Source organism: Leptodactylus fuscus, chromosome 2 (genome assembly GCF_031893055.1).
Source record: "Leptodactylus fuscus isolate aLepFus1 chromosome 2, aLepFus1.hap2, whole genome shotgun sequence".
In the NCBI taxonomy this organism is placed as follows: Eukaryota; Metazoa; Chordata; class Amphibia; order Anura; family Leptodactylidae; genus Leptodactylus; species Leptodactylus fuscus.
In genome coordinates, this window is record NC_134266.1 from 110,773,122 (window position 1) to 111,061,479 (window position 288,358).

At 42.9% G+C, this 288,358-nt stretch overlaps 3 protein-coding genes across 6 annotated transcripts in view; 2 read left to right on the plus strand and 1 right to left on the minus strand.

Moving 5' to 3' along the window:
• Positions 1–34,716: 34,716 nt before the first annotated feature.
• On the plus strand, positions 34,717–67,772 carry VEZF1 (vascular endothelial zinc finger 1). Of its 2 annotated transcripts, none has more exons than XM_075264387.1 (7): positions 34,717–34,950; positions 45,477–46,198; positions 50,653–50,716; positions 55,863–56,034; positions 60,765–60,815; positions 65,000–65,053; positions 65,240–67,772. In XM_075264387.1, the coding sequence occupies exons 1-7, from the start codon at positions 34,918–34,920 to the stop codon at positions 65,668–65,670; spliced, it is 1,527 nt and encodes a 508-aa protein (XP_075120488.1). In that variant the 5' UTR covers positions 34,717–34,917; the 3' UTR covers positions 65,671–67,772. The 2 variants fall into 2 exon arrangements, with proteins under 2 accessions (XP_075120488.1, XP_075120487.1); XM_075264386.1 differs by having other exon boundaries at positions 34,718–34,950; positions 55,863–56,049.
• Positions 67,773–101,341: 33,569 nt separating this feature from the next.
• On the plus strand, positions 101,342–241,210 carry CUEDC1 (CUE domain containing 1). Of its 3 annotated transcripts, XM_075264392.1 has the most exons (12): positions 101,342–101,495; positions 101,651–101,770; positions 151,872–152,353; positions 162,074–162,201; positions 177,076–177,202; positions 185,807–185,990; positions 192,630–192,713; positions 194,428–194,523; positions 228,367–228,460; positions 230,016–230,074; positions 230,370–230,442; positions 238,662–241,210. In XM_075264392.1, the coding sequence occupies exons 3-12, from the start codon at positions 152,072–152,074 to the stop codon at positions 238,666–238,668; spliced, it is 1,134 nt and encodes a 377-aa protein (XP_075120493.1). In that variant the 5' UTR covers positions 101,342–101,495; positions 101,651–101,770; positions 151,872–152,071; the 3' UTR covers positions 238,669–241,210. The 3 variants fall into 3 exon arrangements, with proteins under 3 accessions (XP_075120493.1, XP_075120495.1, XP_075120494.1); XM_075264394.1 differs by lacking the exons at positions 101,342–101,495; positions 101,651–101,770 and adding an exon at positions 101,963–102,038; XM_075264393.1 differs by lacking the exons at positions 101,342–101,495; positions 101,651–101,770 and adding an exon at positions 141,624–141,686.
• A 21,177-nt stretch (positions 241,211–262,387) lies between these two features.
• The window catches only part of GUCA1C (guanylate cyclase activator 1C), a 100,906-nt gene continuing 74,935 nt past the window's right edge, over positions 262,388–288,358 (minus strand). Inside the window, 2 exon segments of the mRNA XM_075264409.1 lie at positions 262,388–262,576; positions 267,682–267,769. Of these exon segments, the coding sequence (XP_075120510.1) occupies positions 262,443–262,576; positions 267,682–267,769 (222 nt within the window). The 3' untranslated portion in view covers positions 262,388–262,442.

Consider the following 288,358-nt stretch of genomic DNA (forward strand, 5'->3'; position numbering starts at 1 on the left):
GTGATAGAATTCATATATAGAAGTTAGGGGGCGTTCACACTACCGCCGCTGTGTACCTCGGGGTTTCCGTCCTAAACCCTGGGGAAACTGGACAGGCGACAGCTTGCCAGCGGTCAGCTTTAACCCCTTCCCGCCGATGGCACTTTTTGACTTCCTGACCAAGCTCGATTTTTCAAAACTGACATGTCTCTTTATGTGGCAATAACTTTGGAACGCTTTAACTTACCAAAGTGATTTTAAGATTGTTTTTTCGTAACACATTGTACTTCATGTTAGTGGTAAATTTTGGTTGATATGTTTTGTGTTTAATTATGAAAAAAATTGGAAATTTGGCGGAAATTTTGAAAAATATGCATTTTATAAAGTTTGAAATTATGTACTTTACATACAGATAGTCAGACCGCCAAAATTATATCATAAATCTCATGTCCCAGATCTCTGCTTTATGTAGGCATCAAACTTTAGGCGCCCTTTTAATTTTTAGGGACATTATAAGATTTACAAGTGAAACAACAATATTCAAAATTTTCAAGAAATTTCCAAAACCCATTTTTTAAAGGGACTAATCCAGTTATGAAAGCGTTTTGAAAGACCCTTGTATTAAAGCCCCCCATAAATCACCCCATTTTCAAAACTGCACCCCTTAAATAAGCCAAAACAACATATACCTAGTAGTTTAACCCTATAAGTGCTTAACAGGAATTAATACAAAATGGAGGTGAAATTTTCAAATTTGATTTTATTTTACTAATATTTTCGTTTAGCCCTAGAATTTGCACATTCACAAGGGGTTAAAAGAGAAAACGCATCCCACAATTTGTTAGGCAAGTTCTCCCGACTACCACAGTACCCCACTTGTGGGTGTAAACTAATATATGGACGCACCGCGAGACGCAGAAGGGAAGGCACGCCAAAGAGCTTTTAGAGGGCAGATCTGGCTGTGATCAGTTTCAGGAACCATGTCGCATTTACAAAGACCTTGAGGAGTCAAAACAGTGGAAACCTCTAGAAAGTGACCCCATTTTGAAAACCGCACCCCTCAAAGAATTTATCAAGTGATGTAGTGAGCATTAGTAACCCCGAAGTGAATATGTAAACTGTGCGGAGTAAATTGGGTACACCAAATCCCATTCTGTTTTCCCATCAGCTCCTATGACGCGGACGGGGAAGAGGGGCATTCTGGGGGATCAGCGCTGCTGTATTATCTCTCATAAGCTCTAAATATGGGGTGTCCCCTGAAAACGCTCGCACAGCTTACACATTTCCTTCTAGTCGCAGCCACTTATGTCCTAATGATTTGGCGACTTTTAGGGTTTTTGTCTTCACATTGTACAAGCTAGATTTTTATTTTTATTTTCTGGCAATGTGGCCATATGAGGGCTTGGTGTTTGCGGTATTAGATGTACTTCTCAATGCCACCATTTTGGGCCCTGTAACTTATTGACTACATTTTATTAACTCTTTCTGGGTGGGATGTAAAAGGAAACATCAATTCTGGCATTGCTTTTTAGCATTTTTTTTTTTCCCGTGCAGCGTACAGCACAAGTAACATGTTACCTTTATTCTGCGGGTCGGTACGGTTATGGCGATATCTCATTTATATTATTTTTTAATGCTTTGCTATTTGTGCAGAATAAAATTCAATTCAGGGAAAAAAATCAATTATTTTTGCATCGCCATCTTCTGAAAGGCATAACATTTTTATTTTTCGCTAGACAGAGCTGGTTGAGGGCTTATTTTTTGCGGGAACACCTCTTCTTTTTATTGGTACCATTTTGGTTTTCATCTGCCCATTTGATTACTTTTTATTGAACATTTTGTAAGGGAAAGATGGTGAATAATCATTATTTTGTGCGGTTTTCTACGGTTTTTTTTTACGCCGTTCGCCGTTCGGGTTAAATAATGTTTTAATTTTATTGTTCAGGTTATTACGGACGCGGCGATACCAAATATGTAATTTTTTTTTTCTATTTTTCTTTATTTTACATAATAAAACATTTTATATGGGGAAAATGGGATTTTTGGGGCTTTATTTATTTCTATTTTATTTTAAACTTATTTAAACTTTTTTATTTTTACTTTTTTCCAACTTTTTTTTCCTGTCCCCATGGGGGATTGAAGCAGTGATCGGCTGATCACCGCTTCACTATATATACGCTGCAATACACGTGTTACACGTGTATTGCATTGTATAGGAAGCTGTCAGCCTGTGTAGACGCACAGGCTGACAGCTTCCTTTACGGCAGGATCAACCAGGTGCGTGAAGGGGGTAAGTGATGGGGCAGACCCGGGGTCACTGATCAGACCCTGGGCTGCCCCCTACGAACACCGGCACCCCCCGAAACCGGCACGGGGGTGCCGATCGGCACCATTTTAGAACAAAACCCCGGAGGTGCCGGCGGTCATGTTGACCGCCGGCATATCAGGGGTTAACACCCGCGATCGGACCCGGTTCCGACCGCGGGTGTTACGGAGCATTGTCAGCCGTGTATTACGGCTCACACCCGCAGTGCATGGTGCGCACACAGTTTCTGTGTGCGTACCATGCAGCCGCAGTAATAGTACGGCGGTTTGCGGGAAGCCCTTCCCGGCAGCGACGTACTATTACGGCGAATGTCGGGAAGGGGTTAATATCCATTCATTTGAATGGGTTTTTAAAGGTAACCATGGGTGTCCGTATGGAGCCTCTCCGCTTGAAACCGTTTTTTTTTTTTTGTACGGACACAAAGTCCTGCATGTAGGACTTTGTATCTATGCAAAAAAAAAAAAATGGTTTTGAGATGGAGAGGACACATACAGACATTGGCGGTCACCTTTAACCTTGGGGTGGACAGCGGCGGTGGTGTGAACCCAGCCTTAGGGAGACTATCTGAGTATCTGTGAGACAGACTGCTGCAACAATTCAGACACTGGACAATTAACCATTTCATTCCTAATAATCTCATTTTGTTTGTCTGCCTTGCAATAGAGCAGTTTGATCTGTAACTATCCATATAGTGTTTTATATAGTTTTTTACTATCAAAGTAAAGAAAAATCTTTTCTTAAGGGTTTTTTTCATTAAATACATAAACTGCTGTTCATATGGCAAAAATCTCAGTTTCTTAAGATTAATATTTTTTTTTGCTCACCCAATTAAATGTGATGCAGCCTGCTAATCTAAAAATCTGTTGTTTTTTTTTTAAGGTTTTTTTTTTCTTTTTGCTCACCCAGTAAACAGCCTTGCAGCTAAGGCCCCATGTTGAGGAAATGCAGCATTTTTTGTTGCAGATTTTGCTGCTATTTTTTAAGCTAAAGTTAGGAACGGCTTGAAAAGGAATAAAAAATATAAAGGAAGTACTTAGACGTTTCCCTTCTGTTAAATCCACTCCTGACTTTGGCTACCCCCCCCCCCCCAAAAAAAAAAAAGAAGCTAAATCTGAAACAAAAAACACTTCCAACCACATGGGGCTTTAGCTTTAAGGGGCTCACCCAATAAACAGTCTCCCAGCCTCTGCTAATCTGAACCATCTCAGTTTGCTAAGGGTTTCTTGGTTACCCAGTGTACATACAAACTGCCACCATTGTAACAACAGAAAAACAAACAAACAAACAGGCTAATGTAGTTCTAGTCTAAAAAAAAAAACAAACAAAAAAAAAACATACATACAGTGTCAGAATTGTTGCTAACACTCTTGTAAGTACTAACAATAAGAATGTGGATGTCAATAACAACATTGCCTCTGGTCTTGACAGCCCGCCAGTAGCCAAAGTGTTGTCATGTTCCTGAGAATAAAGACTTTTTTGAAAACTGTGAAACACAAATGTTGGGTTAGGATTCTGTGTGTTTCTCTTTCTGTTCTAACACATAATTTACCATGCTGTCTTTACATAGTTACATAGTAGATGAGGTTGGATAAAGACATGAGTCCATCAAGTCCAACCTATAACCCTACAATCCCCTACAGTGTTGATCCAGGGGAAGGCAAAAACCCCATGAGGCTCATGCCAATTGCCCTATTTCAGGGGAAAAAATTCCTTCCCGACTCCAAATCTGGCAGTCAGTATAAAACCCTGGATCAACGTGTCCTTAAAATCTATAGACCATAACCCATTATATTTTTCTCTTCAAGAAAGGCATCGAGGCCCACTTTGAACTTGTTCAGTGAATCCGCCATCACCACTTCCTGGGGCAGAGAGTTCCAGAGCCTCGTTGTTCTTACTGTGAAGAATCCTCTTCTATGTTTCTGGTGAAACCTTCTCTCCTCCAGACGTAGAGGATGTCCTCTTGTCACTGGCCTAGGAGTAAAAATATCCTTAGAAAGTTCTTTGTATTGTCCTTTCATGTATTTGCACATTGTTATTAGATCTCCCCGTAGACGTCTTTTCTCTAAACTGAATAACCCCAAGTTTGTTAATCTATCGTTGTACTCCAGTCCACCCATTCCTCTAATCATTTTGGTTGCCCGTCTTTGCACTTTTTCAAGTTCACTTATGTCTTTCTTGTATATCGGGGCCCAAAATTGTGTACAATATTCTAAGTGTGGCCGTACCAGTGATTTGTATAGAGGCATAACTATGTCCTTGTCATGAGAATCTAGACCTCTTTTGATGCATCCCATAACTTTATTTGCCTTGGCAGCAGCTGCCTGCCACTGGTCATTAAAGGTAAGCTTGCTGTCCACCAAAATCTTTTTCATTGACAGTCTTACCCAGTAATTTACTATTTAGTACATAGTCATACATTTTATTACATTGCCCAAAGTGCATTACTTTACATTTGTCAACATTAAACTTCATTTGCCAAGTCTCTGCCCATGCTTCCAGTTTCCTTAGATCCCCCTGTAATATTCTACTATCCTCCTCATTATTGATTACCCTACAAAGTTTAGTATCATCTGCAAATATAGACACCCTGCTTTGTAAACCCTCTACCAGGTCATTAATAAAGATATTAAACAAGAGAGGACCTAATACTGACCCTTGTGGCACCCCACTGGTGACTGTGGCCCAGTCTGAATATTTACCATTAACAAGTACCCTCTGTTTCCTATCAGTGAGCCAGTTGCTAACCCAAATGCATATGTTTTCCCCCAGTCCCAACATTCTCATTTTGCATACCAACCGTTTATGTGGAACAGTATCAAAAGCCTTTGAAAAGTCCAGGTACACCACGTCTACTGCATTACCCATGTCCAGTCTTGAACTTACCTCCTCATAGAAGCTGATCAGATTAGTCTGACAGGACCGATTCCTCATAAATAGAGATGAGCGAACAGTGTTCTATCGAACACATGTTCGATCGGATATCAGGGTGTTCGCCATGTTCGAATCGAATCGAACACCACGTGGTAAAGTGCGCCAAAATTCGATTCCCCTCCCACCTTCCCTGGCGCCTTTTTTGCACCAATAACAGCGCAGGGGAGGTGGGACAGGAACTACGACACTGGGGGCATTGAAAAAAATTGGAAAAAGTCATTGGCTGCCGAAATCAGGTGACCTCCATTTTAGACGAATAGTGGATTTCAAATCCGGGTCATATGAGAATGTGAACTTTGTGACTATGAGACAGGGATAGCTGTACAGGCAGGGATAGCTAGGGATAACCTTTATTTAGGGGGGAATGTTATTAAAAATAACTTTTTGGGGCTCTATCGGGTGTGTAATTGTGATTTTTGTGAGATAAACTTTTTCCCATAGGGATGCATTGGCCAGCGCTGATTGGCCGAATTCCGTACTCTGGCCAATCAGTGCTGGCCAATGCATTCTATTAGCTTGATGAAGCAGAGTGTGCACAAGGGTTCAAGCGCACCCTCGGCTCTGATGTAGCAGAGCCGAGGCTGCACAAGGGTTCAAGCGCACCCTCGGCTCTGATGTAGGAGAGCCGAGGGTGCACTTGAACCCTTGTGCACCCTCAGCTCTGCTACATCAGAGCCGAGGGTGCGCTTGAACCCTTGTGCACACTCTGCTTCATCAAGCTAATAGAATGCATTGGCCAGCGCTGATTGGCCAATGTATTCTATTAGCCTGATGAAGTAGAGCTGAATGTGTGTGCTAAGCACACACATTCAGCTCTACTTCATCGGGCTAATAGAATGCATTGGCCAGCGCTGATTGGCCAGAGTACGGAACTCGACCAATCAGCGCTGGCTCTGCTGGAGGAGGCGGAGTCTAAGATCGCTCCACACCAGTCTCCATTCAGGTCCGACCTTAGACTCCGCCTCCTCCGGCAGAGCCAGCGCTGATTGGCCGAAGGCTGGCCAATGCATTCCTATGCGAATGCAGAGACTTAGCAGTGCTGAGTCAGTTTTGCTCAACTACACATCTGATGCACACTCGGCACTGCTACATCAGATGTAGCAATCTGATGTAGCAGAGCCGAGGGTGCACTAGAACCCCTGTGCAAACTCAGTTCACGCTAATAGAATGCATTGGCCAGCGCTGATTGGCCAATGCATTCTATTAGCCCGATGAAGTAGAGCTGAATGTGTGTGCTAAGCACACACATTCAGCACTGCTTCATCACGCCAATACAATGCATTAGCCAGTGCTGATTGGCCAGAGTACGGAATTCGGCCAATCAGCGCTGGCTCTGCTGGAGGAGGCGGAGTCTAAGGTCGGACCTGAATGGAGACTGGTGTGGAGCGATCTTAGACTCCGCCTCCTCCAGCAGAGCCAGCGCTGATTGGTCGAGTTCCGTACTCTGGCCAATCAGCGCTGGCCAATGCATTCTATTAGCCCGATGAAGTAGAGCTGAATGTGTGTGCTAAGCACACACATTCAGCACTGCTTCATCACGCCAATACAATGCATTAGCCAGTGCTGATTGGCCAGAGTACGGAATTCGGCCAATCAGCGCTGGCTCTGCTGGAGGAGGCGGAGTCTAAGATCGCTCCACACCAGTCTCCATTCAGGTCCGACCTTAGACTCCGCCTCCTCCAGCAGAGCCAGCGCTGATTGGCCGAATTCCGTACTCTGGCCAATCAGCACTGGCTAATGCATTGTATTGGCTTGATGAAGCAGTGCTGAATGTGTGTGCTTAGCACACACATTCAGCTCTACTTCATCGGGCTAATAGAATGCATTGGCCAGCGCTGATTGGCCGAATTCCGTACTCTGGCCAATCAGCACTGGCTAATGCATTGTATTGGCTTGATGAAGCAGTGCTGAATGTGTGTGCTTAGCACACACATTCAGCTCTACTTCATCGGGCTAATAGAATGCATTGGCCAATCAGCGCTGGCCAATGCATTCTATTAGCGTGAACTGAGTTTGCACAGGGGTTCTAGTGCACCCTCGGCTCTGCTACATCAGATTGCTACATCTGATGTAGCAGTGCCGAGTGTGCATCAGATGTGTAGTTGAGCAAAACTGACTCAGCACTGCTAAGTCTGCATTCGCATAGGAATGCATTGGCCAGCCTTCGGCCAATCAGCGCTGGCTCTGCCGGAGGAGGCGGAGTCTAAGGTCGGACCTGAATGGAGACTGGTGTGGAGCGATCTTAGACTCCGCCTCCTCCAGCAGAGCCAGCGCTGATTGGCCGAATTCCGTACTCTGGCCAATCAGCACTGGCTAATGCATTGTATTGGCTTGATGAAGCAGTGCTGAATGTGTGTGCTTAGCACACACATTCAGCTCTACTTCATCGGGCTAATAGAATGCATTGGCCAGCGCTGATTGGCCGAATTCCGTACTCTGGCCAATCAGCACTGGCTAATGCATTGTATTGGCTTGATGAAGCAGTGCTGAATGTGTGTGCTTAGCACACACATTCAGCTCTACTTCATCGGGCTAATAGAATGCATTGGCCAATCAGCGCTGGCCAATGCATTCTATTAGCGTGAACTGAGTTTGCACAGGGGTTCTAGTGCACCCTCGGCTCTGCTACATCAGATTGCTACATCTGATGTAGCAGTGCCGAGTGTGCATCAGATGTGTAGTTGAGCAAAACTGACTCAGCACTGCTAAGTCTGCATTCGCATAGGAATGCATTGGCCAGCCTTCGGCCAATCAGCGCTGGCTCTGCCGGAGGAGGCGGAGTCTAAGGTCGGACCTGAATGGAGACTGGTGTGGAGCGATCTTAGACTCCGCCTCCTCCAGCAGAGCCAGCGCTGATTGGCCGAATTCCGTACTCTGGCCAATCAGCACTGGCTAATGCATTGTATTGGCTTGATGAAGCAGTGCTGAATGTGTGTGCTTAGCACACACATTCAGCTCTACTTCATCGGGCTAATAGAATGCATTGGCCAGCGCTGATTGGCCGAATTCCGTACTCTGGCCAATCAGCACTGGCTAATGCATTGTATTGGCTTGATGAAGCAGTGCTGAATGTGTGTGCTTAGCACACACATTCAGCTCTACTTCATCGGGCTAATAGAATGCATTGGCCAATCAGCGCTGGCCAATGCATTCTATTAGCGTGAACTGAGTTTGCACAGGGGTTCTAGTGCACCCTCGGCTCTGCTACATCAGATTGCTACATCTGATGTAGCAGTGCCGAGTGTGCATCAGATGTGTAGTTGAGCAAAACTGACTCAGCACTGCTAAGTCTGCATTCGCATAGGAATGCATTGGCCAGCCTTCGGCCAATCAGCGCTGGCTCTGCCGGAGGAGGCGGAGTCTAAGGTCGGACCTGAATGGAGACTGGTGTGGAGCTATCTTAGACTCCGCCTCCTCCAGCAGAGCCAGCGCTGATTGGTCGAGTTCCGTACTCTGGCCAATCAGCACTGGCCAATGCATTTCTATGGGGAAAAGTTAGCTTGCGAAAATCGCAAACTGACAGGGATTTCCATGAAATAAAGTGACTTTTATGCCCCCAGACATGCTTCCCCTGCTGTCCCAGTGTCATTCCAGGGTGTTGGTATCATTTCCTGGGGTGTCATAGTGGACTTGGTGACCCTCCAGACACGAATTTGGGTTTCCCCCTTAACGAGTTTATGTTCCCCATAGACTATAATGGGGTTCGAAACCCATTCGAACACTCGAACAGTGAGCGGCTGTTCGAATCGAATTTCGAACCTCGAACATTTTAGTGTTCGCTCATCTCTACTCATAAACCCATGCTGATTGGGTGTTATAAGCTTATTTACATTGAGATACTCCAGGATAGCATCTCTTAGAAAGCCCTCAAATATCTTTCCCACCACAGAAGTTAAACTTACTGGCCTATAGTTTCCAGGTTCCCTTTTACACCCCTTTTTGAAAATTGGCACCACATTTGCTATTCGCAAATCATGTGGAACAGACCCAGTCATTACTGAATCCATAAATATTTGATACAAGGGTCTATCTATGACCATGCTTAATACCCTCAGAACTCGGGGGTGTATACCATCTGGACCGGGCGATTTCTCTATTTTAGTGTTTTGCAGGCGGCGCTGCACTTCTTCCTGGGTTAAGCAGGTGACATTTAATTGAGAGTTTACATTACCCCTAATCATGTTGTTGGCCAATGGATTTTCTTGTGTAAACACTGTAGAGAAGAAGGCATTTAATACTTGTGCTTTTTCCTCATCCTCCTCCACCATTACACCCAGATTATTTTTGAGAGTGCCCACATTGTCAGTTTTTATTCTCTTATTATTTATGTAATTGAAGAATAATTTTGGATTACTTTTACTTTCCTTGGCAATTTTTCTCTCAGCCTCAATCTTCGCCTCCTTTATTTGTTTTTTGCACAATTTATTTTTCTCCTTATAGTTTTTTAATGCTGTGTCGCTACTTTCTTGTTTTAGTACTTTAAATGCTTCCTTTTTATCCCTCATTGCATTCTGTACTGTTTTAGTTAGTAGGTTTTCTATGATTTCTGGCCCGCTTATTCCCATGGGGTATGTGTTTTCTAGTGGTCTTATTTAGTATATTTTTGAAGATGTCCCATTTAGTTTGTGTTCCCGTCACGTTGAGGACATTGTCCCAGTTTATGCTGCTAAGCTCCTCTCTCAGCTGGTTAAAATTTGCCTTCCTGAAGTTTAGTGTTTTTGTACCCCCTCTAATGAACGTCTTCTTAATGTGTACAAGAAAACTTATTATGTTATGGTCACTATTACCCAGATGTCCCCCAACCTCCACTTTTGATAATGTGTCAGGTTCATTTGTTAAAATTGGGTCTAGTCGTGCCTCGCCTCTTTTTGGGTCCTGCACTAGTTGCGATAGGTAATTGTCTTTTATTACTGACAAGAACCTGTTCCCTTTGTTGGATCTGCAGGTTTCTGCCTCCCAGTTGATATCAGGGTAGTTGAAATCCCCCATAATAATGACTTTATTATGCTTTGCGGCCTCATCTATTTGTTTTATTAGTATATTTTCAGCTTCTTCCATTATATTTGGAGATTTATAACAAACCCCTATCAGTATTTTATTATTTTTTGTTCCTCCCGTAATCTCCACCCATAAGGACTCCACATAATCATTTTCCTCCCAGATGTCCTCACACAGGACTGACTTAAGGCCGGTTTTTACGTATAAGCAAGTACTGTCAACCCTGTCTTCTACTTTCTTTACTGCCACAGATCCTATTCACTAGTAGTCATATGGCATTTGCTGAAAGAGATATTCCTCATAGCCCATGACTTCCTCTTCTTGATGACTTGGATGAGAACACAATGTTTTTAGCATATAGGGGAGGCAGAGGTGTAAGACATGAGTGGTGGTGGATGTAGCAGTGGCTAGGTCTGTCCTATTGGTAGTCATACTGATAGGAGCACTAGGGGTAAATCTGTTAGAAAATGTGAGAGTATAGAGGGGTACCATTGACAAGATGAATCAGAAAATAGTGGGTAAAATGAAATTACTGAATCTTATTCTGTTACCAATAAGACATAGCACCAAGTCAGGGTGACATCAGAGACAGAGGGATGTGGCAGCTGCAACAGTAAGAATTCCATCCACTGTGTAGTATCAACATCCAAAAGACTCATCATATGGAAATTTTTTTTGTACTGTGACAATTGGAGGTAGTTTAGCATCAAAGGTAGTGGTTTCCCGGACTTAACAGAGATGTTGTTGGCACTGGGTGCCAAATAAACAGCAGATCAGGTAATTCAAACCACATTAAGTGGCTTTATGCAGCTTGTCAGTGATAACAGGAACAAAAATAACAAAACAACCTATCCCCCACACAGGGCAATACCTCACTTCTTGAACCTTGACTGATCTACTGAGGGCTAGATACCTCCAGTCTGTCTCTAACTGGTCCAAGATCCACCTGCTCTTGCAGGTCACCAACAGCACTCCCTCTCTGGAGTTGGGCTACTTCTGGAATCCAATTTTCTTGGGACAGACCTTCTGTCTGTCTCCAACTGGTCCACAGTGCACCTGCTCATGCAGGTCACCAACAGCACTCTCCTGCTGTGTGCACTCCCTCTTGAGTTGAGCCCCTTTCTCAAGTATAGGTGTGGCCAGGGTCCTTTTCAACCATGTTTTTGGTTGCTCTACAGAACCCTCTAGGTTCACACTGTCACAGTACAAATGCTTGGGTGAGCACATGGTTATTGTCATTATCATCCCTGTCTGCTTCTCCTGCTCCACCACACCGTCAGTCATAATCCATAAAGGAATGTGTCTCCTGTAAACAGCAATCTGTGCCCTATTATCAGGCTGGTCTACAACGTTACATAGCATCTGAACGATTTACTAATGGTGCAGTTGCTGCCATACCACTTAGTGGAATCCACTGTGTTTTGCTAAATCAATATCCCAATTCATAGTCTCAATGGAGATTACCTAGCCTCTGTTATTTCTCTAGGAAATCTGTCCCTGATTGATATTGTCATGTGGGCCTCCTCTTGTAAATGTTCATGTGTGGAAATGTGCATGCCACCATCAACACTTTGGTGTCCCAAGCTGCAGCTGTTCCAGCTGAGCTATTCAACCTTCTGGACAGCTCCTGTGCTGATCTGAAGCCTAGTTCCTGCGGTGCCTCCAGTTTTAGTTTCTGCCTCTCTGGTTTGCTCCACCCTGCTCCCTGATAGAAATCTAGCTATTCTCTCCTGCCCAGCTTCTAATACTGACGCTCATCCGGTGTATTGACCATTGGCTTCCTCCTGACTACAATCTTTGCCTTCTGCTTTCTCCTCTAATACCAATGCTCATCCTGTGTATCGCCCATTGGCTTCCTCCTGACTATGGTATTTGCCTTCTCTTCTAATACTGATGCTCATCCTGGGTATCGACCATTGGCTTCCTCCTGACTACATTATCACCCTTGCAATTACCCCAAGTGATTGTAATAAAAGAATCTGAACCAGACATGGAACGTTACATGGAACAGCAATTGGTATGGAAAAGGCATAGCTTTAATGGCTCAATAGGTCAATGTTTTAAGTGTCAGCAGAAACACAACAAAGTCAGGTTCTTTCTAATTCGGACATCACCTGGTGGGTGCAGCCCCAGTTTCAACATCAGGCGGGATCCATCCACCTTCTCCAATTCATTCACACTGGATCTTTTCCCACCCCCAACTTCACTGGGGCAAGCCATTGCTTAAACTCCCTCATTTCATGGCTGTAAGGTGAAGCGCACATTGAACTGTGGCACATGCTGGAGTGTCAGTTTGAGCAGCAGTTATATGATTGATTACTGCATGCAATGAACCACCAAAACAATCGAGTAGATAACAGTGAGAGGAAGAAGAACAACTTCTAGCTCATGATCACATTTCAGCTGGTAGGCTAGACACACTGATGGAGTCCCACAAAGTTTTCTTGAATTTCTGTAAATTGTTATTACTTGGTGCTGTATGTGCACACTCAATTTTTTATTATCTTTCCACTGGCAGGTATACTGATGGTGTGTCACAAATTTTTCTTGAAATGCTTTCAATTGGCAATCTACCAACACAATGTAGATTTGCCCCCATTCAAAGATAACCAGCAGGGTACTCCAGGATCTTTTCTGTTCCCAAGTCCTGTCAATAGAATCCTTTCCATTACAGAAGATATTCCAGCTTTTTCAGCAGGCAGGCCAGGCACAATGATAGTATACACTAATTTTTCTTGAAATTCTTTAAATTGTTTCTCCGTCAACACAGTGTTAATGTGGTATTTGCTCCCATTTAGGAATAAACCACAGGACACTCCAAGTTCTTTTCTGGCTCTCAACTGCATTTGTAAAAGGGTCACAGAATCCTTTTCATCTCAGAAGATATTCTAGCTTTTTCAGTTGGCAGGCCAGGCACGCATCACAAACGTTTCTTCAAATTCTGTAATTGTCACTCATTTGTATCTGCTCCTTTTAAAGGAGTAATTTTTATTTATTTTTTATTTTTTTTGAAAAGCCACTTCATAATTTTTCAACTAGATGCAAAGACAAATTTGACTCCCAAATAACAACAAATAAAAACATTTACCAACTCATCAAAACAGGCTACTGTTTCTATATAATGTGAGGGTGTGAACCTAGAGCAGTGATTCCCAAAGTGGTCCAGGTGGACCCACAGAGGTCCATGGGAGACTCGATGGATTACATCATTAGATCTAATCTTCACATTTTTTGACAAGTTTTGGGAATATAGTAGAAATGTAGCAGCAGGGGGTCCAGAGAAACCAGTAAAATATTGAGTGGTCTACAAGAAAAAAAAGTTTGGGAACCTCTGACCTAGAGGGTGCTGGAGAGCAACCCAAAAACAGGGTTGATAAGGACTTTGACCACAAACACCTCTGTTAAGTCTAGCAAACTGTTACCTGTGATGTTAAAGTACCCACAATTATCACATATGGTGCTTTGGATGTGGGCAAAAAGAGATCCACACAAGTCCTGGAAGACACGTGTTTGCTAAACTGCAGTGTTGCTAAATGTGCATTCCCTGTCGTCCCACCAGCGGCACAATACGGATTAAGACTTGTGCTGCTGTTGGGACTAAAGGAAAACAGATTATCTACATAATCATCCATTATGGCCTACAGCTGAAAAAGTCTGTAATTTCAAGTCTGTAACCCAGAAAGGGTGATTGTAACTACAAAATAGAAAGTGGTTTGCAAAACTGGTGTCAGTAAAACTCTGGAAGAGGAATCCAGGGAATGGACTTTGTGTTTTCTGTGGCACAGAAGTCTATAAAGTGCTCGCTGATGGCAAGAAAATAAGCAATGTGTGTAGAAACTGGATATTGCAGTCTATGTGAATGTGGTGCTGGCCAGATTGAAAGTCCAGTAAAAGGTTATGGTGCCATGTCTGTGTTTACTGTGGAAAACAAAAGAAAATGCTAGTTGTTGTAGTGCCACGTAAATTAACTGTTTGGTGAATACATGTGACTACAGAAGATAGTAAAAAGTCGCTGCTGTTGAAGCTAAGTTTTTTGGGGAATATTGTGTGCTATTGTTGTTAAACCATGGGCAAAAAAAACTCCAGTTTATAACAAAGCAGAAAAGCTGTGCACTGGTGTGTAAGTGAAGAAGACTCAAGGCAGAGAGACACAAAACCCAGAAACCCTTGAAAGTGCTAAGTGTTAGGGCTCATTCACACTACGGATACGCTGACTGATTCTGAACGTTAAAACACGTTCAGAATCTGCGCGTATAAAGCAGATCCCATACATTTCAATGGGAGCCGGCATACGAGCGCTCCCCATTGAAATGAATGGGCTGCTTTTTTTCTCTACGAGTGCTCCCATTGAAGTGAATGGGAAGCGCTCGCGTGTACGGCTCACTCGGCTCATTCCGAGCCGTACACGCGAGCACTTCTCATTCACTTCAATGGGAACGCTCGTAGAGGAAAAAAACAGCCCATTAATTTCAATGGGGAGCGCTCGTATGCCGACTCCCATTGAAATGAATAGGATCTGCTTTATACGCGCTGATTCTGAACGTGTTTTAACGTTCAGAATCAGTCAGCGTATCCGTAGTGTGAATGGGCCCTTAGAGATGAGCGAGTAGTATTCGATCGAATACCTCCCCTGCATAGTTATTGGTGTAAAAATGCGCCGAGGAAGGTGGAAGGGACATCGAATTTTTACTGCGTTTACCACGTGGTATTCGACCAATTACACCAATAATTATGCAGGGGAGGTATTCGATCAAATACTACTCGCTTTTCTCTATTAAGCATTAGAAAAGTTAGGTTTTTTTTTTCAACATCAGTCAGAATACTTGGAGGCACAAGTCATGAAGTGTGAAAAATTTCTGGCTGAAATAACTGTTAAAGAAAATGAAGTGGCACAGCTGAGGAAGGAGGTGTCTGACTGAGAGAATGAATTAGAATCTGTGGTGCAGACATTCCAGTCAGAGCAGAACCTGCAAGAAGTAAAGTGTGTTCAACTAAACAATGAAGTGAAGGAATGTCAGAGCAGAGTTGTAGTTCTGGAACAAAGAGAAATGGAGCTCCAAGCTAGAATATGTAGCCTGCAGAGGGAGCTACAGGATTATGAAGGATTATGAAGATAATCTGTTTTCTGTTAGTCCAAACAGCAGCACAGATTGGGGTATTCCTGCCCCTGTGTGCTGTTAGGACAGGTGGAAATTTTCAATTAACTAACAATTCCCCTATAAGAGGCCGGAGGGGGGGGGGGGGCGTGGCTTGCGCACGGAGCTGAGCAGTCGCATATAGCGTGTGCTCCGTGCTGAGCCGAATCGGTCATCCTGTCTCCAGCCTGTCGTCCCGGTCCCTCAACTTAACCTGTGCTGCTCACCTCCGGCACTGTTCCGCCCGTCTGTGGCCCTCCGCGGCGACGAAGTTTGCGGCCTGCTTCTTCACCACGAGGCCGCTGGCCATCTTACGCTCCTCTTCCGGTCTGCCAGCGCAGCGCTCTCTTGGCTACTGCAGGGACCCTGCTGCGCCGTGTCTCTCAGCCTGTCTGCAAGCTGTTGCGGTGCCCCCCCTGCTTCCCCTGGATCGTGGAGCTCTGCTTTGGCCTCTGCCTGTTTACCACCTTGCTGCCGACCCTGTTGGTGAGTGTAGCCCCAGCTGGGGGCCATCTTCCCTGCTTCTCCTGCCTGAGCAAAGACTGTCCCCATAGTGAAGTGCCCAGTCCCTGCTGGTGATCTCAAGCTGTCTAGGGGGCCCTCAGTTGGCTCCACCAAATGTTTCTCCTCTTGCTGGCTGTCTGCCCTGCTCACTCCTGACCCTGGGACTGCTATAACCTACTTCAGTGGATTGCTCTTTAAACATATTTTCATCTGCTGCTGCCTCCATCCTGTGTTGCTTGTTTTTACTACTGGACCTGCTGAACTTTGCCCTTGTGAACTTGGTTTCATGTATTCGCCACCATACCTACCTCCGCAGCACGAAAAAAGGGCGGCAGCGGACTCTCCAAGATGAGTCGCCTGCAGTCGACCTCAGCTTCTGAACACCTTCGGGGGATCTCCAGATCTGTCACCTTCCTTCTTCCGTCTCCCCTGCTGCCTCTCCTACTGGCCTGTCTGTGGAGGACGCCGAGCCTACCCTGAAACAGGTCACTGCTCAGTTGTTGGAAGCCATTCAGGCCAGCATTTCCTCCCTGACTGGTAAAATTGAAGAGGTCAAGATTGATCTTAGTCTGCTCTGCCAGGACTTTCAAACACTGCGGGGCAGGGTACGCAAAGTAGCGGGTTGTGTTTCCCAGGTGGAAGACTGTTCAACCCCTGCCAAGATTCAGGAGTTGGAGCGGGTGGCAAATCTTTGGATGCAACGGGCAGATGACTTGGAGAACAGACTACGCCGCAATAACGTGCGGATTCTAGGTCTCCTGGAGCGGGCTGAGGGCGCTGATCCCTGCTCCTTTATTGAGAAGTGGCTGCGAGATTCCCTCCCGGACGCGCATTTTTCGCCGATATTTGCTGTTGAGAGGGCCCATCGAGTTCCTGCTAAACTGCATCCCCAAGGGGCTCCCCCGCGCTCTCTGCTGGATCGTCTGATTAGTAGTACTGATTGGGACTTCACTCTGCGGGCTGCACGCCAGGCAGGCGAACTTACGTTCAATGGGGTTACGGTGGCACTCTTCCCTGATTTCTCGGCTGCCCTCCAGAAGACCCGGGCATCCTTTGTAGCAGTCAAGGGATGATTGCGGGAGAAGGCTATACAATACTCCATGGTTTACCCGGCCAGGCTTCGTGTCATTCTTGGTGATCGCTCTCTGTTCTTTAACTCTCGTAAGGATGCGGAGGACTGGCTGTCTCTTTTACCCTGCTCCCCACGACGATGACTTTATGTTCCGGTGGTGAGAGGTCCTCCTAGATTGTGCATAAGGACCTATGATTCTGGAGTAATTTTGAACATATTCTCCTGATGTGCCTGTTGTGTATCCTTTTGATCTTACTGCCTAGGTGGACGTTATTGCTGCTTTACTTGACCCAGGAACCTTGGATGTTTATATTGTTGTTTTTGTGCTTTCGGCTCCGCCGTATGACCATATTTAGCTCCACTGCGCTATTTCTTGTGAGAGTGCCCGGACTTCCATCGGTATTGGGTGCGCTTTCTCCCCCGTTGTGGTAGCCACAGTACAGTTATGTCCAATCTTTTAAGACTGTTTGCTCAATTTCTTGCACCTTTCGTGGGGGTAGTGTTTTGTGTTTTTACCTGGTTCTTGATCTGCTGCGCGCTCTCTTGCCCGTGTGTCCTGAAGTATCTGGCCTGTGATAATAAGGTGATGGATTGTCATGGCATCACTTAGTGTCCTCTCTTGGAACCTGAGGGGGTTGGGTAGCCCACGTAAGCGCTCCTCTGTTTTTTCCCAAATCAGGCAGATTAATCCTCATATTGTGCGTTTTCAGTAGAATCACTTGGTATGCGAGAATTCCAGGAGGTTGCAGAAGCCATGGGTTCAGTGGGCCGCTCATTCTATGCACACTACTTTCTCCAGAGTGGTGTCTATTTTGGTACATCGCAATCCTAGATGGGAGTTGGGGGTGGTTGAACGGGATCCAGAGGGGGCGGTATGTGTATGTCCAGGCTTGGATTGACTCGGCCTTATATGTGATATTGGGTGTGTATCTGCCTCCTGCATCTGATTTTTCTGTACTCCAGTCAGCGGCCCAATTTATAGCCAAATTCCCTGGTGCAATAGTGCTTTGCCTAGGTGACTTTAACAGGGTAATGAATAATGCTCTGGACCGGTTTCATACTGGTTTGGATCCTCCGCCCTCCTCTCGTCCCACTCCCTTGGTCAGATTGGTCCTGGAGTTGGGATGGCAGGACCTGTGGAGGATTTTGTCTCCTGACTCTAGAGTTTTCTTCTGCAATTCTGCCCATAGACATGCCCTATCACGTATTGATTATGCTTTTGGGAATGTGAAAACGTGTTCCCTTTTACACTCAGCATCTTATTTAACTAGGGCGGTTTCAGACCACTCTCCCCTCTTAGTCATGCTGAACCATGGAGATATTGTTAGATCCCATCAGACTTACCGCATACATCCCTTCTGGCTAATACTGTTTTTGCCTAATGACCGAATTCCTGATCAGTTGCAGATTTTTCTGGAGATCAACTCCCCTGGTACTTCCCCATCTCTTTTGTGGGAGACGACTAAGGCATACCTCAGAGGCTGTATTAAATCCTCCATTTCCTACATTAAGCGGGAGTCCTCGTTGTTGGAGACTAGCTTAGCGGCTCAGTGTACCTCCTTAGAGGCGGCCTATGTTGCCAACCCGACTGATGAAACTAGATTCCGATGGCTACATGCTGGTAGACAATACTTACATGTATTGCACTACAAAGCTCGTAGGTCTCTATTTTTTAATAAGCAGAGATTTTATGAACTGGGTAATCAATTGAGCAGTTACTAGCCCATCTGGTGCATCAGAATACGGCTTCCCCTGCTATTCTTCGTGTGCGCTTGGCCACGGGCGACATTATATCTAATAGCCAGGGCATTTGTGATAGATTCCACCTGTACTATAGTGAGTTGTATCGCTCCAAACTTAGGGCTAGTGACCAGGAAATGTCTACTTATCTTGACTCCATCCCTTTTCCCACTTTGTCTGCCGACCAGCGTGCTTTTTTGGACTCCCCTTTTACTTTGGAGGAGGTAACGAGGCGTTGTCAGGTATGGCAATGGGGAAATCTCCGGGCCCAGATGGCATTCCTGTGGAGGTGTACGCCTAGTATAAAGATGTGCTTCTCCCTGTGCTGCTAGAGTGTTATAAATCTGCTTTTGGGGACCGCAGTCTCCCGGCGTCCTTTTATGATGCTACCATTATCCTGTTACTTAAGCCAGATAAGGACCCGCTAGACTGTGGCTCCTACAGACCTATAAGTCTGTTGAATATTGATTACAAAATTTTGTCCAAAATGTTGGCTAACAGGCTTAACTCGGTGGTGCTAGATCTGGTCCATCCAGACTAGACAGGTTTTATGCCAGGCAAATCCGCGCCTGAGATTGGGGATTGAGGTGATGACCCATATTGGCTTGGTCTGTTCTGAGGATTGGGCGTTAGCCTCTCTGGATGCAACTAAGGCCTTTGACTCGGTCGAGTGGTCTTTTCTTTTGCAATCCCTACACAGATATGGATTTGGCGATGGCTTCATCACATGGGTGTCCCTTCTGTAACGTTCCCCTACGGCGGCATTGTCCATCAATGGCTCGCTGTCCCCGTATTTTCCACTGGGTAGAGGCACGCTGCAGGGCTGTCCACTCTCACCGCTGCTGTTTGCTTTAGCTGTAGAACCCCTGGCCATACTTCTTAGGCGAGACCTGTCTACTGGGGTATTCTCATTGGCTCCCAGGAGGAGAGAGTCACGCTTTTATGGCGACGATCTCCTCCTCTTCCTGACTAATCCTTCTGTATCATTGCCTCGTGCCATGGAGCTAATAGATGAATTCGGCAATTATTTGGGCCTCCACACTAACTGGTCTAAATCCTCTTATATGCATATTGGCCGAGCCTCAGCAGCAGTGGGGGGAGACGTGATGTGTGGGCTCCCGGTTGTTCTGGCCTGTAAATACCTAGGTATAGTACTCCCTAGGGACCAAAAGAGGTTCCTGGACCTGAAAGTCCCACTCATTTCGCATTTTAGAACTAAATTCCGGACTTGGGCTGCGTTGCTCCTGTAGCGGGTCGCATTAACCTGATTAAAATGATTGTCTTGCCCAAGTGCTTATATGTTTTGAGTCACTCAGCCGTGCCCGTGCCTCTCCGGTTCTTCAAGCAGATGGACTCTTTGACGACTTCCTTTGTATGGGGCCATTCCAGATCAAAATTGAGCTTGTCTACCCTCCGGAGGCCAAAGCAGCTCAGTGGTGCATCTCTCCCCAACCTGTTCCTCTACTATTTAGCCGGCCAGCTTTTTCTCAAGCCCTGGCTGTCCTCGAAGCAATTTCCAGGCCCCGAGGCACATCTGGCTCACCATCTGGACCTGCGTATTCTATGGCCGGTGTTGGAACAACCTCGACTGTTTAGGGGCAGACATCTGCCCCTTCACTCTCTGGCAGCGCAAGTCTGGAAGCAAGCCCGGAAAGAGCCTTCCTACTCTGACGACCCTGTGGAGACCCCTCATCGCATTTTCAGCACTGGGGCCCGCCCCCATCGCTGCAAGTGAACTAATTTACATACCGGTAAAAACCGGTATTTCTAAGGAACGACGCAGCGGAGATCACATCTAAAGGTAAGAGACGAATAGCCTTTCTAAAGGCTATTCCGACGTCTTATCCACAGAAAAAAGTTTTTAATGGTAGAATACCTTTAAAAGTTTTTACATTTGTTCTTAAATATACTATAACAATGTTAGGGAATTGCTTAGATGACAATTCCCCAGTAGCTGCTGGAGAACCTCGGAGGAAGCGCACAAGAGACAGTGAGCCCTAAGCTGAAGCCCCCCACTGTCCTTTCCTCTTGCCAGGCCCTATCCTATGTAATAGGCGGCAACTTGGAGAGGATCTCTTCCTATATATGTGACCCACAAAACGCAGACAAAACAAACAACAAAGGGAGGTCAGCTAGCCAGGGTTCGGCAACAGTCGAGCAATGCAGTGCCAAATCGAAGTCCAAAAGAATAGTCAGTAGGAAAAGCCAAGGTCAGGATTAAGAATACAAGTAAATAAACAGCCAGAGAAAGCCAGCAAGCACGAGGCAATAACAGGCACCAGTGTGAATGTGAGCCAAGACTAAATAGGGGAGGATGAACCTGCCCTGGACCTGACAGGAAGGCAGGCTGTCAATCAAAGGGCAAGACTAAATTTAACTTCTTCATGGACTGAGGCAAACAAGGGCAGAAGACGGGTGTGGTGCAAATTCAATTACAGAATTAGAGCCGTGTTCACACAGTGCAACCAAAAACTCTAAGCAAGGAACTAAACTGCACATACCTCCTGCACCGCTGCATGCAAGAAGAGGGTGGCGCAGTGACCTGAATAGGCAGAGACGTTACAAACAATTAAAAATATGTAAGAATATTGAACCATAAAAAAAGTAAGAATAAACCATCCTCTGAAATATAATACATATAAAAGCTTTGGAGAAGGTAATTAAGTAGAAGCAATGGCACAGACCCAACCAGTCAGAGACAGGGACACAAAATCTGGTGCAAACAGATTTATTTAGAAAAACAAAAAACAGCAAAATAAATCTTTACAACAGACACAGAAGGAGCTAATTAAAATACAGCCCTAACTTCAGGCAAAACAAAACTCCTGCTCGTCCAAGCGCTAACTATTACAGAATGTGGCTAACTATACATGTGGCTTACTTCTGACCACACGACGGAAACAAATAAAATAGCACAGCTCGGTCTCACCAGACTCAGTATAGCTGGGCATACCCATGCATCTCCTCACACTCCCAGGATCTGCCCTGAAGTGCAGGCTCTGCAGCCATTTATGTCCCAGGACCCATACCTGGGGCTGAGGACTACTCAAGACCCACCCTGGACCACACATACAGTGGGGCAAAAAAGTATTTAGTCAGTCACCAATAGTGCAAGTTCCACCACTTGAAAAGATGAGAGGCGTCTGTAATTTACATCATAGGTAGACCTCAACTATGAGAGACAAAATGAGAAAACAAATCCAGAAAATCACATTGTCTGATTTTGTAAGAATTTATTTGCAAATTATGGTGGAAAATAAGTATTTGGTCAGTAACAAAATTTCATCTCAATACTTTGTTATATATCCTTTGTTGGCAATGACAGAGGTCAAACGTTTTCTGTAAGTCTTCACAAGGTTGGCACACACTGTTGTTGGTATGTTGGCCCATTCCTCCATGCAGATCTCCTCTAGAGCAGTGATGTTTTGGGGCTGTCGCTTGGCAACACGGACTTTCAACTCCCTCCAAAGGTTTTCTATAGGGTTGAGATCTGGAGACTGGCTAGGCCACTCCAGGACCTTGAAATGCTTCTTACAAAGTCACTCCTTCGTTGCCCTGGCGGTGTGCTTTGGATCATTGTCATATTGAAAGACCCAGCCACGTTTCATCTTCAATGCCCTTGCTGATGGAAGGAGGTTTGCACTCAAAATCTCACGATACATGGCTCCATTCATTCTTTCATGTACCCAGATCAGTCGTCCTGGCCCCTTTGCAGAGAAACAGCCCCAAAGCATGATGTTTCCACCCCCATGCTTTACAGTAGGTATGGTGTTTGATGGATGCAACTCAGTATTCTTTTTCCTCCAAACACGAAAAGTTGTGTTTCTACCAAACAGTTCCAGTTTGGTTTCATCAGACCATAGGACATTCTCCCAATACTCTTCTGGATCATCCAAATGTTCTCTAGCAAACTTCAGACGGGCCTGGACATGTACTGGCTTAAGCAGTGGGACACGTCTGGCACTGCAGGATCTGAGTCCCTGGCGGCGTAGTGTGTTACTGATGGTAGGCTTTCAATTAGAAATGGAACGTCACACTTGTAGATGTGCCAAAAAAACAATTTATTTGGGTAGAGTGAAACGTTTTTCGATATTTTAAATATCTTCTTCAGACTCTACACATAAAACAAAACAAAGAAAACATAAAGAAAACATAAACAATTGCATTCGCATCATAATATGCACAGGAACATAAAAAGAACATAGATATTCAAGAGCCAGTCAGGGTAGTGCAGGTCTAAGTAGACAGCGTGATTTCCAATATTAAGTAAGTATATCCAATATTCATGTGAAAGCGGGGTAGGTCAGGTTGGAGGCCTCAAGTCATTAAGTAGAAAATTAAGAAAAATAAGAAAAATTGAAGAAACACAACATCCTAATAATGATATAGTATACATGTAATAGAAAAGGGGGGGGGGGGAGAAGGAAGGGGGAGGAAGAGATTGGAAGAGAACTACATGAACAAGGTCCTTATCTGGTGAAGAGACCAAATGTTAAACCAGAGTAAAATTCTAATAGGGATACCTTCAAGTTAAGTTATCACTTCCTAGTTTAGGATTCCTGGGTATAAATGACAGGTTCTGTAGATCATATCAAAATAGGAGAAACTGAGTATCGTGTAGGTTAATATTAAACAAATAGTCAATATACAAATCAAAAGGATAATATCCACATGTAACATATTATGCAGCTAATGCTGTTACAATCATACAAGATTGTCCAAACATATAAATATGTGCATAGAGAGGTATATCTGTCAGGTACCATGTTTCCCAGGAAAGTGTACAATAAGCAAAAAACAAAAAGCAGCTCGTTGTCTGGGGGTAGAGTCTTACCTCCGCTCTGTGGAGCCTGCAGGGTCCGCTGTAGTTTGCTAGTATAAAGCAGTGGTAGGTAGGTCAGCGCCAATAGAAAATGCCGTCTGGCTGGGTAGAGATGGCGTGCGGCCATGGTCAAAAGTGCCGGTTTATAAATCCAGACGGGGACGTCACGTGAATGCGCGACTGCGCATGCCCAGGTAGGAGGGGCCGTGACGAGCGATCACATGATCGCAAAAGCGAGCGGTCACCTGACCGCAACATATGAGCGCATGCGCTCAACAAAAATTCATCTGCGCTTGAAAGAATGAAGCCGTAGTAAACGGCTGTATGATGAGCGCGCATGCGCTTCAGGCCGGGCTGCGATGCGATTATCGCGAGACCTTGATAAGCTGTGGTGTACGCTAGAAGTAATAGATCAGGTGTATAGGAGTGAATCTGCAAAGACTGCTTGTGTGTATAGATGTGTACTAGAACCAGGTACCAAACCACTATAGGAAATACAATGATGAGATATATCAATGGACGGTGAGGATGACCTAAATGGGACTATTAGGAAAGGGGAAGAGTGTTAAATAGAAACCCAACAAGTAAGGTAAATACACAGAATGGAAAAGGAATATAAATAACTAAAACACCAATATAAGTGACAGAAAATAAAAAGAAGAATCAAATATGAAAATGAGATGAAAGATGAACAAAAAATTGAAAAAGACAATATCAAAAACCATTGATTGAAAAAGAAACAAAATTACAATAAAATAAAAATAAAAAAATGAAATAAAAATTAAAATTAAAAAATAAAAAAAAAATAAAAATAAAATATAAAAATAAAATAAAAATTAAAGATAAAAATGGGGAAAAAAAAGGGGATAATTTGAGAAGGATACTATGGATGAAAAATTGCGGACCCTGTAGGCGCAGTCGCGGTATGGTGTCAACGAGCCTGTAAAGAATAATAAGACAAATCAATACACAATTAAATAAATGCATGTATGTCATATTCGCGGTTCAGGATTAGAGATAGGATTAAGGCTACATTGGACAAACACCTTCATAAGAATAATATCGACACATACACCTATAATTTTCTCACAAAATCTGATCCCATTACCCCGGTGATTTATATATTACCCAAAATTCATAAAAGGCTGAACAATCCCCCAGGACGCCCTATAGTGGCATCCACCGACTCCATCTTCTCACCTTTGGCAATATTTATTGAAAAGATCATGACACCACACATTAAGCTGACCAAGTCTTTTTTACTTGACACATCCAGTTTTCTTGAGCTAATCCATGGATTCACTACAGTTCCTAAAAATAGTATTCTAGTGACATGGGATGTGGTCAGCCTTTATACTTCTATCGAACATGAAAAAGGCATCGCAGCGACCGAAACCCTACTGGGTAAAGCTGAATTAGATCCTGAGGTCACTAATCTGGTACTTGATTTACTACATATTATTTTGGAAGATAATTACTTCCTTTTTCAAGACCAATACTATGGACAGGGGCGTGGCACCGCCATGGGGTCTAATATGGCCCCCCCATATGCCAATGCCTATATGGCGGCATTTGAAGATCAATTTGTCTATTCCAACTATCTATTTCAACAATTCTCCTTAATATGGAGAAGATATATAGATGACATATTTTGCATCTGGACCGGAACAATTGAAACATTGCAGACCTTTACCAACTATCTCAACAGCATATGGCCTGAACTCCAATTCACACTGAGTTTAGCACTGAATCCATCAATTATCTAGACACTAAGGTCTCAATCACAGAAATGGGAAATTTACAATCCGATCTATTTACTAAATCAACGGATCGCAACAGCCTTCTCCATTTTTCTTCCTGCCACCCACCTGCCCTTAAAAAAGCATTACCCAAGTCACAACTCAATAGGGTTACCCGCATAGTAGATGATCCTAATCTGAGGAAAGATAGATATACTGAGATGCTTACCAAATTTAGTCAACGTGGATACCCTAAGAAAATACTGAATCAAGCACTCCATGACACTCTCTCTCCTCCAACAAATAGACCAACCAGGACCACCACTAATAGGATTCCCTTTGTGCATAATTTTCACCCTTTTGCACATAAAATACACAACATTATCAGGGGCCATTGGTCTATACTTAATAAAGCATATCCGGGAATTCCAGAGTTTCAGCAACCTTTTCTACCCTGCTATAAGCGCCCACGCAATCTTCGAGACCGTTTGGTCAAGGCAGACATTGGTTCTGCCACCAAGTTATCCAGACAAACCTTTTTAAATACACCACGTAGGGGTACTTTCCCCTGTTTACATTGCCAACAATGTTCTAATGTACAAAAAGGTGATATGATTTACCATCCCCTGAACGGCCAGACCATTCCAATAAATGATTACTACACATGCGAGTCGAATTACGTGGTGTATTTGATTAAGTGCCCATGCGGTCTTGGGTACGTTGGGGAAACCACCCAACGTATCCGAGACCGCATTAAACAACATAAATCTAATATAAGGTGTAAAAACTTATTTCTTCCCATACCGGCACATTTTGAGGCCAAAAACCACAGCATCACTCAACTTCGATTCCAAATTCTTGAGCATGTCGAAGTCCCGAGAAGGGGTGGGAATCGTATTCTGATATTAAAGAGGCGCGAGGCATACTGGATCCATAGGTTACAGACCCTCGAACCAAAGGGTCTGAACCGCGAATATGACATACATGCATTTATTTAATCGTGTATTGATTTGTCTTATTATTCCTTACAGGCTCGTTGACACCATACCGCGACTGCGCCTACAGGGTCCGCAATTTTTCATCCATAGTATCCTTCTCAAATTATCCCCTTTTTTTTCCCCATTTTTATCTTTAATTTTTATTTTATTTTTATATTTTATTTTTAATTTTTGAATTTTTATTTCATTTTTTTATTTTTATTTTATTGTAATTTTGTTTCTTTTTCAATCAATGGTTTTTTATATTGTCTTTATTTCAATTTTTTGTTCATCTTTCATCTCATTTTCATATTTTCTTCTTCTTCTTTTTATTTTCTGTCACTTATATTGGTGTTTTAGTTATTTATATTCCTTTTCCATTCTGTGTATTTACCTTACTTGTTGGGTTTCTATCTAACACTCTTCCCCTTTCCTAATAGTCCCATTTAGGTCATCCTCACCGTCCATTGATATATCTCATCATTGTATTTCCTATAGTGGTTTGGTACCTGGTTCTAGTACACATCTATACACATAAGCAGTCTTTGCAGATTCACTCCTATACACCTGATCTATTACTTCTAGCGTACACCACAGCTTATCAAGGTCTCGCGATAATCGCATCGCAGCCCGGCCTGAAGCGCATGCGCGCTCATCATACAGCCGTTTACTACGGCTTCATTCTTTCAAGCGCAGATGAATTTTTGTTGAGCGCATGCGCTCATATGTTGCGGTCAGGTGACCGCTCGCTTTTGCGATCATGTGATCGCTCGTCACGGCCCCTCCTACCTGGGCATGCGCAGTCGCGCATTCACGTGACGTCCCCGTCTGGATTTATAAACCGGCACTTTTGACCATGGCCGCACGCCATCTCTACCCAGCCAGACGGCATTTTTTATTGGCGCTGACCTACCTACCACTGCTTTATACTAGCAAACTACAGCGGACCCTGCAGGCTCCACAGAGCGGAGGTAAGACTCTACCCCCAGACGAGCTGCTTTTTGTTTTTTGCTTATTGTACACTTTCCTGGGAAACATGGTACCTGACAGATATACCTCTCTATGCACATATTTATATGTTTGGACAATCTTGTATGATTGTAACAGCATTAGCTGCCTAATATGTTACATGTGGATATTATCCTTTTGATTTGTATATTGACTATTTGTTTAATATTAACCTACACGATACTCAGTTTCTCCTATTTTGATATGATCTACAGAACCTGTCATTTATACCCAGGAATCCTAAACTAGGAAGTGATAACTTAACTTGAAGGTATCCCTATTATTAGAATTTTACTCTGGTTTAACATTTGGTCTCTTCACCAGATAAGGACCTTGTTCATGTAGTTCTCTTCCAATCTCTTCCTCCCCCTTCCCCCCCCCCCTTTTCTATTACATGTATACTATATCATTATTAGGATGTTGTGTTTCTTCAATTTTTCTTATTTTTCTTAATTTTCTACTTAATGACTTGAGGCCTCCAACCTGACCTACCCCGCTTTCACATGAATATTGGATATACTTACTTAATATTGGAAATCACGCTGTCTACTTAGACCTGCACTACCTGGACTGGCTCTTGAATATCTATGTTCTTTTTATGTTCCTGTGCATATTATGATGCGAATGCAATTGTTTATGTTTTCTTTATGTTTTCTTTGTTTTGTTTTATGTGTAGAGTCTGAAGAAGATATTTAAAATATCGAAAAACGTTTCACTCTACCCAAATAAATTGTTTTTTTGGCACATCTACAAGTGTGACGTTCCATTTCTAATTGAATTATTCGGGGTCGGGACCCTACGTCTACACCTACCCATTGTGGGCCTTGCATCCCTCAATCACGTGATGGTAGGCTTTGTTACATTGGTCCCAGCTCTCTGCAGTTCATTCACTAGGTCCCCCCGCGTGGTTCTGGGATTTTTGCTCACCGTTCTTGTGATCATTTTGACCCCACGGGGTGAGATTTTGCGTGGAGCCCCAGATCGAGGGAGATTATCAGTGGTCTTGTATGTCTTCCATTTTCTAATTATTGCTCCCACAGTTGATTTCTTCAATCCAAGCTGGTTGCCTATTGCAGATTCAGTCTTCCCAGCCTGGTGCAGGGCTACAATTTTGTTTCTGGTGTCCTTTGACAGCTCTTTGGTCTTCACCATAGTGGAGTTTGGAGTCTGACTGTTTGAGGGTGTGCACAGGTGTCTTTTTATACTGATAACAAGTTTAAACAGGTGCCATTACTACAGGTAATGAGTGGAGGAAAGAGGAGACTCTTAAAGAAGAAGTTACAGGTCTTTGAGAGCCAGAAATCTTGATTGTTTGTAGGTGACCAAATACTTATTTTCCACCATAATTTGAAAATAAATTCTTACAAAATCAGACAATGTGATTTTCTGGATTTGTTTTCTCATTTTGTCTCTCATAGTTGAGGTCTACCTATGATGTAAATTACAGACGCCTCTCATCTTTTTAAGTGGTGGAACTTGCACTATTAGTGACTGACTAAATACTTTTTTGCCCCACTGTATATCAGAAACCTGGGGGAGATATACCATGACTACTGCACTCTGCCTGTCACCTTCTCACAAAGTAAATAAAAATAGATAAAAACACATTAAGACATCCCTGTTTCACAAAATGCCCTATCTTGAAAAATTTAAACTGATTTATATCACATGGTGATCACCGTAGCAGAAAAATCGAAAAGGTTGAATCTGTTTATTTCACCACTCCAAAAAAAGTAATGCCTGTGGCAGTAAGGTGGTAAATTGTTGAATTACAAGATACATAATTATTAGAGATGAGCGAACACTGTTCGGATCAGCCGATCCGAACAGCACGCACCCATAGCAATGAATGGAAGCACCTGTGACGCTGACTTTGCCGGCGTCACAGGTGCTTCCATTCATTTCTATGGGTGCGTGCTGTTCGGATCGGCTGATCCGAACAGTGTTCGCTCATCTCTAATAATTATTACATGGCACCATTTTAAATCAACAATCAAGATTTGACATTTCGGATTAACAACCTAAGGACAACTACAAATAGTTGGGGGAGGGCAGACTGGGCAATTGCCCAGGGCCCTCATCCACAATGGGGCCCCCAAGATCCGGAGCCTGATGATAGTGCCAGCCACATTCATAACGGAAATGGACCTGGCATCATGTGCCGCAGGCCCCCTTTCCAATAGAAGCCAGACCCATAGGAGGTCTGTAAAAGTAACAAATATTTTTACTCGCCTCTCCTGGGCATCTGGTGTTATATTCTGATATCACGCTCAGACCTGAAGAATAAGTCAGACACCGAGGAGTGGTGAGTAAAAATGTTTATTTTTACAGGCTTCCCCAGAGTATTAATAATAGCACTGAAACGAAGGGGCAAACCTCACGAATAACTAATTTCAAGGGGTTAGCCTGAAGCGGCTCAAAGCTCTGGGGAGTATATTATACTGTGTGGGGCTACTGTGGAGCATTATACTGGGGAGGACCCTCTGGAGAGCATATAATACTGTATGGGTCCACAGAAGGGAGCAAATTATATGGGGGAAGGAGGGGGGCTTTGAGTAGCAGATCATATCATGTAGGGCCGCTGGGGAGCAGGTGATATTGTATCACATGCTCCCCAGAGCATACATACCTATGCAAAGCGCTGCAGGAAGAACCGTGATGCGTTGCCGCTACGGTTTTGCACACAGCATGTGGTGCCTTAGCCTTAAGGTGTTTTCCAGCTCATTTTTATTGATGATCTGTCCTTAGATTGGGGCCACTGTGTTGCTTTATACTATGTGGGGCCTCTGGGGGGCATTATACGTATCCTGCAACTTAACTGTCTTGTAAACCACAAGCCAGTACAGGTCTGTGATATAAGATCCCAAGACCACAGACTAATGTCTACGTCTCAGCACAGGCGGTGTGATGATGTCACAACATCTCACTGCCTGTGCTGAGACACAGACGTCTGTGCGTGGACAGGGAGGAGGCGGCGGCTCTGTTCATCAGGATCACAGGTAGACGAGTAGAACATTTTTGTGTTGTTGGTTTTTTTTTGTTTTTTTTAAGCGCAATGGTGGGTATATTCATAGTATAAGGGGGGAATTATAACTATAAGGGAAGATTCAGTAGGGGGCATTATAATGATGAGGGTCCATTTATATAAGAGTTGTGGGGTATTATGAATACAAGGGGATGGGGGTATTTATATAGAGAGCATCATTTATATTAGGAGGCATTAAGAACATATGGGAGTGGACATTTATATAAGGGGTCATAATATGAGGGTCAATTACTTTAAGGTACCATGGGAAGAATATGCAAATCTGTCTTCCATGATGTAATTAGGAAGTCAGCTGCTGCCTCAGTGTTGCAAACCAATAGAGGGCGACACTGGAATGTGCATCGAAACGGCCGTCCTCGATTGAGAGACTATACCTGGTAATAATCCCAGCGTCATTGCAAAACAAAGGCCTTTTGGAAGGTCGAGCATGATGCTAAAGGAAGCAAACCTTTATTGGGTTATTTCACTGAAATTCTGTCTTCCTAACTACATCAGGGAAGACAGGCTTGCACATTCCAGTGAGCGCCCTCTATTGGTTTGCAACACTGAGGCAGCAGCTGACTTCCTAATTACATCATGGAAGACAGATTTGCATATTCTTCCCATGGTCCCTTGCAAAGTGGAGTGCTAAAAGCTTAATAAGTCTCCACAGACCTATATGGTGGTCTCTCCCCAAGGAGTGACAATATCCCTTTAATTAAGGTGGCAGATGGGCTTTATTAAAGGGGTATTCCCACCTCACATACTCATCAGTCTTTACTGCTGTGAAATCTTCTTTCTTCCTGGTTTCTTGCATCATTTGGTGGGCGGAGTTTCACATGCAACCTGCCGTTTAGCTCCGCCCACCCATATTGGACTATGAAGTACAGGCAGCAGCAACTCCATTCTGTTACATACAGAGACTGCCTGTCTCTGTCATAATGATCACAATTGAATTAGCTAGCCTGATAACTGGGAGAACAGAAGAAATGAAAGCAGCTCCTCTCCCCTATCTGCTAACAGGAAGCTAGGTCACATGGTGTAGACACAGGAATAGCTAGATACACAGGCTCGCTCCCTGCACTTAGCCCCTCCTCCCTCCCCCCCTGAGAGCAGGCAGATACATCACTTGACTCATGAGCAGCTAAGTCAGGGCTGTGGCCACAAAGAATTGAATAAAGATAGTGGACAAACAAAGCAGTTTTGCTGAAGCAATGTATTTAGGAAAAGTCTTAAATCCACATTAACAAGCAGTATAGATAGGATCCTTGTGATGGGACAACCCATTTAAGACTAAGGCCCCATGTAGTGGGCTGCAGCAAAGAAAGAACTGCAGGAAAACCCGCAGCAGTAACATTGTGGTTTTTCCTGCAGCGCTTTTCACAGAAGGTCCGCAGAGATTTCCCTTGTAGACTCTGTTTTCAATACATCTATATGGAATCCACCCTCACTTCCATAGGTATAATTGACATGCTGCAATTTCCAAAACAGTGCAACTGTTGCACATTTTTTTCCGCAATGTGTGGATGGGATATGCTAGAATGCCGTGTTTGTTTTCTGTTGGTTTTCACCACATGGTGCTCCCATCCCATCCCCACTTTGCTGTGAAATATGCGCAGTGGATACGCGGCGATTTCAAAAGTAGTTGCAGTTTTGGGAATCGCAACATGTCCATTATACCTATGGAAACGCCAGCAGTTTCCCTATAGTTATAATTGAAGCAGAAAGGCCGCAGAGGAAACCTCTGCGAACTTGCTGTGCAAAGCGCTACAGGAAGAACTACGATGTGTCACTGCTGCGGTTTTGCCCGCAGCTCTTTTTTGCTGCAGAATGCTACATGGGGCCTTAGCCTTAAGGCGTTTTCCAGCTCATTTTTATTGATCTATCCTCAGAATAAAACATCAATAAGAGATCAATGATTCCCCACTGATCAGCTGTATGAATGAGCCAAGTATAAGGCGCCTGTTTATCACATGCTCTCTGTTCATAGTGACCGTGTGATGTAATTCCAGCCTTGTCACATAGATGTGTATACTACCAGGCTGTAGTTACAGTACATGGCTGTTACGAGGTGAATGTGTAAACAGAGAAAGGGTCACGGCACTTACACAGGTACCACAGTTCAGTCAAACAGCTGATCCTGGGGAGCCGGGTATTGGAACCCCAATAGTTTTTCTTTTTCTTTTTACCCTTTTCATTAGGAAACACCTGGGACATTATTAATAAGGGGCTCTATTTATGGGTATGCACAGAGAAGTTATTAATTTAAAGATGCACTTGAGGGTATTATTCATTATGTGGGGGTTATATTGTATATTTTATAACCGGGGGTAGCAGCAGGATGGGGACTTTGTGTAGGTGAGGACAATGTGGGTCAGGTGCCTGGAAAAGTAAGAAGCCAAAGATGTCTGTGCTGCAAACTTTAGAGGCTGGAAGAATTGGTGATGGCAGTCCAGATGAAAGAGATAGGGAATGTGAATGATTAGTCAGAGACGTCACCTGTAGGTCACTAAATGTTACTGTACTGTATTCACCCTACCGTATGTAGAACCGACATATAACACTATAGGCTCACCGTATACTGATAGCATTATGCTGAGTTCACCCAGGGTATTTTGGTCAGGATTTTGAGGCCGAATTTGCCTCAAAATCCTGACCAAAAAGACGGCTCCCATTGAAATCAATGCGAGCCAGTCAGTTCTTTTTTCCGGGAGCCGTTTGTTCCAGCTCCCAGGAAAGAATCGACATGCTCATTCTTTCAGATGGATTCGCCTTCTGACATCTGCCTAAAGACACTCCCTCGCGACTAGGCCCATTCAATTCGGCCTAATCTGGATCGGAGTGCGCAACTGGATGCCAGTGCACTGCACTGGTATCCAGTTACAGCTACCCATTTTTTGGTCCCGGAAACTTCAGTTTGGTCAGTTTCCAGACCAAAAAACTCGGTGTGAACCTGGTCTTAGTATTTGGACAAGCTCCCCCCCCTGTGCTGAACCCCTAGCTACGCCTCTGTACTGGGTGATAGGGTGGGAAGCCTATTACTGTGAGATGTATTATTTTCCACCGTGGGGAGCACATTATACATTTTATATATTATGAGGTGTATTCTCCACTGGGCTGTGCGCCTGACAGAAATTATACGCCAGCTCAAAGCTGGCATGACTTTCCAGCACCAATTCTGCCAGATGTTTTTGGGAAATTGGTGAGAATAAATAAAAAACAAAAAAAAAACAAAAAACCTGTCGCTAGGTTCACACTAGCGTTCGGGTCTCTGTTCTGTGGTTTCCATCTTCTGCATGCAGAGGACGGAAACGTGTCAGACCGGGTCCGGCCGTGAGCGTTTTATGCTCTCTGCCACAAAACCGTTTTTTTAAAAAAAAAACGGACACGGAGTACTGCATGTCCGATTTAAAAAAAAAAAAAACGGTTTTGTGGCGGAGAGCATAAAACGCTCACCGCCGGACATCTTTCAAACCCATTCAAATGAATGGGCTTGAAAGATGCCGGCAGGTTTCCGTCTCCTGCCTGTTTTGTGCAGGAAACGGAAACCTGCAGAACGGAGACCGGGCGCAGATGTGAACGGGCTCTTATTTGCACTAAAAATGTCTCTTTTCATGACTTGTGTATGCCAGACACAGTACCGATTCTAGGCCGTGTTTTGTCCTTTTTACTATGGCTGGTGCCAGTTATCTGGTGCACAAGGCATAAAATTTACAATCTTTGTGCAAATTGAACGTTGAGTTGAAAGTTTGCAGCTTTTTATTGTGTTGTGCTGCCACTTTCATGGATGAGGCCATGGTGTGGGCAGTACATTACATTTATCATCATTTACACCCGCTTACAACATCCCTTTTTCATGTCAGCTACATGGATGTAAAAACGTGACTGGAGCCTTATTGAGGCGGCTGGTGAAGCGCACGGGAGCAGACAGACACAATCAGGGAGTCTCTATCTCCCCTCCTTCTCACTTTCCCTTCCGCCTATTAACATAACCCGCAGCCGACAGGGCAAGCGAAGCTGCCCGCAGGGCACGACATGTCGGGTGGGAGGAGAAGGAGGCGGGGAACACATTAAGACAATAGACGTCTAGAAAATGTCAGCCTAATAATAACGAGGCAGCGACAAGGAGTAGACGTGCGGCTTTTTGTTTCGGAAGCTGCAGCTGCGCGTGAGGAAATTGTTCGCCCGCCTCAGCCCACAGCAGCGTAGGCCGCCACTACAACGGCTTTCTCCTGCTCAGGAGGACTGAAGCCCCCGGCACAATAAGCTCGGCTCATTAGGGAGGTCTATTTACTCTCCGTATTATTAGCAGCCCCTCGCCTGCCACTTGTCTCGTATACAACATCCACGAAGGCGGGAGGGAAGAAGGGGGAAGGGAAGCCTTGGTTTCCACCCACAAACCCCCCTTCACCAATGACCGAGGGTGCAGAAGCCGCACTATCCCGCTCCCCATTCCCCCTCCTCCTTCCGAATGGTCTCTCCCAGAGGTTACCGGAAGTTGTGCGGCGCTGCCATGTTTTTTGCTGCTTTGTTGTAGGTTTCATGTAGGATCCTACGCTGTTTTTTTTTTTCTTTTTTCCCCCCTTCTTCCTTTTTTTTTCTTGTGTTCCAGCAGGCGCTTTCCTCCTCCCTCCTCCTTTCCCTTCCTCCCTGGGATCGCCATGGAGGCCAACTGGACGGCTTTCTTGTTCCAGGTAAGGGATAAAACAGGTTAAAATGTTTCTCTGTGTGCCCGGGATACAGAGTACAAGGGCAGCGGTGACCTCCCCTCCCTGGAAGCAGAGCAGCCGCCTCCCTCCTCTCCCCTCCCCGGGAAGCGGGGACACCCGGGAGCAAACATCCCCCCTCCTTCACCACCTCCTCCTCCTTCCACATCCTCCTCCTTTCCCGGCCGCGCAGCGACATCACAGCGGCACACATAGAGCAGGAGCCTGCTGGTGTCATCAGATGGCTGCTGGAATACACGGCGGCCTTTCCACCACTCTGAGTAACGGGACGTGGATGAGAAGCGGGCAGACAAAGGAAGGCTGTGGGAGGGCGATCGATGGCACTATTGTGACACTTCTCTTTGCGCATTCGCACAGTCTAGTGCTAGCCCGGCTGCTTTTCTTTAGCCCTTGTCAGCGGCGCTATACTGAGGGCTTCCTGTCACTTTAGTAGCGCCATCTACCTTATAGCGGCTCCCTTCACGATTCGACGTATGGCGCCAATTCACTTTGGCGCAGTATTGCATGGCGTACGCGTGTGGCTAGAAGTTTTTGTCTGTAGTATTGCGCTGTGTCATTCCTGAGACCCCGGGCTATCTCCGCCCCTCCCCCACTTTCCTCAGTGCAGATTATGGCGGGCTGCGGCAGTTATTGCTATTTTTTGCTCCTTTTTTTGTCGCTTCGGCTGACTTTAATATCCGGGGAGGCGGGTTTTCTGGCGAGTAAATCTCAGCATCAGCTTCCAGACTTTACCATTGTTATCTCTCTGTGCGCTCCGCACACCCGCATCTTATCACCTCAGGACTTCTGTGGTGTATCTGGTGACAGTAAACATAAAATAGGGAGACTTGCATCACTTCACAAGAAGTCTGCTGAGGAAAATGCCAGCGCTAGTGTGCTGTGCCCAGAGAAGGGCTCAAGTGGTGGCCATAGTGCCAAGGTGACAGGAAATAAAGCTCCCTTACCAATGTCTGGGGTGTCTGCCTATGTAGTGACAGGTGACCACTACTACACATCTAGCTTCACATAGGAAAACAAAATAAAAAAATTATTTAGTATTCTTGCACTTTGATTATTTATTTATATATATATATATATATATATATATAATTAGGTTCTGAGCAAGTTTGCCGTCATCTCTGCCGTATCGCCTCTTCTGGGTTTGAATAGTGTTCTTGGATTAAAAAAAGAATTATCTTAATGTAAAAGTACCTTGAAAACCTAGTGGAAAGATTAGGCGATACTCACACGTGGCATATTTGTTGAAGAATTCGCAGCCTCATTCATATTTGGATTACACTAGATTCACACTAGTGTTTGGCTCGGGGACCCAAAAAATGGGAAGTTAATCCATTTAACAAGCAGTTAACCCTAGACCTATAATGGGGTGTGCCCCAAAAATGCATTTGGGGACAGAAACCCTAAACATAGTTCATAGTACTGACAAACTTGGGCTAGGTTCCCCATCTGCACCAGACTCGGCTGTGGAATCCGACGAAAATTAACAGAAGAAAAGTTCTTTGCAGAACTTTTCTCCTGGTTTAATTATAACACTGGAAACTTGACACACCCCATTATTGTCTATGGTATCTTCAGGTAACTGCTGTTTTTGCAGATAGAGAGCCTAGTGCAAGTGTGAACATAGCCTTAGCACATCTAGATGTAACCTTAACAGTCAACATGACATGCCATGTCACACAGGGAACAGTGTGGGGGATGGGCAGTTAATGGTATCAAACTATCCCCCTCCCCAAAAAATCTAAGGTCTTCTCACTTGATTTGAACTTGCTGGTATTGATTCAGTTTTTTTTTTGTTTTTTTTTGCGTGTGTAATCCTGTTATTTTGCCATAGGCTACAGGATATGTTACTAACTGTACAGTTCATTAACTGTAATCAAGGTAAAATGTTCAATTAATTGTGATTTTGGTTCAGATCATAATTGTCCAGCCCTTGACTAGAGCTTTAACCCTTTCCTGACATGCACTGTAATAGTATAGCAAATGTAGGGTAACCGAGGGGCTAGTTTCCCGTGATTTGACTGCCTCGGGAATGAGATCTCTTACCATGACCGCTGGGAACCTATTGAAGGCCCCCCGCCTTTAAGCCTTTAACAGACTGCTCTATGCATTCTGCTATCTTTTTGCAAATAATGTGCATTGCATTAGCGACCAGACTACCTGGGTTTCAAGATGCCTAGGGGATCTAAAAATGTGTTCAAAAATTATTTTGATTAATATTAAGTTGAAATCGCATCCCTAGAAACGCATAAAAGTACTTAAAATGGAACACATTAGATATTACTCTGTTCAGAAATGCCCACTCCACAATTTTTTTTCACAATTTGGTGAACGCTGTAGTGGGAATTAAAAAATCTAGAGCCAAAACGCTATTTTTTTTATAAAACTTTTTTGCTGTTTCACCTCCCATAAAACTTATAATAAAAAGTGACCAAAGCAATAGATATTCCTCAAATTGGTATAAAGAAAAATTACATCTGGCCCTAGGAAGAAAAAAGTCTTGTGCACCCCCATCCACAGAAATAACTTTTTTTTTTTTTTTTTTGTAGCTTCCCAGTACATCATGCAGAAAATTAAATGGTATTACTATGAAGAATTCATTTAGCAAATATTAAGCACTCATATGGCTATAAAAATAAAAAAAGTTATAGCTTTTGGAAGGGGCAGAGTCAAACAAATTTCAAAAATGTTAACATACAGTTGCTTAGATGTAAATTGGGCATTTACGGTTTACTTATTATACTGTTAATCGTGTTTGATCACCTTCCCTGGGCCTCCACTTATTATTCTCTGGTCTGCAGAGACCCTAGACTATAATAGCAGTTCAAGTTCAAATTATACTGCCGGGAGAACCTCGCAAAAGTAATCTTGCATGATTCGTTCAGCACACACTCATATTTTAAAATGAATGTAGCCTAAATCACCTTACTCAGAACTTGGGGAAAATGACGAATTGAGATTTTTTAGGTCTGAATCGCCCAGCCCTATCATGACCTTTCTTCTGTTGGATTCTGCCTTGCAAACACCATTGAAATGTCAGATTGTACTCTTCCATAGTATACTAGAGGTTCTTCTGGCACCAAGGCACATACCAGCAAAGCTAACACTGAATTCAGTGCCCTGTTGGCTTTCTACGTATCTGTATATAACACTGTTATTTCAGAGGACGTCCGTCCTCTTGAAATGAACGTCAAGAGAGCCTAAACCAGTTACATATAGAGGTGACAAGGGCGTTAGTACCAAATCTCTCAATGTTCTTTAAATATCCAGGCCTCATCCAAATTAAAAAAAAATAAATAAATTTCAAAATCGATTATTCTCTTGACTGTCCCTAACAGACCCCCTGGACATAAGTATTACGTGGCCCTAAAGGCCCAACTATAAGGCAGCCATCTTAGGAAGTGCACAGCCCAACTGAAACATGTCCCTTCACTGCCATTGTCCAAATATACCCTTAGATGACTGTCCTAGTAATGACTTTGCAGGGGACAGAAAAATAGTGGTATATAACTAAATCAATCCTAGAGTTGATGCTACTTGGGTGATTGGTGTGTGTCTCAGTACTCAGAGCCTCACCGATTAGACCAGACCTGGGCAAAGCCCGGCCCCCGGGCCATATCCGGCCCTCTGACTGATTCAGTCCGGCCCGCACAGCTTGACTAGGGGGCGTGTCTTAGTGCCAGCAGGAAGATGGAGACGTGGTGTGTGTCATAAGGTATTGAGAGATGTAAGATGAGATGCAGGCTGGAGAGTGTGCGTGTCTATATGTGTCTGTCTGTGTGTCTTAGTAACCTAGGGACAGAGATGGAAGGGGAATGTTATACTGAGACAGGGATGGCAGATGGAGGGGGGGACATGAGACCGGGGGAGAGATGGAGGGAGGACATGAAAATGGGGGAGAGATGGAGGGAGGACATGAAAATGGGGGAGAGATGGAGGGGACATGAATCTGGGGGCAGAGATGGAGAGGACGTGAATCTGGGGGCAGAGGTGGAGGGGACATGAAAATGGGGGAGAGATGGAGGGGACATGAATCTGGGGGCAGAGATGGAGAGGACGTGAATCTGGGGGCAGAGGTGGAGGGGACGTGAATCTGGGGGCAGAGATGGAGGGGACGTGAATCTGGGGGAAGAGATGGAGGGGACGTGAATCTGGGGGAAGAGATGGAGGGGACGTGAATCTGGGGGAAGAGATGGAGGGGACGTGAATCTGGGGGCAGAGATGGAGGGGACGTGAATCTGGGGGCAGAGATGGAGGGGACGTGAATCTGGGGGCAGAGATGGAGGGGACGTGAATCTGGGGGCAGAGATGGAGGGGACGTGAATCTGGGGGCAGAGATGGAGGGGACGTGAATCTGGGGGAAGAGATGGAGGGGACGTGAATCTGGGGGAAGAGATGGAGGGGACGTGAATCTGGGGGAAGAGATGGAGGGGACGTGAATCTGGGGGCAGAGATGGAGGGGACGTGAATCTGGGGGCAGAGATGGAGGGGACGTGAATCTGGGGGCAGAGATGGAGGGGACGTGAATCTGGGGGCAGAGATGGAGGGGACGTGAATCTGGGGGCAGAGATGGAGGGGACGTGAATCTGGGGGCAGAGATGGAGGGGACGTGAATCTGGGGGCAGAGATGGAGGGGACGTGAATCTGGGGGCAGAGATGGAGGGGACGTGAATCTGGGGGCAGAGATGGAGGGGACGTGAATCTGGGGGCAGAGATGGAGGGGACGTGAATCTGGGGGCAGAGATGGAGGGGACGTGAATCTGGGGGCAGAGATGGAGGGGACGTGAATCTGGGGGCAGAGATGGAGGGGACGTGAATCTGGGGGAAGAGATGGCAGATGGAGGGGGGACATGAAACTGGGGGAGAGATGGAGAGGGGGCATGAAATGGGGCAAATAAAGGGGGATATGAAACTGAGGGAGAAATGGAGGGGGGACATGAAACTGGGGTAGATGAAGAGGGCACTTAAACTGGGGACAACTGGAGGGGGCATTAAATCATGGAGGAAGCTGTAGGGGGACCTGTCTGCCTCTAGTTGCCCCTAGTTTAATGTCACCCTCCAGCTACCCCTACGGTTTATTGTCTGCTTCCAGCTTCCCGATTTTAATGTCCCCCTCTAATTGCTCCCAGTTTCATGTCCCGCTCCAGCTGTCAATTTATTGCCCCCCTCCAACTACCCCCACTGTTTAATGTCCAGTTTCATGTCCCCTCACCAGTTTCCACCAGTTTACACTGGGGCACCAGGAGAGGGACTTAATACTGTGGGGCAGTTGGAAGGGGACATATAATGTACGGGTGACTGTAGGAGGATTATACTTTGTGGGCGCACATGGAAAGATGATTGGGAATGGGCGGAGTCAACGTAGAAGTGGGTGGAGCTAAATTTGCTGTGGCACGGACCTCTAGCATAGTTTCAATTTCTTATGCGGCCCCATGGGAAAATTAATTGCCCACCCCTGGATTAGACATTTATTCTCTATTCAATGGATAGAAGACAAATCACCCCTTTAATAGCTGCAATAAGATACCTTTGACTGAGTCATGCCATGTCCTATATTGGATGATTTCTCAGATCCTCCAATTGACTCAAAGCTATAAGATGTGAAACTACTACATATATGAATGCAAAACTGCTGGGAAAAATTTTTTCTTAACGTTTTGTCCATCGGTTGTTTGAATAGAATCTAATAAAACTCGATCTTACAATATAACTGTAATGCATTGCAGTATAACTACTACATTGCAGTAGTTATATTAGTGATCAAACCTGGGGTTCAAGATCCCTAGAGGGTTTTAAAAATTAAAGACAGCAGGAGACTAGGAAGGCAAGCAAGTGGTTTGAGAGTTGGTCTGTGAAGGAGGGGCCTGGGTTCTTAGAGAACTGGGCTGATTTCTCTGGTTCAGTTGACTACAGGCTCCTCAATGGGGAGGGTACAACTGTGCTTGGGGGAGAAGATTGGAGCAGGGTTTTCTGGGCAAAGAATTAAAAAAACAAAACAAAAAACTATTGATGTTTATTAATTGGTTAATAAATGTACCTATATACTTTTTAGGGCTAGTTCACACGTGAACTGCCCACGCGGGTTTTGACACAGAGAGAGACGCGGCATTCACACGATGTTACGCTCTGCTCATTCTGAACGTAAAATTCGTTCAGAATGAGCATGTAACAAGCAGCTCCCATTGATCTGAATGGGTTCCGGCATACACGCGCTACCCATTGAAATCAATGGGAGGCTTTTTTCCCTATTGCTTTCAATGTAATACGTGCGTATATAGCAACTCCGAGAACTGTTTTTTTTTGTTTGTTTCTTTCAAATCTTTGGATTTAATTTTTTTTTTTCTCCTAAGGGGTTAAAACTTAAATAAAACTATAAATGTGCTATGCCCGGAATCGCACCAATCCATGGTGCGACTTAATTGTGGCTGCACAGTGAATGCCACTCCATTTTTCAGCTTCCCAGTGCATTGTACGGAATATTAAATGGTGCCATTATGATGTGCAATTTGTCCCACAAACATTAAAGGGAGTCTGTCAGTTGGGAAATCAGTAGCAAACTAAAACTAGTGTCTTGTAGGACTGATTCTAATCTTTGCAAAAATGCCTTTCTTATTCTGCATTGTAGCTTCATTTTCATGGAAATATGCTTTTTATTATGCAGATTAACTGAAAAGGACTATAGGAGCGTGTCTTTTATCTGCAGTTAGGGACAGTTATCTGGAGTGGAGAGCAGAGGGTTACATAGTGGAAGATGTCACTCAAACAATGGTGAGGGGAGCTGGACGATTATGTAGAATAGGGAGAGTGAAGCCCTGGCAAGAGAATAAATGCTCCTAAAGCCCTCTTAAACTAATTTGCATAAGAATAATACATACCGTAATACTGTTATTACTATTTTTGCTAAGAAATTTCCTTTAAGCCCATGGCTCTGTGAACATAAAAAGATGGGATTCTCCTGCAGTTGCAGTGTTCTCCATATTCTTTCCAGAGATATCACAAGTTGAAAACACAGTTGGGATTGGGATATTTATATGCAGCTGCAAGTTTCTACTTTTTTTATATAATGTCAAAGATATAACTTTTTGAAGTGACCCTTCCCTACCCTTATTCTCTTAATTGTACATATGACCATGCCTTACCATAGTGAGAAGCAGAGGACTGGTCTCAATAGAGAAGCAAGGGGAAAAAAATAAAGAAATGCATGATTTCACAGAAAGGAGCCAAAATCTGCTAAGTATATTAAATTTATTGACTCACTGCGAAAAAGTTTTCCAAAACTTTAGTAATCCTTTAACCCCTTCCCGCCGATGGCATTTTTTGATTTTCGTTTTTGACTCCCCTCCTTCTAAACCCCATAACTTTTTTATTTCTCCGCTTCCAGAGTCATATGAGGTCTTAATTTTTGTGGGACAATTTTTTCTTCATGATGCCACCATTAATTATTCTATATAATGTACTGGGAAGCAGGAACAAAATTCAGAATGGGGTGGATTTGAAGAAAAAATGCATTTCTGCGACTTTCTTACGGGCTTTGGTTTTACAGCGTTCACTGTGCAGCCAAAATGACCTGTCCCCTGTATTCTGTGTTTCGGTACGGTTCCAGGGATACCAAATTTATATGGTTTTATTTACATTTTGACCCCTAAAAAAAATTCCAAAACGGTGTTAAAAATTTTTTTTTCTAAAAGTCGCCATATTCCGACGGCCGTAACTTTTTTATACGTGCGTGTACGGGGATGCATAGGGCGTCTTTTTTTGCGGGGCCGGGTGTACTTTTTAGTTCTACCATTTTCGGGAAATGTTATTGCTTTGATCACTTTTTATTCAAATTTTTATCAGAATTAAAACAGTGAAAAAACGGCGGTTTGGCACTTTTGACTATTTTTCCTGCTACGGCGTTTACCGAACAGGAAAAATATTTTTATAGATTTGTAGAGCGGGCGATTTCGGACGCGGGGATACCTAATATGTATGTGTTTCACAGTTTTTAACTACTTTTATATTTGTTCTAGGGAAAGGGGGGTGATTTGAACTTTTAATACTTTTTATATTTTTTTATATTTTTTTTAACTTTTTTTTTTAATTTTTTTTTTGCATTTATTAGACCCCCTAGGGGTGTTGAACCCCAGCGGGTCTGATCACTAATACAATGCATTACAATGCTAATGCATTGCAATGCATTGCAAAAAATCATCATCAGAATTTGCAGACCGGCTGGGAGCCTTTAACAAGGCTCCCGGCTGTCATGGCAACGGGGGGTCGGCCCTGGAGCATGCTCCAGGAGCCGGCGATCCCTGCCAAAATGGCGGCGCCCATGCGCCGCCGGGAAAATGGCGCCTCTGGCGCCTTTCACAGCAGCGCCGGAGGGGTTAATGCCTCCAATCGGTCCGGGGACCGATCGGAGGCATTAGAGCCGGTTGTCTACTGCTTAAAGCAGTAGACACCCGGCGGCTATGACGGCCGCCCGGCTTCCGGGCGGTCGCCATAGTTACAGACCCGACACGCGCCGTACTATTACGGCGCATGTCGGGAAGGGGTTAAATAGTTATAAGGACAAAAACAAAGGCAGCAAATAGTGACAAAGAATTTATTCACCAGAGAAAGCAAAAATAAGCTTTTCATCAATTACATAAATATGGTTAGGTTCACACCATCACTTGGATTCCATTGGGGGATTCTGTCTCCGAATTGTTTTGAAAAATGCGGGGAGGAGTCCTGCAAGAAGACTCAGAACAGAAAACCAAGCATAAGTGTGAACCTAGAGTAACAGACATGAAATTTCATAGTGTTAAGTCTCAATAATAATCTGGGCGTAATAATGGAGGAGGATGAGGAAAAGACTAATCTATTAAATGACTTCTTCTCTACTGTCTGACTGGCGACACTAAATTCTGCATTAATTGTCACATGCTTAACCCAGGAAGAAGTTCAGAAGCATTTTAGAAGAATAAAATAGACAAATCTCCACCGGGTCCTTAAGGAATTAAATACTGAAATATATAGTCCACTGTATCTAATTTTTCAGGGATCTTGAAAAACAACATGTCCCACACGACTGGTGCATAGAAAATGTGCCTATATACAAGAGGGGGTCAAAAAGTGTAGGTGGTTAGTCTAATCTCGGTGGTGGGGTAAAATATTTGAAGGTTTTCTGAGATGCTATCCTGGAGTATCTCCATGAAACTAATCTTATAACACCCAAATAGGATAGATTAGTCAAACCTGTGCTATCAAACTAATATTATCAGGTGCTATGAAAAGTTCAGCATTAGACTGGACATGGGTAATGTGTGTTGGATCTGGACTTTTCAAAGGCTTTCGATACTGCACTACATAAAATATACCAAGATCCAAAGATCGGTCAAAAAAAATCAGTAGGACTACTTCAATATCTCAAAATGACCTCAATAAATTTGATATTCATTAAATAAAACTTATTTATCTAAAACCCCAATATTAGTATCATAATAACGGATGTTCATATCTATTGAGCCCTCTGGTAACATTATAAATTAGCATGTCATTGGCAAAGATAGAATTTCACTATCCAATGTTTTGAAGTGGCAAAACACAATGCGCAGCAATCAATATCTCACATACAGGTAAAAATATCCCTCATCAATATAGATTATCATAGATATAAAAGGTGGTGTGAGGTATGCTGACATTAAATGAAAAATCATAGAGCCATAGTTACATATAAGCAAATGGACAATGGTTACCTGAAGCCATGTTTAAAGGTTAACAAGCCCGGAGTGACAGACAAGACATACAGATAGACGCTAAAAACAATCTATAATAAAATATATAGGTCAAAAAGACTCTCAGGGTTATAATGAAACAAAATTAAATAAACTCTTATACTATTATAATGGAGAATATCCCCAAATTCACACATAAAATATACTTGGTATTACAAAAGATACTCCTACAACGACAATTGATCGTAATTATTGCATATGCAAGATACATAAAGCGCAAAGGAGAGAAGGAAACAGATAGTGCACCTTATACCCTACGACTACCCAATGCTAGAATTGAAAAGAAAGGCAATATAACACATAAAATGTAAAAAAAAGTGACAAGTGAAAAATTATTTTAATTAAAAAAATCCATATACGCTCAAAGTACCCAATACTAAAATTGAAGAGCAGTAATTAATGGGACTCATAAAAGTGAAAAAATGTACAAAAAAAAGTTATGTGGTTTGGAAGGTGGAGAGTTAAAACCAAAAAATTTAAACTTGTCACTGGTGGGAAAGGGTTAAAGGAAACAAATGCTGTGTTCACATAGGTCGGAATCACCATTAGAAGCCTCCATCAAACATAGTGGACGAAAGATTGCAGCCTTCTGTGCTAATTTGACTGGTAACATGTCATACTTATTTTTCTGTAATGAAACATAAAAAATATAAACATAAAAAAAAAGAACAAATGCTCTTTTTTTTTTTTTTTCTTTTTTTTTTTAATTACATTTTCTTTTTTTTTTAATTTTAGGCTCATGAAGCTTCACACCACCATCATCATCACCATCATCAACAGCAAGCTACTCAAAATAGCTTGCTGCCACTTTTAGGAGCTCCAGTCGAACCTCCTGATCAAAAGCCTATGCTACCTATACCAATAACACAGAAACCTCAACCTCAGCCTTCATCAGAACCTTTAAAAGAGCCGGTTGTAGTAAAAAAAGAAAAACCCAAAACTTCCTTTGTTTGTACATACTGCAGCAAAGCTTTTAGGGACAGTTACCATTTAAGACGCCATGAATCCTGCCATACAGGAATTAAGCTGGTGTCACGGCCAAAGAAAACACAGACTACTCCGGTCGTGCCGCTTATATCTACTATTGCTGGAGACAATAGTAGAACATCTTTGGTTTCAACCATTGCAGGCATACTGTCGACTGTTACGACATCATCTTCAACTACAGTTCCTAGTGCCAGCACAAGCATCCCAACCATGCCGGTCACTCAGCCGGTGAAGAAACCTAGCAAACCTGTTAAGAAAAATCATGCATGCGAAATGTGTGGGAAGGCCTTCAGGGATGTTTATCATTTAAATCGACACAAGTTGTCCCATTCAGATGAGAAACCTTTTGAGTGCCCAGTCTGTAATCAGCGCTTCAAAAGAAAGGATCGGATGACCTATCATGTCAGATCTCATGAAGGAGGGATTACCAAGCCCTATACTTGTAGTGTTTGTGGGAAAGGTTTTTCAAGGTACGTCTTGATTAATTTCCTGTTTGTAAAAAACCATGTTTATATATATATATATATATATATATATATATATATATATATTTTTTTTTTTCTCCCACCTACAATTTTATTGTTTTCTAATCTTCATAACTATTCCTTGTTCCTTTTCAAATTAAATGTTTATATTCATGCAGAAACAATGTATATAAAAAAATACTCCACAGCAATTGCTCCTGGGACCTTTCTCTCCACATGTTTCATATGGAAACCACACGAACCCCATTATAATCTATGGGGTCTGTGGGTTTCGTTAGGTAACCACTTTTTTATGTGTACAGGTTTCCATTCGCAGGAGGGTGGGGACTCACCGAACGCAGAAGTAAACCAGACCTAACACTGAGAATACAATCCATACGTTATCCAAATACTTGTGTACATAAAATGTATTAAATATTGATACTAATTAGTGTGAATTATTAACACTATAAAAAGTGAGGTGTATACACTGCAGGTGTATCACATATACAATTGATCATATGGAAATGGTATCCGGATGTATCGCTTTATAAGTTACTGATATCTTCTGTACATCAGTACACCCTCCCTTTTTATGAACACACCTCAGTAATGGTGCAAATATAAATAGGACAAACCTATGCACCAAAGAGGTTCGATCACTTAAGTGGAATAATGGAATGCAATAATTTATTGCTTCATGGCCTATGAATATAATGTCATATTGGATTGTCACTCACTGCCTCAGGACTAAAAAAAACCCTTTTTCTTTTAGAAAAACATAAAAATGCGGACTCCAATCAGGTTTCTTGTGATAATGTGAATGTTTATCTACAAAGGGAGAAACATATAGGTCTTCAAAAGTACAATTTAGTATAAATTTTACATAAATCCCATTGTCAGTACACAGATGGGATTCCTGGGGTAAACACCAAGAGGCTAAGGAGAGCAAGCTACTATTCTTAGACAATCTAGATAACTCCAGTGGTTGGGAGCTCAACATTGAGGCCCACTGTGTCCAATTTAAATATCTATTCCAACTCCGTGATGTTTATTAGTTCAGTACTGTCCTCGCCTGGGCGTAAGGGGGCATTCACATGGAGTAAAGTGGCGCTGATTCTGCCACGATAACTTGTGGCAGAATCAGCGCTGATAAAAAAGACTCCCATTGACTTCAATGGGTTCTGTCTTCCGAATGGAACACATTTAAATCAATGGGTTAAAAAGCCTCCGATTGATTTCAATGTGTTCCGCATGGAAGACGTAACCCATTGAAGTCAATGAGATCTTTTTTATCAGCGCTGATTCTGCTGCGAGTTATTGTGGCAGAATCAGCGCCGCCTTACTCCATGTGAATGCCCCCTAAAGGTGGAATATGGTCCATGATATGGAATCTCAACTGTTTCTCTATGACCCATCTCTGCAAAGTGTTTAGGAACAGGTGAATCTAACTTATTTTTTTCTAATATAGCAGCCCACATTGTTTTAAGTTTACATGGCAGAATACATGATTCATGATAGCAAAAAACCTGACAATACTTGGTTTGTATTTAACTTATACAATGCCATTAGCAGCACTTTACGCCAGTGTGGTGCTACGCATGACACACATCCCATTGCCCAGCAAGTGAATACTCCAGCGTAGTGCGCTGGAAAAGCCAGACTATTAGGTAACTTATACGGCGATGTGTTTGGATACAATTTAAGTATGATTAATTGTTTGCGATACGCCTGCAGTAATTGCTCACGATTTACAGCAATTTTATTGTGCCAATAATTCACACTATTATTTGGTATCAATATTTAATGTTTTATGTACACATGTATTTGGATTCCGCATGGATTGTATTACACTGTAACTATTCACTCCTGACATGATGTATTTTGCTCTGGATTGAATTTTGTTCTATATAAACTTGCACTGTTGTACCATGCATTGCTCCCGTAACATCAGCCGAAACTTTGCAGTATGAGTCAAGAAATTCACCTCACGTTTTCACTTATTTGCTGAAGTGCCGCCTATCTTTTTTTGGAAGTATATCCTCACACATATACACCCCTGATCAGCAGCTGTCTAAAAGCAGTCTTATTAGAAATCCCCAATATATGATAAAGTAGCCAATTTGGCTACTGCTGCAGAGGAGACCCGAAGCCTGAGGCATAATTTGCATAATACTTCTATTATGTCAATTTTATAAACCGTTTTGTTTTTATGCACAACACTAGTCTGACCTCATGGAATACTGTGCACAATTTTGGCCACCTGTACACAGGAAGGACATAGTTGAAATAGAGTGGGTGCAGAGTCATGACAGCTTTGTATGGCGGCTGTTATACTTGTCATTGATGCTTTTCTTAGTCTGTACCACTGCTCCATTTTCTTGAAAATCAGTATTTATTCTTATGCAAATTGACTGAGATTTGTATTTTTTGAGGGGCGGGGGGGGGGGGAGTGCATTTTTTTTAACCTACCAGAGCTTTGGTTCCTACTCTATATAACCTCCCCTGATTAAAGGCAAAGTGGCAGATGTCACTCAATAAAAGGCGAAACTAGGCATCAGTAGTTTATCTCGAGGAAAGTGTAAAGCCCCAGCAGAAGACTCAACACTGAAGCCCTTTCCTGCCAATTTGTGTAAGAATAAAACTGAGATTTTTAGGAAAATGGAGCTGCAATGCAAAATAAAGAAAAGGTTTATTTGGAAAGTGTAGAAGCAATATTGATGGCCTATCCTTCGGTGATGTTTACATATTGAGGGCTGTGTCATTCGATATGTTTCATACACCTCAATAGGACACTTTGTAGTACTTGACCCACCACGCGGCTCCTGGCATGCAAACCTTACCTGAAGCCAGTCTGTCCTGGGACGTCTGATTTGTAGTGGGTCCTGACTTTCAGACCCACGCACATCTAATATTGAAGGCCTATCTGAAGGATATTCTAAAGGCAGATAACACCTTTAAGAGAATGGGTTATTAAATTTGGGGTTTAACCTATTTACAATGAACATTACAGAGCTCTTTCCAATTAGACTTTTTGGGATAGGATGTTATTCCATGGACTTAGTGAAGGGATTTCATTGGAGAGTCTCTCCTGAATTCTCCTAATTCTGATGTAAAAAACCTGCAATGGTATTTTCCTAATAAATATTTGTGTGAATCCATTGTAATGTAGGGCTGGAGAAGTTTGCTTAAAAATAAAATGTTAACTTTGTTTTTTCTCTCCCAGCCTTAATCTTAATGTGTGAAAGGCGAAACAACAAAAAAAAAAACTGTAGTACAGCTCTCTTGATGTGTTATATATATATATATATATATATATATATATATATATATATATATATATATATATATATATATATATACTTAACTGTAATTATTAGACCCCCTAGGGCTCTTGAACCCCAGAAACCCAGGGGGTCTGATCATTAATGCAATGCTTTGCACAATTACAGCATTTGTTACAGGCTGCCTATAAATTAATTTGATTAATTGCCTATTCCTAACGGTATCAGATTATTTTTTAAACCTATTTCTAAGGTTCACAGCTGGTTATTTGGCGGTTTGGTTGACGCCTGAGTACTGCTCGTCCACAGAAACTAGCCCTCGTGAAGCTATGTCAGTAGAAGAATAAAAGTGATGACTTTCATTTAAAAAAAAAAAATAGGGCATCTTCTCCGATTTTGGGTTATTATGTAGAGTTGTTCTTGTCTTTTATAAATACATGAAGCTAATATATTATGTACACAGAATATATCCTCTCCAAACAGTTCTTGTTTAATTTATTATTCCATTTTGGAAATGGTAATAACTGCCATAGCTTGCAACTGATTTAACCAAAGGGCTTCTTCTATATGCTTTAGATGTGACCTCACTGAAAATGTAGACAAAGTATTCATTGGTCTGCCCATCATTACACTGACTAATCTTGGTTGTGCAGACCATTACATGGAAACCATGAAGCAGTCATATGACCTTGTTCCTTCGATTTGACTTGGTGGTATTGATTTGGTCTACCACTGTAGTTTGACTAATTCTGTATGTAATTGTAGCCTGATTAAGTGTCCAACAAATTTATTTTTGTTTCCAACTTGCATTATGTCCTATGTCTGTGAAAAGAGACTTGTTGTGTAGACATGTTTTCAACTTACTTATGTATTGAGACCATTAATATCAGATCAGTGGGGATCCTGGTTTCCGCACCTTCAGTGATCATCTGTTTGAATCATTCACACTGTTCATATTCTTCACTATTTACATTGCTCTCTACACCTCCACATCTTAAACCCAGTAACAGGTGTATGGCCTGGTGTGTGCAGTGCAGCCCTGTCAAACAGCTGAAAGTCAATGGTTTATCCTAAGAAAAGGCCATCAGTTTGAGTAACTGGTAAAACCCCTTTATGGAGGTGTATATGTGTTTATCTTTTGAGTTATATTGATTAAGTATAATTTTTCTCTGACAGACCCGACCATTTAAGTTGTCATGTGAAGCATGTTCACTCTACGGAAAGACCCTTCAAATGCCAAGTAAGACAATGTGCAAATCTATAATACTATGTTGCATGGTATGGTTGCCTGCCAGATGATGATTGTTGTTTTTTTTTTTTTTTTATTTTTTTATTATAGAGGCTTTGCATTTAGAATGGTGTTACTTGGTGCTATAGCATTTAGATCGGTTTCTGATCTATACAGATCGCCTTGTGCATGTGCTTCATGCGTAAAGAAGATCTCTTTTTCTATCGGTGAATTACACCCAGGAACAGAGCTCATACTTTTTGTAGATAATTTTGTCACAGTTGTATCCAGTTTAGTAAATTCATTGTCTAGATCAGATTGTATGTCACTGTAAGGGGGTGTTCTCCGCTGTTAAACTGCTTTTTTTGCACGGACACAAAGTCCTGCATAAACAACTTTGTGGTCGTGTAAAAAAAAGCGGCTTCCCGGCGGAGAGGCTGCATTATGGACACCTGCGGATTGCTTTAAAAACCCATTGAAATGAATGGGTTTTTAAACTGACCATATGCAAACCGTCCCCAATCTGTTTTTCTGCAATTTCGGTGGAATCATGGTGGGCGGACAGCAGGCACAAGTGTGAAAGCCCCTCTATACGAATGCATTGTCTCTCCATATGAGTGTCTTTGTGAGGATGGGTTTACACAGCTCTAATCTGCATGCAGTTATGTTATTTACTACTGCAATTACAGTTACTGTGCATTTCACCTGTGTACCAACAGCCATTTAGATTGAAAACCTCTTGTTGACTGGCATAGTAGAAATGCGTTCTTCATAACTGCTTGCAGTTCAGGAAAAAAAAGGCACCTCTATGCTGAGTCAATACACTTCTCTGCTTGAATCTTAATGATGTTTAATCAATTGCTGACATCGGCCATAATAGACAGCGGATGTAGGCACCTCAAATATTGTACCCTCTCAAAAGCAGAGTGGGTGCCATAAGCTTAATCCTCTGTACAGCGATCAATAATTCTTCACCCTCTAGTTTTGTCCTCCAGCCATTTCCATTTTGTAGGATGACTCTTGTACAGTGAGACTGAAGAAGTCTTGTCTTAGTATTGTACCTATTGCGAATTGTCTGAGGTCCTGGCCACTAGGAGGCTGACACTAGGAATAAAAAAAAAAATGTTGGCTCCGCTTCCCATTTTTTATTGGGTATCCCTGTTCCTGGCCCCTGGCTGCTTTATATTTAGGTGTACGTCGGCCTTCTGGAGCTGCCGGGCCAGCAGCGGCTTCAGGGGTGTGCTGCCACCAGCCGCAGCATTTACTTTAGTTCCCGATCTTAGTTGGAAACTAGGCCTCCCCTCTCCCTGGGTTTTCCAGGCCTCCAGAACCCTCCAATTGGTCAGGGGGCAACCCAGGGAGGTCTCTCTGTTTCCCTATCCGGTACATGTGGGAAACTCTGGGAGGAACCTTGATTCTCCTTAGGAAATTCTTTTCTTTATTTCCTGTTTTTCCAACAGCTTCTGCAAGCTTTCCATGGATACTCTGTCTTCAACTTTCTATGTGCAGCCTCTCTGTAGCAGTTGGCAATCAGATATTCTTCAGGTAGGTTAACCACGATGGGTTTACCCCTATTTTCCTTGGGCCTCCTCCGCCATGTCCTCCCTTTAAAAGAGCCAATCTTCCCCCGTGCCTCCACGTTTTATATGTGCACCCGCTGTAATAAAAAGATACCATGCAGCCAGCCTGAGCTCATCTGCTCTCTCAGCCTTCTGCTTAAGCCAGTCCAAGACCATCCTGGCCCCCCTCTCTGACAGTTTACTGTTTGGATCCATTCGTGGAACACTGAATCCGCCTCTAAGAAGGTGGTCGTGGCCCTTCCCCTCTCTCATGATGAACAAGACCAGCTTCTTGGCAAGGACCTAGAGAAGCTCATCTTTGAAGCTACCAAGAGAAAAAGCTCTCCTCCCCAGGGGAGTCCTGAACACTAGATTCCCTCCTCCAGCCATTCTCAGCATTTCTGCTCCTCTCCTGGCTCCACCTGTTGTTCTGGAGGACAGTCTTCCTGGGGCTCCTGCTCCAAAAAGTCCTCTTAAGCCCAGATCTGACTGGCAGTCCTGCAGGCCTTCCACATCAAAGCCTTTTTTCGTGAAGGTGTTTCCCCACTTGGGTCTCCACTAGTCCGAGAAATGGTGTTGACTGACTACTACATCGAATTCTCCTCCATCCCAAATGGAAGATTTTTTTTTTCTGTCCACTTTGCGTTCTTCTCCTGATGCTTTTCTTCAGGCCATTTCCATTCTTTAGCGGCAGGGTGTCATTGTCCTTGTTCCTGCTTCAGAGCATTTTAATCTTTTATTCCATCCTGTTCACCGTTCCCAAGAAAGATGGCTCTCTTCGCCCCATACTGGACCTGAAGAGTCTCAACAGGTTAGTCAGTGTCCATAGATTCCCCATGGAGTCCCTGCTGTTGGTGGTGGCATCCCTGGAAACCGACAAATTCTTGTCGTTCCCATCACTCTGTGCCATCAGCGGTTTCTTTGTTTCGCTCTGTTTGGGCTGGACTCTACCCCACCGAATATTTACCAAGGTGATGGTGTCCCTTATGGCTATCCTCTGTTCTAGGGGAGTCACTGTGATTCCATACTTTGACAACCTCCTGGTGAAAGCTCCCTTCGAGACTGACGATCTGACCAGCTTGTGGAACACCTTGGATGTCCTTCACCAGTTGGGTGGTTCATCAATGAAGAAAAATCCTGCCTCGTGCTTTCAAAGTGTAGGGAATTCCTGGGCATAATCCTCGACCTGCACCAGGCCAAGATCCTCCTTTCCAGAGTCCAAAATCCTGGCCTTTCGATCTGAAGTGTCCCACGTTTGGAGGAACTTTCCGTGCTCTCTTTGGTTCTGCATGTGTGACCTGGGCACGATGTTCTCGAACTTCGAGGCTGTCCCTTTTGCTCAGTTCTACTTTTACTTTATGCATTTGGGGATTTGGTCCTGCTGGGATAAGTCCCTGTCCAGCCTTGACAAGTCTGATTCTCCTGCCTCCCTTGGCTCGCTGAGAGCTGCTGAGATTCCTGAGGAATCTCACAGGGAAAAGTCTCTTCTTCCCCTCAGGTTGGCATAATTATTTATTTTTTCGCCAACTCACCAATCTTTCCGTCTGGGTAGCAGTCTTCAGACCCTTGACCATTCACAGTCTGTGATCCAAAGAGTCCTCCCTCCAGATTGATGTGCTGGAACTGAGGGTTATCTTCTTGTCCGTCCTGTGTCATTGGACTTCTCTTCTTTGTTCTCCAAGTTCGTCCAGGCTGACAACTCCACCACGGTCGCCTACTTGATCCATCAGGGGGACACCAGGAGCTGTGTGACCTTGTAAGAAGTCTCTTGTTCTATTTGGGTGGAGCATAATGGTCCAGCTCTGTTGGCAGCGCATATTCCAGATGTGCACAATTGGGCAGCAGACTTTCTAAGCTGAGAAATGCTCATCCCAGGTGAGTGGTTGCTTCATCAGAAGATCATCCTTCAGTTGTATTCCCGGCCGTTCATGCCTGACGTCGATTTTTTTTAAATCTATATGCGTTGCCAGTTTTTCAGAGCTAAATCCCATTTACATTTTCTTATGTCCCACTAGGGGGCATCAACCAGCGATCTTCTGATTGCTGGTTGAGTAGTATACACTAATTCATATAGGCTGACTTCCACTTCTCTGGGCAGGATCAACTAGGCATATGTCTCTGGCAGCCTGGGATCTCTGATAAGATCAAAGCACGTAAAAACCTTGATTGGAGCTCGGCTCCAGCCAGGGGAGCTGGGACAGAGTAATAGCTGTAAGTTATATAGTGAGCGGGTGGAAGGCTTCTACTGTAACATGGTGGTGTGCTTACAACCTTGGCCACTCCACCATGCTGGTAATGGAGCATGTCACCAAGAAGTTAACATTGAACATAAATATAAGGGTTATTTTTCACCTACGTATTCCATCTGAGAAATAATGTCCATGTGGTGGCCATATTTCGTCACTTAACTAAGTCTCCAGTGACTGATTTCATCACTGTTGATATGTAACTGAGGAAAATAAGACTACACAAACTATGCATACTAACAAAAGATTTGCACAGTTGACTTGTTTAGTTTACTTATGAGTAATCATATGCAAAGTGTACTCAGCATAATTTACGATGATATATTTCTTGTTCAGGACCACTGCTCCATTTTTGTAAAAACTATCTTTTTAACTGTATGCAAATGAGCCTAAGAGGACTTCAGTAGTGTTGCTTTCCATCAGTGGGCTCCACTCTCTGCTGCTCAGCCCCATGCCCACTAGTTGACTGACATCTCTATTCTCGGCCTCATCGCATTAACTGTACTGTGCATGTTTGATGATGACAGACACTTTACCCGGAAGTGAAGGAAGCTGGCATCTGATGTAGGGAGGAGAGAAATGGCAATCAACTAGTGGGGCTGGAGATGAGATGCAGATCGTGAAGCCGTTTGATGGAAAACAAAGCCCTTTTCTGCGCATTTGCATAGGGATAAAACATCTTTTACAAGAATGGAGCAGTGATCCTGAATAAGAAATAAATTGCTGTAAAATGTGCTGATAAACTCCCTTTAATTAAAAGTACAGTGATTAAAAAAAATTTGAAGTCTTTGGTGCTGTTCGTTTGGAAGTTCTGAAGTGTGTAAAAATAATTAAAATGTTACTTTGAAGTTTTGTCCATCTAAAAACCAAAACCTGTGTCAGAATGCTGAGCCTCAGAATTGCACATTGATTCACCTCCTATACAATGGGATTAATGAAGTGTGAGCCTCGCACTGCAGTGATTCAGCTCTGAAGCCACAGCTAGAGCAATAAGGACTCTTCTTTTGGCAGCATTCTGAAAAAGATATGTCTTCTACTGTCTACCATTCAAAACAATGGGGGCAGAATTTAAGCGTTATTTAAATCTGATTTTGAGCTGGAAATTCTATAAAAATTGGCTCTAAATTCCTGTGTGAACAGTGAAATTACAGCGCTTCCGTTGAAAGAAATGGAGCAGTGCACTGACTCCCTTACCACCATTCACTATGTTCTGATCAGTCTGAACGTTGGACCCCCATTGATCTGCAAGCAGGGAATACCTTGCTTTGGTGGGAAAAACCCCTTTTAAGATGTGTTTTCATTGTGGCAACATTTCTTGCTCCTTCACACATTTCTTTTATTTTTTTTTTTCAGACATGTACTGCGGCCTTTGCCACAAAAGACAGACTGAGGACACACATGGTGCGTCATGAAGGGAAAGTTTCTTGTAATGTATGTGGCAAGCTTCTTAGTCCAGCCTACATTACCAGTCATCTAAAGACACATGGCCAAAGTCAAAGTATTAACTGTAATACTTGTAAGCAAGGTAAAAAGTTTCAAGGTAAAGATTTTTGTCTTTCTACCATTGGATGTAATTGTTTATAGGATTGTTTTCTAATGGTGTGAGGTTTAGTCAGATCACGTTTTTTACATCTGTTTGACAAATGCAAAAAATGGTGCAAATAGATACTTAATTATATTATATATAGGCGTGTCCGCTTAAAAGGCGGTTACTCGCGGACCCCATAGGCTAGGACTTTTCTCCCCACCAATTTTAGTTGGAAACTGCGGTGCATTCTCCTACAGAGACTTCAACGCAGATGTGAACCTAACCTTAAACGGATTTTAAAAAAGTGATCTGAATAGAGCCTAACTGTGATGTTTTATTATGCTTTACAAATGTGTATAGAATTCCACTCATAATGTGAGACTATGCAGAGGATTTTTTGATGGCTTGGTGGCCATTCATATCACGTTTTGACCAGATTTACAGTACACAAACTGAGATTTTTGTTCAACAAGCAAGTGTAGTATGTCCTGCTTTTATCCCCTACAGCAACTAATCCGTATTGTTTTTATTAATGACTGTATGTAAATGGATAAGTTTCCATCCTTTTTTGTCTATTTTAGCATCAGTTTTTATATCCATAAAATTGATCTGATAAACTGATGATAAAAACTTGATTTGAAGGGGCAACACAGTGGCTCAGTGGTTTTCACTGCAGCCTTGCAGCGCTGGAGACCTGGGTTTGAATCCTGCAAAGTACAACATCTGCAAGGAGTTTGTATGTTCTCCCTGTGTGTGCGTGGATTTCCTTCCATACTCCAAACACCTACTGATAGGGAAAAATATAGATTGTGAGCCATATATGCGGCTTACAATTTACATTAAAAAAAACCCAAAAAACTACCAGAACTTGATGTGAATGGCTCCTTACCTTTATTGCTTTTTGCAGCTTTTTTTTTTTCCAACAGCATATTATAGTGACAGAGCCATTTTCAGATAAAGATCGCAGTTGTTTTATGATCACTGTTTGCTTGTGTTAGTAAAATATTCTGCATTTCAAACAACCATAACCTGAGTAATGGATTAAAAAAAGGTTAATTGTTTAACGGTTAAAAAAAAATAAAATTTGTGCTGTTGGGCTAAGGTTCCATGTTGCAGACATGCTGCAGTGTTTTGTTTTTTTGCAGATTTTGCTGTGGTTTTCAGAGCCAAAGTCAAGAGGGGCTTGAAAAAAAAAGGAAAATATAAAGGAAGCTCTTTCCCTTCTGTTACATGCACTCTTGATTATGGCTAAAAAAAATAAAAAAAAAAAAAAAAAAACCGCTGCAAAATCTGCAACAAAAAAAAACGTTGTGTTTTCCCAATGTGGCGCCTTTACCTTAAATTTTTTGCTTAAAACCAGGTTTTTTTTGCTTTAACTAGGTTTTTGCACTATATAAGGGATATTTCTTTAGAAAATGATTGGTTTTGGTGCTGATTCCCTTCAAACAATCATTAAATCAGCCCCAGTACCTTATAGTGCTCAGAGCTGTGAACAAAGTACTAACATTTGTTTATAGAATGGCTAATTGATTTTGAGAAAAAACTGTCTATCGTAAGGGTCCATTCACACAGAGGAAAATGTTGAGGAATTTGGTGTGGAATTTCAGTGCTGAAAAAAAAGCTTCTCATTGACTTCAATGGGTTGCTAGCAGAAAAAGGAACCCATTGAAGTTAATGGGAGGCTTTTTTTTCAACGCTGAAGTTCCACAGCAAATTTCTCACCATTTTCCACCGTGTCATTGGACCCTAAGGGTCCATTCACACGGAGTAACGTGCAAAATCGCGGCCGCAAAATAACGCGGTGTATACGATCCAGGCTCCCATTGAAATCAATGGGAGCTTTTACGGCGCTCAAAATCTCACGCCGTATACGTGTCAGGTCACGCGGCACGTTACTCCGCGTGAATGGACCCTAAGAGTGGAACAGGAAGCTGAATATCGCACCAAGTAGTCCTCTTGGTCAATACCCTTCACACCTCATACCACTTTCTCCCACACCTTACAAACAAGAGGAAAATCTTGCCACAACGCTCAGGTGTCCAGAACATTTTCCTGATGGAATATTAGCTCATTTGTATAGGAAAGAAAGCAGCTTTTCTTCAAAATTAAGTGGTCATTCTACAAATCCTAGCAATTTGGTCACTGCTCTTGGAACTGGTTCTATATGGTCTCTTTGCACCAAAAAACATGGTCATGCTTTTTTTGTTAAAATTTTTATATTTTCCAAGTTCTTTTTTATATTAAATATCCTCAAATATTGCAGTTTCAATTCTTAGCACTGAGCCTTAAAAAAAAAAAAAAAAAAAAAAAAAAAATCTGTGGTTTGCTGGAGAGAGGCTGTAAGTCATAAATACAATGCTCTGGAACATACCCTATTGATTCCTATGGGGAGTTTGCTAGGTAGTGTGCTGTGACCTGTTCAGAGGTCATTGTGCAGATTGAGTAGATAATCTGTGAAATTACCTATTGTATTGGATTGTGTTTTTATCTACATATAACTGTTAAGTGCATTGATTGGAAAGAAAAAAAACAAACCTGGAAATATGATTTTATTGGGCTTCGTGGTCAGTGTCAGAACTGGAGGATTTTTAGGATTTATATTTTGTATAGATAATAACTTAGAATAGTAAACTAGCCACAAATTCTTAAATATGTTTAACGTAAAACTTCATTTTAAAAAATAGGCTATTGGTAACTCATTCCCTTTAATGTCCATTGCTTCCTAGATGTAAAAACTAAGCATCTTTCTAAATAGACTTTAACTCTTAGGCGCACCAGGACGTACAGTTACGTCCTGGTGCACATGAAAAATACATGGCGACTGCACTAGCTGCCTGGTCTGTGCTGTTTCCTACAGCAGGGACCCGGCAGCATTGCCTGTGATCAGAGATGACTCTGATCATGGGCATTTAACCACTCAGATGTGATCGTACTGATCTGCAGAAAAAAGTGAACATAGCGTTTTTACCGCACAATGGAAGCTGTAAAAACAAAACCCTTAAGAAAATGGCGGTACTGCATTTTATTTTATTTTTTATCAATTCCACCTTATTCTGATCCCCCCCCCCCCCCCCCTTCCCACTTCCTGGTACATTGTACGAAATAATAAATGGTGCCCTCATCGGATTACAAAGACAGAAAAATGAGAAAGTTATGGCTTTTGGAATGCAAGGAGTAAAGATCGAAAACACAAAAATGAAAAATGTCTGTGTCTCCTAAGGGTTAATTTAAAAAAATAAATAAATAAAAAATACTACTAGTGTTTTGAAGCTATAGAGTCTCTGTAGCTTCTGTACATACAGTAGCTCCTGCTGCTTTTGACATAGATTGCAGTTTGACGAGGAGTTGCCATGACAGCCGAAGTCTGAGCCTAATAGGCTTCTGCTACATTGTACAATATATAGCTATCATAAACTTTATTTTAAAAATCTATAAAAAAAAAAAAATGGAGGAGAGAATTTTTCCAATTTGTTTAAAAAAATTAACAAAACAAAGGAAATAATTGGTATGGTTTCTAAAAGTTAGAATTTTTAACGTGTTATTTATTCTGCTTATACCACCTGTACAATTCTCTCCAAAAAAAAGAAAAAGTTGTCAAAAACAGGTAGGTATCCTAAAATGGTACCTATAAAACTACTGCTCTCCCTACACAAAACAAGACAACCAAAAAATTCTGAGTGATTTAAACACCTAACAGTCAATTTAAAATTGCAAAAACACTTCAAAAAATGTCACCCCTAAGATCATTAGAAAAAAAATCTTTAAAATTTTTTGCAAAGTATAATTTATTTATATTTGTAAAAAAAATAAAAAGGTTTAATTTTCAGTTGTTTACAAATTTGAATATGGTTATGTTCACAGTAAAACCCCTTTAAATGGGTGAAACTCTAAATATAATTATTATTATTATTATTATTATTTATAAGGTAATTAATATGATCAACAAGGCTCTAAAGACTCTGAACTGGCTCAATGGCAGATATAGGGGGCGTTCACGCTACTGTTGGTGACCGTCAGCAGTCTGTAGCTATTGTCCGTTAATAGATTTTAGTAACAGACACTAGCTGAACCATCAGAAATCCGTTAAAATTTCCATTCATTTCAATGGGATTTTATCTTGTGTCAATTTGTGTCCATTTACACCTAGGTTTAGCGGACAAAAAAATCTTACATGCAGGACTTTTCTGTCCATTAGAAAAACAGGGGGCAAGTGTCTGTTGTTTTTTTTTTAACATTGAAGTCTATGGGCAACGGACTTAGGGTGCATGCACACTACGTAACGCCGGGCGTGTATGAGAGCCGTACACGCCGGCGTTACAGCAGGGCTGCCGAGCACTTCCCATTCACTTCAATGGGAGCGCTCGTAAACGCCGCTGTTACGAGCGCTCCCATTGAAGTGAATGGGAAGTGCTCGGCAGCCCTGCTGTAACGCCGGCGTGTACGGCTCTTATACACGCCCGGCGTTACGTAGTGTGCATGCACCCTTATAACGGACAGTAACTGATGGCTATCAGTTACTGTCAGTTTGTATGCATTGTGATACTGACTTGCAGGAGACCGGACTTTGTATCCCACTTTTTGATGTCTAATTTGTGTTTTTAGATTGCAAACCAAGAATGTCAGATGTAGATGTCTAATTGTGGAGTTTCTTTTTTGGGGATGTTTAAAGAAATTGTGACTTTGGTTTCTTCTCAGGATGCCACATAATGTTGTTTCTCATTTTTTAGGACAACTTCATGAACTTCAAACTCCAGTTCATTGTAGAATCAAATATGAAGGTATTTTACTGTTTACATTTTAATATATTAAAATATTGTACATGCCGAATTTACTGTGAATAAACACGTATTTTAATGTTTTTCCTTTGGTAAAATAAAGTTGCATAGTTACTGGATATATTAAAGACTTCCATGTTCTACCTTATTATATTAAATATAATGTTTTGTTACCATTGTTTGTACTATTAACCATTCTGTTATGGAGCTGCAGTGCAGATTCATAAAAAAGTTTTCTGTCAAAATCTGGTATTTTGGCGTTATGAAGTCAAAGAAGGTATAAGTTCCGAAGTTAAATTCACAAGAGAAATCTAGTACCTAGCATTAGGTAGTCCTACAAGCTCCCTCATACTTATTTTTGTGAATCTTATATTCACTTACACAAATATTGCAGTTAATCTGAATATAGTGTTTTGGCATCCTAGCAGAACCTTGATGTTTTATTGGCACTTAACAGAGCTTGTGAAGAAGCTAAAAGCCTCCTTACTTACTCCCTAGCCACCAATTAAATTCTCCCTTTAAACACGGTTATAGGCAAAAATTAGCTACCTAGATAGATGGTAGCTGATAGTATGTGTGGTTCACAAGCCAAGTGACATGTTTGCTTTAATGAATTGAATCAAGAGCAATATTTGCATGAGGTATGTGCATCTCCTCTTATCTGGGTGACTTTCTCCCGTGTACTTTGACCTCCTTCCATACTCAAAAAAAAAATATGCATGGTTTAGAAAGGAAATTTAGATATAGATTATCTCTCTCTCTCTCCCCTCTCCCCTCTCTTCTCTCTCCTCTCTTTCTCTCTTTCTCCTCTCTTTCTCTCTCTCTCGTCCCCAGCTGTCTGGTGTCCCCTGCCGCTGTCAGGTCCAGCGGTGCTCTGGGGTTTGAGGCCAATCAGTGGCCAAAGTAAAAGAATTGGGACAACTTTCATACATCACCTGTCTCGTATGAAACTTTTTTTTTTTTTTTTACCAGGCACAAAGTTGGAAATGCAAGACTTTGTCTGGCAAAAAACAAAACGAAACAAAAAAACAGTTTCCCAACGGAGAGGCTGCATGTGGACACTGGCGGTTTGCTTTTAAAACCCATTCAAATGAATGGGTTTTAAAACTGACCGCCGGCATGCCGTCCCATATGCCGTTTCTATGGGGATTAGGACAAAGACCCTATGGGAGGACAGGGACGCAAGTGTGAACGCCCCCTTAGCTAAATAAAATGAAATAATAAAATAATTGTTTAATAAATGAAGAGAAAGTACTTAGCGGAGGTTACAAATGATATAGTTCACTAGATGCAGGATCCTCTTGTATATCAGAAACGGATATATCATACACTAATCGTTTGACTCCCAGAGATGCAGGGCACCTATTTCATGGTCCCAGCTGAAATTTTATAGTACCTTTGTGGGTAGGGGCTTTCCGGATGTGTATATGTGGTTAACTTATAACATGAACATTTATAGTACAGGAATTTGAAAGAAATGTTTAGCAACTGTAACAGAATAGTATAGCGAAATAGAGTGATCAGTAATAAATGATCCTATAGATGTACAGCAAGAAATACATACAGAGTGATCAGGAAAACATTAGCACTGTCTTATCACATCAATAAGACACTATGCTTTTGTGGAAAATGCCATACATCCTTTGATTCTTGCTGTGCCCCTATTAATTTGGCACTTTTACTTTTAAAGTCTGTCCGTCTGCCCATTCAAAAGATATGGCCCCAGGAAGGCTATGTGTGAATTAGCTGTTATATGATTAAAAGTATACAAAGTAAATAAAAACCATCTTATCCTCACTGTGGCATTCTGTTCCATTTTCTGTGTTCTTGAAATAGTCTTGTAGAAATCCCATAGCGCACATAGGAGTTATTCTCTTTCCTGACATCCGCCATATGTAAATATATGACCGTCAGTTTTTGTCCATTTTTGCACCCTGCAAAACTAGTATTACAGAAAAAAACTCCAATTTTTTTTTTTTTTTTTTTTTTTTTTTTTTTTTTTTAAAGTCAGCACCCAGCCAGAAAAGTGATGGAAAACAGCAAACAATGATAATTCAATGACTATTTCATCTGTTTGTATTTTGTTACATTTATAAGTGGATTTTACTTTTTTTATACTTTATTTTTATCGTCATCTTCTCATGAGAAATGCAGGGGAAGCTAATGTGTGCGCGTGGGAAGGCTGTCATTGGCTAGAAAAACATGGCTCTGTTCTTCCAAAAACTGTTTCATGCCTCTCTCTGTGGTGTTGCAGCTCAGCCCCTCATTGGACACAACCCGTAGACTGGTTTGGCATTGTTCTTGGAAGAAAAGTAACCATGTTCTTTTAATTTTGTAAAACCACTTTAAAGGAGTTGAACACACCCCTTTTTATTTCAGTTTTGATGTTGAAAAGCTATACTTTAGAATATGTGAACAATATCCAATTAGTGTGAGTTCCAACAACCAATAAATGCCGCAACCTGTTCCAACTCTGAGCACCACTACCTCTTCCACGCCTTTGACCTCACATTCATCTGTTACATGGCCAAAAACTTATTCCTTTTCTTGTTAATCAAACTGAGTTTCAGTACCAAGCACAGCCACTATACAATTTATGGAAGGCTACAGCTCTCATCCTAATGCCTGGCTTCTTCAAGAAGAAGGGGGGGGGGGGGTTGTGTTTGACTCCCATTGAGTTCATTTTCATGCACTATGTTAAAGGCATTCTACCACTAAACCAACATTTTTTCCTAATTACCACGTCGGAATTGCCTTAAGAAAGGCTATTCATCTCCTACCTTCCTCAGTCTCCTCCGGCCCGCCGTTCCATAGAAATACCGGTTTTTTTTTTTGGTTTTTTTTTTTAACTGGTATGCAAATGAGTTATCTCGCAGCAATGGGAAGAGAACTGTCTCCAGTGACGCCTCCATCTTCAGCTGCATCCTACCCTTTTCATGTCGTCTTCCGTCTGGGTCAACATTGATGCCTGCATAGTCGGCTCTACCAGTGAGACACAAGTAGAGCCGACTGCAAATGCCGGCCGGCGGCCATTTTTGGGAGGCCACTCTTGCTCTTGTAGTTCAATACAAGAGCGGCCTCCCAAAAATGGCAGTCGGCCGGCATGTGCACTTGGCTCTGCTGGTGTCTCACTGGCAGAGCCAACTGCACAGGCGTCGCAGTTTGACCCAGACAGAAGAGGCGGTTGCAGCTGAAGATGGAGGCGTCGCTGGAGACAGTTCTCTGGCAGCAATGGGGACGCCCCTATTGCCGTTTGAGCGCTGGGGCCCGCCCCCATTGCTGTGAGAGAACTCATTTGCATACCGGTAAAACCCGGTATTTCTACGGAACGGTGGGCCAGAGACGACTGAGCAATGTAGGAGACGAATAGCCTTTCTTAAGGCTATTCCGACATGGTAAATAGAAAAAATGTTGGTTTAGTGGTAGAATCCTTTTAAGGATAAAAATATGGCATACATATTAGACTCCTTTTAAGGTATTTTCTTGGAGTTTGTCACCAGAATCCAGCATATCAACCAAATCATGCAGATAGATGTGTTAGGGTCTCTTGAGTCAGACTGTATTTTCCCCCCTTGTGAATCTGTGCCTGTGTTTCCAAGATATCAGTTTTTGCTGGTATGCAAATGAGCTCTTTGGAACAACATTGTCACTGCTCCTGAGAACTTATATTTTAACAAAATAGGTGATATTACAATGGAAATACCAATTCACAAGGGGCTAACACGTGTTAGGGTCACCTGAATCAAGCTATCTGCAAGACTAGATTGATAGGTTGGGTTCTCTCTTTTAAAGATTTTTCTACAGCCCCCCCTTTTAAATGTACTTGAATTCATGAACACTTTAGTTTCAGATATTTTATTGGATGATAACATAGAAGTGAATGGAGCGCCATTTTTTTTCTTCTTCCCCGATTAAGGTTTGTTTTTAGATTTTGATGTGTGGTCTGTTTTGTATGTATTTATTTATTTATTTATTTAGTATTCTTTACATATGAAGTCTGCGTGTTAGTACTTGGTTTTTATGTGCCATTTCATGTACTGCCTAATGTTTGGTTTAATTTCTAGAAACCATATAACATTGATAGTTTATCACAATTGGAAATCTAATTTTATAAAAAGTTTGTTGCTTGAATGTATAAAAACATCTCATGTTGGGACTTTGATATATTACTTTTCCTCTTATTTCAGCTTCAGACTCACTCTTTTGTGCTGTGGATCAGAATCATAGGACCTTTTCAATAGGTGATTTTATGTCTTCATACAAATTTTCAGAAGCCATACAAATGGCATTGTAATAATGTCATGGCTTTGCTTTCTTAGAATGTATGTAGTGAGCAAACTAATAAATATATATATATTTTCTTATAAAGCTGATTCACACTTTTATAAACAATATGTTATAACTTTTTTTTTTTGTTCCCCTTCCAGACACAAGCAACATGTGCCAAACTTCTTCTGCACCTCAGACGTCTGTAACACTCACTTCCCCCTTCAATATTACATCCTCTGTGGCAGCATCAGGAACGCTGACCAACCCAGTAACAGTGGCAGCAGCTATGACTATGAGAAGTCCTGTCAATGTCTCAAGTCCTGTTAACATCACTTCACCTATGAATTTGGGGCATCCAGTCACTATAACTACACCAATTTCAATGACTTCACCTTTGTCCTTGACTTCACCGGTTAATTTGCCTACACCAGTTACTGCTCCAGTTAATATAGCACACCCAGTCACTATAACCAGCCCTATGAATCTCCCAACTCCAATGACTTTAGCTGCCCCATTGAATATAGCAATGAGACCAGTAGAGAGTATGCCATTCTTATCCCAAGCGTTACCATCTACATCACCTTGGTAAAGGGAAAATGGATTTGTATATGAATTTACAGCAGTATTATGGAGTTGTTTTGTAGTTCTCTACAAACAACATGTTTGTGATATAAGAAGGAGAATTTTATTGGTCATTTTAGTATTTGAGTTGTACGTCTTGGACCATATTTGATAAGAGAGAAAAAAAACATAACTGAAGACTGAATATAGGCTAAAAGACTGTTTGACAGATTTTAAAAGAAATTGTATTAGTATTTTATCTGTTTATTAACTATTTTAATAACACTAGCAAGGTATTTCATTTTTTCATTTGTATGCCAATGAATTGGTTACGCTTCCTTTTTTTTAAATCACTACTTTTGGTGTTTGTTCTGGCACCCCGTGTGCTTCGTGCTTCTCAACTGTTTAATATTCCAAGTAAACCGAATCTGTAGATTGCACAGTAAAATGTCTTCATATGAATCTGTATTTCACAGTGATGAAACAAATATGCAAACAGTATTCCATAGGAAGATGGGAATTCCCTACACTGGGCTGGAAAGCACATAGAAATCTGGTCTGTCTCACACTGAGCCAATGCCCAGGACCATACAAAACAATTGAGAAATGAAACATATTAAAGAACGAAGCTTGTCCCTTTTGCTTCCTGAACCCTCAGCATTGGAATGTAAATACTGTTTAACTGTACAACGTGAAGAAGTATTTGATTTGCTTTAATCCACTGTTTTTGGCAGAGAACAGCAACATTGAGGCATCATGATCTTGTCTATAACAGGCAAAGACTTTGGGTGTAGTATGAAAAGGTGAACATGCTGAAGTTGGTGGTTACATCGATTTCACTCAGGATGTTCTCCTTTGAAGCATTGCTACCATGCCTTGTGTCCATTATAGCAGTAAATAGAACATCAGCCAGCTTAAAGCTAATGGGATGCCTTTCAATAAAAACAAAACTAGAAAAATGTAAGCAGGGTATGGAAGCACAAGAACTGAATGTGTTATTCTTTGCCCATGTAAATTGCTGATGGGTCAGAAAGTTAAGAAGGAACTGTTGTCTTCTCTTAAAATTGTATACAGTTTATTTGTTAACCACTAACTAGGTAGTGATCCCAACAAGACAAGCCAAGATTATATCAAGATATACTTGTGGTTTTTGTTTTGTGCTTCTTTCCTTTATTTTTTTTTTAACTTTATAAAGTTTCTTAATTGTGTGCTGTAGAGATCTGTGTTCAATGTGTAAATATGTTAGCATTTTTATATTTAGATCTTTGTTCTTGCTAGTATTATTCTTTTTAGTGACAGAGGGACTTAGCCTATTGTGGCCAGTCTCCAATAGCACTTGCTTTTTGGTCAGATTGCACACTTAAAGACAAACTCATTCATTGCTCAGCTATATGTTTTATTTTTACCTTTTTCTTCATCCAATATGTTACCTGTACTGTAGTAAACCAAAAGAATACGAGATTTCAGCTTGATTTTTTTTTTGAGCATCATGTGAACTGATTTTTTTTTTTTCAATTTATAGATATGCATTAAATTCTTAAATTGCTGTAGATACTAGCAAACACATTTTATAAGCAATGTGTTGCAGACTGTTTCAGCCATTCAGTTTAGCGATACTAAAAAAAAAGAAAAAAAAACCTCTACATTTACTTTTTTATCAGATTGAGAGTAATTTTTATTTATACATTTCAACCTGTTTTTCTGCTACATGAATTATTTTATGCCAGCAGATAATGGGATCAATGGATTAAGTAAATCAAGTATTCTAGAACTAAAGGCCTATTCAGCCATTGCAGTAGAAAAAAATGGCATGCTTTAAAAGAGGACACTTCTCACATGAGAAGACTTGGGATAGAAAAATAGACAGTGTAGGGGCTTGATATATACAATAAATAGAATTCAGTGTAAAAAATTTTATAACTGATCTTTTGTATTGTAGGACAAACTGTACATCTTTTGTATATACAAAAGCTTAGGTACTTTCTGCATAGCAGAGAGCAGCCACATTCCTACACTTTTAATGTATGTTTGTTATATTGTCCATGTAAACACATGCCCCATGTTTGTGCCTTTTTAATTAGGTTGTCTCAATAAATAAAATGTAGAGAGTTTTCTCTTGGGTCATTTTTATGTTAGTGAATTTCTAATTAGAAATTGCTTTTATTTATTTTGAAGAAAAATTCAGTTCTTCCTTTTAAAAAGGATTATGTCATGAATCAAGACAGCAGCCAGGATGAATGTGGGAGTGACTGGTGGTGGATGGCGCTTCCATTCACATAAATAGGAGTGCTCGAAAGGCTGAGTTCCTTTCTTTGGCTTTCTTCACTGCAGTCATACCCACATTTAGCCTGATTGCAGTCAGGATGAATGGGCAACGGGTCAGTGGGTGGTTAGACCCACACCAATCAAGTATTTATTTTAAGCCCAGTTCACATCTGTGCATGGGTTTCCATTCAGTAAATTCGCCTGGACAGAAATCTAATCCGCATAAAAAAAGCAGTTACCTAAGGAAACCTGCAGACCCCATAGACTATAATGGGGTCCATGTAGTTTCCACACAAAAAATGAATAGAGAAAAGTGCTGCTTGCAGGACATTTATCGTCACATTTTTCATGCGGAGAGGGGAACGGAATGTCCCAAATGCAGACATGAACTGGGCCTTATGGCTACTTTTCCTGGCATAACCCCTTTAAGCTAACAGTGTCCCAATGCAACTGCTCGTTTTTGCATAACTGCAGAACCAGCATTTTCATTGTTTTACCTCCCATAAACATTTGGGTAAAAAAGCGAGCAAACAATAGGTGTTTCTCAGACTGGTATAAATAAAAAGATCTGGCCCTGCAAAAAAAAAAAAATGGTGCAAAGCTTTGGATTTTTTTCTTAAAGGAATACATTTTATATCACTGTAATCGTACAGAACCATTGTATACAGTTAACATGTCATTTTGGCTGCACAGTGAATACCGTGCAAACAGTTTCTCTCTCATTTCCACCACATCCTGGATTTTTTCCCCCAGCCTCCCACATAATACAGAATATTAAATGGTATTGCTATTAGAGATGAGCGAACAGTGTTCTATCGAACACATGTTCGATCGGATATCAGGGTGTTCGCCATGTTCGAATCGAATCGAACACCGCGTGGTAAAGTGCACCAAAATTCGATTCCCCTCCCACCTTCCCTGGTGCCTTTTTTGCACCAATAACAGCGCAGGGGAGGTGGGACAGGAACTACGACACCGGGGGCATTGAAAAAAATTGGAAAAAGTCATTGGCTGCCGAAATCAGGTGACCTCCATTTTAGACGAATAGTGGATTTCAAATCCGGGTCATATGAGAATGTGAACTTTGTGACTATGAGACAGGGATAGCTGTACAGGCAGGGATAGCTAGGGATAACCTTTATTTAGGGGGGAATGTTATTAAAAATAACTTTTTGGGGCTCTATCGGGTGTGTAATTGTGATTTTTGTGAGATAAACTTTTTCCCATAGGGATGCATTGGCCAGCACTGATTGGCCGAATTCCGTACTCTGGCCAATCAGTGCTGGCCAATGCATTCTATTAGCGTGATGAAGCAGAGTGTGCACAAGGGTTCAAGTGCACCCTCGGCTCTGATGTAGCAGAGCCGAGGCTGCACAAGGGTTCAAGCGCACCCTCGGCTCTGATGTAGGAGAGCCGAGGGTGCACTTGAACCCTTGTGCACCCTCGGCTCTGCTACATCAGAGCCGAGGGTGCGCTTGAACCCTTGTGCACACTCTGCTTCATCAAGCTAATAGAATGCATTGGCCAGCGCTGATTGGCCAGAGTACGGAAGAGTATTGTATTATTCTGTGCTTGCCTCTATGTCCCTGTATGAGATAACAATTCAAATTTCTTTAGATCTGAGATCCTCAGAAGTATCACATTCTTTGATCTCTGTAATACAATATCTCAGTGTGCTGGGTAAAAAAACTAATGTACCCTCCTCAACCTTGAAATTGCAATAAGAAAGAAAAGTCTTGGAATTATGAAAATCAAAGGGCTAAGAGATTTTTTTGAATTGAGTATGAGTGCTGGTGTGATATTCCATTGTGAACACCTTTTCAGGACCTTGCCCAGGTGGTCTCCACACAAATTTAATGCTCATTGCATCTGAGACAAATGCTGGGTTCTTCGTTGAAGACCTCCATTGTTTTGCTATGCACCATGATAACCTTTGAGAGTGGTAGCATGAGGTCCAAGAAACATATGTAGTTGGATATCTAGCTCCTAGCCCAGGGATAGGGAACCTTTGGCTCTCCAGCTGCTGTGAAACTACAACTCCCAGCATGCTCCATTCACTTCCATGGGAGTTCCCAGAACAGCAGAGCCAGTATTGCATGCTGGGAGTTGTAGTTTTACAACAGCTGGGGAGCCGTACGTTCCCTACCCCTGTCCTAGCCCAATGTTGTGTGAACACGTTATGATGGTTTGTGTCACCCTTATTTGCTGCCATAGACTTGGACTGTGACTTCACTTGCAGTACAGAAGGAATCACTACAGGTCATTCTTCCAGTCAGATGATCCATCTGGGTGGAGGTTTTCCTCTGAGCAACTATTGCTGTCAATCTAGTTTGTTGTTTCACTAATTACTTCCAATTAGTGCTGCCATCTCAACCCAAGCATGTAGTGATCTCCTGGAGTGTATAGTATAATGTCTTTCATTTCAAATATTCTGTCCCTCTTAGACTAGGATCACACTTGTGCCGCGCTCTCCATCACTCATACCTGCTGTGGGATCTGAACGACAGAGCCCGCCCACTAAAACAGCAGTTGCCTGCGAAGCCTTACTTTGTGTAAGGAGGCATTGGACAATCATTCCACACTGTTGGTTTCGTGTGGCTCAAAAAAAAATAAATTTTATATATATATATATATATATATATATATATATATATATATATAATATGTATATGCACATATCTGAATCTGACTCTCATCCCTTTCCCAGAGATTGGAGATAGGGGCTTGAAATAAAAAGTGATAATTTGCAGACTTTAATGACACTTGCTACCTCCTTGATTAGCATAGCCTTACAGCTTGTCCTCCTTGATGTAATTTCAAGGTTGCGGAAACCTACAGGGACCAATGACAGACTGTTGGGCTGGAACAGCTATCACCCACGGACCCTAAGCAAAAAGATTCTAAAAGGTTAATATCTGAAAGCACAGCATAATTGATCAACCATGTCACTTCATAATTGAGATGAGTGATCCTAAAGCTAAACTTCAAAGGAGAGATTACTCCAAGTAGATTACTAAATCCTAAATACATCGATAATGCTGATTTAGATTTACGAATAAGGGGAAGTTCACATCACATTTCTGCTCTCTGTTCAGCAGATCTGTATTTAAATAGTAAAAATGAATACTAATGTATCCATTTTTACATTAAAAAGAAAAACATTGGTTGAACAGGACCATGAATACTGTAGGGATGGGCTAACCTCACAAGATTTGGCTTCCAAAAGGGCTGTGATTTTACTCTGGGGTGAGTGAAAATAATAAGCTGCTATACTCAACCTTGCCTTACTGATCCCGTGCATCCAGATGTTCCCTGGTGTTGTCTTTTGACCTCTCCCTGCCTCTGGATGACATCATATTCCCCAGGTCACCACTGAGTCCTCTGATAGGGCCTCCGTGATGATCTGAGAGCATGTGACTTCATTTAGGGGGCAACAGAAACCAGAAGACGCCAGGGGATTGCTGGACATATCCGAGAGGTGAGAAATAGCTTGATGTTATTTTCACTCAACTCCTCATGGCTTCCACTTAATATACTATGGCATCTGAGGAGAACCCTAAGTATACATTTCAATCTGTTGATTTTGACAAAGAAAGAGCTTTGCCATGCTTATTATGTTAAATGCGATGAATTATGATGTCATGGAGGTAAAATACAGTCGAAAGTATGCATTTTTGACATCCGATTTTAAAATAAGCTGATGGGGATGTTGAACAACCTACCCAATATCATCCTTATAGTCAAGCATAGTGGTGGTGGAGGGCATTGCTGTTGGTCCAAAGAGGTAAGCAGCAATGTCATCATTGCTCAAAAAACCTAACTTGCATGTTACAAAAAATAATAATAATGTTGTCTTGGCAATGATTCATGTGACCCTAACCAATCTTTCTAAGGGGCTGGGTTGCTATTCTAGGCTCTGGTGTCAATCCTTTAACCCCTTGGCGCACCATACTATAAATAGTTCGACATGGAGCACACCATGCCATGCTATTACAGCATGGACATTAATAGCAGGCGTCAGCTTGTATCACTTACAATTGGAGCTAACCTCTGGGGGTGATAACCCATAAGATGCAAAATCATCCAAGGGGTTTTCAAATGTGCACCTTACCTCCCTGCAGACCCCCGCACCTCTTTTGGGAAAACCGTGGTGTTTCTTTGGCAACCCAGGGTCTTTTCAGTCATCCCGCATCTGCTATCTGCTTCCTATATTTTGACCCTGACTCCAGCATAAATTAGTTATCGCTGCCAGGCTAGAAAGATCTATGTATGCATAGGCTTATACACTTCACTACTGCTCTACTGGAGTACATAATACTAGAGCAGAGGTTCACAAACTTATTTAGTCTACCGTCCACTTTGAGACTCAATTATTTTCTAGCTCCCACTAAAATTTTTAACTTTACCACATCTTTAAAATCTGAATCTCAATCATTACTTTAATTACAGCGACCGTATCAGTTATCGCTAGGTTCACACCTGCGTTCTTCTTTCCGTCTTCTGCATGCATAAAACGCTCACCGCCGCTCACGGCCGGACATCTCTCTCACCCATTCACCCATTATGCAGGAAACGGAAACCTGCAGTACGGAGAGGGCGACGCAGATGTGAACGAGCCCTTATCCTGTTTGAGTTCAAACTCACATTGTAAATGAGACTGTTCTAATGAGAGCAATAAAAGGCAACTTTATATATATAATATTTAGAAAAACTTATTCAAATTAAAACAAACATTTCAATAAAAATTGTAAAACTAATCTATGAAGGGAGAATCTGATGATTTTTAACAAGTTTCTTAACCTCTTCCCGCCAATGGCATTTTTTGATTTTCGTTTTTGACTCCCCTCTTTCTAAACTCCATAACTTTTTTATTTCTCCGCTCCCAGAGCCATATGAGGTCTTAATCTTTGCGGGACAAATTTTTCTTCATGATGCCACAGTTAATTATTCTGTATAATGTACTGGGAAGCAGGAAAAAAATTCAGAATGGGATGGATTTGAAGAAAAAATGCATTTCTGCGACATTCTTACGGGCTTTGGTTTTACGGCGTTCACTGTGCAGCCAAAATGATGTATCTCCTGTATTCTTTGTTTCGGTACGATTCTGGGGATACCAAATTTATATGGTTTTATTTACATTTTAACACCTTAAAAAAAATCCAAAACTGTTAATCTTTTTTCTAAAAGTCGCCATATTCCGACAGCGGTAACTTTTTTATACTTCCGTGTACAGGGATGCATAGGGCGTCTTTTTTTGCGGGGCCGGGTGTACTTTTTAGTTCTACCATTTTCGGGAAATGCTATTGCTTTGATCACTTTTTATTCTAATTATCAGAATCAAAACAGTGAAAAAACGGCGGTTTGGCACTTTTGACTATTTTTCCCGCTACAGCATTTACCGTACAGGAAAAATATTTTTATAGATTTGTAGAGCGAGCGATTTCGGACACGGGGATACCAAACATGTATGTGTTTCACAGTATTTAACTACTTTTATATGTGTTCTAGGGAAAGGGGGGTGATTTGAATTTTTAATACTTTTTCAAAAAATTAATTTTTTATTTATTTTTGCATTTATTAGACCCCCTAGGGGTCCTGAACCCCAGGGGTCTGATCACTAATGCAATGCATTACAATGCTGCATAGACCAGCCTGCAAAAGAAAGAGGCTGCAGACCGGCCGGGAGCCTTTCAAGACTCCCAGCTGTCATGGAAACGTGACGTCGGCCCTGGAGCTTGCTCCAGGTGCTGGCGATCACCGGCAAAATGGCGGTGCCCATGCGCTGCCGGGAAAATGGCACCTTTGAGCGAGGCGCCTGAGGGGTTAATGCCTCCGATCGGTCCAGGGACCGATCGGAGGCATTAGCGCTGGCTGTCTACTGTGTAACACAGTAGACGCCCGAAGTCGGGCGGCCGCCATAGTTAAACACCCGACATCCGCCGTACTAGAACGGCGGATGTCGGGAAAAGGTTAATATCAGGCTCGAATTTACTCAAAAATTGCCATAAGTCACCGTGTTCAGTAACATGCAAATGCTTTCTCTTTTTAGTTAGCAGCATTGCCACAGCACTAAATCCACGTTCACACAAATACAACAATGGGAATGAAAGCTGTGATAAATTATTTATTTAATACAATCAAACAGGGAAGGAATAAGAATGAAATAATCGATGTAGTGTAGTAAGTAGGTTTTAATTTTAGTTTAAAATATTAGAAAAACACAAATCAGTCATTGCCCCCTAAACCGCTTCAACACCCCACAATTTTCTCTGGGCCCTTTACTGCCCCCTGTAGGGCTCCAGCACCAACAAGGGAGCGTTATCGCCCACTTTGAGAAAGACTGGTATATAGTGTTTCTGACAGACCACGGTCTTCGATCAAAAAAATCATCTTCATGCGTGACATGCATCAACATCTCATGCTTCAAAGGATACTTCTGAGTCATAGGTACCTATAGACATAGAAATAGAAAAAGTCATGGTTGTCACCATTCCCATCTCAATGCTGTAGAGAACCTTTGGAGTATCCTCAAGCAAAAAAATCTATGAGAGTAGGAGGCAGTTCACATTGAAACAGCAGTTCTGGGAGGCTATTCTGACATCCTGCAAAGAAATTTATGCAGAAACTGTCCAAAAACTCACAAGTGCAATAATTGCAAGAAATGTGTTAACATTTCAACGTGTAACTTGGCATGTTAAAGGGTATTCCCATGTACATAATCATATCTATATTTGTAGATAATTAAAAGTTAAACATTTTTTAAAATATAACTAATTAAAAATTCTGCAAAGTTTTAAAGATTTTCTCGAACTTTCTTAGTGGTGACAGTGTTGTCTTGATCGGTTGCCAATGGTTACGACCACTAATGCAGAAACTTTCTATGGTTTGGATCTTGTCAGGAACCCAGCCATGATTTTCTTATTGTAGCTGGGTTATCAGGCAGGGACACTACATGTATAAGAAGAGATCTCGGCCACAATAAGGACATAATGGCTGATTTTCTGACCTCAGAAAGTTTCTGCATTAGTGGTCGTATCCATGGCAACCGATCAAGATTAACAAGATTGTCACTACTAAGAAAGTTAGAGAAAATCTTTAAAACTTTGCAGAATTTTTAATTACTTATATTTGCAAAAATGTTTAACTTTTAATTATCTACAAATTTAAAAATAATTATGTAGATGGGAATACCCCTTTAAGATGTTTTTGATTGAAATAGCATTTGATTTCAGGAAATATGACATCTTAACCCCTTAACGCTAAATCACGTACAATATTCGTCAGGGAATGTGGTTAGTTCCCGCATTCCCACGTACCTGTACGTGATTGAGATCGCACGGGCTCAGAAGCAGAGCCTGTGCGATCTCCACGGGAGGCAGGCTGTATCTGACAGCCAGGCTTCCCCTGTAGCAGCAGGGACGGTGATTGCACCGACCCCCCCCCCCCCCTTTCTTGTAAATCTGGAAAATTGCTGTTACACTTGTAAGCCTTGTAACGTTCAAAATAAATTAAAATACAATCAAAAGATGATGCCGATATAAGGCAGAGATATGGGAGATAATATTTATTCATGTATTTGGGTGGTATGACTATCTGCCTGAAAAGCAGAGAATTTCACATTTTGAAAATTGCAATTTTTTCCAAATTTCCATCAAATTTCCTATTTTTTTAATAAGTAAATACAAAAATATTGATTAGTGTTTACCACTAACATGAAGTATAATGTGTTACGAGAAAACATTCTCAAAATCACTTGTGTAAGTTAAAGCGTCTCAAAGTTATTGCCATTTAAAGTGACACATGTCAATTTTGAAAAAACAGGCCTGGTCCTTAACATACTTTTGGGCTGTGTCCTTAAGGGGTTAATGCTGCAAATTCTACAAATTTCCATTTCAGTTCTTTAGAAATTTTGTTGTGCATAATAATTAAATAATTTGGTTTTTCAAATTTTTTTTATATTTTTTTTTTGTGAAAAAAAAATAAAATTATTTTTGGGAGATTTATCCAAGAAAGTTTGATTTATACTCGAACATTGACTATTTAGTCAATTATCAGAGAAATATATAATTTGCATAATAATTTGGAACAGTGTAAAGTTGCTGTTAGAAACTGTGTTTTATCATCATGTGAAGATGCTGTTTCAAGAATCTCCACTAGTGGCCGCTGTTTGCAAATATTCTTTACTCCTACCACTAGAGGCCACTGTTCCCTGGCTCTTGCCCACAATCAAGATGGCTAGTATTGTTTCAAGCCCGTGGCCACTTGCTTCCTGCTTTAGACCTGTATAAACTCAGAATACATTTAGACCCACGCTTGAGTACTGTGTTTATTCCCAGTCTCTAGCTCTGAGTTATATCTTGCTCAGATTACCTTGGCTCCATCTGCTTACCTGCTTGTGTACCAACCTTGGCTCTGTCTGCTTACCCGCTTGTGTACTGACCTTGGCTCTGTCTGCTTACCCGCTTGTGTACCACCTTGGCTCCGTCTGACAACCCGCTTGTGTACCGACCCCTAGCTATCCACCGACCAAGTCTTCTACTCTGCAGCATCTGTCGCCCTTCCTGGCTACCGGATTCCAGCTGTATATCACCAGTATCGTAGCAGTTGCATTCAACTCCAACAACAACTTCTTATTATGTTCTTTTTCTTTCAACATATGCAAAAATCATTTTTTCCAAGTTAGGGGTGAATATACTACTAATATTATAAGTGTGAAAGTTTGTGTGTTTGGATGTTTGTGAGTTTGGATGTTTGTTCCTCAATCACGCTAAAACGCCTGGACGGATTTGCGTGCAATTTTCCACAAACATAGTTTTCCTTTAGGATTGAGTCACAGGCTACTTTTGGTGCCACTAAACAACATGGCTTCCTAGCAGGAGACTCACAAAAGCAGGACTCCTAGCCCCAGCTATAGACTCACACACACTGCCTGGCATTTCCTGCCTCAACCTGCCTGCACACTCCTTACTGTCACCTCAGGAGTAGCCCTCACTCTACTCACTCACATTTACATATAGCTTTCAACTATATAACAGATCACATTGTCTGTATCACTACATACACAATACAACACATCACATTGTCTGTATCACTACATACACAATACAACACATCACATTGTCTGTATCACTACATACACAATATAACACATCACATTGTATCACTACATACACAATATAACACATCACATTGTCTGTATCACTACATACACAATATAACACATCACATTGTATCACTACATACACAATATAACACATCACATTTGCTAGCCCACCAAACTTTTTAAAGCACTTTTACAGTTTCACACGTCTATGTCCGCCCAATTCTCAAATCACCGCAGACAAAGTCGCGGGTAAAAGCTAGTAACTTATAATAAGCTGTTGGACTTGACTAACTGAAAAAGGACAGATAGACAAAACCTGATAAACAATAGCCCAGCTTACATTTAAGTGCTAGGACACTGTTCACATTTGGGCATTCATAATGGGTGTTGGCTCCCCAAATAACACACACCTATTCACAGCTTAAAGCTGTGTCTATCTGTCCTCTTAGCTCTATGTTTGAGCAGAGGATAATAAGCAGAGGATAATAAGGTAGTGATCGTGTATACCTACCCCAATATAGGTTGGTGACAATTATCTATTACACACCAGCATGTCAGTAGTTTATATAATAAAAGAACAATGTACATTTTACTCAAAAATATACCAATGGAGAGAAAACTCAGAGAAACTGAAAATTTCACAGTAGTCCCTTAATTTTTTCCAGAGGGACAAATATACACTTGCTTCTGCCTGCGACTTCGCATCTGTGGGTTGTTGGAGTGGATGATCAGTCTATATTCAGCAAATTACTACCGTCAATGGTTTGCTTGCTCCGACGTTTTGGCAGCTCTTAAGCTGTCCTGCTGCTGAAATTGTTCCTCGCAGCATGGCTGTGCTTGTTGGGGCATCTCAGGTGTTTTGGCAACTCTCAATCTGGTCTGCTGGTGAACTCGTTCCTCGCGCTGTGCCTGTGATTGTTCCAGCATCTCAGCAGCTCGCTGGGAAGCCATTTAATGAGTGTGTTGTTAGCGTTGATGATCCGCATGCTCCGGCGTTTGGGCAACTCTCAATTTGGCCTGCCGCTGAACTCGTTCCTCACGCTGTGCCCGTGATTGTCCCGACATCTCAGCAGCTCACTGGGATGCCATATAATGAGCGTATCGTTGGCATCGATGATCTCCCTCAGCTCCAGTTGAGAAGAAGTCTGTGACTTCTGGCTTCCTTCATAGCTCTCGTTGTTTGTGACAAAATTAGATTTTCTTTTTCCCGGCATGTTTAAAATTGACAAACTGACAATTTGGATTGAAGGCGTTTGCCCGTGTCAGTGTGTCAGAAGTGCCTGTAGCAGATCAGATAATATGCAAATGCATGAACACTGAGGGTTAGCTGAGTGTTTATTCAGTGAGATAACCGACCTGCCTTTCTTAGAAGGTGAGATAAGAACAGTGTAATATGTCGCGAAGCCATGTCATTTTCCGGGATAAAAAGTAGCCTATATGTTAATCCAGGTTACAATCTATCTATGTACCGAATTTCATTCAAATCCATTTAGCCATTTTTGCGTGATTGAGGAACAAATATAATAAATATAATATAAATAAATAAATATAAATAATATAATATTATATCCTATTAATATTATAAAGGTGAATGTTTGTGAGTTTGTGGGTTTGTGTGTTTGGATGTTCGAATGTTTGTTCCTCAATCACAGCCAAACGACTGAATGGATTTTGGTGAAATTTCACACACACCTACATATTTCCCAGGTAGGTGCAATAGGCTACTTTAAATGTGGGTCACTCACCCCAAATCGCCACTGTCACCCTCCAAACACCCCTCCGCCTCGGCTATAGAAGCTGGCATTCTGCCAGCGGTGCTCTGTCCACGCTCCTCCTATTGGTGCATGGCAGGCTGTGGGCGGGCTATAGAGCCAGGGCTGTGGCACCATAGGCTGAGGGCTGCATGTGGGTGTGCCGATTCACCAGGGACACAGTGAGGAATACGGCGGCCGCCCACAGGGTCCCGGAGCTGCAGCTATGCCAGGCTGCCTACACACATCGCGGAGGAGGCTGCTGCACCCGACACTCCACACATACAGGTGAGCAGGGGGAGGGGGTGTCCCGAGGGAGGGGTGTCCCTAGGTCAGTGTCCCCAGCTTCAGTTCCCCCCCTACATCGGCCCCGTGTAGTAGCACTCACCTCGGCCTATCTCCTCCTCTCCTGTGTTTCCTCGCTGCATACACTTCTCGGCCGGCTGCCTGTGTCCTATATGAAGCACAGCAAGCTCTGGCGTCTGTTTGCTATGATGCCGGGCTTGCTCTGCTACATAAATGACACATAACTGTCTGCACTCAGCCAGCAGCGAGAGCAGAGGAGGACATAGGCCAAGGTGAGTGCTACTATACGGGGGCCGATGTAGGTGAGGGGGGACATGAGACTGGGGGGCGTGAAGAAACTGGGGGCAGAGATAAGGGGGAAATGAGACTGGGGGGCAGAGATGGGGCGGAGAAAGTGGAGGCAGAGATGGGTGGACATGAGACTGGGGGGCAGAGATGAGGGGGAGAAACTAGGGGGCAGAGATGGGGACATGAGACTGGGGGGCAGAGATGGGGGGACATGAGACTGGGGGGCAGAGATGGGGGGGACATGAGACTGGGGGCAGAGATGGGGGGGACATGAGACTGGGGGGCAGAGATGGGGGGGAAGAAAGTGGGGGCAGAGATGGGGGGACATGAGACTGGGGGCAGAGATGGGGGGGACATGAGACTGGGGGGCAGAGATGGGGGGAAGAAACTGGGGGGCAGAGATGGGGGGGAAGAAACTGGGGGCAGAGATGGGGGACATGAGACTGGGGGGCAGAGATGGGGAGAAACTGGGGGCAGAGATGGGGGGACATGAGACTGGGGGCAGAGATGGGGGAAGAAACTGGGGGCAGAGATGGGGGGACATGAGACTGGGGGCAGAGATGGGGGAAGAAACTGGGGGCAGAGATGGGGGGACATGAGACTGGGGGGCAGAGATGGGGGGGGAGAAACTGGCGGCACAGATGGGGGGACGAAACTGGGGGCAGATGAAGTGGACTGGGGGCAGTGAAGGGGGGACATGAAGCTGGGGGCAGAGATGGGGTGAGAAGAAACTGGGGGCAGAGATGGGGGAACAAGATACTGGGGGCAGATGAACTAGACTGGGGGCACAGATAGGGGGACAAGAAATATAAGCGGTTCAGCCCCACCGCCAACCTGCAGACGAAGTCGTGGGTAACTGCTAGTTATATATATTATATTAATAATTATATATATATATATATATATATATATATATATATATATATATTTATTGTTGTCCTGAAGTTTTCTCTGTGTGACTGTAATGATGATATACAGTCCACCTGCCACCAAATGAGGGGAAGATGAGACCCCAAGGACTATTATACCCCAAATCACCCACCCACTCATCCACCCTACGCCCACCCCAACCTCTGCAAGCTGGTTTTGACTCAGTTTGGGAGGGTGCCGGATGCTCAGCACTGTTTACCATGGTGTGCAGGGGTGTCTGGTTTCTGGAGCTAATTATCTGTTTATACTGCATTTGTTTTGTAACTTAAAAAGCGGGAGTGAGTCAGTCCAGCCCAAGGAATCAAGGGAGTTTTTCAACGGCACAAGCAAGCCTACTGCGTTAGTTTCGGCACCGATATCTCCCTACTGTCAGACGGGTGTTCTTCATAGCTCAGCGTCATCAATTTTTATCAGAGGCTATGTTAGTTTCGCCCCTGATAAAAATTTGAATAAAAAGCGCTCAAAATAATTGACATCCCCCAAAATAGCCCTGCAAAAAAAGATGCTCTATATCTCGGTACACGGAAATATAAAAAAAAAAGTTACGGGTGTCAGAATATGGCAACTTTTGGGGCCACACGGTGGCTCAGTGGTTAGCACTGCAGCCTTGCAGCACTGGAGTCCTGGTGTTCAAATCCCGCCAAGGGCAGAAAACCATCTGTAAGGAGTTTGTATGTTCTCCCCGTGTTTGCATGGATTTCCATCCCATATTCCAAAGACATACTGATAGGGAAAAATGTACATTGTGAGCTCTATGTGGGGCTCACAATCTACATTTAAAAAAAAAAAAAAAAAAAAAAAAGAATATGGCAACTTTTAGAAAAAACATTTTTTGCAAAGTGTTAGATTTTTGTTAAAGGGGTATTCCCACCTCACATACTCAGCAGTCTTCACTCTTGTAAAATCTTCTTTCTTCCTGGTTTCTTGCATCATTTGGTGGGCGGGGTTTCACAGGCAATCTGCCGTTTAGCTCCGCCCCCAAATTCACGTGTAGCTCCGCCCACCCACATTGTACTATGAAGTACAGGCAGGAGCAACTCCATTCTGTGTTACATACAGAGACTGCCTGTCTCTGCCATAATGAACACAATTGAATTAGCTAGCCTGGTAACTGGGAGAACAGAAGAAATGAAAGCAGCTCCTCTATCTGAGTGCAGGACCTAGGTCACATGGTGTAGACACGATTAGCTAGATACACAGGCTCGCTCCCTGCACTTAGCCCCTCCTCCCTCCCCCCTGAGAGCAGCAGATACATCATTTGACTCAGGAGCAGCTAAGTCAGGGCTGTGGCCACAAAAAATTGAATAAAGTAAGATAGTGGACAGACAAAGCAGTTTTGCTGAAGCAGTGTATTTAGGAAAAGTCTTACATCCACATTAACCAGCAGTATAGATAGGATCCTTGTGATGGGACAACCCCTTTAAGGACTTTTCATTTTCTACATGAATTTACTCCCTTTTATTTATAACAAGCTGAACTCTTTACCACCTATGCTAAAACTAGATTTTATGATATCTTGGAAGAGAGAACTGGAGACAATGTTGACAATAGCCCAATGTCAAGACTCTTACACATTCATCAGCAAAGTGAGCTGGCAGGTCACACTAATGGAACCCTCTCTAAAAATATTAAACAGGACTTATACAGTATGGTTCCATCTAGGCCAGGGGTGGGCAATTAATTTTCCCATGGGGCCGCATAAGAAATTTAAACTATGCTAGAGGGCTACCCCACGGTAAATTTAGCTCCACCCACTTCTACGTTGACTACGCCCATTTCCAATAATCTTTCCATGTATTCCCACAAAGTATAATCCCCCTACAGTCACCCGTACATTATATGTCCCCATATTATAATGTTCCCTTCCAACTGCCCCACAGTATTAAGTCCCTCTCCTGGTTCCCCAGTTTAAACTGGTGGTAACTAGAGGGGACATGAAACTGGAACAGCTGGAGGGGGGTCATTAAACAGTGGGGGTAGTTGGAGCGGGGCAATAAATTAATGACAGCTGGAGCGGGACAACTAGAGGGGGACATTAAAATCGGGCAGCTGGAAGCAGACATTAAATTGTAGGGGTAGCTGGAGGGTGACATTAAACTGGGGGCAACTAGATGCAGACAGGTCCCCCTCCACCTACCTCCACGGTTTAATGCCCCCTCCAGTTGCCCCCAGTTTAATGTCCCCCCAGTTTAAGTGCCCTCTTCATCTACCCCCAGTTTCATGTCCCCCCTGCATTTCTCCCTCAGTTTCATATCCCCCTTCATCTGCCCCATTTCATGCCCCACCTCCATCTCTCCCCCAGTTTCATGTCACCCCCCCCTCCATCTGCTGCCAGTTTCATGTCCCCCCTCCATCTGCCATCTCTGTCCCAGTATAACATTCCCCTTCCATCTCTGCCCCTAGGTTACTGAGACACACACAGTCTCCACCCTGCATCTCACATTCCCCTCTCAGTACCTTAGGACACACACTACATGTCTCCATCTTCTTGCACTGTCCTGCCGGCACTAAGACATGCCTCCCTAGACACGCCTCCCTAGTCAAGCTACGCGGACCGGAATGAATCAGTCAGAGGGCTGGATATGGCCAGCGGGCCGTGCTTTACCCACGTCTGATCTAGGCTAAGACCCCACATGGCGTCCCGCAGCAAAAAAAAGCGCGGTGGGAAAAACCGTGGAGGCAATGCATCGTGGTTCTTCCCACAGCACTTTAGACAGAAAGTTCACAGAGGTTTCCTGTTTCAGTTATACCTATGGTGAAACCGCCGATGTTTCCGTAGGTATAATTGACATGCTGCAACTTCAAAAACTGCAGCTTCATTTTTACCACAAAGTGGGCATGGGATTCACTAGAACCCCATCCACTTTGCTGTAAAATGCCACAAATCGCTGCGTTTACGCCACGTGGCACTCTGGCCTTATTCTTACATGACATGGTGGCAGGCCGTGAGTGATGCCCTTCATATTTGGTGGACCTGCCATCATTCACAAGATGACCCAAAGGCCCTTAGGCTCGTTGTTAGTCTTTACAACACTTGTTTTTCTACTTGGCCTCAAACCTGCCGGTCTTGATATGCATCTTACAGATTGCTTCAATATATTTTGATGTCTGCCAAAATCCACATAGCCACCGAGTGGAGGACACCAAACCTTATTATCTCTGAAGTTCTTAATCGTGTAGATAATATTTGAAAGGATTAAAGGGGGTGTCCAGGATAAAATAGGAATTAACCCCTAAACTAAACCCCCTCCCCCAGCCTAACTTCTAATTTACTTATATTAAAAAAAATAAATTATAATTACCCATATCCCTGGGATGGTCATGTGACTGCCCCAGGAACACTTTCTTATTATTAGCCATTAATAGCACTTAAGCCTGGTTCACATCTGCGTTCGGTATTCCGTTCAGGGACTCGGGCGGTTAGTAGAGTAACCACACAGACCCCATAGAATATAATGGGGTCCATGTTGTGTCCGCACGAATTATGCGGAGAGAAAAGTACTTCAAACAGCACTTTTCTCTTTGCATGATTCATGCAGACACCATACAGAAAACACTCATTATAGTTTATGGGGTCTGTGTGGTTTCTCTGCTAACCGCTTTTTAATGCACTCGGAATTCCGTTTGGGGGGTCCCCAAGCGGACTCCCCAAACAGAATACCGAACGCAGATGTGCAACAGGCCTAAGGGTGCATTCACACGGAGTAACGTGCCGTGTGACCTGGCATGTATACGCCGTGTGAGATTTTGCGGGCCGTATACGCTCCCATTGATTGCATAATCACGGCCGCAAAATAACGCGGCGTTTACGATCCACGTTTCCATTGAAATCAATGGGAGCATATACGTCCCGCAAAATCTCACACAAAATCTCACACGGCGTATACGTTTTTCGACTGGAAAGCACCTTTAATTCTGTCATAACACATACCCGGTTTCACTTCAATAAAATATGGTCCCCCTGGATTAATAGATTTAACATTCCAGGTCTGGCATATTGTAACCCCTAAGGGCTAGTTCACACGGAGTTTTCTGCAGGTGGATTTTGACATGGAATCCGCCTGCAAAAATATCTTCTATTGACTTAAATGGGAGCCGCTCGCTTTTTTTTTCCCGCTAGCTAGTAGCAGAAAAAAGAAGTGACATGACCTATCTTGCCGGCGACCGTGGCTTGAGACACGCTCCTGGTTAGACCCGTTCATTCGGGCCTAATCAGGAGCGGTATGCCATGCGGAATGTTCACAAGGCGGAAAAGGTTTCCGCGACCTTTTCCTCTGTGGGAACATACTCTAATTAACTTTGCAGCTCGTGACTCAGCCACCATCTGTTTCACAGGAGGCAGTGCTTTCCTATTTCTGTAGGTTTATTGCAGACATTTTTATTCTTCATATTCTCTGTTCATTCTTGTCTTATTTTGCGGTTTAATCATTCTATAAATACAGAGAGGGGATAAATACATTTTGTTGCATAACCTCTTTAAATATTGTTTGTTTTTTACATTTTATAACATTTGTTGCTGGTATTTTGCACACTCAGACTTACCCTTCAATGTCAACATTCATACTTATGTATTGTTCTATTGGAAATGGACAGCGTTGTGACATTTCCGAATTACTTGTCACATAACCTCCTTATATAAATAAATGAGACATTTTTCCTGGCATAAAATATCTCCAGTCAGTTGACGCGTCCTAATCCATGTGAGTTCCTCGAGTCGTCCAGAGGATCTTCCCGGGTCTCCCTCCCCCTCACTCACCTTGTACACATCATGGCACCATAAGTACCAATTCCTAAATTCAAAACCAACTTATAAACTAAATAAAAAACCAAGACAACCATTTCTTTAGTGGAATAATTTTGGCCACGGTGTTTATTTAGGTAACCAAAGTTTAACAATTAATTAAATAAATAAATAATTCATAAATAAATAAATAAATAAATCATTCAATAAATAATTAAAAATAGATAATCAATAAATAATATACTCATTAAAATAATTAATAAATCAATAAATAGTAACTAACATTAGCCATGTCCTATCAGCATAGCTGATAGACTTACCCCTTCAATAAACACCATGACAATCAAACAATTACACTGGGCGGGAGGGAGGGCGCTTGATTGAAGGTCGTGACGAACTGCACCAGAAACAGCTGATTGGCGCTTATTTATGTTCCTATTTCGCGCCACAAATATCTAACAGCCAATCAGCTGTTTCCATCTTCTCACAGCTGTTACTATGTACTTCTAGGAATCTTCCTACCACAGACCAACTTGCAATCAGCTGTTCCTACGTCATATCGCTGTTGCTATACTTGCTCGGATTCTTCCCCATATGATGACCTGAACTTGACCCCCTTAAACCTTTGAGGTAAGCAAGTTCAGGCGGGAAATAACACTGAATGTTTAAAAGTGACTAAAAGAACCTAAGGAGATATAAATTAGTATTAATAAAAGCATATTAACTTTGTGGTACTATGTCGCCATGAGACCCCCAAGCAAGGCTGCTCTGGGGGTCCTTTACATGGCACCATAAGTACCAATTCCTAAATTCAAAACCAAGACAACCATTTCTTTAGTGGAATAATTTTGGCCACGGTGTTTATTTAGGTAACCAAAGTTTAACAATTAATTAAATAAATAATTCATAAATAAATAAATAATTCAATAAATAATTAAAAATAGATAATAATATACTCATTAAAATAATTCATAAATCAACAAATAGTAACTAACATTAGCCATGTCCTATCAGCATAGCTGATAGACTTACCCACAAGCCATGTCTTTTTAAGACATGGCCCCCCCAAAACACCGCAGTCAAAAATCAATTATATTCTGAAGACCAACATTGAACACATCTTTCCCAATATCAGAAAAATGTACCTCATCAAGCCTGTACATACCTACCTCATAACCTTCCAAGTCAACATGTCTATAGGAAAAGCCATTAATGCTTGTCAAAAACTTATTCATTGCTCTGTAAAGTCTTTTCCTAATTTTTTCACAAAATTTGCTTGAAACACCTGACCATATTAATCTAGGTACGATCTCAGAAAAAGCTACAACCACATTTGGTAGCATGCATTTTAACATTGCTAAATCCTTTCTCATTTCCCAGAGCAATGAAATAGTCTTTACCTTGCCTACATCGTTACCTCCAGTGTATAATTATCAAATCTGGCGAAGGCCAAGAATCTATTAACAATTTTAATTCACCAAGTAATCTCTTCCAGATTAAACCCCTGATTCCTTTCCAAAAAATGGACAGTTTGTCATTGAATGTTAGATTCTCAGTGTAACTCCTTTCTCTAGCACGCCTCTGTGCCCAATGGATAAACGAGTGACCTATAATCCATATTACCAGCTTATTTCCTAGTCAAGAAAAAATAAAAGTTAATCATCTAAGCATAAATCAGGGCGAATATAAAGATTAAACCTATTTGAGTTCCATATGCCAATTCTCTGTATGATTGAACCATCCAGGCCTGACCTAGCAGCTTCAGTTGCCGCGCCAATTCGAAAAGAATGAGTTGTAAATTTAAAATTCCTCAACCCCAATAAATTCAAAGCCTTCTTTAAAACTCCAGAGAACTGATATTGCGTTAAAGGTGCAAAATTCTTATGCATCAAAAAGGGGCCTTCACCTACCGGTCTACAGTGCACCCAATCAATTGCATTTTGAAAGTGGACAAACAGTTTGACCATGCATTCTTGCCAATTTTAATAATTGCCCTCTAGACAATTGATCCATCTTGGATCTTCTTATTAAAATCAAAACCTCATCCTGTTTAACCTGTACATCTGATAATAACAATGGTGAAGTAGACTTCGCATTTTTAGCTACCAATTCACTAATCCACATTGCGGCAAAAAATGCTAACACAAAAGCCGTCCTAAATAAGCAACATTCAAAATAGTCCCTACAAACTGACTTCACAACCGAATATAGTTCAGACAATAATTTAAAAGTAATAGGTCTCCTGTCATCCACCTGTGAGAAATTTCTCCTATGACCTTTCATAAATTGTTTCACTGGGAAAAAAGTTAATAATGATTTCTTACCTTTTAGCTTCAGAAAAAAGGAGACTCCAGCTAATATTTTGGAAACGGTCCGCTTTCCCTTTTTCAAACAAACTATTAACAAAAACAAAGCTGACTCAACCCCAACTTCCCAACAATCTAAATTATGAAACTCACAAAACTTTAACCATTCATTCCATGCAGCAGAATAACCTGCCCATGTACTAGGACATACTGAATTCTTTATACCCCTTGCTATGGCTCCCAGATTAAATCCCATAAATGCGGTGGGCACGGGATTCCTTGTGGCTCTGCATCTGGTACCAATTTCCGGAAGACATCCCACTGACAACGAGAGATTGAATCTGCTATTACATTCTTTCTACCTTCCACATATTTGGCTTTAAGCCAAATATTTAATTTTAAGCAGCATAATACTAAATGTCTTAGTAATTTAGCTGTGAAATTGCATTTGGATGATAAAGTATTTATGGCAAATAATACACCTTTGTTGTCAGTATGAAGTAGTTATCTTTTATTCCTAAAATGAGAGCCCCAAATCACAATCGCAACCAACACAGGGAACAATTCCAAAACCACAATCTTCCTCGTCACTTTATTTAACACCCAAGATTCAGGCCAACGCTCAGCTGACCACTGCAGGTTATAGAATGCTCCATATCCCACGCTTCCTGCTGCGTCGGTGAATAAATTTAAAGCATCCATATCTTCAAAATCTTCTTGAACACAACTTCTACCATTAAATTGATCAATTGTTAGGGAATAGCAGACGATAATTCCCCAGGAGCTGCTGGTGAACCCTGGAGGGAGGGGCACAAGGGACAGTGAGCCCTAAGCTGAAGCCCCCCGCTTTCCCTTCCTATTGCCAGACCCTATCCTAGGTAATAGGCGACAACCACGAAGACAGTCCCTCCCTGAATACGTGAAACACAAAACGCAGACAAGACGAACAACAACAAAGGGAGGTCAGCTAGCCAGGGTTCGGTAACAGGAAAGCGATGCAGTGCCAAATCGGAGTCCAAAAGAATTGTCAGTAGGGAAGCAGAGGTCAAGGATTAGAATACAAGTAATATAACAGCAAGCAAAACCAGAAAGCTAGAGGCAATAACCGGCACCAGTGTGACTGTGAGCCAAGACTAAATAGGGGAGGAAGAACCCGCCCTGAACCTGATAGGAAGGAAAGCTGTCAATCACAGGCAAGACAAAATCAAACACTTAATGAACAGAGGCAACCTTGGCAGAAGACGGGTGTGGTGCAAATCCAATTAAGGACTAGAGCCATGTTCACACAGTGCAACTAAAAACTTTAAGCAGATTATCAAACTGCACACGCCTCCTGCGCCGCAGCATGCGAGCAGAGGGTGGCGCAGAGGCCCGAACAGGCAGAGATGTTACATCAATAAATTCGAGCCGGAGTCCCAAATCATCCTTTAATGAACGAGTCAATCTAATATGACTCCTTGGTGATTTTAAACCCCTTGTAGCAAAATATAAGCTCTTACAAAAAAACCCTACCCATGGGCATTATCCTTGTAGCAAAGTTTAAAAGACCTAAAAGTGATTGCATTTCGTTCAACGTAGTTTTAGTTTTTGCTAACATACTCACTAAAATTGACTTAATTTTGATTAATTTCTCAACTGGCAGGCGAAATTCAAAATTAACAGAATCAATAACTATACCCAAAAACTTTAACTCACTACAAGGGAAAACCGTCTTATCTGTGGCTAGTGGGACATTAAACCTTTCACAAACTTCCATAAACTTCAACAAAGATTTATAACATAACTGAGTATCAGCACTACCTATGAACAAAAAGTCATCTAAATAATGGAACATACAACAATCAGGCAAACAATCCTCTACTACCCATTGCAAGAAACTTGCAAATGATTCAAAGTAAAAGCATGACAGGAAAAAGCCCATTGACAACATCTTATCATAAAAATAACACCCATCAAACTGTATACCTAGTGAATTATAACCATTAGGGTGGACCGGCAGTTTCGAACCCCATTATAGTCTATGGGGAACATATACTCGTTAAGGAGGAAACCCAAATCCGTGTCTGGAGGGTCACCAAGTCCACTATGACACCCCAGGAAATGATGCCAACACCTCTGGAATGACACTGGGACAGCAGGGGAAGCATGCCTGGAGGCATCTAACACACCAAAGACCCTCTATTACCCCAACATCACAGCCTAACAACTACACACTTTCCACATTCAAAAAAACCTCTATCAAAGTGGGAAAATACCTGGAAACCTTCTTTAATCCCCAAATGGATGGACACAAACCCCAATTTAAGCTCAACAAACAGTAACAACCACCCCTTTAAACCATGACAACCACAGATGGAATAGGCAATGAGAAATCCTTTAGTCCTCACCCTCAACTGTCATTGTGTGTGTGTGTGTGTGTGTGTGTGTGTGTGTGTGTGTGTATGTGTGTGATGTGGTAAGACCTTCCAAAATTCACTTTTCTAGCCCTTAACATGAGCCCTTCCAAACAAAGTTACAGGACCTTAAGCTGAGCTACCAGCAGAGATTGAGGCCCTTGGCATGAGTAGAGCCTTGCACCAGCAGTGCTTTTGGCCCTTGAAGTGAGTAGAGCCTTGCACCAGCAGTGTTTTTGGCCATTAGGGTGAGGTGAGCCTTGCACCAGTGTGTGTCCCGTAACATCAGGCGGGCCCTAAGTTCTGCGCTTTGCACAAAAGTTCCACTTGACCACCGACGCGTGGACAAGTAAATGCGGCCAGGGACGCTACATCTCAATCACGGCACACTGGCTGAATGTAGTTGAGGCTGGGATCAGGTCGCAAACTGTGGCGGCCTGCCTTGTCTCCCCGCCCAATATTCCTGGCTGGAGTGCTGAAACACCACCCTCCTCCTCCTCCGCCCTTGAATCAACCCCAACTACTGGCGCGGGGAGACGTCAGCAGGCCGCGATGAAGCTCATCAGCTTGGGGGACATACAGCACACTGCCTCTGAGGTCAGGGATGCCATCCTGGCTGAGATGGCAATGTGTTTTTCCCTGCTGCACCTGGGGCCAGGCATTTTTGTCAAGTGTAATAACGGCAGGAACCTGGTAGCGGCTCTGGAGCTTGCCAGCCTCCAATACGTTCCATGCTTGGCCCACGTCTAACTTAGTGGTGCAACATTTTTTGAAAACATACCCAAATGTAACGAAGCTACTGGTGAAAATGCGGCGCTTGTGCGCCCACTTTTGCAAGTGTACAGGAGCCGCTGCTAGCCTCAAAACACTCCAGCAAGGCCTACATGTGCCTGATGTCCACACACGCTGAAACGCTACATACCATATCTTGACCAGAGTGTGTGAGCTGCACAGACTTTTGATGGAGTTCCATCTACAAAACCCAAGGGTTCCTCAAATTCAGCTCCCTCAGTTTCTGCACCATGAGTTTCCAGGGGTGGCAGAGTTATGGCTAGAGGCAGAGGCATGGATAGGGGTGATGTCTAGGGGCAAAAGCAGTGTGGATGTGGAGGCAAGCTAAGCAGAAAAAACTGGGGGTACAAGCAGAGGCATGGACTGGGGTGATGTCTAGGGGCAAAAGCAGTGTGGATGTGGAGGCAAGCTAAGCAGTGAAAAAGGTGGCTAGAGGCAAAGGGATGTCCAGAGGCAGAAGACAGCTGCATGACAGAAGCTAGGCCTGAGCCAGCAAGGCCCAAGATGCTCTCTTTTCTAGCTTCATTAGAAAAATTCCCCCATCGAGGCCACGTTCCTCGCTGGGGGAGATAATTTCTAAATGTATAGGTCGAGGACAAACTGAGTGTGGTTTACACACTTTGCAATGCGACTCCCCATCTCCCAGGCCTTTCATTCCAGGCTAAAGTACAGCACAACCCACCCACATGCCCAAGGCTTCAACGGCCTCATCTCAAAAATTCTGGCCCAGGAGATGTTGGGGTCCCGGCTTGTGGACACTCTGCCCTTTTTGGGCCTGCTGGCTACTGCACCACCTTACTGTGCCGTCCACATCAGCACTTTTCCCCAAACATGAGGCGGTCCCTAAGTTCAGCGCTTAGCACAAAGTTCCACCTGACCAGCTACGCATGGAGAAGTGCATGCGGACAGGGACGCTACCTTTCAATCTTGGCACAGTGGTTGAATGTACTTGAGGCGGGGACTGCGTCACAAAATGTGGTGGACTGACTTGTCTCCCCACACAACATTCCTGGGAGGAGGGCTGAAACACCACCCTCCTCCTCCATTAAGTGGACCCCAGCTACAAGCTTGAAACGCTGCAACACTGGTGTGGGGAGACGTCAGCAGGCCATGCTGAAGCTCATCAGCTTGGGGGACAGACAGCACAATGCCTACAAAGTGAGTCATGCCATCCTCGATGACACGGCAATGTGGTTTTTGCCACTGCACCTGGGCCCAGGCATGTTGTCATGTGTGATAATGGCCGTAACCTGGAATCAGCTCTGTAGCTTGACAGCCGGCAACATGTTCCATGCCTGGGCCACGTTTTTAACTCATTGCTGATAATCTTTTTAAAAAAGTACCCCAATGTGCCTGAGCTACTGGTGAAAGTGCGGCGCTTGTGCGGATAGTTTTGAATGTCTATAGTTGCTGCTGCTAGCCTCTATGCACTCCTACAACGCCGGTATCTGCCCGAACAATGGCTGTTGTGCGACGTCTCCACACTGCTGGAACTGAACATATCATCTCTTGAGCAGAGTGTGTGAGCAGCACAGACCTTTGATGGAGTTCCAACTGCAAAACCCTAGGATTTGTCAAAGTCAGCTCCCTCAGTTGCTCATCCATGAGTGGCCATGGGTGGCAGACTTATGTGAAATCTTATCCCATCCACTGCAGTGGACACGAAATATTAGCATGCACTCATCACAACTCCGGATATGGCAGCTGCGTTCAGCACAACACAGACCAGGCCCGAGCACCAGGCACAACACAGACCAGGCCCGAGCACCAGGAACAGGTGTTAGAAATACTGCAGCATCCGCCATTTCCTTCCAATTTTGTGGTTGTGGATCCGCCACAACCCGCTAATTCAACAAAAAAACAGGGTAGAAGCAAAGGCATAAACTGGGATGATGTTTAGGGGCGAAAGCAGTGTAGATGTGGAGGGAAGCTAATTCAACAAAAAAACAGGGTAGAATCAAAGGCATAAACTGGGGTGATGTTTAGGGGCGAAAGCAGTGTAGATGTGGAGGGAGGCTAATTCAACAAAAAAACAGGGTAGAAGCAGAGGCATAAACTGGGGTGATGTTTAGGGGCGAAAGCAGTGTAGATGATGAGGGAAGCTAAGTAGCAAAAACAGTGGGTAGAATCAAAGGCATGCAAAACTCTACCCTGTTGGAAGACTTATTCCTAGGTCTGGGACTCGTTAATGGCCCCCCTGGACAAATTACTGCCACTCAGGGGCCTAGTGTCACCAGGAGGGACAAGTATAGGCGCATGTTGTGGGAATACCTGGCTGACCCCAGCTCTGTCCTCTCCAATCCCTCTGTGCTCTACAGCCTACACTTATTTTCTCATCTTTTTTTCTGCACTGCACATCTCTTGCCAACTTCCTTTGGGATCTCAGAAGTGGTGGTCCACTTCAAGAGATGGTAACTTCAGTGCTGGAGTTGTCAATAGACAGTGTAACAGGATTAGCTGAGGGATCGCTGTCTTAACGACTTTTTGGCACAAAATTAAATTCCAAAGCCAAGTATGATGCAAGTATATGATGCAAGGACACCTACACATCTGTCTCTGACACATTGGGGAGTTCACCCTCAGGCGCCCTTTTGGCCTGCACCATCATGCGCCTCTTCCGAGCCACTCCACATCTCCCAGGCTTTTCATTGCAGGCAGAAGTACAGCACAACCCACCCCCATGCCCAAGCCTTTAACAGCCTCATCGAAAAACTGCTGGCCCTTTAGATGTTGGCATTTAGGCTTCTGGATACCCAGGCCTTCCGCCAGCAGATGGCAGCTGGGGCACCTCCCTATGCTGGGCCTAGCCGTTACTACTTCTCTTGGTGTGCTGTCCTTGCCTTGCACCTGCATGTGTCCCATAACATTAGTTGGGCATAGAGCTCTGCGCTTTCTGCAAGGTCCACTTGACCACCGACACATGGACAAGCGCCTGTGGTCAGGGATGCTGCTTATCTTTAATGACAGGCAGGGTGAATGTGGTGGTGTCTGGGCCCGGGGTGCAAACTGGGGTGGCCTATCTCCTTTCCCAGGCCAAAATTCATGGCAGGAGTAGACTGAAACCCTACTACGCTGCAACCTCCACCCCAGCTACTAGCGGCAAATGCTAAAACACTGGCGTGGGGAGATGTCAGCAGGACGTGCTGAAGCTCATCAGCTTGGGGGACAGACAGCACAGTGCCTCCGAGGTCAGGGATGCCATCCTGGCTGAGATGGCAATGGTTTTTTCCCTGCTACACCTGGGGCCTGGCATTTTGGCGCCTGTGATAATGGCTGGAACCTGGTAGCACATCTGGAGCTTGCCAGACTCAAACACGGTCCACACATGGCCCACGTTTTCAACTTGTTGGTGCCATGTTTCTTTGAAACCTACACCATTGTGTTTGATATACAGGTCAAAGTGTGGGCATTTTCGTAAGTGAGAACTAGCCTCTGCTAGGCAGAAAACATTCAGAGCACACTCCTCTCATCTTCACACCGTTGGCTGGCGGAGGAAGACGAGGGGGATGGAGTGGCATCTGATGTCCCTGTCCCAAACAAGGCTAGAGGGTGCACTTCAGTGCATCCCATTGCTTCACCACAGATGGTGTGAAGGGGAGTGGAAATGGAGGAAATGGAGAGTGACCCTTACAGTTGGGGCCAGCAAAGGCATGCCAAGTAACACACTGGCACACATGGCTGACTTCATGTTGGGTTGCTTTTCAAGAGTCTAACGTATACTTCACATCATGGAGAGCAAATAATACTGGATTTTTGCAAGCCTCGAACCACGGTCTAGGTCTAATGTCTGTTCCTTTCTTATAATAGGGAAGAAAAAAAAATTACTTAAGTGATGCATTTAGCGTACATAGACTGACTATTAATGTATATCCCACTTAGTGTTGTTGGGGTTGTGTTGTTGTCAACAAAAGCTGTGAGCTCTGAACACCCACAGTGACTTTGGCGTCATCATTATAAGGGAGCGGGTGGTAATAAATAACTTGGCAGCGCCTAAAACCCAACAAGCTTGCAACTATATTTACATTAAGATACACAAATGACACTTTTTAGTAGCATGTCATGAGACAAGCTGATAAGATCTTCCTTTGTGCAGTGCTATTTAAAAGTTAATAGCTGCCTTCGTTTTAATTCAGGAGAAGGTGCAGACAGATTAGATTTAGAACATGTTGTCTTCATTGTCAAAATCCTCTATATAGGTAATGGGGTTTTTGGGCCGAGCTGTCTGGGAACGAGCTGGTGCAGCACTGACAACCTGGGTGAATATGGCAAGAGCCTGAGATGTAGGGTGAATGTATCCCCAAATTATTTGGGAACTTTCCACTCAGAAACTGGCACTATATGGCAGTAGCAAGAATTGAGGGTGTATGTAACCCCAATATATTCTTTGAATTCCCAGTCAGACCCTGGCACTATATGGCAGTAGCAACAATTGAGGGTGTATGTAACCCCAATATATTCTTTGAATTCCCAGTCAGACCCTGGCACTATATACCAGTAGCAACAATTGAGGGTGTATGTAACCCCAATATATTCTTTGAATTCCCAGTCAGAAAATGGCACTATATACCAGTAGCAAGAATTGAGGGTGTATGTAACCCCAATATATTCTTTGAATTCCCAGTCAGAAACTGGCACTATATGGCAGTAGCAAGAATTGAGGGTGTATGTAACCCCAATATATTCTTTGAATTCCCAGTCAGACCCTGGCACTATATGGCAGTAGCAAGAATTGAGGGTGTATGTAACCCCAATTCTATTGTTAGGGGACTTACAGTATATTCAAGTTAGTTTCTGGGGTGGAGGTGGGGGGCACACCTTTGGAACGTGGATCGGGGGTATATAGGGTATACAGGAATACACTTTCAGTGTATTCCATTCAGGATCCTCAACACTGTGGAAAGCTGGGTTGCACCGATTGAGCCCGTCAATGCCACGATACACTGACAAGCTTCTCCCTGGAATTGAGGGTGTATGTAACCCCAATATATTCTTTGAATTCCCAGTCAGAAAATGGCACTATATACCAGTAGCAAGAATTGAGGGTGTATGTAACCCCAATATATTATTTGAATTCCCAGTCAGACCCTGGCACTATATGGCAGTAGCAAGAATTGAGGGTGTATGTAACCCCAATATATTATTTGAATTCCCAGTCAGACCCTGGCACTATATGGCAGTAGCAAGAATTGAGGGTGTGTGTAACCTCAATATATTCTTTGAATTCCCAGTCAGACCCTGGCACTATATACCAGTAGCAAGAATTGAGGGTGTATGTAACCCCAATATATTCTTTGAATTCCCAGTCAGACCCTGGCACTATATGGCAGTAGCAACAATTGAGGGTGTATGTAACCCCAATATATTCTTTGAATTCCCAGTCAGACCCTGGCACTATATACCAGTAGCAACAATTGAGGGTGTATGTAACCCCAATATATTCTTTGAATTCCCAGTCAGAAAATGGCACTATATACCAGTAGCAAGAATTGAGGGTGTATGTAACCCCAATATATTCTTTGAATTCCCAGTCAGAAACTGGCACTATATGGCAGTAGCAAGAATTGAGGGTGTATGTAACCCCAATATATTCTTTGAATTCCCAGTCAGACCCTGGCACTATATGGCAGTAGCAAGAATTGAGGGTGTATGTAACCCCAATTCTATTGTTAGGGGACTTACAGTATATTCAAGTTAGTTTCTGGGGTGGAGGTGGGGGGCACACCTTTGGAACGTGGATCGGGGGTATATAGGGTATACAGGAATACACTTTCAGTGTATTCCATTCAGGATCCTCAACACTGTGGAAAGCTGGGTTGCACCGATTGAGCCCGTCAATGCCACGATACACTGACAAGCTTCTCCCTGGAATTGAGGGTGTATGTAACCCCAATATATTCTTTGAATTCCCAGTCAGAAAATGGCACTATATACCAGTAGCAAGAATTGAGGGTGTATGTAACCCCAATATATTATTTGAATTCCCAATCAGACCCTGGCACTATATGGCAGTAACAAGAATTGAGGGTGTATGTAACCCCAATATATTCTTTGAATTCCCAGTCAGACCCTGGCACTATATGGCAGTAGCAAGAATTGAGGGTGTGTGTAACCTCAATATATTCTTTGAATTCCCAGTCAGACCCTGGCACTATATACCAGTAGCAAGAATTGAGGGTGTATGTAACCCCAATATATTCTTTGAATTCCCAGTCAGACCCTGGCACTATATGGCAGTAGCAACAATTGAGGGTGTATGTAACCCCAATATATTCTTTGAATTCCCAGTCAGACCCTGGCACTATATACCAGTAGCAAAAATTGAGGGTGTATGTAACCCCAATATATTCTTTGAATTCCCAGTCAGAAACTGGCACTATATGGCAGTAGCAAGAATTGAGGGTGTATGTAACCCCAATATATTCTTTGAATTCCCAGTCAGACCCTGGCACTATATGGCAGTAGCAAGAATTGAGGGTGTATGTAACCCCAATTCTATTGTTAGGGGACTTACAGTATATTCAAGTTAGTTTCTGGGGTGGAGGTGGGGGGCACACCTTTGGAACGTGGATCGGGGGTATATAGGGTATACAGGAATACACTTTCAGTGTATTCCATTCAGGATCCTCAACACTGTGGAAAGCTGGGTTGCACCGATTGAGCCCGTCAATGCCACGATACACTGACAAGCTTCTCCCTGGAATTGAGGGTGTATGTAACCCCAATATATTCTTTTAATTCCCAGTCAGAAAATGGCACTATATACCAGTAGCAAGAATTGAGGGTGTATGTAACCCCAATATATTATTTGAATTCCCAGTCAGACCCTGGCACTATATGGCAGTAGCAAGAATTGAGGGTGTATGTAACCCCAATATATTCTTTGAATTCCCAGTCAGACCCTGGCACTATATGGCAGTAGCAAGAATTGAGGGTGTGTGTAACCTCAATATATTCTTTGAATTCCCAGTCAGACCCTGGCACTATATACCAGTAGCAAGAATTGAGGGTGTATGTAACCCCAATATATTCTTTGAATTCCCAGTCAGACCCTGGCACTATATGGCAGTAGCAAGAATTGAGGGTGTATGTAACCCCAATTCTATTGTTAGGGGACTTACAGTATATTCAAGTTAGTTTCTGGGGTGGAGGTGGGGGGCACACCTTTGGAACGTGGATCGGGGGTATATAGGGTATACAGGAATACACTTTCAGTGTATTCCATTCAGGATCCTCAACACTGTGGAAAGCTGGGTTGCACCGATTGAGCCCGTCAATGCCACGATACACTGACAAGCTTCTCCCTGGAATTGAGGGTGTATGTAACCCCAATATATTCTTTTAATTCCCAGTCAGAAAATGGCACTATATACCAGTAGCAAGAATTGAGGGTGTATGTAACCCCAATATATTATTTGAATTCCCAGTCAGACCCTGGCACTATATGGCAGTAGCAAGAATTGAGGGTGTATGTAACCCCAATATATTCTTTGAATTCCCAGTCAGACCCTGGCACTATATGGCAGTAGCAAGAATTGAGGGTGTGTGTAACCTCAATATATTCTTTGAATTCCCAGTCAGACCCTGGCACTATATACCAGTAGCAAGAATTGAGGGTGTATGTAACCCCAATATATTCTTTGAATTCCCAGTCAGACCCTGGCACTATATGGCAGTAGCAAGAATTGAGGGTGTATGTAACCCCAATTCTATTGTTAGGGGACTTACAGTATATTCAAGTTAGTTTCTGGGGTGGAGGTGGGGGGGCACACCTGTTAGGATCACATCTTCCATATTGTATTGTGTCAGCCATCTTGTAACCTTTTTCTTATATAAGCTTCATAAGGATGTCTGTTTAGAGTCTAAGAGACCCCTTTAGGGGATAAGGCGTGTGGAATGTTAATGGTTGGGTTATAACTCCTTATCTGTTTGTGATTTCTAAGGGTCATCTTTGAGGGTGTGTGTAGAAAACAAGTTCTATAACCTGTTGATCCTTAGCCACAGACCGGACTGGTCAGACAGCATGTGATCATTATCTCTCTTGCTGTGATGTCATGAGAAAGGTCATCCCAGCTTGGAAAGTAATAATGAGATGCAGATTAAATTAAGCTGTATCCAATAGTCATGTGCCACAGCTTATGTCATTAGAATAGTCCAACCTGCTTTTGTCTGTATTGTATTTAAACTACTTCGCTGTAACAATAAATCAGAACTCTTTTGATACACCACCATCTTGTGTCTTAATCAGTTCTCCAGGCCTAGAAGAATGGCTGTAGTCCATCTAGGCCTGTTAATTAATTATTTAATTTGGAACCCTGCAACATACTCTTCCCCAACACACCTTTGGAACGTGGATCGGGGGTATATAGGGTATACGGGAATACACTTTCAGTGTATTCCATTCAGGATCCTCAACACTGTGGAAAGCTGGGTTGCGCCGATTGAGCCCGTCAATGCCACGTTACACTGACAAGCTTCTCCCTGGAATTGAGGGTGTATGTAACCCCAATATATTCTTTGAATTCCCAGTCAGAAAATGGCACTATATACCAGTAGCAAGAATTGAGGGTGTATGTAACCCCAATATATTCTTTGAATTCCCAGTCAGACCCTGGCACTATATGGCAGTAGCAAGAATTGAGGGTGTATGTAACCCCAATTCTATTGTTAGGGGACTTACAGTGTATTCAAGTTAGTTTCTGGGGTGGAGGTGGGGGGGCACACCTTTGGAACGTGGATCGGGGGTATATAGGGTATACGGGAATACACTTTCAGTGTATTCCATTCAGGATCCTCGACACTGTGGAAAGCTGGGTTGCGCCGATTGAGCTTGTCAATGCCACGTTACACTGACAAGCTTCTCCCTGGAATTTAGCTCTTACAAGAGCTGTTGGTTGTCTTCTCCTTCCTACCTTATTCTATCCCTGCCTACCAGAATCTAATCCCTAGGTAAATGGACGGAAACCTCCGTCCCCGGTGAATTGCAAGCTCAGAATGACGCGAAGCTGGGCGGCGCTGTTCTTTTAAATCAGAGGTCACATGTTTTCGGCAGCCAATGGGTTTTTACTATTTTTTTCAACGTCACCGGTGTCGTAGGGGAATCGAGTTTTTGCGCACTTTACCACGCGGTGTTCGATTCGATTCGAACATGGCGAACAGCGTGATATCCGATCAAACATGTGTTCAATAGAACACTGTTCGCTCATCTCTAATAATTAACAGAAGCTATTGATTTGTCAATCTCGTTATTTAAGGAAGTACCAGGGGGGTAAGATAGGTGATGAATTAGTCTAAACATACCTTCTTCCTTCTTTGGGACTATACCCAAAGGGGACACCCTAAAATTTTCAAAAGGGGGAGCTGCAAAAGGCCCTGCTATCCTTCCCGCTTGGACTTCCTTAAATAATTTTTCCCTGACAATTTCAGTAAAACAATCAACAGACTTTAAATTCCTATAAAACTTACAACCAATACCTTTGAACTCTGGCACAAAAAATCCCTTTAAAAAACCATTCAATAATAGCTCAGCTTTCCGTTTGCCTGGGAGCCTGTTTAACCACGGCACCATGTTTAATACCTTCACCGGCGTCCAAACTTTTTGCCAACAACTCTTTTTTGCTAGGTTGTTGCTGACCTGTTGTCTTTTTAAAACATCGCGATACTGGGTGTGTTCCTGAACAAAAGGAACATTCATGCCGGTATTTGCAATGTTGTAACCATTAACAAGTACTGTCATTATAAGCGAAACAGACCCCCTTTTTAAAAGGAGTCTGGTTCGCTGTAGCTTGTCTAATAGGAGCGGAGCATTGTGGGATCATTAAATTAATCCAAAGACCCCTTCTTTTACTCCCCACCGTAAATTTGGATGCACTGCAAGTTTTTGCCGGAACATTTCGTCGTACGCAAACCATGCAGTGCCGCCAAAATTTCTATAAGCCTCAAGAACTATGTCTATATGTTGAAAAAGCCCACTACACTTATCTGGAAATTTTTCCCCCAACACTGCTGCATACACACAAAAGGCCTGCAGACAGTTGTTGAAGGACCGAGGCACGAAACGCTTACGCTCGTCCTCCTTCTCATCTTTCCTGTCATTTCGCAAGATAGACAGCAATTCAATGAATTCATTTTTCCAAATTTTTTCTTTAACTGAACTAGCTAAGTGAAAACCCAGTGGTGTTACTTCACAAGGTAATGCCTCCTTGGCGCATGTCTCAGCCACTCCACTGCCCTTCTCCAACAATGGGAGATTACTTAAAGGGGGCGCAGGAGTGGCCGACACCGAAGAGTAAGGACACCAAACTTTGGCTAACGGATTGTCCGATTTAGCCAATTTAACACAATTTGACATTAAAGAGAAAAACTGAGAAATAACATCAATATTAGGGACGGACAAAACAAGGATGTTCTCCCCCGATCCTGAAGGCTGGTTCACTTCAGACTTGTTCAACGCTGCTGTTGGTGTTGTATACGTCTCCTCTGCAGACTCCTGCAAATGCTATGACCGTACTTCCTTGCGTGCTGTCTGGATGTCCTTATCTTCCAACACATGACGTCTCTTCTCTGTCCTCTTCAAAGATACCGCTGGACAAGGATGTTGATGAACACCCCCTGCTGACACACCAGGAGCCTCTCCAGATTCCACTGCTGTCACTGCCCGCCCTGGCCACTGCTCAGACAGGGCTGACTCCCCCGCTCTGCTGTGTGAAGCTGCTGATGGTCTCCTGCTGCCGGAGCTCCTGCTACACTTCATAGAGGAAGAAGGGGGCGTGTAAGCTCTCCGCTCTCCCCCTCCCTTCAGCTACAGCTCCGGACTCCATAAGAAATTCATCCTCTTCTTCCGCCGGAACACCAATGGAGAGGACGTCCGCAGTCGCCGCATCCTCCGCTGCAGACTCTGCTGGTGCCGGCATATCACTAAGGCAGCTCCTCAGCCATTCCTCGCCGCCGGCACTCTCTGCCTTCCATAGAAGTTGCTGAAGTAAGTCTTCCATCTTCTCGCTTGATTGAAGGTTGTGACGAACTGCACCAGAAACAGCTGATTGGCGCTTATTTATGTTCCCATTTCGCGCCACAAATATCTAACAGCCAATCAGCTGTTTCCATCTTCTCACAGCTGTTACTATGTACTTCTAGGAATCTTCCTACCACAGACCAACTTCCAATCAGCTGTTCCTACGTCATATCGCTGTTGCTATACTTGCTCGGATTCTTCCCCATATGATGACCTGAACTTGACCCCCTTAAACCTTTGAGGTAAGCAAGTTCAGGCGGGAAATAACACTGAATGTTTAAAAGTGACTAAAAGAACCTGAGGACATAAATTAGTATTAATAAAAGCATATTAACTTTGTGGTACTATGGCACCATGAGACCCCCAAGCAAGTCCTTTGCATATCCTGCACTTCCACTTACCGCCACCAGGGCGCCGCCGCCTGACTGGGTTTATTTTTTTTCTGTGGTGGAGGTAGACTGTGCTACATCCAGGATACCCCTGACTCAATTGTAATACTAGAAGCTTGAGGTAAGAACACGTCCATGGTGGGCTCGGTTACGGTTTTCCTTAGAGCCGGGGCAGTCTTTTCTCTTGCATCAGCTGTTGCTGACGGTTGGTCGTCCTTGCCAAGATCCGGTGGGTACATCCGCCTGTCTGTATTTATGGGAATCACTGGGATCCACATAGAGAGGATGAGAGGAGACTGTGATAGCGCAGACCGCGGCGTCCGTGACGCTGACATTAATGGCCGATGCTTGCTTGTGCTTCTTTAGAGGCCTCTGTGTTTGTGCCGCCTCTTGGCTCTTTCTTCCTGGCCTGCCTGAAGGCTTATTATCCGGGCCAGCATGGAGTGTGCAGGAGAGCGCCAAGTCTGCGAGTGGCTCCAGTTTCTGCTTGTTGAGGAGGCTTTCTGTATAAACTTGTGTGCTGTGTCTACAATATTCTGTCTGTGACTGGAATCACTGTCGTGTGTCCTACAGAGTCCCAAACTGAAGACTGTTCTAATATAAAGTGTGTTAGCAGAGCAAGGCATTCTATTCAGCAAGGTTCCTTTCATATGTGATGCCCAGCTGTGTCATATGCCTCAATGTGTATGTGGAAGGGCCCAGCTGTGAATCCTTACCAGAGGGGTTAGATTTCATGTTGTGCCAGGAAGGGGCTTTACATTTAGGAAGGATGCCCAGATCTGTCCTCTCCCTGCGTTTTGCCAGAAATAAGCTTTACAAATCTATGATATTTATTTTTGTTGAGTTTCCACAATGTGCTAGAAAGGGGCTTTACGTATATGACATGATTTCCAGTTGTGTCATGTCCTCCTTCTGGAATATATGAATGTTTCATTTTGTCATTATCTCATGTTGTGCCAAGAAGTGAATGTTGTCCAGATGTGTTGTATGCCCACATTGGTAATGGATAATGACTGGTTGTGTTGTAGGCACTTGTATTGCCAGTAAGGGACTTGTAGGCTAAAGCGCTACATTGCGAAAACCCATTGTTTTACAGCACCTGTGAAGTGATTGAGATTCTAGCAAATCCCATCCACACATTGCAGAAAAAAAAATCCACTGACGAAAGCTGCGTTTTAAAGGGATCCTATCATACAAACGCTTTTTTTCTAACACGTCGGAATAGCCTTAAGAAAGGCTATTCTTCTCCTACCTTTAGATATCTTCTCCGGGCCGCCGTTCACCTGAAATCCCGTTTTTTCTCAGTATGCAAATGAGTTCTCTCACAACACTGTGGGCGGGCCCCAGTGCTCAAACAGCACTGGGGGCGTCCCCAATGCTGCCAAAGAACTCTCTCTAGCACCGCCTCTATCTTCGTCAGCATCAGCCTCTTCACCTTCTTCGTCTGGTGCGCGGTGGGTCAAAATTAAATGCATGCGCAAATCGGCTCTGCCAGTGGGCCTCGGACAGAGCTGACTTCACATGCTGGTGGCCATAGAACTAAAGGAGCGTACTGCGCATGCTCGCGTAAGTGGCTATAAAAAAAATGGCCGCCCGAATATGAAGTTGGCTCTGCCCGAGGCCCGCTGGCAAAGACGACTTCAGAGCGTTAAATAATCCCTTAAGGGCATGGCCTGTTTTGAGATTAAGATTAAGCTTTATTTTTTTATTGTAATTGTAATATGCCAAGGGTTGTAACTTTTTTATACATTTGTTGATGTAGCCACATGTGGACTTGTTTTTTTGCAGGATTAGTTGTATTTTTTAAGAGCACCATTTTTGTAAGGCCAATAATTTAGTGATTTATTTTTTTTTAAACTCTTTTTGAAAGAGAATGGGAATGCCACAGATTTTTGCATTGTTCATCGTATGGCAAAAACAACATTATTTATTTTGTGGGCTGCCATATTCTGAAATCTATAATGTTTTAATTTTTTACCTATAATATTTTATTTTTATAATTGGATGTGATGGCTTTCTTTTTTTTTTTTTTTTTTTTTTGCAGGATAACGTAAAGTTTTCATTGGTGTCATTTTGGGATTTAACCCCTTCCCGTCGCAGGCATTTTCTGATTTTTGTTTTTGACTCTTCACCCCCCTCCCTTCCAAACCTCATAACTTTTTTTTTTATATTTCGCTCTGAGTCATATGAGGCCTTAATGTTTACAGGACGAATTTTCTTCATGATGTTGCCATTAATTATTCTGTACAAGGGCTTTATTTCTGGCCACGAGGCTCATGACAAGACCCTCCTGGTGATGGACTCAGCACGTTCCCATGACTTCCCTCTTTGTCTTCTTTCGGTCGATGCTGAGAAGGCATTTGACTGGGTCCACTGGGAATCCTGCGGGCCACCCTGGAGCAGGTAGATGTAGGCTCACCCTTCCCCCACAAGGTACTGACGTTCTACAGGGATGCTTCTGCGAGGGTCTGTTTTAACGGCCTTCTCTCTGACCCATTTTTAGTTCGTAATGGTACCTGGCAGGGCTGCCCTCTGTCTCCCCTACTGTGTGCCACTGTGATGGAACACCTTGCTGTTGCCCTGCAGAATCGCTCCGATGTTCAGGGCTTCCCAGTTGGTGCTTCACAGATCAAGACATCTTTATACGCTGACGATCTTCTCCTCTGTCGCCCAACCCCCATCTCTCGTTCCCCTCCATCCTAGTTGAGTTCCTGTGCTTTGGCGAGATGTCCAAGGTTAACTTGTCCAAGAGCGAGGCCCTTAACATCTCCCTTCCACAGACGGAGGTGGCCTACCTTGCTGCCCAGTTCTTCTTCCGTTGGCAGCCCCGTTCTATTAAGTACTTCAGGATCTGTGTTTCCGATGATCCCACAGAGCTGGTGTATCTCAACTACTCCTCATTGTTGGAAAAAAACTTCTGCTGATCTCAAATCCTATAGTTCCCTCAGCTTGTCCTGGTTCGGCCGCATTAATGTCCTGAAGATGAATGTTGTCCCCAGGTTCTTATACCTCTTCCAGGCCCTCCCAATACCTGTCGCCAGGCGCTTCTTCTCGTCCCTCCGGATGCTCTTTGGGTGTTTTGTTTGGAGTCCCTCCCGCAGTAGGCTCCACTTCAGGACTCTGTCTTGGCGCAAGGCCAACAGACCCCCTTCTTTACTATCGCACGGCGGTTTTGCTGCAGATGTTTGATTGACGCTGTAGGTCCCTTGACAAACAGTGGGTCTCCATGGAGGCAGATCTCATATCTGCCCATCTGCCCTCCCTCCCGTGGATACCTCCCCCTTTCCCCCTATCTTTGGTACGCCTTTCTTCGCTCGCCTTGCACTTTCTTTCGGTATGGGACAGCGTGTAAAGGTCCGCATCGTTGGCTAGGGTCCCTGACCCTTTGAGTCCCCTCTTTAGGAATCTCATGTTCCCTCCTGGTTTGTCTGCGCGCCACTTCCTCGGGTGGCTTGCCTCTGACAACGTCAGGCTAGCTTCCTTGTCTGGTTCCTCTCCCCTCCCCTCTTTCAATTAGCTTAGTGCTGCAACCCCTCCTGTCTGCCTCCCCGAATGCCCTGTAGAGTGTTCTTATGCAGTCCGAGGCTCCGCCTCATACTCTCTCCTTTCTTTATGACACTCTCCTGATGGCCGCGACTCCGGGGCTTCCTCGTTATACTAGAACCTGGTAATCTGACCGGGGTGTTCGTCTCTCTGCCGCTGATTGGGCCTCCTGCTTCTTCCCATCCCTCAAGCTGCCGCTGCCTTGCAGCGCTCAGGAGAAAAACTTTAAGATCCTGAACCGCTGGTACCATTGCCCAAGTCTCCTTAATAAATTTTATCCTACTGTCTCGGATCTCTGTTGGCGCTGTGGCTCTGTGGAGGGTTCTTTCTTCCAAATCTGGTGGGATTGTGGGGAGATCCACAATCTTCTGTGGTTTCCCTGTATGTGAAGGTTTGTGGTCGCCCCCTGGCCCCCTCCCCCAGCTGGCTCTCCTCTCTCATTCCGGGTAAACTCTCGAAGGTGAAGAGTAATCTTCTGCGCCACTTCCTTATGGCCACCAGGACAGTTATCCCCCGACATTGGCGCTGCACTACTACTTCTTTGCTGTAGTGGCTTCAAGAACTCCTCCTTATCCAGAGGATGGAGGGACTGGTTGCGGAGTACTCTCCCAACTCGTCCAAGTTTGATACCCTCTGGCAGCCGTTGATTGTGTTCCAGGAGTCCTCAGAGTTCTCCTCCCTGTTTGGTTGAGCTCTGATTTTATTAGCAGCACATGCCCTTGCACCCCTGGGTTTTGCCCTTCCTTTCCCTTCCTGCAACCTCCCTTCGTACCTTGCTGTTTGTCTTGTCTGTTCCGTCTTTCCCCTGCCTTGTGTCTCATCTGTGTCTCTTGTACCCTTGCCCCCTCTCTGTCCTCCCTTTTGAATTCGCTAGTTGTTTTTGTTTTTTTCTGTTTTTGCTCATTTATTACTTGCCTCTTACTCTCGGTGGGTCTTCAAATTTTTCGGTCTCTTCGAGGCCTTATGCATACTGTGTGGGCTTGTTAGCCCCCCCCCCCCTTGTTATATCTTGTCTTTTAACAAAAATGTTCAATAAAAATTTATTACACCTAATAAAAAAAAATCACAAGGGGGTGAATTTGAAGAAAAAGTGCATTTGTGCGACTTTCTTATGGGCTTCGTTTTTACGGCGTTCCCTGTGCAGCCAAAATGATGTCACCTGCATACTTTGTTTCGGTATGAATCCGAGGATACCATAATTTTTATGGCTTTATTTACATTTTAACACCTTAACAAAAATCCACCCGTAACTTTTTTTTAAAATTTTTTAAATACTTCCATGTATGGGGATGCATAGGGCGTCTTTTCTTTTTTTGTGGGACCAGGTGTACTTTTTAGTTATACCATTTTGGGGAATGTCTATTGCTTTGATCATTTTTTTTTTATCAGAGGCAAAACTGTTAAAAAAAACAACGGCAGTTTGACACTCTGAGTTTTTATTTTTCCCTGCTATGACACTACTGTATCAGAAAAATATTTTTGTAGCTTTGTAGAGCAGGTGTTTTCGGACACAGGGATACCTACCTAACTTGTATGTGTTTCACAGTATTTAAGTACTTTTATATGTGTTCTAGGGAAAGGGGAGGGGGGGGGGGAAGTGACCTGAAGTTTAACTTTTTTTTTTTTTAATGCATTTATTATACCAATGCATTACAATGCTAATATATTGCAAAGCATTGCAAAATACCATCATTTCTATTGCAGGCTACATAGTGTACCCTGCAATAGAAATAGAGTACAGACAGGCCTGGGAACCTTCACAAGGCTCCTGGCTGTTATACCAATGTGACGCTGACCCAAAATGAAGGCCCCCACGTGCCACCGGTAAAATGGTGCTTCGGTCAACTTTGACCGAGGTGCCAGAAGGGTTAATGCTTGCATTTGAAGCAGACATTAGTGCTGGGTGTCTGCTGTATAAAACACTAGGGGGGTCTAATAAAAGCATTAAAACATATTTAAAAAAACAAATTAAAACTTCCCCGCGAGCACATAAAAAAAAGTACTTAAATATGGGTAACACATACACTTTAGGTATACCTGTATTTGAAAATGCCCACTCTGCAAATCTATAAAAATATTTTCCCGTATGGTAAACGCCGTAGCAGGGAAAAAAAATCAAAAGTGCTAAACCACTGTTTTTTCACTGTTTTTGCCTCTGAATAATAGCAATTTTCCTAAACGGTATAACTAAAAAGTACACCTGGTCCCGCAAAAAAGACGCCCTATACATGCCCATATACGGAAGTATAAAAAAGTTTTGGGTGTCAGAATATGGCCACTTTTAGAAATAAATTTTTTTGCCACTGTTTGGTACCAGTAAATACCAGTAAATTTGGTACCCTCAGAATCATACCGAAACATGGAATACAGGTGACATGTCATTTTGGCTGCACAATGAGTGCCATAAAAACGAAGCCCATAAGAAAGTTGCACGAATGCACTTTTTCTTCAAATCCACCCCTTTCTGAAACTTTGGGATTGGCATTATGGCTGCGCCAGCTATTACAGCGGGAGCCTTACTGTCAGTTCCAGCCAGGCTCTTATGGTGATTACACGAGTTCTGTTTCTGAGCTGGCGTGATTACCTGCATTCTCCAACGTATATATATGAATGTCAGCCTGCCTACAAATGGATGCTCAGAGATTCCAATCAGAGATGGAAGTTTGACTTACCAATTCGATGACTTGTGATGGTGATGTACAGTAAAGACCAAAAGTTTGGACACACCTTCTCATTCAAAGAGTTTTCTGTATTTTCATGAGTATGAAAATTGTAGATTCACACTGAAGGCATCAAAACTATGAATTAACACATGTGAAATTATAGACTTAACAAAAAAGTGTAAAACAAATGAAAATATGTCTTATATTCTAGGTTCTTCAAAGTAGCCACCTTTTGCTTTGATTACTGCTTGGCATTCTCTTGATGAGCTTCAAGAGGTAGTCACCTGAAATGGTCTTCCAACAGTCTTGAAGGAGTTCCCAGAGATGCTTAGCACTTGTTGGCCCTTTTGTCTTCACTCTGTGGTCCAGCTCACCCCAAGCCATCCGTTACACAGCCTGGAGGTGTGTTTGGGGTCATTGTCCTGTTGAAAAATAAATGATGATCCAACTAAACACAAACCGAATAGAATAGCATGCCACTGTAAGATGCTGTGGTAGCCATGCTGGTTCAGTATGCCTTCAATTTTGTATAAATCCGCAACAGTGTCACCAGCAAAGCACCCCCACACCATCACACCTCCTCCTCCATGCTTCACGGTGGGAACCAGGCATGTAGAGTCCATCCATTCACCTTTTCTCCGTCGCACAAAGACACGGTGGTTGGAACCATAGATTTCAAATTTGGACTCATCAGACCAAAGCACAAATTTCCACTGGTCTAATTTCCATTCCTTGTGTTCTTTAGCCCAAACAAGTCTCTTCTGCTTGTTGCCTGTCCTTAGCTGTGGTTTTCTAGCAGCTATTTTACCATGAAGGCCTGCTGCACAAAGTCTCTTCTTAACAGTTGTTGTAGAGATGTGTCTGCTGCTAGAACTCTGTGTGGCATTGACCTGGTCTCTAATCTGAGCTGCTGTTAACCTGCGAGGTGACTCTTGTCTTCCTTTCCTGGGGCGGTCCTCATGTGAGCTAGTTTCTTTGTAGTGCTTGATGGTTTTTGCAACTGCATTTGGGGACACGTTTTTCTTTACTTAGCTGCTTTTTTCTTGCCATAATACAAATTCTAATAGTCTATTCAGTAGGACTATCAGCTGTGTATCCACCTGACTTCTGCACAACACAACTGATGGTCCCAACCCCATTTATAAGGCAAGAAATCCCATTTATTAAACCTGACAGGGCACACCTGTGAAGTGAAAACCATTTACGGTGACTACCTCTTGAAGGTCATCAAGAGTGTGCAAAGCAGTAATCAAAGCAAAAGGTGGCTACTTTGAAGAAACTAGAATATAAGACATATTTTCAGTTGTTTCACAATTTTTTTGTTAAGTATATAATTTCACATGTGTTAATTCATGAGAAGTTGTGTCCAAACTTTTGGTCTGTACTGTATGTACTTTGCTGTAGTGGATATGCTACAGATGCTATATATTGGCAGATGTGGTCGGGTAGCCATTAACTTGAAATTGCTTCACAACGCGATCATGTCACTCTGTATTGTTCCCACAGTGGGACTTCCTCAATGAAGGCAGACCTCATGGCTTCTATGGGACCCACAGGATATAGTGGCCCTAAATGACCCCACCCCCGTCACACATAATTGTTATTTGACTGAAGCAGACGGATCTGACCATCTGTTATGTTCTCCATCATTTTTTAAGCCTATTTTCGACAGTCTCTGGCCATCCTGTATATAAGCACTGCACAGTTTTCATTCTTCAAACACATTAACCCTAAAAAAAACAAAAAAACATTGTTTCTACATCTAGCATGCCTTGGGGGGATGAGAGCGGTGAATTTTTCTTCCATGTACTTGGAATAAATGGCAAAACGACGAACTATTAGTTTATCAAACTAATTGTGCACAAATTTTCCCTTTTTTTTTTTTTGGAGACTCCGATGTAGAAGCAGCCGAAAATCAGTGGAGAAAAAAGTTCTGCATGAAGAACTTTTTGTCTCCACCACTTTCAGTTTCAAAACTAAGGACTCCATTGGGGCACTAACCACTATTTTAGTGCTCTGATTCTCCATTTTTCAGGTCCCTTGACGGACCCAAACGATATAGAAGAGGCTCTAGTGTGAAAATACTGTCAGGCTTTTGCACACAGCAACACTTGGCAGGCATATCTGTGCAGGCGCAGAGCAGAATCAACCCCTCTCCCCCCCCCCATTCACTGTGTGAAGATGCTTCACAGTTGTCGGGACTTGATCTCAAGTAAGTTTATGATAATGCTGCTGACGTGGAAGGACAATTGTGTGTTTTTTTAAGCTCAATGTCTCTATTTCAGATACGCTATTAACCTTTTCCCAACATCCACTGTAATGGCATGGCGGATGCTAGGTATTTAAATATGGTGGTCTCTCTGGAGCTGAGTGGTTGCCAGATCTTATATATATTTTTTTTAAACGTAGATTGAGCCCTATTTAGGGATCACAATGTACTTTTTTCCCCCCTATCAGTATGCCTTTTTGTAGAATGGGAGGAAATCCACACAAACACGGGGAGAACATACAAACTTCTGGCGGGGGATTCGAACTCCAGGACTCAAGCACTGCAAGGCTGCTGTGCTAACCACTGAGCCACCGTGTTGCCCCGATCATGCGCATTAATTCTGCCAATGCCTCAGTCAGATATGGCCTGGGAGGCATTTTGGGGTGGATAATTGACCCTGGAGTAAGATCTGTTACTACGACAGCGAAGAGCCTATTAAAGGCTTCCAGACTTGCCGTTAGATTAGTTCTATCGTATTAGCATTGCAGGGTATTGAACTAGGGATTAGACCCCCCTGGGTTTCAAGATCCCATAAGGCAGGGGTGGGCAATTAATTTTCCCATGGGGCCGCATAAGAAATTGAAACTATGCTAGAGGGCCATGCCACGGCAAATTTAGCTCCACCCACTTTTACATTGACTCCGCCCATTCCCAATCATCTTTCTATGTGCCCCCCACAAAGTATAATCCTCCTACAGTCACCCATACATTATATGCTCCCACATTATAATGTTCCCTTCCAACTGCCCGACAGTATTAAGTCCCTCTCCTGGTGCCCCAGTATAAACTGGTGGAAACTAGAGGGGACACGAAACTGGAGCAGCTGGAGGGGGACATTAAACAGTGGGGGTAGTTGGAGGGGGGCAATAAATTGACAGCTGGAGTGGGACATGAAACTGGGGGCAACTAGAGGGGGACATTAAAATCGGGAAGCAGATATTAAACCGTAGGGGTAGCTGGAGGGTGACATTAAACTGGTGGCAACTAAAGGCAGACAGCCCCCCTACAGCTTCCTCCATGGTTTAATGTCCCCCCAGTCTAAGTGCCCTCTTCATCTACCCCCAGTTTCATGTCCCCCCCTCCATTTCTCCCTCAGTTTCATATCCCCCTTTATTTTCCCCATTTCATGTCCCCCCTCCATCTCTCCCCCAGTTTCTTGTCCCCCCCCCTCCATCTGCCCTAGTATAACATTCCCCTTCCATCTCTGCCCCTAGGTTACTGAGACACAGACAGACAGACAAATATAGACACACATATAGACAGACACATATAGACACACACACACACACACACACACACGTACAGACACACACAGACAGACAGACACATATAGACACACACACACACACGTACAGACACACACAGACAGACAGACACATATAGACACACACACACACACACACTCTCCACCCTGCATCTCACCTTATATCTCTCATTACCTTATGACACACTCCACATGTCTCCATCATCTTCTGCCGGCACTAAGACACGCCCCTATTCACGCCTCCCTAGTCAAAGCTGTGCGGGCCGGACTGAATCAGTCAGAGGGCCGGATATGGCCCGGGGGCCGGACTTTGCCCAGGTCTGCCCTAAGGGGACAGAAAAATAAACATTAAACACACACACATACACACATATTAGTTATCACTGTGTCTGAAAATGCCTGATCTACGTGATAAAAGTATTTTTTCAATATGGTGAACATGCAACAGTAAAACAAATCAAAAGAGGCAAAATGACATTTTTTTTTTCAACATTTTCATAAAAATTTGAATAAAGGGCAATCAAGACTAGAGATGAGCGAGTACTATTTGAAACTCCCATTTCGAATAGCACGCACCCATAAGAATGAATGGGTGCAGCCTTATGGGTGCGTGCTATTCGAAATGGCCGTTTCGAATAGTACTCGCTCATCTCTAATCAAGACATTAGACATTCCCCAAAATGGTATAAATTAAAAGTACCGTACATCTGACCCCACAAAAAAGACACCTTATGCAGTCCTGTTTATGAAAATAAAAATATGGTGCTTCGAGTACATTGTACAGAATATTAAATGGTACCAAGTCCCACAAAAATTACGCCCTCATATGGCTCTTTGAATGGAAAAAGGTATTGGCTTTTGGAAGATGGGGAGTAATAAACAAAAATTGTAAATGGATGTGGTGGGAAAGGGATAATAATCGAGATCCACATTATCATTTTACTGACTACTTCACCAAGGAGAATTTGCAATTGCAACGTCTTATGAGCTCATTATCGGATAGCTCGATTTATATAGGCCATTAGATATAATTCATTCTATTCTGCAGAGCTATTTGGTACTTAATTATATTAACCCTTTCATTCAGCTGTCAATTTTGTTTTTCATTTCCGTTTTTCTCTTCCTCCCATTCCAATGGCCATAATTTTTTCATTTTTCAGTTAACAGAGTCACCTGATGGTTTATTGTTTGTGGGACAAATTGTACTTTCAATATCCTATACAATGTACTGGGAAGCTGTAAACAAAATTCTGAATGAGGTGTAATTGGAGAGGAAATGCATTTACGCCAATTTTATATGGGTTTAATTTTTACGGCATTCAGTATGTGGCAAAAATGACATGGAACCTGTATTCTGCTGGTCAGTACGACCACAGTGTTACCAAATTTAACTAGTATTTGTAACGTTGTGATAGATTTTAAAAAATGTATTGTGACACCTTTAACTTTTTTTTTATCTTTATGTGTATGGAGCTGGGTAAGGCCTCGTTCACACCTGAGTTGATAATCCCCCCCCCGAATGGGACTACCAAACGCATTTGCTAGCGGTGCGCAGTGAAAGTACACAGATCCCCATAGACTATAATGGGGTCCGTGTGCTTGCCACGAGATCTCCACAGGGAACATGCGGTTAGGAAAGTACTCCACAATCTACTTTTCTGTCCGCATGACTCGTGCGGAGATCTCGTGGCAAGCGTACGGATCTCATTACAGCACACCACTTGCATATGCGTTTGGGGTCCCCATGCAAACTCCATGAACAGATTACCAAACGCAGATGTGAACCGAAGGTAAGGTGTGTTTTTATGTGGCCAAGATGGCATTTTTATTGATACCATTTTTTTCTATACTTTAGAATTTTTTTTTTACATTTTTCTTCTATTTTCAGACCCCCTAGGGATCTTGAAACCTAGGGGGTCTGATCATTCATACTATTCATTGCAATACTAATATATTACAGTGAATAGTAAAATACATTGCTTTCTATTATTTGCTGTCTCTGGATATAATAACAAGCCTTCAATAGGCTCCCAGTTGTTATGGCAACCTATCGCTGCTCTCTCCGATGACGATTTGGAGGGTAGTGATTGTTCAAAAATGACGGCTGTGCACTTTAGATGCCGTGCTTGCGTTTGATAGCAGCATCTAAAGTGTTAACAGCTGCGATCGGTGTCGGCACCGATTGCAGCTATTAGCTATGGGTCCTGGCTGTATAATACATCTCGGGCCTCGTTCACATCTGCGTTGGTATTTGGCCGGGAAGTCCGCATGAAGACCTCCCTGAACGGAATACCAAACGCAATTGCAAGCGCTGTGCAGTAAAAGCACACGGATCCCCATAGACTATAATGAGGTCCGTGTGCTTGCTGCGCGATCTCCGCAGGGATCGTGCGGACAGGAAAGTAGTTCACAATCTACTTTCCAACAAGCACACGGACTCCATTATTGTCTATGGGGTCCGTATGCTTTTACTGCACAGCGCTTACAATTGCGTTCAGTATTCCGCTTGGGGGTGGGTCCCCATGTGGGCTCCCCCGGACGGAATACCAACGCAGATGTGAATGAGGGGTAAGATCCGGTATAGAAACGGTTCAACCCTACCATTTGCGCATAATGACGTAAATTAATGTGATTTTGTTCAAAAGGGTTAAGAGAACAAAACTAAAAGGAATCCACGTGAAAAATTCTTTTCTAAAGTATTAAGTGTTAAAAAGAGAAACACTTATGTTTTAATGGCCAGATGCTGTACTTGGAGTACATAATAGATGTTACACAAAACCAGAAAAACAGGCCGTGGATGTAAATGAGGTCACATCAGGCATTTTCTGTGTCCTTTGTTAAAGGAGTGACTTTGTCCCTTTTTATTTGTGTTCATCTGGTTTTTTAACTCTTCTCAAATATCAGTGACCTTTTCAGTAGAAGAACATATCTCTATACTCCCATATGGTGAATCTTTTTTTTTTTTTTTCATTTTTGGAAAGCTGGCTGAAAACATGATCGTCACCCTTTTTCCCTAAGCTCTCTGTTTTACTCATCTGCATGTCTGGAGATGGCTTGTACAATATGTGTATATTGTGATGCTTAGTATTACAGGTAGCTAGGAAGGAAATATGCCCAATTTCTATTTTACTGGAAGTACAGTGGGTTCCAATGGATTGAAGCCCAAGAAAAAGACCCCCGATGGCGCTCACAATGTCTTCAACAATCAAGTGATTGAAAGTAACACCGTTTATTGATTACGCGTTTCGAGGTTTTTTTGTGTTTGGATACTTCTTCATCAGATCTAGTTAACAATTAAAAAACAGAACAGAAAGCCAAAAAATAAATATAAAAATAATTATAAATACATCTCATTAAAAGTTAAACAATCTATAACTCCATAGTAATATATTGGTGTGTGACAATTTCTATTTTAACAACATTGCGCACCGTTGTTTCATCACTTAAAGGGGTTGTCCCATCTCAAGGATCCTATGTGTACTGTTAGCTTATGTGGATTTAAGACTGCAAAACTGCTTTGTTGGGCTGCTATCTAAGATTACTCACTTCATTGTTTATACTGTGTTTCCATAACCACGGACCTGGGGATGAGCTTATCTCTCCGCCCAGGACAAGTGACGTAGATCCTTGCACTCAGATAGGGGAAGGGGAGCTGAGTACTCGGGAGCAGCTTATTTTTCTGAGCTGTTTATCTCCCTCTTCCAGTTATCAGGTCTGCTAATTGAATTTTGCTGATAAGTGCTGAGACAGGGAGTCTGTTACCTCTGTATGTAAACACAGACCTAAAACTGAGTTTATTGCAAGCTGACTCTTGGTCCTGTATCGTGTAAATTTGAGATTCTCATCACCTATCAAATCCAGCCTGCTACATCAGCTTCATATTGTGCATCTTCCAGTAATACTGTGCTAATTTATTTACAACCATCCTTCATTACTGACTGCAAACATGTACTGCTATGAAGAGAGCTAGCAGAGCAAGTGAAACCCTGCCCACCAGTTTACCGAGAAAACCAGGAAGTGAACAGAGTATACAGCCTGCAAGTTGGTGAACAGGCGAGGTGGGAATACCCCTTTAACCATGGAATGATTTTTATCCACTGGAAGGAAGCAGAATGGCAGGAAGCAGAGATCTAGAAAACCATGAGGAATTGATACAGAAAGTATATTGGAAAATTGTAGAACTTTTCATTATACAAACAATAACATTTGTCTTGCGATATTGGTCTTAAATTGGACAAGTCTGCATTTTATTTCTCTTCATTTTCCATCCCTCAGTTTCAGAGGCTTATTCGGCCCAATTAATGTCAGGCTTGAGTCGTGAACTATGTGGTTGAACCCTCTTCAGAATCCACAGCAAGATGGAACGGGATGCTCATGTTTTCACTGCTGCGTTCCCTGTCTTTAAATTTCTGCCATTTTGTCCAGTGTCAAGACCACTTGGATATCTCTTAAAGACATATGACACAAAAATATAACTTAATACAGATGCATATTGTTGATTGCAGAAATACATGCTGTGCCATAGATGAGCGACAGATATAATCGTGTGTCTGTCAATAGAAGCCGCTGAGAATTATTATAAAGGCACGCATTCAGTAGAAGTACAGGATAGCAGATGCAAGGAATTTAAACAGTTTAATGTTAAGGTTGTTTTGGTTATAGGAAACAAACCTGCATATCCGACTTTGTGTCCGGTTAGAAAATAAAAAAAAAGAACCCGTTTTCGCCACAGAGAGCACAAAACGCTCACCGGCGCTCACAGCCGGACACGGGTTTGAGATATGACTGCAGGTTTCCGTCTCCTGCCCAGTTTCAGGCAGAAAATGGAAACCTGCATAACGGCGACCGGGGCGCAGATGTGAACAAGCCCTAAACAGTATTTTGCAATATTTTATGTATTGCAAGGGTGTTATTTGTCCTGAAATGCCAAACTGAAGAGAGATGTTTTGATTTGAAATTGTTCATTGACAAGATCTCTCTGATTTGGGTAATTCATTCCAGAAAGAGGGGGCTTCATGGCAAAAGGCTCTTGTGTAACCAGTATATGTCGCGCTGAGCATATAAGGAGTACTCAGTGGCATACTAGTACAATACTCTGATGCTGAAGTGACAGGAGCTGTGTCTGTGGTATGACTCCGGGGTCCCCCTTAACCCTCCAGATTCCATGATTGCTATTGAGGGTGATTTAAGGGTAAGCGTCTTTTATCCCCCACTATGAGATCACGTGATCCGAGGAGTTTCCATGGCAGCAAGTAGGCCAAGCAGTGGCGTCCTGGCTGTCTTTCCCTACACAGTGCATTGCACTGAGGATTGGGAGATCACTGGTTCTAATCCCCTTGTGAGTTGAGGGGGAGTGAATAAAGTGTAAATAAATTTCTTATTATTATTTAAAATAATAAAAAAACTTTGAAAATTGAAAAAGATGTAAAATGTAAACAAATAAAGTTAATACACATATTGGGTATCCCATGTTTGTATAAATCACCCCTTTCCAAAAAATGTTATTTGTGCATGGTGAATGGCGTAAAAAAGAAATAAAAAAAATTCCAAAAATAGCAATAAAAAGTGATCAAAAAGTCATGCATACTAGAAATTGGTACCAAAAAAAACAACTTGCTTCCATATAGCCAAGTCAACAAAACAGGAAAAAAAAGTTAGACATCAGAATACAGTGACCATAGGCACATTTTTGAAAAAAATGACATTTTATTCAGTAATAGCGGTAAAACCTAATATAAATATGGTATCTCCCTAATAGTAATGGCCAATCGTGTGGGCCCATTAGCTTCTAGTTACGCCTCGGTGTCTAATCTAACTATTAGTAAATCTGGGCCAGTGTCTGTGTGCTGTGTATATAAGGGGAGTGGGCCTGCTTAGGGCTCGTTCACATCAGCATTGTGAACTCCGTTATGCAGGTTTCCGTTTCCTGCCTAAAACAGAGGCAGGAGACGGAAACCTGCAGGAGTCTCTCTCACCCATTCATTTGAATGGGTGAGAGAGATGTCCGGCCGTGAGCGGCGGTGAGCGTTTTATGCTCTCCGCCGCGAAACCGGGTTTTATAATCCGGACACAGAGTCGGACATGCAGTACTCTGTGTCCGGATAAAAAAATCCGGTTTTGCGGCGGAGAGCATAAAACGCTCACCGCCGGACCTGGTCTGTGCTTTCCGTCTTCTGGCATGCAGAAGACGGAAAGCACAGAACGGAAAGAAGAACGCAGGTGTGAACCTAGCGTTAGTTGTCTTTGTCTCTCCTTCAGTTTAATGAAGAGTATCCAAGCATCCTTGATCTTTGCTTTGCATCAGTACACAAGATATGCTCTTTCTATGGATCAATAGTTGACCCTCCTAACAGGCATTGAGAACATATTTCAAGTGATTTTCCCAATACAATGTGAGCTTTAATTTACCTATTCTTTTGACAAATCTAAGATTTGATCATTTCTTACATTCTTTGGTTTTGCTTTAAAATGGCCTGTACTTCTCTTACATGTGTTTCAGATACAGTAGTAGCTGTGGTTTATATGCAGCTCTATTATAGTGTCACACTGTGTTTGGATGAAATAGTCATATCTCTTCAGTCCATTACCTTTTTTGGTAATGTGCATTCTTTTATTTACTCATAAAATGCCATGTGCCTTAACGTGTGTTCCTTGTGTAAACCATCCTTTTATTCCTTGGTTGTACCAACTTAATCAATGCTTTGTTATTCCATCTGTAGTTATCTGAGGTGTACGGCCAACTTTAGCAATTTTCAGGCAGCGTCAAGTGCACTTATCAAAGATTAGACATGTAGAAAATCATCAAGAAATACATACAAAAACATTATTAATGAATTTATTATATCCCTACCAGTCCCTGTTACTGTTATTAAAAGGAACAATTTCTTGTGTCTATTGCTATATTTCAATCTTTTTTTTTTCTCCCTTGTATGTGCAAGGTTCCTTGTGATTTGCTTCTTTACTTCTTTAACTGTACAGTAAAAATTTCCTGAAACAAACACGCGAAACAAATGGAACGCTTACTGTTTATAATAATGTCTTTTCTCACTGGTGCCTTTTTCTTCAGGGAAACAATCTTCCTTCTCTTTGGGGGGGTTGGCTGTAGCTCATTCTGCCAGATTATACAAAAGCCCCGGAAAAGGATAAAACAAGACCTTGTACCCTGGCTTTACAGTGTAGATGTGACTCACTGCTGAACAGCAAATATCCTCATTAAGGCTTTGTGTGGAAATCATTTGGCTGCTCTTGCCTGGATTTCCCCCTCATTTATTATTTTCTTTCTTTTAGCTTCATGCAGCCTGTCACAAATTTGATGCAATACATTTATGATTGTAATGATTTGCATTAACGATCAGACCATCTGGGGTTCAAGACCCCTATGGGGTCTAAAAATTACAGCTTAAAAAAAAACCTAAAAAAATTCGTCACCCCTCTTTTTACCTAGAATACATATAAAAGTAGAAAATGACTGTGAAATACATACACATTAGTGATCCCTGTGTCCGAAAACACCCAATCTATAAACTTATAAAAATATTATATCTGGGGTTCAGCCGATCTTGAAATTTCAGGATCGTTTTTAAAATCCGATTTCCGATCATTTTCCATCCGAATACGATCCCAATGCAAGTCAATGGGATTTTTTAAATAATTGGAGATCGGATTTTAAAAACTATCCTATTCCCTACACAGCATGTAGACCAAAAATGGACCCCACGCTGTGTAGTGATTACCCCCCCCCCACCACCACCGGTGTCCACTTACCTGCACAGTTGCAGCTCCCAGTTCTGCTTGGTCCGGTCCAGTCCTCTGTCCTTCACATGTCTTCAGAGTGCCCTGCGCCCCCCCCCCCCGCCTCTCTAGACTAGTATTGTAGAGAGGGAGTAACGTCTCCCCTCCCAGTACCCGCCCACACTCTAAGCCCCACCTTCTCTTTAATACTAGTCTAGGGGGGCGGGGCGCAGGGTGCTCTGAAGCCACATGAAGGACAGAGTACAGGACCAGCAGAGGGCAGCAGCAAGCACTTCTGAGCAGGTAAGTTGAGCAAAGTTTGTGAGTAGATAGATACTACTGTACATTGACTTGTCTAGTAGATAGACAAGTCAATGTACAGTAGTATCTTAGCTACTTGTGAACTTGCCTCGTTGTCCGCGCAGCACACAGTGATTTACCGCAGCCTGCCACTCTTCTGCTTCGTCCCTGTTTTACTGTATATTCAGCTGAGTATATGGTAAAACAGGGATGAAGCAGAAGAGTGGCAGGCTGTGGTAAATCCATAGGAATGAATGGATGCAGCCGGCACGCAGGGGGTTAAGCTGCCGGCTGCTTCCATTCATTCCTATGGGTGCTAAGCTTTTCCCACAATGATTGGCCAGTAGCCAAGCATTGTGGGAAATAAGCCCCGATCTCGATCCTGCCCGAAAAGATCGGGATCAGAATTCCGATCGCGATCGTGAAGTTTTCTCGATTGCCGATCGGAATCCGTTCTTTTCCAATTCCGATCGCTCAACCCTAATTACATCTGTATGGTGAACACTGTAGCAGGAAATAAAATCAAAATTGCTGAAATGTTTCATCTGTGATAATAATTTGAATACAAAGTGATCAAAGCAATAGACATTTCCCAAAATGGTATAACTAAAAAGTACCCTGGCCCTGCAAAAAAAAAAAAAAAAAAAAAGACTTCTACATTCCCATATATTGAAATAAAAGAAAAGCTAAATAAAATTGAAATAAAAATAGCTACTGATGTCAGAATTTGGCGACTTTTAGAAAAAAAAAAAATTGCTAAGTTTTTGTAAATACTATATGTTTGGTATCCCTGGAATCATACCAAAACATAGAATACAAAATGATGGAATTTTGGCTCCTGAGTGAACGCTGTAAAAACGAAGCCCATAAGAAAGTCATATAGATGTACCTTTTCTCAAATACCCCTCCCTTTTTAATCCCATTCTGAATTGTTTTCCGGCTTCCCAGTGCATTGTACAGAATAATAAATGGTACCATTATGTAGAACAATTTGTCTCGCAAATATTAAAGGGATTCTACCATTAAAACCTCTTTTTTTTTGTGGATAAGACATCGGGATAGCCTTTAGAAAAGCTATTCGTCTCTTACCTTTAGATGTGATCTCCGCCGCGCCGTTCCTTAGAAATACCGTTTTTTACCGGTATGTAAATTAGTTCTCTGGCAGTGATGGGGGTCGGCCCCAGCACTGAAAATGCGATGGGGGCGTCCCCACTGCTGCTCGAGAACATGATCCTGCGACGCCTCTATCTTCGACTGGATCCTCCCCTTCTCTGTCGTCTTCCTCCTGCGTCACCTCCAATGCCTACGCAGTTGGCTCTGCAAGTGAGACACTAGTAGAGCCGAGTGCGCATGCCGGCCGGCGGCCATTTTTGGGAGGCCGCTCTTGCTCTTGAAGAGCCGAAGGATTAGATACGCGCCTCTTCACACAATACCACACAGGGGAGGATTAGATACGTGTGTGTGCACACAGTACCACACTTTGGAGGATTAGATACATGCCTCTGCACACAGTACCACATGTCTTAGGATTAGATACACGCGTCTACACACAGTTCCACACTCCAGAGGATTAGATACACATGTCTGCACACAGTTGTATACGTCATAGGATTAGATACACGCCTCTTCACACAATACCACACAGGTGAGGATTAGTTACAAGTGTCTTCACACAGTTGTACATGCCATAGGATTAGATATACGCGTCTGCACACAGTACCACATGCCGTAGGATTAGATACGCGCGTCTTCACACAGTTATACACGCCATAGGATTAGATGCACGTGTCTGCACACAGTACCACATGCCGTAGGATTAGATATGCGCGTCTTCACACAGTTATACACGCCATAGGATTAGATGCACGTGTCTGCACACAGTACCAAATGCCGTAGGATTAGATGCACGTGTCTGCACACAGTACCACATGCCGTAGGATTAGATACACGCGTCTACACACAGTTCCACACTCCAGAGGATTAGATACGCGCGTCTGCACACAGTACCACACGGGGGAGGATTAGATACGCGCCTCTTCACACAATACCACACAGGGGAGGATTAGATACACGTGTCTTCACACAGTTGTACACGCCATAGGATTAGATACACGCGTCTGCACAAGTACCACATGCCGTAGGATTAGGTACGCGCGTCTACACACAGTACCACATGCTGTAGGATTAGATAGGCGTGTCTGCACACAGTACCACATGCCGTAGTATTAGATACGTGCGTTTACACACAGTTCCACACGCCATAGGATTAGATACGCGCCTCTTCACACAATACCACACAGGGGAGGATTAAATAAGCGCATCTGCACACAGTACCACACGCCAGAGGATTAGATAAGCGCGTCTACACACAGTACCAAATTCCGTAGGATTAGATACGCGCGTCTACACACAGTTCCACATGCTGTAGGATTAGATACGCACCTCTTCACACAATACCACACAGGGGAGGATTAGATACGCGCATCTGCACACAGTTACACACACTGAAGGATTAGATACGTGTGTCTGCTCTAAGTACCACACGGGGGAGGATTAGATACGCACATCTGCACACAGTTCAACATGCTGGAGGATTAGATACGCATGTCTTCACATAGTACCACCACCAGAGGATTAGATACGCGTTTCTACACACAGTATCACATGGGGAAGGATTAGATATGCGCATCTGCACACAGTACCGCACGCCAAAGGATTGGATATGCACATCTGCACACAGTTCCATACGCCAGAGGATTAGTAATGCACGTCTGCACACTGTACCACATGCCATAGTATTAGATATGTACGTCTGCACACAGTTTCACACGCCGGAGGATTAGATACGCGCATCTGCACACAGTACCATACGCCAGAGGATTGGATACGTGCATCTGCGCACAGTTCCACACACCAGAGGATTAGATAAGCAGGTCTGCACACAGTACCACATGCCGTAGGATTAGATACGTGCGTCTGCTTACAGATCCACACATCAAAGGAATAAATACACGCATCTTCACACAGTTGTACACGCCATAGGATTAGATACACACGTCTGCATACAGTACCACAAGCTGTAGGATTAGATACGCGCGTCTACACACAGTTCTACACGCTGTAGGATTAGATACGCGCCTCTTCACACAATACCACACAGGGGAGGATTAGATACGTGCATCTGAACACAGTACCACACTTTGGAGGATTAGATACAGGCCTCTGCACACAGTACCACATGCCAGAGAATTAGATACGCGCCTCAGCCCACAGTTCCACATGAGGGAGGATTAGATACGCGCATCTGCACACAGTACCAGACGCCAGAGTCATTAGATATGCGCGTCTGCATACAGTTTCACTTACTGGAGGATTAGATACGCGCCTCTTCACACAATACCACACGGGGAGGATTAGATATGTGCATCTGCACACAGTACCCCACCAACAAGGATTGGATACCTGCATCTAAACACAGTACTACATGGGGAAGGATTAGATACAGCTTTACTCCAGGTATCCATAACAACTGATCACAGGTTTTTCACTGACATCCAAAATGAGATACACATAATCACATAACGGTTATGGACATACACAGAAACAACATACAAAATACACCAGTGCAAAATTGGACAATTCTTATGGGGCCACTACACAAACATAAAATGTAATATACCCGTGCAAAGCCGGGTTCTCCCTCTAGTGTGTATGTGTGTATATATATATATATATATATATATATATATATATATATATATATATATATATATACACACATGTTACCAAAGTAAATTTCTACCTTTGATTGGATTAGACTTTCAGAAAAAAAACAAAACCCCACAAACCATTATTCCTGTATGTCGACAAGATTGTCATGCCCAAGAAATGGGCCTAAGCCAGGCAGGTGTAGACATCACCAGCATTCTGTACAACATACAATGATTTAGCACAGGGGTCAGTCAGCACAAAAGGTAAAATGTTATGGAGGTCATTGAGGACAGTGAGAGCACTTGTCACTGAGGCTAGATTCACACCAGCCTCGCTTTTCTCCGCATTTTTCACCCTTTTCGGCTAGAAACCAAGCAAATACCACGCGGACCCCATTACAGTCTATGGGGTCCATGGATTTCCATAGGTAACCAGTTTTTTTTTTGTTTTTTTTTTTAAGTGGGTTAGGTTTCTGTTCGGGGGGCCCCCTTGGGGAAACCTGAATGCAGGTGTAACCCTAGCCTTTTTCTCCTGAAAGAGACTTAGGAATTATATTGTACAAGTTCTACTTTTATTTTGATCTTTCTTGTCTCACTGTGCTCTTTTAAGCGTTATAATAGTCTGTGGTCTCAAAATAGAATGGAGCTGTGCTTTGGTGCATTGAAACCTCATATACTTTTGACAAATGTCTTGCATTACATGCTATTTCGGAACTGTAATCTATTTCATGAAGCTATGCTTGCTATTTTCTACCTAAATGTGTAATTTTATTTATTATACCAGTTGTTCCTTTGTTGCCAGGCAACCTAAGCTCCAGATGACTGGGAATGACGACTGAAAACCTGCCTCTATCTGTTTGTTATACCTATTTACATTGTTAGACTACGGTTAGTAGGTCTTCCTTCTGAGGCTTTTTGATGGGCTGCTATGTTTTAGATCTCCTGCAACTGAAAGTGAATCATTGTATTGTTTGGTAGACTGTAATGATAAAGATGTAACACTTGGTTTTTATTTTTCCTACCTAATATTGCAGACTCTTTGTCTATTAAGAAAAACCTTAGAAAAAAAAGCAACTAGAAGTAACTGTTCATGCAATAAAAGATAATTGTCATAGAGCAAAGAATTCCTTTGAAAGCTCACTTTCCTTCCCTGTGAGCAGTTCAGCCAGCGATGAAACGTCACAGCAACATGTGACCTCCTTACTGCTTAAAGAGGACCTTTCATGGTCCGGGGCACAGGCAGTTCTATATACTGCTGGAAAGCCGACAGTGCGCTGAATTCAGCGCACTGTCGGCTTTCCCGATCTGTGCCCCGGGTAAAGAGCTATCTGTGCCGGTACCGTAGCTCTTTATAGTCAGAAGGGCGTTCCTGACAGTCAGTGAGGTACGTCCTTCTTCACAGCAGCGCTTATCGCACTGTACATTGTGAGCGGGAAGGAACGCCCCCTCCCCTCCTGATAATACTCGTCTATGGACGAGCACTGTGAGCAGAGGGAGGGGGCGTTCCTCCCCGCTCACACTGTACAGCGCGATAGGCGCTGCTTTGAAGAAGGATGTACCTGTCTGACTGACTGGTCTGTATACAGTTTTTCTATATTTGGTTAATAAATATATGAAGGTAAAGAAAAAATACTACAGATAGTTTATTGATGTAGCAGCCAGTATCGGCACTGACACTGTCAAAAGCATAATATGTACATATATACGAAGTCCATGGCATAAGTACTGTGTTTCCCCAATAGTAGGACACCTCCTGAAAGTAAGACATGTTTTTTTTTTTTTTTTTTTGTTGAATTGCCCAATATAAGGCACCACCTGAAAATAATGAATGATCAAAAACCATTGAAGCCGGCTGAACACTGTGCGATGTGCTCCATGTGCACAGGAAAGCCAGCTTTACTGTGCACACGGAGCACAGTGTACAGCATCCAGCCGGCTGCATCCTCCAACAACCCCCACGGTTTAATGTCCTCCTCCAGTTGTCCCTAGTTTATTGTCCCCTTTCAAATTGCCCCCAGTTTAATGTCCCCATCCATCTGCCCCCAGTTTAATGTCCTCTTTCATCTGCCTACAGTTTAATGCCCCCATTCATGTGTCCAGTTTACTCCCCCCCTTAATCTGCCACCAGATTAACATCATAAAACACTGATGCTTACCTCTCCTCGCTCCCTTCCGCTTTGTGCAGTCTCTTGTCACAGGCTGTTCAGAGAACTGTATGCACGATGTGAGTGACGTCATCATATCACGCCTACATATGCAGTTGTGAGTGAAGCTGTCCTGGGCAGAAAGTCTGGTACCCGGATCCAGGGTCCCCACAACCATAGGGCCTGGAGCAATTGCACCATTTACCCTATGGTTAAAGCGGCCCTGACCATGTGTGGTGATGCAACAGCATCATCCTCAAACTCCTAGACCTTGCTTGTCCTTTTCAACTATTCTACTGTACATCATCATTACTTATTCTGCTCCTTTTTCCTGCCAGCATCCGATAAAATTTTTTTTCTTATACATTGTAAAATGCATTTGGTCCCTCCGAGCACATCTAGACTACTGAGTGCCGTGTTCACTATATTTCTGGCAACAGCGTCACCGTCCAAGCGTAGTGCAGTGGTTGTATGAATTACATGGAACAGAAAATCCAGCCAATAGCATTACAGGCCCCATCGCCATACTACAGTCTCCAGGTGTAGATAATTTCATACTTTCCTGTTCTTCCTGCACTTAGCTGTGTACCTCTTTTAATGTCCTGCAGATCTCAATATATTGGTAAAACAATTTTGGGAATTCCATAGGAGAAATGACAGTGATCAAACAATTGATACCCCTACCTGCAGTATATTTTGGAGTGTTGTAATGGAGATTCATTTGCGATTTCAAAGTATAGAGATAGTATGACTCTCTCTGGGCGGGATTGGTGTCATGTTTGACCATAAGGCTCTTCAAAGAGGCACAATGGATTTTTACTCTTAAGACATTGAGACCATAGGTCTTAAATTAAAACATCTCCTGAACATGTTTGTTTAATAAAGCATCTTTATTATTTGACTCATATTAGGGTAATTTGTTGGGATGTAATCTGTTTATGTAACATTGTTTATTAGAGATGAGCGAACACTAAAATGTTCGAGGTTCGAAATTCGATTCGAACAGCCGCTCACTGTTCGAGTGTTCGAATGGGTTTCGAACCCCATTATAGTCTATGGGGAACATAAACTCGTTAAGGGGGAAACCCAAATTCGTGTCTGGAGGGTCACCAAGTCCACTATGACACCCCAGGAAATGATACCAACACCCTGGAATGACACTGGGACAGCAGGGGAAGCATGTCTGGGGGCATAAAAGTCACTTTATTTCATGGAAATCCCTGTCAGTTTGCGATTTTCGCAAGCTAACTTTTCCCCATAGAAATACATTGGCCAGTGCTGATTGGCCAGAGTACGGAACTCGACCAATCAGCGCTGGCTCTTCTGGAGGAGGCGGAGTCTAAGATCGCTCCACACCAGTCTCCATTCAGGTCCGACCTTAGACTCCGCCTCCTCCGGCAGAGCCAGCGCTGATTGGCCGAAGGCTGGCCAATGCATTCCTATGTGAATGCAGAGACTTAGCAGTGCTGAGTCAGTTTTGCTCAACTACACATCTGATGCACACTCGGCACTGCTACATCAGATGTAGCAATCTGATGTAGCAGAGCCGAGGGTGCACTAGAACCCCTGTGCAAACTCAGTTCACGCTAATAGAATGCATTGGCCAGCGCTGATTGGCCAATGCATTCTATTAGCCCGATGAAGTAGAGCTGAATGTGTGTGCTAAGCACACACATTCAGCTCTACTTCATCGGGCTAATAGAATGCATTGGCCAGCGCTGATTGGCCAGAGTACGGAACTCGACCAATCAGCGCTGGCTCTGCTGGAGGAGGCGGAGTCTAAGGTCGGACCTGAATGGAGACTGGTGTGGAGCGATCTTAGACTCCGCCTCCTCCAGCAGAGCCAGCGCTGATTGGCCGAATTCCGTACTCTGGCCAATCAGCACTGGCTAATGCATTGTATTGGCGTGATGAAGCAGTGCTGAATGTGTGTGCTTAGCACACACATTCAGCTCTACTTCATCGGGCTAATAGAATGCATTGGCCAATCAGCGCTGGCCAATGCATTCTATTAGCTTGATGAAGCAGAGTGTGCACAAGGGTTCAAGCGCACCCTCGGCTCTGATGTAGCAGAGCCGAGGCTGCACAAGGGTTCAAGCGCACCCTCGGCTCTGATGTAGCAGAGCCGAGGGTGCACTTGAACCCTTGTGCACCCTCGGCTCTGCTACATCAGAGCCGAGGGTGCGCTTGAACCCTTGTGCAGCCTCGGCTCTGCTACATCAGAGCCGAGGGTGCGCTTGAACCCTTGTGCAGCCTCGGCTCTGCTACATCAGAGCCGAGGGTGCGCTTGAACCCTTGTGCAGCCTCGGCTCTGCTACATCAGAGCCGAGGGTGCGCTTGAACCCTTGTGCAGCCTCGGCTCTGCTACATCAGAGCCGAGGGTGCGCTTGAACCCTTGTGCAGCCTCGGCTCTGCTACATCAGAGCCGAGGGTGCGCTTGAACCCTTGTGCAGCCTCGGCTCTGCTACATCAGAGCCGAGGGTGCGCTTGAACCCTTGTGCACACTCTGCTTCATCAAGCTAATAGAATGCATTGGCCAGCGCTGATTGGCCAATGCATTCTATTAGCCCGATGAAGTAGAGCTGAATGTGTGTGCTAAGCACACACATTCAGCACTGCTTCATCACGCCAATACAATGCATTAGCCAGTGCTGATTGGCCAGAGTACGGAATTCGGCCAATCAGCGCTGGCTCTGCTGGAGGAGGCGGAGTCTAAGATCGCTCCACACCAGTCTCCATTCAGGTCCGACCTTAGACTCCGCCTCCTCCGGCAGAGCTAGCGCTGATTGGCCGAAGGCTGGCCAATGCATTCCTATGTGAATGCAGAGACTTAGCAGTGCTGAGTCAGTTTTGCTCAACTACACATCTGATGCACACTCGGCACTGCTACATCAGATGTAGCAATCTGATGTAGCAGAGCCGAGGGTGCACTAGAACCCCTGTACAAACTCAGTTCACGCTAATAGAATGCATTGGCCAGCGCTGATTGGCCAATGCATTCTATTAGCCCGATGAAGTAGAGCTGAATGTGTGTGCTAAGCACACACATTCAGCACTGCTTCATCACGCCAATACAATGCATTAGCCAGTGCTGATTGGCCAGAGTACGGAATTCGGCCAATCAGCGCTGGCTCTGCTGGAGGAGGCGGAGTCTAAGGTCGGACCTGAATGGAGACTGGTGTGGAGGGATCTTAGACTCCGCCTCCTCCAGAAGAGCCAGCGCTGATTGGCCGAATTCCGTACTCTGGCCAATCAGCACTGGCTAATGCATTGTATTGGCGTGATGAAGCAGTGCTGAATGTGTGTGCTTAGCACACACATTCAGCTCTACTTCATCGGGCTAATAGAATGCATTGGCCAATCAGCGCTGGCCAATGCATTCTATTAGCTTGATGAAGCAGAGTGTGCACAAGGGTTCAAGCGCACCCTCGGCTCTGATGTAGCAGAGCCGAGGGTGCACAAGGGTTCAAGTGCACCCTCGGCTCTGCTACATCAGAGCCGAGGGTGCGCTTGAACCCTTGTGCAGCCTCGGCTCTGCTACATCAGAGCCGAGGGTGCGCTTGAACCCTTGTGCACACTCTGCTTCATCAAGCTAATAGAATGCATTGGCCAGCACTGATTGGCCAGAGTACGGAATTCGGCCAATCAGCGCTGGCCAATGCATCCCTATGGGAAAAAGTTTATCTCACAAAAATCACAATTACACACCCGATAGAGCCCCAAAAAGTTATTTTTAATAACATTCCCCCCTAAATAAAGGTTATCCCTAGCTATCCCTGCCTGTACAGCTATCCCTGTCTCATAGTCACAAAGTTCACATTCTCATATGACCCGGATTTGAAATCCACTATTCGTCTAAAATGGAGGTCACCTGATTTCGGCAGCTAATGACTTTTTCCAATTTTTTTCAATGCCCCCGGTGTCGTAGTTCCTGTCCCACCTCCCCTGCGCTGTTATTGGTGCAAAAAAGGCGCCAGGGAAGGTGGGAGGGGAATCGAATTTTGGCGCACTTTACCACGCGGTGTTCGATTCGATTCGAACATGGCGAACACCCTGATATCCGATCGAACATGTGTTCGATAGAACACTGTTCGCTCATCTCTATTGTTTATGTTGTGTATCCTTTTTCTACTTCATAGTGGTATGAGGAATGATTATTAACCCATTCGATATATACTACTTTTATTTTGCCATCTTGTTTGTTTTGCCTATTTTATGGCCCCTTTTATGAGGTGGGTAGATAAATTTGTCAATGGCTTTACCATCTTTTCCATACGAGTGTGTGGCTCCCATGGTTTGTTCAAGTGTCATTTTAATTGGTCCTTTCACTAAGTGTGTGGCACGTATGGATTGGATGAGTGTCCTTTTATGGTCGGAGATTTGGATGTGTTCGTAAATAGCTGGCATATTTATCCACCTAAAAATAAGAATGTATGCAATGTACACTGCTCAAAAAATAAAGAGAACACTTAAGCAACACAATGTAATTCCAAGCAACATTGATTGACAATCAATTTCACATGCTGTTGTACAAATGGAACAAACAACAGATGGAAATGATTGGCAATTATCGAGACACACTCAATAAAGGAGGGTTCTGCAGGTGGGGACCACAGACCACATCTCAGTACCAATGCTTTCTGGCTGATGTTTTGGTCACTTTTGAATGTTGGTTGTGCATGAGACGGACTCTACAACCCATACCAGTGGCTCAGGTAGTGCAGCTCAGCCAGGATGGCACATCAATGCGAGCTGTGGCAAGAAGGCTTGCTGTGTCTATCAGCGTAGTGTCCAGAGGCTGGAGGCACTACCAGGAGACAGGCCAGTACACCAGGAGACGTGGAGGAGGGCAACAACCCAGCAGCAGGACCGAGACTTCTGCCTTTGTGCAAGGAGGAACAGGAGGAGCACTGCCAGAGCCATGCAAATTGACCTCCAGACACCACAAATGTGCATGTGTTTGCAAAAACGGTTAGAAACAAACTCCATGAGGATGTATGAGGGTCCAATGTTCACAGATGGAGGTTTTTCTCACAGCCCAACACCGTGCGGGATGCTTGGAATTTGCCACAGAACACCAGGATTGGCAACTTAGCCACTAGCGCCCTGTGCTCTTCACAGATGAAAGCAGGTTCACACTGAGCACATATGACAGAGTCTGGAGATGCCGTGGAGAGCGATCTGCTGCCTGCAACATCCTTCAGCATGACTGGCTTGGCAGTGGGTCAGTAATGGTGTGGGGTGGCATTTCTTTGGAGGGCCACACAGCCGCCAGTGCTGAGAAAGAACTCATTTGTATACTGAAGGAAACCGGGATTTGTACCAAACGGCGGTGCGGAGAAAACATCTAGAGGTAGGAGAAGAATAGCCTTTCTTAGTGTTATCGAGAAAAATGTCATTTTAATGATAGGATCCCTTTAAGTAGTAGTAGTCTGTTTTTCTCCCATTATTTTTAAGGCTGCTTGTTGTGTAATTTGTTATTCTTTTCTTGTTATATACAATACTGATCCCTTTAGGTATTAAATAGTTAAATTCAAGATTAGTTTGTGTTACCCGATGAACTCATTACCTTGACTTTGCGTACAATAGGTGGTTGCAATGAGTATTTGAGGTGTGTGGACTGTTTTTGGTTGGAATTTATGCTCATTCTGCAGTCTGTATGAAGGGTGAATGCATGATTTTGTGAGTTGACCCATGACGGCTGCACTCGCGTCACGTGCTAGGAAGGCCCATGCATAAAACTATATTGATCTATCTATAATATATAGGTTGTTGGTTTATCCTATCAGTTATGGCAGGCAGCACTTTCCTTTTTCTTAAGATAAATTGAATGCTTTATTTGCAAATTATGACATTCATGCCAGCACTTATCAGCCACAGCATGGCTATGTGGAAAACACTGCAGGAAGTAGACAGGCATTTATTTATGTTTAACATGATCCCATCTGTCGTCTGCTGAAAAGAATACTTGGAAGGACAAATGTGCGATTCTAACAAGGGCTGGAAAACCAAGAAAAATGAAGGCAAAGAATATATAATAGGAGAAATATGACTGTAAGAATACTCATTTAACAAAGAAGAATTACAATGCTGTGAAAAAGTATTTGCCCCCTTACAGATTTTTTAAGTTTTTGCCTTTTTGTCATACTTTTTTTTTTTTTTTTTAAATTGTGAGCCCCATATAGGGATCACAATGTACATTTTTTTTCCCTATCAGTATGTCTTTGTAGAATAGGAAGTGATCCATGCAAACACGGGGAGAACATACTAACTCCTTGCAGATGTTATTCTTGGTGGGATTTGAACCCAGGACTCCAGTGCTGCAAGGCTGCAGTGCTAACCACTGAGCCACCGTGTTGCCCCCACATTTTTGCCATACTTATTCAGATTATCAAACAAATTTCATTATCAAGGATAACAAAATGCAGTAGTTCAATGATGACTTAATTTATTAAACCCTTATAGTTGTCCAGGATAAAGTGATCTTTCTAATCTAAGCTACCCACCCGCTCCTATCCCTACCTTCTAAATTTCTTAGTTTACCACATATCAATAATTGCCTACATTGGTGGGAGGTCATGTGACCCCCCCCCCCCCCGCCTCCTTCCCCCACCCAAGCACATTTTCTGATTTTCCAGTTAGATTCGAGCACTCTGGCTCTATCATGGGCATAGGCATACCTCCCAACCGTCCCGATTTCCATGGGACATTCACGATTTGGGTGACATGTCCCGCGGTCCCGGTTGGAGGGAGGTATGTCCCGAGGACGCAGATCTGAGTTGAACACATATGCGGCTGAAGCAAGGAGCTGACACAGGTCAGCTTCTCACTTCGCCGCTGCGCGCCTCTCTCGCAAACACATATGCGGATGAAGCGAGGAGCTGACCTGTGTCAGCTCCTCGCTTCGCTGCTGCCGCCGGCTACTGGCTTGTAGATGCGATGTGATCATCGCGTCTACAAGCTAGTAGCCAGCGGCAGCGGCGAAGCGAGGAGCTGACACAGGTCAGCTCCTCGCTTCAGCCGCATATGTGTCAGCGAGAGAGGCACGCAGAGAGCGGTGAGGGAGCGGAGGAGAAGGTAAGTGTAATGTGGAGGTGGAATGTGAAACTGGGGGCAGATGAAGGAGATGACGGCATGACACTGGGGGCAGAGATGGAGAGGACGGCATGACACTGGGGACAGAGATGGAGAGGACGGCATGACACTGGGGGCAGAGATGGAGAGGACGGCATGACACTGGGGGCAGAGATAGAGAGGACGGCATGACACTGGGGGCAGAGATGGAGAGGACGGCATGACACTGGGGGAAGAGATGGAGAGGACGGCATGACACTGGCGGAAGAGATGGAGAGGACGGCATGACACTGGCGGAAGAGATGGAGAGGACGGCATGACACTGGGGGCAGAGATGGAGAGGACGGCATGACACTGGGGGCAGAGATGGAGAGGACGGCATGACACTGGGGGCAGAGATGGAGAGGACGGCATGACACTGGGGGCAGAGATGGAGAGGACGGCATGACACTGGGGGCAGAGATGGAGAGGACGGCATGACACTGGGGGCAGAGATGTGGGGACATGAATCCGGGGGCAGAGATGGAGAGGACATGAATCCGGGGGCAGAGATGGAGAGGACATGAATCCGGGGGCAGAGATGGAGAGGACATGAATCCGGGGGCAGAGATGGAGAGGACATGAATCTGGGGGCAGAGATGGAGGGGACATGAATCTGGGGGCAGAGATGGAGAGGACATGAATCTGGGGGCAGAGATGGAGGGAACATGAATCTGGGGGCAGAGATGGAGGGGACATGAATCTGGGGGCAGAGATGGAGAGGACATGAATCTGGGGGCAGAGATGGAGAGGACATGAATCTGGGGGCAGAGATGGAGGGGACATGAATCTGGGGGCAGAGATGGAGGGGACATGAATCTGGGGGCAGAGATGGAAGGGGAACATGAATCTGGGGGCAGAGATGGAAGGGGAACATGAATCTGGGGGCAGAGATGGAAGGGGGACATGAATCTGGGGGCAGAGATGGAAGGGGGACATGAATCTGATGGCAGAGATAGAAGGGGGACATGAATCTGGGGGCAGAGATGGAGGGGACATGAATCTGGGGGCAGAGATGGAGGGGGACATGAATCTGGGGGCAGAGATGGAGGGGGACATGAATCTGGGGGCAGAGATGGAGGGGACATGAAACTGGGGGCAGAGATGTGGGAACATGAAACTGGGGCAGATGAAGGGTGTATATGAAACTGGGGGAGAGATAGAGGGGGGACATATAATTTACGGAACATGAAAAATTAACGAGTGGGCGGAGTCAACACAAAAGTGGGTGGGGTTATCCCTCTGTCGCTTCTTCAAAAGTTGGAGGTATGGCGTAGGTGTTCGGCAGACATCAAGAAAAGGAGGTGCGGTCCGCCCAGGAGGGAATGAAATCCCATGCTCAGAAGATCTGGACAGGAAGACAGGTAAATATGATGGGGTTGTGATGGGGGATTGAGTGAGTTAGAAGGGCTAGTAGTGGGCAGACTAGCTAAGGAGGGGTGTTATAGCTGACTCACACCACCTCCCTTTCTCACTCCTTCCCCCTCTCTTTTCACGCTGAGTTAAGCACAAGGCATCATGGTAGTTGTAGGAAAGCAGAACAGAAAGATACTCATATAAACAAATGCAGAAGATGCCAGAAGCTCCTAGAGAAACCCAGAAATCACTAAAAACACTGCTAAAGGTATTTGGTTTCATTTATTAACCTATTAATAGCAAAAAAAAGGATTTTTTTTTACCTGCACACACTATTACGGCACTGCAGCAAGTGACTTAGAAGAATATCCCATAATAGTACAGTGGAAGCCTATTATTTGCCTATTATTCAGACACTGAGTGGGTGGCCTCTGGATCAGGTGTTAGCTATAACCTATAGCTAACACTATGCTCCAGCGATGAGCTACGATTGCAGGGTTTAGCCACTAGATGCACACCTTACTGACCCCCCCTCCCCCATCAGCGCCCTTGTGGTGAGTTCAAAGGTTGTTGATATGTATTTTTGGCAGCCCTGAATCAAGTGTTTGTGTATGTATGTATATGTATATATATATATATATATATCCTATTAATATTATAAATGTGAAAGTTTGTGAGTTTGGATATTTGTGGGTTTGTGTGTTTGGATGTTTGTTCCTCAATCACGCAAAACCCGCTCGACCGATTTGGCTGAAATTTTCCACAAACATAGTCACTACAATCGATTGCGCAATAGGCTACTTTTCGTCACAACAGCGCACAAACGTTTGTGCCAGGACCCCCACAAAACCTAAACTCACACCACCATCTCTGCAATCTCACACACTTTGGACCATAGCAAGCCACAAAATTCATATTGCCCTCTACAGCCTCGCCCCTAACCACAATCTCATATACATATACTTTACCACTTTGCCCCTCCCCTTAACGCTACTCCAGGAGGCTCTCTTTAACGCTCCGGAGCAGCCATGTTTGCCGACCCCCACCGCTCTGACAATCCGCGACACCGCCGACCCATGTCAATACCCCTAGGCGGTCTAATAAATGCAAAAAAAAAAGTAAAAAAAATATAAAAACAAATAAAAAGGATTAAAAATTCAAATCACCCCCCTTTCCCTAGAACACATATAAAAGTAGTTAAAAACTGTGAAACACATACATGTTAGGTATCCCCGCGTCCGAAATCGCCCGCTCTACAAAGCTATACAAATATTTTTCCTGTTCGGTAAACGCCATAGCGGGAAAAATGGTCAAAAGTGCCAAACCGCCGTTTTTTCACTCTTTTGATTCTGATAAAAATTTGAATAAAAAGTGATCAAAGCAATAACATTTCACGAAAATGGTAGAACTAAAAAGTACACCCAACCCCGCAAAAAAAGACGCCCTATACATCCCCGTACACGGACGTATAAAAAAATTACGGCTGTCGGAATATGACGACTTTTCAAAGAAAAATGTTTGAACACAATTTTGCATTTTTTTAAGGGGTCAAAATGTAAATAAAACCATATAAATTTGGTATCCCCGGAATCGTAACGAAACACAGAATACAGGGGACATGTCATTTTGGTTGCACAGTGAACGCCGTAAAACCAAAGCCCCTAAGAAAGTCGCAGAAATGCATTTTTTCTTCAAATCCACACCATTCAGAATTTTTTTCCTGCTTCCCAGTACATTATATAGAATAATTAATGGTGGCATCATGAAGAAAAATTTGTCCCAAGAAAAATTAAGACCTCATATGACTCTGGGAGCGGAGAAATAAAAAAAGTTATGGGGTTTAGAAGGAGGGGAGTCAAAAATGAAAAACCAAAATCACAAAAATGCCATCGACGGGAAGGGGTTAACTTCAAATACCTCTGTCCCAAAGTCACTATGTAACGTTTCTCACAACACCGTATAGCAGCTCAAATACAAATTACATCCAACACAAAAGTCTCACGTATTCTCTGAATTACAGCAAAAACAAGATACAAAGTTACATTTCATATCCCATACCTTATACACAGTATGAAAACCTTACCCACGCCTGTATATACCCACTTCTACAATCACCGCAGACGAAGTCGCGGGAACCAGCTAATATATATATATATATATATATATATATATATATATATATATATATATATATATATATTGTGGGGGAGGTAGGCTCAGCGGTAGCAGCAGCGGACCCAGACAGTCAGAGACAGACACCAAATTCAGGTTCAACAGGGTTTAGCCCTGTGCGTTTATTTTGCAACAAAAAGTTTAACGGCGTTGGCAAACAAAATAAACAGGCCTTTACTTCGGGCAAAATATAAAACACAAATACCTGCCCGGCTGGGCGACTAACTACACAAAAGCACTCTGTCTATACGTGTGGCTTGCTTCAACCACACGGACAAAAAAATTAACAAAATAGAAGCTGTGGAGCACACACTGGTCTCACCAGATTTCTGTTGGGATGGACAGGACCTGGCTCCACCACTCTCCCCCAGGAACTGCCCAGGACTGAAGTCTTGAGAGGCTTTATAGGCCTGTAATTAGACCTAACTGTTCCCTGGCTCCTTCCTGCAGCAGGATGAGAAAAGGTTAAACTGCTATATGAAGCCCTCACTCACCACACATAAGAGAGGACTCTGGGGGAGATATAGCGTCCTTCCAGGACTTTTCCTGTCACTTTCTTACAATATATATAATTTCCGACTTTCCCAGTCCTAGTTTATAGTAGTATATATATTTTCCTGATCAACCTCTTTTTCGTAGGAAAAAAGTGAATGAAGAACAGCACATGTTTGGTACTGCTGCGTCCATAAAATCCCATAAATAAAGCTTGCATTTAAAAAAAATAAAAAAATAAAAAAAAATTGGAAATTTTAAAATTTTGATTTTTCAGATTTAGGCTAAGGCCCCACGGGAGGATATGCAGCACTAAAGCAGGAACGCATCGTGGTTTCCCGCAGCGCTTTGAACAGAAAGTTCAAAGATTTTTCCTCTCCAGACTTTCTGTTACCATTATATCTATGGGAAGGCTGCTGGTGTTTCCATAGATATAATTGAAAATGCCGGTTTTGGAAATTGCAGCGTGTCCGCGCTGCGGTTTTTACCGCAAAGTGGGCATGGGATTTGCAAGAATCCCATCCACTTTACAAGTACTGTAAAACGCCGCAATTAGTGTTGAGCAATTGGAATCTGATCCAATCGGCGATCGAGGAAATTTCACGATCGCGATCGGGTTCCGATCTCGCCTAAAAAAAGATTGGGAACGGAATTCCGATCGCTCAACTTACCTGCACAGAAGCGCTGCCTCTGCTGCTCTCGCTACTCTTCTTTCTACTGCGCATGTCTGCAGAGCGCCGTGCATGCCCCCGTGCGTGCCACAACAAGCCCCACCTACTCCAGTAACACTAGCCTGGGAGGTGGGGGCACATACGGTGCTCTGCAGACATGCGAAGTAGAAAGAAGAGTAGCGTGGAGTGGCAGCGGATCTGTGCAGGTAAGTGGACAGCATGGGGGACTTAAGTAGCTGGGGGATTTTTTTAATCACTACACAGCGTGGAGTCCAAAAATTGAAGCGTTCAATTTTTGAATTCCATGCTGTGTACTGAATAGGATCGTTTTTAAATCCGATTTTCGATTAGTAAAAAATCCCATTGATTTACATTAGGATCGGGTTCAGATGGAAAATGATTGGAAATCGGATTTTAAAAATGATTCTGAAATCTCAAGATTGGCTCAACCCTAGCTGCAAATTATCCTGTGACATTTCCAGCCTGTGGGTCCCGGCCTGACAAGAACATTTCCCAAACCATTTGTTAGGGACCACTTCAGTTCTGAAGGGGATTTTAAAGGCCTATATATTAGAAGCTGCCATAAAGTACCCCATTTTCAAGACTGCGCCTCTCAAAGCCGCATTTGGGAAGTTTGTTAACCCTTTAAGCATTTTACAGGATTTAAAACAATATGGAGGTGAAATATAGATATTTTATTTTTTTTCAATAGTACGTTTGTTTTGCAATTTCTCCCAAGCACGGAAGTACTCCACATATGGATGCAAACTGCTATTGAGCACATGGCAGCGTGCCAAAGGGAAGGAGCACCACCGGATATTTGAAAAGCAGATTCTGTTTGAATAGTTAATTAAAACACACTGGATCAAGGGTTGCCAATTTTACAATAATTCCAAAAAGGGGGCACCCCCACTAAATAGGATAAAACGTAACCTTTATTTATAATATTTTTTAAAAAATTAAAATACCCCAACACAGTATTCGGCCCCTATAATTCTTGCAAAGGGCATATGTGTAAGTGTGTCTATCCACTCTACAGATTGAATAAGAGTGAATTAAATTTCTCCCAAACTCACAGGGTGTGTTTCTAACAAATGCTTCACACGTCTCCCTGTGACTGAGATTACACTTGCTGCACACTATATACTATATACCTCTCATCCAGCAAACCAGAGGACAGTCTATAGAGTGTTAACACTGATTACAATGTGTCGTTTGTATTAACCCCACAATACTATTTGAAGCTGTACACTGGTGAATAAGGACTTGAGTGTGATAGCTGCAGCTTGATATTGAATAAACAAGACTTAAGTCTGTAGATATTTACAACGTGGAGCAAATCCCATTAACACACAAACACAGCCCACAATCTAGCGGTTCATTTAAACTGATAGGTAGTCACTAATCTGTGATCCCTAATCTCAGGCTGAAGCTAAAGCTCATTGATAACCCAGAGCCTCAGTGTTCACTGCTGACTTTTGTTCAGGATCACAGCAAGTTTTTCACACCTATAGTGTGTCTAATCTACATTGTCTCAACGCGTTTCTTTTGTTCTAAATCATAAGGAGACATTCTCAAACACCCTGCCTATGATAACAGGCTATGGCTACCTAACACCCTAAACAATGTAGTGGTGTGCGGTCAAAACCGCAGTTCTCAGGACCCTGATGGTGGGTCCTGATCCTTCATAGACACTCCTCACTGACACTTTGCATATAAACAATGTGGGTGTGTTATTAAGATGGGGCAATCAATATATGAATGTCCGTATAGCAAGGATTGGTCTACATTCAGACAGAGCGGTTTTCTGAAGAGAGTTCCAGCTGCCTCAATTGTGACATAAATATCATGATTTATGCCATTGTATCGTGTATGCAGGAGATCGCACAAATGATTTTTAACACTTACTTTATATGTGTTGTATTCCTTTGAGAGATCACAGTTCTTGCACTGTAGCCGTGCTTTGAACTTAGCCCCGCCCACCACAAAGCCCTGGGAAGTGAGGAGGCTGGGTCACACACAGTGATGGCCTCTGATTGGGCGACGGTCGTGAGGAGGGCGGGCTTACAGGTGTGCTCGGACACTATATAAGAGCAGCCAGCACTGAACGCAGTGTCAGCCTCTATGAAGGATCAGGACCCACCATCAGGGTCCTGAGAACTGCGGTTTTGACCGCACACCACTACATTGTTTAGGGTGTTAGGTAGCCATAGCCTGTTATCATAGGCAGGGTGTTTGAGAATGTCTCCTGATGATTTAGAACAAAAGAAACGCGTTGAGACAATGTAGATTAGATACACTATAGGTGTGAAAAACTTGCTGTGATCCTGAACAAAAGTCAGCAGTGAACACTGAGGCTCTGGGTTATCAATGAGCTTTAGCTTCAGCCTGAGATTAGGGATCACAGACTAGTGACTACCTATCAGTTTAAATGAACCGCTAGATTGTGGGCTGTGTTTGTGTGTTAATGGGATTTGCTCCACGTTGTAAATATCTACAGACAATAGGGAAGTCTTGTTTATTCAATATCAAGCTGCAGCTATCACACTCAAGTCCTTATTCACCAGTGTACAGCTTCAAATAGTATTGTGGGGTTAATACAAACGACACATTGTAATCAGTGTTAACACTCTATAGACTGTCCTCTGGTTTGCTGGGTGAGAGGTATATAGTATATAGTGTGCAGCAAGTGTAATCTCAGTCACAGGGAGACGTGTGAAGCATTTGTTAGAAACACACCCTGTGAGTTTAGGAGAAATTTAATTCACTCTTATTCAATCTGTAGAGTGGATAGACACACTTACACATATGCCCTTTGCAAGAATTATAGGGGCCGAATACTGTGTTGGGGTATTTTAATTTTTTAAAAAATATTATAAATAAAGGTTACGTTTTATCCTATTTAGTGGGGGTGCCCCCTTTTTGGAATTATTGAATAGTTAATTAAACCCAAAACAAAAACAAAATTATTGGAGCGGTCCCGAAACCACAACAACCGTGAATATCATAACAACTCAAGACTCACAGAATATAAAGAATAATCAATTTATTAACAATTATAATTAATAAACATCAATAAACAACATATAAGATAGGGAAAACACACAAGGGGACAAACCCCCCCCCACACAATCGATGGCAGTGTGACACCTAACCCTCCCACTAATGATGACTGAGAGAAATCCTATAATATGAATATAGTATTGCAGAATTGGATGGAATATCCGATATAATAATTTCTATCAAAAATATACACAATATAGAATAGATACTCTAAAGTACTGATAAGATATTCCAGCCAAAATGATGAAAATATGTCCGCATTCGTACTCCCACCACATGTCAATAAATGCAGCTAAGAAGATAATGTAAATGCATACCCGTTGGTAGAGACATGACCAAATATCAGCAATGTCACAGGGGGAGATACTCTGCAGAAGGAGACTCTCAGTACATCAGAAGATGAGATGGTTCACCTGTCTTTCTTTGTGATTGGATATCCTTGGCCATATTTCATCATCCTGAGCATCTTTGTATCAAGATGGACCATTTTTTGGCACATGCACTTTTTTGCACTTGCACTTTTTGGTTTATAGGTGGTTTATCAAAATATATACATTGGTGGGTTTATAGTTAGTATATAATAAATGTTGTTTATATATATAGAAAAGAAAAATAAAATAAAAAATAAAAAATATAAAAAATAAAAAATAATTAATAAAAAACAATAATTTTTTTTAAAAAAACAAAAACTATAAATAAAATATAAAAAACTAAAAATAAAAAATATAAAAGGGTAAAAAATAAATAAAAAATAAATAATATTTAATAAAATTATAAATATAACACTAATGGTTTAAAGTCATATGTTTTGAATATGCTATGACGATTAACTGATGGTCACCTTTTTGGTGATCATTTCTTATGGATTCATGTATTTATATACCACTTACCAGTATCACATTATATTTTATGTAACTACTGTAATTATGGTCCTTTATAGTTTGTGTATGTCCTGGGATGTCCATGAAATGATTTAATTCTGTTTTAAATTTCTACATTATTGTTTCTACTTTGTATTATTTCTACTTCGATTTTTGTATTTTTCTCTCATATCTATACTGCTGTTGTCTTTGGCTCTTGCTCCCTCTTGTGGCCGCTTAATGTAATTGAATGTATTAATAGACGGTGGACGTGTGTACGTGTGCACGATCCTCCTAACTTTATTTATAATGCTACAGAGCACAGTGACGTCTCCACGTTACATGTGCGTGATGACGTCACTTGTGACTCGCGGCTGGTAACATGGGGAGCTTGGCTGACGGCATGCTTCCTGTACAGGTGAATTACATGTGTTGTTTGATTTTGGGGATATTTATACCACGCTTAGGGTGTATTCACACATCAGTATGCCATCCGTCCGTTTGAATTCAGGTTGACACTTCAAAACGGACTAATGCACATACTGAGTGCAAACTGACACCTTTTTATGCTGATAGCGAACGTTCTCTGTCCCCTAGAGGACAGATAAGGGGATTAAAAGTAGCAATTGTAAACAGAGTAGAGATAAGGACATTTATTATATCTCCTTATCTTTACTTTGTTTACAATTGCTACTTTTAATCCCCTTATCTGTCCTCTAGGGGGCGGAGAACGTTTGCTATCAGCATCAGGGCTCGTTCACATCTGCGGCCCGGCACTCCGTACTTAGGTTTCCGTTTCCTGCCTAAAACACAGGCAGGATACGGAAACCTGCAGGAGCCTCTCTCACCCATTCATTTGAATGGGTGAGAGAGATGTCCGGCCGTGCGCGGCGGTGAGCGTTTTAGGCTCTCCGCCGCGAAACCGGGTTTTATAATCCGGACACAGAGTCGGACATGCAGTACTCTGTGTCCGGATAAAAAAATCCGGTTTCGCGGCGGAGAGCCTAAAACGCTCACCGCCGCGCACGGCCGAACCCGGTCTATGGTTTCCGTCTTCTGGCATGCAGAAGACGGAAACCATAGAACGGAGACCCCAAACGCAGGTGTGAACCCAGCGTTAAAAGGTATCAGTATACAATCAGTATTTGCATCAGTCTGTTTTGAAGTGTCAAACTGAATTCAAACGGACGGATGGCATACTGATGTGTGAACACAACATTAGACCCTCACTTATTGCCCACTGACGAAGCCGGGCGTCGGCGAAATGCGCGTTGGGCGTTTCAACAAGTCCCATCTTCTGATGTACTGAGAGTCTCCTTCTGCAGAGTATCTCCCCCTGTGACATTGCTGATATTTGGTCATGTCTCTACCAACGAGTATGAATTTATATTATCCTCTTATCCTTATCCTTATCTTATCCTGCATTTATTGACATGTGGTGGGAGTACGAATGCGGACATATATTCATCATTTTGGCTGGAATATCTTATCAGCACTTCAGAGTATCTATTCTATATTGTCTATATTTTTGATAGAAATTATTATATCGGATATTCCATCCAATTCTGCGATACTATATTCATATTATAGGATTTCTCTCAGTCATCATTAGTGGGAGGGTTAGGTGTCACACTGCCATCGATTGTGTGAGGGGGTTTGTCCCCTTGTGTGTTTTCCCTATCTTATATGTTGTTTATTAATTATAATTGTTAATAAATTGATTATTCTTTATATTCTGCGAGTCTTGAGTTGTTATGATATTCATGGTTGTTCTGTTTGAATAGTTTTCAGTTGCCATCTCTCATTTGCAGAGCCCCTAAACTAGCAGTACAGTTAAAACCCTCTATATGTACCTTATTATGGGAACTACCTCCCTCAAGAAATTTGTCAAGGGGTATAGTGAGCATTTGAACCCCACAGTTGTTTCACAGATTTTCTTAACACTGGGATTCCCCCCCCCCAATAAACCATTCATTTTACCTTGACAATACCCCATATGTGATCAGAAACTGCTTATATGGGTACATGTCGGGGCTCAGAATGGAAAGCACGCTATTTGGCTTTTGGGTGGAAGATTTTGCTGGAGTAGTTTTTGGGTACCATGTTGCATTTGCATAGCCCCTAAAGCACCAGTACAACCCCAGAATATAATTATAGCAGTCGCTATTGGAAATATTGTAATAACGGAATCAAAATAACCAACATGAACAAAATCACGTTGGTTATCCAGTTTGACTTTCGGCTTTGGTTATTTTTAGTTTAACCCTTTCACTGCCAAGGGTCTCTGGAAATTTTGCACCTCCAGTAGCCAGAGCAATTTTCACAGTTTTGAGATGGACAAATCAAACCTAAGTTGCAACATTAAAAAAGCATCCAACCCCCCCAATGTCTATATATTTTCTTAAAGTAGACACCTGCAGCATTGTCAGAATGCCACTTGGTACTGTATACGAACAGGCACCTTCTTGCAATTTTGATTTAAAGTGAATGTTTTATGAATAAATGCAAATAAATATATATTCGTTGCTAAAAGTGAAAACCAAACAAAAAAATTAAATGCACCAAACCTCCTAAAAATAAGAGTTCAACATGTGCAGAGTTCATTCATATCACTATGGCCTACATCCGCTTGCACACATCTTCAGAAAATCACCAAAACTGGAAGGAACAAAAATCTGCTTTGAAGCTGGAAATGCTAAAAAAGTATAATCCTATAAAATGTAGGGATTACACACAATGAGAAGTAAGTGAACCCCTAAATCCTATATATTTTTTGAAAGTAGACAACCGGAATATTACAAATGTCTTAATGGGTCATCCATAGCCACATCCACCTTCATGCAACTTTGTCACAAACACACATAATTTTTTGAAAAAATGCGCTAAAACACATATTTGCACCTAAAACTCATGTTCAAGCTCACATTCATATACAAAATACATTTTAAATAATAGTTCATCTTTAAAATAATACCAAGAACTTGATGATACAACTTATAGTTTTGAAGCAATTCACTGTTGAAATGCTGTCGGGAATTGAGATCTGCAGTTGGATTTCAATGCCAAATAGCATTTTCAACAGTGAATCACTCCAAAACTGTAACTTGTATCACCAAGTTCTTGGTATCGTTTTAAAGATGAGATTCTCCTCTTTAAAATGCATTTTAAAGTATCAAGATACGTTGACGCAGTCCAGCGATATCGGCATTAGTAGGGAGGACGTAGTAGCTACGTCCTCGGCTACTGATGTGCCACCTTGGGAGTACGTAGAGCTACGTGCTTGGCAGTGAAAGGGTTAAACGTCTTGCTGTACACGTGCACATATATTGCCATTTGAGCACTCAGCAAGGTGCAGACAAGAAGGAGCACCTTGTGGGGCGTGTCCTAGGTAATGGCGGTGTATCCACAGCATACCAGTTCTGGCTTGATTCTCCCATCGGTTCTGGTTTGATTCTCCCATCGGCTCCGGCATGGTTCGTCGTCTGGGGCGCAAGCCTGCATCTTCTGGCCGGTTAGAGACCCAGATGTCCCGGTTCCTCCTGTCTGCGGCCTCTCCTGTCTCTGCAACTGGTCCTAAGATGGCGCCGGCACGCACCTCCTCAACATGTACGGAGGTGCCGTCTCTGCAGCCGCCGGCGTCTAGAGGGACTTCCCCGGCTCCGCTTGCTCCTGCCCTTCTCCCGGCTCAAGACCTCCTCTCCCCCCGGCATGGGGACTCCAAGGGATGCTCCTGTCTAGGTACTGCGGCCCTCTTTAATGTCCCAAGATGGCGGTGGCTCTGATCTCGTGGTGCCCCCCCTTCCCCCGCTCCTGTCTCAGTGCTTCTGAGGCTGCAGCCTCTCTCCTGGCCCCTGTACCCCCGGCTCCACTGGATGTTCTTTGCCGGGTTCATTTTTACAAGGAAAAGGAGGATATCCTACAGGCTGCCTGGCGACATTGGCCGATCCCCTTCCTGGACAGCTCAATCTCTCTTCTCCCGGATGTCTCCCGCCGTACGCTGGCCATGCGGCGCCTCCTGATGCCCACTATTCTCCTAATCCTGAATTCGGGGGCTACATACTGTTAGGGCCACCCGTTTCACCTGCAGATCCGCCGCAATAGTGCGAGTTTTACCCTGCATTCTCCGGACCAGGCGGAGGCCCTGGCTCATTTCCTTGATTGTCCCGGACTTGTCGTTGCCTGACTGGCTGGAGTATCCGCTTCCTTCTGCCCCTCCTGCTGACCGGCCTTCCTCTCCCCCTCTGCCCCGTCAGAGGCGTCGTCCAGAGAACTCTGCCTTGTCTTCTGATGGAGGATCTGTTTCAGTAACAGCTACATAGGCCTCCTGGGGTCTCCTTCAGCCAGCTGCCTAGTTGTTGCATTGTTTCTTTCTCTCCTTGATATGCGTATTTCTCCTTTGTTTTGTTTTTCTGTTTTCATTTTGATGTGCCACTAAGTTCAGTGCCCTGCAGGTGATTGGCCTTGACCTTAGTCTGCGCCGCTCACCTGTGGTGTGTCTCCCCCCCCCCCCCCCCCCGGCTGGTTCGGAGTGCCATGTGGTCCGCTCTCCTCTGCCCCCCGCTCTGGTGCTCGGTTTGGGACGGCGGTCAAGTGGCTGGCCTTCCCCCTGTAACTGACGGTGGGTTACTCCGGCTGGTCTTGGACATGGGATTTTGTGAGCCTGAAGGAGCCTTCGGCCTTTTTCGTTTTTGGCCTGGACCCCTTCACTTTCTTTACTTTACTTTGTTTCACTGCCTCGGGAAAGGGTAGCTTTGGTCTCTGAACTACCTCTCTCCTAGTATATTAGGTTTGGCAGCTCTCTGGGCGTATACCGCGGTGTACCTCTGAGATCTGCATTAGTGAGGTTTCCTCACTGTTTGGTGTTTCCCGAGTCTGGGCTAGCTGGAATCGGTCCTTGTTGGTTTCCCGTCCCGAGGTTAGCTTGGATCGGGTTCATTTAATTGTTTGTTTTTCTGATTTCTGTGTATTTCTTTTCCCCCCTCCCCTTCCCTTCTCCCTTCCTTCATCTTCCCTTTTCCCCCTGGTCTTCTCTTCCATCAACGCGAATGGGCTTAACACCCCTGAGAAGTGGTCCTCCCTCCTTTGGTTGCTCTGGAGCAAAAGGTCTGATGTGGTGTTTGTGCAGGAGACACACTTCCGTGAGGGATACGCTCCTGCCTTTTCCTCCCCGAGGTACCCCGATGTTTATCATAATTGTTTCTCCGAGTCCAAATCCAGGGGAGTTAGCATCATGATAGGGTGCAAGGTGGCATGGACGTTTCGGGCTGCCATGTCAGACAGCTCGGGTAGGTTCCTGTTCATTAAAGGGATTCTACCACTAAAACACTTTTTTTTCTAGTTACCACGTCGGAATAGCCTTTAAAAAGGCTATTCGTCTCTTACCTGTGGAAGTGCTCTCCGCCGCGCCGTTCGTTCAAAATACCGGTTTGTACCGGTATGCTAATGAGTTCTCTCGCAGCGATGGGGGCGTCCCCATTGCAGCTCGAAAACTCACCGCAGCGCCGCCTCTCCGGTCTTCGGTGTCCTCCCCTTGCCTCTTCAGCGTCTGTCGGACGCCTATGCAGTATGCTCTCTGTTCGGCGAAGATTGTCGAACGTACTGCGCATGCACGAAAGTTCGCTGCCCGCACTATGGCTGGGATCGCAATTTCGCGCATGCGCAGTACGTTCGGCAATCTTCGTCGAACAGAGCGTACTGCGCAGACGTCCGACAGTACGCTGAAGAAGCAAGGGGAGGACACCGAAGACCAGAGAGGCGGCGCTGCGGTCAGTTTTCGAGCTGCAATGGGGACACCCCCATCGCTGCGAGAGAACTCATTAGCATACCGGTACAAACCGGTATTTTGAACGAACGGCGCGGCGGAGAGCACTTCCACAGGTAAGAGACGAATAGCCTTTTTAAAGGCTATTCCGATGTGGTAACTAGAAAAAAAAGTGTTTTAGTGGTAGAATCCCTTTAAGGGTGAGCTGGCTGGCTCTCTGTTCACTCTCTCTAATCTTTACCTCCCTAATTCTGATCAGGTCGGCTCACTAGAGCGTATTTTGGACAAGCTTTCTGATTTTGCCGAAGGTACTCTCTTGGTGGGAGGAGACTTTAATCTGGCCTTGGACTCATCTGTAGATGTCTCCAGGGGCACGTCATACCTGCCTGCCCGGGCGCTTTGTAGGGTTCGTAGGCTTTTCCACTACCATCAATTGATTGACGTTTGGCGCACGATCCATCCGGACTCTAGGGATTATTCTTTCTACTCTCATCCCCGTGATGTTTACTCCAGGTTAGACTACTTCTTTATCAGACATGCTGATGTCCCATTGCATCGTGGCTCGGAGATGGATCCCATTACTTTTGCTGACCATGCGATGGTCCATGCTGTACTTGCTTCCCCCGCTGCAAGACCTCGGTCCTGGCAGTGGGGCCTTAATGAGTCGCTCCTGCAGGATATCTCGACTTCTCTTGCTGTCTCATCTGCTCTTGAACTATATTTTCAGGAGAATCATACGGCCGACGTTTCCCTGATTGTGCTCTGGGCTGCGCATTAGTGTGTGCTTAGGGGGGTGCTAGTCCAGCATGGCTCCCGCCTAAAGAAAGAAAGATCCCGTGAAATTGCGGCGCTAATTGCTGATGTGGTCTCTCTGGAGCAGACGCACAAACGCTCGCATGCCCCAGATGTTCGCTCTGCCCTTTTCTTAGCTCGTAGGAAACTGCGGGAACGTCTTGATGTCAGAACCAGGTGTCTCTTGGCGAGGGGTCGTCGCCATTTTTATGAGTTTGGAAACAAGTGCAGCTGTACTGTAGCTAGATCCCTGCGGGAACAACGTTCCCGTAATTTTGTTCCCTCTGTTGTTGGGGTGTCAGGTGAACGCTTCACAGACCCGAATTGTATCACGGAAGAGTTTGCCAGGTTCTATCGCCGGTTGTATAATCTCTCCCCCCTTCCGCGTCTCTTCCGACCACCTCGCTTCTACCAGCAATCAGGCAATACCTCACAGCCTCGGGCTTGCCCCGTCTCCCTGATGGTGCCCTGGCCTCGTTGGAAGAACTAATCACTGTTGAGGAGGTCGCGCAGGCTCTTAAAATGATGCAACCTAGCAAGGCTCCTGGTCTGGTCCTGATGGCTTCCCCGCCTCTTACTATAAGAAATTTTCGACGTTGCTGTTGGGCCCCCTGATGCGTGCCATTAATTCGCTGTCCGAGGGTTCCTCTCTCCTCCCGGATTTGACTAGAGCGCATATCGCGGTCATTCATAAAGAGGGTAAGGATCCGGCTTTATGCTCGAGTTATAGACCAATCTCCCTTCTTAATGTTGATCTGAAGCTGTTTTCTAAGGTTTTTGCTACGAGACTGGCCCCCCTTCTCCTTGACCTGGTGCACTCCGATCAAGTTGGCTTCGTTCCCACCCGAGAGGCCAGGGACAATACGGTGAAGGTCATCAACGCTGTTCACTTTGCCCGTTCCCGGAGCCTCCCCCTCTGCCTTCTCTCCACTGATGCGGAGAAGACATTTGATAGGGTAGGTTGGCCTTTCCTCTTCGAGATTCTGAACCATATTGGTCTTGGCCCAGTCATGAGATCGTGGATCACTTCTGCATACTCAACCCGTCGGCATCCAACAGGGTCAACGGGATCTTGTCCTCTCCCTTTCCGATAGGTAATGGCACGCGTCAGGGCTGTCCTCTGTCCCCTTTGATTTTTATACTTACCCTGGAGCCCCTGTTATGGAAAATCAGAGCCAACCCTGCCCTGACGGGCCTCGAGATGGGGAGTTTTCATCTCAAGATTGCGGCCTATGCGGACGATCTCTTGTTTTTCTTCCATGACCCCGCCTCCTCTTTCCCCGTCTTGATGTCTGAATTGGATGACTTCAATCGCCTCACTAATTTTAAGATTCATTTTCAGAAGTCTGAGGCACTTGACGCATCCCTTCCGCCGGAGCTTCAGTCGTTGCTTGCCTGTAGTTTCCCTTTCCGATGGTCTCAGTCAGCCATTCACTATCTGGGTGTGTGGATCTCTAGGGATCCAGGTGAGCTCTTCTCTAAGAATTACCTACCTCTGCTTCGAGCAGTCCGTTTGGACCTGAGGAGGTACCTATACATGGTTCGGTTGTTGCGCTATATACAAAATGAATGCTATGCCTCGACTCCTCTATTTGCTCCAAACTCTTCCGATCCTTCTCCCTCGCTTCTTCAAACTACTCTACACGGATTTGGTGTGTTTTGTCTGGCAGGGCTAACGGGCTAGGTTGGCCCGTGCCATCTTGACTCTCCCGAAGCAGTGGGGCGTTCTGGGTCTCCCTGATCCCCGCTGCTACTATGAAGCCGTCTGTTTGCAGCGTGTCCTGGACTGGTGTCGTCACTCTCCCTTTAAACAGTGGATTTCCCTGGAGCGATCCATCTCGAGCCTTCCCCTTCATCTTCTCCCCTGGCTGGACTCGGTTAACCTCCCCTCCCTGAATGTTCATCCCACCATTGGACCCACACTTAAGGTGTGCAGGGTGCTCTTCCGGAGACATCGCCTGTCTTCCTACCCCTCTCCCCTTTTTCCTATCTTGGGTAACCCTGCCTTCACGGCGGGACTCTCCACAGGCCCGTTTCGCCTCTGGTCTGAGGCGGGAATGCTCATGAGGCTTTCGTGAGAGCCTGGACTCCCTGGATTCTTTTTCAGGGGTCTCGGCAGTATCGGGACATCATGGGCTAGGGTTTTGCCTGGCTGTGTGATTTGTTTGTGGTCTGATGTCGGGGGTACCCCCCCCTTCCCTCCTTTCTCTTTTCCTTTCTCTCTCCCTTCCCTGGCCCCCTTCCTTCCTCCTTTCTCTCCCCCCTCCTCCCCTTGACTGTTCTGTAATGGGGCCTTCTCTGGCCGGTTGTTCCCAGAAGGACCCTTCCATGTTCTTCTGCTTTTGTATTGATGTTGTTGTCCTTTCAGTTGAGCGTTGTTCCGCTCTGATTCCCTTCTTTGTACCATTTGTGTTTATAAATAAAGAATTTATAAAAAAAACAGGAGCACCTTGTGGCTTTTGGATTGCAGATTTAGATTGTTGTTTTTTGGACACCATATCACATATCATGCAGATACCCTAGAAGTGGTCCCTACAAAATGTAGATAGCACAGCTTTTGGTGTGGGGTACATGGAGACAACATAACGGTGTTTAGGAAAGGCGGAGGTAGTCGTGCAGTATGTGTACAGAATGTGAAGGGAGAACATGGAGGTAGGCTACCCTATACTAAGGTATAGTGAAGTGTCTATAATAGTGCATGAAGGAGAAGCAAGTAGAACAGCTGAAAAGCATTTCAGAGATTGAAAATTGTTAACTATTTTCAAATGAAATCAAGTACGGTAATGGGGGGACCTGAACCAATGTCTAGCTGAAAAAGGCACTACGTTTTCAGAAAGATGGGAACGATTTCTCTGTTCTATGGATAGAGGATAGATATTTTTTGTGCTGTTTTTTTCCTTTAAATTTTCTTCTTTGTGTGACAGGCGAAGTTTTCATGAACTTGTTCATGCCAGAGTAGTCTGTCAGAGATGATACAAGTTGCATAAATTTCTCTTTTACCATCTGAAAATAAGGCAATAGATTTCTTAGATTTATGTGTAGAATCAAATATGAAACTGCATTTGAGCATAATCTTACTTTGGAAGTAATTGATTCTGTAAAATGCAGCCTTCTTTGACCTTTATTTTTTCTGTAACTGAAGAGTAGCAGTTGCTTTAATTTTTTTTTAGTATTGACCTGTATCAAGTAATCTCAACTGATAAGCATCCTTGATGGTACATTTCAGAATGATGGACAGTTATGTTTCTTAAAAGGGTATTCCCATCTAAAAGATCCTATCTAAAAATGTATATTCAAGAGTTTTCCTAAATGCATTGGTTTGAAAGTTTACCTGCTATGATTTACTCTTTTGGTTTAAAAAAATGTTGTCAAGGAGCCCTGTATCCTTCTCCTGGGGAGGGGGGCCCGAGTCCTTGGAAATGTGCTTGCTTTCAGATCTGTTGTCTCCTGCTTTGTTCAATCGGCTAATTGCAGCCTGCTGATAAAGGCTTGTACAGTGTTTATTCCTTGCATAGCCTTTAGAAAGTCTATTCCACACCTACCTTTAGTATGTAGATTGCCTCAGTGGTTTCCGAATACGTCCGTTTTTATTCATATGCTAATTAGACTGGTGCACGATACATCATGCATCCCTTTGCTATTGTTTCCTATGGGAGGCTGCTGCTGATGACTCAGCTTCCTGTTTGCCTCACACACATAGGAGATAATAGCAGGGACGAGTGCTGCTGGGAACTTCCTGTGCTGGCTTGAAGCTCATTAGCATATGAATAAAAACTGACTTATTCAGATACCACTGAGGCAATTTACATACTAAAGGTAGGTGTGGAATAGCATTTCTAAAGCCTATGCAAGGATGTGATTAGTTAAAAATTACTTTTACCAGTGATACAGTCCCTTTAAAGTTTTAGTTTATGCTGGACAACCCCTTTAATTGAAATTTGATTGAAAATCCATACATAAAATGTGTGGAATTATTATTAAAAATAAATAAATTAAATTGTTAGGAAATTGTATGATGTATTTTAATTAGATTTTTTTTTTTATCCACAGATACAGGTTTCTGGACTACTCTTAAACTGAAACATTTGTGCAACAGTAAAGGATTGCTTATGAATAGGCTATATCCATATCTTGAGAACCACAAGAAGGCAACTATAAACTCTTGACAAGAAACCATGTGCCAAGCTCACAATTTTCATTTTGTTTAAACGTTCCTAATTTTTAACATTTTTCAAAAACGGTTATCAAAAATGACGAGTCTGTTCCGTAGGAGCAACAGCACTGGGAGTGCGAGAGGAAACTCTTCGACTCAGGAACTTAACAACAGCCGTCCTGTGCGCAGATTGGAGTTTAACCAGGCTATGGAAGATTTTAAGACCATGTTTCCTAACATGGAATATGACATAATTGAGTGTGTATTGAGGGCTAACAATGGAGCAGTGGATGCCACTATTGACCAGTTACTACAGATGAACCTGGATGATGCTGGGTTTGATGACAGTTCAGACTCTGATGACAGCATTCCTGCAGAGGTTACTTTTAATTTTTTCTTATTGGGCTTTTATTGTAATTTTTACCATGTTCCAAATTTGTATGCCTTCACCTTAATATGCCTTCACTTTAATATGCTGTTACACATTTTAAATGGTCACTAACTTTTCAACAGCCTATGTATAAATTAACAATGCAAGTAAATATAAGAAACTTTGTAATATATTATGAAAAATCTTTCACCATTTATCAGGCTTCCCCCTTTTACCCTGCATCATGTAATGTAATGACATTCAGTTTGAAAATTTTCTAGAATCTGTTTTGATCTCTTAAAATGGACTGGAAGTTCACAGAAGTATCAGATTGCATTTCTCCACAGAAGAGAGGAAGCAGAAAGGGCCTAGTGAAAGTGAAGGAAGGAAATCTGCAGTCAGAGATATGCTGCTGCAACTAATAGCAAGTTTTCTATCTCACCCCATGGTCAGTATTTCTTTATAATATCCACCATGATGTTTCTGAGTGAGTGACTTTTAGGGAGTACAATCTTCTGTTTTCTCCATATATGGTATGCTATAGACATCATGGCAGCTAGTATCCACAGATGCAGCCTGCAGAGGGGAAAGACAGGATAAAAGGTAGAATAGAGGGTTTGTAATGTAAAACTGTGAGTTTATGGAAAATAAGTGACATATTTGATGGCTCAAAGTGCGTTTGAAGAAGACCTGTAACCAAGTACAAAATGCTAAATGACATACATAATTTTTGATTCTTGTTGTGCCTCTAATCAATTTTAACTTTTTTTTTTTTAATTAAATCTTTACTGCCCATCATGGAGAACAAAAACTAAGTTACATACAAACTACAAGGGGCCATATCTTTTGAATGGAAGGATATAAATAATAAATATAAAAATAATTGGTCAGGGGCACGGTGGTAATCAAATGAGGTATGTCATGGAAGTGTCCTGTTATGGTGGAGAGTAGATGTGTTTAGGTCTAGCTCTCCTGTTGGGGACAACTTGCCAGCACTATGGGTACATCTTGCACAAGGAGACCACCTTGGAGGCTTCCTCACTCCTCAGCCACTGAAGGAGCCCATTTCTAACTTTTTCCAGCCACTAGGAGACCGGCACCTCTATGACAGCGATGCCATTACATTGCGCTTCCATGCATCACCCTACTCAAAATCGAAGCTGGCAGCCACATCATCATCAGCAGGCCTCACCTCCTCCATCAGCTTGATCTGCTCCAGTGAGTATGCCTCCCCTGGTACTGGAGATTTCTGTCTCTCTCCCCCTGGATATTGGTGGCGGACAGAAATCTTGTCCAGACGTGCGGTCAGCATGCAGTATTACTGCACCCTCATCTACACAGCCAGCTTCACCTTCAGAAGGCACCACTTGCACACCTCCTCTTCGTCTCATACCACCTTAAGGCGCCAGGCACATGCACGCATCGGGGACTCAGACTGGTGTGCTAGGAACACATCTAAAAGATCCCTCTTAAAGTCCACAGAGACTAAGAGCCGACCTGAAGGGCCTTTGTACTTGCCCTGGGACTCTGACAGCTGCTCAGAAGATCTTCCCTCTCACATGCCGCAGAGGCGAAAATTGGGGCATCTAATACCCCCCCCCCCCCCACCTGGCAACTGGCTCTTCCTTCATGCCCCAGGCACCACTGCCTCAAGAGGCTGCCCATGCACTCCACTGCTTTTAGGTCTTGTCACCAGGCTTTCTTTATGCCTTGCTGCAGAGACATTATATCAGACTTCAGTGGGTGGATATCAGACTCCATGCAATCCCTGGAAAAAGCCTCAACCTTGACTACTGCTGATATTGCACTCTGTCACGAGTGAATGACATTGAAAACAGGAACTGCCACAATAACATCAGACTACATGGTCTTCCTGAAGGCAAGGCATCCTCTGACTTGATTTCCACTCTCTCCAGAACTTCAACATATTGTTAGATTGCCTTGCAACTAACCATATAGAAATTGACCGAACCAACTGGGCGCTCAGGCCCTGCAACTCAGACTCAGTGAAGCCCCGCACTGTCATATGCAGGATTCATTATTATGCTGTCAAAGAAGAAGTAATACTTTAAAGCCAGAGAACGCAAAACCATTGAATTTGATGGAGTGACCCTATCAGTCTTCTCAGATATCACTGCATACCCTATCACCCTATCATACCCTGAGACAAAGTGCCACTCTACCCATTTATCAGGAGTGCAGGATTCCATATGGATGGGGCCTCCTTTTCTCCCTTCAAGACTGGCTAAAGGACAGACTGTTGACTTTTTCGTCTTTCGGAAGAAATGCCTACTTTCTTCCGATAAATCTATTTATGTCCACTCCACTTTACTGACTGGGAGCTTCTTCTGGGCCACAAAGAGATGCGTAACCAATGCACCAACCTGGATGATGACCATTACCATGGCTCCCCAAGACCTCCACGCTCCCGTCGCAGATGACGCACTTCACCAACTCATGGTCACCCTGTCTGAGAAGTGTACCATCATCGTCTACCATTTATTGGTCTCATTCTTTAGTTGCTTCTGTTGATTATTGCCCTTAAAGTTTCCTCTCCACGTGAACTCCCTCACCTGTTTCTCCCTCTTCACTTCCCAAGGAGTAGAATGGAGCTGGGTTGTACACATCTCTTACATTTGTATTTTCCTCTGTGATTGCCACTACCCCACATAGTTTGATAACCTAAGCCTCAGGTTTACCCTGAGACTTGAGATCACACTCCTATAGATTTTACCTCTGGCAGCTGCCCTTCCTTCATTTAACCTCTCTCTCTCTTCTTTACTCCCATTTGCTATTCTCTCTATCCATCGTCTTGACTACCCCCTCCACTGCCTTCCTCATGCTCCCTGGTTCCATCCTTCCTCACTCCCTTAAATAGCAGATATTAGTTTTTCATCCTTAACGTGAGGGGTTTGAATACCACGGAGAAACGCTCCCATGACCTCTCTGATGCCCATAGACGCAGGTTCTACGGATTGTGCCTACAAGAAACACATTTTCTTACCTCCCACACCCCTAAGATCAGAAATGGATACTACCGGGTTTGGTCTCATATTAGAAGCTCCCATGGTAAGACCAAAGGAGTTGCGATATTCTTCCATAAAAACCTCCCTGTCAAAATCCTTGACTCCCTAGTAGAGCCCGATGCTTGGTACTTCCTAATCTGTGAAATTTTTGGGTCCACATACACCATCTCCAACTTGTATTCCTGAATACATGTCAAGTTCCGTTCCTCCTCTCCTTTGTGGAGTTCTGAAGTTCATGTCATTCCGCTCATAGATTCCTCCACAAGAAAGTCGTAGATATCTTAAAATGCCATCAACAGGTTCCACAAGCTCTTAAACTCCAGCTTGCTGTATGATGTTTGACGGATCCTGCATCCAGACACAGAAGATTACTTTTCTATTCATATTCCCACAACTCGTACAGCAGACTAGTCTATATCTTTTAACCCTATGCCCTTCTTCCACAGGCGGTTGCAGCCAATATTGCCAATGCCTTACTCTCTGACCATGCCCCTGTCACCTGCACTTTCAATGTTCCCCCCCTACAAACTGCCCTAATTCTTGGAGACTTAATAAGTTGCTCTTGCCTGATCCCCTGTGTTTGACGGATCTCAAAAAATCCATCTCACACTTTTCAGAAGATGACACCTACCTCCCCATTTAATGGGAGGCTCTGATATGTGTCTTGAAGGGGATTTCTCAAAAACCACGGAGCCAGAATCAAGCACAAGGCTAGTGCAAAACTTAAATCTCTCCTTCAGTCCCTAGATACCCAGAAAGCACAACACAAACTCTCCAGCAATCCACCTTTGTGGCTCTATCGGTGATGCGCCATGACATGTGCTTTCTCCTTAAGCACAAGCAACAACGACTCCGCTACTTAGGCCAACGCTCTGAATGGGGTAATAAGGCTGGCTGTCTCTTAGCTGTAGCAGTGCAAGAACATCATGCTACCTCCCAGGACCATCCACCTTACATTGAGCATAGCTTTGGCCTTCTGGATCTATTATGAAGCTCTATACAACCCTCCTCATTTAAGCCCTCATTTAGCTATGTCAAAAAAAAAAAAAAAAGAATTTTGGAAGATGGGGGAAGAAAAATCTGAAAAAAATTGGTTAGCATTAACGTACCAACTGCCCTGCATCCATGACCATCAATCACAGCTGCGTAATGGCTGTTTTAAAACCCATGAATGTCTATGATTCTATTTACTTGAATAAAACTGACATGTTCTATCTTTGTGACGCTGGGTTCACACCTGCGTTCATGTCTCCGTTCTATGGTTTCCGTCTTCTGCATGGCAGAAGACGGAAACCATAGACCGGGTCCGGCCGTGCGCGGCGGTGAGCGTTTTATGCTCTCCGCCGCGAAACCGGATTTTTTTATCCGGACACAGAGTACTGCATGTCCGACTCTGTGTCTGGATTATAAAACCCGGTTTCGCGGCGGAGAGCGCAAAACGCTCACTGCCGCTCACGGCCGGACAGCTTTCTCACCCATTCAAATGAATGGGTGAGAAAGTCTCCTGCAGGCTTCCGTCTCCTGCATCTGTTTTATGCAGGAAACGGAAACCTGCAATAAGGACCGATGAACGCAGATGTGAACGAGCCCTTAGGTTCACACCTGTGCCTGGATTCCGTTTGGAGTTTCTGTCCCCGGAGTTTTCTGCATTTTTTTTGGGCGGAAACCTGGGGGACCCCATTATAATCTATGGGGTAATTGGTTTTTAAACAGATTGGGTTTCCATTTTTTTTGGGTCCCCAAGCAAACCCAAGGAACGGAAACCTGAACGCAGGTGTAAACCTAGCATTTGTTCTGATGACATGTGACTAAACCTATATACCTTCATGGTTGAATACTAATATTTGCTGTGCAAGCTAATAGGTACATTTAGTCTCCACACTAAATAACTTAGCAAAATCTGTAACTGACTGTTTTAAACACTTGATACGCTAGGTAACCTAGCGAGGTCAACCATAGATTAATGTATTATCTCAATATCTTCTTTCTCTATAATGCTATATGGCTCATAAGTCCTGGATCTGTCTCTAAGTATTAACAAAGTTGCCACCTGACATGTTTCCCCTTCTCTATAAAGGTTTATAGAGAGAATCAAGGAGAGAGAATCTATGAAAATAGCGCTAAGTTCGATCCTCTCTTCCCAGTCGTCTTGGCACTGATGCACAGCCTCAATCGGCTACTTTAATGCCAAGTCTATATACAGTGGGGCAAAAAAGTATTTAGTCAGTCACCAATAGTGCAAGTTCCACCACTTAAAAAGATGAGAGGCGTCTGTAATTTACATCATAGGTAGACCTCAACTATGAGAGACAAAATGAGAAAACAAATCCAGAAAATCACATTGTCTGATTTTGTAAGAATTTATTTTCAAATTATGGTGGAAAATAAGTATTTGGTCACCTACAAACAATCAAGATTTCTGGCTCTCACAGACCTGTAACTTCTTCTTTAAGAGTCTCCTCTTTCCTCCACTCATTACCTGTAGTAATGGCACCTGTTTAAACTTGTTATCAGTATAAAAAGACACCTGTGCACACCCTCAAACAGTCAGACTCCAAACTCCACTATGGTGAAGACCAAAGAGCTGTCAAAGGACACCAGAAACAAAATTGTAGCCCTGCACCAGGCTGGGAAGACTGAATCTGCAATAGGCAACCAGCTTGGATTGAAGAAATCAACTGTGGGAGCAATAATTAGAAAATGGAAGACATACAAGACCACTGATAATCTCCCTCGATCTGGGGCTCCACGCAAAATCTCACCCCGTGTGGTCAAAATGATCACAAGAACGGTGAGCAAAAATCCCAGTACCACACGGGGGGACCTAGTGAATGAACTGCAGAGAGCTGGGACCAATGTAACAAAGCCTACCATCAGTAACACACTACGCCGCCAGGGACTCAGATCCTGCAGTGTCAGACGTGTCCCACCGCTTAAGCCAGTACATGTCCGGGCCCGTCTGAAGTTTGCTAGAGAGCATTTGGATGATCCAGAAGAGTATTGGGAGAATGTCCTATGGTCTGATGAAACCAAACTGGAACTGTTTGGTAGAAACACAACTTTACGTGTTTGGAGGAAAAAGAATACTGAGTTGCATCCATCAAACACCATACCTACTGTAAAGCATGGGGGTGGAAACATCATGCTTTGGGGCTGTTTCTCTGCAAAGGGGCCAGGACGACTGATCCGGGTACATGAAAGAATGAATGGGGCCATGTATCGTGAGATTTTGAGTGCAAACCTCCTTCCATCAGCAAGGGCATTGAAGATGAAACATGGCTGGGTCTTTCAACATGACAATGATCCAAAGCACACCGCCAGGACAACGAAAGAGTGGCTTTGTAAGAAGCATTTCAAGGTCCTGGAGTGGCCTAGCGAGTCTCCAGATCTCAACCCTATAGAAAACCTTTGGAGGGAGTTGAAAGTCCATGTTGCCAAGCGAAAGCCCCAAAACATCACTTCTCTAGAGGAGATCTGCATGGAGGAATGGGCCAACATACCAACAACAGTGTGTGCCAACCTTGTGAAGACTTACAGAAAACGTTTGACCTCTGTCATTGCCAACAAAGGATATATAACAAAGTATTGAGGTGAAATTTTGTTACTGACCAAATACTTATTTTCCACCATAATTAGCAAATAAATTCTTACAAAATCAGACAATGTGATTTTCTGGATTTGTTTTCTCATTTTTGTCTCTCGTAGTTGAGGTCTACCTATGATGTAAATTACAGACGCCTCTCATCTTTTTAAGTGGTGGAACTTGCACTATTGGTGACTGACTAAATACTTTTTTGCCCCACTGTAATATTAGCTACTCCCAGGAGTCAGGGGAAACCTTTATATTCTCCAACCATACTCCAGCATGACATGCAGCGTGATGTCAAAGCTCCTACTTGTAGTCCAATGTATTATGACGCTCAAGCCGCGTCTATGTCACAATGGAAATCTAATGTATTTTAAAGATCGGAGCCAGCCAGATTGTCTGCTGATCATATGTGCATAAGAGATATCTTTACACTAGCTGGTACCCGCGACTTTGTCTGCGGTGATTGTAGAAGTGGGTATATACAGGCATGGGTAAGGTTTTCGTACTGTGTATAAGGTATGGGATATGAAATGTAACTTTGTATCTTGTTTTTGCTGTAATTCAGACAATACATGAGACTTTTGTGTTGAAGTTAATGTGTATTTGGGCTGCTATACGGTGTTGTGAGAAACTTTACATAGTGACTTTGGGACAGAAGTATTTGAAGTTCCCGCCGATGGCATTTTTTGATTTTCGTTTTTGACTCCCCTCCCTCTAAACCCCATAACTTTTTTATTTCTCCGCTCCCAGAGCCATATGAGGTCTTAATTTTTCCTGGGACAAAATTTTCTTCATGATGCCACCATTAATTATTCTATATAATGTTTGGGAAGCAGGGAAAAAATTCAGAATGGGGTGGATTTGAAGAAAAAATGCATTTCTGCGACTTTCTTACGGGCTTTGGTTTTACGGCGTTCACTGTGCAAACAAAATGACATGTCCCCTGTATTGTGTTTCCTTACGATTCTGGGGATACCACATTTATATGGTTTTATTTACATTTTGACCCCTTAAAAAAAATCCAAAACTGTGTTTAAAATTTTTTTTTTGAAAAGTCGCCATATTCCGACAGCCGTAACTTATTTATACGTGCGTGTACGGGGATGTATAGGGCGTCTTTTTTTGCGTGACCGGGTGTACTTTGTAGTTCTACCATTTTCAGGAAATGTTATTGCTTTGATCACTTTTTATTCAAATTTTTATCAGAATCAAAACAGTGAAAAAACAGCGGTTTGGCACTTTTTACCATTTTTCCCGCTACAGCGTTTACCGAACAGGAAAAATATTTGTATAGCTTTGTAGAGCGGGCGATTTCGGACGTGGGGATACCTAATATGTATGTGTTTCACAGTTTTTAAGTACTTTTATATGTGTTCTAGGGAAAAGGGGGTGATTTGAATTTTTAATCCTTTTTATTTTTTTTTTATATTTTTTTTCCTTTTTTTAATTTTTTTTTTGCATTTTTTAGACCGCCTAGGGGTATTGACATGGGTGGGGGGTGTCGCGGATTGTCAGAGCGGTGGGGGTCGGCAAACATGGCTGCTCCGGAGCGTTAAAGAGAACCTCCTGGAGTATCGTTATGGTGAGGGGCAAAGTGGTAAAGTATATGTATATGTGATTGTGTAGGGTTAGGGGCGAGGCTGTAGAGGGCAATATGAATTTTGTGGCTTGCTATGGTCCAAAGTGTGTGAGATTGCAGAGATGGTGGTGTGAGTTTGGGGTTTGTGGGGGTCCTGGCACAAACGTATGTGCGCTATTGTGACGAAAAGTAGCCTATTGTTTAATCGGGTGTATTAACTATGTTTGTGGAAAATTTCAGCCGAATCGGTCGAGCGGTTTTTCCGTGATTGAGGAACAAACATCCGAACATGCAAACATCCAAACACACAAACCCACAAACTCACAAACTTTCACATTTATAATATTAATAGGATAGGATTCAGGCCATCCTCAGTAGGGCGTGTATTTTATTACTCAGTTATCACTTCTCATTTCTCCAGGGCTGTTGAAATATTGATATATAAGACCTAAAATTAGGCTAAGGGCAACTGGCTATAATCTTTAGACCAACAGTATATAGCGAAAACAGAATAACATGCCATTTGGTGATTGGATGGCCAAGTATAGCTTTTATATAAATGTGCAATAGGCATGCTCACAGAATTATTCCAGATTTAAAGGTTTTCACAGGCACAAAATACATTTATAAAAAAAAAAGAAAAAAAAAAGGTCTGTTAACCCATTACAAGTACTCACACGTTTAGCAGAGATTCTGAGTGATTTCTGGTTTCTCTGGGAGCTCATGGCATGCTCAGCACTTGTTAACATCTGCATCATCCTGTTCTGTAAATTTGTTACAACTCTCTTGATTCCTTGGACTGTACTCAATGCTTCAATCCAGGCCTGATTCACATCTGTGAAAAACACTCGAACCCCATTATAGTCTATGGGGTCCGTGCGATTTCTTTGCTATCCGTTTTTTTAATGCACTCTTTATTTATTTTATTTCCATTTTATCCCAGTTATTCTTTTCCAATAGGAACATTACCTTTCATCCACACATGCTACTCTGGTGCAGCACTTGTATGTATATATCTATGCTCAAGTCACAATTCTGTCCGTGACAGAGTAATTCTGCGACTATATAAATGTAGCTATGCCAGTTCGGTGTAGTTACATTTATAGCTCGTTGAAGGCATTGATCACAGATATTAAAGCTCCCAGTGCCTCAATCGAAGTTGATCGAGGCACCATTTTTCCGAGGATCAGGGCACTAATGCATTGTATCAGAATGGAATTGTTAAGGGTCACACGGAGGAAAATGGTGCTGAATTTCAGCGCTGAAAAAAAAGCCTCCCATTGAAGGGAAATGGCCATTAAATGGAAAACCCTCAGTGTCGTAGTAAAAATGTGCACTTTGGCTGAAATGCATAGTAACACATAGTAATTACTACAATTAAAATGGCAATTCTTCTGTCAAAATAAATAACCCAGCTATGGGCTCTATACAAGTGACCGTGTGCTTTGACAATGTGCTAGCCATGTTTTTCATTGCTAACACATTGACCCATTATCCTGCATCTTATCTGTTTTTATTTGCATTTTGTTTTTCAGATACTGGAAAGGACTCTAGAACCAGACAGTTCTGATGAGGAACCTCCTCCTGTATATTCCCCACCTACCTATAATGTACAATTGTTTGATAGACCTCATCCACAAACCCCACCTACTCCTCCTCCTCGGTATGTTGATGTATATATCTCTAGAAAAGTGGCTTAATGTACAGTATGTCCACCATGTTCCCATTGAGCAGTTTATGACCACACAGTTCCATGTTCAGATGAAATTGTGTAACAAGCTGGGGTGTGTTTTTTTCTTCCTAAACCCCTTGTAAAAATGAAAAATTTGGGACTAAATTGACAATTTATCATTTTTACGTCCCAATGCTAATAAAATCTGTGAAAGAGCCGTATGGTAAAAATGGTCACTATACCCCTTGGTAAATTCTGTGAATGGTGTAGTTCCCAAAATGGGGTCACTTTTTGAGGAGGTTTACATTGTACTTGTACTTTAGGGGTTCTGCAAATGTGACTTCTGACCCGAAAACTATTCCAGCAAAATCTGCCCTCCCAAAGCCAAATAGTGCTCTTTCCATTCTCAGCCCTACCATGTAACCATAGCGCAGTTTACAACAACATATAGTGTGCTCCCATGCTCAGGAGAAATTGTGTAACACACTTTGGGGAGTTTTTTCTCCTTTAACACCATGTGAAAATGAAAACATTGGGGATAAAGTGATGTGATTTTTCATTTACACCTCCTAATCTTAATGAAACCTGTGAAATGGCTGTGGGGGTCAAGAGGAGTGTAGTTTCCTAAATGGGGGGGGGGGGGGGGGTCACTTTTGTGAGGTTTACATTTTATTGGTACTCTAGGGGGCTCTGCGAATGAAAGTTATTCCAGTAAAATCTACTTTTGAAGTTTCGCTACTTCCCTTCCATGCACTGCGTGTGCCCAAACATCACTTTACATCCACATGTGGGGTATTTCTGTGCTTGGGAGAAATTGCATAACAAACTGTTAGATGCATTTTCTCTTTTAACCTGTTGTGAATGTGTTAATTTTAGGGCTAAATAGATGTATTGTTGAAAAAAAATTAAATGCCTAAATTTCACCTCCATCTTGTGTTCATTCCCCTGAAATGCTTAAACAGTTAAACTCCCCAATTGCTGTTTTGAGTTATTTGAGGGGTGTGGTTTTGGAGGTGGTGTAATTTATGGAGGTTTCTAATATATAGGCCTTCACAACTGAAGTGGTCCCTAAAAAAAAAAAAAAAAAAAAAAATTAGTCTGAGAAATTTTGTCTGAGTAAACACTAGCTTATTTTGTAGAGTAAAATTACACTTGTAAATTTTGCTATCCCATTGACTTCAATGATATTTTTCTACACGTGTAAAAATACGCCTGTAAAAATACGCTTGTAAAAATATGCCTGTAAAATGTCATTGAAGTCAATTTTTACACGTGTATTTTTACACGTGTATTTTCCAAAAATACACGCGCGTTTACTCAGTGTGAATGCACCCCTAAGTTCACACTGAGTACGCTGGATACGCTGCACAGAAAGACATGCCCTCAGGAGCTTTACGTATGGGGGCACATGGGGATACCGTCCCAGCTCCTTCATGTTTTTTTTTGTTATGTTTTATTAATTTAATTGGTTTCTGAAATTAATAAATGGCTTTGGTTATTCGATTACTTACCTTTATTCTCCTCAGTTTGATTGAAGGTCAATCTTGGGTCATGCTGTGCTAATCTACGAGCAGGTTATTGGTGTTTACATTTCTGCCTAGTAACAGGTTTCTGTCAGCTGATTGGTCAGCTGTTGCTGTGTCATGAGAGAAATCTCCCAGATGTTAATCTGCCCAGCAGCAGCCTGAACAGCTGATTGGACAGCTGTGTCAGCAGGCGGGAAATAAAGCAGTTAAAAGGTGGAGCTCTTACCAGCTGAGGTGCCAGTCCTGTCAGGATCAAGAATGGAGCAGCTCTCCGCCCGCCCACACATTTGTTTGGAATTCACCTTGTTGCAATGCTTTATTAGTGGGGAATTTTAGTCTCTCAGCTAATGCTGGGAGGACTTGTTTCATGGACTTTCGGTTATTGGTTCACAGTATTGATTGGTTATTGATTATCTGGATTATTACATTATTTATTTATTATTGATTATCCTATTAATATTATAAATGTGAAAGTTTGTGGGTTTGTGGGTTTGTGTGTTTGGATGTTTGCATGTTCGGATGTTTGTTCCTCAATCACGGAAAAACCGCTCGACCGATTCGGCTGAAATTTTCCACAAACATAGTTAATACACCCGATTAAACAATAGGCTACTTTTCGTCACAATAGCGCACATACGTTTGTGCCAGGACCCCCACAAACCCCAAACTCACACCACCATCTCTGCAATCTCACACACTTTGGAACATAGCAAGCCACAAAATTCATATTGCCCTCTACAGCCTCGCCCCTAACCCCACACAATCACATATACATATACTTTACCACTTTGCCCCTCACCATAACGATACTCCAGGAGGTTCTCTTTAACGCTCCGGAGCAGCCATGTTTGCCGACCCCCACCGCTCTGACAATCCGCGACACCCCCCACCCATGTCAATACCCCTAGGCGGTCTAAAAAATGCAAAAAAAATTTTTTAAAAAAAGGAAAAAAAATATAAAAAAAAAATAAAAAGGATTAAAAATTCAAATCACCCCCTTTTCCCTAGAACACATATAAAAGTACTTAAAAACTGTGAAACACATACATATTAGGTATCCCCACGTCCGAAATCGCCCGCTCTACAAAGCTATACAAATATTTTTCCTGTTCGGTAAACGCTGTAGCGGGAAAAATGGTAAAAAGTGCCAAACCGCTGTTTTTTCACTGTTTTGATTCTGATAAAAATTTGAATAAAAAGTGATCAAAGCAATAACATTTCCTGAAAATGGTAGAACTACAAAGTACACCCGGTCACGCAAAAAAAGACGCCCTATACATCCCCGTACACGCACGTATAAATAAGTTACGGCTGTCGGAATATGGCGACTTTTCAAAAAAAAAATTTTAAACACAGTTTTTGATTTTTTTTAAGGGGTCAAAATTAGAGATGAGCGAACACTAAAATGTTCGAGGTTCGAAATTCGATTCGAACAGCCGCTCACTGTTCGAGTGTTCGAATGGGTTTCGAACCCCATTATAGTCTATGGGGAACATAAACTCGTTAAGGGGGAAACCCAAATTCGTGTCTGGAGGGTCACCAAGTCCACTATGACACCCCAGGAAATGATACCAACACCCTGGAATGACACTGGGACAGCAGGGGAAGCATGTCTGGGGGCATAAAAGTCACTTTATTTCATGGAAATCCCTGTCAGTTTGCGATTTTCGCAAGCTAACTTTTCCCCATAGAAATGCATTGGCCAGTGCTGATTGGCCAGAGTACGGAACTCGACCAATCAGCGCTGGCTCTGCTGGAGGAGGCGGAGTCTAAGATAGCTCCACACCAGTCTCCATTCAGGTCCGACCTTAGACTCCGCCTCCTCCGGCAGAGCCAGCGCTGATTGGCCGAAGGCTGGCCAATGCATTCCTATGCGAATGCAGACTTAGCAGTGCTGAGTCAGTTTTGCTCAACTACACATCTGATGCACACTCGGCACTGCTACATCAGATGTAGCAATCTGATGTAGCAGAGCCGAGGGTGCACTAGAACCCCTGTGCAAACTCAGTTCACGCTAATAGAATGCATTGGCCAGCGCTGATTGGCCAATGCATTCTATTAGCCCGATGAAGTAGAGCTGAATGTGTGTGCTAAGCACACACATTCAGCACTGCTTCATCAAGCCAATACAATGCATTAGCCAGTGCTGATTGGCCAGAGTACGGAATTCGGCCAATCAGCGCTGGCCAATGCATTCTATTAGCCCGATGAAGTAGAGCTGAATGTGTGTGCTAAGCACACACATTCAGCACTGCTTCATCAAGCCAATACAATGCATTAGCCAGTGCTGATTGGCCAGAGTACGGAATTCGGCCAATCAGCGCTGGCTCTGCTGGAGGAGGCGGAGTCTAAGGTCGCTCCACACCAGTCTCCATTCAGGTCCGACCTTAGACTCCGCCTCCTCCGGCAGAGCCAGCGCTGATTGGCCGAAGGCTGGCCAATGCATTCCTATGCGAATGCAGACTTAGCAGTGCTGAGTCAGTTTTGCTCAACTACACATCTGATGCACACTCGGCACTGCTACATCAGATGTAGCAATCTGATGTAGCAGAGCCGAGGGTGCACTAGAACCCCTGTGCAAACTCAGTTCACGCTAATAGAATGCATTGGCCAGCGCTGATTGGCCAATGCATTCTATTAGCCCGATGAAGTAGAGCTGAATGTGTGTGCTAAGCACACACATTCAGCACTGCTTCATCAAGCCAATACAATGCATTAGCCAGTGCTGATTGGCCAGAGTACGGAATTCGGCCAATCAGCGCTGGCCAATGCATTCTATTAGCCCGATGAAGTAGAGCTGAATGTGTGTGCTAAGCACACACATTCAGCACTGCTTCATCAAGCCAATACAATGCATTAGCCAGTGCTGATTGGCCAGAGTACGGAATTCGGCCAATCAGCGCTGGCTCTGCTGGAGGAGGCGGAGTCTAAGGTCGCTCCACACCAGTCTCCATTCAGGTCCGACCTTAGACTCCGCCTCCTCCGGCAGAGCCAGCGCTGATTGGCCGAAGGCTGGCCAATGCATTCCTATGCGAATGCAGACTTAGCAGTGCTGAGTCAGTTTTGCTCAACTACACATCTGATGCACACTCGGCACTGCTACATCAGATGTAGCAATCTGATGTAGCAGAGCCGAGGGTGCACTAGAACCCCTGTGCAAACTCAGTTCACGCTAATAGAATGCATTGGCCAGCGCTGATTGGCCAATGCATTCTATTAGCCCGATGAAGTAGAGCTGAATGTGTGTGCTAAGCACACACATTCAGCACTGCTTCATCAAGCCAATACAATGCATTAGCCAGTGCTGATTGGCCAGAGTACGGAATTCGGCCAATCAGCGCTGGCCAATGCATTCTATTAGCCCGATGAAGTAGAGCTGAATGTGTGTGCTAAGCACACACATTCAGCTCTACTTCATCGGGCTAATAGAATGCATTGGCCAGCGCTGATTGGCCAGAGTACGGAACTCGACCAATCAGCGCTGGCTCTGCTGGAGGAGGCGGAGTCTAAGGTCGGACCTGAATGGAGACTGGTGTGGAGCGATCTTAGACTCCGCCTCCTCCAGCAGAGCCAGCGCTGATTGGCCGAATTCCGTACTCTGGCCAATCAGCACTGGCTAATGCATTGTATTGGCGTGATGAAGCAGTGCTGAATGTGTGTGCTTAGCACACACATTCAGCTCTACTTCATCGGGCTAATAGAATGCATTGGCCAGCGCTGATTGGCCGAATTCCGTACTCTGGCCAATCAGTGCTGGCCAATGCATTCTATTAGCTTGATGAAGCAGAGTGTGCACAAGGGTTCAAGCGCACCCTCGGCTCTGATGTAGGAGAGCCGAGGGTGCACTTGAACCCTTGTGCACCCTCAGCTCTGCTACATCAGAGCCGAGGGTGCGCTTGAACCCTTGTGCACACTCTGCTTCATCAAGCTAATAGAATGCATTGGCCAGCGCTGATTGGCCAATGTATTCTATTAGCCTGATGAAGTAGAGCTGAATGTGTGTGCTAAGCACACACATTCAGCTCTACTTCATCGGGCTAATAGAATGCATTGGCCAGCGCTGATTGGCCAGAGTACGGAACTCGACCAATCAGCGCTGGCTCTGCTGGAGGAGGCGGAGTCTAAGATCGCTCCACACCAGTCTCCATTCAGGTCCGACCTTAGACTCCGCCTCCTCCAGCAGAGCCAGCGCTGATTGGCCGAATTCCGTACTCTGGCCAATCAGCACTGGCTAATGCATTGTATTGGCTTGATGAAGCAGTGCTGAATGTGTGTGCTTAGCACACACATTCAGCTCTACTTCATCGGGCTAATAGAATGCATTGGCCAATCAGCGCTGGCCAATGCATTCTATTAGCGTGAACTGAGTTTGCACAGGGGTTCTAGTGCACCCTCGGCTCTGCTACATCAGATTGCTACATCTGATGTAGCAGTGCCGAGTGTGCATCAGATGTGTAGTTGAGCAAAACTGACTCAGCACTGCTAAGTCTCTGCATTCGCATAGGAATGCATTGGCCAGCCTTCGGCCAATCAGCGCTGGCTCTGCCGGAGGAGGCGGAGTCTAAGGTCGGACCTGAATGGAGACTGGTGTGGAGCGATCTTAGACTCCGCCTCCTCCAGCAGAGCCAGCGCTGATTGGTCGAGTTCCGTACTCTGGCCAATCAGCGCTGGCCAATGCATTCTATTAGCCCGATGAAGTAGAGCTGAATGTGTGTGCTTAGCACACACATTCAGCTCTACTTCATCAGGCTAATAGAATACATTGGCCAATCAGCGCTGGCCAATGCATTCTATTAGCTTGATGAAGCAGAGTGTGCACAAGGGTTCAAGCGCACCCTCGGCTCTGATGTAGCAGAGCTGAGGGTGCACAAGGGTTCAAGTGCACCCTCGGCTCTCCTACATCAGAGCCGAGGGTGCGCTTGAACCCTTGTGCACACTCTGCTTCATCAAGCTAATAGAATGCATTGGCCAGCACTGATTGGCCAGAGTACGGAATTCGGCCAATCAGCGCTGGCCAATGCATCCCTATGGGAAAAAGTTTATCTCACAAAAATCACAATTACACACCCGATAGAGCCCCAAAAAGTTATTTTTAATAACATTCCCCCCTAAATAAAGGTTATCCCTAGCTATCCCTGCCTGTACAGCTATCCCTGTCTCATAGTCACAAAGTTCACATTCTCATATGACCCGGATTTGAAATCCACTATTCGTCTAAAATGGAGGTCACCTGATTTCGGCAGCCAATGACTTTTTCCAATTTTTTTCAATGCCCCCAGTGTCGTAGTTCCTGTCCCACCTCCCCTGCGCTGTTATTGGTGCAAAAAAGGCGCCAGGGAAGGTGGGAGGGGAATCGAATTTTGGCGCACTTTACCACGTGGTGTTCGATTCGATTCGAACATGGCGAACACCCTGATATCCGATCGAACATGTGTTCGATAGAACACTGTTCGCTCATCTCTAGTCAAAATGTAAATAAAACCATATAAATGTGGTATCCCCAGAATCGTAAGGAAACACAATACAGGGGACATGTCATTTTGTTTGCACAGTGAACGCCGTAAAACCAAAGCCCGTAAGAAAGTCGCAGAAATGCATTTTTTCTTCAAATCCACCCCATTCTGAATTTTTTCCCTGCTTCCCAAACATTATATAGAATAATTAATGGTGGCATCATGAAGAAAATTTTGTCCCAGGAAAAATTAAGACCTCATATGGCTCTGGGAGCGGAGAAATAAAAAAGTTATGGGGTTTAGAGGGAGGGGAGTCAAAAACGAAAATCAAAAAATGCCATCGGCGGGAACTTCAAATACTTCTGTCCCAAAGTCACTATGTAAAGTTTCTCACAACACCGTATAGCAGCCCAAATACACATTAACTTCAACACAAAAGTCTCATGTATTGTCTGAATTACAGCAAAAACAACATACAAAGTTACATTTCATATCCCATACCTTATACACAGTACGAAAACCTTACCCGCGCCTATATATACCCACTTCTACAATCACCGCAGACGAAGTCGCGGGTACCAGCTAGTTTATAATTAAATATATTCCTTGAGTAACCCCTTAATAAAGCATTGCGGCCAATTAAGCCAACTAATGAATTTGAGTCTCAGTCTCTATTTATTTCAGTTATTTATTATCTAAATAGGAGCATATTGGGGCGTGTATCACCAAGGGTCACAGCAGACTCTACCTGCTCAGGAGGCTGAGGGCCGGCAATTCTTAGGGCCTTTTTCAACTCTGTGGTAGCATCAGTCATCTTCTTTGGAGTGGCCTGCTGGGGGAGTAGCATACTAGCCATGGATAGAAATAGACTTGACAGGCTGGTTAGAAGGGCCAGCTCGGACCTGGGGAGCCCCATGGACCCAGTCCAGGTGGTGGGTGACAGAAAGATACTGTCCGTGGTGAGCTCCATGCTGGAGAACAACTCACTGCATGAGACTGTGACAGCACTTGGCAGTACTGTCAGTGACTGACTGCTTCACCCCAAGTGTGAGAAGGAACGCTATCGAAGATCCTTCCTTCCAACCGCGGTCAGGCTGTATAATCAACATCAGGCTAAGTGAAGATCACTCTACACAGGGAACTAAGTGATCCTGAAGTCTTTCTTTTTAGTTCCTATGACTCCTAGTATCTTTCTATCTGCTATTCTGAGCTTGTATGTGTTCTTTCTTGTAATATATCACTATATTATCCATGCTGCTGTAACACAATGAATTTCCCCATAGTGGGACTATTAAAGGATTATCTTATCTTATTTCTGATTTTGTTTTTGTTGCAAACAGTAGTAATAGAAACTTAATCTTTCCTTAAATTAAAATGAATGAATTACATTGAGTGTTAGTGTGAAAATAGCTGTGGTGATTTGTCATAATAGCTAGTCTGTGTACCAGTCACTAGTTAGGAGTTGAGACATGCACATATGCTATATAGCAAATGGAACAGCAGACTGGAATGGCTGTGATTTCATGATAAACACCCTTTTGGGGGATTCAGCGAGGCTGAGTGCACAGATATCGCCATCTAGTGGATAACTCTAGAATTGCTTCTATTTATTTGGTAATTAAATCTCTGCATTCCAGTCAGCTGAAATCACAGAGCAACAGCAGTGGTGACCTTGTGCTAATGCACATTCTCCATATGTTGGCAACAAAATTTTACACAGGAATAATATTAATAGTACATAATTATAAATGCCTTCTTGGAAGATCCGTATGAGACTTCTTGTACTCAAGTGTGTGCATTCTCGGGGTGCTAGCCATCTTTTTCGTAGCTAGCATGATCACTCATTATATTGTAATGGACCCATACACATGTCCCTGTATTATCACAGTTTTCCATAGCCTACTTTTATAGAACTTGAAAACTCAATTGTTAATATAACAAACCAAAAACTCTTTACCATGAACACCTTGAAGTATGCGTGAAGAAGGGCAAATAGTATTAGTTATAATGATAGAGTGATGATGATGATGATGATAATAATAGTAGAACAGTAGTAGCATTGGTAGCCAGGGCCGCCATCAGGAATTTTGGGGCCCCATACAGCCTAAGTGTCTGCCCCCCCCCCCCACGCCATTTTAAAACTACCTTATTTTGCGTCATACCAATTCTGTATTACATTTCCCTTTATTTAGCAGCATTACAAGGCTTAATCAGATTCTATTTGCAGGTAAAATCTCTCCTTTAAAGTGAAAGTCCCACCCCCAAACAGGCTGCTATGCTAGTAGCATAGCCTACATCATTATTATTCTCCAGCTAAAAACTTATATATTATATATTATTGCCCCAGTTCCCTCTCCGCAGTGCCGCACACCTGATGTCCCAACAATCCCCCCCCCCCCCCCGTCTACCCTCTAACATCTTTCCATTGCCCCCTGTACCCATACCTCCCAACTTTTGAAGAACCAAAAGAGGGACAAAATGTGCGGCGCGCTTTGCGCGCCGTGGGAAATTTAGCCCCACCCACTCTTATGTTGACTCCGCCCACTCATTAATTTTTCATGGGCTGTATAATATATATATATATAATATATATATATATATATATTATAATATACTGTATATGTATAATATAATAATAAAACACTGTATAATCCTCCTACAGTCACCCGTAAATTATGTCCCCCCTCCGTCTCTCCCCTTCATATACACCCTTCATCTGCCCCCAGATTCATGTCCCCTCCATCTCTGCCCCCAGATTCATGTCCCCCCATCTCTGCCCCCAGAATCATGTCCCCTCCATTTCTGCCCACAGATTCATGTCCCCTCCATCTCTGCCCCCAGATTCATGTCCCTCCATCTCTGCCCCCAGATTCATGTCCCCTCCATTTCTGCCCACAGATTCATGTCCCCCATCTCTGCCCCCAGATTCATGTCCCCCCATCTCTGCCCCCAGAATCATGTCCCCTCCATTTCTGCCCACAGATTCATGTCCCCTCTATCTCTGCCCCCGGATTCATGTCCCTCCATCTCTGCCCCCAGATTCATGTCCCTCCATCTCTGCCCCCAGATTCATGTCCCCCCATCTCTTCCCCCAGATTAATGTCCCCTCCATCTCTGCCCCCAGTGTCATGCCGTCCTCTCCTTCATCTGCCCCCAGTTTCACGTTCCACATTACACTTACCTTCTCCTTCGTTCCCCCGCTGCTCTCTGCGCGCCTCTCTCTCTTACTGGCGCACAGTTGTAGACGCGATGTGACGTCATCACATCGCGTCTACACTGCCGGGTAGCCGGCGGCAGCCACATATGTGTCAGCGAGAGAGGCCGCAGCGGCGAAGCGAGGAGCTGACACATATGCGGCTGAAGCGAGGAGCTGACCTGTGTCAGCTTCTCGCTTCGCTGCTGCGGCCTCTCTCGCTGACACATATGCGGCTGAAGCGAGGAGCTGACCTGTGTCAGCTCCTCGCTTCACCCGTATATGTGTCAGCGAGAGAGGCGGCAGCGGCGAAGCGAGGAGCTGACACAGGTCAGCTCCTTGCTTCAGCCGCGTAAGTGTTTAACTCTGGACGCAGATCTGAGTTGAAACAAACAGGACATACAATGACTGCTGCCGGCGCCAGGGGGCCCCCCCAATTTTTAATTTTGGCCGGGCCCCTGATGCCAGTAGCAGTAGTACTGGCCTATCGGCGGCCCTGTTGGTAGCAGTAACTAGAGAGTAGTAGCATAATTACCTGCAATGATATGTCAGTAGTGGCCTTAACAGTAAGACATTGGAATATCAGTAGTATTAGCTGTAGTGACATGGAAATAATAGTAGGATTAGCAATGGTGACATTAGCAATAATGGGATTTGTATTAGCATTAGTGACATGGCAATACTAGTAGTATTAGAGGTAGTTGTCCTGGACTCCAGATGGTGACTAGTATGATTGTATACTTTTGTAACCAAGGCTCCTGAATTTAGATTTAAAACAGAACATGTTAGCATCTTGGATTTGACACTAAAGGGAGCACGCCCTTTTATTATAAGACTCATGCCCACACAGATATGGACGGGATAATCTGATTCATATATCAGCTGAATTTCCCAGCCCAAACTCTCTCCAGGAACGCAGACTCCCTGCTTCACAATGATCTCTGATAGCAGCTACCTCACTGGGGCTCCACTGTCCTGTACTGTGTATATTATAGAAGAATGAACTGCAGCATATCACACTCAAATTCCTGACTGTGTTTTTAACTAGCTGTTTTCCAGCTTCATTTTTAAGATAAAATTGTGTTATTGGTAGCATCTGAAGGCTGAGATTTACCATTATTCTAGGTTGTATAAAACTGGAGATGCAGCTTTTTGAAGTGATGCCTTCCCATCCTTTGCCAGCGGCTACAGCTGTATATACTGGCCATACAAATGCGAACAGACATTCCCTGGCAACAGCTCAGTTAAAAATGGATGCTGAAGATTGAAGAGAACTGAAGGCTTTCCATTTAAAGTTAAAAACAGATCAGTTTCTGTTTGCTGCTTCTTTTTTTATGTTTGTTGTTGTTTCATGCGACACACAAGTGCAGTATCCTGCAAAAGAAAATGGACTGACACGTTGGTTTTTATTTTACTTTGACTGGCCTGGAATACTGCATTTGTTTCATCCGGGTTTTTTTGCATCCACAAAACTGATAAAAACATGGTTAAAAAAAGTGATGTAAATGGCCTGTAAGTGACAGGTCTACTATGATACTTCACACCAGCGCCCGTAGTCCGTTCTGAGCTTTCAGTCTTCTGCATACAGAAGACGGAAAGCTGTCAGACCGGGTCCGGCTGTGAGCGGCGGTGAGCGTTTTATGCTCTCAGCTGCGAAACCATTTTTTTAAAACTGGACACAGAGTACTGCATGTCCGACTCTGTGTCCGATTTAAAAAAAAACAATTTTGCGGCGGAGAGCATAAAACGCTCACCGGTGCTCACGGCTGGACATCTTTGGGTATGAAAGAATCCTGCAGCTTTCCGTCTCCTGCTCCGTTTTGTGCAGGAAACGGAAACCTGCATGAACGGAGACCGGGCGCAGATGTGAACAATACCTTAGGCTGTAGAGTTGGTAGATTAAGCTTGAAAGATGGATGTGCCCTATATAGCATTTCAGCAGATAACAGAGGATTTGTGGTAACAAGAAATTGCTATTGCTTTTGGGAAATAAATTCAAAAGATAATTAACCATTTAAAGGAGAAATAAATCTAAACATATTAGGAGACTAAAATTAAATTTTTAATAGTCAACTTAAGTGTCATAACACATAAATATATCAAATGGTAAGCTCAATGGCTTGCTCCATTAAACATAGAATGAGCTAGTGACTGGTCTATTCCAGATTGTTAATATTAATTTCCAAATGATCCCCAATTTCGTACACTGCCCTGATAATACATCCAAGCAAATCCGTCCTACAAAAATACTGTCATACTCTTGCCAATTGACTATATATACAGTCATGGCCAAAAGTTTTGAGAATGATACAAATATAAATTTTTACAAAGTCTACAGCTTCAGTTGTTCTAATGGCAATTTGCATATACTCCAGAATGTTATAAAGAGTGATCAGCTTAACAGCAATTACTTGCAAAGTCAATATTTGCCTAGAAAATGAACTTTATCCCCCAAAACACATTTCAAAATCATTGCAGCCCTGCCTTAAAAGGACCAGCTAACATCGTTTCAGTGATTGCTCCATTAACACATGTGTGGGTGTTGATGAGGACAGGGTTGGAGAAGGGGAAGAGTATCGCAGCTAGAAAGATTGCACCTCAGTCAACTATCTATCGCATCATCACGAACTTCAAGGAGAGAGGTTCCATTGTTAGCAAAAAGGCTCCAGGGCACCCAAGAAAGACCAGCAAGTGCCAGGACCGTCTCTTAAAAGTGTTTCAACTGCGGGATCGGGCTACCAGCAGTGCAGAGCTTGCTCAGGAATGGCAGCAGGCAGGTGTGAGTGCATCTGCACGCACTGTGAGGCGGAGACTCTTGGAGCAAGGCCTGGTCTCAAGGAGGGCAGTGAAGAAGCCACTTCTCTCCAGAAAAAACATCAGGGACAGACTGATATTCTGCAAAAGGTACAGGGAGTGGACTGCTGAAGACTGGGGTAAAGTCATTTTCTCTGATGAATCCCCTTTTCGATTGTTTGGGACATCTGGAAAACAGCTTATTCGGAGAAGACGAGGTGAGCGCTACCACCAGTCTTGTCTCATGCCAACTGTAAAGCATCCTGAAACCATTCATGTGTGGGGTTGCTTCTCAGCCAAGGGAATCGGCTCTCTCACAGTCTTGCCTAAAAACACAGCCATGAATAAAGAATGGTACCAGAATGTCCTCCAAGATCAACTTATCCCAACCGTCCAAGAGCAGTTTGGCAATGAACAATGCCTTTTCCAGCATGATGGAGCACCTTTTCATAAAGCAAAGGTGATAACTAAATGGCTCAGGGAACAAAACATGGAGATTTTGGGTCCATGGCCTGGAAACTTCCCAGATCTTAATCCCATTGAGAACTTGTGGTCAATCATCAAGAGACGGGTGGACAAACAAAAACCTACAAATTCTGACAAAATGCAAGCATTGATTGTGCAAGAATGGACTGCTATCAGTCAGGATTTGGTCCAGAAGTTGATTGAGAGCATGCCAGGGAGAATTGCAGAGGTCCTGAAGAAGAAGGGTCAACACTGCAAATATTGACTTGCTGCATTAACTCATTCTGTCAATATAAGCTTTTGTTACTCATAATATGATTGCAATTCTATTTCTGTATGTGATAAAAACATCTGACAAACACACATAAAAACCAGAGGGCAGCAGATCATGTGAAAATATAATATTTGTGTCATTCTCAAAACTTTTGGCCATGACTGTATATATATTGACAGATGACTAATTAGAATAGTGAATTTTGGGTAGTAATGACTAATATAAAGTGTCCCTAATATGTAGTACTCTCTTCTCATTGCCTTTACATACTCCCAATCTCTTTTAAGATCAATGGTATTGTTGCCAAAAATTTACCTACTAGGGTGAAAAGGCAAGATAGGCAATAGGTGGGAACACACCAGCCACATATGGCTAATAGGCTGCCTGGTAGGTATTAACTGACTCCTAACTTGAGAGCTTACGTTACACTTCCAGATATAACTACCTAGTGCACATGCATACAGCCTGAAGCGTTTTTCCTGGGTCAATAGCCCGGACCCAGCTCATCAGAGCTATCAATGATAGTACGATGCTTTAAAACAGTGAGCAAATGAATAATGAGCAACAGCATATCAACCGGCTGGCGGTGATGTCTGGCCGCAAGAACACCAGGCATGGGTATATAAACGCTAAGCCACACCCATCATTCAGAGGAATGCCTAATCACTGAGCTTCCCCCCTCTGATGACGTTAGTGAGGTTTGATAGGCACCCCCATCTAGGACACCCCTCACCGCCTCCTATTGACTCAACACAGTATCCTTAGTTACTCATAAACCGCCATCCTTAGTGTACTAATATTTTTTTTTATTCTTGTGGGATCTACTTTACTATTACTAGTAGAAATAATTTTGGGATCGGTTGATAATCATTTTTTTTCTAGAAATAGATCTAAACTCTGATATTTGATACTCTATATATCTGATCGTACTATTGACACTTCAGAATATGAAATCTGATCTGTGATCTCAAAGGTGTCATGTCATTATTCCAGTTACCCCTTTTTAAGTGTTACGCAAAGATTCCATTATTGGGAGTCTCTAAGAGTGCTTGGTAGAGAGTGCTACAATGAATGCCTTTCTTACTGAAGTTGAAAGACGATTGGTTGCCTGTTTATTTATGAATTGACGTTAGAAAACAATTTCTTTTTATTTTAAATTAGGACTGATGTGTTACCAGCCAGTGGCCCTCAAGTACCAAAACTGTGCAGGAATTGGAACCCCCCTTTGCTAGGAACCTTGCCTGAAGATTTTCTTCGCATATTACCCCAGCAGATTGATAGTGTTAAGGTAAGACCAGTGAATGATGGCATTAAAAAGGGTTCACTATGACTAAAAAAAATGCCTAATTTCTTTCTAAAAACCCTGCTGAGCTGCAACACTGGAAGCCAACTTGAACAGGCCTGGCATGGTTTATGGATCATGCATTTGTGATTTTTCTAATGCTGGACAACTCTTTAAAAGATTAACACATGTGTGTTTTTGTTTTGTTTTTTTGTTTCTTTTCTACACCAATAAAAATAACAAACACTTATCAAAAATGCAAAAAAAAAAAAAAAAAAACATTTGATTTTTTTTTAAAATGCACTTGTTAATGCAAACAAAAACACAACTGTGTAATAGCAACCTTAAATTATATTAATTTGCTTTGTGCTACTATTTTACTACTTTCCCCTGTGTACACTGGAGCAAATCACACTTGTTTAGTCAACCATTCTAAATTGGTTTTGAGAATTATTAATTTGGTATTATTTTGTGTGAGTAGCCTAAACAATGAAAGTGTATCCTAGAGTTGGGTGATTAATCAAATAATTAATTCACCCAGAGTGTTTCAGACTATTCAGTTTTTTTCTCTTCCAATTTGATTTACCCCACATCCACCGTAATTGCATGGCAGATGCCTAGCCTTAAATACAGCACCCACATTGGGATCTATGAGCCAAGCAGGTGCCGTAGTCGTGGGGTTTTTGCTGTTTCAGAGACCTCTCTGCTCAGGGCACTTAACCCCTCAGGTGCTGTGGTGAGATGTGACCGCAGCACATGAGGTTTTACATTAGTCTTACGACACTCCCTCCTCAATCTCCGAACAACTCAAAATCGCAGGCGCCACTTGGTTTCGATACCAACTGGTTGCCCACACCTACCATAGTATATAACTATTGAGGCCCACTTGTAGCAAGGTTTAAACACAAAGGCTGCGTTCACATGGGGATTCCGCATGTCATATTCCGTCGCGGCTTTCCACTCTGGATTAGGCCCAAATGTATGGGCCTAGTCTGGAGGGTCCTGTCGCGAACACCGCAGTTGATTCAGCCACTGAATCCGCCTGAAGAAAGAGCAGCTCGTTTCTTTTTTTCCGCTAGTGGAAAAAAGAATGCTAGCAGTCTACATAGACCACCATTGTGAGAGGGCGGATTATGATGTGGATTCCGCACCAAAATCCACCCCCTCTTGCAAATGTTACCATAGTATGCAATACAGTAGTATTGTAGTCTATGGTAGAAGTGATCTAATGATCGCTGGTTCAAGTCCCCTAGGGGGAGCTGAAAAAAAAAAGTAAATAAATTAATGAATAAGATTTAAAGTTTCTAAAATATACACTGGAGATCAAAATTGGAGAACAACACACAGTTTCCTAAATGTCAAGGTCATTGTGTAGTCCTATGTGATTATATCCTAACACAAATAAAATAGCAGTATGTTAAGCTTATTTCATAAATTGTATTAATTCTTTAGCACAGAACAAAAATGTAATTGAGGTTATTGAAAAAGAACACCGATCAAAATTAGAAAAGACTTTCAGATACCTGCAAGTTATTGGTATTAACCTGGCCCCTGGTGTTAATTTCCTTAATTATCTGACAAACCCTATTTAACTGGCAGCCTAACTTTCCAGTTTTCACTGACTTTGCAAAAATGGTGTGCCGTTCCAAAGAGAGTGAAACCCTTCAGCAGCAGGTTGTCCAGATGAAGGCCAAAGGGGTGGCCCTTTCAGCCCTAATAAAAGAAGTTGGTCATTCCAAGTCTGTGATTTATAGAATATAGCATTTTTGCAAAATCACAAACTCATTTAAGTCCCCCAAGAAGCCTGGTCGCCTTCGAAGGACAGGATATTGCGGAGAATACCCCACATACCTTGTTGATCCTGATACGATGGGGATAAATAAAGCCCCCAAAGTGCCCCTTTCCTATATAAAATTAAATACATTTTTAAAAAATCCTAAAAATGTATATAATGATACACAAGACAATTTGGTATTTGGTATGATCACGTCCATAACAAAAACTGATCTAAAAGCCATATTTCCCAAACAGAATCAATAAAAAGCACAGTTTGCACCGCAAAAAGTAAGCCTTCAACCACTTCTGCTAACCGACAAATAAAAATGATACACCTCTCAAAGATGGTAATGCAAAAATAATTGATTTATATCCCTGCAAAACAATTAATGCTTACAAAAAAACAATATAAATTACGAATTGCTATAAATTAGAGGCACCTAAAATAGTCCCCCCAGAAGCTATCATAAATAAAACATAACTTTTATTAACTAATTTTTAAAATTGTAGTATCTTTCCCCCATAAAAATATAGTAATTGTAGTCCCTTGTCAAATCGTTATCAGGTGCTACTTTGATGTCACTTGACTGAACCCCAGGTAAGTATGCCACTCTTCACTTTATAGGTCTGACTCTCACAATATCCAGTTAGTAAATTTGTCAACCTGTTTGTGAGTTTAAATGGACTATAAAACCTCACAGGGGTAAACAACTAACGATATCCTGCCCAGTTCAAATGGTCCTCAGACCATATCAGGCACGCACAGCAGGAGTCAATAATGGCAACCCGTGGCTGCATACAAGCATCAGTCGTTTCTGTATGCTTTTCAAAGTACACGCTCCACTATACTAACTCCTGTTCACATTGTGCATTTGCTGTACTATATACAGTCTGTCTGATATGCTATATCTTTGCCCTCAACGCGTTTCGCTTAGTTTGCTCATCAGGAGGACGATAGTATATTATTTTCGGGCTGACGATGTGTAGTGAAAACTACATTTCCTGGAGCCTTGAAGGTAGGCTCCAGTAGTTGTAAGGGACTGACCCAACCAAAATTCAGTTTGAAGTCTAATATCTGCAAAATATGTGCAAAAATTCGTTAAACATGTTCATGGTTTAAATTTCTTGGCTATGGACTTCCACTTATACTGATGGGTTAACAAATCATGCTGAAGCATCCAACAGTAGTCTGCTAACTTCACTGCACTTTACTGACCCTGATAGCGTGACTCCATCACTGAAATGTCCTGGTGGAAGCGCTTACCATGTTCATCGCTGACTGTGCCTAGGTTTTCAAGAAAGGCTATTCCACATGTACCTTTTGTATGTAAATTGCCTCAGTAGAATTTTTGAATAAGTCAATTTTTATTCATATGCTAATGAGCCTTCTCTGTGCACCCCGGAAGTCTCTTTGAGCACTGTCTCCTGTGTATACAGCACAGGCTGCTGCTGCTGCTAACTCCTTCTCCCTGCTCTCATACATTGCACACAGCATAGAGAGGAGAGCTGGCTAACAACTTCCTGTGCACCGATAAGCTAATTAGTATATGAATAAAAATGGACTTATTCGAACAATAGTGAGGCAATTTACATACAGAAGGTATGTGTGGATTAGCCTTTCTAAAGGAAAGATGTGATTACCGGTAGTTAAAAATGACTCTTGCCAGTGATAGAGCCCCTTTAATAACTAAATAATTATAATGCAATATATATATATTGCACTCACCGGCCACTTTATTAGGTACACCATGCTAGTAACGGGTTGGACCCCCTTTTGCCTTCAGAACTGCCTCAATTCTTCGTGGCATAGATTCAACAAGGTGCTGGAAGCATTCCTCAGAGATTTTGGTCCATATTGACATGATGGCATCACACAGTTGCCGCAGATTTGTCGGCTGCACATCCATGATGCGAATCTCCCGTTCCACCACATCCCAAAGATGCTCTATTGGATTGAGATCTGGTGACTGTGGAGGCCATTGGAGTACAGTGAACTCATTGTCATGTTCAAGAAACCAGTCTGAGATGATTCCAGCTTTATGACATGGCGCATTATCCTGCTGAAAGTAGCCATCAGATGTTGGGTACATTGTGGTCATAAAGGGATGGACATGGTCAGCAACAATACTCAGGTAGGCTTTGGCGTTGCAACGATGCTCAATTGGTACCAAGGGGCCCAAAGAGTGCCAAGAAAATATTCCCCACACCATGACACCACCACCACCAGCCTGAACCGTTGATACAAGGCAGGATGGATCCATGCTTTCATGTTGTTGACGCCAAATTCTGACCCTACCATCTGAATGTCGCAGCAGAAATCGAGACTCATCAGACCAGGCAACGTTTTTCCAATCTTCAATTGTCCAATTTCGATGAGCTTGTGCAAATTGTAGCCTCAGTTTCCTGTTCTTAGCTGAAAGGAGTGGCACCCGGTGTGGTCTTCTGCTGCTGTAGCCCATCTGCCTCAAAGTTCGACGTACTGTGCGTTCAGAGATGCTCTTCTGGCTACCTTGGTTGTAACGGGTGGCTATTTGAGTCACTGTTGCCTTTCTATCAGCTCGAACCAGTCTGGCCATTCTCCTCTGACCTCTGGCATCAACAACGCATTTCCGCCCACAGAACTGCCGCTCACTGGATCTTTTTTCTTTTTCGGACCATTCTCTGTAAACCCTAGAGATGGTTGTGCGTGAAAATCCCAGTAGATCAGCAGTTTCTGAAATACTCAGACCAGCCCTTCTGGCACCAACAAGCATGCCACGTTCAAAGGCACTCAAATCACCTTTCTTCCCCATACTGATGCTCGGTTTGAACTGCAGGAGATTGTCTTGACCATGTCTACATGCCTAAATGCACTGAGTTGCCGCCATGTGATTGGCTGATTAGAAATCCTATTAATATTATAAATGTGAAAGTTTGTGAGTTTGTGGGTTTGTGTGTTTGGATGTTTGCATGTTCGGATGTTTGTTCCTCAATCACGGAAAAACCGCTCGACCGATTCGGCTGAAATTTTCCACAAACATAGTTAATACACCCGATTAAACAATAGGCTACTTTTCGTCACAATAGCGCACATACGTTTGTGCCAGGACCCCCACAAACCCCAAACTCACACCACCATCTCTGCAATCTCACACACTTTGGACCATAGCAAGCCACAAAATTCATATTGCCCTCTACAGCCTCGCCCCTAACCCCACACAATCACATATACATATACTTTACCACTTTGCCCCTCACCATAACGATACTCCAGGAGGTTCTCTTTAACGCTCCGGAGCAGCCATGTTTGCCGACCCCCACCGCTCTGACAATCCGCGACACCCCCCACCCATGTCAATACCCCTAGGCGGTCTAAAAAATGCAAAAAAATTTTTTTTAAAAAAGGAAAAAAAATATAAAAAAATAATAAAAAGGATTAAAAATTCAAATCACCCCCTTTTCCCTAGAACACATATAAAAGTACTTAAAAACTGTGAAACACATACATATTAGGTATCCCCACGTCCGAAATCGCCCGCTCTACAAAGCTATACAAATATTTTTCCTGTTCGGTAAACACTGTATCGGGAAAATGGTAAAAAGTGCCAAACCGCTGTTTTTTCACTGTTTCTGATAAAAATTTGAATAAAAAGTGATCAAAGCAATAACATTTCCTGAAAATGGTAGAACTACAAAGTACACCCGGTCACGCAAAAAAAGACGCCCTATACATCCCCGTACACGCACGTATAAATAAGTTACGGCTGTCGGAATATGGCGACTTTTCAAAAAAAAAATTTTAAACACAGTTTTGGATTTTTTTTAAGGGGTCAAAATGTAAATAAAACCATATAAATGTGGTATCCCCAGAATCGTAAGGAAACACAATACAGGGGACATGTCATTTTGTTTGCACAGTGAACGCCGTAAAACCCAAGCCCGTAAGAAAGTCGCAGAAATGCATTTTTTCTTCAAATCCACCCCATTCTGAATTTTTTCCCTGCTTCCCAAACATTATATAGAATAATTAATGGTGGCATCATGAAAAAAATTTTGTCCCAGGAAAAATTAAGACCTCATATGGCTCTGGGAGCGGAGAAATAAAAAAGTTATGGGGTTTAGAGGGAGGGGAGTCAAAAACGAAAATCAAAAAATGCCATCGGCGGGAACTTCAAATACTTCTGTCCCAAAGTCACTATGTAAAGTTTCTCACAACACCGTATAGCAGCCCAAATACACATTAACTTCAACACAAAAGTCTCATGTATTGTCTGAATTACAGCAAAAACAAGATACAAAGTTACATTTCATATCCCATACCTTATACACAGTACGAAAACCTTACCCATGCCTGTATATACCCACTTCTACAATCACCGCAGACGAAGTCGCGGGTACCAGCTAGTTAAGTGTTAACGAGCTGTTGGACAGGTGTACCTAATAAAGTGGCCGGTGAGTGTATATATATATATATATATCCTACTAATATTATAATTGTGAAAGTTTGTGTGTTTGGATGTTTGGTTCTCAATCACGCCAGAGCGGCTGAACGGATTTGGCTGACATTTGCCACATACATAGATTGTGACCTGGAATGAAACATAGGCTACTTATTATGCAGTTAAATGCCCAGAGTTCACGACCGCTAGAACTGAACTTATGTTCAGGCTAGGCTAAAGGACCCGAGATTACATCATCACAGGTCTTTCAGCTGTTCTTGGATAGGCTCAGATAGGATACACCTGGGTAGACAGCGCATATACAGAGATGTAGGAGAGCCGAAACGCGGCCGCAGGCTGATCATCGCCAGCAACAATTGCATGTGTATACACGTGTTGTTGCCAAGAACAATACGCAAACAAAGTCGCGTGCAGATGCCTCTTAAGCTGTCCTTCTGCTGAACTTGTTCCTCGCACCGTGCCTGTGAGTGTTCCAGCATCTCAGCAGCTCGCTCGTTTAAAGGAGCCTCCTAGATTACCTTATTTATTATGATTAAGTTATATACTGCTTCCTCAGGCCTGCATTAAGCATATCATAATGTATCCATTATTACTACAGATTCCCTTTAGGTTTGTTGAGTTGCTGCTGAATTTGACTATATACAGTCCTATGAAAAAGTTTGGGCACCCCTATTAATCTTAATCATTTTTAGTTCTAAATATTTTGGTGTTTGCAACAGCCATTTCAGTTTGATATATCTAATAACTGATGGACACAGTAATATTTCAGGATTGAAATGAGGTTTATTGTACTAACAGAAAATGTGCAATATGTATTAAACCAAAATTTGACCGGTGCAAAAGTATGGGCACCTCAACAGAAAAGTGACATTAATATTTAGTAGATCCTCCTTTTGCAAAGATAACAGCCTCTAGTCACTTCCTGTAGCTTTTAATCAGTTTCTGGATCCTGGATGAAGGGATTTTGGACCATTCCTCTCTACAAAACAATTCAAATTCAGTTAAGTTTGATGGTTGCCTAGCATGGACAGCCCGCTTCAAATCATCCCACAGATGTTCAATGATATTCAGGTCTGGGGACTGGGATGGCCATTCCAGAACATTGTAATTGTTCCTCTGCATGAATGCCTGAGTCGATTTGTAGCGGTGTTTTGGATCATTGTCTTGCTGAAATATCCATCCCCGGCGTAACTTCAACTTCGTCACCGATTCTTGAACATTATTCTCAGGAATCTGCTGATACTGAGTGGAATCCATGCGACCCTCAACTTTAACAAGATTGTCTGTGCCGGCATTGGCCACACAGCCCCAAAGCATGATGGAACCTCCACCAAATTTTACATTGGGTAGCAAGTGTTTTTCTTGGAATGCAGTTTTTTTGGACGCCATGCATAACACCTTTTTGTATGACCAAACAACTCAATCTTTGTTTCATCAGTCCACAGGAACTTCTTCCAAAATGAATCTGGCTTGTCCAAATGTGCTTTTGCATACCTCAGGCGACTCTGTTTGTGGCATGCTTGCAGAAACGGCTTCTTTCTCATCACTCTCCCATACAGCTTCTCCTTGTGCAAAGTGTGCTGTATTGTTGACCGATGCACAGTGACACCATCTGCAGCAAGATGATGCTGCAGCTCTTTGGAGGTGGTCTGTGGATTGTCCTTGACTGTTCTCACCATTCTTCTTCTCTCCCTTTCTGATATTTTTCTTGGCCTGCCACTTCTGGGCTTAACAAGAACTGTCCCTGTGGTCTTCCATTTCCTTACTATGTTCCTCACAGTGGAAACTGACAGGTTAAATCTCTGAGTCAACTTTTTGTATCCTTCCCCTGAACAACTATGTTGAATAATCTTTGTTTTCAGATCATTTGAGAGCGGGCTGTCCATGCTCGGCAACCATCAAACTTAACTGAACTTGAATTGTTTTGTAAAGAGGAATGGCCCAAAATACCTTCATCCAGGATCCAGGAACTGATTAAAAGCTACAGGAAGCGACCAGAGGCTGTTATCTTTGCACAAGGAGGATCTACTAAATATTAATGTCACTTTTTTGTTGAGGTGCTCATACTTTTGCACTGGTCAAATTTTGGTTTAATGCATATTGCACATTTTCTGTTAGTACAATAAACCTCATTTCTATCCTGAAATATTACTGTGTCCATCAGTTATTAGATATATCAAACTGAAATGGTTGTTGTATACACCAAAGTATTTAGAACTAAAAATGATTAAGATTAATAGGGGTGCCCAAACTTTTTCATAGGACTGTAGTTGGTGTGATATTCACAGTTTTACAACAACCAGGAATCATTACTACTAAAGTCAAGGCCTAGCCTTTTTTTCATGCTTTGTCAAAATATTTAATTAAATAATGAAGTGACTTTCCTATTTAACAGAGCTGCCAACATGGACCCCCTTCAAAACACCAAGAGGACTCCAAAAAGGAGCATGGCTCCATGGATCAGGAGCGCAAGCTGAAGCAGTATTTGCAGGATGAGAGGATTGCACTTTTCTTACAGAACGAAGAGTTCATGAGAGAACTTCAGAGAAATAGGGAATTTCTCCTTGCACTTGAAAGAGGTAATAAAACAATATTCAAGTTATCACATCAAAGTACTTTCAGATATGCATAGAGAAATCTAAAAAAAAAAGTCTCTATGGAAGCAAGTTTAATTAGAGCAATAATAATTACAAGGATGTCTGTGAGGAAATGTATAAACTGTACTTGTCTGTGGACTTAAGCCCGTGACAGATCTAAGCTTTTCTCAGGGAAGGAAAGTAGTAATGTTCATTAATTCTGTATGTGCTAAACTAATGAGTATTCAAACATTTCATCTACAGTATGTGCAGTAGAATCCTTAAAGGGGTTGTCCTCTTTCAGGCCAATATTGAGAGACAAATTATATAACTGTTTGTATAATAAAAGGTTATACAATTTTCCAATATACTTTCTGTATCAATTCCTCACAGTTTTTTAGATCTCTGCTTGCTGTCATTCATTCTGCTTACTTCTAGTGGATAAAATATTAACCATGGTCATGTGATGTATACAGGCCATAGTCATGTGATTTATAGTCTATGTATATGTGATGGACACACAGGTGCACAGCTCATTATACAGTAGTCACAGCACAGTAATCACTCATGCGCCTGGTAATGAGCTGTGCACCTTTGTGCTCCATCACATGACCATGGACCGTAAATCACATGACCATGCTGAAATTTTTATCCACTAGAAGTAACAAAATGTTTGACTGAAATTGGCTGAAATTCAGACACTTCTCTGCCCATTATCAGCACCTCGTTTAACCACTTCTGGACTGCTCATTGAGTATAAACATCTGGATAATAACTTCCTTGTTCTGTTATGTCTAAGTAGTTTTCAGCAGTTACACAAAATTGTGCAGCTGCTGAAACTGGGAGCTAGTTGTAACTACAACCGGAGCTCTAATAGAGAAGGCAGGGAAGGTTTATTACCGTTCATGCCTACTCAATCACTGTGTACACAGCACTCAATAAGCTCCTGACTCAGGTCTTTCTGTCTTAGGGTATGTTCACATGGAGAAAAAGGTCTCGGAAACCAAATGAATGGGCCTAAACAGGAGTGTATCTCGAGCTGAATCAGCCGTGGAATCCGCGGCACGAAAAGGCATTTCGCTTTTATTTCCCGCTACTAGCTAGCGTAAAAAAAAAATTGCGAGCGGCTCCAATTGAAGTCAATACGAGCCATTTTTGCAGACGGATTTTGAGGCAGATTCTGCGTCAAAATCCACCTGCAAAAAACTCTGTGTGAACTAGCCCTGACATTGTTTTTAATTTTTCTTTTCTTTCGTGTGTGTGTGTGTGTGTGTGTGTGTGTGTGTGTGTGTAGTCTTCAGCGTGTACGCCACACTAATTGTACCCTGTTCACCGTTCTCAAGAAGGATGTCTCTCTTCGTCCTATCCTGGATCTAAAGACTCTCAATAAATTTATTCGAGTTTGCAGGTTTCGCATGGAGTCTCTACGGTCTGTGGTCGCATCCATGGAGTTGGGCGAATTTCGACATTCGAGACCCTTACCTCCATATTCCTATTTCAGGGTATGATTTTTGATACCCATCAGTGCAGGATTCTTCTTTTGGAGTCCAAGGTCCTGGCCCTTCGGACCAGTATGTCTTGCCTTTGGAGGAATTCTCAGTGTTACCTTCGGTTCTGAAAGCTGGTCTTCAGCTTGATGGTCTCGTCCTTCAAGGCTGTCCCCTTTTCCCAGTTCCACTCGCGGCCTCTTCAGCTGGCTATTCTGGCACACTGGGATAGGATCCAGTCTAGTTTAGACTACCTGATTCTTTTGCCTCTTCGCGTCCATCACAAGGTTTATGGCGGCTCTCCTCCCTGGGAATTTCCCTAGGAAGGTCTTTTCTCCCCATCCATTGGTAGGTTATTATCACCAACGCCAGCCTTTTAGTCTGGGGTGCGGTCTTCAGTATTTTTAATGTTCAAGGCCTGTGGTCCACGGTGGAAGCCTCTCTCCAGATCAACCTGCTGGAACTGAGGGCCATCTTTTTGGCTCTATGTCACTGGACCTCCCTCCTCCAGGGGCATCCAGTCCGACAAATCCACCACTGTCGCCTACCTGAACAATCAGATATGCAGTCATTCTAGAGGCCTCTTGCTCTCTCAGGTGGGCAAAGCCTCAAGTCCCTGTTCTTTCAGCAGTCCACATCCCAGCAGTGGACAGTTGGGCAGTGGACTTTCTCAGCCGAGAAAATCTCGACCCAGACCATTGGTCTCCTTCATCAGGAAATCTTTCTCCAGCTATGCTCCTGGTGGGGCTCTCCAGATGTTGACCTCTTCGCCTCCCGTTTGAATCACAAGCTCCCCCTCTATGTGGCCAGTTCCCAGGACCCTCAAGCGGTTGCAACCTAAACTCTTGTGATTCCCAGGTTGGACTTTCAGCTTCTGTACCAATTTTCTCTCCTCTTCCTCGGTTCCTCAAGAAGGTCAAGGGAGTTCCTGCCATCTAGGTAGCTCCAGATTGGCCTCAGTGGGCTTGGTGCGCAGATCTTATGTTTCTGCTGGCAGATGCCCCTTGGCCTTTTCCTCTGTGAGTGAACCTTCTTTCTCAAGGGCTGCTGTTCCACCCCACCTTACATCAGCTGCATGTAATAGTGTGGCTGTTGAGGCCGAGGTTCAGAGCCCGTCATGGTTTCTCTCAGCCTGTCATTCAGACCATGCTCAAGACCAAGAAACCTCAGTCGGCCAAGATTTACCATCGCTCTTGGAAGGCTTAAGTCTGCTGGTGCGAGGATGGCAATTGTCATCTGCTTTCCTTCTCTCTGCCCAGGATCCCGGCCTTCCTTCAGTCGGGCTTGGATCGGGGACTCTGGCTATCCATCCTCAGATGAAGACTTTTTTTCCAGGGTGTGGCTCACTGTGTCCCTCCCTATTGGAGATCTTAACCTCATTCTTAAGGTGCTTCAGGCTCCCCCCTTCGAGGCTCTGAGAGAAATTTCTCTTTGCCTGCTTTCCTGGTGGCCATTACTTCTATTCGCAGGGTCTCCAAGCTGACTGCTCTGTCTCGTCAGTCTCTTTTTTTGGTTTTTCACAAGGACAAAGTTGTCCTTCGTCCTCTACCATCCTTTCTGCCAAAGTTGGTGTCTTCTTTTCACATCAATGAGGACATGGTCTTGCCGTCCTTTTGTCCCAATCCCAAGCATCCTTGTGAGTGTTCTCGTCACTGCCTCGATGTTTTCGATTCCGGTCTACTTGCTAAATAGTTGTACGTCAAATTTATGCATGAGATAGTCAAGATGATTGTTTATGAAAGCCTGAAAGCCTATGGAACCTGAAAGTCAAAAGTTCAAAACCTTGTTACCCTTTTGCTCATCAGTGTGTGTATATACAGTATGTACTATATGTATATATATATATATATATAGAGAGAGAGAGAGAGAGAGAGAGAGAGAGAGAGAGAGAGATTAGAATGTATACAACATGCCGCTTGAAGTCTGCAGCCAGAAATTTGTATTTAGTGCTCTTCTAGATTTTAATATATAAATATTCATATATAAATTTTATAAAGTAATCCTGGTAATCAAGTTATGATCTAACCCCAGAAAGCAATCCTGCCACTTAGAGAAATATAATATCAGCTGGTGCAACTGATGGCCTATAAAAAGATGTCTCTTTCTAAGGTGCCACACAAGAAACCTCTTATGATGGGTAAAACCAGTGAGCTGTCTGAAGACCTTTACAACCTTATTGTTACAAAACATACTGATGGCATTGGCTACAGATGAATTTCTAAACTACTGAAGGTTCCTATGAGCACTGTTGGGGCCATAATCCGGAAGTAGAAATAACATCATTTCAACATAAGTCAACCATGACTAGGTGCTCCCCATAAGATTTTAGACAGAGGAGTGAAAAGAATTATCAGAAGAGATGTCCAAAAGCCAAGGACCACCTGTGGAGAGCTACAGAAAGACCTGGAATCAATTGTATGTTCACCGTATGAGAGAGAATATTTTTAGAGGTTTGTAGACCAGGCATTTTGAGACACAGGGATAACAAACATGTATGGGTTTTACATAGTGTTTTTTTTTTTTTTTTTAACTGTTGTTTTTAGAACTCCAAAGAGGGTCTGATTATGAATACAATGCAATAGTAATGCATTTTATTGCAGTGCATTGTAAGATTGCTAAGATTCTATGGGAGGTAAAAAGGCAAATAAAGCCCTAGCGTTTTTTTTTTTTTTTTTTTTTTTTTTGCTACAGTGTTCATGTGGAAAAATATGTTATAAGTTTGTAGACTGGGCAATTTTGGACAACGGGATGTATAATATGTTTATTTGTTTGTCTTTTGTTTATTTTTATTTAAAATCTAGGGAAAGGGGGATGATTTGAATATTTATTTTATTTATTTTTAACTATTTTATTAGCACCTCCTAGAGGACTTGAACATGCAACTGTATTGCAGTCTGTGGCCCAGCCTCAATAGCTTATATTACTATCGCAGGCCTGGGAGGTCTTCATTAGGCTTCCGGCTGTCATATGAACAGGACAGCTCCCGTGTGTTGTCTTGCCGCCATCTTTAAAGACCCAGGAATTAAAAATTGAATTTTGAGTTTGATGTTTAATGTTTAGCTGTTCTAAAGTGCTGTTATTTTGTTGTTTTTAATTTATATATTTTGAAACATTTTTTTTTTTTTGCCAAATATGTTAAATTTAATAACAATAAAATTTTAAATTGTGTTCTGTGACTTTAAATTATTTATTTCATTTATTTTGCTTATATCTTTAAAGACAACTTGTTTCACCAAAGCAACTCTCGCCCTTTAAAGCATGGATTCTTCAAGATCTCTAGATACTTTGGTGAAAGACCTAGTAGATGGAATAAGGATATGTTCACTCTACCATTATGAATGTCTGTTGCTGTCACCTGTCATAGAGCAACAGACATTAATAGTAGTAGAGAGATTGATGTCTCTGTTCCCATTGACTAGAAAGTAAAAAAACATCATGGACCCTGTCTTCTATCTTTCTTCCGTCATATTTGTCCACTTATGTAACATCAGAAATTTCAAAAACTTGATGAATGAAATAAAATAGAAGAAAACTTCTATCCTGCTTTTTAAACGTCAGTAAATGCACACGGACACTACACTGAAGGGGCTCCATCTACTTCTGTAACCTAATGTCTGTTGCTCTCATTTTATGATTGATGAGAGCAATGGATGCTAACAACAATAGTGTGAGCCTGCCCTTTAGTAATATTAATGTGAGGCACTTGGGTTTATTAATTTGGTAACGCCATTTGCGTCACAATAAAAGTTATGAGCCACATCATGTACCTTATATTAACCCGTATGTCTGCATAAGGCTGCTATTAAACATGTGCCTTTTTGTTTTTTAACCACACAGGTACATTGTGATTTCAATCAGTGTTGAAAAAACAGCAAACCAATTAAAGGGTTATTGCTATCTCAAGGATCCTATCTGTACTGTAACCATTTAAAAGTACAATTTGGCCCATAAAACTTAAGCCTCCACACGGCTCTTTGAATAGAAAAATAAAAAAGTTCTGGAGATTGGAAGGTGGGGAGTGAAAAATGAAAATTGAAAAATGGATACAGTGGAAAGGGGTTAATCAGTATTTCACTTATTAGTGAGAGCCCTGAGGCCCCAATGTCAAGTACAGATATGTCTGCATCCAGGTATATACTGTATCAACCCCTTGCTTGTTAGTGTCTGTGTCTGTTCCTGTACCCCTCCTCTGAATACAACCACTACTCAAGTCCCCCTGCCTTCCCCAGGAAGTTGGACACCCTTTTCCTTCTCAGACCAATGTGTTTCCAAGTGGTCAGAGCCTCCTGCGATGGACCCTGCAATAGCTAGGCTTTCCCAAGCTTCTATTCTGCCTTTATGGGACTCCACCTCCCTCAGCGATTCCTTAGACAAGAAGGTGGTGTGACTAGCATGAAAATATATAATATAATACATAGACAAATGGATGAAGCTTTGTGTCCTCATGGAAAGTGTTGCTCAGTAAAATGGAGCAATTATCTCCAGAAAAAAAATAAACAGTTTTCAAGGATCAGACATCAACTGAGCGATGTTGTCAGGAAGACTGCTTGATAGATATCTTAAAGGGTTTCTACCACTAAAATGCTGCTTTGTGTGCTTTAGAAAGGCTATTCGTCTCTTACCTTTAGACGTGGTCTCCGCCACGCCATTCCTTAGAAAACCGGCTTTTACCGGTATGCTAATGAGTTCTCTGCAGCAATGAGGGCGGGCCCCAGCGCTCAAACGGCGATGGGGGCATCCCCACTGCTGCCCGAGAACAGGCTCCAGCGATGCCTTCTTCTTCAGTTGCATCCTCCTCTTTGTTGTCTTCCTTCTTCGTCAGCTCTGATACCTGCGCAGTCGGCTCTGCCAGCGAGACACTGGTAGGGTCGCCTGCGCCTGCCGGCCGGCGGCCATTTTTTCAAGGCCGCAAGGCAAGACTGCGCAGGCGTTCTACTTCTTATAAGCAGACTGACTTATTTTTACTATGGTGCTTACTTATCTAGTGAACTATATGGATTTCTCTCTTACTTTAAATGTGCCCGATTTGTAGTTTAGTGGTCTTTAAAATGTTGGTTTTTAATAGGTACTTATGTCTGCTGTCTTAGTCTACTCTATTAATTATTATTATTGTTCCAAAGTTGAAACAAGAGTTGTCTGGTTTTGTGTTTTTCAGATCGCTTGAAATACGAGTCAAAGAAATCCAAGTCTAGCAGCATGACCGTGAATAATGATTTCAATTTTTGCCCTTCAATATCAAGTAAGAAAATGACACCAAGGACAAAATCAATAGCTTTTCTGCTTGCAGTTGTACCTTATAGATGAGCGCTCTCTCTCTCTCTCTCTCTCTCTCTCTCTCTCTCTCTCTATAAATCGAACTTTGATTGTAGCTAAAATTAATTAATGCATATATACTTAGTGCTAATTATTCATATGCATATTCAATAGAATTAGCAAGTATTGCAAGCATTTGTAATTTGGGGGGGGGGATGAGGGTTATCTGGTTTCTAACATTGATGGTGTATTCATAGGTTAGGACATCAATATTAGATCTGTGGGGTTCTGACACCCAGGATCCCCACAGATCATCGGTACCCAGACAGTGTCACTCTCATTGAAATCTATTACTTTTATTTATTTATATGTCTGCTAGAAAAAGGGAGTGACTTAAACTTTAAATATTTTAAAAACTTTTATTATTTTTTACCTTTAAAACTCCCCCTAGGGGTTTTGATCATTCTAATATTAGACTATTTGTGCCATAGACAATACTATTGTAATGCAGTCTATTGCAGTCATATACAAATAAGCACTCTGGCCATACATTGTATACAGTGTTGTGCTGGAGTGTCTATGGCCTACCAGTAAAATTCATTCTGGGGGCCCATTATACAGCTATGTACAAACATGGACACTTCTTTGCGTATATCTAAAATATCACCAACTTAAAGAGGACCTTTCACTGATTTGGGCACAGGCAGTTCTATATACTACTGGAAAGCTGACAGTGCGCCGAATTCAGCGCACTGTCGGGCTTCCCGATATGTGCCCCGGGTAAAGAGCTATCGGTGCTGGTACCGTAGCTCTTTAAAGTCAGAAGGGTGTTCCTGACAGTCAGTCAAGTACGTCCTTCTTCACAGCAGTGCCTATTGCGCTGTACAGTGTGAACGGGGAGGAGCGTCCCCTCCCTCTGCTCACAGTGCTTGTCCATAGACGAGTATTATCAGGAGGGGAGGGGGAATTCCTCCCCGCTCACACAGCACAGTGTGATAGGCGCTGCTGTGAAGAAGGACATGCCTGACTGACTGTCAGGAACACCCTTTTGACTTTAAAGAGTTACGGTATCGGGACCGATAGCTCTTTACCCAGGGCACAGATCGGGAAAGCCGACAGTGCACTGAATTCAGCGCATTGTCAGCTTTCCAGCAGTATATAGAACTGCCTGTGCCCAAATCGGTGAAAGGTCCTCTTATGATTAAATTTTCAGCAGTAGCTTGCTACCTAACCGTTGACTTTATTATTCTTATAACCATTGTAAAAGAATCACAAAAATATACATGAATAACTGGCCATTATTGACCACTGCAAAAAATAAATGATCAGTCTCGTCGAATTGAGCAATGCCAATCTGTTTATATTGGGCACACAGGAGCCAGTTCTTATGATTGGCTGAACCCCCACTGATCAGACTGATATCCCTTATAACTTGTAACTACTAGGATACCTATGTAGTATATACAGCATGACATGTCATTTGGAATCTGTTGAATGTGTGCTGGAGGATCTGTTAGGAGTCCACATCACATAAGTGAACCAAGCCTAAATAAGTTACCGATGTCTTGATATGTATCCATGTTTCAATGTATTTCAATGTATTAGTATTAACGAAATGTTCATGCCAAACAGTCTGTTAAACTACAGTAGTAGCAACTTTGTTTTTATTCTTGTGTTTTTTTGTTTTTTTTTAAATTCAGCAAATGAATCCCATTCTGTTTCTGGTGGCTGTGACTCTAACAGTGTTATTTCTGAAGATGCCTTATTTAGGGATAAATTAAAACACATGGGCAAATGTAAGTATATTTAACAAAACCACACATAACCAGAGATTAAATATACATAATAGAGTCTATTCACATCAAGTTTTTTTTACATCTGTTTAGCAGGTCTGTTTAAGGTATACAAAAATTGGATGTAAATGGAATGCAATCTGTTTACATAGAGACCAATGTAAGGAAATAAAAAATTATCTGTTTTTCTTTGTTTTTCCCCAACATCCAAACCCCATAACTTTTATTTTTGTCACAGAGCCATACAGGGGCTTAAAGAGGACCTTTCATTTTGTCAGGCACATGCGGCTTTATAGACCGCTAGAAAGCCAACAGTGTGCTAAATTCAGCACGCTGTCGGCTTTCCTGTTATGTGCCCCGGGCACCGATCTCTGCCCACTGTCAGAAGGGCGTTCCTGACAATTTTACCTTAGCGTCATCACTGGGCGATAAGGAGCGCCCCCTCTGACAGTATAGGGCTATGGAAAGTCAGGAACAGATCAGTGCCGAAACTAACGACACTGATATCTCCAGCCCAGGGGAACATAACCGGAAAGCTGACAGTGCGCTGAATTCAGGCCCTTTTTAATGTTTGAGGGAAAAATTGTACTTTGTGATCTTACTGTTTACTATTCTGTACGATATACTGGGAAGCTGGAAAAAAAATTCAGAATGGGGTGAAACTGGAGATAAACTGCATTTGTTCCACTTTCTTATAGGCTTTGTATTTACGGTGTTCTGTGTGCAGCCAAAATGATATGTCACCTGTATTCTATGGGTTGGTGTGATTCCGGGGATACCAAATTTATATAGTTATTTTTACTATATAGAGTTGCCATATTTTGATACACGACTTTTTTTTAAATCTTTCTATGTATGGGGATGCATAGTGCTTCTTTTTTGCAGGGCCAGATGTAAAACAGTGAAAACCAGCGGTTTTGATTATTTTTTTTTTAACTATTATAAAAGCCCCATAGTGGCCTTGAACCTGTCTGAGACTTTTGATACTACAGCTATAATAGCTGTAATACAATGACAGGCCCAGGAGCCTTCATAAGGCTCTCGGTTGTCATAGAAACAGGATGGCTCCAAAAAAGGTAATTTTTTTTCCACTGGGAAAGGAGTGTGTGTGTGTGTGTGTGTGTGTGTGTGTGTGTGTGTATATATATATATATATATGTGTGTGTGTGTGTGTGTGTGTGTGTGTGTGTGTGTGTGTGTGTGTGTGATCACTCTGTGATCAGAGTGAACACTAATTAAGGCATTAGCTCCGGGTCTCAACTGTACAATATAGCGGAAACCCAGGAGCTAGAGCAGATGTCAGGAAGGGATTAAGAACAGAATTATGTAGTCTACCATACTTGTGTGTCCATCAATCAGAAAAAAAGAGAGAGAGATCAGTAATTTTTTTTAGCCATCTATTTACATCTGGTTATTGCATCTACTACATCTGGTAAACAGATGTAAAAACAAATGTGATCTGAATAGACTTACAAATTTGTGTGAAAGCAATTATATCAAACCAACATATAGTGAAACCTCTCTAAGTGACCAACTCTTTGTGAAGATTTTCAGTTTTCCATACTAGCCATCTTTTTTTAAAAGACCACTGTATTGGTTTTTTTTGTTTTTTTTTTTACTGCATTTGAGGGAGCAGTGTACACCATGCTACTAAGGTTTTGTTCACACTGCCTTTGAGCACTATATTTCCTGTGTACACCAGAAAATCTCCTAAGTATGGTTTCCAAGAGCAAACAACCTACTGGCCTTGTGCATCCATAATAATTTTTTACATGGTATCATTTATTATCATACTTCTCATTTTTGACAGTAGTTATCCACTTACAAAATCACACACAAAACTAAATCTTTGCAAGTCAAAAGTGCTGCATTTTCCTTTCCTTCACCTTTTAACCATTGGAATTGACACACTGTCTGCAGCTTTTATTGCTTTCCATTGTACAACAATAATTCTTTAAAATTTAAGATTGTTTCTTCATCTAAATAGTGTTATTGGAACCTTATTTATTTAGCATAATAGTAGGAGGTAAGTTAATAATCCATAAGAAATAAATTTGAATGATCAGAAATTGTTCACAGTACATAAGCATTCTACTGTTCATGATAGGTCAGTTTAATTTGTATTAATGTGCAAAGTCACTACAATGTTATATGCATTATGTACTTTCAAATTGCAGCTATACCCAATATAACAAGGTATTGTTAGGTGGGAAACTCGGGAACAGACTGTTACCAATCACACATTCATGGCCTTTGGAAGAGTAGATTACAAATTAATGGTGTTGGACTGCACTTAAAGAGGTATACTCATCTGGAATATATGGCAATATCCACAGAACATGCTATAAATGCCAATTAGATGCAGGTGCAATCTTTAGGATCTACTAAGAATTGGGGTCTCCTGGCTGTAGTGAAGGGAGAGAATCGTGGTCCTCTCAACAATGTTAGTGTTAAAATTTTATTTAAATTACATAAAATAGTTCCAATAACTCATTGGTTTGCTTACTATGTTGTATGTGCAAGCCTCAGAACATAACCAGTTAGTTCCTTTTTTCTATTAATAGGAATGTTTAGGCCCACCATGTTCCATGACACAAACTACCCATGAAAGAAGGAAAGGCAGATGTCAAGGTTAGAGTTACATGGGGTATCAGTACTCCCCCTTTTTCCAGAGATAATCGGCTTTAACGGTAGAAAAAATTATAAAAAGAAAAGTCTCATTCAAGTGTGTGGTTGCCTCCAGGATATCTCGGGATCTTCAAAGATGATCCTGAGTCTCCATCAATCTCTCAGTCACCTTCAGCTTGGCAGGGAAGAGAAATTGGAAAGGCATGTTCTGCTCAAATGTTATAGCCCTCAAAACCACACATACGTTAAAGCCCGAAAATGTCACTGGTCCTGAACCAAAGAAATTGGCCCTGTACTGAAGTGGTTATGTTTACAGGTCAGTTCTCATAAAATTATAAGAACAAAAAAAGCAACCATTTACTTTACTTTACTTTACATTTACTTTACTTAAATTCTAAATTTAGGTCGTTACTATTTGTTTGTTTGCTATTTGGAACAGTAGCTTTAAAGATGAACCAGTAGATGGCGGTAATGTTTCACTTTCATTTGCCACAAACTTCTAAGTTTAATTAAAATAGTTTCAGAAAGCACTTTTCTGCCTCATCCTTATTCAGTTCATAGATGTATAAACTTTAATTGATGTAGTTTTAGGATGCATTTATAAGTTTAGGATTTGATGATTGTTATCAGTGTAGTTAGAGAGAACAGAAATGGACATGTCATGATTGTTTTTAATTTTTCATTGTATTTGTCTTCATCAGGATAGGATTCTTTGTACTAGTCCCCGAGTGTGCAGGATGGGTAAAATTTAGGAAAATGTGGGAGTACCTAATTAAAGCGTAAGTGAACTTTGGATAACTTTGTTTTCTGGCAGTATTTATATCATTAATAAATATGTAATATGCTTTTTTCAACAAATGTCTCCTTTCTGAGAAATCCTACATGTTTTCACTCTTTCCCTTGCTTCTATTTTGAGAGCTGTTCCTGCCTCTCACCAAATATTACTGTACGGGAGTACAGGGCTGTGTAAGGCCGGGTTCATACAATGTATTTTGGCACGTAATGTGGCACGTAGACGCCTCGGGAGCTTTTGTGGGCCGTATATGCTCCCATTGTTTTCAATGGGAGCCGGTACAGTATACGCGGTGCTATTTTGCCGCGTATACGGTACCGGCTCCCATTGAAAACAATGGGAGCATATACGGCCCGCAAAAGCTCCCGCGGCGTCTACGTGCCACATTACGTGCCAAAATACATTGTGTGAACCCAGCCTAAGATGTAATGAAAATGAGGGAAGGGTAGGGTCACTTCAAATCGTTATAACATTGGATATTATAAAACATAAAAACTTGCTTTTTGTGTCATATGAATGGGAAGACTAAGGTTGTAGTGCTTTCTAAATTTCCAAAGATATCACTGGTTGAAAACATAGTCATGATAGGGATATTTCTATCACTTATTGCAAGGCTGCATAAAAGTATCGCAAGCAAGTTTGTATGTTTTATAATAGCCTATACCCGCGACTTTGTCCGTGTGTTGTTGTTGATGATCCGCTTATATTTAGCCAATTGCTGCTGTCCATGATCCGCCTGCTCTACCATTTCGGCTCTGTTACATCCATTAGATGCCATTCTCAGCAGCTTCCACCCACACAATAACATGATCCTATAGTAGGCAGCTCAAGGACCTGTGATAACATCATCAGGGGTCCTTTAGTCTAGTATGAACCTACATTCGTTCATAGCGGTCGTGAAGCCATGTCATGTACCAGGATAAAAAGTAGCCCCCCATATACCCCTCTTGCCCACACATAGCCTGCATGTTCTCTTCTCTCCTCCCATTCCATTAGATGCCATTGTCAGCAGCTTCCCACACTGTCCTTCTCAATCCGAATTAGCTCCACCCACACAATAGTGTGATCCTATCGTAGATGGCTCAAGAACCTGTGATGACGTCATCAAGGGCCCTTTAGTCTAGTATGAACCTAAATTCGTTCCTAGCGGTTGTGAAGCTATGTCATGTACCGGGATAAAAAGTAGCCTATGTTTTAATCGAGGTTGCAGTCTTTCTATGTGCCAAATTTCATTCAAATCCGTTCAGCCTTTTTTGCGTGATTGAGGAACAAACATCCAAACACACAAACTTTCACAGTAGGATAGGATAGGATTAGTAGGATAGGATTATAATATTAGTAGGATAGGATGAGATATAACTGTTTGAAGTGACCAACCCGCCTCTACATTTTACACAGTTCCGCACACAGTGGCAATCAGTGAGAGGCAAAAACAGAATGAAGGGGAAGAGTGAAAAAATGCAGGATTTCACAGAAAGAATCCAAAATTTGTTATTAAAGTATATTACAAAATGTATTAATGACAAAAATACTGCCAGAAAATCAAAAGTTGTCCAAAAGTTTAGTTACGCTTTAAGATGCCTCCACAACTTTTCATAGCTGCCCCATTGGTTGTATAATTTTTGATGTTACTTTTTCTCTATTGTATATTATTAGATATAACACTGTTCATTCTTCCAGGAGTTATAACATTATCATCACAGAGCAGTCCAAAGAAAGATAACATTTGTGTTATAAAATATACCTTTCACAATAGATGATGGATACAGTTTATTTTTTTCCGGTCCATGCACAATGACCTCTGCATGGGTCACAGAGAATGTCTAGAAAACTAGTAGCTAGTCCTCTCCAGACTACACGTACAATAGGTATGAATTTGAGGTGCAACCTGTCTCAAAATTTGTTCAAATTCAACCTGAAATCTTCATCCCATTTATTTAAATGGGAAGCGGTAGCTGATCTTTTTCTGCTATTTTTTTTTCAGCTAGCAGAAAAAATAAGCATCCTGCTAGTTCTTCGGGCAGATTTCGTCCATTGAAATTAATAGAAGACCGAAAAATACACATTTTGTATCAGCAGGGAATTTGGAATTAGGCCCTACCCTAAGGCAAAATACAGTTAGTTGCACTCCAAATTCTGCATCAAATTCATTGTGAGAGTCAGTTTTAAATTGTGTCAAAATCCTTGTCAGTTGAAAATTGCAAGGACGTATCGGTACGTCCTTGCAGAAAGAGAGGGACCGCCCAGATGTATATGGTCTATGGCGGTCCGGAAGAGGTTAAATATGGTTATGTTTAAATATGGTTAACGTTAAGCTTGATTCTGCAACCTTAGCAGTGTTAACACTTTGTGGGCAAAACTGATGAGCTGTGGGAAAAAGAATTATGAAGATCATGGCATCCTGGGTCCTACATTACACTCACCGGCCACTTTATTAGGTACACCATGCTAGTAACGGGTTGGACCCCCTTTTCGCTTCAGAACTGCCTCAATTCTTCGTGGCATAGATTCAACAAGGTGCTGGAAGCATTCCTCAGAGATTTTTGTCCATATTGACATGATGGCATCACACAGTTGCCGCAGATTTGTCGGCTGCACATCCATGATGCGAATCTCCCGTTCCACCACATCCCAAAGATGCTCTATTGGATTGAGATCTGGTGACTGTGGAGGCCATTGGAGTACAGTGAACTCATTGTCATGTTCAAGAAACCAGTCTGAGATGATTCCAGCTTTATGACATGGCGCATTATCCTGCTGAAAGTAGCCATCAGATGTTGGGTACATTGTGGTCATAAAGGGATGGACATGGTCAGCAACAATACTCAGGTAGGCTTTGGCGTTGCAACGATGCTAAATTGGTACCAAGGGGCCCAAAGAGTGCCAAGAAAATATTCCCCACACCATGACACCACCACCACCAGCCTGAACCGTTGATACAAGGCAGGATGGATCCATGCTTTCATGTTGTTGACGCCAAATTCTGACCCTACCATCCGAATGTCGCAGCAGAAATCGAGACTCATCAGACCAGGCAACGTTTTTCCAATCTTCAATTGTCCAATTTCGATGAGCTTGTGCAAATTGTAGCCTCAGTTTCCTGTTCTTAGCTGAAAGGAGTGGCACCCGGTGTTATATCAGTCCAGGTAGCTGCAACGGGGCTAAGGAATAACAGTAGGAAATCTCACCCTGCACTACTCCCACTAGCTATCCCGGTCCCTGCCTCACGGGTGTGGATCGGCTGTTCTCAGGCTAAGCCTGACCCCGACAGCTCCTCTCTCACTGATACCGTAGGCCTAGAGGGAAGTGGGAGAAGGAATGCCCTATAAGAACTCTAGGGACTGGAGACTAAAGGGTTCACCCCTAACGAACAAGTGAAGCTGCTACTGACAGGGACTGACAAGGGTGTGCGCTGACTAACAACACAAGCAGCACACAGGAAAAATGTGGGAAAGGATTCCCCCAAACCAATATGGGAAGGAACCTTACACTAGGAAACAAACACAGGGAAACTGAGTAGAAATCAAAGGATAAGGCAATTCACTCACACAGTCAATAACACACAGAGGTAGGATTGGTGAACACAGAAGGGAAAACACACAAACCAACTTGTTCACCCAAACCTCCCAAAAACCAACCACGGAACTTCCTCTATCCCAGATAACCACCTACTCCTCCTGCTAAGGCCTAGCTCTGTAAAAGCGACACTCAGCACAGAACCATGGGAGGCATGGGTTTAAATACAGAGTAGAGACCACTCCTCCCAGGTGCAAATGGGAGGACAGACTAATCAACCAGGAAATAAAGCTGCCTACCAACAGTGCGCGCGTGCAAGTCAGAAGGTGTGCACCAATACCCACGACAGGACAACCCCGCAGCGCCAGGATGCCACCCCAGACACCGCGCAGCCAAAAACTCCCCAGGTAAGAAAAATAGAAAGCAATGAACCAAAATACTCCTAACAGGATCCTCCCCTCAAGGAGAAGACTCCGGATTCTCTAGGAGCATCCTTCTTCAGGAACTCCTTGTGGAATTTCTCCACGAGTCTGGGGGCTGACATATCCGACTCCAGAACCCAAGAATTATCCTCAGGACCATATCCCTTCCATGCCACCAGATACCGTAGCTTCCCCCGAACATATTTGCTATCCAGAACTCGGGATATCTCATACTCCCCGGACTCAGAAACTGGTGGAACCTTAACTGGAGACGTTCCCTTCTTGGCCTTCTTTAACAAGGAGACATGGAACACCCGGTTTATCTTCCACCTTTTAGGTAGTTGCAGCTGTGCCGCCACTTCATTTACCATCTTGATGATCTTAAAAGGACCCACAAACCTGGGACCCAGCTTCTTGCTAGGAACCTTCAACCTGATATTCTTGGTGGACAACCAAACCATCTCACCAGGGAAGAACTGCAACTCTCCTCTCTTCCTATCCGCCTGGACCTTAGCCTGGTGCGACGCCCGCACCAGATTCTCTCGGATACGGGACCATACCCCCTGCAGCTTTTTAGAAAATAGCTCCTCCTCCGGAACTGGGGAAGAAATGGAAGAAAATACTCCGAAAACAGGATGTCTACCACCGGAGCAAAAAAAAGGTGTGGTGCCTGTGGCGTTGGAATCATGGTTGTTTAGGGAAAATTCTGCCAGGGGGAGAAAGTCAGCCCAATTATTCTGGTTCTCTCGAACAAAACACCTCAAAAACTGTTCCACATCCTGATTCTTCCTCTCTGTTTGCCCGTTAGACTCCGGGTGAAACCCGGAGGAAAACGACAGTGTAACTCCCAGCCTGCTGCAAAAAGCCCGCCAGAATTTAGCCACAAATTGCGGACCCCTGTCCGAAACGATCTCCTCAGGAAGACCATGCAACCTTACAATTTCTTTAATAAATGCCTCTGATAGTGTCTTGGCACATGGTAGCCTGGAAAACGGGATCAAATGGCACATTTTCGTGAAGCGGTCAACGACTACCCAAATGACCGTGAAACCCTTAGACACCGGAAGGCCCGTGATGAAATCCATAGACAGATGAGTCCAAGGTGCCTTAGGAGGTTCCAATGGATGTAGAAGACCGTGGGGACGGGTATGCGACGCCTTGGCTCTTGCACAGACCGAACAATTTTGAACAAACTGCAAGACATCCCTACTCCACCCTGGCCACCAAAAATTCCTAGACACCAATCTCATGGTCTCTGAAACCCCCGGGTGACCAGCAAGAACCGACTCGTGACACTCCCTCAGGAGACTTTGTCGGAGAGTAGTTGGGACAAACAGCTTGTTTCTAGGTATCTTGGAAGGTGCAGCGTGTTGCGCTTCGATCAAGGCCTTCTCCAATTTCGCGCCCAATACTGCTACCACCACTCCATCCCCAAGAATAGTGGCAGGCGCCTCTCGTTCCTCCTCGGTTGACATATACCGGGATAAAGCATCAGCCTTAACATTCTTCGAACCCGGCACATAAGTCACGGTAAAGTGGAACCGCGCAAAAAATAGAGCCCATCTGGCCTGCCGTGCATTTAATCTCTTCGCCGACCCAAGATAAACCAAATTCTTGTGATCAGTAAATACCTGGACTGGCCTTCTGGCCCCCTCCAGGAAATGACGCCAATGTTCGAACGCTAGTTTTATTGCCAGTAGTTCCCTATCTCCGATGTCATAATTCCGTTCAGAGGCAGAGAATTTCTTAGAAAAGAAGGCACAGGGATGCGTACCCTCCTCGAACTCCTGAGAAAGTACTGCTCCCACCCCCACCGAGGAGGCATCCACCTCCACTCGGAAGGCCAACCTCTCATCCGGCTGTCTCAAAATGGGAGCGGACGAGAATCGCTTCTTCAATTCTTCAAACGCGGCTAGCGCCTCTGGCGACCACTCAGCACAGTCAGCCCCCTTCTTAGTCAAGTCCGAGATGGGTTTCACAACCTCAGAAAATCCCTTAAAAACTGGCGATAATAGTTGGAGAATCCCAAGAACCGTTGGACCGCCTTTAGGTTCTCAGGTCGCGGCCACTCCAAGACTGCCCTGACCTTCTCAGGGTCCATCTCGAACCCCTTGTCCGATAGGATATAGCCAAGGAAACATAATTTATTGACCGCGAACACACATTTCTCCAGCTTAGCACTTAATTGGTTAACCCTCAGGAGATCTAAAACCTCTCTCACTCTCTCCCAATGAGTCTCCAAATCCGGGGTGTAAATGAGTATATCGTCCAGATAGACCACAACCCCCCTCCCTATGAAGGCACTTAGTACATCATTAATAAAATTCTGAAAAAACGCGGGCGCATTGGTTAGACCAAAAGGCATCACCAGACTCTCAAAGTGTCCTAAGGGTGTGTTAAACGCTGTTTTCCACTCATCCCCCTTCTTGATTCTCAGCAAGTTATACGCCCCACGTAAATCTATTTTACTAAACCAGCGAGCTCCCGTAATCTGGCTGAATAGATCCGAGATCAACGGGATGGGATAGGGATTCCGCACCGTGATTTTATTAATCTCCCTAAAATCCAAACAAGGGCGCAACCCTCCATCTTTCTTCTTTACAAAGAAAAACCCCACTGCTACTGGGGACTTAGATGGGCGAATATGCCCCACCTCTAGACTCCCCTCAATATACTCCTTGAGCGCCTCCCTCTCCGGAATAGTGAGATTGTACAACCTTGTCTTGGGTAACACTGCATTTGGTATAAATTTAATTGAGCAATCATAGGTGCGATGTGGTGGTAATGTCTTGGCTGCCCTTTCCTCAAAGACCTCCCTGAACTCACATATTTCTTGAGGCAAATTGTCTATAGACAAAGACATAACGGATATGGGCAGACATCGACCATTACACCCCTGCCCCCAAGAAACTACTGACTTGGTCTCCCAGTTGATAATAGGGTTATGCTGCTTCAGCCAGGGCCACCCCAACACTACTTGTGCTGGTAACTTAGACAATAAGAACAAGTTAATCTCTTCCCTGTGGCCACCCACAATAAACTCCAGACCCTCCACCTGTTTGGAGATGACAGCTTGCTGTAGAGGGGTCTTATCAATAGCCCACACCGGTATCTGAGACTTCAAGACCAAAGGACTCACCCTTAGTTGCTCGCAAAACTCTGAGTCAATAAGGTTGACTGCCGAACCACAATCAACCAAAATCCGGCACTTCTGCCCATTTACCCATCCATCAAGGGTCAACCCGGCAGTCTGAGTACAGGAAACATACACACCTCCCTCCTTAGTAGGTTTTCTCCCTTTACCCTCAATAGACCTGGGGTTATTACTCTCCTTGGCGAACCATTCTCTGGAGGGGCATACCCTTGCTAAATGTCCCATCCCTCCACACACAAAACAGCGTACTGTGCGGGACCCTTCACTCTTGGGTCTAGCACTTCGCACAGTGGCCCCAATCTGCATGGGTTGGTCCCCCGGGTCCTCTCTAAAAACAGAGAATTGAGGAGGGTTAACCCCCCCAGGACTCTTGTCTCCATGCTCCCGGAGGCGCCGTCCAACTCTAATTGCCAGCTGCATGGCCTCATCTAGATCTCCCGGAACAGGGTGAGAAACTAGATGGTCTTTAACCTGGTCTGAGAGTCCTGTCTCAAACTGACTAAGTAGAGCGGGGTCATTCCAGTGTACTTCTGCTGCCCACCTACGAAACTCTGTGCAATATTTCTCTATAGCGTGATCCCCTTGCACCAAACGTCGTAGGTTATACTCAGCCGTGCGTACCCTGTCTGGGTCGTCATACAGTAACCCCATTGTGGAGAAAAACGCCTCTACAGTTAGTAAACAAGCTGAGTCGGCTGGTAACGAATGTGCCCAGATGAGGGGATCATCTCTCAATAAAGTAATAATAATCCCAACTCTCTGTACCTCAGAACCGGAGGAAAACGGCCGTAGCCGGAAAAAGACAGTCCTTTTGAAATCGGAAAAAATCTGACCTCTTACCTTGGAAGGGTTCAGGTAAGCTGACTTTTGGCTCCAGAGGCCGACCCACAGGGGCGCTACTCACCTGCCTCTGTATGCCCTCCACCTGAGAGGCTGTGTGTTGAGCCAACTGCTGTAACTGAGATACGTCAGAAGCTTGGATTGCATCCATTCGTAGCTTGATCCCCTCCATCCTAGTGGAGATCTTCTGCACCGCCTGGTACAACTGTTTCAGGTCCGTCATAATGCAAACGAACCTTTCCTTTTTTTTTTTTTTTTTACGGCTGAGTGTACTGTTATGTCAGTCCAGGTAGCTGCAACGGGGCTAAGGAATAACAGTAGGAAATCTCGCCCTGCACTACTCCCACTAGCTATCCCGGTCCCTGCCTCACGGGTGTGGGTTGGCTGTTCTCAGGCTAAGCCTGACCCCGACAGCTCCTCTCTCACTGATACCGTAGGCCTAGAGGGAAGTGGGAGAAGGAATGCCCTATAAGAACTCTAGGGACTGGAGACTAAAGGGGTCACCCCTAACGAACAAGTGAAGCTGCTACTGACAGGGACTGACAAGGGTGTGCGCTGACTAACAACACAAGCAGCACACAGGAAAAATGTGGGAAAGGATTCCCCCAAACCAATATGGGAAGGAACCTTACACTAGGAAACAAACACAGGGAAACTGAGTAGAAATCAAAGGATAAGGCAATTCACTCACACAGTCAATAACACACAGAGGTAGGATTGGTGAACATAGAAGGGAAAACACACAAACCAACTTGTTCACCCAAACCTCCCAAAAACCAACCACGGAACTTCCTCTATCCCAGATAACCACCTACTCCTCCTGCTAAGGCCTAGCTCTGTAAAAGCGACACTCAGCACAGAACAATGGGAGGCATGGGTTTAAATACAGAGTAGAGACCACTCCTCCCAGGTGCAAATGGGAGGACAGACTAATCAACCAGGAGATAAAGCTGCCTACCAACAGTGCGCGCGTGCAAGTCAGAAGGTGTGCACCAATACCCACGACAGGACAACCCCGCAGCGCCAGGATGCCACCCCAGACACCGCGCAGCCAAAAACTCCCCAGGTAAGAAAAATAGAAAGCAATGAACCAAAATACTCCTAACACCCGGTGTGATCTTCTGCTGCTGTAGCCCATCTGCCTCAAAGTTCGACGTACTGTGCGTTCAGAGATGCTCTTCTGGCTACCTTGGTTGTAACGGGTGGCTATTTGAGTCACTGTTGCCTTTCTATCAGCTCGAACCAGTCTGGCCATTCTCCTCTGACCTCTGGCATCAACAACGCATTTCCGCCCACAGAACTGCCGCTCATTGGATGTTTTTTCTTTTTCGGACCATTCTCTGTAAACCCTAGAGATGGTTGTGCGTGAAAATCCCAGTAGATCAGCAGTTTCTGAAATACTCAGACCAGCCCTTCTGGCACCAACAAGCATGCCACATTCAAAGGCACTCAAATCACCTTTCTTCCCCATACTGATGCTCGGTTTGAACTGCAGGAGATTGTCTTAACCATGTCTACATGCCTAAATGCACTGAGTTGCCGCCATGTGATTGGCTGATTAGAAATTAAGTGTTAACGAGCAGTTGGACAGGTGTACCTAATAAAGTGGCCGGTGAGTGTATATACATATGCAAAGTCTTGGGGCTTCACCTTTAGTTTTTTTTGTTTTTTTTCGTCAGTACAGGTGATACTTTTTTAAAGTATAAATACATTGCTTCTGTTAATTTATCACTGAATGCTTATTTTCCCTTAGGAATGAAAGAATTTAACAGACACAGGGAAAGAATTATTGTACAGGAAGTAATACTTAACAATTCACAGTGGTCTATTGTATATGTCTATTGTGTGCCTTAGGGTATGTTCACACTACCATTATTTAATGTCAGTTGCTCTCATCTTTCACAGGATTATTTTTTAGTTTTTTTTTCTATTGAGCTGTATGAAGACAAGGGGTATGGACAGAGAAAGAAGAAGCTTTGTCTGTGTTTATTACTTTATTACAGCTAATGTCCATTGCTGTTATCCTATGACTGATGACAGCAATGGACACTGACAATGGCAAACATGGCCTTAGATGGGGTATGCATATAACATTTATTATGGTTGTAACTAGAGATGAGCGAACAGTGTTCTATCGAACTCATGTTCGATCGGATATTAGGCTGTTCGGCATGTTCGAATCGAATCGAACACCGCGTGGTAAAGTGCGCCATTACTCGATTCCCCTGGGACAGGAACTACGACACCGGTGACGTTGAAAAAAGTAGGAAAAACCCATTGGCTGCCGAAAACATGTGACCTCTAATTTAAAAGAACAGCGCCGCCCAGGTTCGCGTCATTCTGAGCTTGCAATTCACCGGGGACGGAGGTTTCCGTCCTGTTAGCTAGGGCTTAGATTCTGGGTAGGCAGGGACAGGCTAGGATAGGAAGGAGAAGACAACCAACAGCTCTTGTAAGAGCTAAATTCCAGGGAGAAGCTTGTCAGTGTAACGTGTCACTGACGGGCTCAATCGCCGCAACCCAGCTTTCCGCAGATCCTGAATGGAATACACTGACAGTGTATTCCCGTATACCCTATATATACACCCCCGATTCCCGTTCCAACGGTGTGCCCCCCCACCTTCACCCCAGAAATACCCAGCAAGTCCCCTAGCAATAGAATTGGGGCTATATACACCCACTATTTTTGCTACTGCCATATAGTGCCATTGTCTGACTGGGAATTCCAAGAATATATTGGGGTTACATATAACTTCAATTCCGGGGAGAAGCTTGTCAGTGTAACGTGTCACTGACGGGCTCAATCGCCAAAACCCAGCTTTCCCAGGATCCTGAATGGAATACACTGACAGTGTATTCCCGTATACCCTACATATACACCCCCGATCCCCGTTCCAACGGTGTGCCCCCCCCAACCTTCACCCCAGAAATACCCAGCAAGTCCCCTAGCAATAGAATTGGGGCTATATACACCCACTACTTTTGCTACTGCCATATAGTGCCATTGTCTGACTGGGAATGCAAAGAATATATTTGGGTTACAAATACCTTCAAGTCCTGCCACTGCCATATAGTGCCATTGTCTGACTGGGAATGCAAAGAATATATTGGGGTTACAAATACCTTCAAGTCCTGCCACTGCCATATAGTGCCATTGTCTGACTGGGAATTCAAAGAATATATTGGGGTTACATATAACTTCAATTCCAGGGAGAAGCTTGTCAGTGTAACGTGTCACTGACGGGCTCAATCGCCGCAACCCAGCTTTCCCAGGATCCTGAATGGAATACACTGACAGTGTATTCCCGTATACCCTACATATACACCCCCGATCCCCGTTCCAACGGTGTGCCCCCCCACCTTCACCCCAGAAATACCCAGCAAGTCCCCTAGCAATAGAATTGGGGCTATATACACCCACTATTTTTGCTACTGCCATATAGTGCCATTGTCTGACTGGGAATGCAAAGAATATATTGGGGTTACATATAACTTCAATTCCAGGGAGAAGCTTGTCAGTGTAACGTGGCACTGACGGGCTCAATCGCCGCAACCCAGCTTTCCCAGGATCCTGAATGGAATACACTGACAGTGTATTCCTGTATACCCTACATATACACCCCCGATCCCCGTTCCAACGGTGTGCCCCCCCCACCTTCACCCCAGAAATACCCAGCAAGTCCCCTAGCAATAGAATTGGGGCTATATACACCCACTATTTTTGTTACTGCCATATAGTGCCATTGTCTAACTGGGAATGCAAAGAATATATTGGGGTTACAAATACCTTCAAGTCCTGCCACTGCCATATAGTGCCATTGTCTGACTGGGAATGCAAAGAATATATTGGGGTTACAAATACCTTCAAGTCCTGCCACTGCCATATAGTGCCATTGTCTGACTGGGAATGCAAAGAATATATTGGGGTTACAAATACCTTCAAGTCCTGCCACTGCCATATAGTGCCATTGTCTGACTGGGAATGCAAAGAATATATTGGGGTTACAAATACCTTCAAGTCCTGCCACTGCCATATAGTGCCATTGTCTGACTGGGAATTCAAAGAATATATTGGGGTTACAAATACCTTCAAGTCCTGCCACTGCCATATAGTGCCAGTTTCTGACTGGGAATGCAAAAAATATATTGGGGTTACAAATACACTCAAGTCCTGCCACTGCCATATAGTGCCATTGTGTGACTGGGAATTCAAAGAATATATTGGGGTTACGTGCACCCACAATTTTTGCTACTGGTATATAGTGCCAGTTTCTGAGTGGAAATTCCCCAAATAATTTGGGGATTCATTCACCCTACATCTCAGGCTCTTGACATATTCACCCAGGTTGTCAGTGCTGCACCAGCTCGTTCCCAGACAGCTCGGCCCGAAAAACACATTACCTATATAGAGGATTTGGACAATGAAGACAACATGTTCTGAATCTAATGTCTGCACCTTCTCCAGAATTAAAATAAAGGCAGCATTTAACTTTCAAATAGCACTGCACAAAGGAAGATCTTATCAGCTTGTCTCATGACATGCTACTAAAAAGTGTCATTTGTGTATCTTAATGTAAATATAGTTGTATACGCTTTTTGGGTTTTAGGCACTGCCAAGTTATTTATTACCACCCGCTCCCTTATAATGATGATGACGCCAAAGTCACTGTGGGTGTTCAGAGCTCACAGCTTTGGTTGACATTTGTCTTGCTCTCTGTCGGTACCAGCTGTCTTTTTGGATACCGTAAAGTTATGTTGACTTTATTAACAGCTATAGAAGCTTTAGCCAGGTTGTGATGGTGTGTAACCCTAACAATACTAAGTGGGATACACATTAATAGTCAGTCTATGTACGCTAAACGTATCACTGAAGTAATTTTTTTTCCCTCTCCCCTAATATAAGAAAGGAACAGACATTAGACCTAGACCGGGGTTCGAGGCTTGTAAAAATCCAGTATTATTTGTTCTTCATGATGTGAAATATGTGTTGAAAAGCAACCCAAAATGAAGTCAGCCATGTGTGCCAGTGTGTTACTTGGCATGCCTTTGCTGGCCCCAACTGTAAGGGTCACTCTCCATTTCCTCCATTTTCCACTCCCCTTCACACCATTTGTGGTGAAGCAATGGGATGCACTGAAGTGCACCCTCTAGCCTCGTGTGGGACAGGGACATCAGATGCCACTCCAACCCCCTCGTTTTCCTCCGCCAGCCAACGGTGCGAAGATGAGAGGAGTGTGCTCTGAATGTTTTCTGCCTAGCAGAGGCTAGTTCTCACTTACGAAAATGGCCCCACTTTGACCTGTATATCAGGCACAATGGTGTAGGTTTCAAAGAAACATGGCACCAACAAGTTGAAAAACGTGGGCCATGCGTGGACCGTGTTTGAGTCTGGCAAGCTCCAGATCTGCTACCAGGTTCCAGCCATTATCACAGGCGCAAAAATGCCAGGCCCCAGGTGTAGCAGGGAAAAAAAAATGCCATCTTAGCCAGGATGGCATCCCTGACCTCGGAGGCACTGTGCTGTCTGTCCCCCAAGCTGATCAGCTTCAGCACGGCCTGCTGACATCTCCCCACGCCAGTGTTACAGCGTTTGCCGCTAGTAGCTGGGGTGGAGGTTGCAGCATCGTAGGGTTTCAGTCTACTCCTGCCATGAATTTTGGCCTGGGAGAGGAGATAGGCCACCCCAGTTTGCACCCGGGGACCAGACTCCACCACATTCACCCTGCCTGTCATTAAAGATAAGCACTGCAGCATCCCTGACCACAGGCGCTTGTCCATGTGTCGGTGGTCAAGTGGACCTTGCAGCAAAGCGCAGAGCTCTGGGCCCGACTGATGTTATGGGACACATGCAGGCGCAAGGCAGGGACAGCACACCAAGAGAAGTAGTAACGGCTAGGCCCAGCATAGGGAGGTGCCCCAGCTGCCATCTGCTGACGGAAGGCCTGGGTATCCAGAAGCATAAACAAACACCAACATCTCGAGGGCCAGCAGTTTATCGATGAGGCTGTTAAAGGCTTGGGCATGGGGGTGGGTTGTGTTGTACTTCTGCCTGCAATGAAAAGCTTGGGAGATGTGGAGTGGCTGGGAAGAGGCGCATGATGGTGCAGGCCAAAAGGGCGCATGAGGGTGAACTCCCCAATGTGTCAGAGATAGGTGTGTAGGTGTCCTTGCATCATATACTTGCACCATACTTGGCTTTGGAAGTTAATTTTGTGCCAAAAAGTGGTTAAGACAGCGATACCTCAGCTACTCCCGTTACACTGTCTATTGACAACTCCAGCCCTGAAATTACCACCTTTGGAAGTGGACCACCACTTCTAAGATCCCAAAGGAAGTAGGCAAGAGATGTGCAGTGCAGAAAAAAAAGATGAAAAAATAAGTGTAGGCAGTAGAGCACAGAGGGATCGGAGAGGACAGAGCTGGTGTCGGCCAGGTATTCCCACCATATGCGCCTATACTTGTCCCTCCTGGTGACACTAGGCCCCTGAGTGGCAGTAATTTGTCCAGGGGGGCCATTAACGTGTTCCAGACCTAGGAATAAGTCTTCCAACAGGGTAGAGTTTTGCATGCCTTTGCTTCTACCCACTGTTTTTGCTGCTTAGCTTCCCTCCACATCTACACTGCTTTAGCCCCTAAACATCACCCCAGTTTATGCCTTTGCTTCTACCCTGTTTTTTTGTTGAATTAGCTTCCCTCCACATCTACACTGCTTTAGCCCCTAAACATCACCCCTGTCCATGTGGGGTCGGTGGCCTCGTCATCCACCAACTCCTCTTCCAATTGCGCACTGCCCCCTTACTGCAAACCGCACATGACCACAGCTTGCCCTGATTGCAACTGTGTCTCATGATCCCCACTGAGGTCCAGACAAGTCGGTGGCGGGTCCAAAACCCCAAAATTGGAAGGAAATGGTGGATGCTGCAGTATTTCTAATACCTGTTCCTGGTCCTCGGGCCTGGTCTGTGTTGTACCCTGCACCCTGCTTAACGCAGCTGCCATATCCGGAGTTGTGCTGAGCGCATGCTAATGTTTCGTGTCCAGTGCAATGGATGGGATGGGATTTCACATAAATCTGCCACCCATGGCCACTCATGGTTGAGCAACTGAGGGAGTTGACTTTGACGAACCCGAGGGTTTTGGAGTTGGAGCTACATCAAAGGTCTGTGCTGCTCACACACTCTGCTCAACACATGATATGTTTAGTGCCAGCAGTGTGGAGACGTCGCTCAACAGCCGTTGTTCCAGCAGGTACAGGCGTTGTAGGAGTGCATAGAGGCTAGCAGCGGCAACTATAGACTTTAAAAACTATCCGCACAAGCGCCACACTTTCACCAGTAGCTCAGGAACATTGGGGTACCTTTTTAAAAAGATTAGCAGCAATGAGTTAAAAACGTGGCTCAGGCATGGAATATGTTGCAGGCTGCCAAGCTACAGAGCCGATCCCAGGTTGCGGCCATTATCACACATGACAACATGCCTGGGCCCAGGTGCAGTGGCAAAAACCACATTGCCGTCTCATCGAGGATGGCATGACTCACTTTGTAGGCAGTGTGCTGTCTGGCCCCCAAGCTGATGAGCTTCAGCACGGCCCGCTGACGTCTCCCCACACCAGTGTTGCAGCGTTTCCAGCTTGTAGCTGGGGTCAATCTAACAGCGGAGGAGGAGGAGGGTGGTGTTTCAGCCCTCCTCCCAGGAATGTTTTGTGGGGAGATAAGTCAGGAAAATTCTTGAAACAGGGGAGAGTTTTGCATCTTTGCCCTTGCTGCCTATGGACATCCCTTTGCCTCTAGCCACCATTTTCCCTGCTTTGCTTGCCTCCACATCCACACTGCTTTTGCCCCTAGACATCACCCCAGTCCATGCCTCTGCTTTTACCCCCAGTTTTTTATGCTTAGCTTCCCTCCACATCAACAATGCTTGCGCCCCTAAACATCACCCCAGTTTCTGCCTGTGCTTTTCCCCAGCTTTTTTTGTCGATTTATCTTCCCTCCACATGCACACTGCTTTTGCCCCTAGACATCACCCCAGTCCATGCCTCTGCTTTTACCCCCAGTTTTTTATGCTTAGCTTGCCTCCACATCCACACTGCTTTTGCCCCTACACATTACCCCTATCCATGCCTGTGCCTCTAGCCATAACTCTGCCACCCATGGAAACTCATGGTGCAGAAAGTGAGGGAGCTGACTCTGAGGAACCCTTGGGTTTTGTAGCTGGTACTCCATCAAAGGTTTCTGCTGCTCACACACCCTGCTCAACATACGGTTTCTAGGGTTTGAGCGTGTGGTGACCTCGCACAACAGTAGGTGCTTCAGGCAGATGTAGGCCTTGCTGGAGTGTATTGCGGCTAGCTCCAGGTACTGTAGACTTGGGAAAGTGGGTGTCCAAGTGCCTCACTTTCACCCTTATCTCTGCTAATTTTGGGTATGTTTTTAAAAATCGTTGCACCACTAGATTGAACACGTGGGCCAGGCATGGAACGTGTTGGAGGCTGGCAAGCTCCAGAGCCCTCCAACAAGACAAAAAAGCCTGGCCCCAGGGGCAGCGGGGATAAACAAATTGCCATCTCATCCAGGATGGCATCCCTGACCTCAGAGGCAGTGTGCTGTCCGTCCCCCAAGCTGATGAGCTTCAGCCCGGCCTGCTGACGTCTCCCCACACCAGTGTTGCAGCGTTTCCAGCTCGTAGCTGGGGTCAATCTAACAGCGGAGGAGGACGGTGGTGTTTCAGCCCTCCTCCCAGGAATGTTGTGTGGGGAGACAAGTCAGTCTACCACATTTTGCCACCCGGTCCATGCCTCAAGTACATTCAACCACTGTGCCAAGATTAAAAGTTAGCGTCCCTGTCCGCATGCACTTGTCCATTCATAGCTGGTCACGTGGAACCTTTGGGCAAAGTGCTGAACTTAGGGACCGCCTCATGTTTGGGGAAAAGTGCTGGTGTGGACGGCACAGTGAGGTGGCGCAGTAGCCAGCAGGCCCAAGAAGGGCAGAGTGTCCACAAGCCGGGACCCCAACATCTCCTGGGCCAGAATTTTTGAGATGAGGCCGTTGAAGCCTTGGGCATGTGGGTGGGTTGTGCTGTACTTTAGCCTGGAATGAAAGGCCTGGGAGATGGGGAGTCGCATTGCAGTGTGTAAACCACACTCAGTTTGTCCTCGACCTATACATTTAGAAATTATCTCCCCCAGCGAAGAACGTGGCCTCGATGGGGGAATTTTTCTAAGGAAGCTAGAAAAGAGGGCATCTTGGGCCTTGCTGGCTCAGGTCTAGCTTCTGTCATGCAGCTGTCTTCTGCCTCTGGACATCCCTTTGCCTCTAGCCACCTTTTTCCCTGCTTAGCTTGCCTCCACATCCACACTGCTTTTGCCCCTAGACATCACCCCAGTCCATGCCTTAGCTTGTACCCCCAGTTTTTGCTGCTTAGCTTGCCTCCACATCCACACTGCTTTTGCCCCTAGACATCACCCCAGTCCATGCCTTAGCTTGTACCCCCAGTTTTTGCTGCTTAGCTTGCCTCCACATCCACACTGCTTTTGCCCCTAGACATCATCCCTATCCATGCCTCTGCCCCTAGCCATAACTCTGCCACCCCTGGAAACTCATGGTGCAGAAACTTTGGGAGCTGACTTTGAGGAACCCTTGGGTTTTGTAGATGGAACTCCATCAAAGGTCTGTGCAGCTCACACACCCTGCTCAAGATATGGTATTGTAGGGTTTCAGCGTGTGAATGACGGACAACAGCCTGTGTTTGGACAGATGTAGGCCTTGCTAGAGTGTTTTTAGGCTAGCAGCGACTCCTGTACACTTGCAAAAGTGGGCGCACAAGCGCCGCATTTTCAACAGTAGCTTCGGTACATTTGGGTATGTTTTCAAAAAACGTTGCACCACTAGGTTAGACGTGGGCCAAACATGGAACGTGTTGGAGGCTGGCAAGCTCCAGAGCCGCTACCAGGTTCCAACCATTATCACAGGCGTAAAAATGCCAGGCCCCAGGTGTAGCAGGGGAAAAAAAATGCCATCTCAGCCAGGATGGCATCCCTGACCTCGGAGGCACTGTGCTGTCTGTCCCCCAAGCTGATGTGCTTCAGCACCGCCTGCTGACATCTCCCCACACCAGTGTTTTAGCGTTTGCCGCTAGTAGCTGGGGTGGAGGTTGCAGCGTTGTAGGGTTTCAGTCTACTCCTGCCATGAATTTTGGCCTGGGAGAAGAGATAGGGTACCTCAGTTTGCACCCCGGGACCAGACTCCACCACATTCACCCTGCCTGTCCTTAAAGATAAGCAGCATCCCTGACCACAGGCGCTTGTCCAAGTGTCGGTGGTCAAGTGGATCTTGCAGCAAAGCGCGGAACTAAGGGCCCACCTGATGTTGAGTGACGTGCTGGTGCAAGGCGGGGACGCCACACCGGGAGAAGTTGTGACGGCTAGGGACGGCATAGTGAGGTGCCACAGTTGCCATCAGGTCCGGGAAGGCGGGAGTTTCAACAAGCCGGAACGCCAACATCTCGATGGGCCAGCAGTTTAGCGATGTTGGCGTTCTAGGCTTGCGTGGGTGGGTGGTTAGCGGTGTATTTCTGCCGGCGCTCCAATGTCTGAGAGATGGTGGGTTGTTGTAAAGAAGTGCCTGATGGTGCCTTTGATGGTGCAGGAGAAGGAGATAAGACAGAAACAGGGGAGGATGAGGGAGAAGTCAACAAAGTGGCGGAGGCAGATGAAGTGATGTCCTGGCTCGTCCTCTGGAGTGCATCGCCAGCACTGTGAGCAGAGGCAGTGGCATGAACGGCGGGCGACGTTTGTCCTGCCGTTGCTGCCTGCCACTGATTCCAGTGCTTGGATTCCAAATGACGGTGCACTGAAGTGGTGGACAGGTTTCTCTTCTCAGGGCCCCTACTCGATTTCGAGAGGCAAATTGTGTAGATGACACTATATCTGTCCTCGGCGCATTCCTTGAAAAAACTCTACACCTTCGAGAAACGTGCCCTCGATGGGGGAGTTTTTCTGGGCTGGGTACAAAAGGGAACATCTTCGGACATTCCGGGTCTGGCCTGGCTTCGGCAAAGCAGCTGACCTCTGCCTCTGGACATGTCTCTGCCTCTAGCTACCCTTTTTGGTGCTGCACCTGCCTCAACATCCACAATACTTTCCCAGCTTGATATCCGCCTTGTCCAGGTGGGGTCGGTGTCCTCGTCGTCCACCACCTCCTCTTCCAACTCCTGTCTCGCCTCCTCCTCCTGCACAATGCGCATGTCAACTGGCTGCCCTGACAGCAACTGCGTCTCATCGTTGTCGATGAGGGTGGGTTGCTGGTCATCCGCCACCAAATCGACCGGAGATGGAGGAGACTCTAGTGTTTGAGCATCTGGACACAGATACTCGTCTGTTAGGTCCGTGGAATCGCGAAATGGAGGGGCAGGTTGTGGTACAGTCAAAGGAAGGGAGAACAGCTCTGGGGAGCAGGGACAGTTGGGGTTATTGTTCTGGGAAGATTGGGAATTTTGGGTGGAAGGAGGACAAGACTGTTGGGTAAGAGGAGGTAGAGGCTGACTGGCTGGTGGACAATGTGCTTTAAGCGTTATCCGACAGCCATTGCAAGACCTGTTCCTGGTTTTCGGGCCTACTAAGGTTTGTACCATTCAGCCTAGTTAATGTGGAACTTTTGTGCAAAGCGCAGAACTTAGGGCCCGCCTGATGTTAAGGGACACACGCTGGTACAAGGCTCAACTCACCCTAAGTGCCAAAAACACTGCTGGTGCAAGGCTCTACTCATGCCAAGGGCCTCAATCTCTGCTGGTAGCTCAGCTTAAGGTCCTATAACTTTGTTTGGAAGGGCTCATGTTAAGGGCTAGAAAAGTGAATTTTGGAAGGTCTTACCACACACACACACACACACACACACACACACTCAAAATGACAGTTAAGGGTGAGGGCTTTTGGATTTCCCATTGTCTATTCCATCCGTGGTTGTCATGGGGAACGTGATTTAAAGGGGTGGTTGTTACTGTTTGTTGAGCTTAAATTGGGGTTTGTGTCCATCCATTTGGGGAGTAAAGAAGGTTTCCAGGTATTTTCCCACTTTGATAGAGTTTTTTTGGAATGTGGAAAGTGTTTAGTTGTTAGGCTGTGAAAGTGGGGTAATAGAGGGTCTTTGGTGTGTTAGATGCCCCCAGACATGCTTCCCCTGCTGTCCCAGTGTCATTCCAGAGGTGTTGGCATCATTTCCTGGGGTGTCATAGTGGACTTGGTGACCCTCCAGACACGGATTTGGGTTTCCCCCTTAACGAGTATATGTTCCCCATAGACTATAATGGGGTTTGAAACCCGTTCGAACACACGAACAGTGAGCGGCTGTTCGATTCGAATTTCGAACCTCGAACATTTTAGTGTTCGCTCATCTCTAGTTGTAACCAATTTTGTCTAAGAAAAGTAGCAAGCTTATACTCTATCAACCAATAAGTATTTGGACACCTGTGGTTTGAATGGCAATTACAACCTCAATCCTCCGGGGCATGCTTTCCACAGATCCTTGTATGACGGCTAGTTGTATTTTATTCCATTCGGCTTGGAGAAGCTTAGTTCGGCGATCCAACTCGTCCCAGAGGTGCTTGATAGGGTTCAAGTCTGGGAGGCCAGTCCAGTCGGTTAACCTGATTGTCACTGTACCAAGCTATGGTAGACCTTGCTACATGACAGCTGGCATTGTCATCCTTTAAGTAACATTGGTCCGACTCATAGAACTGCCATAATGTAGGAAGCACTCTGTTATCTAAAATGGTGCAATAGGTGTCGGCATTGAGTTTTCCATGCACTGGGACCAAGGGTCCTAGTCCATACCAGGAGAAACACCCCCAGACCATAACTCCACCTCTGCAGAACTTTACTGGATGTCCAAATACTTATTGGTAGACTGTGTAATAAATACAAGCCCGATAAAGCACAAGCCAGTCTTTCAATATACTGTAATGCAGGCTGTTTCAATGAAGCTGGCAGAACCTTAAAACAGGCAGTTTTCAGTGTTGTTGTAGGTCTGAAATTATTTATTTGAAGGATCAATGAGATAAATTGTTACCTAGGAGTCAGAAAAGATAAATATCTGAAACCGTTTGAAATAAAAATAGCAAATCGCTCTGTTTGTCTCGGTATGCTACAACATTTCACAACAAATGATATGCTACAGGAGAAGTCTCTTGAAAGTGCAAAACAAATAGGATTGGTAAATACTCAGGAGATTATGGAAGTGTATCATCTGGGGTTTTTTCTTTAATAGTAAATCAGAAAGTATTATGTTTAGGAAGTTTAGTAAATAGAAACAGTTTTATTTTATGATGATGCTATCAAACCTGTAATTAACATCTCTATTGTTATAAAATCTAGAAAAAATTTACTATTGTTCACTGTGCCACCTTCACTATTTAGTACAAATTATATTCAAGGGGCAGTTCTTGCTGTAAATATGAATTAAACGGTATTTGCAACATATCAATGCCGGGTGTATTTTGACAAATTTACCTATTAAACAAATAACTTCTTAGTATGACAAAAAAAAAAAATAATGTAAAACTTACAAAGACCAAGGTTGTTGACAAGTCAAAAGAAAAACTCTATTTGAAGATGTATTGCACATTTTCTATTTATTGGAGCAAATTTTAATAAAACGTCCATTTTCCCTCATACGTTATAAAAATACAAAACACAGTACAAAACACTACATATTCAATATTGCTGCTTCGGAACAAAATGTACAATACAATTAAACCATTAGTTAACCCACACAGTGGACAACGAAAAAAAAACAACCCACAAGAATTAATACTTTTTGCCACCTTGTTGCATCAAAATATGGAATAAAAAGTGAAAAAGCACAACTTTTCCTGGAAAAAAAAATCCCTCAACCAGCAATAAAAAAAATGAAAATTGGCAATACAAAAATAATATTTTTTTCTCCCTCAAATGGAGTTTTATTCTGTAAACTTTGTAAAACATAAAAAAGCTATATAAGTGGATATTGCCGTAAACATACAAATCCATAGAATATTATTTTGTTGTATGGTATTGGATTGGATTGTACGATATGAAGACGAAAAAACAAAAGTTACTATATCTTTAGGACAAAACTGGGTGCTTCAGGAAGGGAATGTATAAGCTGCACGAGTATATATAAGGGTACACCCCAGATTTAGAACTTACAGGGGAAAAGACTCCAGAAGTGACCTCCCCCCACCCTTCCTCCTTATCATAGGAGCTACTGGAATTATAGGAGCTAGGGAATTTGGTGTTACTAATGCACTCCGCACAGCTTACATATTTACTATTCACCATCTGCTGTGCATTTACGTTGCGAAAACTAATGTTCACTGCACCCTATGATAAATTCTTTGAGAGGTGCAGTTTTCAAAATGAGATCACTCCCTAGGGGATTCTACTTTCCTGGTACCTTAGAGGCTCTGCAAACAAGACATGGTGCCCAGATACCAAACATCTAAATTTGTGCTTGAAAAGCCACATAGTGCTCATTCACATCTGCGCCCTGTTGTGTGCCCAAACTGCAGTTTATGCCCAGATTTGCGTACTTAACAAAGCTATGTGTGAGTATAATTTGCTGTTTGGACGCATAGCCGGGCACAGAAGGGAAAGAATGCCATTTTGTTTGTTTGAGCACAGATGATTTGATCATGCCACTATTGCAGAGCTCCTTAAATGTCACCAAAGTGGAATCCCGAGACGTGTGACCCAATTTTGGAAACCACACCCCTGAAGGAATTTATTCACAGGTACAGTGAACATTTTTAACCCCCAAGTGTTGCATTAATTTATTTTCCAGACATGAACGTGCAGCTAATGGTAAAATGATAAAATGCCAATATTTCCAGGAATACATTAATTTAGTGTGCAATATGTTGTGCTCAGCTTGTATCAGAGATGAATGCTCCAAAAACTGTTGTGCTGGTGATGTCCACAGTTTTTGGAGTGTGCATCTCTGCTGACAAAATATGGGCGCATCATATCTGCCACTGAAATGGTATAGCTCACTACACCACTTTACTCCACTACAATCCTTTGGATTCTACTAATCTGGCTGTTCAGTGGCTCTGAAAAAGTGGATGATGTGCTCCAAAAACCGAAATAGTGCTCCTTCCCATCTGTGCCTGGCTGTGTGCCCAAATAGCAGTTTATATCCACATATGACATTAAAGGGGTTGTCCCACGTCACATACTCACCAGTCTTCGTTGCTATAAAATCTTCTGTCTTCCGACTTTGTTGCGTCATTGGTGGGCGGGGTCTCTATTACAGCGGATGCCGGGTCTGTATTCGCATTGTGAAGGCTAGACTGGTGTATGAGCGTGCACGCAGGGCCAGCGGCATCTCGCCGCTTGGCTTTACATATGTGAATACAACCCGGCATCTGCTGTAATAGAGAGGCGGATGCCGGGGAGTGTTAGACGCTGGCACAGGTGAAGCCAGCAACATCGCTATGCCTCTGCCCTGCATGAAGCCAGCTGCAGCAGAAGCGATGCTGTTATTCCGCTCCTCCGCCCCCCCTGGAATAGCAGCATCGCTCCTGCCACTGCTGGCTTCATGCAGGGCAGAAGCATAGCAATGTTGCAGGCATCTGTGCTGGCGTCTAACCCTCCCCGGCATCCTCCTCTCTATTACAGCGGATGCCGGGTTTGTATTGGCGGCCCCTTCCCCCCCAAAGGGTAAACTACCCCCCCTCCAGGCTCGCTCCCGTGCACATAGCCCCTGCTCCCTCCCACCTCAGAGCAGCAGATACATCACTTGACTTATGACCAGATAAGTCCAGGGATGTGTCCCCAAAAAATGAATAAAGTAAGATAGTGGGCAAACAAAGCATTTTTGCTGAAGCAATGTATTTAGGAAAAGTCTTACATTCACATTAGCAAACAGTATAGATAGGATCCTTGTGATGGGACAACCCTGGGTACAAAGTGTCATACATGTGGGCATAAATTGCTGTTTGGGCCCACAGCAGGGTACAGTTGTGAAGAAGCACTATGTGCTTTTAGGACGCAGGTTTAGATTGTTGGTTTTTGGACATCATGTCACATATAAAGAGACCCTAAAATTGCCCCTACAAAATGGGGTCACTTCTTGGTAAATTCCAATTTACTGGCACCTCCAGGGCTCTGAAAAATCAACATGGTCTCTAGAAAGTACCACTAAATCTATACTCCGAAAGCTAAAAAGCGCAGAACTCCTTCCCTTCTGATCTCTTCTGTGTGCCCAAACAGCAGTTTACACCCATATATACAACTTTTTTACACCCAGGATAACTCATGTTAAAAATTTTAGAAGTGTATGTCTCAGATGACACAAAGTGGGCACAACGTATTGGGCACTGAAATGGCATATTTCTTTAAAAATACTACTACTACTACTAATTAATAATACTTCTTGAGAAACTCATTGAGGGGTGAGGTTTCTAAAATTGGGTCTGAGGGGTTCCAGTGTACTGGTAATGTAGGGGCTCTGCAAATTTGACAATGGATTAGAAAAATTTAAAAATTAATTTAACAAAATCTGCACTCCAAAAGCCAAATAGCACTCTTTCCATTACGAGTCCCATCATGTAGCGGATTACCACTACATATGGGATTTGGTTCTAAGGCTATTGCTGGACACCTCCTGCTTGGCCTGAAGAAGTCACCCGCCCGGCGTTGAAACGCGTGTCCGTTTTAAGCTGTTGTTCATATCCTTGGAGCAATAAACAGAACCAATTCATCTTAAAGAGGACCTTTCACCACTTTTGGGCACATGCAGTGTTATATACTGCCGGAAAGCTGACAGTGCGCTGAGTTCAGCGCACTGTCGGCTTTCCCGATCCGTGCCCGGTGTAAAGAGCTTATGGTGCCGGTACCGTAGTGCTCTATGGTCAGAAGGGCGTTTCTGACCATTAGCCAGGAACGTCCTTCTGCCTCGCGGCGCCTATCGCGCTGTGCTGTGGAGCCGGGAGGAACGCCCCCTCCCCTCCTGATAATACTCGTCTATGGACGAGCTGTGTGAGCAGAGGGAGGGGGCGTTCCTCCCCGCTCTCACAGCACAGTGTGATAGGCGCCGCGAGGCAGAAGGACGTTCCTGGCTAATGGTCAGAAACGCCCTTCTGACCATAGAGCACTACGGTACCGGCACCGTAAGCTCTTTACACCGGGCACGGATCGGGAAAGCCGACAGTGCGCTGAACTCAGCGCACTGTCAGCTTTTCAGCAGTATATAAAACTGCATGTGCCCAAAAGTGGTGAAAGGTCCTCTTTAACCATCCACATCGTGATTTTTATTCTCAAGTTTATTTTGAATTTGCTGCCATTAGCGCTCTATCATTTCCCCGTTTTTCTATATATCCTTTACAACTACATATGGGGTATTGCCGTATTCAGGAGAAATTGTTTAACAAACTGTGGGATGTTTTTTTTCTCCTTTAAGCCCTTGTGAAAATGAAAATTTTCAGGATAAAGTGACATTTTAATAATTTTTCATTTACACATCTTAAAGTTAATAAAATATGTGAAACACCTTTGTGGTGAAAATACTTACTATACTCTTTGATAAATTCCTTGAGGGGTGTAGTTTCCAAAATGGGGTCACTTTTGGGGGTTTCCATTGTATTGGTACTCTAGAGGCTCTGTAAATGAGACATGGTACCTGAAAACTATTCCAGCAAAATCTGCTTTTCAAATGTCCAGTGTTGCTCCTTCCCTTTGTCATGCTGCTGTGTGCCCAAACATCACTATACGTCCACATGTGCGATATTTCTGTCCTCAGGAAAAGTTGCATAATAAACAGCGAGATGCATTTTCTCCTTTAACCCTTTCTGAACATGATAATTTTTAGGGCTAAATGAATGTGTTATTGAAAAAAAAAAAGTCTAAATTTAACCTCCATATTGTTTTAATTCCTGTGAAATGCTTAACTGGTTAACAAACTTCCCAAATACATTTATGAAATATTTTAGGGGTACAGTTTTGAAAATGGGGAGATTTATGGGGTTTCTAATATATAGGCCTTTATAATCCCTAGAAATTAGTTTAGGAAATTGTTTTGTAAATCTGGAAAGTCGCTGTTACATTGGTAAGCCTTCTAACATCCAAAATAAATTAAAGGATGATGCCAATATAAAGCAGAGATATGGTAAATAAAATTTATTACTGTGTTTGGGTTGTATGACTGAAAAACAGAGCATAGCACATTTTCAAAATTGCAATTTTTTCCCGCTTATTTCCATAGTTTCCAATCTTTTTTAATAAATAAATACAACAATATTGATAAATGTTTTCCACTAACATAGAGTACAATGTATCATGAAAAACAATCTCAAAATCAAGTGTGCGAGTTACGGAGTCTCAAAGTTATTGCCATAGAAAATGACACATACGTTTTGAAAAATGAGGCCTGGTCCATATGGCACTTTTAGGCTGTGTCCTTAAGGGATTAATATTTTTATTTTAAATATAGAGTACCTCAATGGAACATATTTATATTATATACTGTATATCATAATAAAGTATAGTATGTTATATATTGATTAGCTTCAAGCATGCCCATTGCATCTTGTAGTTGTAAAGAAGCCTTAGTGACATCTAATGGCTGAGAACAAAATTTGATTCTTGGACTTATGTAGTGTTTTTTAGTTTCAGAAGTATTTAATGAAATATTTCAACAATCAAAGACAGTCCAAGCAAAAAGACAGTTGTAATGCAAGTGTAAAAGTGCGAAATAACATAATTTTAAACAAGTTGATAATATAACAACGAATGTCGGTAAAAAACATAATACATGTGAAGGGGTATAAAATAACTAATGCCTAAAACGCAACTACAGAGCATTATGGGGAGTAGAGGTGGTGGAACATTATCACGCAAACAGATAGGTTAGTGGGAAAGAGATACAAATACAAATACAAATGTGCTTTATTAGCATTACCAAAAAATAAGACATTTGGTGTCGCCAACGCAAAAAGGAGGTTGGGGGTGGTGGAGGGGGGTGGGTACAGGATCTGTAGGTTGGGGGTTTGAGTGTCCTTAGGGTCTCGTTGTTCTTGTTTGGGGTGTGTGGGTATCGGTGGGTATGGGTTAGATGGGTGATGGGGGGGCTTAGTGATCTTTTGGGTGGTGGGTTTAATAGTCCATGGGGGATGGGTGGTTTGATAGTCCATGCATCTCAACTTCCTCTTGTTTGGTGACAGCTAGACACGTATTGGGCAGCAATCTCCACAGTGGACTCCTCTTCTCCCAGTAGGATGTAGATCCTATCTGAAATAAGTGTGAGGAGAGGGGGTGACGTGGTGACAAGTGTTTGGAATCTTATTCAGCAATCAAATCTGTAGACTATAGGACAGAACTGGAATGAAGGACTCCTTAAGCTGGTCTACACGACCGTAATGTAAGTCCGCAAATGGTCCGCAATTGAGGGTTTTCAATTGCGGACCATTTTCGGACACATTATATTCAATGTGGCCCCTTACACCACCGGATATTTTATCCTTGTTGTGACCGGGCCGCGACTGTGTTCCACAATTTATAGGACATGTCCATAATGGCCGTGAATTGCGGCACTGCACGGACTCACCCATAGAACGCTATGGGAGAGTGCGGCAGGATACGGACATCTGCGGAGCCTAGTGTTGCTGATCAGCAACTTGTGGACTGTACATTCAATATGGTCGTGTAAGACCAGTCTTAGAGATAGACTAATTAATTGTTTTGTAGACCATGACTGTGTTGACTCTTCAAATAAGATCTATCAATGAGAGAAAATGTTTCCTCCAATTGAAAGCGATATGGTTTCTGTCTGCCATCGAGATGTAATGAAATAGTTAAAACTGAGCATATTTGAGGCACAGGTTTGAGGCTAAGAAGGAAAATGGGGTCTGACATCAGAAAGGACTATTCAAGATAAAAGTTGAGTCATTCTATTTATGGGTTTCCAAAACTAATGGCAATGAAAACCAGACCACCAAACATGGAATGTAGAACCTGTAGCATTGTAAACTCTGAAGCAGAGGGGTGAAACCGTAGCATAAAAGCTATGTAGCCTCTGAGGGATCAAATGGTTCCATAAGAGTGACCTGCCAGCTGCCTTTGCTGATGGCAGACAACAGTCAGTCCATCGGGCAGGGGTTATTAGAGAGTAAAGGTCTTGCTCCCAGGCTGCCAAAAAGTCGAGTTTGGTGTCAGGGGATGGGGTGTTTAGTAAATCATATAAAGTCAAGAGAGATCCCCTGTCGGCTGCATGGAATAGGCAGAGTCTTTAAAAACTAATAAGGGCAACCTCAGGATTAAGTGCCATGAGGGAATGCAGAAAATGGAAAAACTGAGCAGTCCATAAGGCCTCTATGGTGGGTTGGGGGGAATCTGTTAGTGAGGTGTTCTTTGGTGTAAACTCGCCAGTTACTGAGGAATTCTTGAAATGCAGCAGAACCAAGCGTGTCTCCACCAAACACCTCGGGAGATAGACCAGGAGGGAAGAGAGGGTTACATAACAGTGATATTATATGTGAAATCTGGCTTCATAAGCCATGTTAAAATCGAACCCTGGAACTTAAGGATAGTGTCTCTAGGGCCATTTAGATTCTTGGGCACCCCAGTGCTCGATGGATGCAATCTATGCGCAGCAATGCAGGGTCAATTTGTGGGAGCAGAGCTGTGAACATAGTAGTGATAGACTTTTGCAGCGCAGTAACAGACTTCTATAATGTGGATGTTGGCTTGTAGATCTCATAATTTTAATTTTATGGCCTCAAGTTTCTGGGCATGTTCGTCAAGGCGACTTTTGTTTTCTACTAAAGCATCAGCCACCTCATCAATACTGTCCTCCACAACTCACAGCTTTGGGAGAGTTCAGTAGAAAATAATTGCTGAATCTTAGTAAAAAAGGGTTGAGGGATCCAGGTCTGGGGTCTCAGCGCCCGCTAAGGTCTTGTTTAAAGCTGCAGGTGAGGTAACGCTTTCATGCAGTGAATCTCCCTTGGTCTGGTCAGAAGATCTAGGGGTTCTGAAGAGTTTGTGCAATGTGTATCAAGTAGGGTTGAGCGATCAGGATTAGAAAAGATTGGCTCCCGGGTAAATTTCATGATCGTGATCGGGTTCCGATCCCGCCTAAAAAAGATCGGAAACGGAATCCCGATCGCTCAACTTACCTGCACCGATCCACTGCCGCTGCTGCTCCCCGTTCTTTTTGCGTTCTTTAAAGCATTCAATCTTTGGACTCCATGCTGTGTAGTGAATAGGATCGTTTTTAAAATCCGATCTTCGATCATTAAAAAAAAAATCCCATTGACTTGCATTAGGTTCGGAATTGGGATCGGGTTCGAATGGAAAATGATTAGAGATGAGCGAGTAGTATTCGATCGAATATCGAATAACATTATAGTCTATGGGAAAAAACAGGAATGTGGTTCCGGTTTCCATGGAAACCAAAGTTCGACACATTGGATCCTCCAAGTTCCGGAAGTAACAGGACGAGGAGCACGAGGAGGTTTTTGCATTGAATTCAATGGAATTTCCCGCGTGGTATTCGACCGATACGAGTATTTGATCGAATAGTCGTATTCGATCGAATACTACTCGCACATCTCTAAAAATGATCAGAAATCGGATTTTAAAAACGATCCTGATATCTCAAGATCAGCTCAACCCTAGTATCAAGCCAACTAGTTGTCTCTGGCTTTGTGGGTCAGCAGAACCCTTCAAAGCATACCCTGGTAGGCTGTTGTGTGTTGAGGTACAGTAAATATTGGAAGGGAACCCCAACGCTCTTTATAGAGAAGATGAGACTTGAGCTGAAGGAGTGTTTGTCCACCCAAGAACGTCGGTCCATGCCCCCGACTTACGTAGTGTTTTTAAAACCACTATACTAAGAACTAAAATATTAATAGTCAAAAAGAATAAGTAAATATCTATATGGCACATGACATAATCTCCTTATTTTTCTCTTGCTCTTATCTTGTCTGATATCATAACAAGAGAGTATGTAAAAAACAAAACAAAAAAAACCAGTGGTATTCTACTCTAGGGCAGCAAGCAGACATGTTTTCTCCTCTTTCCTTTCCAATGCTGGGAAATTTAGGCGGAGAGTCCTGGGTTTAGGCTGCACACCTTTTGTCTGTGCAGTGAGTAGGGCCATTTTGTTGGGATCCCCCAAGCAACTGATGTTATTAAGTGGATATGCTCCCTCTCATTAAATATGTGGTCACTGATTTAGCAATGTGACCCACACATTTATTTATTGTTTGTAGGTACTGGTCTTATTTTGTGTTTTACCTTTAGAGAAGTGACTGGCTTTATTTTGACCAACGTCTGTTCAGGGTTCTCAATTAGAGCACAGTGTAGCTGGATCCGACCTGCCTGTATATATTTTGTAGGTCTAGGCCCAGGAGAGAGAACCTGCTACAGACAGTAATTTGATCCACACAATTTTCACAAAATATACCTTTATGTCTGTGATGTAGGAAGACATGATAATGACTTTTACTTATTTTCTCAGCAACCAGAAAGAAATTGTTGGAGATTGCCAGAGCGTTTTCAGAGAAAACAAAGATGGGAAAATCCCGGAGAAAACATTTGCTCAAACACCAAGTGTATCCTACATTGTTATAAAGCACACACTATATAGTGTTTTGAATGTCAAGAGAAATTCACTTTTGCTTGGATATATACATGCTGTGGGTTATTCACTTACCTAGATGATGTCTCTTTGTTTTCAGTTATATTCCATACGTTTTTGCATTGTATTCTCATGGGAGCAATCAGATAAATTATTTTTCATGCTTTGTCCCTTTGAACCATTTTTAAGGAATCCTTACTTAAGGGAAAACTAAACTAAGAATTAAGTAATAAAAGTAAGGAAGTGATAAATTTGCCAAGAGAACGCAGGAGTTAATTTATTCTTGATTTTTCCATTGTTGGATAGTAAACAATTGAGATAATGGGATAATGCTTAGCCAAAGGAATGCAGCATTAAAATCTTTCTGTTGTACTGATACCTGCTCCATCCAGTTGTCTCAAAGGCAAACACAGGAATACTTGTGGGAGAAAATGGTTGCTATCCTGCAAAAAAAAAAAAAAAAAAGATTTCCTGCATCATTGCAATATGAGAAAAATGTGTTCAAATCAAAGTAGGAGATTAAGGAGGAATTTGATGGGATATTTTATGTTTTGCGTAATTTCTACAGTTAGAACTATTGCTCTCACTTAGGGGTTGACCAGGCAAAAAATATATTTTTTTTATATAAGTCGGGAGAGGTAAAAAAAAAAAAAAAAAAAAAATCATACTGTCTTCTCCCTGGTGCTCTGGATTCCTCCCAGCATGGTCCAGTCTTATTGCTCAGCTGTCTTCTTAAAGTGACATTCCTCAGCAGCTGTGGCGTCCTGGATTCCTTCCGCTGAAGCCACTGATTGGCCTCAGTGGTCTCAGGAAGGGACCTGGGATGTCACAGGTAGTGATGTCACATGCCGTATGTTGAGGCCAGTGACTGACCTAACTAATCACGTATAGTTGGAGAGACAACTAAGGACCATACTGGGAGGCAGTGGGGAGAGGTGAGTGTGATTTTTATTTTATTTTTTAAAACTCCCCCCAAACTATTTAAAAAATAAATTTTTTTGCATGGATAACCCCTTTAAAGGAGTTTTCCCATCTCAGTGTTTCAGCAATCTGCCTACTGTCTCTTCTTCTCACTTCCTGTATTTATCCCCCCCTTCCCTTGCTGAACGGGCCTGAGAAGGATCATAATACTTGTGCAGATCAGATAATATGCACATGCTTGTAGAGAATGGACTCAGTGTTATCTGTTTGTTTTCATAGAGAGATAACAGACTCTACTTGATCAGCAAAACTGCAATTAGCTGAATGGATTATCTTGCCAGCAAGAGAAGTGAGTGACGTCACTTGTCCTATAGGTCTGCGGTCATAACAATGGTGTGTAATCAGTGGGAGGAATAAGTTCATATAGCAGGCAAACAAAGCAGCATTTCTAAAGCAATATATTTAGGAAAAGTCTTCAATTTACATAAGGTAGTAGTATAGTTAGGGTTCCTGAGATGGGACCACCCGTTTAACTACACTAAAAAAAAAAAGAAAAAAAGATACTTTTCTTCCTACCACATTATTTTTACCCTTAACGTAAACTGCAGTCTAGGAACAGCAGCCTCCACAGCCAATCTTTTGGATGATGTTGAAGGACATTCATGTGGTGAGTTTTAATTCAAAGGATCACGGTGTGTGCTAATATCAGCAATGAGCAAATATTTTTTAAATAAATTGCAAGTAACCACTTTCATTTACAATTCAGTTTCAGTTGTAACATTATAGTTTTAAAGATGGGTTGTAATTTCATCCATTAAATGTAATTACTGTTTCTTATACGGGGGGTTTCTGAGAGATTGAGCTTTTCTAACTGATGCTAGCTTGACATTGTGTAAATTTCATTATATGAGCAGCAAATTCTTCTCATTGGTCAAATGTATGTATTATTCTCATTTGGTCAGATGAAGATATCCAGGCACGGCTAAAACAAGTGAACAATGAAGGACTGGAAACCCATAAAGAAGGACAATCAAAGTTAGTTTAACTATTTTTATACTAATAGGAAAATGTTTTTGTACCGTGTTAGCCAATGGGTAGGAAATATAGAAAACAAACAACTTGAAAGTCTTCAGTAGATGATACCTTTTTTAATGGCTAACTCATAATGATGACAGATTATAACATTTCGAAGCTCTCGGCTTCTTCTTCAAATATAACTAAAAGCAATTTCTGAAGGTTGCATGTTTATATACAACAGAACACATAGGGATAGAATTTTAGGAGGGAGGGGGGAAGAGAGGAAGAGGCTTATTGGTATGTACAAGTAAACAAATCCACTGTTCCCAGGTTCTTATCAGTTCAGAGTGTTTTTTTTTTTTTTTTTTTTTAATGTAGATTGTGAGCCCCACATAGAGCTCACAATGTACATTTTTTCCCTATCAGTATGTCTTTTTTGGAATATGGGATGGAAATCCACGCAAACACGGGGAGAACATACAAACTCCTTGCAGATGGTTTTTTGCCCTTGGCGGGATTTGAACACCAGGAATCCAGCGCTGCAAGGCTGCAGTGCTAACCACTGAGCCACCGTGTGGCCCGAGTTCAGAGTGTCTTTATGGCTGTCTCAGGTCAGTGATTTCTGTAGGATGCCATGAACCCATGTGAAAGGTTCATTCCATTCTCCAGAGTGTTAAATAGGGTCATGCACTTGTACGCATAAATCCGTCTGTTCTTCTTGGATTTAAAATTCCCTCTTAAAATCAAAATTTTCATGTCATTGGTGATATTATGATCTTCGTTGCAGAAATGTTTTGAAACTGGCATCTGAACAGTGAGGCATGGGGTATGAGTCTTTTGCACTAAAAGGAGGAACACTGTTTCCCCTTATAATATACTATTGAAGGTTAGGCATCTCTTTGTGGAAGACCATCCATGGATTCCAGGTGGTCAAAAACCTGTCATGGTCTCTAGTCTCCCAAATGGCCAGTTTCTCCAAACTTCTAGCTTGATCTAATTATTTGAGCCATTGTTACGGTTCTGTGTAAATATATATATATATATATATATATATATATATATAATTTTTTTAACTACAGAACCGCTAGGCTGCAAGACACTGCAGCGAAGTCCACAGGCCCAGGTGGGCGGCTGTATGTCTGAATGCAGACTGCCAGTTAACTTCACTGGTAGAGGCGTTAGTGCGGTTCAAGCTGCCAAGGGTTAAATGTCACCATTGGTCAGCAACACAAAAAGACTCCTTCAACAACCAGGAGTTACAAAGGAAGCAGACAGTTTTAAATAGGCTAACAAAGAAACCAAACCTGCTGGCAGCGCCACAGGCTGGAACAGAGACCACTGCTCCAAGCCCTAGTGTAGAGCTGACAGTTCAGGATTTACTGGTTCTTACTTACAGTGCCAGATTAAGGCCAGATTAAGGCTGAGGTATCCTCACACAGAGGCCTAGTCTGACAACCTGCCTGAATACTGGAACCTAGCCCTGAAACTACTGTCATAAACCAACTTCCAGTCAAAGTGTGAGCACCCGACGGGCGTCAGCTCACACCATATAAAGGGAAGTCCCCGCCCAGGTGGCCATGACCTCACCGTTCATGCTCAGTATGGCCAAAATTGGACTTAACCCCTGAGCGACTTCAAAATGTCTGAGCATGCTCAGTAGGGTAAAAACTGGACTTATACTCCAGTCGCCTCACTGCATGAGGCCGAGGGCGAGAGTCGGATTGACCCGCAGGTGGCGCTGTGCGTCGGGACGGAAACCTGCAAGACCCGATCCTAACAGCCATGTTTTTATACTTGGAGGGTCCTTGCTTATCAAGTGGAGAGGGATCATTATTCTCGCTGCTCGTACCAGCTGTGTTATTAAATCACCTTTTCAGGGTTTTTGAAGAACATCAAGGGAGCTGTAGAAGGACTGATTGATGGTCTGTGAGGTATCAGAGGCTGAGTTCACTCTCAAGTTATTGACTCTCTCTCTTCATTGTCCAAAAGTGTCTCATTTAGACGCTAGGTCCGTCCAAGCCTTGGGAGTGAGGTTGTTAAATTGAAGTTGCACTAGGACCAGGGAATGATCAGAGATGGTCATTGTACCAATAACTGTGTTCCCTATCCTCTGTATATGATGATACACTCAGTGGCCAAAAGTCATGGGAAGGTACTGGATGCACCGTTAATAGCAGGTCACCCCTCTGTGAGCCCTGATAATTGCAGCAAGATGACGAGGCATGGACTCCTCGAGGTGTTGGAAGAGTTCTGGAGGGATATTGATCCATTCAGTCTGCACTGCAGCCCACAATTGCTCCTGTGTAGTTGGCGCTGGGTCCATGTAGCGAACACTGGTATCCACAGCATCCCAAAAATGCTCTATGGGGTTGAGGTTGGTCGAGCGGGCAGGCCAATTGAGGGTCGTGAGGTCACTGGTGTGTTCATTAAGCCAGTCCCGTGCCACCAACGAGCCATGACATGTTGCATTGTCCTGTTGGTACCCAGCATTCCCATCAGGGAACTTCAACACGAGAAAGGGGTGCAGATGATCTACCATAACTTGCACATATCGATCATCGGTCATTGATCCCTGCACCCGAACAATGGGGCCCAATTGTGACCATGTGAACACGGCCCAGACCATCACGGAGCCACCTCCCACTTGGACACGTCCCTGTTGGCATGCGGGATCCATGGCTTCATGGGGCATATGCCACACTCTCACATGCCCATCGGCTCTGTACAACTGGAACCGTGTTTCATCAAACCATGCCACATGCTGCCACTGTTCGATGGTCCAATGACGATGGTCACAGGCCCATGCCAGTCTTTGAGCTCTGTGTTGCGGTGTCAGCAAAGGGACACGGGTCGGGCGTCCACTGTTGAAGCCTATGTGGTGCAGTTCTAGGTGTATAGTCCTGGTGGAAATGGGGTCCTGGTGCCCCACATTAAAATTGTCGGCTATTTGACCCACAGTAGACCGTCGAGAGCCCCGTACGACTCTGTGGAGGTGACGTGACATCCGTTCATCGAACACTTGTGGTTGATCAGTGTGCAAATTTATGCATCTGTTAACGTTGTCTCTGCAATATTGCAGGTCCATCCGAGACACTGTTGACCTCAGAACCCCAAATTCCAGGGTAATCTCCAAAATGCTATGCCCCATGCGTCTTGCACTGATTATCATCCCATGTTCAAAGTCACTTAACTCGCGACATGCTGCCATCAGACTGCACAGATATCCTGGCGACACTAGCCGCATAGGCCACATCACGTCACACTGTTTGAGCGTCATATCCGACAGAACCGGCACTGGGACACACCTTCCTGTGACTTTTGGCCACTGAGTGTATAAATATATAGTTAAGGCCTGGTTCAAATCTGTGTTCAGTATTCCGTTTTGGGAGTCCGCTTGAAGACCCCACCTGACTGGAATACCGAATGCATTAAAAAGCAGAGAGCAATGAAAGCACATGGACCCCATAGACTATAATGCTTGAAATACTTTTCTCTACACATGACTCATGTGGGCACTGTGTGGGAAACACACGGACCCCATTATAGTGTGGGGGGCTAATAATATCTTATGAAAAATTGTGTATAGAGGTGGGGGCTGAGATGGTTCTATCTGTCCAGAGATGAGCAATTTGGAGACTTGCCAGACTGGTTATGTAAATACTATGCTCTGTGTATTGGGTGATGCTATCTTACAAAGGATGGGGACAGATCGTCTGGAACCAGGGGCATTGTTAGGAAAGGATCAAAGACCAAAGACCCTTTTAAAGATAAAGGGACAAGAGAAGGGTAATTAAGCTAATTGTCTCCAACAAGGATGTCTATTGTCTTTAGAATACCATGAGATAGACATCTAGGGTATGTATTTGAGACATGTGCTGATGGCTGCCATTTTGATTGATACCATGCGGCCACCATGCGGTCACTGACTCCATTTTAGAGTAGAGCTAGCCCTCAGGGGTGTGTGACCTCTCTCCAGTTTCTTATCCAATAGGTATGCATCAGGGCTATTGTTACAAACTTCAACACCAATAGATGTTAGGCTAATTATACTAGCCAATCCTGTTCTTTCTATGCCATGTGATATATACTTTGTTCTAGCCACCATTAAATAGAATCCATTTTGATACACCACCACCATGTGTCTGTGTGATTCTCCAGGTCAAAGATCGGCTGTAGCCGATCTTGGCCTGTTAATTAATTTTCCTTTACAGACAGCATATCTCTGGGGGTATTATGATTCCCCCAACAATAGTCTATGGGGTCTGCGTGCTTTCATTGTTCACTGCTTTTTAATGGGTTCAGTATTCTGTTTGGGGGAGGGTCCCCAAACGGACTCCCAAAATGGAATACCGAACGCAGATGTGAAACAGGCCTAAGTTGTTGGAAGGAACTGTGGGGGAATAGTATGTGTAGTCTCTTGAGGACACTTGGCTCAATCGCCAGGCATCCAGCAGAGAACACCTTTATGAGTGGTATGAACGTTTCAAATAGCCCTTTGTGACAAAGGTCTATAAATCTATGAGTAGAAAGGCTCCTTGCCAGAACTGAGCTGTATGCAATTATGGAGGCCTGGTCGATTCCCTGTTGCTGACCTGTCTGCCTGATTTTGGTTCAGAGTGCTGCTAGTTCTTTCAACACTTTCGACACCATCTAGCTGGGGAGGCCGCAAGGTTCTTGCAGATGAATTTAACCATCTCCCCCAGGTTTTTAATTTTCAAGTATAAACAGTAGGTACAATAGGTACAACACAAGGGAAGACACAGCTTCCCAAAGAAAGGTGTGAATCAAGTTAAACAGAAAAAGGACAGGAAGGGAGGGAAAGTGGAAGTTGAAACAAGGGGAGCACGAAATCACATATGATAGCAGAGAGTGCAGATATCCACGAAGTGGTGATGATTATTTCACTGAAAGGAGTAGCTTAAAACTTAACTTTTAATAAAATCCGTCATTGGATAGAAATTCCCTGCTCCAATATGTTGAGCCAGGAATCAGCATTATAAGGATCTAGTGTAACATAACCAATCTGATTGCTCTAAACACTGGAACTTTTGTTTCTCTCCTCCAGTATAGCCCTGTTAGCAACTCATTTAAATTCTCTGGGAACCCTATATTTATTCCCTAGTTATAGCAGACATGTTACAGTTCCCTACAGTTGCTAAGTGCTACCGAGCATTCAAATACGGACTCCTCTACGCGTTTCACTCACATTAAGCGGGATCATCAGGAAGCAGATATAAAGAAAGAAAAGAACAAAAATAAATGCAGTGAAAACTGCACTTCCATCAACCTTGATTGTGGGTCGCGATACTGTGATATAAGCCACTGTCTGCAGCATCTGCCAGACATATAAGGCCAAGCGCTCTAGCCAGTTCCGCCCCCCCTCCTACCCCCAAGATAAGTTACCTTTTCCAAAAACACTGCACTCAATATTTCCCTACCGGCATCCCTAGTCCAATCAATCTGCTCAGTTTTCTCTGTTCGTGTTCATCCAACAGCCATTAAATATCTGGGGATCCTCCTCCCAAGCTCCCTAAAAGATACCTATGCTTTGAACTTTCTCATTCTCTTATGTAACCTACAATCCGACCTCATCCGCTGGGGTACAAAGAGTTTCTTGTGGTTTATCTGCATAAACCTCTTGAAAGTAAACGTTCTGCCTTAGCTACTCTAAGACCACCCAGACTTGCCAAACATATGATTAGGTCAAAACCGAAAGACAGCCTGGCAGTCCCAGACTGCATCCAGCACTGTTTGGCACAAATTCTAGACTGGCACCACTATTCCCACGCCAAGCTCTTGGTTGCCCTGGAGAGGTCCTCTTCAGCTTCAAACTGCTGCTGGAGATGTAGTGCTGACTGCAGTGCACATTTGGTGGAACTGCCCCCATTTGTTCCCCTTCTGGAATTACCACAAATTCACCACATAACTGAGAGAATCACCGGAATTGCTTTGGCAGATGACCAGGCCCCATCGTCTCCTTTCCATTTTTCCCTGAAAATACGATAAGCACACTCATAAACTTGGCTTTTTGCTAGTAGCAGCCAGATCCGTTATCCCCAGGCTTCAGAAAACCACCAACCCTCCTTCCATATCAGCATGGCTACAGGAGATTGTCTATATCCAATGCATAGAGGACCTCCTGGCAGAACTTGGAGCCATTGTTTTGCATGTGGGCGCCATTATATTAGATGTGGGGCAATTATACTACATGTGGAGGCACTGACTGGGCATGAGTATGCGTGCACTGATGCAGACATTCTAATGAGTATGGTGGCACTGAGGGGACAATTACATAATTGTTAACAAAGGATCCAAACAAATCCTTAATTTATTAACATTTATAAGTGATCGTTACTTTGGGATACTTGGTTGCGACCAGTGGCGTAACTAGGAATGGCGGGGCCCCGTGGCGAACTTTTGACATGGGGCCCCCCCGACACCGAAGATCTCCACCGAGTCCCTCCTACGCATTCCTGCGTGCTCTATTATGACTAATAGTGGTCCCTGCACACAGTATTATGTCCCATAGTGTCCCCTGCACACAGTATTATGTCCCATAGTGTCCCCTGCACACAGTATTATGTCCCATAGTGGCTCCTGCACACAGTATTATGTCCCATACTGGCTCCTGCACACAGTATTATACCCCATAGTGGCCCCTGCACACAGTATTATACCCCATAGTGGCCCCTGCACACAGTATTATACCCCATAGTGGCCCCTGCACACAGTATTATACCCCATAGTGGCCCCTGCACACAGTATTATACCCCATACTGGCCCCTGCACACACTATTATGTCCCTTAGAGGCCCCTGCACACCGTATTATACCCAATAATGGCCCCTGCACACAGTATTATGTCCCTTAGTGGCCCCTACAGGACTAAATACTGTCACCTCACCCGCTGAACGCTATACCAGGACAATTGTGGATAAAAATTCTGGTCATGTGCATTACAATTTAGTAAGTCCATGTGCCTCTTATTAATAGCAGTTAACCCCATCATGTCCCTCACATTAACCCTTGTGTACCTCACATAAGAGTTACTGATATGTGAGAGACATGGAGGTAATAATAAAGTATCTTCATTACTATTACTCCCATATGTCTCACATATCAGTAACTCTTATGGTGAGGCACACAGGGGTTAATGTGAGGGACATGATAGGGTTAACTGCTATTAATATGAGGCACATGGAGTTACTAAAACAAAAGTAATCACCCCAAATGCCTGATATTAATAAGTATAGTAACCCCAGTACGTACCTGTGTATCTTTAGTTTCATTTTCCTTCTTCCTTTCTTCCTCTTGAGTGCAGGACGGCAGGAGCTCGGCAGGGATAAGCCCCGCCTCCTGGGCTCTCCTCAGCCCTCTCATTAGTGGGAAGAGGACAGGCAGAGAAAGGGAGGTGGGGGAGAGAGGGGGAGCGTCCTGAAGCGCTGAGAGGAGCCAGACCTGCAACTTCTGTTTGTCAGCCGTTGCTGCAGCTTCGGGGCCCTCTGTTGGTGGAAAGTATTCCACCACAGGGGGCCCCGATCATTATACTCGGGGGTACGAAAAGACCTCCGAGAATAATGATAGCAGCGGTAGCAGCTGTCACCGGGCCCCTAATGTCCCGGGCCCTGTGGCAGCTGCCTCTGCTGCCTCCATGGTAGTTACGCCACTGATTGCGACATTTTCTCACTAGGGGATACTTGCTTGAAAAGGTTTAGAACCACTTCTCTAATGCACAAAGCTCTATGGTCATCCATCTGGTGCTAAATGGGCTTGATCTCAGTGAATGCCATATCCTCTATAGTGTAATGCTAAATCTCCATTTTATAGAAAGCTACACTATTTTGACTGCCCAATAATTTTCCTGCCAGAACAGTTGCTAATATGTACTGTATGTAGTTTTACGCCCATGAAATAGCACTTTACTCAGAACTCTGCATTGGTATTACTCTTACTCGTCTTGGAAATGTATAAATACCTTGCAAATTGTGTGTAAATGTTACCCCTGTGACTAGGGTATGTCCCACCACTGGCTTTGTCAAATCAGGTTTAGAAAAAAGATCAAAAGTTGTACTTAAAAGTTGTTTGAGCATTGTTTGTTCCTAAAAAATTGTTTTTAATAAAAAATAGACATACTAGGATGGAGCTTCTTTTAGGATACATGTTATACACATGTTTTTTTTTAATTAAGTTGAAGAAGCATTTATGTATTTACATGTGTTTTGTTTTCTGTTATTCTAGATCTTAAAACTAGTCAGAATTCCTGCATGGACCCGACTGGCTGAATAAAAGAAGACTATGGAAAATTTTATGTTCGGTTATCTATCTATCTATCTCTCTCTCTCTCTCTCTCTCTCTCTCTCTCTCTCTCTCTCTCTCTCTCTCTCTCTCTCTCTCTCTATATATATATATATATATAGAGCACAATTTTTTGATAACATATTTTACTATTTGATGACAAACGTGAAATCTCAGAGACTTTAGTAACCATATGGCTTTAAAATTAGATGTGTGTTTTAGAATGGTACTTATTACATAGAACTTTTTTATTTTCCTCCAGAGGAATAATATACTGGTATCCTTTTCTGAAGATTCTGTTTAACAGCACAAGCAAGTACTTACAATCCATATATGCTTACAAATATTTGATGTAATATTTTGTGTGCAATAAAACTGCCCTATAAAGCCATTGTAATTAATCTACATTACCATATGTACATTGGTTGGATGAAACTGTCTGTTAGCCATCATTCAGCCAGATTTCTTTGGCTCCCAAAGGACTAAAATGCATCAAAATGTCTCTTAGTGTCTTCATTGCTCATAGCATCCAATCACGGCACAGCCCTTATATTGTATAGGGATTTTGAAAAGTAATTGCTGCAATGGGTAATAAAAGACTTTATATCTTTATAACAGTGTTCATATATCCCAAGTATGTTTCTGGTCTGATTTATTTGAAATGGAATTAAAAAAAAAAAAAATAGCCAGCAGCATAGTTATTGACATGATGTTATTCATCAGTTGCTAATAGAAAACCTATGCTTTTTTAACTTTTGGTAGTATAATTCTTTAATAATGGCAGGAACTATGATTTTTAAATTATTAGTTTTGAAAACAAAAGCCACGAGTTACTAGTTCTTAGCATCAAATCTGAATTTGTAGGGGAGAAGTATTTTTGCATATTCACGATCTGCTTTTAAAAATATTTTTGATTGCAAATATTACTTGTTAGTAAACCTTTTCTAGTCAGAATCTGAAAATGCTTTTGGAGGGAGTTCTTCAGGAGGAACCTCTTTTCAGTGGTATTGATCTACAAAGACCTACTATTAGTCATACAGTACATCATGCATATGTAAGCAATATAATTCATATACTGTTGAAAATATGTAAACATGGATATGCAGCATAAATTATTTTAAATCAATAATAAAAATGAATATACAATTTAATGTATATTAAAAGTATGACACAATTGCTCCAATTGATTCTATAAGTGGATTATGTGGGTTCAGAGACCCTATGTGGTAAGATAAATTTGCTTTAATGGTTAAGTTATTCATTCTCATTTAAGGTACACATATTGTTTCAAAACCTGTTTAAGGCTAAGTTCACATCTGTGTTGGAGATTTAGCTGCAATTTCCGCATAAAATCTGAAACATGACGGACACCCAGCAGACCCCAATATAGGCTACGGGGTCTATGGGTAACCGCATTTTTTTTTACCTACGCTTACAGACACATTGATGGAAAAATAATACAATTTTATCCCTCTCCTCCCAGTATAGAATTTAGTACCCACTATTTTAAACTGGAGAGGTTGATGACTTAGGAGGTTTCTGAACATTTATAGAGAGATTACACAGGTAAGGGGGTCTAATAGGATGCTAGAAGGTGAGTAAAATGCCACTTATATTACATTGTATCAAATCAAATGTAAATACTGTTTGATGCAAAACCATTTATAATAATACACTTTAAGGTACTGAATGTTCTTGAAGAGAAGTCTTAAGAAGTGATGTTGTTACGTTATAATTTGTAAGATATAAGGATGTTATTACAGTACAATTTAAAGGACTACTAAACCTTTATTGTATATTGTACTAAATATTAAATGCACCATGACCTACAAATTAATGAACTTCATTTCCAAGTAAAACTTTTGTATGTAATGTAGGTAGACAGTCTGTTACCAATTTTTGCTTTGTTAACATTGTTTTGTCTATCAGCTATGAAGCCATCCACATAAATATTTATTTGATCATGTTATTTGTGACTTCTTTATACAACACCATTTGTATTTTCAGTCTAGAGAGCCAGTAACAAAGGTTATATTTCCAAAAATGGTAGAGCTCAAGATTCTGTCGATATTTTGATTAAATATGCTTTAGTATATTTTACCTTAAACAGATATAGATAATTTCATGCAGTTCTAGTATACTTTTTTGGAAGTTTCCAGTATTCTTTTTATTAATAATCTTACTCCAGTCTTAAAAATCACTATTATGGTAAAGAGCTATAGAGCAATTTTTCTTCATTCATGTGTATCGTCAAAATATGTTCCTAAAAAAAAGAAATCCTATACAATAATTTAGAAATCACTAGTGCTATCCATGCAAGGTATTCATGAGAAGGCGCTGTAATAGTTGGTGTGTGGACTTCTTTCTTTGGTTGTAATTTTGTAACACCCATATCTTGAAGTGTGACGCAGACAGTTACAGTTTAAATATTGTGAAGAAATAATGGACTACACAAATGTTGTTTTAATGTACAAAACTTTAATAAAATCAAATATTTATATTACCAACTGTAAATTGATTTATTCTCCCTAGTTTTGGTTAGCTTTTGAAAGTTTATTCACATCACATATGTTAAAATGTCTCTCTTGAGAATTTGCCATGCTTTTGCATAGGTGTCAGAGGTGGGACGTTGATTTATCAAACACTTATGACGTTCCTGTGAATGTGCTAAAGAGGTCTTTGGTAACAATCCTATAGCTAGATTTTTTTGCTAGCGTTCTTATCTGCTGACATTGACATTAAAATCCAAAAAGGAGCAAGTGGAATGGTATAACTGATAAAACATAACCTTTAATAAGTCGGTTAAAATAGATAAATACATAAATACCCACATAAGACAAACTAAAAGTCCAACTCAATCACCACATATCTGGACACGGCGGTCCCAAAAGGAAAATAAACCGATTGTGGACTCACCTATTTGTAGTGGATGACCTGGAACTTCTAAAAAACAATCCAGGGAAGAAGTCTCCGTCCTGATAGAAGTGTTTGAGACAATAAAGAAGAATGTCCCTAGACTATAAGACAGGGAGGGAGCTGTATACCCCTATGCCTAACACGGGGTCACCTCCCTAAATGGCCAGTGCCCCGTCCGGAACCTTGCCCTAGTATTGGGATGTCCCTATACAGGCCCTCCTGGACAGAATATATACATATGAAGAGTTACGCTGAGAAGAGTGAATTACAACTCAAAATGACATACCCGACATGCATGTTTTGTGGTGCATAAATGACAGTAACACACACACTCATCAGGGGTATTTAACAAAGTTGCCAATAAACAGCACTAATAAACACATGGACATATATATACATTCACCCATAAGGGGAACAGACAGTCACTGAAACAAGTGACACAGTCACATTCATACCACACTAGTATAGAGTGGTTAGATAGGCAGAACAGAGAGATGAACAAGTCAAGCTAGTGTTCAGTCCTCGAGACACCACGGAGTGCCGAACAGTGTACGTCCAAACCCTTTCCCTCGGGAGAGACGCGACAAATGCGAGTATTTAAAGGAAACAACAGTGCGCATGCGCGATAAGTGAAAAACTCGCGCATGCCCAGATTTCACTAATTTCGTACACTATGTCGGGCGCATGCGCGTTACATAGTCTAAGCGCCCGCGTATCCCGATCATAGGAACGGAGCCAAACAAAGGTAGGTATTGGCTCCTAAGGACAGCATCAATGTTCTAAAAGCTGGCCAGCCATGAAAACAGGCTCATACAACTGACCCATATCAATTGGGGGCAGAAAATATGCCTGAACGCAAAAAGGACAATCCCCTATGCATGAAAGTTACAAAAACGCACCATCTGTATTGTTACTAACCAGACAGTACCAACTTCAAAGGAATATTTAAACTGGTTAAGTGATTCAGGAACAGTGTAAAGGAGGCATACCCAGTGGTTAAAAGACTACACATATAGTCCCAAATCTCATATGAACGAAGCAAAACTAAGTTGTTCATTAAGACCCCTAGGGTGTGTGGTCTGTAACCTAAAGATCCACTTTGTCTCTGTTTGTGTGACCAATCTATCCCAGTCACCTTTACGTGCTGGAAATTTAACAACATCGATACCCATAAATCTTAAACCGGTGATATTTCCCGCATGCACGTCACGGATGTGTCGCGCAATAGGGGTATCTCGTGAATGTCGAATACCACCTAGATGTTCACCTACACGTCTTCGAAATTCCCTGATAGTTTTACCAATGTACTCAAGGCCAATGTACTCAGGCGTATTCCCTTGGTACCGGCAGCACGCTGCCGGAATTCTACATTTTTAGGTAAATGGGAACGTGAGGCCACAAATAGCTCCCTAAGGTTGATGCAACTGTTGTTAGAAGAGGAAAAAGCTAATTTAGAAAGATTAGATATCAAACTAAAAGACTCTATTGAGACCGCTCAGAAATTTTCACAGGAGCTAGACTTTGGTAATCAGGAACGGGCATTACAACAAACCATAGAGCGTTTTCAGTACCATCTGAAAGAACGCAAGCATCGGCAATTTGTACGTGATTCAGCTGATTTCAAGGACAACAAAGTCTATTCTTTTATAGGACTACCACAGAGGGGAGGTCTTCCTGAGACTGATATCTCCTCTTCTGAGGTTGACGTCTCAGATTCTGACTCTTCTACCAGAAATAAAAACAGAAATCGAAAAAATCCGAGAGGTAGAGGTCGGGGATTACCGGGTACCTCTCATACCAATCGGGATTTTTTAGACAACAGCACATCGTACCCACTACGAAACCGTTACCCAGGGAAACCGCGTCAGTAGAGGCACAAATTATAAACCTTTCCTCCACCCCTTTGAAACCAGCTGAATTTTCAATTCTGCAGAAAGGTCTTTCCTTCGTTTCTACCAACAAATTTGATCTTTTTAATTGGACAAAGGACATCAACTTGTTTATTCGTAAACTTAAGTGGCACAAATATTTTAGGACGAAGGATAGACGTGAAGCGTCGGAAATGGGCATTTCTACGGAAATGCTGGCAGATGTCCGATTTCTGTTCGGATTATCCGATGAATTACCAGAACAGACAGGATGCGGTCCCTTTACTACACTTAAAACTAGAAGTACAGCATCTCCCCCAATCACTGATGTGTCTTGTTTAGATGTGTTTTCTGATTTAGTCTTACATGACTTACAACAGGTTTCTGGTCGGCTTACCCGACAGAACTGCACGCTGGATGAATCACTGGCGCTCTCCACCCTTGGGACAGATCGGTCTAGAGTGATAAAACCCTCAGATAAGGGGGGCAATATTGTGGTGATGAATTCGGGAGATTATAAGGCATTATGTGAATCTTTATTGGCAGACAAAACCTGTTATGAAATTTTACCAAATGACCCCACACAAATTTATTTACAGGAGCTTAAATCCATCTTGTCTGATGCCTTAAATGATAAACTAATTAGTAAGGAAGAATATTCGTTCTTATTGCCATTGCATCCCCGCATTGCCACTTTTTACGCTCTCCCCAAGATTCATAAGGGGACCTCCCCTTTGAAAGGTCGTCCGATCGTCTCAGGGGTGGGGGCGTTATGTGAAAACATAGGGATCTATCTAGACCGCATCTTGTCCCCTTTTGTGTGTGCACTTCCATCTTTTGTTAAAGATACTACTGACCTGTTGAAGAGATTGGAGGGTACCCATATTGATGATCAATGTCAACTGGCTTCAATTGATGTTGAGGCTTTGTACTCTTCGATCCCCCATAATTTTGGTCTCCTGGCTGTTCGGTCTTTTCTTGAGACTCGTGGTAGTCATTTACGGGCCCACACGGAATTTGTCCTAAGGTTGCTCGAGTTTTCCCTCACCCGGAATTTTTTCATCTTTGACTAGCGGATCTTCCACCAGCTCAGGGGCTGTGCCATGGGCAGTCCTTGTGCGCCATCGTACGCTAATTTGTTCCTGGGCTGGTGGGAGCATTCGCTGGGTCCGGGTGAGGGGGAGGGCGACTGGTTGGGGCGAGTTCACGTGTGGGCCCGTTATATCGACGATATTTTCGTCGTGTGGGAAGGATCCAGAAGTGATTTTGATACATTTGTTGGGTCCTTGAATGACAACCACATTGGCCTGCGGTTTACCTTTGAAATTGATCCCGTTAGTCTACCCTTTTTGGATGTGAGGATCTTCAGAGCGACGGGTGGTGACATAAATACTACAATTTTTCGTAAATCTACAGCCACCAATTCCTTATTGAGGTGGGAAAGTCACCACCCGTCGTCTCTGAAGAGGGGGATCCCTAAGGGCCAATTTTTACGGCTGCGACGTAATTGTACTTCCATCCAAGATTTCAAGACCCAAGCGGATGATCTCCGAATCAGATTCTTGGCCAGGGGATACCCTTATTCTGTTTTACGGAAAGCTTACCAATTTGCACTCAAAAGTGATCGTACTCAGCTCCTTATTCCGAAGCAAAAAAATCCCGATGAGGGCCTGATAAGGCTCATAGCCACATTTGATGGAGCCTCTGGGCCAGTGAGAGATATCATTAACAAGCACTGGGGGATCCTGTTGATGGATCCTGATATCGCACCGGTGGTAGGATCTAGACCACAGATCACATACCGGAGAGGGCGAAACATTAGGGACCGTGTTGTAAGTAGTCACTTTGTGGGTCAGTCAGCACCCCAGAGTTGGCTACCAGTCAAGACAAAAGGTTGCTACAGGTGTAGTGGGTGTGGGCTTGCCCATATATTGCTTGTGGCAAACAGTTTGTGAGTCAGGTTACAGGAGCAAAGTACACTATCCAACATTTTATCAATTGCCGTACTAAAGGTGTGATCTATAGGGCCATTTGTCAATGTGGCCTTGAGTACATTGGTAAAACTATCAGGGAATTTCGAAGACATGTAGGTGAACATCTAGGTGATATTCGACATTCATGAGATACCCCTATTGCGCGACACATCCGTGACGTGCATGCGGGAACTTTCACCAGTTTAAGATTTATGGGTATCGATGTTGTTAAATTTCCAGCACGTAAAGGTGACTGGGATAGATTGGTCACACAAACAGAGACAAAGTGGATCTTTAGGTTACAGACCACACACCCTAGGGGTCTTAATGAACAACTTAGTTTTGCTTCGTTCATATGAGATTTGGGACTATATGTGTAGTCTTTTAACCACTGGGTATGCCTCCTTTACACTGTTCCTGAATCACTTAACCAGTTTAAATATTCCTTTGAAGTTGGTACTGTCTGGTTAGTAACAATACAGATGGTGCGTTTTTGTAACTTTCATGCATAGGGGATTGTCCTTTTTGCGTTCAGGCATATTTTCTGCCCCCAATTGATATGGGTCAGTTGTATGAGCCTGTTTTCATGGCTGGCCAGCTTTTAGAACATTGATGCTGTCCTTAGGAGCCAATACCTACCTTTGTTTGGCTCCGTTCCTATGATCGGGATACGCGGGCGCTTAGACTATGTAACGCGCATGCGCACTGTTGTTTCCTTTAAATACTCGCATTTGGCGCGTCTCTCCCGAGGGGAAGGGTTTGGACGTACACTGTTCGGCACTCCGTGGTGTCTCGAGGACTGAACACTAGCTTGACTTGTTCATCTCTCTGTCCTGCCTATCTAACCACTCTATACTAGTGTGGTATGAATGTGACTGTGTCACTTGTTTCAGTGACTGTCTGTTCCCCTTATGGGTGAATGTATATATATGCCCATGTGTTTATTAGTGCTGTTTATTGGCAACTTTGTTAAATACCCCTGATGAGTGTGTGTGTTACTGTCATTTATGCACCACGAAACATGCATGTCGGGTATGTCATTTTGAGTTGTAATTCACTCTTCTCAGCGTAACTCTTCATATGTATATATTCTGTCCAGGAGGGCCTGTATAGGGACATCCCAATACTAGGGCAAGGTTCCGGACGGGGCACTGGCCATTTAGGGAGGTGACCCCGTGTTAGGCATAGGGGTATACAGCTCCCTCCCTGTTAGGAGTATTTTGGTTCATTGCTTTCTATTTTTCTTACCTGGGGAGTTTTTGGCTGCGCGGTGTCTGGGGTGGCATCCTGGCGCTGCGGGGTTGTCCTGTCGTGGGTATTGGTGCACACCTTCTGACTTGCACGCGCGCACTGTTGGTAGGCAGCTTTATCTCCTGGTTGATTAGTCTGTCCTCCCATTTGCACCTGGGAGGAGTGGTCTCTACTCTGTATTTAAACCCATGCCTCCCATAGTTCTGTGCTGAGTGTCGCTTTTACAGAGCTAGGCCTTAGCAGGAGGAGTAGGTGGTTATCTGGGATAGAGGAAGTTCCGTGGTTGGTTTTTGGGAGGTTTGGGTGAACAAGTTGGTTTGTGTGTTTTCCCTTCTGTGTTCACCAATCCTACCTCTGTGTGTTATTGACTGTGTGAGTGAATTGCCTTATCCTTGATTTCTACTCAGTTTCCCTGTGTTTGTTTCCTAGTGTAAGGTACCTTCCCATACTGGTTTGGGGGAATCCTTTCCCACATTTTTCCTGTGTGCTGCTTGTGTTGTTAGTCAGCGCACACCCTTGTCAGTCCCTGTCAGTAGCAGCTTCACTTGTTCGTTAGGGGTGACCCCTTTAGTCTCCAGTCCCTAGAGTTCTTATAGGGCATTCCTTCTCCCACTTCCCTCTAGGCCTACGGTATCAGTGAGAGAGGAGCTGTCGGGGTCAGGCTTAGCCTGAGAACAGCCGACCCACACCCGTGAGGCAGGGACCGGGATAGCTAGTGGGAGTAGTGCAGGGTGAGATTTCCTACTGCTATTCCTTAGCCCCGTTGCAGCTACCTGGACTTACATAACACTCCCTGTCTTATAGTCTAGGGACATTCTTCTTTATTGTCTCAAACACTTCTATCAGGACGGAGACTTCTTCCCTGGATTGTTTTTTAGAAGTTCCAGGTCATCCACTACAAATAGGTGAGTCCACAATCGGTTTATTTTCCTTTTGGGACCGCCGTGTCCAGATATGTGGTGATTGAGTTGGACTTTTTGTTTGTCTTATGTGGGTATTTATGTATTTATCTATTTTAACCGACTTATTAAAGGTTATGTTTTATCAGTTATACCATTCCACTTGCTCCTTTTTGGATTGTATGTAGTGTGGCGAGCAATTTTGCATATTTGACTTTAGTTGTTGTACTTTAGACATTGACATTAACAATTAGATTATACATTACGGATCTGTTAAATCATCTGCTGTATTACAAAAAAAATTCTTGACAACATGCCTGTCAATATAACTGGTTATATGATCACACAAATATATAAAATGAAAACCTCTCAAAGTGTATTACCCTCTCAGATGTCACCTGCTATAACAAAGAGTGGTTTCTTATCTGTGTTGATTTTGTATTAAAAAACATGTCCTTTATTAAAAAAAAAATAAAAAAAAGTTTAGAGACCATTCAATAAATTGACATTTGTATAGCAGAATTATTATAAGTGATTACGGCAGGAGAATAGCTATTGTACATACCAAGGGTACCCTAGAAATGAAAAAACCCTGACTTCAGCTATTTAATCTATTATCATATCTATATGTAAGGGCCCCCTTTCCTCATATATGTAAAGTTAAATATGCAATATGAATGTATAAGGGTCAGGTATGGCACATTACATCAGAAGCTGTATCTAGTGAGCTTTTTAGCTCTGTACATATGCCCTTTGAGAGAGTGTTGTACAGTGGTATACAAGGTAAGAAATTTAGCATCAGCGTTACACCGCTTTAATGGAGTACAAAATTCTAATTATTTCAACTATAATATGCACATTATCTGCATTCTTGACCTTTTAAAAAGGGCTACAAAAGTTTGATTGGTGTCTGATGAATGTGGTCTGACAGCTGGGACCCTCACCAATCATGAAATTGGAGGTCTTCTGTCCCCCAGTTAGAATGGTGAGAAGGTTAAGCTTTGTACACTGCCACTCCAATCAGAAATCTATGGGACTGTGTGATAGCTGTGCACTGTCAGGTGAATATAACAAACTTTGTAGTATATGTAACCAGAGGGAAATGTTTCTATTTTCTGTTATCTACCTGCCAAACTGTTTAATTCACTGCTCAGAACAGTCTTTTGTCTGTGAAACTGCTGAATTCACTGTTCAGAAATGGCTTCCGTAAAGGTGGAATAGAGATCACAAATATATCAGAAGTTTTCCAGCAGGTTTTAGCACTACTGAACAGTACAGATGTGAAAAAAAACTCTGGTGAGATAGAAATCTTACTTTGATATGCTCCAGGGGTGTCTTTCACTCTGCCTCTCACTCACTTGCCCCTCTCTCTAATTCCCTCTCAGACATTTATGAACTGCAGCATGTCTTGCCTGAAGTCAGATCTGGCAGGGAATTGAGCAGCTTTGCAGACGGGAGAGGAGAATCATAAAAGGAGACAGACTATGATCAGATATATTACAAGGTTTTTTTTTTATATTCACATAAGCTATTTATTCACATAAAAACAGTCAACAACAGTTACTTTTTTAACCAATATGCCTTATGCATTGTTTACAGATGTATGTAATACACTTTCAATAGTAGAAATATCTGCAACAAACATTCCACGTGACTGCCCTGTCCTGTAGAAACCAATTCAGATGAATGGGATAGATCTTTGAGGCTAGGTTCACATCTGTGTTTGGGTTTCTGTTCGGGACCCCCCGAATGGAAACCTAATCCGCGTAAAAAAGCGGTCACCCATGGGCCCCATAGACTACATTGGGGTCCATGTGGTTTCCGCTCTGTTTCCACCCAAAAAGGCCGAGAGGGGAACAGAATCCCCAAATGTAGTACAAGCCCTGGTATGAACCCAGCGTTAGTTGCAGAATGTACCATAACTGAAAAGTTTTATTATTATTACTAGAGATGAGCGAGTACTGTTCAAAACGGCAGTTTCGAATAGCACGCACCCATAGGAATGAATGGAGCTGGCCGGCATGCAGACAGGGTCAGCGTCCTGCTGCTTAACCCCCTGCGTGCGCCATTCATTCCTATGCGTGCGTGCTATTCGAAACTGCCGTTTCAAATAGTACTTGCTCATCCAGGGGCGTAACTACCATAGAGGCAGCGGAGGCGGCTGCCACAGGGCCTGGGCCATTAGGGGGCCCAGTGACAGCCACTACTGTTGCGTTTTTTTTTTAGTTTTTTTTTTTTTTTTAATTGGCCGTTACGGGCCCTATTTACTTGCCGATCCTGGACATAATACTGTGTGCAGGAGCCAGTAAGGGACATAATACTGTGTGCAGGGGCCACTATGGGGTATAATACTGTGTGCAGGGGCCACTAATGGACATAATACTGTGTGCAGGGCTTACTAAGGGACATAATAGAGTGCGGAGAAGGGGGTCGGTCGAGGTCGTCGGTGTCGGTTGGGGGGGGGCCATGTCAAAAGTTCGCCATTCCTAGTTACGCCACTGCACTCATCTCTAATTATTACCACTAAAGTAAATTCATAATATGTTTTGCATATATATTGCAGAATTAAAAGCCATTTAAAAACATAGTTCTAATAATATTGGAAACTGAAGTGGTTACATTTGTACAGTTTCATAAAAATTTCAACAATATGGCCTGTGTGTTGAGACTGGCACATAGTATACCATTCTTAAAAATTGGTTTTGCTGGTGTTAGATGTTCCAGAATTATTCACCCCTTCCCGACATGCGCCGTAATAGTACGGCGCATGTCGGGTCTGTAACTTTACGGCTTTAAGCAGTAGACAACCGGCTCTAATGCCTCCGATCGGTCCCTGGACCGATCGGAGGCATTAACTCCTCCGGCACCTTTGACCGCGGCCGGAGGCGCCATTTTCCCGGCGGCGCATGGGCGACGCAATTTTGTCTGGGATCGCCGGCTCCTGGAGCATGCTCCAGGGCTGACGTCCCGTTGCCATGACAGCCGGGAGCCTGTACAAGGCTCCCAGGCTTGTCTGCAAATTGTCTCTTTTGCAGGCTGGTCTATGCAGCCTGCAAAAGAGAGGATGATTTTTTGCAATGCATTGCAATGCATTAGCATTGTAATGCATTGCATTAGTGATCAGACCCCCTGGGGTTCAACACCCCTAGGGGGTCTAATAAATGCAAAAAAATAATAAAAAAAAAAGTTAAAAAAAAAATAAAAAAATATAAAAAGTATTAAAAGTTCAAATCACCCCCCTTTCCCTAGAACACATATAAAAGTAGTTAAAAACTGTGAAACATATACATGTTAGGTATCCCCGCGTCCGAAATCACCCGCTCTACAAATCTATAAAAATATTTTTTTATTTGTTCGGTAAACGCCATAGCGGGAAAAATAGTCAAAAGTGCCAAACCGCCATTTTTTCACTGTTTTGATTCTGATAAAAATTTGAATAAAAAGTGATCAAAGCAATAACATTTCCCGAAAATGGTAGAACTAAAAAGTAAACCCGGCCCCGCAAAAAAAGACGCCCTAAGCATCCCCGTACACTTACGTATAAAAAAGTTACGGCCGTCGGAATATGGCGACTTTTAGAAAAAAAATTTTTAACACAGTTTTGGAATTTTTTTAAGGGGTCAAAATGTAAATAAAGCCATATAAATTTGGTATCCCTGGAACCGTACCGAAACACAGAATATAGGGGACATGTCATTTTGGCTGCACAGTGAACGCCGTAAAACCAAAGCCCGTAAGAAAGTCGCAGAAATGCATTTTTTCTTCAAATCCACCCCATTCTGAATTTTTTTCCTGCTTCCCAGTACATTATATAGAATAATTAATGGTGGCATCATGAAGAAAAATTTGTCCCGCAAAAATTAAGACCTCATATGGCTCTGGGGGCGGAGAAATAAAAAAGTTATGGGGTTTAGAAGGAGGGGAGTCAAAAACGAAAAACGAAAATCAAAAAATGCCATCGGCGGGAAGGGGTTAAAGAGGCTGCCAAGGCAAAAATTGACAACCCAGTTAAGTTTTAAATAATTTTTTTTTAAAAATTGATACTTGCCTTTCCATGGCGCTCTGGTACCTATCTACGCGGTCTAGTTTTCTCGGCGCCGTGCTGGCATGTGGCTAAAGTCCCAACCACACTTGGCCACTGGCCTCAGTGAGGGGCATGCAATGTCACTATTTGTGATATCATCGGTCTCTTCCTGATACCAGTGGAACGGATCCATGACGTCACATCCAGTAAACAGTTTCACTTTGAGAAGACAACGGAGCAGAAGGACCGAAACGTGCCAGGAGGACACCGGAGCATCTGAGTGTTTTTTTTTTCACCTACCTTGTTTGTCCAGGTATTAACAACTCTCTAAAATGTGTGCTTTTTCTGTATTATAATTTTTAGAGAATATTTTTAATACACCCTTGCTTTCTAGGAGATATGACATATGGCAGTTAAATTTTTCATTCACCTTCTCGACAATGAATATGTTCATATACCGTATTTTTCGGACTATAAGACGCACTTTTTTCCCCCCAAATTTGGGGGGAAAAGAAGGGTGCGTCTTATAGGCCGAATGTGGCGCCTGGCATCCGCTGTAATAGAGAGGCGGAAGCCGGCAAGTGATAGACGCCATTACAGGTGCCGGGGCCTGCGACATCGCTGCGCTCCTCTGCCCTGCATGAAGCCAGCAGCAGCTCCTCCGTCCCTCCGCTGCTGGCTTCATGCAGGGCAGGGCAGCGATGTCTCAGGCCCCGGCGTCTATCCCTCCCCGGCATCCGCCTCTCTAGTACAGCGGATGCCGGGTATGCAGTCTGTATCAACGGCCTCTTCTCCCCCGGGGCCGGTCCCCACCGGTCCCGTACCTGTAAAGTTGCAGGCCGGCTCCTGCGCGGCGGTATCGCAGGAGCCGACCTGTTCGGGTGACAGCCGGGAGCCTAATGAGGCTCCCAGGCCTGTCACTGCTATATATTAGTACTGCGGCTGGGTCTATGACCAGCCGTAATACAAATACACAGAATGTCCCATAGACGGCAATACAGTTGTATTGCCGTCTATGGGACTTGCAATCAAGTGACCGCAGGCTCAAGCCCCGGGAGGGGGGGGGGTTGGGGGGGAATAAAATAGTTAAAAAAAAAAAAAAAAGCTTTAAAAATATATAATAAAAATATGAAATAAATAAAAGTTATAAATCACCTCCTGTCCCTAGAATATATATATAAAAGTAGAAAATCATATATAATAAACCACCGGGGTTTTTTTTCAATAAAAGGTGATCTAAGCAATAGATATTCCCCAAAATGGTATAACTAAAAAGTACTTCTGGACCCGCAAAAAAAAAACACTCTATGCATCCCCGTACAGCTGCAGGGTCACCTGTCAATGTGGCCTTGCAGCTGTTGCAAAACTACAACTCCCATATATTAAATATTTTACGTTTTTGCTTCAAAAATTTTTTTCCATATTTTCCTCCTCTAAAACCTGGGTGCGTCTTATAGTCCAGTGAAAAATACGAAAAATACGGTAATTTAGCTGAACTGCTTTGTAGAATCTTGGTTTTGTTTAGATTGCATCGTCTTTTTTGTTGGAAGTATATGTCATATTTCCTCAACATATATCTCTGATATATACCATTTTACAGGTATGCATTGGTAGTGAAGTAAAAAGACAACCGTCTAAAATCCATATTTTCTGACCCCCCTCTCCTATGCTACAGACAGCCACCAAACCTCAGGAATATGATTATTAGCAGCTCTCTGTCACCTCCAACTAACAAAGGAACATTCCCATGTGGACAGAAGAGGTGCAAAACCTGCCCCCACATACTGACCACTGACAAGATAGAGATACCAAACTCTAACAGGGAATATAAAATCCCAGGTACGTTCACCTGTAACACACCTAATGTGGTGTATTTGATCATTTGCACCAAATGTTCCACTGAAAATCTGTATGTTGGAGAGACTGGTCAGAAACTCAGAATGAGAATTAATTCACATCGCCATACAATCAAACAACAGAGAACTGATCTTCCCGTGCCAAATCATTTTTGCCAGGAACACCACAGCATCATCAATGACATGAAAATCTTGATCTTAAAAGGGAACTTTAAATCAAGGAAACAGCGACTGATTTATGAGTACAAGGCCATGACCCTATTCCAGACGTTGGACAATGGGATGAACATCTCACGTGGGTTTATGTCTTTTTATACACATCATTAAGACAGCCATTAAGATAAGAACTGGGGGATCTGGCAATTGATTGTTTGTTGTTATAAGTATATAGTAATAAGCCTCTTCCCCCCTCCCTCCTGTAATTCTAGCCCTGTGTCCAGTTATAAATATGCAGCCTCTACAGAGTGTTTTTTAGTTATATCTGAAGAAGAAGCTCAGAGGAAAGCTTCGAAACGTCATATTCTGTCATCATTATGAGTTAGCCATTAAAAAAGGTATCACCTACTGAAGACTTGCAAAGTTTTTTTTTTGTTTTTTATATTTTATAACCACTGGCTAACACGGTACCAAAACAAACATTTTCCTTTTAGTGAAGTAGAGTGAATCTCCAATATATGGTTTGATATACACTCACCGGCCACTTTATTAGGTACACCTGTCCAACTGCTCGTTAACACTTAATTTCTAATCAGCCAATCACATGGCGGCAACTCAGTGCATTTAGGCATGTAGACATGGTCAAGACAATCTCCTGCAGTTCAAACCGAGCATCAGTATGGGGAAGAAAGGTGATTTGAGTGCCTTTGAACGTGGCATGGTTGTTGGTGCCAGAAGGGCTGGTCTGAGTATTTCAGAAACTGCTGATCTACTGGGATTTTCACGCACAACCATCTCTAGGGTTTACAGAGAATGGTCCGAAAAAGAAAAAACATCCAGTGAGCGGCAGTTCTGTGGGCGGAAATGCGTTGTTGATGCCAGAGGTCAGAGGAGAATGGCAAGACTGGTTTGAGCTGATAGAAAGGCAACAGTGACTCAAATAGCCACCCGTTACAACCAAGGTAGCCAGAAGAGCATCTCTGAACGCACAGTACATCGAACTTTGAGGCAGATGGGCTACAGCAGCAGAAGACCACACCGGGTGCCACTCCTTTCAGCTAAGAACAGGAAACTGAGGCTACAATTTGCACAAGCTCATAGAAATTGGACAATTGAAGATTGGAAAAACGTTGCCTGGTCTGATGAGTCTCGATTTCTGCTGCGACATTCGGATGGTAGGGTCAGAATTTGGCGTCAACAACATGAAAGCATGGATCCATCCTGCCTTGTATCAACGGTTCAGGCTGGTGGTGGTGGTGTCATGGTGTGGGGAATATTTTCTTGGCACTCTTTGGGCCCCTTGGTACCAATTGAGCATCGTTGCAACGCCAAAGCCTACCTGAGTATTGTTGCTGACCATGTCCATCCCTTTATGACCACAATGTACCCAACATCTGATGGCTACTTTCAGCAGGATGATGCGCCATGTCATAAAGCTGGAATCATCTCAGACTGGTTTCTTGAACATGACAATGAGTTCACTGTACTCCAATGGCCTCCACAGTCACCAGATCTCAATCCAATAGAGCATCTTTGGGATGTGGTGGAACGGGAGATTCGCATCATGGATGTGCAGCCGACAAATCTGCGGCAACTGTGTGATGCCATCATGTCAATATGGACCAAAATCTCTGAGGAATGCTTCCAGCACCTTGTTGAATCTATGCCACGAAGAATTGAGGCAGTTCTGAAGGCAAAAGGGGGTCCAACCCGTTACTAGCATGGCGTACCTAATAAAGTGGCCGGTGAGTGTATATTCAGTATATACCATAAAGAATTTTTGAATTTTATTTTTAAAATGCAAACACTATCATGTATGTAATATATAATTGTCAGTGGCGCGTCTCATTCGCATCTATCATGGCCACGCCCTGCCTCCCACCATGACTTAAGCATAAGCTGTAACCAATTGCATGTGGGGGGAGTGATCCAATACCTATAACTCTGCCCATTTTCACGCCCAGCTATATCGTTCATGGAGGGGAGGCAGACGCTACCCGATGTGTGGAAAGAAACTACTGGGAAATGCGGGTCCTGGTCCCTCAGGTATTATCTGACAGGTTCCCTACCTTTATATACATGGATAAGACCCGATGGCGGCGGAGACAAAGCTGATTTACTCTCATACTGAGAGAGTGCTTTTGCTCCCTTGATGATCCAGCCTTATTAAACTGGGGAAACACGTAGGGAAACCATCAGCATTTTATTTGGAGATCTGTGCCTTCTGATGCTTAAGACCTTGGGTCAGCTGACTAGATAAGTACCATCCTGAGGGAGGAGTACGCTCTTTTCAGAACACACCCAGTCAAGGGGCGAGCCATACTCCCAATCTCATTGAGAATAGATGTATTAGGGCTCCTGACGCTGAGTTCACACTAGCGCCTGGACTCCGTTTTCAGGTTTCTGTCTTCTGCATGCAGAAGACGGAAACCTGTCAGACTGCATCTGGCCGTGAGCGCTGGTGAGCGTTTTATGCTCTCCGCCGTGAAACAGTTTTTTTTAACCTGGACGCAGAGTACTGCATATCTGACTCTGTGTCCGGTTTAAAAAAACCGGTTTTGCGCCGGAGAGCATAAAACGCTCACTGGCGCTCACGGCCGGACATCTTTCAAACCCATTCAAATGAATGGTTTTGAAAGAGTCCTGTAGCTTTCCGTCTCCTGCTATGTTTTGTGTAGGAAACGGAAACCTGTATGAACGGAGACCGGGCGCAGATGTGAATGAGCCGTGAGTGCTATTTGGCTGAGTGGTATTCTGATTCTGATTTTCCACCTCACCACTGATCTGCTAAAGGTAGTCCTTTAAACTTTGGCTTGTCTTGATGTAGCAGTATTTCACCCATATTATCTCTGATTCATACCCTATTGTACGCAATCTGTTCTGCAATCACTATTTTATGGTATTCGATTTGGCAGTAACCTCTCTGTAGGGGATTAAAGTAAGAGAGTAGGTGATCTGCGAAACATTAGGTGTCTCATAAACTTTGATCCACTGCAGAATTCTACCTGTATCAGTTCTGCCCTTTGAGAGGGGGGTGTATAGGTTTTTTTTTATGTAGATTGTGAGTCCCATATAGAGCTCACAATGTACATTTTTCCCCCTATCAGTATGTCTTTGGAATATGGGATGGAAATCCATGCAAACATGGGGAGAACATACAAACTCCTTGCAGATGGTTATATGCCCTTGGCAGGACTTGAACACCAGGATTCCAGCGCTGCAGGGCTGCAGTGCTAACCACTGAGCCACTGTGTGGCCCCCAGGGGTGTATATGTTAATTACCCTTCCTATTCACCACTATTCCTCTCTCATTTACTATTGATCTTGTCATCATATGGTCCCTCTCTGTTTTTCCTGGTCTTGGCACCCTCACACTACTTATGCTAGGTTCACACCTGCGTTCAGCACTCCGTTCTGTGGTTTCTGTCTTCTGCATGCCAGAAGACGTAAACCACAGACCGGGTCCGGCCGTGAGCGGCGGTGAGCGTTTTATGCTCTCCGCCGCGAAACCGTTTTTTTAAATCCGGAAACAGAGTACTGCATGTCCGACTCTGTGTCCGGATTATAAAACCCGGTTTCGTGGCGGAGAGCGCAAAACGCTCACCGCCGCTCACGGCCGGACATCTTTCTCACCCATTCAAATGAATGGGTGAGAAAGACTCCTGCAGGTTTCCATCTCCTGCTCTGTTTTATGCAGGAAACGGAAACCTGAAGTACGGAGTGCCGGGCGCAGATGTGAATGAGCCCTAAGTCTAATATATTAGGGCTGAGAAATAAAACAGGCCTCCTACTTAGTATATGTTGTCTCTTGTCCAGTTTTATTTGATCTTTTTGTGCTGTATACTGAATAAAAGTTACGTTTTAGATTTTTGAGACTTATCAACATGCACAATTTTCTCCTCTTAAACGCCTCTGCTCATGACTAAACAGATTTAACTCCTTTAATCTTTTTCCTGCCATCCACTTATCTATACGTCCTCCCAGGATGGCACTTCTGTATTCGATCACATATCTAATACTTCCTCACTACTAATGCCAATATCTCAGGACTGGTTGGGGCTATGAAGATGATTTTGGATTCGTTTTAAAAATGAGAATCTCATCTTTAAAATGATACCGAGATAACCTTTTATGATAATTCTTACAGATCTGGATGCTCTCAAAGAATGAAATAGCATTACATATGGAGTAGTATGAGTCTACAATTATTTGACCTGGAGAATATACATGTCTGAATAGCTATGAATGGTGGACTTTATTCCAGGCATATCCACTAGCAACCACTCCACTCATCCAAATTATCAGCCCAGGCAGTAGCCATTTGAAGTCTGAAACTAACACTAAGTGATCGAACTGGGTTCAAATAAGTGCATTTATACATTACGCTGGTACTCAGATATCATCTTTCTAATGAGTTATGGCGAAATGAGCGCATTTATGCATCACATTCGTACTCTGATCTTGTCCTCCTGATGAGCTACGTTGAAACTTATTGAACATTAGAGGAAAAAGAATTTTGTACACTTCTTTCATTTAACCCCTTTCCGACACCTGGCCTGCCATTCAATATGTTCTAGCCTGCAATAGAACTGCTGTGATTTTGCAATGCATTAGCATTGTAATGCATTGCATTTGTGATCAGACCCCCATAGGTTTCAGGACCCCTAGGGAGTCTAATAAATGCAAAATAAAAAATGTAAAAAAGTAAAAAAAGAAATTTTAAAAAGTATTAAAAATTCAAATCACCCCTTTTCCCTAGAGCACATATAAAAGTACTTAAATATTGTGAAACACATACTTATTAGGTATCCCTGTGTCCAAAAACTCCCGGTCTATAACTCTATAAAAAATATTTTTCCCATACAGTAAACACTGTAGTCTATTTTACTGTTTTGTCTCTAATAAACATTTGAATGAAAAGTGATCAAAGCACTAACAATTCCCCAAAATGGTATAACTAAAAAGTACACCTGGCCCCGCAAGAAAGACTCCCTATACATCCCCGTACATAGAAGTATAAAAAAAAGTTACAGGTGTCAGAATATGGCGATTTTTAGAAAAAAATATTTTTGCAGTTTTGGATTTTTGTTAAGGAGTTAAAATGTAACTCAAACCACATAAATTTGCACAGTGAACTCCGTAAAAACAAAGCCCATAAGAAAATCGCACAAATCCACTTTTTCTTCAAATCTACCCAATTCTGAATTTTTTTCCAGCTTCCCAGTACATTATACAGAATAATTAATGGTAGCATCATGAAGAAAAAATTGTCCCGCAAACATTAAGACCTCATATGGCCCTGAAGATGGAAAAGTAAGAGAATTGTGGGGTTTGGAAGGGGGGGAGGGAGCCAAAAATGATAATTGCAAAATGCCAATGGTGGAAAGGGATTAAAGTGTATACTGAGCTCTATTTTTTATCTGAATATATTCGTAAAAGTTGTGTTTTACTGTATTACTCCTCTCAGTGAATTTTTGTAAACATAGGAAGGCTAATTTTAGCCATTTCAGAGAACTTGTGCCATTTTATTCCCCCAAGAGTATACAATAACACTTCCCAGGGACAATGGAATACTCAGTGTTGTAAAATACAAGGTGATTTGGGATAGGGAGACCTTATACTTAAGACAAGAATCATCTTTACTCTCAACTAGAAAGAATACAATCTTATAAGATTATTTCCCCACAAGACTGACATCTGTTGTATTTCTACTAAAATCTGCAGCAGAAAATAAAGTACCAAATGGTGCACTATAGGTTGACATGCTGCTGATTTTAACCTTTGCATTAAAAATCTTCAGTGCAGGTTAATCTTTGCTTTGATTCTTTGTGGATTTGTTTGCAGCTTGTGGAGATTTCAACTACTGTAAAATGCTGCAAATTTTGTGCATAAAAATTATACACGGAAGTTCCACAATGTTTCAGTCATGTGGAGCACATATCCTTTGACTAGGTTCACATCTGTGTCAGAGTGACTCCTCTACCAAAAATTGGTAAACAGAAAAGTCCTGTGCGGAGAGCTTTTCTCTCCACTGGTTCCAGTATAAAACCTGCAGACACTCGACAGACACCCAGCGGACCTCATTATAGTCTATGGGGTCCACAGGTGCCTGTGGGTAACACACTGCTTTAGCGGATAGGCTCTCCATTGTTCAGGTTCCCAGGCAGACCCGAACGACAGAGAGCCCAGCACTAGTGTGAACCTAGCCATAAAATTATTACTCATATGGATCTCCTTCAAGAAGTGTTCAGTTTTCAACTCCAATACATAAACTGACTTTATAAGAAATGCACACTTGGAAGACAAATAGCATGAATCATTTCTTTATTGCTGGTATGCAAAAGTATCTTTTTGCCACGGAAACATATTCTGCTACAATTACAGGAAACTGTTGAAATAGGGTGAAATTATTCATTAGATAGTTCACAATCCATGGTTGCCAACTATCTCCATAGCTATAAGTAGCAGTAGTAATGGCGGCCGTACATTTTCAATAACTGTTTGAGAAATGTTTTTAACAAACTCACCTTACGCATGTACGTTTGCTTGGATGAGCATGCATGTGTTCTTAATGAGAAAAGGCGTATAAGCTGCTGCCAGAGATTCTACCAATAACTTATCTCTCTTGAGAACAAATTCATCATGCCCAACCATTATTTCTGCTAACATATGCTGAGCAAACATCAGCAGACATAGACTTAGATAGTTGACTGGTTACCCAACACCCAAATAATGATGGTTAGCTGACCTAAGTCAAATGTGTATTGCTACTTATATTTCACCAGCTAATGGAATATCCAGAAAAAGCAGTGAAATCTTGAAGTTGATGTTATAAATGAAAAAAAAAAATAAAACATTTGACTCTACTTAACCTAAATTTTTTTTTTTCTAAATCAATACTTTCCCTCAACACTATCCTATTAGCAACCAAATAGAACAAAGAGAGAAAAACTTGCAAAAACATTATTTTCAAACTCCCATGCACCTCTATGCGAGGTACAGAAACCGCATGGAGCAGCATCACTCACTTGTTTCTGTAACTCCCTCACTGCTGATCAGACTTGCAGACAGTTGTTCCAGTCATGGCAGCAATATGCAGAGATAGGAATAACTCTTTAAGGCTAAGGACCCGCGTTGCGGAAACACAGCTTTTTTTGTTGCAGATTTTGCTGCATTTTTCTGAGTCAAAGCCAGGAGTGAGCAGAATTAGAAATATAAGAGCTTCCTAGATATTTCCCATTCCTTTTGTAGCCTTTCTTGGATTTGGCTAAAAAAAACGCAACAAAAAAACCTGCATTTCCGTAACATGGGGCCTTAGTCTAAGGGATTAAATGTATGATACAGAATAAGTCAATGTGATGCTAATGCAACTTTGTAGAGAAGCAAATTAATAAATAATAACGAGCATTTATATTATGTAAGGTAGTGAACATTCACACATAGCTGTTTGGTTCCGTAAAAGCACATGTACTAACATTGTTAGATGCATTTACTATAGTGACATATGGCAATCTGACACAGACAGGAAAATCAGCTTCTATTAGCTATATGGCATTTGTCTGGATCAGATGTTAATCCTAAACTCAGAAGATTATGTAAGCACTACAGTGACTGCTCCAATGAGATCATGGCATTGACCATTATTATTCAGATATATAGATCTCTCTACAATGTTTGCGTTACTGAACTGTGATCTAGAAAATGTAAGCAAATTGTGACCTTGTACTAATCCTACATAAATACATTGAGAGATTTAGATCTGCTCTAGTATCCTGACAAAGAAAAGGCATTTTGACTCTGCCTTTTACACGTCCTGAAAAGGGAGAGTGTCGGGAGAAGGGGCCATTGGCACCTACAGATTAAAAAAAGAAGAGAAAAACAAATGTGCCTGCAACCATACTTGCCTCAGATCACGTTATTTCTTTTTTTTTTAATGTAGATTGTGAGCCCCAAATAGGGCTCACAATGTACTTTTTTTTTTTTTTTTCCTACCGGTATGTCTTTTTGTAGAATGGGAGAAAATCCACACAAACAAGGGGGGGGGGGACATACAAACTCCTTGCAGATGTTGTTCCTGGCGGGATTCAAACCCAGGACTCCAGCGCTGCAAGGCTGCAGTGCTAACCACTGAGCCACCGTGCCTCTTCTTTTCTTTTCTAGAATGGAAATGTTCATTGTACTGTATGTAACTGTATTGTTACTTATGGAAAAAATCTATTACAATGCAAAATAATTAATATTCTGTAACATTAATTTTATATTAATGTTAAATGCAGATAATAAGATTAGGATTGTTTTACTGTTCCAAAGATCTTTTATTAACAATTTTACTGTTATGTCAGAATTATCATGACCTTGTCAACATGATGAGCCTAGAAAGGTGAGCTAAGCTGTTATATATTCAATTTGTGTAGTGGTTAGATCCATTGAAAGGTCAGACAGTATCTTGTCTATTCTCATCTAATCCTAGTAAAAGTCAATCCCCTCCTAAAGTCATTTAAATAGGATTTAAATTAGAGAGGCTGTGAGATTATTATTTCCTTGCCTACTACAGTCTGGTATGGTATTATTATATTATATAATAGAAATCTCCCTTCAAGGCAATGCTTGGAAAGTGCAGGAAGTGTATGTCTTTTATTTGCAGATCTGCTTATTCAGTCTTAGCAACCATCATATATATATATATAAAAAAAAAATCCTGAACCAATGTATACCTAGATCCTCAAGACATTTTCATAACTGTTGCATGTAGACAGAGATTCTAAGTTCAAGACATTCCATCTATGGGATACTTCTCCGTCTTCCATTCTGAATAGTTTTCAAAACATTAGAAAGATCAAAACTTTTTGAAATTAGTTCAAGAAGTTCTGTGTCCTTTTCTATTCCACCGATAAATTCTTCCAATGTCAACTCGCCTACAAACAAAAGGACAACAGTTATTACACAAATATATAAAGTGTGGTTTACATATGAAGGGTAACTTTAGAACTGTACGGGTAAATGTACAAACTTGCTACAATCTGGGTTTGCATCTAAAAAAAAAAAAATCTAATAGTAAATAAGCTGTTAGAGCAATAGACAAAGTTTAGTCATTGTTTTGTTCTTGTTTATTGTTTTTTTCTTCTTTTTTTTAATTAATTCAATTCTGCTAGATATTGTTATGATTAAATGACAATAGGAAATACAACTTTATTTTAATTAGCTCCTCAGAAACTGGTGAACTACTATCATTTTGTCAGTGTATACTAATAACAAAGCAGCAATTTAAAAGACCACTAAACCCAGAATCCAAATCGAACCTAGGCTGCCCCCTTTTTGTTTATACAGTGAATGTGGGTAGGAATCCCCAAGTAACTGCCAGTATGAAATGGATATGGTAGCAGTGCCAGAAGCAGTATCAATAACACCAGAAGTAGGAGTTTGCATCCTCCAGTTGTCTCTTAGCAAAAAGACATCAGCATCCTGACCCAGGGAGCAATGACATCAGTACATTGCATCTCCTGAACCATGACACTGATGTTGTGAATAAGCAACTTTGGCAAGTCAGAGCATCTCAGGGTTAATGGCAGGTAAGTATTTTTTTTATTTATTTATTCTTTGGCATGAGGGGCAGGGGGGTACCTTTAAAGGGGCTACCCAGAATATAAATAAACACTACCATTCTAAAGTTTGGGGTCACCCAGACAGTTTTGTGTTTTCCATGAAAACTGACACTTTTATTTATCAAATGAATTGCAAAATGAATAGAAAATATAATCAAGACATTGACAAGGTTAGAAATAATGATTTTTATTTGAAAAAATAATTTTCTCCTTCATACGAGGGGGGACCCAAAAGTTTCCAGAAAAGTTGTTTTTGAAGCGTGTATTTATTTTTTTGTACAAAATTCCTTCAATCTCCTTCAAAGTACCTTCTTTTAGCGGCAATACACTTGTCAAATCTTGTCTGCCATTGTTCAAAACATTTTTTTTTAAACTCATCTACTTTGATGTGGGTAAGCGCCTCCGGCGTTTTCCTCTTCACCTCCTCCATATCGGCGAAACGCTTCCCCTTGAGGTTCTTCTTCATTCGTGGGAATAACAAAAAGTCACTGGGAGCCATATCGGGTGAATAGGGTGGGTGGGGCAAGACAGCCATGCCGTTTCTTGCCATGAAAGTGGTCACCGAGATGGTGGTGTGGGCTGGGGCATTGTCATGGTGGAAAAATCAATCACCAGACTGCCACATTTCGGGCCTTTTTCGCCAGACACTGTTGCACAACCTCTTGAGAACCCCCAAGAAGAAAACCTGGTTGATGGTATGACCTGTTGGAATGAATTCCGAGTGCACAATCCCTTTTGCATCGAAAAAACAAATGACCATTGTCTTCACATTGGACTTCACTTGATGAGCGACGGCTGGACAAAACAGCTCTTGCAAGAAAATTCACTGCGGGTAGATGAAACCTTCTGCATCAACGCCGCTTGGCACAGTGACTGAGAAGGCGTGGTTGAACAAATAACTAGCTGCAGAATTGCATACTATGAAAACTGCGCGCACAGCAAGCTCTTGCAAGAAAATTCACTGTGGGTAGATGAAACCTTCTGCATCAACGCCGCTTGGCACACTGACTGAGAAGGCGTGGTTGAACAAATAACTAGCTGCAGAATTGCGTACTACGAAAACTGCACGCACAGCAGCCTCATTCTGGAAACTTTTGGGTCCCCCTTGTACTTTGCTTTTGTCAGAGAATGCTCTATTTACAGCAATTACAGCATTGCAGACCTTTGGCATTCTAGCTGTTAATTTTCTGAGGTAATCTGGAGAAATTTCACCCCATGCTTCCAGAAGCCCCTCCCACAAGTTGGATTGGCTTGATGAAACTGAAGATTTCCTACAACGGTGTGTACTACTCCTTTCAGAGGATAGCACAAACAGGCTCTAACCAGAGTAGAAAGAGAAGTGGGAGGCCCCGCTGCACAACTGAGCAACAAGGCAAGTACATTAGAGTCTAGTTTGAGAAATTGACGCCTCACAGGTCCTCAACTGGCAGCTTCATTAAATAGTATCCGCAAAATGCCAGTGTCAATATCTACAGTGAAGAGGTGAATCAGCGATGCTGGCCTTCAGGGTAGAGTTGCAAAAAAAAGCCATATCTGAGATTGGCTAATAAAAGGAAAAGATTAATATGAGCAAAACGACACAGACATTGGACAGAGGAAGATTGGAAAAAAGTGTTATGGACAGACAAATCGAAGTTTGAGGTGTTTGGATCAAACAGAAGAACATTTGTGATACGCAGAACAACCAAAAAGATGCTGGAAGAGCCTGACGCCATCTGTCAAGCATGGTGGAGGTAATGTGATGCTCTGGGGTTGCTTTGGTGCTAGTAAAGTGGTAGATTTGTACAAGGTAAATGGGATTTTGAATAAGGAAGGCTATCACTCCATTTTGTAATGCCATGCCATATCCCGTGGACAGCGCTTGATTGGAGACAATTTCATCCTACAACAGGACAATGACCCAAAACCACCTACCAAATTATACAAGAACTATTCAGGGAAGAATCAGGCAGCTGGTATTCTATCTGTAATGGCCAGCGCAGTCACCAGATCTCAAACCCATTGATCTGTTGTGGGAGCAGCTTGACTGTATGGTACGCAAAAAATGCCCATCAAGCCAATCCAACTTGTGCGAGGGACTCCTGGAAGCATGGGGTGAAATTTCTCCATATTACCTCAACAAATTAACAGCTAGAATGACAAAGGGCTGCAAGGCTGTAATTGCTGCAAATGGAGCATTCTCTGACAAAAGCAAAGTTTTGAAGGAGAAAATTATTTCAAATAAAAAGCATTATTTCTTATCTTGTCAATGTCTTGGCTATATTTTCTATTCATTTTGCAACTCATTTGATAAATAAAAATGTGAGTTTTCATGGAAAACACAAAATTGTGTGGGTGACCCCAAACTTTTGAACGGTAATATATATACTGTATATTTTTTTTTAGGCTGGGGAAGGTGAAAAAAAAACCCCAACACATATTTACCTGTCTCTGCTGGTGCTCTGATGTCTCCCAGTGCAGTCCAGTCCTGCGGAAGCCCTCCACCCCACGTGACCGCTGAGGCCAATCAGCAGCCTAAGGAAATAAAAATGGGATGGCACAGCCGGCAAGGACTTCCGACAAAAGAAGACAGACGAGCAGCAGGACCTGAACATGCTGGGAGGATATCAGAGCATTGGGGACAGGTGAGTATGTTTTTTTTTTTTTTTTTTTTTAAATTTTCTCAATTTCCCAGGCTTAATATAATTATTATTATTATTATTATTATTATTATTTTTTTTTTTTTAAATCCTGGACTACCTCTTTAATATTAAGGTTATTAGCCAAGCAGTTGTAATATAAAGAGGTCATTAGGTGGTGTTATTAATTTATGGGTATTGAGCTACATTAATTTAAGGTGAGCATTATTGATTTAAAGGGGTTGTCCAGAAATTTCAGAAATCACAGAGGAGCTTGGGGAAGGTGAAACATTAACACAAAAGCAAAAAACCCCGTCTCCAGTGCCCCCAGTCATGTGAGGCACAAGACTTGCACATGCTGAACTGGACAGTAGCAGCGGAAACTGTAACAATGGGGAAATTTTTGCGCTGTGTATTTTATAATTGGGGGATATGATAGGTCAGGTGCCTGAAAAAGTGAGAAGCCAATGATTTCTGTGCTGCAAACTTTACAGAGAGAAGTCACATACCAATATATTGTCACTGTATAGTGATACTATGGGTATAACTGGGTTCGGGGCCCACTTGGTGGACCTCCTCAAGTGCTGGACACCTCTGTATACCAGACCTTACTATTTGTCCCGATATTATATGTACTGAATAGTGTCCAGATGCTACATGTACTATATGGCATACCATGCCAGATTTGTTTTTCAAGGTCCAGAGTAATTTGGGTAGCATATCGGGTGCAGTTAGAAGGACTGCTGAATCAAAATCTATCTACATAAACCTCTTTCTAAATTATGACCTAGCTGTTTTGCTTTCCAGGTATCTTGGAAAACTTGGTGATTTGCATAACATAGAAAACAACAACCATGTAACCTGTCCCTTGGTGTAATTCATGCACTGGAGCTGCACTGTTTCTGTTGCAGTCAATAGCACTCTAGCACGGCATTAAAGTGAATGCGAGCTAAGCCCCACCTCTCCCAAACTTTCTGCGATGTCAGGCTCATGTTTCCAGCTAAAAAATGGCGGCAACAAGGAGGCAGGAAATACTGCCTGTATTTTACCTCTTAAGCATTTTCAGTTGAATTTTGGTTTTGGCATAAAGAGATTTATTTTGATATAAAATATTCTACCTCCAATCTTAAAAACAAAAACAGATTGGGAAGATTAATTTAAATAATTAGAACAAGAACTATTTAATCTAATGGTACATAGGAAAAAGATTTGGATAGAAGTCTACAGTAGAATAGGTAACACTACAGTTTTATCAATTTATGCAAACAGAATCATGCAATATAACATTGCACCTTGCTGTCTACAGTTCAAAAAGGGACTACAGCAGAATGTAGATAATGCAGACTAAATGTAGACTGACTGTATTTGACCTGATAGTGTCCAAAAGAGGTCTAAATGTTTATTAATCAATTTTTTAATATGAATGTACAAGCAGCTTTGGAACTTTAGAACACCGGGAGACCCAGAATTCAGATGATATTACTTTGGAGCTTTTGGAATGTCTATAGCCTTCTATTGAGGTCTTGTCTGCCACTTGTAGAACTACCTACAAGACAATTAAACAATCAAATCTCCAGATTTTTGATTTTAGAACACAGTCCAGATCTCAGGGAAAAACTGAAATATTTGACAAACTGTTGGGGAAATGGATGGAGTTTTAAATAAGATATTAAGCACTTCTAATCCTGCTGTTATCCACCTTGCTGAGCTGCAATTATAGCCTATAGACACGAGTAGTGCTGTTTAATCCCATGCAACTCCTTTCAAGGTTGAAAACAAGTGCTCTGTAGAAAAACATACCGTCTCCATTGACATCAATTTTTTGGAATACCATTGCTGTAAAATCTTCAGGATTGATTCCCGTGTGGCCATTTATAGCTTGAACAGCCTAGAAAAATGTTAGCACACGTAAAATAAAATTACTTAAGTTTCACTGTTTAGCGGTAGTCCATAAAAAATTTCTTGCACAATTTTAATCTTTTACACCGTGATTTACAAGTATGCATGTATTTTATAAAGCCTTCTCTGGAATAAATGGAGGCATGGAGGTTCAGAATGGTAATAGAGCAAGCAGGTTTGGCAACAGAATAGAGGGTAGAGGATACAGTTACAGGGAGCCTAATCCTGGAACCCCACCTCCCCTTCATAAATCTACCAAGTTGACAGATGAAGAGTCGGCTCAGGGGTAGTACAGCAGCAGTATGACACTTACTCTTGATTTTTTAAGACAGAGATACTCATCTGGTGGACCACGCTCCGGTCCTCTGCCTCCTGGTCTTTTCATCCTGACAGTGGCTGGGAGAAACATTCATCGATATTTCTCCCAGCCAATGTTAATGTCAGTTGTTTGTGGAGGATTTAATAGGGAATTTTACTCTGTGTGTATGTGTGGGACACTAAGGAGCATACGGTGATGAGGCACACATACTTAATTTATAACATGAGGACCACTAATGGGGCATTATACTGTGTGGGGGGCACTAATGTCCCGATTATTCTGCTTAATGCCTCCCACACAGCATAAAGCTTCTTAATGCTCCCCATACAGTATAATGCCACATAATGCCACATTAGTGGCTCCCCCACACATTATAATGCTCATTAGTACCCTCCACACAGTATAATACTTCTTATTGCCCTCACACAGTATAATACTGTGTTATTGGCCCTACACAGTATAATCCCCCATTAGTGCCCCCTCACGGTATAATGCATCTTAATGCCCTCTCCCTCCCCACACAGTATAAATATCCTTAGTGCCTTTTCAGTTAGTTACTGACATTGACACCTCTTCTCTATTTGACCACCAGGAAAGGTTATATAATAACCCCTAGGCATGCCACGATGTAACTGTATGTCCTGGAGAGAGCTTCATTAGCGCACCAGAAAGTACAGTCACATCGCAGCTCCTGGGGCTTCTTGCTAGCAGGAATTATGGCTGGGGTTCAGGAGCTCAGCTGTTGCAGGCAGCTGAGACTCCCATGTGACCCATCAGGGACCACTAGAAGCCTCCACTCTCTAGCGACTGCTGTACAGACCCACCATTCACGGTACAGCTAGTACTGATCCCAGGTCACTATCATAAGTGACAGTGTCCTGGAACAGGGAGTTTGGAATATCAGCTGCATGAAAAAGCTGATATACTGATCTGACCAGCAAGGGACCTGTTGCAGTCTCCACTTGCCAGCGATCACACAGCCAGACAGCAGGAGAGAGGAGAGGTGAGTATTAGGATTTTTTTTATGATTATCTCAGGATCCATTAGGGCTATTAATAAGATCTGTTGAACACTATTCTAATGCAGATCTCAAATCCTGACAACGTTTTTAAGAGCGAATCGCTCTAAATCTGTAAGGATTATCATGATAGACAAATCTGTACTCTCATCATAAGACTCTCATCTTTAAAGTGAATCCAAAGCCATCTTAATAGCCTTAGTGGATCCTGCGATATGGGGCTCTAAAGAGTCTCCCCCCCCTCCTGCCTTTGGCAGCATCTTAGAGCTGAGGGAGGAGTGGAGCTGCAAACTACCCAGACATGATAAATCAACATTATCTGTACATAAGCTGAATGTGACTTCTGTCCATGTTATTCCCTCTTTTATCAATCAGAGTGCAACTATACTTTAGATCTCTGATTGTTTCATAGAGGTATAATGTAATACCCCTAGGAGCCTAATTAGAGGGGTATTTTTATGTAATACCCCTCTAAACATAACTAGGAAGTTTTTGGCACTGACCAGGTCACAGCGGCAAAAGAGTTGCACCGAACAAACAACACATACACAGTCATCAGTAAAGTTTATATTTTTCTTCATTGTCCAGTCCATATCTGATCTTTATAGAGTAAATCACCTCTCTAGTGATATCCGTTACATGCTAAAATAATAGCAATAACAATTATTACTAGAGATGAACATATACGACACCTGTGCCAGGCAGAAAAGTTCCATCAGTCAAATAACACATTTTCACCCATTTAAATGTCACAATATAAAATCCCAGTTTTTGTCAGCTTTCAGATGGGCAAAATAGCTGGTGTTTCTTTCTTTTTTTTTTTTAAATACCCACAGTACAGACTAAACACCTGGACTTCCAGTAGTTTGAGGTTAAAACAACATTTTAATGGAAAAAAATTTCATCTTCTATTTTCACTTCTGTGTAACTGTTGGGTCAAAATACTCACTATACCCCTTGATAAATTTCTTGAGGGGTCTATTTGCCAAACTGTGGTCTGCAAATGCGACGTGGTGCCTGAAACTGATCACAGCAAAATCTGCCATTCAACAGCCAAATGGCACTCTCTCTATTCCAAGCTCCTCCATGCACCCATACAAGCACAAGCAGTTTACGACCACATATGGGATACTGCTACGTTCAGGAGAAATTGTGTAGCAAACTGTGGGGTGCTTTTTCTCTCTTAACCCCTTGTGAAAATTTGAAATTGGGGGCTAAAGAGACATTTTGCTAGAAAGAGAGTAATTTTTCCTTTTCATGTCCCAATGGTAGTAAATACTGTGAAACACCTGTAGGCTCATTATACCCCTTGATAAATTCCTTGAGGGGTGTATTTTCTTAAATGGGATAAATTAATAGTGGTTTATTGTTCTGGTACCTCATTTGCACTGCTCTTTAGAGAAATTATGGAATGCACTTTCTCCTTTAACCTTTCTCCTTTGTGAATGTCCAAATTTTCGGGCTACATGAATATAGTATTGAAAAAAAAAATTTAAATGTATATTTTTCACCTTTAGGCTAAGGCCCCATGGGCCGTAATCGCAGCGCTAAAGCAGCGCTGCGGAAAGAACCGCTGTGTGAACGCATTGTGGTTCTTTCCGCAGCGCTTTTAAGAGAAAGTTCACAGAGTTTTCCTCTGCGGACTTTATCTTAACATTATATCTACGGGAAAGCCGCCGGCGTTTCCAACATTCTGCAATTTGCAAAGCCGGAACGGCTTTGCAAATTGCAGCGTGTCCGCGCTGCGATTTCTTCTGCAAAGTGGGGATGGGATTCGCATTGCTCTTTGCCTGCACTGTACAACGCCGAGATTTTTCCCACAGAGTCTCTGCTGCGGGCAAATCACGGCATTTATGTCCCGTGGGGCCCCAGCCTTATTTTGTTTTAATTAAAGGGTTAACAAATTTCTCAAACGCTGTCTTGAATTGTTTTGGCCGTGCAGTTTTGAAAATGAGGTGATTTATGGGGGTTTCTACTACAAAGACCTTTCAAAGCCCCTTTGGAACTGAATTAGTACTTTAAAAAATATATGGTAAATTGTGTTTGTTAACTAATTTCATTAGTATGACTCTCTATATGAAAAGAGGCTAATTTAAAACTTTGAAAACTGCATACTCTTTATTATTATTATTATTATTACTCTATTTTTCAGAATTTTCAACAAATTTCCTATTTTTTGATAAATAAACACAAAACACATTGACACAAATTTACAACAAAAACGAAGTACAATGTGTCACGAAAAAACACATTTAAAATCAACTAGAAAAGTGAAAACGTTCCAAAATTAACACAAAAATTGACACGCCACATTTGAAAAGTGGGGCTGTGCCATAAAGTCCAAAACTGGCTGTAATGCCAAGGGGTTAATATGAATTTTTTTTTCCTAGTTTTCTTATCTAAACCTCAGGTCTTATAGACAAATCATCTGAAAAATACTGTAAATACCCGACGTGTAAGAACATCCAACCCTATTCTAATCGTCTAATCGCCTTAATCCTATCTGTAGAGTCTATGCAATAGCTCTCTTTATTGTAACTATCTTTTTGGGATATAATAAAATTCACATTCTCTGACTCATCCTTCAGCTTACCGGTAATGTGTTGTGTGTTCCCATGCATACTCTATATTGTATTGTTTTTCCGGATGCATAAAACCTGCTTTGCGTTCAGTACCTTAAAACAGTTCCTAAGCATCCAAAACTGTGTCCATGAAGAACACAACTTGCTCATTGCTGGAACATGAAGTTTTCGGAGCATTTGCTTATTCTTCCTCATACTCCTCTCCATTGAAGTGTGTAAAAATACAGATTAACAGAAGCACCAGTGTACATAAACCCTCACTCCAAAATGTCTGTAATGTCCTGAATTTATTTAACATAATAAAAGGAATCGCACTGTTCTGTTGGCCAGTAACAAACACATACAGATATTTTTAAGCTCAACAGGAAATATGCGACAGTTGGCAGCAATGTTATATACATATGTATAATAATACATACTTATCTGAATTATTCATCAGGTGTTTTTTTGACTATCTGTGCCATCTGTTATAAGCTAGTTGCCTTCAGTGAACGAGTATAGATTTTTTTTGTGATATTTTGAATGTGCTTTTGCATTTTTATCTGAGAATGTAATATGATTATTACACCAATGTATCAGATTTATCCGTCTGTCCATCCATCATTCACCTATGTCATGACACTGTGCCTATGTCACAATGCTGAAGAAAAGCAGTACGTTACATACAGTGTCCTAGCATTCTTCAGCATTTGGTATTGCACGTCCTGGAGGTGTCCGCAGAGTCGGTAAGTAAATTATTGTATTTTTATTGCAATAGGTAGCGGTTTAACATATATATAAAAATAAGGGGATCATATACTGTTGGGGGCAGGGGTCATATACTGTGTGGGGCCATTGTGGAGCATTAAGCTATGTTGGGGCTCCTGTGGAGCTTTATACTCTGTGGAAGGCACTTTGGAACATTATACTGTGTGGGGCCAGTATGGGGGGGGGGGGCAAAAAGGGGTGACATGCTATGGGATGGCCACTGTGGATCATTATACTGTGTGGGACCATTATGTAGCTTTACACTGTGTGGGGGCTACTGTGGAGCTTTATCCTGTGTGGGGGTCATTTTGGAGAATTATACTGTCTGGGGCCAATTTGGAGCATTATACTGTCTGGGGCTAATATGGAGCATTATACTGTGGGGGTCCTCTGTGAATAATTATTCTATGTAAGGGCCTCTGTGGAGCATATTATACTGTGTAGGTGGGCTCTATGGAGCATATTATACTGTGTGGGGCCTACTGTGGAGCAATTATACTGTGGTGGGCTGTTCTGGAGTATTGTACCGTGTGCAGACAAAGTGTGGGGCCACTGTGGAGTATCATACTGTGGAGGCTGCTTTTGAGTATTATTCTTTGTGGGGCCACTATGGTGCATTATAAAGTGTTATACAGTGTTAGCGCATGTTATATTTACTATGTTTGTTCCACAGGACAGGCAACTGTAGGAGTTGGGCCACACAAATTTTTCCGGTATGGCAACCCAAATTTTCTGATGGCAGAATAGAATAATTAGTTAGAATACAGTGCTAAAACACAGCAAAATAAAGATTTCAGTGGAATAAGAGGCAGTACAGGTTAAGGACATTTATTTTTTCAATTGCGACTAAGTACAGTAAAGGGGTGTCCCTGACACAATTCTTGTCCAAAAAGTGGGTTCCACTTTCAGAAAGTTTAGGAACCACTGGTCTATAGCAATAGGGTCTCTACAAGCAATGTTAAAGGTATATACATGTAAGTTGTGGTGCAAGGGATTTGTGCTTGGTTCACACTAGTATTCGGGTTGCCGTCCTTTGGGTCTACAAGGGGATGTTAAAGATGGAAACCCTGTAAACTTAAAAAGCGATTACACACCAAAACCTGTGGACCACATTGACAATATTGGGGTCAATTGGGTTTTCCTTGGGTTTCCACCATTTTTATTCTGATTTTTCTCTCCATTGATTTTAAATTAGAATCTAGAATGGAGAGACTTGAACACTAGTGTGAACATAGCGTGACTGAGGTAATTAAATGCCGATATTTAGGCTCATGCACATGAACATGTTTCTAACGGCTTCGACACTGACCCCTTATTTTCTCATGGCCCTATACACACAGTGATGTTATGTTGCCTTGTTTATTACCATTGTGCCATCGCTCCCTCCCATTTGTTTTACCTCAGTACAATAAAGAACAGTTTTTAAGAAGATATCTGGGTGAGTGACCCCCGTTTTTATTTTCTATTTTTCAAATATAGATTTTTGGTACAGTAAGTAATTTAGAAGGTGGGCAGGGGGTGTTTAGCTTAACTTAGAAATATCAGTTTATTCCAGGCAACCTCTAAGTTCTCTACCATAAACGACTTGATATAACCGTCTCAAAGTCTCATGTCCAGTCCATTGAGCCGAGCCAGCCACTTGTGTGCTGCTCAAAATAGAACCGAGTTATCTTCCTTTAACAGTGTCAACATTTCAAACAGTAATGGTGCTTCTGAACTAAGGGTTCAACCAGACTCAGTGTACTTTAGTGTGGACAGAAGCTTCAGGTGGTGCTGCTACATCCTCATGTCATGCAATGACTTTCTTGGGGCTGGGGCTGGACTTTAGGCCTGATAGGATGCCTTCCTCCTTCAGACTGGTCAGAGTCTCTGGTATTGTGAAGCCTTGGGAGATGAAAGATGTGCAACATAGTGGGGTATTGTAAGCGGAATTTCACTTTTATACGAAAGAACTGGGTGCATATGTCCAAAAAACAACCGTGGTACTGAATGGTGCTAACACTACTAGGGAAACGGGGTAGGAAATCTGTCCCTAGCGCTACGACAGCTGACTAGGCCCTGCCTGAGGGTGTAGGTCAGCTGTACCCGAGCTAAGCTCGGCCCCGACAACTACTGGCTCTCTAAACACGAAGACCTAACAGACAGGTAGGATGAGGGCTGAAAGAGGCTAGGGACTGGGAAACTAGAGGTGGTCACCTCTAGCGAAAGGATAAGCGCAGCTGCAAACAGTAACAACTAGGATGTGACGTGCTGGAGAACTAATAGGTGCAGCACAACCACTAAACACACAACAAGAATTGATGAGAGGAGGAGTGGAGTCGTGAGGAAAGGGTATCACAGAATAGGGGCAAAAACAAACCTGAAACCCAAAACAGAAACTCACCAATACCAAAACAGTGACAGGCAGCAAGAAATGCAGGACAGGGGTTGAGTAGGAATGTATGAGGGAAAAGCAGACTCTCACACAAAACAAAACTCACACCACTTCCAAATCAGCTCCAGAAACCATACAACTCAAACTAAACTCTCTTTCAAGACTGGGCCAAGAATCCTAGCTGGTAACCACGAAAACCAGTGAGGGCTGAAGCCAGCAGTCAGCCTTTTACAGACCCCGGAAAGACCTGATAGGTTGACGACAATTACACACACCTGAAGCTCGCATCCACTGAGACACAAAGCAAGCTCAAGTAGACACTGATGCAGGTACCCAACCACTATCCCAACAGCTCAGTGGCAAGAGTACCGACTAAAGAACCCCAGGACACCAGCTCAAATCCCCAGACGAACACTACCAAAAACACACAACCATTTTATAAACAACTCAGATCCTGACATACATTGATAAAATACAGATACCTCACTATAACCTGTCTAAGTTGGGGTCAGGGAATAATCATACACATTAGGGAGAGTGTGTGCCTGACCCTGGTCTATAGACTCTCACTCTGCCAAATCAGTATCCCTGCGCTATGCTGAGGAGGTCCAAAAGACCAAAACAGAGCTGTCCATAGCTGGGAATCTGTTCCTTTTGGGATAGAAATACTAATTTGGCAATTAAATCCGCATCATGATAGTAGGCTTATTAACTGAGTCATGCATGATGTTAAGGAGGCTGTCCTCTAGAGGGCAGCATACAGAGGCACTGTTCTCCTAATTACATCCTGGAGAATAGATTTGCATATTTTTTTTACTCAGAATCCCTAGTGGAGCAGGAATGACTTGTCAGTCTCTGTACTGCCTTTATAGGCACACACTCTCCCTAATGTGTACAATTATCCCCTGACCCTGGTCTATAGTCTCTCACTCTGCCAAATCAGTATCCCTGCGCTATGCTGAGGAGGTCCAAAAGACCGAATTAGCACTGTCCATAGCTGGGAATCTGTTCCTTTTGGAATAGAAATACCAATTTGGCAATTAAATCCGCATCATGAAGTGTCAGGATTGGTTTCTAATTCCTGAGATTTCAGATGGTTTCTGGACTATCAATGGCTTTTTGCACCTCTTTTTCATGTCTTTAATACTTTTTCCCTTTGGCATATCTCAATATTACACACAACTTAATTTCTAGATATCTATGGTCTGATTTCTTTACTTGCATGTATTGGATGAGTTATTACCGACATCGGGTGGGAATTTGATGTCAATAGCACCTTTAGAAATTTATTTACTTATACAACTGGTGAAGTGTTCAAATACTTAATTCAACCCACTGTATGTACATATATATATATATATATATATATATATATATATATAGATATGTAACAACAAAAAAAATATTATTGTGTTGCCAATCATCACCTTATTTGTCATGAGTCATGTTGTTTGGAACTTAGTCTGTTTATAATTTAAAAAAAGGCAGATGGAAAGTATGGTAATGTATAAAGAGCTAAATTACTTGTGCTTTTCTTTCAACACTCAACAACATTTACAACATTTTTAACTTATTTGACTGTAAAAAATAAAAATGGAATAAAAAATATAAGTGCACTTGTCATGAAATCTACAAGCTAAGGAGCCCAAGAGGTAAACCAATATATGTACAGTGTATTTGAATTAGTGAGCAAGTGCTTGCCTTAAATAGCACCACCCTACTATCCATCTGAATTGAACCTAACATACTTCATATTTTGCTATGTTAAAATGGTGCAGAAGATTCTAGTCATGCCATGATATTATATTTATTTGAATGAAAACTGAGCTGGGTCGCTGCACAGTGTAGAGTCTTTTGTTTCTGGTTCCTTACACTATGCTCAGAACAGCTGATTTGTTTTTGGGATTTAATTTTGCATCGTATTAGTTTGGTACGAACCAGAGATGAAATTGGTTTAAAGTTTTCTACTTCTATATGGCTAACACAGCAGAAGTTATGTCACAGTGGGACCAAGGGGACTGCCATTGTTGGTCTTCTTGGCCAAAGTGGTTGTCGTTATCATCATCATCATCATCATCATCATCATCATCATCTTGAAAGAAATAAGGGTCGGCCTCTTCCATGGGTCCCTTCCTCCTCCTTCTCCTCCTCCTCCAGTCTAGGAGTCCCAGATCCTCCACCTTAATGACCCAGATCTTCATCCTCAACCTGTTTCCCTTGCATCAACCCAGAGTGATGACAGTGACCAAGAAGACCACTCCTCTTCCACTCCTGATTGCATGAGTGTGTTTCCTGTAATATATACAATAAACGGATGACATCACTGATGCTGCAATAGACCCTGTTGACAAATTTGGTGGCCTCCTCAAAGGATGTGAGAAAATGACACACTTCCCTCATGAACCTTCAATGGCTCATCTTGAAATAACACTGTCCCTGTGACATGCAGTAATTATTCACCACCTTCTGCTAGTCATGTAGATTCTCTTACATTTGGAAATGGCAAATCACTTCTCTGGCCATAAGCAGCACCTCCTTTTATCCACGATATATTTTAATAAAGCAGAACATCACCAAATTCTGCACCTGTGTCATACAGGGACAATACATCATTTGACCCAACTGCAGCGCAGTCAAAATAGCACCTCACCCTGTTGCATTTATGGATTTTGGCCACAACCTCTAAAAACATTGATCCAGTTAGCCGTGAAAGCCATCAATTGTCTTTGTCCATAATTCCTGCTCCACATATTGACAGTAGTGTGCACCTTTCCCCACATATCCCAGGAATGGTCAACATTCTCTGACAGATGGTCATATGTACTTTCCTAGAGAAATAATGGCAGATAGGAATTCTCCCTCGAGGTTGTGCACATGTCATCAGTTGATGAAATTCAGTGGAATCCAGTGGTATTGTAGCTACTACACTGTCATCAATGTGGGCAGGTGCGAGTTAAGTTGCAGACCTGCCAGATGACTGCAAGCATATTGATCTTTCCTGGACACACATTTCCTTATGGATGACTGATGTTGGTATGGAAGAGGAGAAGGAGAAACAGTTAGATTATGGCAACAATGACGAAGCAGGTGTGGATGTTGCCTGCCTACAAGGAAGATCACAGGGGACAGGAATAGGACTGTCTTGCTCACTTCCCCTGCCAGTACCAGTGCCAATTCTATTTTGCCAAATAAACTAGTGATGCCTTTTAGAGATGAGCGAACAGTGTTCTATCGAACACATGTTCGATCGAATATCACGCTGTCCGCCATGTTCAAATCGAACACCGCAGCAACAGCGCAGGGGAGGTGAGACAGGAACTACGACAACAGGGACAGTGAAAAAAATAGTAAAAACCCATTGGCTGCCGAAAACATGTGACCTCTGATTGATAAGAACAGCGCCGCCCAGCCTCGCGTCATTCTGAGCTTTCACTTGGTCACAGACGGAGGTCTCCGTCAATTTAGATAGGGATTAGATTCTGCTAGGCCGGGATAGGATAGGAGAGGAGAGGGGAAGAATACCAACAGCTCTTTTAAGAGCTACATTGAAGGGAGAATCAAAAAAAAGGATTGTCACAGTGTATACACACTAACGCTAACATGGGATTCACAGGCTGCATCAGCGCTACCCAGCTTTCCGCGGTCAGGATAATACTAAGTGGGATACACTGAAAGTGTATTCCCACATACCCTATATACCCTCAATACACGTTCTAACAGTGTACCCCCCGGAACTAACTGGCATACACTGAAATGCTCTTGCCCGTATACCCTCAATCCAGGTTTTAACAGTGTGCTCCCCAACCCTCCCCCCCCCCCCGTAGCTAACTGGTATACACTGAAATGCTCAACCCATAGAATGTGGATTAAGGGTATATAGGGTATGACAGTATGCCCCCACACCCCCGGCACCTAACTTGTATACACTGGAATATTCAGAGCATATATGCAGCATCACGGTTGTCACGGTGTGTAATACCCTTAAAGCAGATTTCCTTTACATACATTCAAAATCCCAGGATAATGAAGCTTCACCCAGGTTGTGACTGTTTTCATTCCCCAAATTATTTGGGGATGCATACACCTGAAATCTTAGCCTATTGCCATATTCACCTGGGTTGTCAGTGTTAAATCCCCAAATTATTTGGGGATACATACATTTAAAATTTCTGAGTATTGGCATATTCACCTGGGTTGTCAGTGTTAAATCCCCAAATTATTTGGGGATACATACATTTAAAATTTCTGGGTATTGGCATATTCACCTGGGTTGTCAGTGTTAATTCACCAAATAATTTGGGGATACATACACCCTACATCTCAGGCTCTTGCCATATTCACCCAGGTTCTGAGTGTTAATTCCCCAAAGAAATTGGGGCCTTCATACCACCCTCATTTGTTGCTATTGGCATATAGTGCCAGGTTCTGAGTGTTAATTCCCCAAATAATTTGGGGATACATACACCCTACATCTCAGGCTCTTGCCATATTCACCCAGATTGTCAGTGCTAATTCCCCAAATTATTTGGGGATACATACACCCTACATCTCAGGCTATTGCCATATTCACCCAGGTTCTGAGTGTTAATTCCCCAAATAAATTGGGGCCTGCATACCACCTTCATTTCTTGCTATTGGCATAGACACCCAGGTTCTGAGTGTTACTTCCCCAAATAATTTGGGGATACATACACCCTACATCTCAGGCTCTTGCCATATTCACCCAGGTTCTGAGTGTTAATTCCCCAAAGAAATTGGGGCATTCATACCACCCTCATTTGTTGCTATTGGCATATAGTGCCAGGTTCTGAGTGTTAATTCCCCAAATAATTTGGGGATACATACACCCTACATCTCAGGCTCTTGCCATATTCACCCAGATTGTCAGTGCTAATTCCCCAAATTATTTGGGGATACATACACCCTACATCTCAGGCTATTGCCATATTCACCCAGGTTCTGAGTGTTAATTCCCCAAATAAATTGGGGCCTGCATACCACCTTCATTTCTTGCTATTGGCATAGACACCCAGGTTCTGAGTGTTACTTCCCCAAATAATTTGGGGATACATACACCCTACATCTCAGGCTCTTGCCATATTCACCCAGGTTCTGAGTGTTAATTCCCCAAAGAAATTGGGGCATTCATACCACCCTCATTTGTTGCTATTGGCATATAGTGCCAGGTTCTGAGTGTTAATTCCCCAAATAATTTGGGGATACATACACCCTACATCTTAGGCTCTTGCCATATTCACCCAGGTTGTCAGTGTTAATTCCCCAAATTATTTGGGAATACATACATACATTTTAATTCTCAGGCTAAAGAAGCTTCACTAAGGTTGTGACAGTGTGTAACCCCCCCAAAACCTTGGCATACATACATTCTAATTGTCAGGCTATAGAAGCTTTAGCCAGGTTGTGACGGTGTGTAACCCCACCAACACTAAGTGCGATACACATTAATTGTCAGACTATGTACGCTCAACCCAAGGAATACAGGTCCAAATTATACACCCAATTAGTGTAATTCGTAGAGGGATCGGAGAGGACAGGTCTGTGGTTGGCCAGGTACTCACGCAACATGCACCTATACTTTTCCCTTATGATGACACTAGGCCCCTAACTGGCAGTAGTTTGGGCAGGGAGGGGGGTTGGAGGGAAACATTAACGTGTACCAGACCTTGTACAGTGTTCCCCTGGTGGTTGTGCAGCGGATGGAAGTTGTGAGCCTCATGGAGGAAATATCCTCTCTGACGCCCAAGAGGGTTTATGGAAACATTTCCATCATATTCTGCACCAGTTGCTTGTGCCAATTATTTTTGAATTTTTTTTTCCTCTCCCCTAATATAACAAAGGAACATACATTAGACCTATACCAGGGGTCGAGGCTTGCAAAAATCCAGTATTATTTGCTCTATATGATGTGAAGTATGTGTTTGTCTCTTGAAAAGCAACTGGACATCAATTCAGCCATGTGTGCCAGTGTGTTACTTGGCATGATTTTGCTGCCCCCAACTGTAAGGATCACTCTCCATTTCCTCCATTTTCCACTCCCCTTCACACCATCTGTGGTGAAGCAATGGGATGCACTGAAGTGCACCCTGAAGCCTCGTGTGGGACAGTGACATCAAATGCCACTCCATCCCCCTCATCTTCCTCAGCCAGCCAACGGTGCGAAGATGAGAGGAGTGTGCTCTGAATGTTTTCAGCCTAGCCGAGGCTACTTCTCACTTACGAAAATGGCCACCCTTTGACCTGTATATCAGGCACAATGGTGTAGGTTTCAAAAAACCTTTGCACAAACAAGTTGAAAACGTGGGCCATATGTGGACTGTGTTTGAGTCTGGCAAGCTCCAGATCAGCTACCAGGTTCCTGCCATTATCACATGCCTGGCCCTCATGGTCTTGCCATGAGGAAGGGGCTACGGCCTTGAAATGCGTAGGCACCCAGTTTGTCGTTTGTCGTTGTCTATACATCTGTCTCATCATGGTGTAAGTGCTATATGTTTTTTCACTGGTTTCATGTTTTGTACATATTTTTAATTATGGACTAATAAATAAGGATGTTTTAATCAAGGAAACCATGACTACGGATGCGGTTTGACTTCACTTTTGGCTCTATGATTTTAAAAACCGTTGCACCACTACATTGAATACGTGGGCCAGGCATGGAACGTGTTGGAGGCTGGCAAGCTCCAGAGCCCTCCAACAAGACAAAAAAGCCTGGCCCCAGGGGCAGCGGGGAAATACAAATTGCCATCTCATCCATCTCGCCGCTTGGCTTTGCATATGTGACCCTGCCCACCAATGACGCAACAAAGCCGGAAGACAGAAGATTTCACAGAAACGAAGACGGGTGAGTATGCGACGTGGGAATACCCCTTTAAGGTCCTGTAACATTGTTTGGAAGGGCTCATGTTAAGGGCCTTAAAAGTGAATTTTGGAAGGTCTTACAACATCACACACACACACACTCACACACACACACATCCACAATGACAGTTGAGGGTGGGGACTGAAGGATTTCCCATTGCCTATTCCATCTGTGGTTGTCATGGGGAACGTGATTTAAAGGGGTGGTTGTTAATGTTTGTTGAGGTTAAATTGGGGTTTGTGTCCATCCATTTGGGGAGTAAAGAAGGTTTCCAGGTATTTTCCCACTTTGATAGAGGTTTTTTGGAATGTGTAAAGTGTGTAGTTGTTAGGCTGTGATAGTGGGGTAATAGAGGGTCTTTGGTGTGTTAGATGCCCCCAGACATGCTTCCACTGCTGTCCCAGTTGCATTCCAGAGGTGTTGGCATCATTTCCTGTGGTGTCATAGTGGACTTGGTGACCCTCCTGAGACGGATTTGGGTTCCCCCCTTAACAATTATATGTTCCCCATAGACTATTAATGGGGTTCGAAACCCGTTCGAACAGTCGAACAGTGAGCGGCTGTTCGAATCGGATTTCGAACCTCAAACATTTTAGTGTTCGCTCATCTCTAATGCCTTTTCATTTTAATAGATAGAGAAACAAGTTTTTGCTTGCAGATATTGCAAAATGACCTGGATTTGTCAATTGGCAATGTAGAAATTCGATGACCACCAGTAATTCCTGCCTCCAGCAGCACTGGAAATGTGTCTGCCACTGCCACTACCCTGCAAGCTTCTCATAACTCTGCCCAGGCAAGCTTTTTAAAATATTGGGGCTGTGCTTTTGCTAAAGTTATTACTATCACTAGTGCCACCATCCTCTTCCTCTGCTGGAAACCAGGTTAAGGTGACAGGTTGATATCAAAGTCCAACTCACTCAGCACTGGTGAAGGCATCTTGAGGTGTGTCTCTGGGTCACAGCACTATACAGATTTTAAATTTCTGCTTCTACTGCTCTCTGTTATTAGCCAGTTCCTGCTTTTGCTTTTGTTTGGCCTTCCATCTCAACCTTAACAGATCAGTTGGCCTGTTATAGTCATTTTTCATAATACTACAGAGTCAGACACTTTTGGACCAGATGCAATAAATAACCCAGCCGGTTCAAGATTTGGCAAAGAACAACAGCAGGAGAAATCTCTGTCTTAAGTTCCTGTTGCTTCGGCTGTTCCCATGGAACTTAAAATAAATCTACCTGACCGGTATTCTGGCGAAATATTTTGCTATTTTTCATCAAACTTGGAATCCGTATTTTTGCCTCTGACCTTAATCTTTAGGTTATGAGCAGCAACAGCTTGCCATTATTATATCACTTCTGCAGGGTGACCCTCAAGCTTATGTCTTTTTTCCTTGATGCCCAAGCCCCAGAATTTATTTCTGTGGACCGTTTTCTTTTCTGCGCTAGGTTTACTCTGGGATGAAACTGATCTTACAGTCTTCGCTGAATCTAATGATTGCCCTAAGCCATGATCACCGTCCAGTGGAAGGTTATTGTTCTGAGCTCTGAAGGTGGTCAATTCACTTTCATTGGAATGATCCCGCTCTCTGTTGCCAGTTCTGTCAGGGCCTGTCTGACACTATTAAAGACTTGCTGGTAAACTACCCGGTACTCTGGATGAAACCACAACTCTCACTATTTGTTTGGATCGTCATTAACGGGAACATAAGAAAGAATGATCTTTTGACTCTATTCCTCTGCCTACACTCAAGTCCACTCCGAGTCACACCCTGAACCTATGCAGATAAAAATATATATATATATATATATATATATATATATATATATATATAACAAACAAAAAACTTGATAGTCTTCAGTAGTTGATACCTTTTTAATGGCTAACTAATAATGATGACAGATTACAACGTTTCGGAACTCTAGGCTCCTTTCTCAAGTAAATTTAATAACCATTTCTGAAGGATGCATATTTATATACAAAAAGGGCACATAGGGATAGAATTCTAGGAGGAAGGGGGGTAGAGGTTTATTAGCTATTGGTAGAAACAATGTAAACAATTCCAGGTTTTTATCAGTTCTCAGGGTCTCAGGTCTACAACGGAATCATTCAGAGATCCTCACTGAACTGAACTGAGTGAGTTTGCTGCACTGAAAGTAAAGGAGCTGAATAATATTGCACGCCCCACTTTTCATTTTTTTATTTGTTAAAAAACGTGTTGTTTCTTCCCCCCTAAATTAAAATGTGATATCTTTATGTTTGAAGCCTGAAATATGGCAAAAGGTTGAAAAGTCCAAGGGGGCCAATACTTTCGCAAGGCACTGTATATGACGTGACAAGCTAAGGAGGATCTGTTAGCTTTCCTAACTTTTCTCTTTTATTAAATAATTATATTCCATGTAAAATAAATTACAATTTTTGAGCACCTGTTTTGTAATTCCGCCTTCTGCTATCATGCAGTTTTTTATCTGGAAATTAATTGTGTGATATGAATTCTAGAAAAAAATGTCTTCTAGCTTGTTTAACACATGTATCATTTTTTACTCTTTGTCCATGCTTTACATGTTCTTTCCCTCTGCCTCTCATGCACAGTCAGTTTTTCACCTTTGCCTTCTTTGACCCTTTTAGTGCCACATAACTGAATATAAGAAAACATGAAAAATTCACTGGAAGCTTCAGTGACTTCATTATTTGCTAAAACCTGAACTTTCTTTGACCTCATTATTCCCCATTGAATTCTTCACGACGTCTGATTCATGCCACAAAAATTTATCTGGCACTTGGGCAATATAAACCATTGGATAGAAAGTTTTCCATAAGAAGTAAAGATGAGTGATAACTATAAATGTTTAGCAACTACATCTATAAACAGTCTTTAATCTCAAGAGAGAAGGTTGTTTTCCTTACCGTTATTATACTTAGCAATTCTTTTTTGTCAATTGATCCATTTCCATCTGCATCATATAGTTTAAAATACCACTTCAATTTCTGATCAATTTTTCCTCGTAATACTAGGTTTATTGCAGCAATAAATTCCAAAAAGTCAATAAATCCATCCTGAAAGTAACAGAAAAATACAAAGTAAGTAACAAGAAAAACATTGGTATTGTTGCTTTGCATTTTACTATGTAATTTTTGTGCTCCATGTCATGTATTGTATACTACATATACATCATTGTGTGCCATTTCAGTTATGTTCTGTGATCCATTCTATGCAAGCTATGCGTATGCTGTGTTATCTGTGTTACCTGTTCAGACTTGCGTCATGGATTCTGTATACCACCATTTCTAGAGACAACCCACTAAGGCTGCTTTCACACACATTATCCGTTTTCTGGGCTATAAAAAATGGACCTGATGTATTTCCATTTTTGATACATGTACCATCTGTATCCAATCCATGTGTCATTCATGTTACATGTGTGTGTCATCTGTTTTTTGTGTCCATGTGAAAATTATGCTGTTCTCTTTATTTTTCAGTATCACCTAGCAAAGAATCTGCAAAAAACGGATGAAACACGGGCACCACATGGATGGTGTCCATGGACGGCTGCTTTAACCACAGGGCAAATGGTGCATCTGCACCAAGCCCTATGGTGGTGGGGGCCCCTTCACCAACCTGGATTGAGAGGGACAGTCCCACACTTTGGGTGCTGGTACATTGTTTTGAGCAGTAAGAAGCAATTTCAACTATGTCCTGAGGTTATGTATGTGTGTTTAGGGGCCCCAGTTAGGAAATGTTTAAACCAGGCCCATTAATGTATTTAAATGGCGCTGCGTCCATGTACTGTACATTTTTTTTATGGAACTATGGACACTAGAGATGAGCGAACAGTAAAATGTTCGAGGTTTGATATTCGTTTCGAGTAGCCTCTCAATATTCGACTACTCGAATCGAATATCGAACCCTATTATAGTCTATGGGGGGAAAATGCTCGTTTCAGGGGTAGGCAACATTCGATCAAATTATACTTACCAAGTCCATGAGTGAGGGTCGGGCTGGATCCTCCGAGAAGTCTTCTCCTTGCAGCGTCCCCACGGCATCTTCCGGCTCTGAATTCACTCTGCCAGGCATCGGGCCTGGGCAGAGCCGACTGTGCATGTCCGCACTACAAGCGGGGAAGCTGCACGGAGAAGACTTCTAAAGGTAGGAGAAGAACCAGCGTTGATTGGCCGACTGTATAGCATTCGGCCAATCAATGCTGGTTCTGCATCGAACTTTTACATTCGAACAGCGAGTGGTACTCGATCGAGTACGAGTATTTCGAATACCGTAGTATTCGATCGAATACAGTCCTATGAAAAAGTTTGGGCACCCCTATTAATCTTAATCATTTTTATTTCTAAATATTTTGGTGTTTATAACAGCCATTTCAGTTTGATATATCTAATAACTGATGGACACAGTAATATTTCAGGATTGAAATGAGGTTTATTGTACTAACAGAAAATGTGCAATATGCATTAAACCAAAATTTGACCGGTGCAAAAGTATGGGCACCTCAACAGAAAAGTGACATTAATATTTAGTAGATCCTCCTTTTGCAAAGATAACAGCCTCTAGTCGCTTCCTGTAGCTTTTAATCAGTTCCTGGATCCTGGATAAAGGTATTTTGGACAAACAATTCAAGTTCAGTTAAGTTAGATGGTCGCCGAGCATGGACAGCCCGCTTCAAATCATCCCACAGATGTTCAATGATATTCAGGTCTGGGGACTGGGATGGCCATTCCAGAACATTGTACTTGTTCCTCTGCATGAATGCCTGAGTCGATTTGGAGCGGTGTTTTGGATCATTGTCTTGCTGAAATATCCATCCCCGGCGTAACTTCAACTTCGTCACTGATTCTTGAACATTATTCTCAAGAATCTGCTGATACTGAGTGGAATCCATGCGACTCTCAACTTTAACAAGATTCCCGATGCCGGCATTGGCCACACAGCCCCAAAGCATGATGGAACCTCCACCAAATTTTACAGTGGGTAGCATGTGTTTTTCTTGGAATGCTGTTTCTTTTTGGACGCCATGCATAACGCCTTTTTTTATAACCAAACAACTCAATTTTTGTTTCCAAAATGAAGCTGCCTTGTCCAAATGTGCTTTTTCATACCTCAGGCAACTCTATTTGTGGCGTACGTGCAGAAACGGCTTCTTTCTCATCACTCTCCCATACAGCTTCTATTTGTGCAAAGTGCGCTGTATAGTTGACCGATGCACAGTGACACCATCTGCAGCAAGATGATGCTGCAGCTCTTTGGAGGTGGTCTGTGGATTGTCCTTGACTGTTCTCACCATTCTTCTTCTCTGCCTTTCTGATATTTTTCTTGGCCTGCCACTTCTGGGCTTAACAAGAACTGTCCCTGTGGTCTTCCATTTCCTTACTATGTTCCTCACAGTGGAAACTGACAGGTTAAATCTCTGAGACAACGTTTTGTATCCTTCCCCTGAACAACTATGTTGAACAATCTTTGTTTTCAGATCATTTGAGAGTTGTTTTGAGTAGCCCATGATGCCACTCTTCAGAGGAGATTCAAATAGGAGATCAACTTGCAATTGGCCACCTTAAATACCTTTTCTTATGATTGGATACATCTGGCTATGAAGTTCAAAGCTCACTGAGGTTACAAAACCAATTTTGTGCTTCAGTAAGTCAGTAAAAAGTAGTTAGGGGAATTCAAATCAATAAAATGATAAGGGTGCCCATACTTTTGCACCGGTCAAATTTTGGTTTAATGCATATTGCACATTTTCTGTTAGTACAATAAACCTCATTTCAATCCTGAAATATTACTGTGTCCATCAGTTATTAGATATATCAAACTGAAATGGCTGTTGCAAACACCAAAATATTTAGAACAAAAAATGATTAAGATTAATAGGAGTGCCCAAACTTTTTCATAGGACTGTACCTACTCGATCAAGTACTACTCACTCATCTCTAATAGATACGAATGGTTGAGATCAATGTTTATTTTATTTATTTTCTCAACGTCTCAGTTTTTGAAAAATAAACGTGTAAATTGTTCGATTCACTATTAAGTGGATTCTGTCCATTTTATTTCATGGACACCAGTGGCATGGTTAAGCTATGTTAACAGGCCAAATAGAGCTGTATTCTTACCTTTTAATGTTAAATTTTACAGAATCTGTGATGGATAACCTTACATGAGCCAGAGCATGTTTTGTGCGCATTGTTATGCTTTAATATATAAATCCTAAATTATAAGCTATTTACATGCAAGGTGTTATGTGCAATATACTGTAGGTGTCATGTTATTTGAACCATGCAATGCATATTATCTGTACCATATTAAATATGAATTTTTATGTGCACAATGATATGTGTCATATTGCCATATGCAATGTAATGTGTACTACAGTATGTTCTATGTAGTATTACATATGTTATAGTGTGTACTCTGCTTTGTGTACTTTGTTATGTGTACTATGCTAGGTGTGTTGTGTTATGGATTCATAACATGCATATAATGTGTTACATAAACCGTGTTTATACATGGAACATTACATATGCCACATGTACATGTACATTTTATCTGTTTTGTTATAGTAATTTAACAATAATTATTGCTGAACAATACAATTAAAAGTGCATAGAGTATACAAAACATTGCAAAATAAAATGTCTATAATAACTCAATGTGAGTAGT

What these genes read in the sequence shown, in the direction of transcription:
- VEZF1 (XM_075264386.1), top strand. Translation starts at nt 34,918, where the DNA reads ATGGAGGCCAACTGGACGGCTTTCTTGTTCCAG. An exon ending in GCAAGGTAAAAAGTTTCAAG is followed by an intron (nt 56,050 to 60,764) that starts GTAAAGATTTTT and finishes CTCATTTTTTAG; the next exon opens with GACAACTTCATGAACTTCAA. An exon ending in TTGTAGAATCAAATATGAAG is followed by an intron (nt 60,816 to 64,999) that starts GTATTTTACTGT and finishes CTCTTATTTCAG; the next exon opens with CTTCAGACTCACTCTTTTGT.
- CUEDC1 (XM_075264392.1), top strand. Translation starts at nt 152,072, where the DNA reads ATGACGAGTCTGTTCCGTAGGAGCAACAGCACTGGGAGTGCGAGAGGA. An exon ending in AGCAGATTGATAGTGTTAAG is followed by an intron (nt 177,203 to 185,806) that starts GTAAGACCAGTG and finishes CCTATTTAACAG; the next exon opens with AGCTGCCAACATGGACCCCC. An exon ending in TGTTGAAGGACATTCATGTG is followed by an intron (nt 230,075 to 230,369) that starts GTGAGTTTTAAT and finishes TCATTTGGTCAG; the next exon opens with ATGAAGATATCCAGGCACGG.